Consider the following 288,358-nt stretch of genomic DNA (forward strand, 5'->3'; position numbering starts at 1 on the left):
GTTAAACAAAATTCAATGTTTTGATCAAAACGATTTACTAGCAGATTGTACATTATTATGTGCGTTACTAGCAAGGATTTAAGAAATAATGCTGACTGATTGACCATAATTAAATATTTGCACAGGAAAGTAGTAGATATTCATTTCACTTTTCCACTGTCAATCTTCTAAAGGTTTTGAGATTGTCTATATTCTGAATCAGGGCCGGTTTTAAGGGGAGGGCAGCTTGGGCCGCCGCTAATTTTTCCATATTATTCAAATTTTGTACCCTTTCAGAACCTTTCAGAATACAAAAACTTAAATAATATGGAAAATTTACCTCATAAAAAAGTCGGATTTCTTAAGAAAAAAAATTTTATCTCGGTTATTTATGAAATATTCCCAACAATGTTAGACCATTTTGAAAAGAGAATTGATCACACCAACTTTTAAGGCAACTTGCCGAAACATCGTAGTTCATTTTTTTTTACACTACGGCTCATTGAATTAGAGCCATGTAAAATTTTTTAGTACTAATTTGGGTAAAAAAGTAATATTTTCTTTAAAACTGATGCATCTGAATTAAAATTTTTGAATGCATTTGATAGCAGGGTTATTCAAGGTTCCGTAACAAAAGAAAAAAATGAGAAAAATTAAGATTTGTAGTCACGGCACATGAAAAACCGTCACAGGGTGACCATTTTTTCGACTTTTTTTCAAATGCCCATAACTCCCAAAATATATGGCTGCTATTTTTTTTATTATTTTTCTGATAACTGTCACCACCTACCCTATCTACCGTTTTCGTTTCGACGTTAACTTTTGAGACACCCTGTATATATATATCACTAAATCATGGTTGGTAATATAGAGAGGGAGTGTGTTTCTTTATTTTTCCGGATATGGAAACAAATAGACCGACGAGACAAAATAGTTTATGGAGAATATCCAAACTGTAATAAAATAATGAATAAAGAAACAGAAAGAAGACGGACGGACGGAATCCCGAAATCCAAAATCCAGAAAGCCAGATCCAGAAAAAATTTTCGAGATCCCATTCTGAATTTTGGGTTTTCGGGGTTCTAGATTTTCGGGATTTTGGGTTTTCGTTTTAAAATGATTTTTTTCTTAGAGGCGCCACTTGCAATCTTGCCCAGGGGCGCCGGTAGTGCTTAAACCGGCACTGTTCTGAATGACAAAAATGAGCTTAAATCGTCTCCATTCATTTCACTCAATTTCAAAGGTTTGCTTTTACAAATCATTTGGCATCTGCACCATAAACACGATGTTTGACTTGAAGTATAATTTTTGCATGTATATGTACATATTATGAGGCGCTTAAAATAAGTATGAAATTTCTGAAACTATACTATTTTAGTAAACCTCGATTGTAAATCGAAATAAAATACCAAAAAAAATATTCAGAGACATTCTTTGCAATGCTTTATAAGAAAAAGACTTCAAAGGGCTAACTTCATAGCTCCAGTACTGTTAATAACTCTTTCATTTTCTCAAAAAAAAGGAAAACTGGTACGAAAATTTTCTCCTCAAGCACTTCCATTAGTAATTTTGTCAATAGAAGACATTTTTTCGATAAAATGAAAAGCTTTTTGTGCTCTAAAAGCATTTTAAATTGTTCCTATTCGTGCAATAGCATTCAATATTATTTGATGCAGTGAGAGCAGTATAGTGAAATAATCCTCATTTTACCATTGTTGTTTTTTACTTGCGATATAGGTACTATAGGTACGGTGACCATCCGTCCCGGTTTACCCGGGACTGTCCCGTATTTCCACAGCTTGTCCCGGGTTTTTATTTAAGAAACCCGGGACGTATAAGTGTCCCGTATTTTGTAATTTGTCCCGTGATTGTCCCGTATTTGAACATTCTCTGATTTTTGTATTCAATATTTTAAATACTTTGTACGGAAAACAAGAAAACAGTGGCTGGAAATTAAAATTAAATACGCTGCTGAAGCAAAACGAAAATTTTTCTAAGTCTCCTAAGTCAAAAAACTTTTGCTGCAAGAAAAATTGCCTGGACAAATAAATGGGAGTGACAAACGATTGAAAAATCTCCATATATTCCAGCACAGGTAAGAATTTCGTTACCTAAGCTGCGTATTGTGCAACGAAAAGCAAAATTTTCGTTTGCGATTTCGTTGTGCTGGTTTTGTACGAAAATTTTCGTTTCGCCTCTAGACTAGCACTAGGTATTAGTTTTTTTTTAAATGTTCATACAATTAAAGATCATACAATTTCAAAATCATTTAAAATAAAATTAAAATGTTAAAAAACTGCTCTCCCGATTTTGATTAAAATAATATTTTCTTAGAAGTTATTAACAGACATTATTATAAAACCATTTTTTTGATTCCTGATTTCGACTTAAATGATTTCAACAAAAACGCTCCCATAAAATCGTTTAAGCAATCTTGATATCAAAATAATTAAAAAATTATGAAAACTCATTTAAAAAAATTAAATTTTTTATTGAAAAATCAATATTTTCAAAACGATCCAACGAATGTTTTATCTGTCCCGGGTTTCGCTTCCAGAAATATGGTCACCGTAACTATAGGGCAAGTTTAGGATTCGTAAAAAAAATCGAACTCGAGATAACAATTTTACATGACATTACGATGATGGAGAATGCCAAAAAAGTGGGTCCGGCAATTCTGTCTGTCTGTCTGTCTGTCTGTCTGTCTGTCTGTCTGTCTGTCTGTCTGTCTGTCTGTCTGTCTGTCTGTCTGTCTGTCTGTATGTCTGTCTGTCTGTCTGTCTGTCTGTCTGTCTGTCCGTCTGTCTCTATCTGGAGCTGCAGCCTAAACGAGTGAAGTGATTTTCTTCAAACTTGGTAGTTAGCAGTTTTTGGTGATTCCCTAGAGGGCAAATTGAAATTTTTTTTTTATGACCAAAACTAACGGTACCTGCCATATAACGGAAATAGAAAAGTTAATTTTTTTCAAAAACGGCTCTAACGATTTTGATTAAAATTTTTGTGTGTAATACTACACATAAGGGCCAACTTTTTAAATAAAAAAAATATTTTTTGTACCGTTATTAACGGTACCTGTCATAGAACGGTTTTTTTCGTTTCTGAATATCTCGTACAAAATTAACCCGATTTAAATGAAAATTTTTATACAAAAGTGTGTTAGTAAAGATAATATTAAAATTTTAGAAAATTTTCAAAAAACGGATTTTTGGTTTTTTAAAAAATATTTCAAAATTTTTTTTTGAAAAATCAATTTTTTGAAAACGGATCAATGAAAAATTTTGAAATTTAGTTTTTATGTGTAAATTAATTATTTCTTCAAAATGGCATACCAACTTTTTTTTTTGAAAAATGTTAAAAAAATTTTATATATAAAAAATTATTTTTTTAAAAAACGGCTCCTACAATTTTCAAAATTTTTTTTCTAAAAATACCTTTTTATACGAGAAATAAAATGGCATATTTGTTTTTTTTTTTAAGATATTTTAAAACGGAGTTTTATTAATTATAAAAACAGATTTAATTTTTTTATACTACTTATGAAATTTCTTCAAAATATCGAATTTTAAATTTCTTGAATAAAAAGCTTTAACATTATAGTTACTTTAAGCATAAGAGCAAGTACGTGCGACCCCAGTCGTGCAATTTATTTTTTTTTTTGTCTTATCTTAAAAAAATATTTTTTTTTTAACGTAGCAGTAGTACAGTACGAATGTATAATTTTATTAAAAATTTTAAAAGGGTGTTTTTTTTGAGTGAAAACAAAAATGATGGGACACCCTAATGAAATTTGGTAAAAACGTTGAATTTGGTATAGAAAGCAAGAATAAAGAGTTTTTATAAAACAAATTAAATAAAGGGTGTTTTTTTCCAAGAGACGCACAGTGGACCGATCTATACATGCCAGACGTAAAAAAGTCAACTGCGACTCACCGTTGTTCATGCGGTTGTAAACAATAAGAATACCCAGCTGATCTTAGAACTTCAATGCACTTGACATTTGGTTGGTTAAATAAAAAGTTCTATCACTTCAAACTAAAACTTTAAATTTGTAATATTTCTTGAATACAATTTTTGAAATTCAAAGCAAATAAATTTTTTTTTATATTTTTGAATCGAAAAAGAATTACGTTAAAACAAATGGCAGGTGTATTAGTCGGTTTGTTCTTTAATATTTTTACATGTTTTATATTTTGTGTCCCGTTTACTTGTCTTGGAAATTAACTCTCAGTGAATCACTTATTTTGTGGTCAAAAATGTTAAAAATGGTTTTTTGTTTTAGACAATCTAAATATGAGTATGTCAAAGTGTCGTGATAAATTATGTATATGTTTTTGAAAAGTGTGTCATGTCTAGTTAAAGAATATATGTTTTTTTTCTTTCGCACTAATTTGCAAGGCATTTTTTTTTTTTTGTTTGAATCCTACTAGAATTTGGGATTTCACGTATGGAATTTTATATCGTTTGGCGTTCGAATCAAAAGAAGAACCGAAAAGTTAAAATTTTTGAACATGTTCTGGATAAATATAGTTTTTCAGAAGAAAATATCGATATCTGCAAGCAGATTAAAAATAAAATCAAGCTTTTTTCTGCAAGTTATGACAAAAAGTGGAAATCAGCTAGTTCGAGATTTCGCCTGAAATAAATAAAGATGCAGAAAATTGTTTTTATTACAAACTATCGTGTTTAAATTACATTTTGTGTCAAATAAAAACATTAAACCAAGAGAAAGAATTTTTTACGTCTAGCATGTATGGATCGGTTCACTGTGAGACGTCTAAGAATTTGAGTATAAACGTTCAATTTGTCATCGAAACCAAAAATAAAATGAATCATTAGCTTTTTGGGACCAATTACAGATTTTACTGTCTCTTCGAAAAAAACACCCTTTCACCAAAAATGTTTTTAGAAATTTTATGAATCCTTTGTCCCTGCTTTATCTAAAATCTCCATCCCAAATTTCATCAATGTATCTTGTTTTTCACATGGGTTTAAATAATATTTAGGTTAATACATAGGGTGTTTTCATAAACGTCTGCCTAACTTAGGCCTGCGTAAGTCGTGTTCATAAAGTCAGATCTGCGATCGGATTAATTTACTGCAGTACTGCTGTTCATAAACGTCATTTATGTCGTCAACGTCGGTCAGATTGCGCAGCCAAAATTTTATGACTGCAGATCTCGAGAAGAAGTTTATTTGGCTTTTGATTCGATGTTTTTATTGTTAATAAATGTAATAATTGTAAAAAAAATAAATTGCACGACTGGGGTCGTACGTACTTGCTCTTATGCTTAAAGTAACTATAATGTTAAAGCTTTTTATTCAAGAAATTAAAAATTTGATATTTTGAAGAAATTTCATAAGTAGTATAAAAAAATTAAATCTGTTTTTATAATTAATTAAACTCCGTTTTAAATTATCTTAAAAAAAAAAACAAATATGCCATTTTATTTCTTGTATAAAAAGGTATTTTTAGAAAAAAATTTTCGAAAATTGTAGGAGCCGTTTTTTAAAAAAATAGTTTTTTATATATAAAAATTTTTTAACATTTTTCAAAAAAAAAAGTTGGGATGCCATTTTGAAGAAATAATTAATTTACACATTAAAACTAAATTTCAAAATTTTTCATTAATCCGTTTTCAAAAAATTGATTTTTCAAAAAAAAATTTTGAAATACTTTTTAAAAAACCAAAAATGCGTTTTTTGAAAATTTTCTAAAATTTTAATATTATCTTTACTTACACACTTTTGTATAAAAATTTTCATTTGAATCGGGTTAATGTTGTACGAGATATTCAGAAATGAAAAAAACCGTTCTATGACAGGTACCGTTAATAACGGTACAAAAAATATTTTTTTTATTTAAAAAGTTGGCTCTTATGTGTAGTACTACACACAAAAATTTTAATCAAAATCGTTAGAGCCGTTTTTGAAAAAAATTAACTTTTCTATTTCCGTTATATGGCAGGTACCGTTAGTTTTGGTCATAAAAAAAAAATTTCAATTTCCCCTCTAGGGAATCACCAAAAACTGCTAACTACCAAGTTTGAAGAAAATCACTTCACTCGTTTAGGCTGCAGCTCCAGATAGAGACAGACGGACAGACAGACAGACAGACAGACAGACAGACACACAGACAGACAGACAGACAGACAGACAGAATTGCCGGACCCACTTTTTTGGCATTCTCCATCATCGTAATGTCATATAAAATTGTTATCTCGAGTTCGATTTTTTTTACGAATCCTAAACTTGACCTATAGTACCTATATCGCAAGTAAAAATGAAAAGCAAACATATTAATTAGGGTGGTGCTAAAAATGTTTCTTTTTTCATTTTTCGAAAAATTTAGATTTTAATGATGCAAAAATTTCTAAATCGTGTTTTTTGATACAACGAGTTTAAATTGATTTTTTTTCGCATTAGGGTGGCTCTAAAAAATGTTAACTTCTACAGTTTCCTGTGGAATTCGAAAAAATTAAACGTGGATATTATTTTGACCAAATTATCGAAGAAAAAAATATACATTAGGGTGGCTCAAAATTTTTTTTTTATTAATGAAAAAAAAAAATAATTTTCACTACAGAGAAAGTTGGTAAGACATGGTTTATGAAATATAATGTAAAATCAAGCAGGAATTTTCGCATTAGGGGGCTCAGAAACATAGTATATTTTAAATTTACTCTTCAAACAAAATCGATTTAATTAATTTGATATGAATTAAATAAGACAAACAACAAACAAACTTTCTGTGCAGTAAAACTATTTTTTTTTTTTCAAACGCAAAAAAAAAATTTTTTTGAACACCCTAACTAAAAATATATTTTTCCATTCAATAATTTGGTTCAAATGTGAACCACTCGTTTTTTTTTATTCCGCTGTTAAAAGTAGAAGAAAATTATGTATTTTTTTTTTTGTGCCACCCTAATATAACACGGTTTACAAATTAAAAACATGTTTTCGGGAACTGAAAAAGGAAATATTTTTTTGCTTATCAAACAAAACTCATTCTGTGGTCACTTTTATATTTTTTTTTTGCTGACGTTTATGATTACTCAGTGACTGCCGAAAATTGTACTAACGCAGGCCTGCAAACATTCTGCAGAATTGGTGTGTTCATTAATGCAGCAAAGCAGAAAGACGATTGTACTAACGCAGATTTCCATCGTTTATGAAAACACCCATATTTACCTGTTGAAGTAAAACAACAAGCACCCTTGTTTCTAATCGGTAATAACTTTTTAAAAACATGTATCATATGATGATATTCCACGAACGATTTTTTTCACTATATTTTTGACCTTCACCCCCTCCCTTTTGTCCGCGAATAAACACCCTTCCACCCAACTTTTTTTTATAGACCTTTTTATCCTTGGTTCTTATCCCAAAAGCGAACTTTTTGCCAAGTTTCATGAGTGTAACAATTTTTTTTTATTTGTTGATTTAATGTACTATTTTATCTGTACTAATAAAAAAGCTACCTTTTTTTATTGTTTTAAAAGTAGCAGATATTCGATAATACTTACTATACTTACTTTTTCCATTGTCAGATCAACTTGTTACATGTTTAAAACAAACAAAACACTCAAAAATATGCGCAGCTTAAGATTTATTAATAATAAAACTGAATATTTTGTAATTGAAGAAAAAAATCATTCTTGAGCCTTAACAACATTGGCCTAAAAATTGAAAAAGTACAAAAGCGAAAATTTTCAAACATATTTTTTGATGGTAGATATCTCTGACTGGAAAACTAACAAAAAATATGCAGAAACCTTTTTTCAAAACAAAATTACTTTAACTTATGAACTTTTGCAAAAATTGTCCAATGAAATTAAAGCCTAATAATAAATGATTTCTTTTTTTGTGAAAATAACATTAAACATAAATCATTTTTTTGAAAGTTAAATTTGTAAAAGAAGGCAAAAATTAAACAAAAAACAAATAAAATCCCTTATTTTTTTGGGAACAAAAAAAAACTATATAAACATTTAACAGAACAAAGTAAAATATATATAAAAACAAAGAAATACTTCGTCGGAATCAGAAAAAAAATATGCTGGATTAAACTTTTTATTCTTCTTCTTCAGCTTCCAAAATCAATTTAAAGCTGAATGGCTGGAAGGCATAACCAAGACCAGAATAAAACTTGCTCATGAATTCGACCCTGTTTTTAAAAGAAGAAAAATTCATTTTTAAAAAATAGGGTTTTTGTGATTTTTTCAAAACTTACCAATGCAAACGAAGAGTATGCAAGAAAGCTGACAAACCTTCCATCATAACCAAAATTGCCAAAGTAAACAATGTCCATGCACCAAAAATGAAATACAACATAATACTTCCACTGTAAGAACTACTTTGCAAGCCCAACGATAGCACCATACTCCAAAGTACTTCAGATAATTCTGAAAAAAAAATTCGAAAAAAAAAACATAAATGTTTCAAAAACTCCTGAAAAATTTTCAAAAATACTCACGAGCATGAGCAAGAGACAAAGCCCAAAGACGCAAATAAGAAGCAGTATGTGAAATAGTACTAAGAACATATTCAATAGTGTGAATAGCCTGATGAATAAAGATTTCACTCATCGGTTCCTCCTCTTCATTATGTCCACCTTCATGTCCCTCCGATCCCAATGGAAGAGGACTATCAGTTTCGGGAGTTAATTCCATTCCTTGATTAACATCGCCATTATGCTTGACATGTCCTTGATTTTTCCTTGTTAGCTTCACATAAATCGGTTTGCCCAACAACATCCATGGAATACAAACCAAACCGACACTAATGAATATAAGTTGAACTTGATGTTGAGATTCAAACATATATTCATCGCAATGTTCCAAGGGTTCCGAAGATTTGAAAAGCATCATGTTGATAAACATAATCAGCACAGATGGAGCACATCCCGGTTTGTCAGCTGTAATATCAGCCTTGGCTGAATACTTAACCCATTTAAAGAACATCATGAAGCACATGTAACCGAACAAAAGAGTCAAGAACAAAACTTGTGGCAGGAATTCCAAAAAGATGCTAACACGCTTTTGGAAATGATTAAAGTTAACCACACTCATGCAAACTCCAAAGAACATGTGAATCACACCGAATATAATTGAAAGCTTCATCTTGTAGGTATTCAAAAAGATAATCTTATTCTCTGCCAGCTGCCAAATTGGATCCAGTCCAATTGGATAGACACCTTCAACAGAATCGGTTGGATTAAGTTGCAAATGATTATTGGACATGGCTGTGGAAGTGTTATAATTAACGCTCCAAGTTGTGCCAAAAAGATTGAAAGACTTGGAGAAGACATCATTGTACATAAATCCAGTGTACATGGAGAACATTCCCATAAGCAAAATGATATAGCGACCACCAAAGAAGATTGTCCAGATTTCTCCAGCTCTAACTCGGGATAATTTCCTTTCCCAGATGCACATCCAGGCGCCGAATAGAAGCAATATAAAACCGTGACCCAAATCACCGAACATGACAGCGAATAAGAATGGGAAAGTGATGATGGTGTACAAAGCTGGATTGGCTTCGCGGTAAGTAGCTACACCATAGGCATCAATTAGATTTTGGAAGCCTCGGGTGAACTTGTTGGTGCGATTGTAGGTCGGTGGGGCTTCGTTGGTATCGATAACATTCAAAAATGATGGGATTGTACTTCCTACAGCTGCTGAACCATCGGATAAAGCTTTTTGGACGACTGGGAGGTCTTGAGTTGGGACCCAGCATTCTCCGATCAAGCATTTTTTAGTGACATCCATGTTGAATAAGTTTAGAGTATGATAGATTGCTTTCATTTTCTTCACCATGATACTCCAAGTTGGTAGGTTCTTAGAAACGGTAGCTAAAACCCTGCTACGATGATCTTCGGTTTGACTTAAAACCAGTTTTAAGTCTTCTAACCGAGTACGAACTCCCTTGACCATATCTTCACGTTCTGTATGGGAACTTGGGCATGGATACATTGAAGCATGAAAACCAGTGCATACTTTTTTGATGCGATTCTTTAGCTGTTCACCTTGGAAGAATGCTACAAAAACGGTCTTATAAATTGGATGACCTGTAGCTGGATCTTTCAAAGGCTCATCCAAATCGGAACGTTTTAGAAAAACATTACCACGTGAAATACGCCATAACATACGTTCAAAACCAAAAACTCTTTCACGATTAATTACACCAGCAACGAAACCTAAACGACCACGATTTTGGTTGACTGTGTGTTCGTCGGTAGGTAAATTAGTGCGCATAGAGTCTAAATTTAGCACCTCTTGATCGGAGAAAAAACCTTGAGTGTTTTCTAGTACTTGACGTAATTCGGTCAATTCCAAGTAATTGGACTTGAGATTTACTTCGTTTTGTGCCAATTCGAGAATTTCATTTTCGGTTTTCTCCAAATGAGCTTCTAAATCGATGATTTCTCTTGGATTTGGTGCCCTAGGGATGTCATCAATGATATCGGCTAGAACGATGCCATCTTTTTTAATTTCGGTCTCGATGTAGCGAATTTTTCGCTCGAGTTCATCACAACGACGAACTTCGGTGACGAATTTACGTTGGAATGCATTGACGCCATTATTTAACTGGAATTGTAATAAAAATGAAAGAACAATAAGTATTTGGAAATTTAACAACAAAGAGGTTTTATATATAGAAGAATAAATAAATAAATAAGGAATAGTTTATTTTAAGAAGTGTTTCAGCTACAAACTTGGGATTTGCATCAAACATTTTGTTTCGAAAAGCAACAATTACTAGCAAAAACAATTAACAAATGAATATATTTTATCTTTTGTGCGCTGGTACAGCAACTCAGGAATGCACTTTTTAAACCTCAAATTAAAAAAAAATTACTAAGTAGACCTTCAAAATTAATTTTTGGGCAACAAATTTTGTCTTTAAATGCTACATTTTTTTGGAAAAAAATTGTAATTCAACTTTTATGAAAATTTTGACTATTACAATTAAATACCTATGAATGAAAGTCCGTCTTATTTTAGCGGAATCTTGAATAACAAGATCATTAATCGAGTTACAAAATCAAGTTTTTAGCGTTTCATCTGAGTCTAGCCCACTTCACATTTCAAAAAGAAAAATGTTTGAATTTCGCATTTTTTTTAGTTTTTTAGCTTACTTTTATAAACAACATTCAACATTCTAAAAATTGGGATCTGCATTTCCAGTTTATTTCATAAAAGTTACAACTACTGGCAAACAAATTAAAAAAAAAAAGGAATATTTTAAACTTTTGTGCAAATGCATTTGCTTTCGACTAAAAATTTTAAAAAAATTATTGCAAATACTAATAGATTAATCAATGTTACATGAAATCTTACGTTTTTTGAGTAATTAAAGTGTAAATTTAAATAAATAGGCCAAAATTGTAAACAATGATAAAATTTTTTTTTCGAATTCAAGCTTTTTTCATTTTTTTTAATTTTACTAGAACATGTTCTATAGTATACTAATGTAAAATGTTTTTTACACCATCAGAAAATAGACATTTTAACGAACGAAATACCCACCGACTTTTTGAAAAAAGCTGATATTTTGACACGTGAATTTTCGATTGAAAATAAGGGTGTTTTTTTGGTATTAAGTCAAAATAAGGTGAACAAATTAATATTTTAAATCAAATAAATTACAGTGTATTTGGGACATAATAAGGTAAGTTTTCACCAAATTTCGTAAAAAAATTTTTGTTTTTGAAAAAGATAAAAATAAAAAACCAAAAACTCGGTTTTTTGAATTTTTCACATAAATTTTGAGGTTATGTGAAAAAATTGTTGATACAAAAGTTGTAGATCTTTTTATTACCTACAACTTTGCCATACAACTTTTTTCTATAGGATTTGTAGTTTTGCCGGAAATCGAGATATACCATTTTTTACCATTAAAAACTCAACCCACCCACTTCCCGAACTCGGCTCGCCCGTAATTTATTTTTCCTTTAATTTTCATCATATTCACCTCCTTTTCCAATGGGTTTCATTCTACTATGATTTTTTTTTGGTTTCAAAAATTATCGACCCTGGTCTATTTGTGATAGACTGGAGATGAAAGCAAAGTTGTGTACCCATTTTAAAACTAATTTCACATCCGTTTATTTTCAAAGTATGATAAGTCCAAAAGCGTTTTTATTTTTTATCTTTTGAACTATCGCTCCAAAAATTAAAAACGAAACGGTAATTTATACCTAGGCAAAAGTTCTACAGAATATATTTTTTATAAATTTTGCTACCAACATCAAAAGAAAATAGAGCGTTTTTTTCTTCTCCTGTAAAATTTAAAATCATGGACTTATCATGTTTTGAAAATAAATGATTCAATTTCAAATAGATTTTTTTAATTGATATTTTTACAACCTGGACCGGAAGTGCATTTTAAGACTTCAAATTGAAATGAAAAATGACTAAGAGGAGCTACAAAATTTTTGTACAACAATTTAACATTAAATTAGGTACAATTTTGGCTATAAAAAAAATTATTTTATTATGTTTTTTTGTCCACTAATTTCAGTTCTATTTTAGCGGAATTTAAAAAAAAACAAACAATTGTTGTGGCTATAAAAACAAGTTTAAGAGATTTAAAAAGCATTTAAAAAGCTACAAATTTGGATGCCAGCCAGACCCATTGTTTTTAATCGTTTTAGATTTTGTCCCATACCTTCAGACTTAAGACAGAAAATTTAATTATTCAAAAATCATGAGTGCTACAAATTTTTGGTTGGTGCAACACATTGCTATTTTATTAACTACAGTTCATAAGATGCTTTTGTTTTTGATTCCGTCACAAATTGTCCGCCAAATCTAGGAACGTATCATTTTGTTTGACAAAGATGGAGCCCTTACAAAAACTTGCAACGAATTCAATGGCTCAAAATATGCTACAAATCTGGACCACACAAAGACAAAGGGGCAGCTGAACAAATGGTATTTCAAAAAATTGGTTGCTTTTTAAAAACTGTTTTTTTTTTGCCCATTAGGCTAGACAAAGTGGGTATTTAACAATAGCTTCTTTTCGGTGATAGACCTAAGTTCAAAATTGAATTATTAAAACATTATGGCTTTTATGGGTTTATAGAAAAGTTGTATAATATATTCATATATCTTAAAGAAGATTTGACATATCAAAGCTACTAACCTAAGTAACAAACATTTAGCGAGGAAAAAAACATATTTTTCGGGGCTGCTTTGAGAAACATTTTCTATCAAATTCACCAGCAGCATTAAAACTTCCTTCATTGAAGGTTTTTACATACAAATTGGAAGCTGCCAATCAACAACAACTTAAGACTATAAAATCGATCATGGCTTCAAAGACTGAAAGGAGAAAGGTGCCGATCTTCCCAAGAAAGATCTAACAAATCTACAAAAAATTACCCAAGATGTTTGACCAAAAAAAAAAAAAAAACAAAATCCAACAAATTGACAGATATCTTCAAATCCGCTAAAATATGTCTTGAAAATCATGCCAATCTACTCATAAGAAGTAGAAAACTAAAGCAATGGGGACCCAACGAACACCAAAAACATAGAAGGCATCTTATTCTTCACTAATCCTGGATGTTTAACGTAGCTGAAAGTAAATTGTCCTATGCACGTAATTCTGGCTCATTGGGGTAACGAGGTTTTCAATAAACTTGTAATTCCAGTATAAGCCAAAAAAAAACCATCAAAAAGTCTTTGGTAATCATCATGATTTTATAAATTTTCCTAATTTTCGAATGAAAGCAACAGCTGTGCCAAATAAAAAAATATCTTTTTCATTAATATCGCAGGGCACACAAAAATTATTTTTCCGTAGGTATCAGATAAAAATTTTAATCAATTTCCTCAAATTAATTAATAGAAAAAAGATTATTTATTATTTAAATACCTTTAATTTAAAAATACTAATGTACCTAGGTGTACTCGTTTTTTTTTTTCTAAAATATCACCAAGGATTAATTCTACGCAATTTATGTCCTTCGTAGCAAAATACACACATTTTATACAATTCGTCATCAAATTAATGAGGTTACAATACCATAACGACTCACTGACTATGACGATATGACTCAAAATGCATTTATATATATAGAAAATGTCTACAAATTTTTTAATATGTTTATTTTTAAAATTAAAATATCAGCTAGAAATTCTAGAGTTCGCATTATTGCGACCGTTCACACTTCTAGCTAGACACATTAATGCCCACCTAATATAATTTTTTTTATTATCATGTTCTCATAACTATAAAAATAAAACAAAAATATAATATTAAACAGCCAGCCAGGAGCATATAATATGTATGCAGAAGTCGTATATAAATAATCTTTACCTTCTATACAAAACAGTTTGTGCGTTAAAATAAATCATTTTTTTTTTTTTTCAAAGCAAAAAAAAAATAGAAAAACAAACATGTCTTTTAAATTAGGTTCATCATAAATTTAGCATTATCAAACTGAAATCGAAATAATAAATTAATTTTCAAGCTCTTGAACTTGACAGTCTGAATTTCTATTTCTATTAACTTTGATCGTGCTCCACAATAAAGATGAAAAAAAGGCAAATAGACTCCATTCATAAGTGAACAATATTTTTACAATTAAAAACATGAAACAAAATTGCTATAAAACATTTTTTTTCAAGATCCAAATAGTAAATTAAATTCTTCTGATCATTAAAAGAAATTTTAATAATCCACAAGGAAGCAACATTATTTCCATCAATTATTTTTCACAAAAATTAATCTAAATAATCTTACATCACGAAATTGAACGCATCCAGTTTCTCCCAGCTCCGACACAGATGTGTATGCCGCCTCTGGCTGTATAAACATTTGGCATAATGCCATCTCTTCGCTGCGGAACATGTCCCCCATGATGAAGACTTATGATTGCCCTGTAAAAAAAAGAAAATATTATTGAGCTAAATAAAATTAACAAAAACAAAAAAAAATGAACATACAAATAAATAAAATTAGAAAAGGGCAATATCAGCAACTTTAACCCTCTACCGCATACCAACCCATATATGGTTTATCGATTTCATATCGATTTATTTCCGTTATATTGCACCAAATGTCAAAAAGAAAAAACTATAGTAGAACTACGTCTATTTTTTTATAATAAATCGGTTTTTATTATCAGTAAGAGAGTCGTGATTCTGAAATAAACTCATTGTTTCAAGAGCATGTGTAAAGTGCAAATCAGTGAATAAAAGTGTGTACTTTTCCGGTGTTTTTTCATAATAAACAAGTACCTAAGTTGCATCCAATTAAAAATAAGTTTCGTATATATTTATTATACTTTTATATGTTTACGAAGTTTGTTTTTTGTTTTTTATAATAATTTTTGTCTTTTTTTTTCATTTTTTCCAAAACACCATATATGGGTTATCATGCGTTGGCGACATACATAACTGATTTTTGTATGATTTTTATTTTTTTTTGTAAAATGAATTCGAAGACTTTATATAGAAAAAATAAGCGTGTAAATGCTATAACTCGTGATGGCTTTCGAAGTGATGATGATCTAGCTTCAGATTCTGGCTCTTTTTAACATCAAACAAGCCATCTCCGAGCACTTATATGCAAATCTTGATAACCTACAATGTCACGAAAAAGAAGACGACCTTCAACTTTGGTAGGTGATCAAAGCAGAGATGGAAAAAAACAAATGGGAGGGAGTTATACAAGTCACGGAAGTCCATTTCCATCTTATCCCGAAACTTCAATTCACTCACAACATCAACCAAGGGCAAAAGTCGTTGAATTCAGTGCGAACTGGAAAAATCGACCATATCCCTGAATGGCAAAAAAAAACGCCAAAATATTCCATTTTCTACACAATGTGAGTTTGAATAAATTCCATGAATAAGAAAAGTCCATTGTAATAAAAACATACTTTTCAAAACATACCTTGAATGCATACTAAACCATATATGGGTTATAAATTTTCTGCATTAAATCGCCTTGCTGCATACTAACCCATATATGGTTTATGTTTCTAAAAATGTATATATATGTAAAAAAATAAAAATTTCTATGTAATACCTTTTTTCAACCCCTAATAAAATTAAAAAATTGTAAAAAAATTTTTATATCACTTCGTTCATAATTCATGCAGTAGAGGGTTAAAAAAGAAGTTAGCCCACAAAAAACCTTTGAGCATGTTTTCTATTATCAAATCAACTGCCTCATCGAACTTTATCTTTACTTTGACGGGAATAAAAAGAACTGAAATTGAGGCCGGAACTGGCATCAGCACATTTGCAACAATATTGGGGACTACAAATTGAAATCGGGTATGTGCCTGGCTACACGGTGATTTTTCAATCGCCTAACCAGTCAGGTTGTAGGCAAGAGGGGTGAGGATTTTCCTCTTTTTGACGTTTGTTCCTAGAAAATGTGAATCGGAACGTGATTGGGCACAACACTGTGTGGCCAGGCCCTATAAGATATCTGTCACCGAGACACAGTGTGTCATTAACTTAATGTTCGAGTATGTGTGATTATATATCCAGTAAAATTTGCCTTTATTTTATTCAAACAAAATAAATTACCGGGTCACTGGGGTGTATACGTAACTTTTTTTTCTACTGAAAAATTTAAACAATTTATTATTATGGCATTACCTTGATAAAGAACGCAAAAAAGGGGGTACCCGCAATTCTGTCAGTCTGTCTGTATCTATCCTTAACTACTGAAGCGATTTTCTTCAAATTTTGAAGTTATGAGTTTTCAGATTCTCTACAGGTGAAATTTAAATTTTATTTTTAGAACCAAAATTAACGGTAAAATGGAAAAGGTTGTTTTTTTCCTAGAACGGCTCTAACGGTTCTGATAAAAAATACGGGTACTGTGGCATACAAGGTCCTACTTTTGAAATAAATTTTAGTCAACTTAATTTTAATTACTTAATTTCAAAAATAATAACTTTTATTTTTTTTTTGATCAGGGGATAGTACGATAACTAAGGCGTTGAAAATTAGTAACGGTTTCTTATAGAGGAATCAAATATAACTATTTTTTACTATGGGAGGGGATGGTCTATCTCTCCCCGTTTAGGAGGGAGGGTCAATTTTCTAAAAGATAACTCAAAATAAAAAAAAAAATTATTTAAAAATGACGGCAATGCCTACAGTTATGAATGATACCTTTTTCAGAAGCCAGTATTTTCCACTTTATTTAAATTTTTAAATCAAGTTATTTCAATAATATTTAAAATAACTTGATTTGAAAATTAAAAATAAGTGCAAAATATTGGCTTTTGAAAAAGGTATCTTTTATAGTTGTAAGGGTTGCCATTATTTTGAAATATTTTTTTAATCATTTTTTGTTTTTTTTTTTTAGAAAATTGCTCCTCCCTCCTAAACGGGGGGAGATAGACTGTTCTACAAAATTCTGTCACCGCCTTAGTTATCGTACTCTTTCTTGCCTTAAATCAATCTTTGAAAAATGGATAGATGAATTTTCTTGAAATTTTATTCTACTAATTTTTTTTTTCTTTTTTGAAAGAATTCCCAAAATTTGTATACACAAAAAATTATTTTTTTTTTAAAACGACGCCAAGAATTTCCAAAAATTTTTTTTAAATTCTTTGTTATGAAAAAACCGAATGGCATACCTACTTTTTTCGAGATTTGAACCATAAAAGATGTTTTCGTAATTTTTAAAACAACTTTCAAAACTGAATGATATAATTAAATTAAAGTTATTATTTTATGAATGCTGTACAAAACTTGCAACATTCTAAGCAAATTTAACCATAAGAGTCAGTACGTACATTTCATTGTAATGTATCCAAAAATCTGGATTCAGGTAAAAAAAAAAATTGATTTTTTTAAACATTCAGTTATTGCATATACCTATTCTAATTTCTCCAAGTCTTAAAATAATAACTACAGTTATTTACTTTTATATAGCGATTGTAAAAACACGTAATTTTATTCAATGTATGCAAAAAATCTTCAAGCTTCCGTTTCAGCGCTGCTTTTACCTTGAGGTAGGTACATGGTAATTGTTGATTTTAGATTTAGTTCAAGCTTACATTTAAAGGTGGTTTTGTGTAAGTCCGTCTCCGGAAGTAGAATTACGAATAAAGGAAGCGGCTAATTAAGGTGTAAAACTCACATAAATTATTACTTTCTGAGCAGGTGGAGGCAACAACATTTTTCTTTATAATTTGATTTCATCAATATAGCTGTCGTACAAGTATTATATTCTTAGATTAATGCTTTAATATGATTATTGTCTAAAATCTGAAGTACTTTTGTTTATAATCCAGATAAGATCTCCATGTTTATACACATTGTTATCACTTCTAATAAATCGATTTTTTAACCCTTATAAAATCAATCAGAAAAAGAATTTTTAAAACTGAAATTAAAAGTTAATTTCAAGTCATAATCATTCAATATGATTGTTGTGTATAGATAAAGAGATAACTCAAGTGGTTTTCTACTATGAAACACTTGTACTAACAACAAATTAGTAGGAACACACTTCTAAGACATTCTATTAGAGAAGTACCCACTTTAGAAAGTCAATCAGATATTGACAAGCATTATGTCTTTTGGAATGATTGGATATAGAAGGCAGTCTTCAACTTACTATAGACTTAAACAAAGGAGACAGGTTTTGGAAAAGAAAAATAGTTAAGACCATAATAATATGTCAAATTTTAGCAAATTTTTTGATAGCCTAAGAAAGAAATAAGTCAGAATCCATACATATTAAAAAAAATATTATCTTACATTCAAGAACACGAAAGTACAAAAATAGCCCCAAAATACAAATCTATGATTATTATGATGACGATTCTCTTCATGAAAAAATTATGATTACCTTACATACATACGTTCTCATTGAAGTCGAACAATCTTAACAATTCCATTTCTTATAAATAAAAAAAGAATAACATAAATCCATCATGTTAAAGGTTAACCCAGACTCATTTCCTTTGGAAGCTAAACATTAAAAACGTGTAGTTTTATGTCCTCAGGGTTCACATTCTCCAGATAAACAAGTTGGCAATTAATATTTTTTATTATTTTTCGCGATACAATCCAGTGTAAACTAGATTATTTTGGTACACTCCGAGTCATTTAAATTAACATAATTAAAATATTTTTTATAACACTGTAACAAAAATAAAACACAAAAGTTATTCTCATGTGTAAAATAGGTGTTTCTTTAGAATTTTGAAGAGCTTGCAAGATCATGGAAACTTCAAAGACTATAATACATTTAAAATTCATAATATTTCTGAAACACCTACACAAAAAGTGTAATTTTTCGAATGAGACTTAGAATTAAGAGAAAAACAACTGCTCAAAACTAACCTCAAAAATATTTCGTTTGAGAGTAAAAAACAAAATATTTCGTTTGATATTGTAAAAACAAAACAAAATGGCGGCTTTGCAATTGTTATGTTTTTTTTTTTCTTTTAAAATTATCAAAAAAAAGTTTTGTTTTGAAGAATTGTTTTCCACCACATTAAAACAAACCTTTTATCTTATTTCGAAACTAATGTATTAAAAACATGAATAATAAAAGTGCATCTATCCACATGAACCTCACTGTTCCAAAAAATTTAATTTTGTTTTGCAAAAAGTCATAAAATAAAAAAGTAGTTTTACTTGTTTTATTTCGTCAATGTTATTTCGTATATTATTCGCTTCATAGTTGATTTTTATCAAAGAAAAATATTATTTGCTTTAAGTTAAATTTTCCATTTTAAAGCACGAAAAATCGAATAGAAAAAAAATGAATCAGTTTTTAAATACATTTTATGGTTAAAAAAGTAATGTTTACATTCAATTTAATTGTTTTGTTGGAATTGTTTCTTTGTTTTCCTTGGGAGTGAATAAAAAAACATAAATAATCTATTTTCATACGATTTATGATTGTTTAGATTTTTGAATAAATAAACCATTTCGTAATAGAGGCTTCATTATTTTAATGTGCTATTCTGAAATAATGAGGTAGGCAGAGAGATAAATCCACATGAAATTATATAAAAGAGAAAAAAAAGTAAAAATACTGGAGTAACATTTAACGAATTTGAATCTAAAAAAAAAAGTACATGAAATAAATTTGAAATTAATGTGAGACATAATTTTATTCTTTAATTTTCTGTAGTGCTTCCGGATTTTCGACGTGATAACGTCTTATAAATCCATGAACCATGGATGCATCCACGAAAAAGTGACGCCATTTTCTCTCGTTACGACTGAGGTTTTTAGCAGTGTGGTAATATATTGCAATTAAAAATAAAATATTAGAGATACAAAAATCTGCTATAGCTCATTTAAAAGGTTATACCTAGGGTGAATAGGGGTAAAACGATATTTCAAAAAGTTTCTATTTTCTAAACTCGACGCAGTAGAAAGTTGTATGGATAGATAAATTTATTGTTAATCAGACGAAGGTATTAAAAAAAATCTAAAACTTTCAACATCAAGCTAGAAAAGGTTTTTCTTAAACAAAAACGTGAGGTAGACCTTCGACAAAGTGGTAATAATGCGAAGGGAAAATTCTTTACAGAAATTCTTTTCCATTAATTTTTTTTACAAAAGCACTGCGTTTTAAAATACGAATTTTTGAAAAACACTTAATTTTTTAGGGGTATTTGTATGTTTTTTTTTTTTATTTTTGAGAATTATTCTACGCATTCAAAAAATTCCAATCTTATAGGACATATACATAGGTATTGGCCATGGGTTTGGGCATGCAAATTGAATATCTAAAAAAATGATTGACCAAATAACGGGAAAAAACGTTACATTTTTGACCAACCACCAGTGTAGAAAGTACAGTGATCTCAGTTTCAAATTTCGACATGGTTGGCTTAAAAAAATTGTAACTTTTTTTTGTAGAAAACGTACTAATATGATTGAGGCATATTATTAAAACTGAAATAACAAACTTTCAGATGGTATAAAACTTATTATGATTGCATTCAAAAAAATTCCAATTCTTTTTGTGGATGTCATGGAGACATGATTGAGGTGAATATTTTGAGCTGAAATAAAAACCTTTTATATGATATTAAATTTATTCGAGGTTGTCATATAAAACACATGGTTTTAAAGTGTTTAAAGTTTCATGAAAAGTGATTGTTCTCAATAAATCATTTTTATTCCTTTTACGGAACATATTAAGAAAAAATATTTAACTTTTTAATGGTGTAATCTTGTTGTTAGCTTTTTTATATAAAAAAATTTAAAAGACAAAAAAGGTATTTTGTCTTAGCTTTTTCTCCTAAATTATTATTGGATTTAAAAATTACTCCGTTTTTCTACAAAACATGCAGTTATAAATATGTAAAGTCTTAATCATTGGCTTGTGATATAATATGAGATGGTGTTATTACATGTCTTAAACATTTTTTAACAAGGAAGTTGACAAAAAAATAATTTTTAAAACATTTTTTTTTATCAAAAGCACACAACCTCTTTCTTATGACATTATCACTTAAAATTATCGTTAGTTAACCGACTTTACAGGCAACCACTTTTTTAAGAAATCACTTCAGTGCACTGGGCTGTAAGTTGGGGTTGAGACAGAATATTTCACAGACAGAAAGAATTACGAGATCCAATTTTTTTGAATGATGTATCATTTTATATGCCATGCATTATTATTATTTTGATACTGTACCGAAAATTACAACAAATAGAAATAGAACGAATTCATTTAACCGCCACAAAAATTAAAATACTTTTAATACCTCTACCTACATTACCTTACCCTGCCGGCCGGTAATATTTTCTAATTTGAATACCTATACCTACTCACCAAGACGACACACCCTAAAGAATTTTATCCAAAAAAACAATACCTATCTATCTATCTACGATCATATTCCGATTCGGATTTCTATATCTCTCTTTTGAAACTTAACTCTTTTTCAAAAGAATTATCATTATCTTTATCTTGTCTTAAAGAACAAAAAAAAAACTCAAGCCTTGCAAATATTTACTTTGTATCTTTTTTTTTATTTTTTTTTCTACGATCATTCGTCAGTGAAAAAAACTTTAAAATTCAAAACAAGTAAAACAAGGTTTTTGTTTTTGGTCATAAAAAAAATTCCTATATTTCAATTAAAATTCATTAAATGTATATTATATACAAATATATATATATACAATTGCAGAAAAAAAGAGTATTAAATTAATACTCTGCCATTTGTTGGGAATAAAAAATTGAACAAAAAATGCTGACGTCTTCTTCAATTTGAAGTTTATTTATTTATTCTGTCGCTCTCTATACTCTGCTCTGTCCCAATCCAAGTCCCCACCCTTCTTGTTGTTATTAGCCATCGCAAAGCATCATTCAAATTAGAAACTTATCAGTATGAACCATCAGAAAAAAAGAGAGAAATAATTATTATTGTTCTAACTATACCCATGTGATATAGTCGTATATATCTATCTACAAACAAACACGAGATCAGGGTATTAAAAAAAAAGTAGTAATTTAGATACCACATTTGTTTGTTCATCAAAAATTATTATATAATTTCATTTTTTTTTTTTTGTATCCATAAAACGATGAAGTTGCTAACTCCATAGTGTGTATATCAAAAAAAAGGCACATGATAAATTAAATTGTACATAAATCATAAATTGATCATAATTAATCCCAAAAACATCAAAGGCAAAAAAAATATCATTTTGATAAGGCAACAATGGAAGACTATGAATTAACCCCATTTTTAGACGGTTTTTGTTCTAGGGAAAAACTTGACAATTGAGTTTGAAGTGTTTAAATACCTGTTCGCTATTCGTTTTTGGTTGCACAAAAAAACAAACAAAAAAGAAAAAAAAAAAGTATTCAACTTGTTCGCCCTGAACACTCATACATTTGCATTTGATCGCACACAACTCAAGCCCCCATCACATCGATCGTGTTGTACTTACTCTTACCTACATCTACCTTTGAAAAACAGCAGGTAGTTTTTTTTTTGTAATTTATTTTCGAGACGAGATCCCATGACTGTGATCAGAAGAGTAAGAAAAATTGTATGAAAAATCACGTGCCTTTAAACTTTTTTAACGAACAGTTAATAGAAGTTAAAAAGCTTACGATCGTAATTTTAGAAAACTTGGGGTCAACCATCAAACATTGACCCTTCGCCCCACAAATATTTATACCAATTTAAAATCAGAAAAAAACACTCACGAAATTTGTTGCAAAAAAATAAGACATTTTTATCTAAAAATATCTGCAAAAAGTTATCAGATCGTCTAGGGGCTTTCTGTTGGTAGATCGCTTTTTTTTCATCTTAAAATTTAAGAGTTCAAAAGTTGGATAAAACTTACCCTTTTTTTATTGGAAAATTTTTATCTTTCAAAGTCACTTAATTTTTAATTATTTTCCAATAAATTAATAAATTTTTTTCAATGCACACCAGACGAAAGGAAGCAGTGTGCTATTACGCGTTTACCCGTTCGAAGTTAGTAGACGTCTGCTAGACGGTTGGCTATGTTCCCAAATCTCCAAGCTCAATCCAATTTGTTGTTTCGAACAATTATATGACAGCTCTGCTTGGGTGTATATATATTTGTTGTTGTTGGGACATTGGGAGTGTAAACTTTTAACTCAAAATGCTCTTGAGTGAAATAATTTTATAAATTTTTGTGCTTTGCCGTCAGTGCAACTGTTTGTGTTCAAAAAATTTTCTCACATTTGAATTAGGTGTATACTTGCTCTTATTAGATTTTTGTTTAATTTATTTAGATTTTGTTTTTTTTTTTTGTAATTTGCATAAGAAAGAGAGAATCGTCTTATAATTGTCTCATTTGCATTTAATATGTTGTTGGCTAGTTAGAGGTTGGTGCTGGCAATGTCTGTATGGGGACAAATTTTAAAAAGTAAACACAAAACATTGTAGTTTGTAATTTTGTAATCAAACAGCTTTGATGGTTACTCTTTGATGTTTAATTGAGAGAAAATTAGTATTTTATTGAAAATAATTTCGGTGTTGAAAATATAGAGATTATAATGAGAAGATTTTCCAGCATGCATTTGAACACATCCAAAAATTGTTGTGGGCACTTAAAATGTTAGTAAAAATACAATTTTGAGATATTTTTTTTTCAGGACACTGTGGTGTATACGTACTTTTTTGTTCAATGTTATTAGACTTTGTTGAGGTAAATTCATTTAAAATACAAATCTTTAATGTATGTACCTTTTTGATGGAATATTTGTTTTTACTTGCTCTATAGGGCAAAACCAACATTACGATAAAGCTAGAACTACATCGAAACACAAAGGCAAGAAAAGTAGGTATAAAAAGTAAACAAAAGTAGGTACAAAATAACAAAAAAAATGTATTGATGTGACATTTAAAAATATAGATTATTTGAAAAATTAGAAACTTATTTGTACTTTTTTCACTTTGTGTTTCTATGTAGTTCGGGCTTGAGTCTCGTAATTCCGTCTGTGCGTCCATGCGTCTGTACGTCCATCTGTACACATTTCCACAGTCTAAACGGGTGGACGGATTTTCCTCAAATTTGGTAGAGATTATTTTTATGGAATTCTGAAAATTGTTTTTTTTTTGTACCTCACAAACAAAATATTCAAGTTATAACTTAATTACTCGAAAACGCCTCTAACGATTTTGATTAAACTTTACATGCGTAATATTCAAAGGAATTACAATTAAAACTGCTTTTTATAGTTTTTCTCAACAAAAAAGTCTAGGTATTTGACAAACAAAAATTTCATTTAACAAAAATTTGCACTCTCTGCTCTTTCCCTACATCAACCAAATTTCGTTAAAATTTCTGTAGAGGCAGATTTTATAATCTTCAAGTAAACTAACATCAAAGTGCTTGGAACTGAAAGAGCAAGTACGTGCTACCCAGTCGTGGATTTTATTTCTTAATGTCCTCTTATTCTTCAAAATTCCCTTAATTTCTTGTACTAATCCAGTAACCAGTGTCGTATTGAGGGGGGGGGCTCAGGGGGCTAAACCCCTCCCCCCAAGCCTTCAAGATCATGTTATTATTTAGCTGATTTCATCATAATGTACATGATCAACTGAAAATTGTACGTAAATCTTAAAGATTTAGAGGCAGCACAGATGCTCGAGCCCCCTCCAAATTCTGAAACGGCTGTTTGTGTTTGTTTGAAGTAAGAAGTGTAGCTGACGTTGAGGGTTGGGGTAATATTTTTTTTCGGATTTTAGTCCAATTCGGAATTCTTCAGATCATTTTTTTTAATATTTTGACGTCGAATTACATCACCGTTTAATTTTGAAAGACTTCTTATGCAATCTCAAAATGCCGTATTTTATCGTCTTATTCATATTTACCTACTTTTTTCAAAAATAACATTTTTCTCAAAGATATTGGAAATAGAAATTTTTGATATCTCAAAATCTTAGTGGTCAACATAACTAATGGTTTCTTTAAGCACATTCCAGTTTGCGCTACTGATTTTTATTAAAAAAGCAACATTTTACGAAAAAAATATATAGGTACCTACATACTTCGGATTAAAAATCAAAAAGAATTTCATTGAAAATTAGTTTTTGAGACTTCACATTCTGCATTTCACTTTTTGCCCATTCACTTGCCTAAAGTGAAACTATGTAGGTGTTCTGTCTGCATTTTTTCACTCATTTAGATTTTCTCATCGAATGCAATTCGCTTTGTTTCTGTTCTTGAAGCCACAATAATTTCACTTTAGAAACAAAATAAAAATGGATGATCCTCCAGTTCGGAGCAATTTCAAAGTTTTCGAAATCGATCGAAATGAAGAATATGATATTTCATTTCACGTGAAATTGGAAAGTGAATTCAATTTACTTTCGGTCGAATCGTGGAACATGGGCGTTTATATCGAAAATAGTGATGAGTATAGCTCAAAAACTAGACGTGATAGGAATAAATCTGTATACTGTTTTGAATTTAAGAAGTAAAATGTTTGGGACACAAGAACTTTGATGAAACACGAAAATGCTACTATACCACTTTCAATACCTCAGCACTTCGCTCTCGATCAAAGATGAATAAAAAAGACAACAAATTGTTCGTACATTTACCCCCTAAAAATTTTTTTTTTAAATTTTCCAGCCCCCTCCAAATTTTTTTCTAGATACGCCACTGCCAGTAACTAGGCATTATTATCTTTCATTATCATCCATCGAAACCTAAAAAATTTATTTAATTGAATATTTTTTACGAATTTTTAAATAAATGTTACATGAGAGTAACGCTAGTTCCGAAAGGGTTAATATAACCTCTTTCATTATTAGTCTTTCTCTAGAAATATAAAGGAAGAACTGTTGATATTGGCGAAAAATTGTTTTATAACTCTAGAACTTTTTTTTTGTCGGCAGTAAAGTAATAGCCCCACTTTATAGAACCATTTTCGGCCCTAGCGAGGTAATCCGGAGCGGATTTTGTCCGATTTCATCTGAATCGGACAGTTTTTAATTATCGGAAACACACCTCGAAGCATATTTCGTATGAAATCGGAGAATTTCCGTTCCGACGGATTACCTCGCTAGGGCCGATTGTACAATACGAGGATAATGCTTAAGTCCTTCAAATATTTTCTAAACAGGATACTGTCCGATTTTCACAAATTATGGTTAAAAAAGAGGATAGAAAGATACAGTTCGAAAAAATCTATGTTGACAATCTTACTCCTACAGCTTTAAATGTAAAGATTAGCAACATTGGATTTAATTGAGGTAGAAAAGTCAAATGATGACATCAAAGCCTGAATCAACTCAACCTATCACAGCTTATATCATCATATATTACAACTTATCATTGACAGGCCATCATGACACAAGTTTCGATTGGATGAATTGTCCTTTGATGGGCCGTCCATGATTAATTGTCCTATCCTATCAGTGGAATAGGAAAGTTGAAACTCAAATCAGAAGAATGCTTTGGTAATTTTAATCAGCTTAACCAAAAATGAATTTGCATCACAAAAATGCATTTTTAACAAAATATAATTGTGTAATTATATGCCATCGATAGCGTTGATGTAGCAAATCGAATGAAAAGTAAAAAAATCCATTAGAAAACTTTTCCTGATGACTATAACCCCCATATTATTCACTAGTTTAAAAAATACATCTGGATGTAAAGAAATTGAAATGTCAAAAATAAATCGAAATCTATAATATTCACTTTCATACAGAGAAAAAAATAGTCATTTTTAACTATTTTTTAACTATTTTCATAGTTAAAATCGGGATAACTATTTTGGATTTGGGTTTATTTTTGACATTTGACAATTTTACATCCAGATGTATTTTTTAAACTAGTGAATAATATGGCCGTAAACCATGGTATAAGAAGAGAAGGTATGATCATTAGAGTCGCCATTTTACAAAATGGAATAATAAGTTTTTAACGTTTAATTTGGCAAAGTAAAAAGCAACAACAGTTTCCAAGACAAATTTGTTAACAACAATTTCAATGGGGCAGCTGTCAAAAACTTAGGAAGCCATCTTTTTTTTCATCTGACAGTTCTCGATACAGACTTTCTTCGCGTGATCCTTCTTTTCTTATGACTTTAACCAGCCCCTTGATTAATCTTTCTATTAGATACCAAGTACCAAGTGATGGTAAGGATGATGTATGCACCTGACCTTAAAAAAAATAAAATAAAACACCAAATAATTTAATAGATGTTCTATTATTATTATTATTATTATGAAATAAACAACACATCAATATAATATTATATTTATGTATAATATGTAGTTTTACATATATATTATAATGTGTATGCATTATTATTATTTCATTTGAGATTTTTATTCTAGTATCACAAACAAATATCAACTAAAAAAAATTGTGTAAGATACAAGTGTAAATACAATTATAAACCCATCAATAATAAATTGATTGAGATATACAATACATAGAGATAGTTTAGAGAGATAAATAAATCGCCACAAAAATAAAATTCATATTTTGTTTTTTATAATAATTAATAAGTATTATATAGGTAAATATATAGGTTGTTGTTCTTGTTTCTGTTTCTTTGTTTTTCTATCCATTTTTTGTATGTTTTTTTTTTTTCTCGAAATACAATAAAATAAACATTAATTTTTAATAAAAACAAAAATTACACACTCACAACAAATATGTAAATACTGGGGAAAAAGAAATAACAAAACAAAACAATGTGATGCTTATAAATAATACAAAAAATAAATTTCTGATGAGAAATTATACAAAACGAACATTGTTTTTTTTTTTTCTTTTTCTTTACATAAACTTAATATATAAATAAATTGAATTAATATTTTTTTTTTAACTTAAAAAATAAATTTCTAATAGTAATTTCGATTGGCAGTCCGGAATCATTCTGAAAGCGTTTTATTCGCACAAAACTGACAGTTTTGTATGAATAAAATTTTTTCAGAATGATTCCGGACGCTTCCGGACTGCCAATCGAAAACGCCATAAGTATATTCCAGTTATAATTTATAAAAAATTACTTAAACACAAATTAAAGTAAAAAACAAAAGAGTGCAATGAATGTGTTCTACCAGCCAACTTTTGTACATTCTCTTCATTTTAAATAGGTACACTTCTTTATTAGAAATTGTGTATGTCTCTTTAACTTCTTTGTGCCTCAGAATTCAGAAAAAAAAAATTTCTTTCGAGGGAATAAGATAGAATATTTTGCTAAAGTCACAAGAAAAATATCAAAAAAAGACCGTTTTACCTATTCAATTTGAAGAGAGATTTTACCAAAGCGACATTTGAATTTTTAACATTTAAATTTTTTGAATAAACTAAAATTCGGATTGTTTGCCCTTAAAAATCTCAATTTTACATTGTTTTACTTCATTAAGTAGAAGACAAAATTTAGAGAGTCTAACTAATTGTATTTTTTTTTAAGTTCCTTTTAGATTATAGTTACCATATTAAAACATAGATACCTATGCGCCGTAGCAAAGTTTTTTTAATAAAAAAAAAAAGAAATAAAAACTTAAATAGAAACCCAGCTTATGCTATTAATTTTTTTCTGTAATAATACCAGCGGCTTGGTGGGTTGGCGAATTCCGCTCGCAAATAAATGCGAAATGCCATTTGGGTGATATACAACAAATAAAGTATTTTTTTCGAGTTATTTTTGTGTTGTTTTTGTTGTTTGTTGTTTTTTTTTTATAAAAAAGGAAATTAAAAAAATTGTTTTTTTAAAAAGTCCATAGGATTTGAGCTATTACATTTTATAATAATGTGAATGTAATAATAATTGTGTTTGTGTTCATTTGGAAAGCACAGCACTAACGTGTAACTATAGACTGTACCCAAATGAACACAGCCATAATTAGCAAACAAACAAATTTGCTATATAATAATAAATTATATTAAATAAACTATTAATATTGTTATTTCATAAACATGGCGCTGGTAAATAACTTGTATAAATGAATTTTCTTCCAACTAATAATAAAAATAATTTATCAAATTTATGCAATGATATCAATAATAATTGTTTTTGTTTTTTACCTAAATTATATTCGAGGCTGGTGATACATTTTAATTTAAAATTTAATAATAATAATAATTGCTGAGTTGTTGATGGTGATGGCGATGGCAATAATGGCGACACTAACAGCAGCATCAACATCATCAATAAGTTAGTAATATTTTGATAAGCTTTTTGTGTTGCTGTGGATATTATTGGTAATTGTAATAATTGTAATTGTAATTGTAATGGTGATGTATTTTTGGGTGTTGTTGCTTTATCTTTTTCTAATATGACTAAAATAACTAGTACTACTACAACTATAATAATTATGCACATTGATAGATTGAATAAATTACTGCTGATGATGATTAGATTTTGGGATAATAATTTTAGTAATATTATAATTATTTGAAGGTTCTTTTTGATGAAATATTTAAAGTAGATCTTGATCAACTTTAGTTACGGATTAATCTGCTTTTTGGGTTTTTTCAATTCAGCATCTTCGTCACGTTTAATTTCGGTATAACGTTCGCCTTTGAGCGATACAATTTTATTATCACGATAGCGAACGAGTTTTTTTGGTTCGACTTTTGGTACAAATGGTTTGTATTCGCGTTGGGCAGCATTTTTATCAACATAGGAATACCTGTGAATGAAAATTAAACATAATTAAATAGTATTTGCAAAAAGTTTTAAACAAATTCATTTTAATTCAACCATATTTAAGATTTACCACTTAAAACAAATATTTATTTACATATTATAACACTAAGCAGTTTGTTTAAAATTGTATTTTTATTATTATTTTGTGTCACAAAGACGCAACAAAGCAAATTAATTTGCAAAAATGGAGGTGACCTCAGTTTTCTTCAAATTCCAAAAGGATTCAAATTTCAAGAGGCTTATATGAGAAAAATGTCTAGATGGTGAAGGCTGGATTTAAACCCAGAGCCTCTACCGTTACAGTTTATGTTGGGGAGGAACTTATAACAACAGAATGAAACCTCTTTTGGAAATGCAAAAGTTAGTTCTGAAGAAAATTTACTTCACGCTAGTTTTTCACTATTTAAGAATTTAAAATTTTTCCGAATTTTGTGCTGTTATAATAAACGTGGTCATTTCTATTCAAGTAAATATAAAGTCATTCTCCACACTAAAATATTATAATGTCGTTCATGTCGAGTATTTAACAAATATAAAATATCTATATCTACCTATGTATCTCTATCTATCTACATTTGTAATTTCAAAACCAATATTTTTTGTAGCTCAATTAAAAATACATTCGAGATTAACATAATTTGAGTTATTATATTCTCTTAATTAAACTTTGTTGTACTCATTTTTCTAACTTATTCGAGACGTTGATGGTGTTTGAATGTTTTCTTGAGCAATTGTTGGTAAGACTAAGACAAAACGATTATCTTATTCGTTCTTGGCGTTCGAATAATACCATTAAATGTTCTTATTTGTTAATAATTCATAGTTTTATTTGGCTCTTATGGTCATTTGTCAGAAAGGCTCGATATTACCTACTCGTATTAGACAAATGTTTGAGTCTTTTTGCTAAAGTTTTGGTATCATTAAATAAAAAACAAATACCTTTACTCCGGAGCAGAGTGTAGAACTTGCAGATGTATGATTTTGTATGCTTATCATGAGTCATAATGGTCAGAGGTGCTTAACACTGCAGTTTACGTAATGAACAGGAAGTGAATTATTTTATTACTAACAAATACACGGGAAATATGGACTGGTTCAAAAGTCGAATTGAGTGGAATGAGGATCTTGAGATAAGCTCTCATAACTAATGTTCCGAAACAAAAAAAGGTGGAAATGGGATTCAAAATCGATAAAAATGTTGTTCGTTGGATATGGAAGAACGACAGAAGAATACAGGTGTATCAATTAAACTACTAAAAAGACCCGAACAAGTCGTAATGTCGTTTTTGTAGGAAAAGAGCTCTATTCTTGTACCTCGAAACTTTGAACATTTTATTACGTATTCATCTTTTGAGAACAAAATTAACTCCGATCCAATCACAATAGAAAAAAGAACTGTCAGTAATGCAATAGCACAAAATCTGATCTTGCCATGGGGATCTAAATTAGACCAACGAAAAAATGGTATTTATGTTGATGATTTGTTTAATTTTCTGGCGTGAAGATACTTTGACGAAATGAAGGATTTGAGAAAGCCGAAAAGTTGCATTGGACTAAACATCACTCATAACGAAAACTCAAATGGAATTTGGCTAGTTAATTTGCTGAGTAAACATTTTATGCTACATATAAACAACAACAAATGATTACTTTTATTTAGTATTAATAATTTTTAATTGTTGAAGGGTCAAAAATGTATAAGTTTGGAACAAAATTTTCTCTGTAAACCAACAAATAAGAACTTTTGTTTATCCTTAGCAATCATTTTTTGTTGTTTACCGTGCAGGTGAAAAGTACAAATTTAACTAAGCTAAGTACTGAGTTACCAAAAAACACGGCTATCATATCCGTGATCGAATTAATGATGAAATGATTGCTGTACGTTATATATCAACCGGAGAAATGCCAACCTGATAACCTAGTTCCTAGAAACAAACGTCAACTATGCGTTAAAAAGATAGGATTAATATATAATTGAAATTCTATTTTATTTAAATATTTTAATAAGTGGGTGTGTTGAAATATTACACTACTTTTCATCAGAATAGGTACACAACTTTTCAAATGTTCATTAATGGTTTGTCCGCAATAGGTTTTACTGTTTTTTGATAGTTTAAGATGTTAGGAAAAGCAACGCCTAATATTATTTCAAAATGGAATATAACTTTCTCATTGACTCTCTGATAAAGTATTTTTTGGGCAAAAATTATTTTATTTTTTTGTTGATCATAATTTTATCTTTAATTTTTTTGTGGATTTCGGGAAAAATCATCATTAAAACTAATAACTGGAGTTTGCTTAATGTAATTCAATAAACATTTTACCATTTTGAAAACATTGGTAGATTAAAATCGCTTAGTTTTGGCGAAAACACATTAAAAATGAAATAAAGAACTTAAGATCCACCAGACACGGTATGGTTAAAAAAAATTACGAAGTGTGAATGTGCTCTATTCTTACTTCAAATACAAAATTTCGTGGGTAGAAAAAAAAACGCTGCAAGAAACTACTCGTAGACGAGTAAATTTTTACATTTGCTACCAGTTTTGGTGGATAAACGATAAGAAAAAAAGTGAAAAACAGTTGTTCTATTTGTATTGTAATGACAGTAAAACAGACTCGTCAACAGTTCCAATCTTCTAAAATGGCTAAATTTTGAAGACACACAATCACTAAACCAAGAAGAGAATTGTATGCGATTCAATTTTTTGATTATCCTATAAAACATGGAAAGTTGAATCGTATTTATTGGTATTTTTGGATAAACGAAAATTTAATTTTTACGTCGCTGATGAGTTGAAATATCACTTTACATTCTGCGAAAGGAGAAACCATTGAGTCCTACTTCATAGTTAAAAAAAAAAGTGTTAAGGCATGGAAGAAAGTAATCTACTATGATAATATTGATTTTGAATTTCAAATGTGAAGAGTAGACACATTTCTTTGTAAATGAATATTGAAGGAACGAAAACTGAACATTTGAAAAGTTGTGTACCTATTCTGATGAAACGGAGTAGTGTTTATTACCTATTTCTTACTGAACATTGGAACTTCTTTATTCCTTATTAATAGTGACGAAGAAAGTGTTTACTTAATCCTAATAATTTGAATAAAGTTCAACTGTCCTAATAGGTTAACAATAGAATATTCAAAAGCAAAAAACTAAATGCACTACCTCAATAAATTTAAATACCTCCTCATCTTCATCTGTTGCAACAAGATTAATCAAATAAAAAAGAAAAATTTATATCTACATCAACATCGCGCAATCGCTTATAAAACATTGTTGTGTTAAATTTGTTCTTCTTTTTCCAAAAAAGTAAAATAAAAAAAAAAAACAACAGATAGATAGATAGAATTACATATTTTTTTTTTCATCTACTTGCAAAAATTTGTGTATGTACCTTACCTTGCAATAATACGATTCTTCAATTCAGTATCATTAACAACATTATTCTTCCGTCCTTGCAAATTATTAGACTTGTCTGTCAAAGACTGTCCAGTCTCTTGACGATGCAACAAAATTTGTGTTGCACTATCGATGTCACCCTTGGCAATAGCAATGCAATGTTTAACCTATAGGATGAAAAAAAAAGGATTGATTTTTTTTTTCTTGTTGTTGTTGGTGGTATTTCTTCCTACCTCAACGTAAGACGTTTCTGGAAACATTTCCTGAAGAACTTCACATTCATCTAGAAAATAGTCACAACCCGAACTATCTGTCGATCCACAATCACTCGTCTCTGATAAATGTTGGGCACGTTTGCCAGTTCCAGAGCCAATCCCAGAACACTCATCCTTTTCAGAAATCGATGATGGACGAGCTCGGAGTTTTGATTCTGGGATTATATCAGAAAGACTTAAAGAACTAAAAGGTATAGAAAAAGACTTTCAAATATGATTCCTTAGATAGTGTAAATTTGTTACTCACTGAAGTGAGATATTTGCAGAAGTCTCACTTCCACGACTCTTCTCCATTTCGGAGAGTTCATTCTCCAACTTAAATATCCAATTACAAATTACCCCAGAGTCAATTAATGAGAACTCTGAGAAGTAAGCACTCATCATTTCAGTGAACCCTTCCACATCGAAACATGGATCCTGGGAGGCTTCCTCCAGAATCGATATTATGTAGGAAAGGACAATTTCATCGACAACACTGAAATCAGCTTCAGGAATATGTCCACTGACAAATTGAATCAAACTCTTCTTAACAACTTCGTGTTGTTCCTGGAGATTGGTCATCTTTAATAAAAAAAAAAAGAGAATTTTGTTCCCAACAATGTAAAAAAGAAAAATCCCAAAATCAAAATTTTCAGTCAGATTCGTGTGTAGACATTTTTCGCCTTTGGCCCAGGAGAAAAAAAAAATGTAATAATTGTAATTCGCTTTGCGTACCTTTTCTTGGATATAACTTTTGCAATCCGTCAAAAAGAATTTTGTAATAATAAATAGCAAATATGTATTTTGTTTGCTGCAGAGCGAAAAGATGCTCTGAATTATTATCTATCTCAAACTTAAATTAAGCTTTAAACAAAAAATAAGTGAAGACGAAGGAAATCTGCGGCAAAATTGTGAATTTCTTTCTGTTCTTCTTCTTCTTCGTTCTTTTACTCTCAAACACAAAACAATCAATAAAAATCAATAATCAATTTTTTTTTGCATTTTCTTGTTTTTCTTTTGTGGTCTTCGTTTTTCTTTTTGTGTTTTTTTCTTTGCTTTTTGACAAGCGTATTCTAGGGTGGTGGAAATAATAATGGAAATAGGGCGACATCTGTTTGCTCAGTGTTTAAGTGAATGGATTTTGGTGAGTATTGGAGACCGTTACATTTAAAAAATGAATTATTTCCTTTCAATGCTTAAAAAATGCTCATGAAAACATAAAAATTACAAAAAAAATGACATCATATCATCATAATCATAATCTTTATCTTTGTCGCAACTTTGCTGGTATTCTGCAAGAGCTCTCATAAAACTTTAGAGCGCTCATAAAATTGTTCACCACTCTATACACCATAGAGACAGGTATACTTCCTCTATGCTCTACTCACCATAATATTCAATTCATGTAGGGGTTTCATATTTCATTGGAGATGGTAGTTTCCCAACTAGCACAACAGCTTCAATAAATTGAGATATCGCAGGTACTACTTTTTATACAGCTTGTATTGAGCTTGCTTCAGAATTTAATTGCTTATAGAAGTTCGAACTTGTTTAACAACTTCTAATAAGTTGTTTAAATACTGTTAAAGAAACTTAAACGAAAAAAGCTTGTTTTCGCAAAAGCCTGCTTAGTGAATTTATAGAAGCTTTACAGAAATTACCAAGTTTAGTAATTAATTTTTGGTTTTGACATTGAATAATCTAGCTGGGACACTTTTTGGTTTTGACATTGAATAATTTAGCTCGGACATTTTTTTTTTTGACATTTCTGCTATTTGAACTGATTAAGTTTTTGACTACATTAATAAATATACTAGGATGGCCGAGTGGGTAGAGTGGCGGACTGCCACCAAGCAGATACGAAGTTCGATTCCTGGGTGTGGTAAAAAATTGTATACTTTTAAAATTATTATCAATAGATATACTAAAAACTAATGGAAAAATATATATAATTTCAGATCAAAAGATAAAATTCATGGTTTGCAATCAAATAAAAACCAGTTAAAAAAAAATTCTTTTTTGTTTTCGTAGTTGTTTTTTTAATTTCGATAAGACATGTATTAAAGGGCTATACAAGCTCTTCCGAAGCTATCTGTCAAATCTCAAAGCTTCGGAAAAGCTTCGGTAAAGCTTCGTTTAACCTTCTAATAGAGGGTCAAACTTGTATAACGTTCTCCTTTTTCCATGCCCAACAACCTTACTAAAGTTTAAAAGAAGCTGAAATATAGCTTTTGTAATACCTTAACCGAAGCTGAAATGTTAGTTGGGTTTACCTACCCCAAGTAACACAACTGCTTCTGTAAAATGAAATTTAGCAGGTTATAGCTTTTAAAGGGCTTGTATAGAGCTTGCTTTAAGCCTCAACTACATTGGCTCAAAAAGTGAAAAAGTACAAAAGTGAAAATTTTCAAACGCATTTTTGTATAGTTTTTCGAGCTGAAAAATTAAAACAAGTGATGCAGAAAGCATCAGCAAGTTCGAACTTAGTACGCTGCTGAAGCGAAAAGAAATTTTCCATACAAAAATTCGATAACGAAATCTTGAACGAAAAATTTCGTTTTGTTTTTTCAGTACGCAGCTCTAGCGAAAAATTGGAGACTTTTCACTCATTTGTCACTTACTTTTTACTGTCCTGTGCATTTTTCTTGACATTTGACAATTTTACATCCAGTTGTATTTTTTAAAACTAGTGAATAATATGGCCGTAAATAAAGTAAAAAAAATAAATAAAAAAAGTTAAAGTTAAAAGTGGCTATTAAGTTTTACCTTAACGGTCATATATATTATTCACTAGTTTAAAAAATACATCTGGATGTAAACAATATCAAAATGTCAAAAATAAATCCAATTCCACAATATTCACTACTTAAATCCAATCTTAAATCCAATTATTTAAATCCAATCTCGTTAAATCCAAACAAATTTAAACTGCTCTCTGGAGGTCTGTTTAACTTTATAAATCCAGATGTAAAACTAATTTTCACAGTGTTCAGCTGTTTTTTCACGTATTTTGTGAAGGAAAAATAAAGATAAATGAAAATTATACAAAATTTATTGAATAAACACATAATTTTTTTGAGTGAATAATATGACCAAAAAATTAAATCCTTAGATTTATGAAATTCAGATTTAGGCCCAATTTATTCACACTCCATTAAATTTAAAGTCGCCATTTAAAAAGGGAAATTTTAAAATTTGTATGCGATTTGACAGATTTATGATTTTTAATGGAGATTTTAAATATAATGGAGAGTGAATAAATTGAGCCTTAATGGATTGGATTTGAAATTAACTTAAATCCAAACTAAATCCAGAGTGAATAATATGGCCGTAATTGTGGCCACTGACTGCTTCTGCTATTACCTACTCCATGTGTTGTCAACCTAAGAAAATACGTAATTACGTAAAGTAACGTAGTTCATTTAGCACACGTTACATGACAGCCGGTTGTCAATTATTGTGAATGGGTCTTCCATCCTCGCTTTTGCTTTCATTCTTTGTAATGTAATATTTCTTTTATTTACCAAATAGAACTCAAAATTCTTGTGAAATTCCAATACAAAATTTAATGAATTTATAGGTAATTTATTCGTTGTCATTTAATTATTCAAATGCTTTTAAGAAATATAGGTAAGTAACTTTTATATTATTCCATTGTTTTATAATCATATACCTTTTATCGATCGCGAATGATTGTTTTTTTTTTTACATGATAAATGAACTGTTTTTTATACATAATTAAAAATTTGAGTTATTTAATTTATTATAAGCATTTTCTTTTCATGTTGCACATTATTTGCAGCATTTTGTTCATCTTGCTGCAGATATCTTTGAAACCTTAATCCTACACAACTTTTGCTATGCACTTCTTGATAGTTAAGGTATTAACCAAATGCTGTGAAACAGCCAAATTAGATAGGAAAGTTTTCTTTTATCTTCTTACTGATTAAATAACTTATCGGGCCTATAAAGTCAGGAAATACTCACTCTACGTGGGTGGCAAGCTAAACTAAAAATAATAAAATTATGAAATTAGAAATGACGAATAATTTTCAAGTCTCAACTTGATATACGAGTTATGAGTTTAGGAATAAGTTAGCACAATTGCACAAATGCACTTGAAGTTCTTATCACTACCACAAAAGGCACATTACCGCAAAGCGCAAACTTGCCATTGGTGATGCAGTCTAAACAAATATTGTATGTATTAGGTAAAATATATAGAAGGTACTTTTCATATAAAATAGAGTTTCATCAAGTAACTCTAGTGCGCGAGAACTACAACAGCTGTAGTTTATTTTTTTACTTAAGCAAATAAATAAAACCAACAAAATTTGCATACTGACAAAGTTAATGATCTAATAATTCCAATTGGAAACTAAGAATTTGTTGAGTTGTTAACAATTAATTAACAATTATAAAAATAAAAGGTTTATAGTGCTTCTGAAAACTCAGATAAATATAGTTACCGCTGAATTAATATATATTTGCAAACTTGTTCAGTGCAAATTTTTCACAGCTTATTACTCGTCTGTATTTTTGTATTTGTTACCTCATAGCTTTGGGTGAATCAATTTTGATAATTCTTTTTGTATTCGCAAGCTGGCGCCTGCTGTGTTGTCCCATTTCAATTCCGTTCAATCAGTGAGAAAACCATAAATCCAAGTTACGGTCAATAGAAGTCGGTTTTTTTTTTTTTTTTTATAAAAATGATTATCACATTAATGCATAATTTTACTTGTCATCGGACCCTTTATTCACTGCGTCATCTGTTGCCTAAAAGACTAAACTATCAATTTCCGTTTCACGACTTTCCATAAGATTGCATGAGTTTCCAAAACTTTGAAGCCGTTTTTCTCCAAACTAAAATTTTGCAGCTTCGTGGTTTTGTGCCCACAATATGATATTTGAAACATTGAACTGGGCAGCTTACGTAGAATGTTTAAGACTTAATATGTGTGTTTGAAGTCTTTCTGCTTCTAAGCTGGTAAATCGGCTTTGGTAATTCCCGTAATTATAGATTTTCTACCATTGAATTAATTTTTTGGAAAAGGGGACTAAGAAAATTTTTTTTTGTACGAAAGTTTTACCTACATCAGAAAGTTTAAACATTTTTTGGCATTCACATTAACTTAGGTAATATTTTGAAATAATTAGAATTGTAATAAGAAGTAGTTCACACATCCTGAAAAAGTAATATATCAAGGTGCATACAACGCACCAAGACGAATTTCTGGATTTTGCAGGTTTATGAAAGACAGAGTCCCAGCAGTTTTAAAGATTTCTAAAAATGACAACGGTTTGTTATAAAATAGCTATAATCCAAATTCGTCAAAAAGAAATATGAAATTGAAATTTTCTCAAACATCTTTAATTAAGTAAACATGTGGTCAAATAACCCAGCACAAAAAGGAATAATGTTCTATTTGCTCCACCTGTATATTAATATGTATTCTTAAGAATCATAATAGTTTAAGAGCTTAACCCTATTGAGAGTGGAGATATAATCAAATTGTCAGTTTAAATCGAAGTCTTATATGATTTTCGTGGGTTTAAATAACATGAGTTTATCAATTAACGGAGTAAGCTAAATTAACACAAATTCACATACTGAATATAAGGAATGATACTCTTTCAATTTCCAAGAGGATATAAAGACATTTTTTTTTCAATTATTCTTTAGCTTTTGGCTTACTACCTCAGTGAATCGTTTCGATGGAATCGGAAGAGTTATACAATTTAACAAAACGCGATTGCACGGATTTATTCATAGAATATCTGGATATCTGCTTGTTAAGATTCACTTTAAAACTTGTTATTTAATTGTAATCAAAACTCGTTAGGGTTTTAATTTGGTGCAATTTATGAAAATCTGTTTATATACTGTTTTTAAGTAAACTGAAAATAATGAATTGTGAAACATTTATGTCGAATTCCAAACAACCAAAAATTCGATCTGCAGTCGTTACTTTTTCCTTAAATGAATTCCAATGAAAAAAAATTCGATACTTTTTCCCGAAGAATCGATCCTTTTTAAATCATTTTCAAAAAAAATAAACAAATTTTACGTTTTTTGTTCTTAATATGAACTTATGTATACATATTCTTTTGTTTTGTATCGGTCACTTGGACACAAAAACATTCACAAAAAGAGATCGCTACCTTTTAAAATTTCCTAAACAGCCAAAAAGTATCGACTTTAGAAGCGATTTTATTACCGACTGCAAGAGTGGTTGAACGGAATTAGTAGAATTGATGTAGAATTTTGCGAGGAATTCAAATATTGTATTTAAAAAAATATATAATATGTGTGTTTGGATATTCTATAACTTACGAGTACCTCAAAAGTCTAAAAAAATATCCCATGTCCATAATTTCTTATTTTCAAACAAAGGTCATTTGCAGATTTAAGAAATCAAAAACCTGAAGAAGCTACAGAACTTAAAAAAAATCTATTTTTCGAAAATAAAATTGATTTTATATTTTTTTTAACAATTAATATATAGCTGAAATATTTATCTACTGCTTACTTACTTAAAGCTGCGTTGAATTAATTTTTCAATATAGCAAAAGTGGTTCAAAGTAGTTTTAATTACTAAGGAGTAGATAAATGTTCCCCATGTTCCCAAAGGAACGCAGCTAATAAAAAAATATAAACGTACTATTTCCGGATCTTAAATTCATTTAAAAAAATTTTAATGAGATTTTTGTAACCGTAGTTTTAATAAATGAAATTTATTCATTCAAAAAAATTCAATTTATTTAATTTTTTTATTTATGTGAATTTCCTTTTGCCACAAAAAATCAATTATTTGTAATTACATAATTTTGATCTTCTGTCAAAAAATACTGGGTAATAATGGTATCTCAAATTCTTTTTGCAAAAAGAGATTATTTATTATTGATCTGAGATCAAATTTTCTAGATCTCGATTTTTAAAGAGATTAACATCTATTTGCACACGCACCGAAGTAATTTACAGTTTTGTGAAAATTTGTTTTTGTAAATTTTTGACCAGGTCTTTTTTTTATATGGAAAAACTGCTCGCACACAGTTACGAACATAAATAAATCATTTGGCAATATCCATTTGCCACATGAGATCATTGGATTTGCTACAAAAATCTCTGTTTAAATGGAAATCCACATATTAATTTTTCGAAAACGTCGATGAAATTTTTTTAAGTTTATTTTTATAAATTATAAAGGCTTGGCCACACCAGAGGGTACGCTGTAGCGGTACGGGTAGCGGCAACGATATTTGTATTAAAAAAATTCCACACCCGAACGTTGATGTGTCAGTTTGGAATTTTTTCCATACAAATACCCGTACCGTTACCTGTACCTCTACCGCGTACCCTCCGGTGTGGCCAAGCCTTAAATCGGTTCATAATTTCTTAAGAAAGCGATATCAATTTTTTTTTGACTATTGTATTAAGTTATAAACAAATAATATGTATTTTTTTTTTAAGAACGGCTTTAAATGGTTTTCAAAATTTTATTTATAACAAAATATATTTAACCAACTTTTATAATTCATAATCAAATGCTTATAACAAGAATCCTTAATAGCCCTTTTTTAAATTTGTCATTCCTTTTTTTATTCAGCTTATCTTCAGTATTGACTTTTCGAATCTATTTTTTGAAAGAACGAAATAAAGGTATTTAATTTCGATGAAATTTTAACATCGATTTTAATTCCCTTCGAAAATTAAAAATTTAAATAAATCCATTCAATTGAACGAACGCTCAACAGCAATCTGTTTCAACCATAATGCCGCTGTTATAGCAGCCATTTCGTCATGTTTTTGGTTATGTGAAAGTTTGTTTACAAATCTAATCACACGTAAATGGTATACATATAAAATTATTCATCAAACTCAAGTCGACAAACATGTATTTAAATGTGAACACTCTGTCATAGGTAAACAAAAAAAAAATGTACACTTTTTGGCGCTTTTTATGTTCCCTTTTCGCGCCAACAAAAATAATTTTTCCAACTGCAATCATCATAAGGTTATTCATTCTAAAAATTTTCACCGCCCAAGTTTATTTCCTCTTCATAATTTTTATATTTCTTCTGTGATTTTGGTTATTGATTAAATAATAAATGATTTATTGACAAATATTATTCCATAAAACCATAAAGGTTTTACTTCATTTAAAAGTCCGAAAAAAAATTCGTGATCTTCTATTTTATATTTGATTTTGGAATTTTGATAAAAGTATTTTATAAACCAGCACGACAAATGGCCACCAAATCGGGCGCAATTAATTCAAATAAATATGCTGCTGGCAGCCAACCCTTCACAGTTCTAATTGAAGGCAATATTGGCAGTGGAAAGACAACATTTCTAAATCATTTTAATAAGTTCCAAAATGATATATGCCTTCTAACTGAACCTGTTGAAAAATGGAGAAATTGTAATGGGGTCAATTTATTGGTTAGTAAATAGAAAAACCTATTTTTTCTTTAAATAAACTAAATTGATTGATTTGTGTCTCTTAGGAACTTATGTACACTGAACCACATCGCTGGGCAATGCCATTCCAAAGCTATGTCACCTTGACCATGTTGCAAAGTCACACACTGACTACAAACAAAAAAGTTAAACTTATGGAACGATCCATTTTCAGTTCAAGGTAAGTACACGGGAAGCAACTTTTGATAACTTACAACTCCTTTTTTTTCCAGAATAGGTATAGACAACTTTTCAAATGTTCAGTATTCGTTCTTTCCTTACAGTGTAGAAAAAATAATAATTTTTTGATGTCAAGTCATATTTTAAGATGTTTAGCAGAAGCAACAAAAAAAAATAATTCAAAACGCGTGGTTTTTTTTTTCTTGTTTCACTATGACGGCATTTCATATCGAAAAACTGATCATTTTTTTGTTTCATCAGAATAGGTCCATTAAATGAATTTATACCAAGTTCTTCTTAAAAAAGTATTTTACTTATATTAGGTCTGTTTGGGTACTGCCTTAAACAGAAATATTTCTACTTTTTTCAACATTTTTAGCCCAATTCCTGTTTGGGTACTCTGGAATGGTGTGGTTTTGTACATTATTTTTGTCAAAAAAAGAAATATTTCTGTTTTAGGCAGTACCCAAACAGACCTATTATTTACTAGGTCGACGGGTCGGACTTCGTTCTGCCTTTTCTAGTATTTATTTCCAATTTTTGGCTTTGTAATGAGTTAACCTTTTCCAATACAAAAATAATCGGGCCAAAACTTGATATGTGCAGAACAAATATAAAAAGTATTAAAAAAAGCAAATCATTTGTGTACGAAGTTTCATTATCTAATATTATTATTACGAAAAACTTTTTCTGTTATTGGCACGGGTTTTTTTGCGTCAAATAGTCAAAATGTTTTTAAAAACAAAATCTTATGTGTCTCAAACTCCTTTCAATCACTTGCAGTCGCTACTAAAATTTGATACTTTTTGGCTATTTAGGAGATTCAAAAAGTAGCGATCTTTTTTTGTAAATTTATGTGGTCCTCGTTACAGATCAAAAATCAAATATTTACTATTTTGAAACGATTTCATGTTTAATATATTTTTTATTTTTATCCAATAAAGATTATATAATTCACAAATATACAAAATCTGGCTCTGGTTTTACTTCGGAAATTTTTGCAAAAAGTACCTATGTCTATCGATAAACCCCGCCAGCATAATAGAAAAATATGACTCTCCCGTTCCACAAATACGTTTTTCTTACTTTTTTTGTTTACGCAACCTTTTTTCATATAACGTTATTACGTAAAATTATCGTCGATAAACCGACTTAAAAAACAACCAATGTTTTTATTTTGTTGACTTTCGTTTTAACTTCCGATAACGCTAATTTTTTACTCCACTTTAAAAATAGTATTCTCTCTCGTTGAAATTTGTATTTGTTTGTTCTCTTACCGTAACCGTGTGAGTAACTCCAACGTTTCCAGTAACCAAAGCAATAGCAAACAATCTAAAAAATAAACGACTAAAAATGAAAAGATTCCGTCTTAATTCTATGCATACGTCTTAATATTAAAATACATTTTTTCTTAAAAAAATTAAATCAATTATTTTGTATTAATATTTGGTAGTTGAAACAACTTAAACAAATTTTAAGTTTCAGTTTATCATACCAATTTTTAACTGTGATTTTTTCGAACTCTAAATATGGAATATTTGCCTATAATTTGACGACAGCGCCACCTACCGCGTCCAATTATGAAACAAAACCTGTCTCGGATGGACCTTTTCACATACGCAAAATTTCAGAAAAATCTGTCCAGTCGTTTAGAAGGAGTAGGGTCACAAACGCACAGGAGAATTATATATACAGGGTGTCCCAAAAGTAATGGATCAAACGAAATATGCTGATAGGCCAACTTAAGGGCTCTCAGAATTTGGTAACTTGTTCATCCCAAATCTTTACGGTTTTCGATTTAATGCAGTTTTTGTGAAATTTCGAAAAATCCCGACTTTGCATCAGTATTTTGCTTTCTCCGCTCATAATTGATTTTTGTGTTTTACAATTCTTCCACTAAAACATTGCCTAATAATAGGAAATAATTAATTAATCAAAATATTTTTTATTTCATACGCCATTTTGCTGCAAATTAATTAACAGTTTCATGTTTTATAAAAACTCAATTTCTTACTTTTATTTCAGAGCAGCATCCCGAAAAAAATTTGTATAGTGTGATACTGGTTTATTATGTTAAAAACTTGCCGTGTTATTGCAGTTTTCAAAAATGTATAAAAATTTCCAAAGTTGAAATTAGAACGAAAGATATTACAATTTAAATGCAACAAAACAGGGCTTTTCAGAGAAAAATAACAAACAAAAATAAACACATTTTCTCGACTGTTGTTTGTTTATTTCTTTTTGAATAAAAGTCTCGATTTTTGTTTGTTATTTTTCTCTGAAAAGCCCTGTTTTGTTGCATTTAAATTGTAATATCTTTCGTTCTAATTTCAACTTTGGAAATTTTTATACATTTTTGAAAACTGCAATAACACGGCAAGTTTTTAACATAATAAACCAGTATCACACCATACAAATTTTTTTCGGGATGCTGCTCTGAAATAAAAGTAAGAAATTGAGTTTTTATAAAACATGACACTGTTAATTAATTTGCAGCAAAATGGCGTATGAAATAAAAAATATTTTGATTAATTAATTATTTCCTATTATTAGGCAATGTTTTAGTGGAAGAATTGTAAAACACAAAAATCAATTATGAGCGGAGAAAGCAAAATACTGATGCAAAGTCGGGATTTTTCGAAATTTCACAAAAACTGCATTAAATCGAAAACCGTAAAGATTTGGGATGAACAAGTTACCAAATTCTGAGAGCCCTTAAGTTGGCCTATCAGCATATTTCGTTTGATCCATTACTTTTGGGACACCCTGTATAATAGACTAGCTGACCCGGCGGACTTCGTTCCCCCTTTTCCAAGTTTTATTTCCAATTTTTGATTTTGTAATGTGTTAACCTTTTCCCATTACACATAGGTACATACATATGTAAAACTGTTTAAAATATTAAACAAAGCAAATCATTTGTTTGACAGCTATTACAAATTTTTATCGGAATTTATTCAACCAATAAAGGTTATATAATTCACAAATATACAAAAACTGGCTCTGGTTTCACTTCTTATTTTTTTTTTGCAAAAAGTGCCTAAATCGATGAATCCCGCCTGCCATTATAGAAAAATATGACTCATTCTCCCTTTCTTTTGTGAAACTGTTAATGATTTGTGTTTTGCACCAGAGGCCTGGAATTCCAACACCAAGAACGATCTTTTTACTTTTTTTTTGTTTAAACAACCTGTTTTCTTATGACGTTATCACGTAAAATTATCGTCCGTAAACCGACTATACAAACAACCATTGTTTTTGTTTTGTTGACTTTCGTTTTAACTTCCAAAATTTTTATTTGCGGAATGTAGCATCCACTTTCAACGCTCATTTTTAATCCACTTTAAAAATAGTATTCTCTCTCTTACATATTTTGGTTTCATTGAAGTTTGTATTTGTTCGTTTCTAAACCGTTACCGTGTGAGTAATGTTGGAGCCAGTAACCGAAACAATAGCAATAGGATAAAATCTTAAAAAAAACGATTAAAAATGAAAAGATTTCGTCTTAATTCTATTCATACATACGTCGAAATATTTCTTTAAAAAAAATAAATCATTTGATTTTTATGCGGAAATTGTATTAATGGTAGTTGAAACAACTTAAACAAATTTTAAGATGCAGTCATAAATTTAATTGAGATATACTGATGGTAAACAATTTTCTTTGCGGGACTAACATTTTAAAGAGTTAATTCATGTTTGTTTTTATTACCCTTGAATATGAGCGATTTTGAACCCCAAATATTGAATTTGCTTATAACTTGACAACATACCAGGTCCAACTATAAAACAAAACCTGTCTCGAACGAACCTTATCACACACACACACACACACACACACAATTTCATAAAAATCTATATCTACTGTCATTCGGACTTCAAATATGGAATTTAACTATAACTTGACAACAGCGACACCTACTGGGTCCATACCACACACACAAAATTTCACAAAAATCTCTCCAGTCTGGTCAAAATATGCAATTTTTCTATAACTCGACATCAGCGCCACCTACCGGGTCCAATTATGAAACAAAACCTGTCTCGGATGGACCTTATCACATCCACCAAATTTCAGAAAAATCTCTCCAGGGGGCCAATTCTGGTTCTGTGAATAAGTGAAACGAAAAGCTTTTCACTTGTTCACTCATTTTATTCTCTTTCTGTGAAAAAATGAAAACAAACATCAAAAATATTCATATAAATATATATTTTTTTCACTAAATTATTTGTGATATCATAGGATGAGAATCGTTTTTCGTTTCAAATGAAACGAAAAAGTGAAAAGAGTGTTTGAAAGCTAAAATGAAAAAGTTTTTTTTTCGATTCACGTTTTCACAGAACCAAATTGGCCCCCAGTCTGGTCAAAATATGAAATTTTCCTAACTCGACAACAGCGCCACCTACCGGGTCTAATTATAAAAAAACCTGTCTCGGACGGACCTTATCACATAAACAAAATTTCACAAAAATCTGTTCAGTCGTTCGTTCAAAATATGAAATTATCCTAAAACTCGACAACAGCGCCACCTACCGGGTCCAAATTTTGAAACAAAACCCGTCTCGGATAGACTTTATCACATACACAACATTTCATAAAAATCTGCCCAGTCTTTCGTTCAAAATATGCAATTTTCCTAAAATTCGACAACAGCGCCACCTACCGGGTCCAATTATAAAAAAAAACTGTCTCGGACGGACCATATCACATAAACAAAATTTCACAAAAATCTGTTCAGTCGTTCGTTCAAAATATGAAATTATCTTAAAACTCGACAGCAGCACCACCTACCGGGTCCAATTATAAAAAAAAAAACTTGTCTCGGACGTACCTTATCACATAAACAAAATTTCACAAAAATCTGTCCAGTCGTTCGTTCAAAATATACAATTTTCCTAAAACTCGACAACAGCGCCACCTACCGGGTCCAATTATAAAACAATCCTGTCTCGGATGGACTTTATCACATACACAAAATTTCACAAAAATCTGTCCAGTCGTTCGTTCAGAATATGCAATTTTCCTACAACTCGACAACAGCGCCACCTACCGGGTCCAATTATGAAACAAAACCTGTCTCTGATGGACCTTATCACACCCACCAAATTTCAGAAAAATCTGTCCAGTCGTTTAGAAGGAGTAGGCTCACAAACAAACGCACAGGAGAATTATATATATAAGATATTATTTATATAGTAGCCTTTTTATTCATAAAAAAAATAACAAAACTGTCCAGGAATTGCATTGCTTAATCTCCTTATACAATCTCTCCGAATATCTTTCCTAAATTATTAAATGGTGGGCTAGGAAGAATTTTTGACTTGAAAATTGACGATCACAAATTTTATCGGTACTTACAGGCTTGGGGATTGGAACTGTTGACCATTCTATTTACTGTGGTAACATTACAAATAAAAAATGCTTTTTGCTCTTTATCTTGTCAATTATCCACCGAAACTGGAAGCAAATGAAAACATTTACTCGTCAATGAGTGTTTTTTTGCAGTTCTTTACCACCATTCATGTTTTTTTTTACCCCCGGAATATTTGTATCTCAAGTTAGAATAGATCACATTCACACTTCGTTAATTTTTTTAACGGTGCCATGTCTGGTATATCCTTTATTCATTCATTATTCAATGAATTTAGCGATTTTAATCCACCCATTGTTTTTCAAAATTTTAATATAATTATTAAATTACTCTAAGGAAACTCAAGTTATTGGTTTTATGATAAATTTTCTAGAAATTCACAAAAACATTAAAACATTACTAGGATGTATTTATTCTGATGAACAAAAATATAAATTAATTTTTGACTAAACAATCTTTATAAGAAAACCAATGGGAAAGTTATGGTCCTTTTTAAAATAATCTTCACCGTTGCTTTTTCTAACATCTTAAACTAACAGAAAACCACCATTAGGTAGGGATAAACAATTGGTGAACATTTGAAAACTTGTGTACCCTTTCTGATGAAAAGAAATGTTTTTCTTACTTTACTTGTGTTTCTCTCCGGTTAGATACTGTTTTGTGGAGAATTTATATTCTAACAACACACTTCACGAAGGGATGTATCAAATCCTTGATGAATGGTATAAATTTATAGAAAAATCCATCCATATTCAAGCTGATCTCATTGGTAATTTTGTCATTTCTTCAAATTCCCCTTAGAAAATAATGACTAACTAAATTTTATTTAGTTTATCTTCGAACATCTCCGGAAATTGTTTATGAACGAATGAAAAAACGTGCACGCTCCGAAGAGAGTTGTGTTCCACTTAAGTACCTGCAAGAATTACACGAACTTCATGAGAATTGGTTGATACATGAGAGAGTTGGACCAAAAATTCCTGTAAGAATTCTATACACTTTTGTTGACTTTTAACAATTTTCATCAATATTTTGTATTGTTTTATATTTTGCAGGTTCTAGTATTAAATGGTGATTTAGATTTGGAACACATTGGCACCGAATACATTCGTTCCGAAGAGAGCATTATAAATTTCTCGGATGTCGAGAGGCAAGCTATTTTAGTTTCGCCAAGTAAAAGACATCGTTTATCTTAGAATTATTTTTCATTTAATTATTGATTTTCAAACATGCACTTGGTTTAAAAATTTATGTTAATTTTGTATATTTTTCTTTTTTTTAGCACAATCTTTTGTTTGTTAAGTAATCTCTTTATATTTTTATTTTAACTATAAATCTATTAGATGGATCTAAAGTTTTTATAATATTTCTGACACATTATCAATAAAAAATAAATATGTATAATACGCTGACCTATTTTAGAAATAATAATTTGTGACCAATAATAATTTATGTATTAAGTAATTCCCTAATTACAATAAAGAATATTATAATTTCAAATTTTCAATTTAAATTTTTTTTAATTCATTTCTATAACAAAACTTATATGATCATGTTTCTCACGAAACTGTTTTGTCCTGTTCTGGTTAAATAATTTCCTCGTTAAGCAGGACTGTAATCGAAGAAGGTTTTAGTTCCGAAAAAATATGTTTCCGATCAGAATCGACTTGATCTATTGTACCCTCAATGTTTTCTGTGTTTTGGAACTGCTTTGAAAAAAAACCTTGAAAAGAATTTCAGTTTTTTTTAAAATGCCATGAAAATTCTCTGCAATTCGTGTTTCATTGCAGCACCTATAGGTGCAGGTTATCAAGCGTTTCTGGTTGTATTTACACTAACAGTGACGAGCAAAAGTGGTCAAATGTTTTGCCGTTTTTGAATAAGTTGTTTAAACTTAGTGTTGTTTACATAATTTAATTAGAATCGTTATAATTTTTTTTATTTTCTATATTATACCCCCATTTGTTTTAATCATTTAAATTTAACAGAATGCTTCACTACAAAAATGGAGAGTACATATTAAGTTGATTTTTGGACTTGACCAATTCTGCTCGTTTTGGAATAATGCTTTTGTTTCAATTTGTTTAGTTCATTTGAATTAATTTATACCACATTTTGAAATGCCTCGATATCTATCAAATTGTGAAGAAATAATTTGTAAATTGTGCGATTTCAGATTAATATAAATCAAAAGCTCATCAATCTTGAATTGGGGGTTTTCTTACTGTTCTAACAATTGGACATTTTTAAAGGTTTTTGGTGGAAACTGAAAAACAATATCAGACAAAACGTAATCTTTTTCTGACAATAAACTTGGAAAATTGTATCGATTTTCTTAGATATTTTGTCAGGTAATGATAGAAGGAATAAAGTTTCTGACAAGATCTTTTTAAGGTACTTAAAAGGGTAAAATTGCTTGAAAAAAAAAAAACGATTGTTTTTCTTTGGGAAGCCGCAATTTTGTCAAAAATCAAAATTTTTACTATTCCTTATTCAATCGATCATTACCTTTATTCATTTATCCTAAAAATTAATCTTTCGTTGTTTTTATTTCTCATAATTTGGATCAGAGATCGTTTTTGTGAAGGAGGAAATCTATTACGGGAACAACTGAACCCAATATTTTTGTAAATCTATCGCAAATTTTTAAAATATATTTAATTCGCGACATGTACAGTTGTCATTCTATGTATTTATTTTATAAAAAAAAAAAAACATGCATGTCTTAAGCACTGTTTACATGAGAGCGACCAAAAAATGAGCGAATGAACGAACAAATGAAATTTAATATATTTTTAAAGTAAATTTTTAAATAAAATGTTAACTAGTGTATATTTTTTTCAAAGAAAATTATAACATTTCAATTTCTAAAATAAGAAAAATGTGAATTGTCCGTACGAACAAACTTTTATTCGTAACGACCAATTTGTTTTTTCATATTTTCATATTTTCTTATTTTAGATATTAAAATGTAATTTTTTGTTTAAAAAATTTTATTTTTAGTTGCCTTGCTACTGTTAAAAATAGTTTTAGTAAAAAAAATTACTTTAGAAATACATTAAATTTCATTTGTTTGTCCATTCGCTCATTTTTTGGTCGCTCTCATGGGAATAGTGCTTTATTTAGGAGTACGTACATATATCTTCAGTTTGCTATCTTTTCCCCAATTTGTATGTTCTAATAAAGTCTTTCATATGTTTTGGTTACATAAAACTCATACAGGTTTGGATTTGTTTTACTTTAGTGCGGTTTGGCTGTCAAAATAATAAGTCTACTTTCTGTTATTCAAGCTAAATTTCTCCCATGCCCCAAGGCCGGTCCAACCCAAACGAGCGCCCTGTGCAGTGCAAACTTTAGCTTTGCCGCCCCTTATTTTAAATAATTCATTTCAGAATCTTTTGGGATACATTCACTTCAAATCAAATATTCAAATTGTTGAGTTCATTTTGATACCTAAAATTTTGGTCAAGTGAATTCCCATGTGAAAAAATCTGAAAGTTGCGCGTTTCTACTCAGATGATAGTATGAGAAATAAGAATTGAGTATATTTTTTTAGAGTTTTTTCTATGGAGATTTTCGAGTGAAACGCGCAAACAAAAATCTTGCACTTATGAAGTTTGATTTAAAACATTTTTTTTTATTTGAATTAATTACACTGGTTTACAAGGGTTTTGTTACCGAAACAAAAATATACTTTTCTGAAGGTTTTCGGTGTGCTGAATTCGAAGTCAAAAACAACAAATCAGCTCCCGTTTTTGAGATATTACCGTTAGAAAATGCAAAAAAACATTTTTTTGAGTTCTTCGGATATTATTCTTTTGTATAAGGAAAATTGTTTGAGCATACATATAGCGTTTTCGTTTGGTCGTCCGGGACTGTCCGGAATTCTCCCGAACGATTCTGAAACTGATCGTTTGGCACTCAATGACAGTTCTAATTCTGAAAAGAAGAGAAAATCGATTCCGAATTTTGAGGCAGAATCAAAACCAGAATCACGCACACATATGTTAACACTTAAGACGTCAAAGTAATGAAATGTCATTCTTTGTTATTCATTTCTCAATTTCAAGATTTTTAACTATGCACAAACTTTAAACTATATTAAAATAATGTGAAGAAAGAAAACAAAAATAGATACCTTAATGATAATAAAAAAAAAAATAAACAAAACAAAACTTTCATCAGACGTTCGCATTTGATGTTTCACAAATACAAAGAAACCCAAACTTTAGAATAAAAAAAAAGTATCTAACTCTGATCGTTTGGCATTCCGGATCGGACAGTCCCGGACGCTTCTAAGAATTCCCAAACGAAAACGCTAATAGTAACGGTTTCTATAAGAACTGTTTTCCATTTTTCGACACCTGTTTAAATCTTTTCAATATCTTTTGTATTGCCGGAAAGATTTAAACAGATTTAAAAAGGTGGTAAATAGTTCTTATAAAAACCGTTACTAAATAAGCTCAAACAATTTTCCATATGTGCCCTTAATTATGAAAGTGGACTAAGTCACTCCTAAAAATGGCCTCAAATCTAGCCTTAAAATAATTATTATAAAGTTTATTTGAAAGCGAAATTGCAGTAAATAAACTTTTTTATTGCTCCTCTAGTGATTTCATAAAAGAAACATAATTAAATCGTTATAAGAAAATTATTATGAAAGTTTTTCTTTAAACAATGCAAAAAGTGACTTAGTCCACTTTCATAATCATGGGCACATATATAAAAGAATAAGGTCCGAAGTGCTGCGTTTTCTAACGGTAATATTTCAAAAACGGGAGCTGATTAATTTTTTTTTTACTTCGGATTCGAATTCAACACCCCAAAAACTTCAGAAAAGTATATTTTTGATTCGGCAACAAAAAAAAAGTTTAATTTTGTTAACCAGTGTTATTATTGGCATTGATACATCATATACCTACCAAGGATTTTTTTAACGAAATGATAAAATTTTGTAATTTGGATGTTTAGAAATTTTGTTTAATATATGGGCAATTCCATGGTAACTCACGTTACATTCACAAAAATTTCCAACACATAAATAATTTTTTTTTTTTCAATTTTAATGTAAATTGATACGAAATTACTATCCATGAATGGAGCATAACTATTACTTTCATAATTAACTAAAAAAATTGTCTTTATTTTTAACATTTGCTTGGGAAAAATAAAAGTTTGATGGTAACTCACGTTACAAAAATCGGACACGAATTTTAAGAGTCCGACAGTATGAAGTTTTTATGTGAAATTAAGAATCTTAATTTGTTTTCAATGAAGATTCCATACATACAAAATTACAAGCTTTTAATATGAGTGACAAAACAAAACATTTTTTCAATATTTCGAGGAAAAATTTTAAAATATTTAGGTAACTCACGTTACATTATTTTGGTAACTCATGTTACCTGCGATTTGTGGTTCCAAAAGTAAAGAAAAGATGCATTTTCACTCAAGTTTTTTTTTAATCGAATAGTGTGTAACGAAGCTTGATTAAATGTTAACTTATTTTAGCACTCAAGAGGGGATATTGTCATCGTCATTATTAGACTCATCATATTTTCAGTTTGCTTGTTTTTCCGTCATTTTCATGTGAAATTCTTCTGTTGTTGGCAAGCTTATGCTATAAAAATGCTTTAAGATTATTAAACTCCCTGAATTTTATGTCTATCCATAAGAGAATACAACAAAGAATCTTTTCTTGCAACTTGCATAAACAGTTGCCGTTTGTAAATAGTAATTTGCTAATAAAAAAAGTAAAAAAGACTGCATAATTTGTTCAAAATTCGTGTCCACTTTTTCATGGAATTACCCATATGTAATAGTCTAGAAATGGGAATCCCTAAGTGGTACAATTTATATGGCATTTATTCGTCCATAGCTTCTAGAGTTTCTAGGAAAGAGTTCAAAATTGACCTTAAAATCACTAATGTATCGTCAAATACAGAGATTCATTCTTCTCTCCAAATTGTATTGCTTAAACCATATGCAATCTCTAATAATGTAAAATTTTGAAGATTGAGCCTTTATCATTGGGATACACAATCTTATGGTTGGTGCTTTTGATGATCTTATGTAAAAATCGCATATTTATATGCAATGACTTCCATTGTGGCTGTGGCACAATTTACCTCATTAATTGCACAACTAACTAATAAAAGTAACGACGACTCTGCATTTAGTTGGCCAAAGACATGAAACAAGTCAAAACGGGGAGTCTGTGGACCCGCAAGATGCAGAATCACAACAAAAAGCCCAAATAAAAGATACTCGAGCACCAGAACGACCAACATTCTACATATCCCATGAAGATGAGAAAAATTTAGTTACGCCCATCAACGAATTTACTGAAAAATCTGATGAGGGCTGAACACCATAGACAGTAGAACTGGTGAAAGCAGTTACTGTGAACTAGGTAAAAAAAAGTTTAAAATTAGAAACAATTTCAAAATAAAGTTAATTCCTGAGACAATTTTCTGTATTCCATATATATGAACACATTTTATTTAAAAATCTTAAATTAACAATTTTTGTTTATGAGTTTAGTCAAAATTACACGAGGACATTAAACTACTATCATTATTTTGGAGGAGGTCCATTAACTAACGGCGGTCGCATTCCCATTGCACCAATTGGCGGTGGTGGTCCCATCATTCCCATCGGACCCATCATCGGCGGTGGACGCATACCCATCATTGGTGGAGGTATCGGCCCATGAGCGCCCATCATCATTGGCGGCATTCCTGGGGGCATCATTCCCGGTCGTGGTGGTGGACCGATATTTGTTGGTGGTGGAATAGCAACACCACCAGGTTTTGGTGGTGCTGTTGCAAATGGATTTTGAGAAATTTTACCAGCTTTGAATGCTGCAGTGGTAGCATCAATTAAATGTTGGGCTTGCTCTTCCATCCATTTTTGATAGTAGAATTTGACATTGTCACGATGTTTGCGACCAGTGCAGTGTGTTTTTCGCACACTGGGAGAATCATGCGTTAGATATGTGTCGCAATAGTCACAATAATATTTAGGCATTTTGCCTTGTTTATTTTAAAGTATTTTTAATTATTAAATTAGTAAATTTATAGAAAAGTATTTTTCTACACTACCGGACGCTTGTAAAATAAAAAAGAAAATTCAGCACAAGCATTTTTTTGACAGCTGTCACGTTGACAGTTGACATATCATATTCAGCAATTAAGGGGTGAACACATTTGAAAGGTAAGACTTATACCTGGGACACACTACTTTTTTCAACATTTTTAACCCAATTCCTGTTTGGGTACTCTGGAACTGTGTAGTTTTGTACATAATTTTTGACAAAAATTTAAATATTTCAGTTTTAGGGAGTACCCAAATAGACCTACTATATGGAATTTATTACCGATATTAAGGATCTCAAAAAATGTATCATTCGTTTTATTTATTCAAAATAATCAGTTTGCATTTTATACGACTATGTTCACTTAAAAGATCCAATAATAGCCTGTTTTCACTAGAGCCCATTCTCATTTCGAATGTCAAAAATCGCAAAGAAAAAAAATTGGTTTTCTGTAAAGCCAGTTTACGGACGATGATTTTACGTGATAAAGTAAAACAGTGTTACCGTCCTAGCTGGGGGGGAAGGGGGATAAAAATGGAGAAAAGCGAGGTTAGGATTTTAGGTTGGATAAAGAAACGGTGATGGCAAAGGTAAGATGTGAAGTGAGAACGGATCCTTAATCGAAGGAAGAAACTGAAACTAAAATTATTAAGGTAAGTTTTGAACAGAAAAGGAAACGGAATGGAAACCGGATATGGAAATTAAGGACTTCAAGGGTAAGCAAAATGAAGGGAAAAATAAAAAATGTATTGTATGGGATTTTTTTTCTTTTTTGGGATGAGTCTGACTCTGGGACCTGGCACGCTCGCGAGGCACGGCTCAACTCGCCGGAATAGGGGGGGATCTTGTCCCTCGGTCAGACTAGACCAGGTAACAAAAACATAAATCGTGCCAAAGAAAAATTTCACAAAAAAAAACGAAAAACGTTACTCACAGGTAACCCTCCACCACATAAAAAAAATACGGCTTACCACCAAGTATCGACGAAAATTTTTCGGAGTGACGTTGCTGATGTTGGGCAACGCATAGCCCACCCTACCATGGAATCCATTTCCACTTTTGTTGGATTCCCCTGATATCTTCCTTCATGCGTCCTTCAGCCCATTCTGGATTATCGCCCGAGGCACATACCTCCCATTCCACCCCCCTGAAAATCAAAAACCTAGAATTCCATTAAGCTGGTGTACAGCTCAGAAAAACACATGACGGTTTGGGTGATTCACAAACATAATTTTTCTTATTTTTATTAAAGAATTTTAAACGATTCGACAAACATTGACTGGATCATTTTCATTCAATTTAGTTTTTAATTTTATTATAAATTAATTAACAAAAAGAATTTTAGCTTTATTTTATTTTTACATGACAAGTTATATTTTTTTTTTTATTTTTTTTTATTTTGATTTTTGTTTAAAATTTTTACCTTTTTTTTTCTTATTTTCAAAAAATTGAATTTTACTTTATTCTTCTTTAAACTCAAAAATAAAGTTTTCAAATAAAAAAGTATATAAATTTATTTGATTTTTTTTTTTTTTTATGACGAAAAACATTTAACACAGAAACTTTCCTTCCGCTATATAACCCCAATATGAATTGAAGGCCAATTGGACCTCAAGGTGAATATCCCCCTGTACCTTTTGAAATACAAAAACTCACTCTGGATTTTGGACCTTTGTGTCCTTTTCATTCAAATTTTCGAAACTCTACACCTGCCTAAATTGAGCTCAGTTTAGGAGTACAAAAAAAAATTTTTGGTTGCGTCTTCTATGACGTCGTTTCCCGAAGGCACCGAGGGTCGGGTTTTCTAACTCTAGCGGGTATCAACTTTCCTCTTAAAGGATTTCGTATTTGCTTTTATCTTTTTTTTTTTTGAAGTTTAAATTTTTCAAAAGAATTACAGAATTATTAAAAAAAAAATATTTTTTTTTTTTTTTTTTACAATTATTAATTTCTTAAACGAAAATATCACCAAAAAAAAAAAATTTTATGATTTTAATTTTTTTTTATCTTTCATTTTTTTTTTTTTTTGTTAAAATATATCTTTTTTTGTAATGATTTCTGTTTAATTTAGTTTCGGTTTTATTTTGCGGATTCTTCGTGGAAGTGCCTTTTGCACGTATCTGGGATTCTTATATATGTCTTCAAGATTTATCTTTGCAATTTAGGTTGGAGTTTTCCTTTCTTTATAATTCGCCGAAAACAATTTTTTTTATTTGAATAAAATGCTTGGAGTGAAAGACTATTCGAAAGAATTCTCAGGTACATTCAATAAATTTTACTTGAGGAATGTTAAATATTATTGGCGGCCACGACCGTTTGACTTTGTCGGTGACCGCCAAATCTCGAGACCCTTTCACCGTTAAAGCCTAAACGCGTTGGAACGTTAGATAACTGTATTTAAGACTATCATAATGTACCACTTACCGATTTGGGATTTTTTTATTTTTCTTATTTTAGCTTTTCAATAAAAACTTCCTTCGCTCGCCAGAGGATCAGTATCCGGTTTTGGTTCTTTTTAAATTTTGAATTAAAATTCAATTCGAATTATTGCCGGATATACAACATACAAAAAAAAAACGCACTGCCTTACAAAAAAAAAGATCTTGGTTTTGCTGACTAACTTTAACTTTTTATCACTTTGGTAGCTGGTACTAGCCACCGACGATATGAATCCACTTTTACAAACTACTCGTACTGGTGAATAACTACGCTATTGCCACCCAGTGTTTCTTTCTTTTCTATCGTTCCAGATTTTCTCCCACCTCCACATTTATCTCTGACTCTATATTTCAGGTTGCAAATGGTGTGATTCCTCACACACCATCATCTGTGATTCATGTACCTATCAGGTATATAGCCCTAGTAGGTGTCTTCCCTATGTCATAATCATTTCCAATCATGTGCCTAACTGATATACAGTCATAGTAATTGCTTTTTCTATACCACAAGGTGAATATAGTAGTGATAGCATGGACACAAACCCATAACCCAAAAAGATTTCTTCCAATTTCTACTTGTTATAGAAGATTTTGAGAAACAACAATTCATCGGTTTCCTTTTGCCTTTCATATCCGGCTACATTTCCGGAATGAAATATAATTATATCTCATGAATCTTTTATTTTTCTACAGATCTACTCCCGACTCTACCTTACCAAATGGACTCATCTCTATAATCTACTACTTTTTTTCTTTTCTAGATTTTGTTACTTCCCCTCTTAACGAGGCGGCCATCATTGTTTTGACGAAACTCTCTCCTACAAAAATGGAGTCAAATGTCAACAACACGATGAAGAAGGAGGACGTCTGCTTGGAAGGTAAATAATTTTCATTATTATTTTTATTATTATTTTTTTTTTTTTTTTTTGATATTTTTACTTCTAGTCATCGTGACAAGCCTAAACACTTCTTTCAACAAATCAGCCTCCAACAACGACAGTGCAAATTCTATACGCATTGCCAGTGCTGATACATCACTAAATGCATCCCTCCCACCAAGTCCATGGGAGTCGCGACGCATTCGTGCCGATTTAATCGAAGCCAAGGCTTGTTAAATTTAAACAAGAAATCGAACGTCAACACAAAATCGTCAAGAAATGGAGCCAATGTATGATAGTAAAGTTCGTGAACTCACTAAACAATGTGATTTCTCATCCAACAAACTGCTAGACATGGAAAAGTACATGACTGTGATGCGTAAGAGAGAACAACGTTCCAAATCCGAATTGACTGCTGCCAAGAGCGAACTCAATGAACAAGAGTTAGCTTACGAAGAAACGATTCATGAGCTTCAGCGAACTAATGCGGAAATTGAAGAGAATGCGAGACTCATGCAACACGACTTGACCAATGAATTGAGTGATTATCGACGACATTCAGATAATGATACAGCTTTCTTTTATTTCTCAATTCTATCAAAATTTTGAATGGAAGTTCAAAATTCAAGTCAAGGTAACAAAAGTAGCCGCGAATTTGTTGGATATAATTAATTTGTAAATATTGACATAAATGTTTATAACAAAGTTTTCTGTTTTTTTCTTAAAGGATGGAATTAACATAATATATTGTTAATTTTAGAGAAGAGGCTGAATGGCAAATTAAAAATTTTGACAACTGGCGCAATTCAGAAAAAGTGTTCATAAATTCAAAGTAAAATACATGCGCATATAGTTTTTCTGACATTAGTCTGATCGCAAATGAGCATGTAAACAAAGCAACCATGCAACCATGAAGGCACCCACTATCCTTTCCTCCAATATGTCCAATCATAGTCATCGTAACAAAACACCGGTTAGGAGGAGGACTGGGTCGACTAATAGCCGGTGAACGCCTTTTTTTCTTTTTTTTTTTTTCTTTTTATTTTGATTTTATGAAGTTGACTTCAAAAATTTTCTATTCAATAAGCATCAGGTGTGTGGGGTATTTGTCCGTGGGGAGTTACCCACGTTAACAGCCGGGCTATGATTTGTACTTATTTATTTTTTTTTTTTTTTTTTGCTTAAGTTCTTTTAAAAACATTATTATTGCCAATTTGTTCTACAGTACCTTTAATAATTTTTTTTCTTTTACAGGGGCGTACATCATCTTTCTACTATGTTTTGGAATATCGTTGGCAGAGGAATGATCCCACTTTGGAAGGGAATGATTTAACCGATCGCTTTTTTACTTGGGATGCGATTCTTAATTGAAGGTAGATTTCGTAGTTTTTGTTTTTCTACATCTTAATATATTTTTTTTTTTATATATAATTTATCTGATTTATCTCAAGGAGATTTTCTTGACATAAATATTATGCAAATAGGTTCCAAAAAAAATATTGTGTGACTGGTTGGGATTTTTTTTTTCCTTTTTTTTTTTTTTTGGTTTGGAATAATCTCTTCACTGATAGTGGAAGTATCTATTAAGGTGGAAGAACAGGGCATACATGTACGTCTGCGGCCTCAATTACAGAATACCTTAGTTGGTATCTCAGGTGGTTTTCCATTTGCTTTTAAGATTTTTGTGTAAAAATCTCCGATTTTCCACCGCAAATAGATTATAAAATCTAGATTTGTAATTGCGCACGAAATCTGTGCGAACAAAGGAAGCTTTAAATTAAAACTACCACGAACGTTCAGACAAATGTCAAACGAGAAAGGTGTGTGGTGAAAGTAGGTGTGCTCGTATGCGTGAATCTTGATAACAATCCAGATTCGGATTATTGAATCTCGAATTCATTTTTTTTTTTTTTTTTTTTTTTTTTTAACTAGTCGAGCTAGAACGTAGTACAAACTTAACCAAAATAAATATAGTTACAAGAAGAGTAACTGATATAACAATTAGAGTTTAAATAAATAACAGATAGGAGATAGATAATAAATAAATAATACAAAATAAACCACCACCTAAAATAAATAATGAATAACACTATACAATAATTGATCAAAGACTTATGCAACTAATAGAAATCAACGACAATGGTTGTACAAAAAAAAATATATAATTTAATGAAATATACAAACGAATGAGTATGTGCAGATTGAATACAATAATAAATTAACAAAAAAAATTTACTTAACCTCATAGATAGGAAAAATTAAACGAGGTAACAAATTAAATTAGTTTTTTTTTTTTTTCAAACAAAATTATTTGTACTTGAGACATAACATCTCCCATTCTTCAAGAACGATTAAATTGCATGTTTTCATTAAATAATTTAAATCAACAAGTGAATTGATAACGTAATAATTCATGATCTACTATTAATAAATAAATAAAATAAATAAATAAATAAAATAAATAAATAAATATGTAACTAAATATAGTATATGCTCTAATAAATAAATAAATATATTTATGCTCTACGAATAAATAATTCAATAAAAATAAATAAATAAGTAAATGAAGCTATTGCACAGGGAAACTAGGTCGAGTAGTCGCTTATTCTATATCACAGGTGTTATAATCACAGATCTTTATTGCTTTATGTCCTTTGCGTGGAAAATGCCTATCTTCTTCCCAGATAGATTTTCCAATTCGTAAGTATTCTTGCCGACGTTCTTAACGATTCGGCACTTTACATATTTAGGGCATAACTTTGAGGAAAGGTATTTCGACGAGTCACTTAACACAAAGTTTCGTCGGAACACTTCCTGCCCAGGTACGAAACGGACATTGCGACTACGGATGTTATATCTTTTTGCACCTTTTTCGTTTGCTTCCAAAATATTCTTTTGGACCTTTTCTCTAATGCACTGCAGTCGATTTCGCCTCGGTAGAGTGAAGAGTTCGCCATCGTTCATTGCATTCAATTTCTTAATGATTTCGTAGCTCTTGCCGTGGGTCATCATATTAACTCCAAAAAGAACGAAATACGGTGACACCCCGGTCGAAGAGTGGACCGAACTTCTCAACGCGCATGCGATGTCACTTATGTATACATCCCAGTCGCGCTGATCTTCTTTCAGATATGAACGTATGGCCGCCAACAGTGTTCTATTCACTCTTTCGGAGGCGTTAGACTGAGGCGAATAATAGGCGGTTTTGAAATGTCGAATTCCATAGCCTTTTAGAAAATTTTGGAAATCTTTAGCAATAAATTGTTTCCCGTTATCGGAGTGAATTATCTGTGGTACTCCAAACGCGTTAAATACCTCATTTTTCAAAAATTTAATAATGCTTGAAGTGTTAGCTGAACGTAACGGGTGTAAAAACACATACTTGGAAAAATGGTCGAGGACTACAAAGACATAAGCGTTTCCTTTTTTAGATCGGGGATAGGGACCTAAAAAATCTACAAATAGCTTTTGAAACGGAAGTTCTGTGACATAATTATTCTCTATTGGTGGACGAAGAATCTGGTTAGACGACTTACTTTGTTTACAAATTTCACATTTATTTATAAAATTTTTGATCTGTGTGGCCATGTTTGGCCAGTAAAAGAACTGCCTTACACGATGTAGGGTCTTTGCGATGCCGCCATGGCTTGCTTGCGGGGGCTCATGAGTCAATCTGATAACTTCTTCCGTCAAACCTGAAGGAATCCATAAACGCCATTCGTTATGGAATAAGGTAGCATCTCCATCAACCGGTAGAGCTCGTTTATAGACATAATTGTCTTCAACTCTTACATCTGGCAAATCGGCACTATGGTTTTGTATTGTCGATATTAGATTCTGATACTCTTCCGAATGAAACTCCTCTGACTCCAGATCTATCAAAGTGGCTATTTCCGCAACTTGTAGACAATCTAAATGGGCCCGAGAAAGAGTGTCTGGAACGACGTTGAGTGTACCTTTCCGGTGCTCTATGTCGAAGACATAGGATTGAAGCTCTAAACTCCATCGAGCTAGACGACCGTTCAGGTCTTTCATGTTCATCAGCCACTTTAGACTGGCGTGGTCTGTGATAACAGTAAAGTCCATGCCTTCGACATAGGGACGGAACTTTTTCACCGCCATCACGGCCGCCATACACTCCTTCTCGGTCACTGTGTAGTTCCTTTGACAAGAATTCAACTTTTGCGAAAAATACGAGATAGGAAATTCTGCTTCACTTTCGTCCTTCTGAAACAACACTGCCCCAATTCCAGAATCTGAAGCATCACACTGAATGAAGAATTTCTTCTTAAAGTCTGGATGAATGAGAACCGGAGCCGATGTTAAGGCTGCCTTCAATTGGTCAAATGCAACCATGGCCTCATCCGTCATCTTGAACTTTACATTTTTTTTCTTGAGCGTATCGGTTAAGGGAGCGGTCAAGCTGGAGAAGTCCTTAATGAAGCGCCTGTACCACCCAGCCATACCGAGCAGCCGTCGCACTTGTCGAGAATTTTTCGGTATGGGAAAATTAGTCACCGCTTCAATTTTTGCAGGATCCGGTTTTAGTTTCCCACCACCAACTATGAAACCCAAGTATTTTAGCTCTTTGAAGCAAAACTTGGATTTCTTTAAGTTGATGGTGAGATTAGCTTTTCTAAGACATTCGGCTACTTGGTCTAACAGAGTGATATGAGTATCGAAGTCGGGTGATATAATTAACAAATCGTCTAAATACACGAACACACTCTCCCTGAGTCGTGCAGGGATAACCTTGTCCATTAAACGGCATAATCTTTGAGCTGCATTACACAAACCAAAAGGCATGACCGTGAATTGGTACAAGGGTCTCCCCGGTACCGCAAACGCAGTTTTTTCCCTACTCCGTTTCTCGAGCGGAATCTGCCAAAAAGCTTCCTTAAGGTCCACACTGCTTATGAAGTAGGTGTCTGACTGGCGACTGAGGAGCCCTTCGATGTGAGGTAGCGGGTTTGCGTCCTTTTTGGTCACCGCGTTGACCTTGCGTGAATCCAGGCAAAATCGGTGTTTGATAGTGCCGTTTTCAGCTGGTTTCTTGATCAGTACAACCGGTGAACACCAAGGACTTTCGCTAGGCTCTATCACTCCAAGCTCCAACATTCGATCCAGTTCCTTATATAATAGGTCTTGCACCGCTGGAGAAACAGGGTAGTGTCTCTGCTTAACAGGGAGGGCGTCTCCGGTATCTATGACATGTTCCGCCAAAGTTGTTTTACCCAGTCCGTGGCGCTCAAAATCGAGGAACCTCTGCTTGACCGCATCCAATTGCGACTTCTGTTCAGGCAAAAGCTGGTGTTCGTTTGATAAATCTCCATTATTCTCTGGAATTGAGACAGTGCTTACTATGTTTGTCGCGATTTTGAATGTTTTCCAGAAGTTGATTCCTAAATAAATCTCCTGATCTAAGTTGGGTACTAAATAAAAGAGGACGTTTTCTGTGCTATTCTTATATGTCACCGGAATGTTTACTCTACCTATAATCATTTGATTGTTTCCGTCAGCAGTTTTGACATTCGATTTGTAAGGCTGTATCTTCATTTCTATAGAATTTATAAAAGAAACACAGTCCTTCCCTAATATACTGACCGATGCGCCACTGTCTAGAAGTCCCATTACTTCTTTTCCACCCATGGAAACCTTCGCATACGGCCTAGGATCTGTGCTAATGTCTATAACCGTGGCTAATAAGTGTTGTTTATCTTCCTTTCTCTTCTGAAACCTCTCTCGTGTTTTTAAAATTTTACTCGAAGCTTTTTCTTTTGTATTGTTCATAATTCTATTTCGGGTTTGTTCATATTCTTTAATTCTTAAATGTAAGGGTTTTAATTCGGTTAATCTCTGATATTCTATTTTATTTTCTGGCAAGTTTCTTTTCAATATTTTAATCTGAGTATTTTCTATGTTATCTCCTAATTCTTTCCCTGGGTTTGCTGAGGAGGCTGAGTCGAACGTGACGTCCCCAGGTTCGTCGCGCTCGTCTGCTGGTTTTCCGGGTGGCAGATGCGACATTTTGGTTTAATAACTCCTTCGAGTCCGCATTTGTAGCAAAATATATTGCGAACCGGCAATGGACAATCCAACCAAACATGCCCCTTATCCCTACAGTTCCAACAAACTAACTTTTTGGGATCTGCGTGCTCTTTGTGCACCGCACGATTTCCCGCATGATGGAAGGCCGCTAAGTTTTCGTCAGAGTAGTAAAGATCTTCCTCTGATAACCCCAATTCATTGGCATGAAATCGTCCGGGCGGTCTTGATGGCTTCGGGCCATCCCTTTCCTTATGAGGGAAAGCCGTCTCAGCATCCTTGCAAGCCGTACGAAGCTGATCCATGGTATTGACCGCTTGCGGATATATAAGTGGCCCTATCTGACTGTTAAGGTTACGCTTCAGTACCCTCACTAACTCCACTTCAGTGATTGGCATCCGGAGCTGAGATTTCATTTTATTTATAACAGAAAAATAATCCTCACTGGACTCCCAAGCACCTTGGCGACGGTCCATTATATCTCGCATTATTTCAAGATCGGTCTTCGAATTCCGGAATCTGCGCAACAACGCCTCCCTAAGCGCTGGCCAATCCGGTCTGAGACCATAACTAAGATATGACTGATTAAATTGCCAAAACCAGTCGTACGCAGAATCTGACAACAGTAAGTGAAAGTCTCTCAAAACCTCAGCCCAGGAGCAGTTGTGCTGGTACTGAAGCGTTTCAACACGAAAGATAAACTCTTCGACCCCTAATGTTTCAGGTTTCCCATCAAATTTCACCTTCCATTTATCAATTCGGATTGGCACCCTGGCATGTTGCGGGTAAAAATGACGTTGCCAAGATCCAGGGGGAATATCTGGTTCCTTCCAAGTCCCTTGGGAATGGGTTGCCTGACACTCCACCGATTGCGGTCTATAATCCCACCCTGACGTTTGAAAACGTGGGGGAGGAAACTCTCCTCTAGGAGCTGTAAAGTGTCCGTCCGAGTTCGGCAAATTTTTACCTTTTGCAGGCCTCGGAGCGGCTTGGGGCACAAAAGCTGGAGTAGCATCATATGCGGCTGTTGCCTTGATATCATTAGGTGGCGGTTTTGGAATCCGTTCCTCCAACGGAGGTACGGGTCGAACAGTCTTATTTATGTCAGCCATAAAATCTAGGAAACTTTTCCGAATCTCTGTTTTCAAAGCTTCAGAAATTTCTGCCTTCAATGAATTAGTATATGAGTCATATGCATCCACTACTGCCAAGTTGATAACTGTTTTCAACTCCGCAGAAATGTTAATCTTATCTTGACCCGAATCAGTGTTTACCGACAAATTATCATTCTTTTTCCTTGCCGGTACGACAGGAGGATTTAATTCCTTCGGAAGTTCTTCTCTACGGTGAAATTGGTTCACCTGACCAGATTGCTTTGGTTGAGCAGCTGCATTGCGGACCTTTGGAATTGCGCCCGTATGTGGACCAGCATTTCTACCTAAATCATACCATTCTTGGTTAAAATTTACGCCATTTGCGTGCTCACGCTTGCGTGGAGCGTCATCAACTCTCATCCCTAGGAGCTGCTCCCACTTGTCACGGTTCGCACGAAAATTTGTATCCCTGGCACCATCTTCAGCTGGTTTACTCCGGCCCCCAAAAATATCATCCGAATCCCATTGGATTGGATTGGGCAAAAGCTCTAAGGCTAGATCTGGGTGGTTACCCCTTGGGGCTCTATCTTCTAGAATTCGTCTCGTAGTATTTTCAAAGTCGTGTGACCAATCAAATCTATGATCAACTTGTTCCGCCTCGGTGGAACCCCCCAAACCTGTTAAGCTACTGTATGAAGGAGCTGACAACGATTCGGTTCTAACTGGCTCCTCTGTAGGATTTACTGAGGGCGGTGGTTGATTGACTCCAGCCGTAGGAGCTGCCGGCGGAGCAATACTGGAACCTCTACCAGTCGGGGAGTGATTTACGATCGGTGCCATGTTATTTCTTTTCTTTGCTACGGACCGAGTTATAATTCTATTCCTAATTGTGGTACTTTTACTTACTCTTTTCTCCTTTTTTTTTCAGATCTCATCACTCGGGTGGACCTTCTTCGTTCTTATCTCTACTTGGAAGTACGACTACACTAATATTGTTAAGCAACACGAAATTATAGACACTAAATAATAACTATCAAAAAAAAATCTAATCAATGTATAAAGAAAACTATCTTATTGTGAGCAAATGAATCATCTATCAGAATTTATAACAGTTGTGAATTTATAAAAAAAAAAACGTTGAACGATTTATCTTAACTACTTTTGTATGTTTGTATTTGTATAATTTTATAAATGATTGTATGGATATGAATAAGATCAAAAAAAAATGTAAAGCCTACCTTCAACTTTGTTAAAACTAATCTAATAAAGATTTGAAAAGTTTAATTCGAATCTTTTTCTTTTAAACTCTATCTAAGATATTTAAATGTAACGATTATATAATCTTTGGGTAATGTATGTGTTAACTCTACCTATATGTGGAGATACAAAACATTTAATTCAACTTTATTTCTTGTTTAGCTTTTTATTCTCTTTTTTTTTTTTGTTTTTCTTTATTGCTACATGTATACGCCAATGGTAGATAAAGATACCTTTTAAATGTAAACTTTTCTTTTGGCCGGGATTGTTTTCTAAATATAGCTTACCAAAAGATTTGGAACGATAGATACTAACAAGAAAAAGAATCAAAAATAAATATTATACAAATATACTTTTGAAACACTGAACGGAAACAGTGCTTACATAGGTATATCTACAATCAAATATATATTTAAGTTTTGCTTTGAATATTTGAAACTAAGTTTGACAACCCAGCTACCAAAGTTAACCTATATTGGTTTCTTTGAAATACTTTTATTTTTTTAATAAAAAAAACTAATTAAGTTTTTTTTTTGTTTTTTGTAGGTGTGTATGTATATGTGTGTATATCTAACTACTAAAAGGGAAAATAAATTATTTGATTTTTGTAATTGTTTTGTATTTATTGGTGTATTATAAGCATTCGGGGGTGTATGAGGAGGCTGTTCTCGGGCATCAACTTCTCTTTTTTTTTTTTTGACGACTTGAATTACCCGAAGAAGCATGAAGGTTCAATACTTTTTCTTGCCGAACTTGGTATGTGGTAGGTAAGCATAAAAAAAATACATATAATCAGACGACATTTATACATTACAAGTTCGCACTAACTATGAGTCTCGTATCAATTTGAGATGTCGCAATTGATCTGGCTTTCTCAAGAGCTATCCAGAACAAGACATACACTCGCGTCGATACCAGTCGCAGCAACAATTTTGAAGATTGATGGACTTGTTTTCTTCTTTCTTTTCGAGATGCATCGTCGCAATTGATCCGACATTCTTAAGAGCAATTCAGATCAAGACTTACGATACCTCTCGTTAATTTCAACTGCATAACGTTATGTAACCAACGAAGGAGCATCCAAGTTTTTGCCGCGATTCAGAAATCTACCTAAGGGTTTTTTTTTTCACATGAAGACATGCTAGACTTAAACACAACGACATTGGTAATAAGGAACAACATTAATATCAATCATTTTGTAGTCGGTGGCCTCATCTAAAGTTCCGTCGCTAGTGAGGAAGCGTTCTAAAGAGCGATCTTCATCACGACATACGTTCCGATAGAAGATTAACCTAGTCCAAAAATGACTGATGGGACATAAGACATGGCCCCACGTTGGGCGCCATTTTGTTACCGTCCTAGCTGGGGGGGAAGGGGGATAAAAATGGAGAAAAGCGAGGTTAGGATTTTAGGTTGGATAAAGAAACGGTGATGGCAAAGGTAAGATGTGAAGTGAGAACGGATCCTTAATCGAAGGAAGAAACTGAAACTAAAATTATTAAGGTAAGTTTTGAACAGAAAAGGAAACGGAATGGAAACCGGATATGGAAATTAAGGACTTCAAGGGTAAGCAAAATGAAGGGAAAAATAAAAAATGTATTGTATGGGATTTTTTTTCTTTTTTGGGATGAGTCTGACTCTGGGACCTGGCACGCTCGCGAGGCACGGCTCAACTCGCCGGAATAGGGGGGGATCTTGTCCCTCGGTCAGACTAGACCAGGTAACAAAAACATAAATCGTGCCAAAGAAAAATTTCACAAAAAAAAACGAAAAACGTTACTCACAGGTAACCCTCCACCACATAAAAAAAATACGGCTTACCACCAAGTATCGACGAAAATTTTTCGGAGTGACGTTGCTGATGTTGGGCAACGCATAGCCCACCCTACCATGGAATCCATTTCCACTTTTGTTGGATTCCCCTGATATCTTCCTTCATGCGTCCTTCAGCCCATTCTGGATTATCGCCCGAGGCACATACCTCCCATTCCACCCCCCTGAAAATCAAAAACCTAGAATTCCATTAAGCTGGTGTACAGCTCAGAAAAACACATGACGGTTTGGGTGATTCACAAACATAATTTTTCTTATTTTTATTAAAGAATTTTAAACGATTCGACAAACATTGACTGGATCATTTTCATTCAATTTAGTTTTTAATTTTATTATAAATTAATTAACAAAAAGAATTTTAGCTTTATTTTATTTTTACATGACAAGTTATATTTTTTTTTTTATTTTTTTTTATTTTGATTTTTGTTTAAAATTTTTACCTTTTTTTTTCTTATTTTCAAAAAATTGAATTTTACTTTATTCTTCTTTAAACTCAAAAATAAAGTTTTCAAATAAAAAAGTATATAAATTTATTTGATTTTTTTTTTTTTTTATGACGAAAAACATTTAACACAGAAACTTTCCTTCCGCTATATAACCCCAATATGAATTGAAGGCCAATTGGACCTCAAGGTGAATATCCCCCTGTACCTTTTGAAATACAAAAACTCACTCTGGATTTTGGACCTTTGTGTCCTTTTCATTCAAATTTTCGAAACTCTACACCTGCCTAAATTGAGCTCAGTTTAGGAGTACAAAAAAAAATTTTTGGTTGCGTCTTCTATGACGTCGTTTCCCGAAGGCACCGAGGGTCGGGTTTTCTAACTCTAGCGGGTATCAACTTTCCCTCTTAAAGGATTTCGTATTTGCTTTTATCTTTTTTTTTTTTGAAGTTTAAATTTTTCAAAAGAATTACAGAATTATTAAAAAAAAAATATTTTTTTTTTTTTTTTTTACAATTATTAATTTCTTAAACGAAAATATCACCAAAAAAAAAAAATTTTATGATTTTAATTTTTTTTTATCTTTCATTTTTTTTTTTTTTTGTTAAAATATATCTTTTTTTGTAATGATTTCTGTTTAATTTAGTTTCGGTTTTATTTTGCGGATTCTTCGTGGAAGTGCCTTTTGCACGTATCTGGGATTCTTATATATGTCTTCAAGATTTATCTTTGCAATTTAGGTTGGAGTTTTCCTTTCTTTATAATTCGCCGAAAACAATTTTTTTTATTTGAATAAAATGCTTGGAGTGAAAGACTATTCGAAAGAATTCTCAGGTACATTCAATAAATTTTACTTGAGGAATGTTAAATATTATTGGCGGCCACGACCGTTTGACTTTGTCGGTGACCGCCAAATCTCGAGACCCTTTCACCGTTAAAGCCTAAACGCGTTGGAACGTTAGATAACTGTATTTAAGACTATCATAATGTACCACTTACCGATTTGGGATTTTTTTATTTTTCTTATTTTAGCTTTTCAATAAAAACTTCCTTCGCTCGCCAGAGGATCAGTATCCGGTTTTGGTTCTTTTTAAATTTTGAATTAAAATTCAATTCGAATTATTGCCGGATATACAACATACAAAAAAAAAACGCACTGCCTTACAAAAAAAAAGATCTTGGTTTTGCTGACTAACTTTAACTTTTTATCACTTTGGTAGCTGGTACTAGCCACCGACGATATGAATCCACTTTTACAAACTACTCGTACTGGTGAATAACTACGCTATTGCCACCCAGTGTTTCTTTCTTTTCTATCGTTCCAGATTTTCTCCCACCTCCACATTTATCTCTGACTCTATATTTCAGGTTGCAAATGGTGTGATTCCTCACACACCATCATCTGTGATTCATGTACCTATCAGGTATATAGCCCTAGTAGGTGTCTTCCCTATGTCATAATCATTTCCAATCATGTGCCTAACTGATATACAGTCATAGTAATTGCTTTTTCTATACCACAAGGTGAATATAGTAGTGATAGCATGGACACAAACCCATAACCCAAAAAGATTTCTTCCAATTTCTACTTGTTATAGAAGATTTTGAGAAACAACAATTCATCGGTTTCCTTTTGCCTTTCATATCCGGCTACATTTCCGGAATGAAATATAATTATATCTCATGAATCTTTTATTTTTCTACAGATCTACTCCCGACTCTACCTTACCAAATGGACTCATCTCTATAATCTACTACTTTTTTTCTTTTCTAGATTTTGTTACTTCCCCTCTTAACGAGGCGGCCATCATTGTTTTGACGAAACTCTCTCCTACAAAAATGGAGTCAAATGTCAACAACACGATGAAGAAGGAGGACGTCTGCTTGGAAGGTAAATAATTTTCATTATTATTTTTATTATTATTTTTTTTTTTTTTTTTTTGATATTTTTACTTCTAGTCATCGTGACAAGCCTAAACACTTCTTTCAACAAATCAGCCTCCAACAACGACAGTGCAAATTCTATACGCATTGCCAGTGCTGATACATCACTAAATGCATCCCTCCCACCAAGTCCATGGGAGTCGCGACGCATTCGTGCCGATTTAATCGAAGCCAAGGCTTGTTAAATTTAAACAAGAAATCGAACGTCAACACAAAATCGTCAAGAAATGGAGCCAATGTATGATAGTAAAGTTCGTGAACTCACTAAACAATGTGATTTCTCATCCAACAAACTGCTAGACATGGAAAAGTACATGACTGTGATGCGTAAGAGAGAACAACGTTCCAAATCCGAATTGACTGCTGCCAAGAGCGAACTCAATGAACAAGAGTTAGCTTACGAAGAAACGATTCATGAGCTTCAGCGAACTAATGCGGAAATTGAAGAGAATGCGAGACTCATGCAACACGACTTGACCAATGAATTGAGTGATTATCGACGACATTCAGATAATGATACAGCTTTCTTTTATTTCTCAATTCTATCAAAATTTTGAATGGAAGTTCAAAATTCAAGTCAAGGTAACAAAAGTAGCCGCGAATTTGTTGGATATAATTAATTTGTAAATATTGACATAAATGTTTATAACAAAGTTTTCTGTTTTTTTCTTAAAGGATGGAATTAACATAATATATTGTTAATTTTAGAGAAGAGGCTGAATGGCAAATTAAAAATTTTGACAACTGGCGCAATTCAGAAAAAGTGTTCATAAATTCAAAGTAAAATACATGCGCATATAGTTTTTCTGACATTAGTCTGATCGCAAATGAGCATGTAAACAAAGCAACCATGCAACCATGAAGGCACCCACTATCCTTTCCTCCAATATGTCCAATCATAGTCATCGTAACAACAGTTTGTGTTTATTTATTTCAAACAATTAAAATAAAAAAAAAGCTTACAAAAAAATGTTAATGTCAGCTATTACATGAAGCCTCAAGAGGCGCGCCTCTTTTCAAAACTAATGAGTGCAAAAGAGAAAGAAGATAAAACAAAAAATTATCCGACCGGAGAGTCGTGGGCCAAAGTTCTGAGACTCTTTTTTGACGTTTCTTTTTGCACTATCTTTCTTTTTTCAACATTCCCTTTCATTTCTTTTTGCTTCTTGATGGAATACAACAACAACAACACTTAAATCAAAAGAGAAATGTCAAATTTGAGTCTTTGACTCAAGAGGCATCGTGTACGCGTTCTATTAGTTTGAAATTTTTTGAATGCGACGAAAAATTGAAAAAAATAAAAACTCAGAGGCTCAAAAAAAAAATCTGTATTAGACCCCTAACTTTGTTTTATTATCTTTCGAATGAAAAAGAAAAAAATGTCACCCACGTATAATCACTACTTTGTCAAAGGTCTACCTCATGTTTTAATTTAAAAAAACCATTTATAACTTGGTTCTGAAATTTGTTAGAATTTTTTCAATACTATTTGTCAGCCTTACAATAAATTTATCTATCGACTAAAAAAACATTCAACTTTCTACAACGTCGCGTTTAGAAAATAGCCATTTTTTTTCAATTTTGTTTGTACGCTGCTGAACCGAAACGAAAAATTTTGAAGTCTCCAAAGTAAACATCAAACAAAAACAAAACATATTTTATTTCGTTCAAGATATTTCGTTAACGAATTTTTGTATGGAAAATTTCGTTTCGCATCAGCAGCGTACTAGGCTTTAAGTACTAAATTGTATGGAGAACAAAATTTAAAAATGCGTTTTTCTCGAAATGATTTGAAATATGGACTTGAGCTGTTCCCTGGACCCTTCAAGTATTCTCCGCTTTTGGTTAGAGCGCTACGGCAAGAAACAAGTGGAACCAACCTTAGCTGACTTCTAGCAGCTCAAGTCCATATATAATTAAGTCAATGGTTGCGGCCGTCTCCAGTTTCCGGCCACTCCTTTCGAAAAATCGTTATAACTAGCAATTACGTTTGCTCTTTTATGCTGTTTCTTATATGTAAGAACAAGAACAGCATAAGAGAAAAATTCCGAATTCCCCACTTTAATGAACATAACATATACAAATTTTAAATTTAATAAAACACTGGTTATAAATTAATTTTCGTATGAATTTATTAGCTAAGTTGTTGCTGAATGTTTAAAGACTCATGTTAAATAAAGATTCATGTCAAGTTCATCAAAGTGGAGTTTGACGTTTAAGCACTTCTTGCTTAAAAGCCCTATTTTCTGAAAGGTGACCAGAAACTGGAGATGGCCGCAACTAGTCAACTCTACCCTATTCATTTGTTTTGAATCATAAATACAGTGATGATAAATATTCTTTTCAATTAAGTACTTTTTTTTTAATCTCGATATTCTAAATAACTTATTCTCTCTCACCAGTCTATTCTATTCATTATCTGGGTCCCTGTTTTGTAACTGTATCACTGGCGATAAACGTTTTTCAACGTCTCCCAAATCCATTTTGTTCTATAAATAAAGCAATATTTCTTTCAAATTTATGATTTGAGAATAATGAAGTCTGTTTAATGAATCTGATCCGCACAGAAAAGATTCGAAAAGTACAGATTTGTGTGTTTCATGAAGAAAAACCTTGCCCTTAACTGTTCTACAAACTGTCATTTTGTGTTCCATGAAGTTTTCCAACACAGATTAGTTCAAGTTTTTCTGCTCCTACTTTTGAGGTAGAGCAAACGAGTGAGAAGTGTCAAACAGCAACTGATTTGTTTTATTCTTACAAAAATATATTTAAATAAATTCAAAATAATGAAAATTTGTGTAGAATCTTCTTAATATGAAGAAAAATTCAAAATGTGAACAAATATTCTGATTAATTATAATTTATTTGAATGAAAAGTCATAACAAAAAAAATTTGTTTCAATTTTAAGTTTCAAAACTGATAGGCAAAAGTCAACCCTATAAAATAGGAAGGTGTACTTTTCTGATCTTTTTTGTTCTGACAGTTTTCAAGAATTTGTGCTGTTCTGATATTTTCTGTTCCAGTTTTTCTTCATTAAACAGACCTATGATTTCGAACGAAATTTCTTTTATTTTGATGAGACAAAATGGATCGTGTGACAAAACTGGAAAAAAAATTAAAAAACATACACACGTGTATCGTCATTTGTCTCTCAAATTTTTATCTTGTCGTTTCCATTCAAAATTCTGTTTCAACCCTAATACAAGTTCTATTCCGCAACTGCATTCCTCAAATAGCTGAATATGCTCAAACTTACCTGAGAGAGTTACTCTCCTTTTATTCTCTTTTTTTTTGACATTTCTGTTCACACTCTCTTTCTCAAAAAAAATTTCCCACTTTGCATTTGTTTGCTATATTTTTCATTCATCAATCGAACCTTGCCTGCCGGTCGTGTGTGAACGTCATCGTGTCGTCGTCATCCGTCTCTTATTTATTTATTATTTTTCGTTTCTCCAAAAAAAAAACAACAACCAAAAAAGTAAAAAAACAACAAACAAAAAAAAAAACCGGCTAAATGTGAGAAGATTTCTGTGTGTTGTCAATAAATTTTTATGTTTTTTATTTACATATTTTTTTATTAAACTAGGGTTGGGCTCGCGTTTCAAAAATATTCCAATAACAAAAAGAGGACCCAATAAAGAAAGAACAACAAAATTGCACAAAAACCATTGAAGAATTTGCAAATTTACCAGAGTAACAATTGGAAGCCTCTCTGTCGAATTCCAAAAACCAATGTTCTCCTCTTCTCCTCCTCTTTTTTAGTTCTTTTTCATGTAACCACGACCGACGAGCAAAAAAAAACGTAACCCAATCTAGAGCCCTTTTCTACTACCTTTAATTATAAATTCACACAGCAGATGCCGACGACAGTCTTCCCGTCGTCCTCCGTCGGCTCCTCGAAAGAAGACACACGCAGCTTAAAAAAAAAGTAGTTTATCCAGTTTTTCTGTGTTGTTATTTCGTTCGCCTTCCTCGACTATCGTCTCAACTCAACTCCTCTCGTTGTCGTTTCGTTCTTCTTGTTGTTGTTGTTGGGTTTCTCCGTGTTCCTTTGGTTATTTTTTTTTTACAAATATTTTCCCTCCTCTCGTTTTTCTGTTTTTTTCAAAAAAGTGAAGAAGTGAAAAAGGTGCTTCTACTCTGCCACCACGAACCACAAATCCCGGGATTCAACTTAAAAATCCGTGGGGAGTAGTTTTTTCTCTCTCTCGAAACTAAAAAGTTGATTCGAGTCTTTTTAAATCTTCAAGTTAATTTGGAAGGAATAAATCGTGAATTCTTGTGTTTCTTAAAGAAACTTGGTGCTTCCCATTTTCTTGTTTATAATGAGTTGATATTTGATTTCGAGAGAACGTTGGGAATTAGAATATAATGCCATTCGTTCAACGTGTTATTCAACCAACTTATTTGTCGCGCTGTTCTCATGGCAGCAGCAATCGCATTCCTCCTGGTCCTGACCATCAACATCATCGTCCAAGGACGACAACGGGTGCGGTCGTTGCACGCCAATCCAAATCTACTATCCAAAACACTGCCACAACCAATGCCAACTCTCCTCTTGTTGTTGCTACAAAAACAACAACAACAACAACACGAGTTCTTGTGCATTCCAATGCTGCTTTAGCAAGTGTTGAACCATCTGTTAGCAACAATGTTGTTGCAACACTTTACAATCCAGAAGATGAGGAAGATGCTTCATCTTGTTCACATAGTCCACCATCATCTTCATCCACGTCGAATTGTTGTTGCAATTGTTGTTGTAGTGGTGTTAAACAGCATCAACAACAACAGAAGCAACATTGTTGCAAGAATAATGTTGCTAGCATTCATAATAATAATAATAACAACAACAACAATAAAAGTAAAGGTACTATAATTGGAAGCTGTTGCAATGGCAAAACAAATTCGTTAAGCAGCTTTAGTTATTCCACTGCAGATATTGATATCGAAGTAGTTGACGATGAAGTTGATTCGTCGAGTGGACCAGTTCCATCGACGACGACAAATATTGGCAACAATCAGAGTCATAGCCAGAGACTGATATCGAAATGTCGAGGAACTGGAATTGGAGTTTCATTGGAGGAGGAACAACAGCGACTTAAAGCAAGTCGATGTGGTGAAAGAGAAGAATATGAAAAGAACGATGAGGAGGAATTCCTTACAAGTAGAAGAAGCCACAAGAGATCCGGTTATGATGATGATGGTGGCATTGATTGTTATTCCTCATGCAATGGCAAAGGGAGTAAAGTTGATGGAATCTATAACCATCATGACCACGAAGACGATGTTGATGATGAAGAAGATGAAGATGATGTGGATGCTTTAGCTGCTTCTGATGAAGATGATGTTGCTGTTCCTTCATCGACTATAAATCAACAACAACCATCACAGCCAATGATAGTAACTGGCTATGAATTGGAATCAATCAGTAATATAACTTTAAGCAATGCATTAAGGCAATTGGCTTCTTTAGTTATTATTGCTAGCGATATATTTCATAATCTCAATAAGGAGCTACAGAATGTTGGCGATAAAACGAGAAGTATTAAAACTAAGATTGACTTGTTGGACAAAAAAGTCAGTGGTTTTGATCCTAAATTGGTCACAGTTCGTAAGTATTTTTTTTTTTAACTTTATTTTTATAATCTAAATTTTTTTTTATTAATATATTCTAGTTTCTAGTTACTATGTTGCAAGTTATTCCAAGGTTTTCTTTTGTGTTTTTGTAAAACCTACGTGAAGATTGTGGGTAGATTGATTTTTTTTTTTGCGCTATAGCATCTTTATAATGAGTTTTCAATAAAATAAATGAAGTGAAGAAAAGAAGAAATAACAACAAAAAATGTTGAGTTCAACGACTCATACAATCTTGAAAGAAATAGGAGTTGTTTTTTTTTTCTTTCATACACACACACAATTGAGATTTTTGTCTTAGGGTTTTCTGCTGATTTATGTATGGATTATTTTTCTAGCTTCATAATAATCTTACAGTAGGTAGGAATAGGCATAATATATCCGAAGACTAATATCAGATGAAGAAAAAAAGAACAGTGGAAGGCAAAAAGAATGGTTCATTATTATTATTATTGTTCTTTCTTTTTAACCCCTTTTTGTAGGTAGGTAACTTATCTCATACCTACCTTTTGAAAAATAATTATTCATTATTAAAAAAGGACTTTTTTGTTTTATTGATTTATAGGATTTTTTTCATAGATTTGATTATCAAAATCATTTCAGATTCATGCAAAAGAAATTTGAAAATAGTAAGCAAAATTATAACTCTGAAAGCGCTAAGAACCCTTAAATCAGCCCAGTTGAATGATTATGAATACTTGTGATTTCAATGAACTGAAAAAAAAAGGTAAACTTAACTATTGAATTCTAAGAATTGAACATCATAAATCGATTAGAAAGCCAAATTTCATGATTTGTACCCTCTGGCTGATGCTTTATGACGCCATAGCCTAAAGAAATAAGACCAATGCTTGGCGTTTATGAAAGAATATTTTTCCATAATTTTGATAAAAAAAACTTCGTGAGAGTACTACCTATGTACTTACTTTTTCATTTTTGATATTTGTATATTTTGTTTTTTTTTTATATTTGCTCGTTATTCCTTTTTTTTTGGTTTTGCGCAATCGCACAGTGCGTCGAGTGTGTGGGGGATGTGGACAAAAATCAGAATATAAAAAAATTGTGTTTCTTTGAATAAGAAAACCTTCAGAAACGCATATTTATGGTATACCTATTTCATCAAAGTAATGATAAATTTCACAAAAAAATAATAAATTTTTAAATAATATCGAATGAGAGCCAACTCTGCAGGCAAAATTCCTTTAAAAAAAGTCCAACTATATGAAATTCAATGTTAAGACTTTTTTTTTATAATGCTTGATTCCTACAAAAACAAAAAAAAAAAACAAAAGAAATGAAAACATATAAAATAGAAAAAAAACCACATGAGAAAATTGTCCAAAAAATGACAAAAGTGCAATTTAATTCCACGATATTTTGGAGCAAAATATTTTGAAGGCACTCTAGCATCCACAGCTTTTTGTTTTACTTAAAGCAAACTCATAAAGCACCTTTATGTTTGAAAATTTTACAATTTAAGCCAATTTTTCGAAAAAGTCCTTGTTTTTTAGTACTGAAAATGGGTCTACCAAAATGTAAATATTTTGAAGATGAGCAAGTATGAGCAAAAAAGGTGAGTATGATTAGAAAGTAGAAATATAAGGGAACTTTGTGGCATACAAGATTCTGCTACAGCTTGCTACAGTATGATATAAATTTAGTTTTTGAGTCACAAAAAACAGACTTTTTTAGGTTAATTTTTTTAAAAACTAATTTCACTTTACAAAAACAAACTGACATACACACCTGATCTACAGATATTTATTTTGATAATTAACAAAAAAAAAAAAGTCAAGAACATTTGTTTTCACTTGAAAAAAAATTATAAACATTAATTTGAACCTAAGCTTGAATAATCAAAATATCATGAAGAACACCAGTAATCTTTTTGAATCTTGTTTTTAGGCAGTGAAAAACTGTGTTTTATAATTGTAGAATATAAGCCCTTCATGTGAAGCACCGGTTTTTCATCATATAATAGACTTGATTTTTTTATTTTTGTCCACTGGTCAACGCACTGTGAATCGGTGCAAAATTTTCATGGATAGATTGTTAATTGAAAAAACTATGAGCTAGAAAATCATCTAGGAAAATGTAATTTCTTTTTACTTTATAGGGCAAGTTTTTGATTAAAAAAATCACTATTTTGATATGGTCAAGGAACAAGGCCTATAATGACTAGGTAACAACTTTCACCCATTCCTGTATGCGTTCAAACAGTTTGTAAGAATGGAAGGCAATTAAAATTTACTGCCGAGTCTGGAAGGCTATGGATAGCTATGAACTTTTTTATATGACAATGATTAGACGAGGTTTTGTCAATTCCCCATAGGTTCCCGTGCAAAAGGCTATTTGGTGAAGGCTAGATTTGAATCCGATTATGTTTTTTTTTTTTTTTTGTTTTTTAAATTATAATTCATGGAACCTTCCATTGCACCATTTTTAATCAAGCCAATTAGGTATACAATTCGAGTCCTATCGTTTTTGACCGCTCGACAAAAATGAGTTTTCGATCGTTGAAAATGTAGACTATCGTTTTCGACGTTGACCACTTATAAACGAATTCCAAAAACTTGTGTCGAATATCATCTTAGGTTTTTAATTATTTCACCAAAAAATTTCAAAAATATGTAAATCATGTGCAGTAATCCGAAAAAAAAAGAAAAAATTACAAAAATTGAAAAAAATAATGAGATAAATTGAGATTTTGTCTGAGTGAACAGTATGAAACTAAATTTAATCCTTCGATTTAAGAAGGATTCAAGTCGTTGGATTTTATTCACTTTAATCCAAACTGAATCTGGATAAATAATATGGCCGTATGTATTTATTTTGTTTTTTTTATTTTTTCGTTTGTCGTTTTCCTTCATTTCATTGCGAGAGAACTTTTCGTTCTTATTTATGCACTTTTTGTGATTTTATTCTCAAGTTCAGTGGTAACTTAAAACTTTTTAAAGTATAAACAAAAAATTCTGGTTATATTAGCTAACCTTTGTAACTAAATCATTGAAATCAGAAAACTTTATACTCCCCCAATCATGAGTTTTTAAAAATTCTTGAAATTTAATGAAAAACTGTAACTAAATGTAAAAAAAACTTCCCATATACATATGCAGGTGTGAACTTGAATCTTCTAACCAAAAACATCGGAAGGAAGCATTAAAGTTGTGCAGTGTGCAACGCACCCCTATTATTCAAAAAAAGGATGTGGTTGCTCATGTCGAAGTAGGTAGTAGTGGTTGCTTTAAACATGTATAATATTTTGGCGGTTGAATTATATTCGCCTAAGGGGATGAAATTGTAAATTCAAACCTTGCCTATATCTTCATACAATAATTAACAATAGCCATACCCTTACCCATACAAAATATATGTGAATGAACTATATGCAAAAGAAATGAACAATAACAAAGAGCTGAAAGTATACCAATGTGAAAATGATGACTCTGACTGAAGAAAGAAGATATCTCTATATCCATGCGTTTGTAATATAATGCTGACCTGACCTGGTTAACAAATGTTATTATTCGAATGAATAACGAATAGAATTTTTTGCATTTACGAGTATTTATATGAACATTGTTACTGGTTTCTTTACCATTGTGAAGCTATTTTCTATCTTTTTCACAACATTATCGTCATTGTCGTTACATTTATCGAAGGGATTTGCATATATTGAAAACATTGACAACCATGAAAATATATGTAGGAAGAGATAATAGGCGAGTATTCAGAGAAGCGTTAGCGGATGCTATGAAATCATTATACGCAGAAACGACACAACAGCCGCCGTACAAGAAAAAAATAAATAGCTGAATAAAATATTCTGAAAAACAAAAATGTCAATGTAACAAGGGAATAGCTTTTTTACACAAGAATTTCGATGCTAAACGAGCTTAGTTGAGTTGGCAATTTTTTTTGTTTTTATTTACTTTATGAAAAATGTTTCTGTTCCATGCAAACGCAAAGTAATAAAAATAAATCTGAGGCAAAATTTTGTGCGATAATGTGATGTAAGGCAGTTAAATAAACAATTTTTGGCCATAAAAAAAGAGAACTTTTTGGCAGTGTGCGTTGTTATTGTTATGTTGTTTATGATTTCTTAGCGCAAAAAAGTTTGAATTAAACTTAAGTTACCTATGAATTGTAGACTATACACTTGGGTGGTCCTTAGGAAAAAAAAAAATTGGGGGCGCCCCTTAGATTTGTTCCAAGTCAGGAAAAAAAATGGCCTAATTTTTTTTCAAATTTTCATTCCTAACCCTTCCTATTTCGTCAAGAAGTTTTTATCTTTTTTTTTCAATTTTCGATATTTCATCATTTGCTTTTAAAGGAAAGAAGAATGACAGTTAAGCCAGAACTATAATTGGCGGATGGAGTCGGAAGCTACTGTCAATTGTTGTTGTTTTCCATAAGTTTTCATCCGACGAGTGCGATCGCAACCGCACTCGACGGATGAAAACTTATGGAAAACAACAACAATTGACAGTAGCATCCGACTCCATCCGCCAATTATGGTAGGTAGGTAGGTAGAGATGGCGGTCAAGGCAAACCATGTTTGATTGACCCAATTAGCGCAGGATGCGCCGTTTTGATACCAAAACTTATGAAACCTGTGAGTGATAATTGGATTTATTTGAAATACATTTTTTAATTGGTTTTAAAAAAGGGAAAAACAAGTGTTAGGCAGTCCTAAATCCACTTTGTTGCATTTAGGAACGAGATTAAGTCTTTGATCTTTGATTCTGAGATGTTATCTATGACATTAAAGAATTCACTCCCCAAAGAGAGTGCTCTATTCCTAGCAAGGGCGGGACATTGACATAGGAAATGGAAGACCGTTTCTTTTTCTTGCTGGTCCAAGCAGATCCGCCAATTATAGTTCTGGCTTAAATAGCCTCTTCAAAAAAAAAAAAAAAAAAAAAAAAAAAAAAAAACAGTGGCGCCCTCTTTACTTTTATACTTTCATACGGTATCATACGTATTTGCCATTTACCCAACTCTGGACACAGATTGATTTAGGGGCACTCAATTTTCGCAAAAGAGTAAAATAAGGACCACCCTACTATACACGTAGAACATAGATATAATATTTTGAAAGCAGATGTCGTTGAGACACTGCGTATTTTACAATACAAAAATTTTTATATCGATTTCCAACTTTAAAGGAATAAGAGCCTTTCACAACTAAATACAATTCTTCCTTTAGGTCGTACTTTTACTAAGAATTTTATATGACTTAAAAAGATACTGAAGCACATTGGCTTCCTAACCTTATATACCAATGTAATGTTCTAAAATCTGTCGGAGTGTGAAGATTTTATCGATGGTAGATTTACCTCGACTAAAACCACACTGATTCATTTAGTTTCAAAATAAGTAAATCGCCGAGTTAAACAAAAAAGTTGAAGTTATGATAAAATAGTTTGATATTCCAATAGGCGAAGAAAGTTCAAAGACACTAAGGACTTTATATTTAGGAAACATCATTTTCTGAACGGAATTTTAGTTAGATGAGTATAAATCTAGACTAAGTTTTTAAAAAATGCCTCAATTGCGATCTGAATCATGACTAAGTTTTTAATTCCTGACATGTGACTACTAATTCTAAAAGTGTAGCAATGAGAACATAAATGAAGTATATTACTACAACTGTGAGTGCTGCCTCTCAGGGTTGAGGTTTCGTGAAAAGCTTTCAGTATTTCATTTCAAGCTATTACATTTCCCTCAAACAGTTTCTCCTTTTTTCCCGTTTTTAATGATGAGATAATTTCAACATTTATCAATACTCTTCTTTTGTGTAAACATATGCATTTAATTCAAAAAGCAACGACGGGCGCCAGAGAATTGTTCAATCTGCGGTATTCGACGTGTTAAACATTTTGTTTATATAAATTTGGTGTCTCAACAAAACATCAGGAAAGTTTTCAGTTGAATAATTATTTTGTCTGTTAAAACCACCTTCCGTTATACATACAAGGCTTTTATTAATTTGTTTCAAAAAAAACTAGTAACATTTTATTGACGAACCAAATGTTGAGTGTTGTGAATTTTTCGTCGCTCACTGTTAAAAAAATGCACCAAAGAAGATCATCTCTCTAACGTTGGGTTGGCGAGCGATGCTTCCATGTCTATCTGAGAATGTTGTTGCGTGTTTATTTGTTGTTAATGTTTATTTATCTATATACATAACCCATCAATGTATTTTTCCTATATTTCCCCCCCTGATCCAAGTCCATTCTCTAGCTAGCCTCTGTAGCTTCTTTATAAGGCATTTCTTCTTCTTCGCCTATGTTCTAGGTTCTAGATATATTGGACTTTATCTTTAAACTTTCTTAAGTTCAAAATTCTTCTAAAGCATTAATGAAAAAAGATATAAGAAACACTTCACCTGTGTCCCACAAAGTAGTGTTTGGTTGCTTGTATCTTTTTTATTTTATAATTTATGTTTTTTAGGTGCCCTGATGTCAGTTTTCAATGTTTTATTTGTTTTTGATAAATCGAACAGCATAGCACTTGACCAGATTGTCAGGGTTGTGTGTTTTATATGGATGAACGACTTGGATCGTGTGGATCCTTAAAAGTTGTTTGTTTATCATAATATTCAATTTTTGAAGAATTTCCTTGAATTCTTCAAGTTTTTTTTTTGTTAGTTCGTTTCTTTTTTAATTGGCCGCAAGATAGATAGGTAGAAGTTATGTTAGTTTTTCAATCGATAGACTTCTATGTTGTTGTTGTCGACGAAGTCGTCTTCGTCGTCGGTGGCAAGAGCGAGTTATAGTCTTTTTTTTGTTGTTGTTGTTCATTCCTGATGCCCCGGTGAAGATACTATGTATGTTAGCCAACCTGTTTAAATATACAATATAGTTGCATGGTTGAGAGTATAGAAAGAAGTTGAATTTATTTTTTTTAAACTAACCACACATTATGTTTGTAGTAATTGGTTGTGCACGGGATCGTGAGCCTCTACCTTACCTAGCTTATAGAGAAGAGGGAAGCTATACTTTTATGACCATCAAAAAAACAAACTCTTAGGTCTTCTCTCTCTGTGATGCCTGATGCCTTTATATTGTAGGTACCCTATTCCAACTATATCTCTACTGAAAAATGACGGAACCACTAGAGTGTGGTAGACTCTTGTGTGTTTTTTTTTGTTTACTTTTTTATTCTTATTTTGGTAATGTTGATGAGTTTGAAGTTACACTTGGCTGAGTACAAGTTCGAAACAACGATCAACTCTATACTATAACTGTGTTTTTTTTTTTGTACAAATATGGACACTGTAATTGCTTTACAGTTAGTGGTGTTTTTTTTTTATACATATTTTATTGATCAAAGTTATTATATGAAAATATTTATGTATGCAAGTTATGTTTTATATTGAATAATAGAGATAGGGAAGATATACGTGAACACCTGACTTAACGAGTGTTATCTTCATATAGTATCAGTACTAAGGACAAATAATCATGGAAACTTCTCTAGCAGAGTGTAACAAAATCAAACCGTGTTTTTGTATGACGAATGATGGTTAGTAGGTAGTTAGTATCTAGAGGAATTGAGTCTAGTTTGCTTAAAATTGTAGGATTTAAGAAATGAGTTACACCTTAAAATCCTTCCTAAGTAAATTAAAAAATCTATAACCGAAGAAAACGCCCAGTAGAGGTCTCGAATAGACACCATTTAGAAGCCTCTTAATCTCTACACAGTTGATGTCAAGTTAATTTTTCTGAGGTTGTTTTATAAACTGGCCTTAGTTTTGGGGCCTCATCAACTTCAGTTCTGATAAGCTTCACTGTTTATTTATAGCTTCTCAATTATTGCACGAAGAAGTTTCTTGAAGAAAGAAAAGAAAATATTATTTTTATTAGTACATAAGTGTAGTACTCCGTGGCGCAATGGTTAGTTGACTATGACGTCAGAGCTCTGGGTTCGATTCCCAGCCTCCACCACCTAAAAATAAAAAGATTTTGTTTTCATGGGGGACTCCCTCTTGCGAGAAATTGACAAAGTATTCAAGAGTATCATTGTCATGTAAAAATGCATCTCTGGTAGCCGTTCGAACTTAGAGGAAAACTGTAGAACTGTTCCATTCTTGCAAATAAGTTACAAGCACACGAAAATGGCTGAGGGAGTTGTTAGTAAGTTGTTGTTGACCCCCTATTACAATTGTAGCTTTTTTGCTACAATTACTTTCTAAAAAAATTCACTGCGTACAATCCGAAAATATTCACTAATAACTAAAATTTTAGAATTGCTAAAAAAAAAATTTAATCTCATTAAAAAAGAATTTCTTTAAAAATCAGAACTTGTGAGCTATAATTTTTTTTTTCATTTTTATGGTTAAAATGGATTTGATTGCAAGTGAAAAAGTTATAAAACAGGGCTACAGTATCAAAAAATGGTTTTGGTTCCAAAATCCAATTTAGAATTAATCCTGGAGTAATGAATTTTTTTGTTTGAATACCTAATGAATTTAGGTTGATAGCGGTCTCAAAAGAGGTTTTAAAAAAGTAAGAAGGGGATATACATAACTGTGGGTTTAAGGACTAGTTTTAAGAATATCAAAAATATGTAATGTAACACTTGAATATTTACCTATGTCATCGCATGCTAATTTTGGCTTGTGAGCTCTTATCAGTACAGTGGTGAAAAGTGCTTTTGGTCAACCCGAAGTTTAAGTAAACTACTATCAGTCATTAGAATTCCTTTTAAATTTAAAAGAAATTAAGCATTCTTTGATTGCATCTTTTTTTCTAATTTCAAAATAAGGCGGAAAGAAAAATTGTTCGAACTCCATAGTACCTACCTATTTGTTAAGGAACTAGAAAAATTTTGCTTTTCGCTGAAGATTTGACAACGTTCTTTTTTCTGTGTTAAAAAAAAGAAATTGAATCCTCCACACTACACTTTCAATCAGTTGGGAAGGAAACACTTTGTGTGAAATGTCGTACAACAATCATATATATTGCAAAAAGTCGAGTTTATTGACAAAAGTTCTTCAATCCATAAGATGTTGAATTTCCCTTAAATACAAAATTACCATTTTTCATGCATGTTTTCGAATTTTTAATATGGACTTAAATTTAATTGAGATGGAGAGTGAATAAATTAAGACTTATAGCTTTTTTTTTATCTGAAATGGTGAAATTTTAGAAATCCTAAGCTTTTGGAATGTACATATCTAAATTTTACGTTCTTACGTTCTTAAAAAACAAATTGGATCAATAATTTTACTTTCCATATCCAATACTTTGTTTCGATTTTGCGTTTTTTTTTTAGCTCTGAAGTCAATTGAAATTGTTACACATCATGAGTGTTTTACTAAGCAGTCTCATTTTTTCTTCCCGAAAGTTTTCGAATGAAGACGGATTAAGAAAGGGAACTAAATCGATTCAGATATCGAGAGGACTTCAAATGTCGCGACTGTTCCGCCGAAATCGGGACGTCTGGCAGCATTAGTTGTAGACCGTGCTTGGAATAGGCAAGACTTTGATGAACTGGTTTGGACCAACGTTTGAAGCCTGATGAGCGGCTCATCCAAATGTATCACATTGTGAAGGGGTTTCAGTTGTTGAGGATGACCTTCGCTCGACAAAAAGTTGACTCAACGGGCTCCGTGAAGCCAGAACTGCGACCTCAAAATTTTTGAACCAAATTTGTCTAATTCGTTTGTCCACCGTTTGTCCATGTTTGTCCACCCAAAATTTTCGTTTGTCCACCCTTCAAAAAAATTTTAGAGCAAATTCTTTTTTTTTATAGGAAGTCTGAAAAATGAAAAATCGTCTAAAACGCTCAAATTTTGAGATAGACGTATAAAACCAACTGCAATCGTTTGTCCACCTCGAGTTCTATATACATACCAAATATTATCGTGTTTCCATCCCACGTTTAGGAGCAATTTAAAAAACAAATTTTGCACTGAAAAATTAAAACTCCCCTAAAATCCCCAAAAATCAATTTTCATCAAAAATTCAAACTGCTGTCGTTTGTCCACCTCGAGTTCTACACGTATACCAAAAATCATCGTTTGTCCACCCTCCGTTTAGGAGATATTCCAAAAAGAATTTTTTTATAGCAACTCAAAAAAAAGTACGCATACACCACGGTGTACCTCTACTGAAAATTAAAAAAGTCCTCAAAAATGATTATTTTTCAAAAATTCAAACGGCAATCGTTTGTCCACCTCGAGAAACGTATACAAACAAAAAATCATCGTTTGTCCACCCTACGTTTAGGAGATATTCAAAAAAAAAATTTTGTACTGAAAAATTCAAAGTCCCATAAAATCTCCAAAAATTGACTTTTTTCAAAATTTCAAATTTCTGTCGTTTGTCCACCTCGAGTTCTACACGTATACTAAAAATCGTCGTTTGTCCACCCTACGTTTAAAAGATATTCAAAAAACAAATTTTGTACTGAAAATTTCAAAGTCCCATAAAATCTCCAAAATTTGACTTTTTTCAAAATTTCAAATTTCTGTCGTTTGTCCACCTTGAGTTCTACACGTATGCCAAAAATCGTCGTTTGTCCACCCTACGTTTAAAAGATATTCAAAAAACAAATTTTGTACTGAAAATTTCAAAGTCCCATAAAATCTCCAAAATTTGACTTTTTTCAAAATTTCAAATTTCTGTCGTTTGTCCACCTCGAGTTCTACACGTATGCCAAAAATCGTCGTTTGTCCACCCTACGTTTAGAAGATATTCAAAAAACAAATTTTGTACTGAAAATTTCAAAGTCCCATAAAATCTCCAAAATTTGACTTTTTTCAAAATTTCAAATTTCTGTCGTTTGTCCACCTGAGTTCTACACGTATGCCAAAAATCGTCGTTTGTCCACCCTACGTTTAAAAGATATTCAAAAAACAAATTTTGTACTGAAAATTTCAAAGTCCCATAAAATCTCCAAAATTTGACTTTTTTCAAAATTTCAAATTTCTGTCGTTTGTCCACCTCGAGTTCTACACGTATGCCAAAAATCGTCGTTTGTCCACCCTACGTTTAGAAGATATTCAAAAAACAAATTTTGTACTGAAAATTTCAAAGTCCCATAAAATCTCCAAAATTTGACTTTTTTCAAAATTTCAAATTTCTGTCGTTTGTCCACCTGAGTTCTACACGTATGCCAAAAATCGTCGTTTGTCCACCCTACGTTTAAAAGATATTGAAAAAAAAAACAAAAAATTCATTCCCATAAAATCCCCAAAAAAAATGTTTTCAAAAATTTAAGCGCTTATTCTTATTCAAATAACTAATCACTCTCTCATTACTAGGTTAACTTTAACTCATTATATGAAAAAAAGTATCCAAAAATGGAATGAAAAGTCGAAAATTTGTTTGACAATTTTTAATTTTGCAGTAAGAAAAATGTTTTTTACTGACTTATTTTTTTTTTTTTAGAAAATTAAATGATTAGGTATTTTAAATGTATCCTTGCATTTTTTATAAAGTGATCCTTTATTGAAGTATGAATAGTTTAATTCAAGAGTATGAATTTTTGTTTGAAGACTGAAAATGCAGTTTTAAAAAACAAATAAGTTAAATGAATACCTTCCAAAAAATAATAATTTCCCACTTCCTTAGAAGAAAAATAAGAACAAAATAAATTTGGAAAATTTTGATGTTGGGAAGGGATACATTTCTCGAGGTGGACAAACAATTGCCGTTTGAATTTTTGAAAAAAAGTAATTTTTGAGGATTTTGAAATTTTCACTCTGGTGTATGCGTAATATTTTTTTTCGATTTCTCAGTACAAAATTTGTTTTTTGAATATCTTCTAAACGTAGGGTGGACAAACGACGATTTTTGGCATACGTGTAGAACTCGAGGTGGACAAACGACAGAAATTTGAAATTTTGAAAAAAGTCAAATTTTGGAGATTTTTTGGGACTTTGAAATTTTCAGTACAAATTTAGTTTTTTGAATATCTTTTAAACGTAGGGTGGACAAACGACGATTTTTGGCATACGTGTAGAACTCGAGGTGGACAAACGACAGAAATTTGAAATTTTGAAAAAAGCCAATTTTTGGAGATTTTTTGGGACTTTGAAATTTTCAGTACAAATTTTGTTTTTTGAATATCTTTTAAACGTAGGGTGGACAAACGACGATTTTTAGTATACGTGTAGAACTCGAGGTGGACAAACGACAGAAATTTGAAATTTTGAAAAAAGTTAAATTTTGGAGATTTTATGGGACTTTGAATTTTTCAGTACAAAATTTGTTTTTTGAATATCTTCTAAACGTAGGGTGGACAAACGACGATTTTTGGCATACGTGTAGAACTCGAGGTGGACAAACGACAGAAATTTGAAATTTTGAAAAAAGTCAAATTTTGGAGATTTTTTATGACTTTGAAATTTTCAGTACAAATTTTGTTTTTTGAATATCTCCTAAACGTAGGGTGGACAAACGATGATTTTTTGTTTGTATCCATTTCTCGAGGTGGACAAACGATTGCCGTTTGAATTTTTGAAAAAAAGTAATTTTTGAGGATTTTGAAATTTTCACTCTGGTGTATGCGTAGTATTTTTTTTCGATTTCTCAGTACAAAATTTGTTTTTTGAATATCTTCTAAACGTAGGGTGGACAAACGACGATTTTTGGCATACGTGTAGAACTCAAGGTGGACAAACGACAGAAATTTGAAATTTTGAAAAAAGTCAAATTTTGGAGATTTTATGGGACTTTGAAATTTTCAGTACAAAATTTGTTTTTTGAATATCTTTTAAACGTAGGGTGGACAAACGACGATTTTTAGTATACGTGTAGAACTCGAGGTGGACAAACGACAGAAATTTGAAATTTTGAAAAAAGTCAAATTTTGGAGATTTTATGGGACTTTGAAATTTTCAGTACAAAATTTGTTTTTTGAATATCTTTTAAACGTAGGGTGGACAAACGACGATTTTTAGTATACGTGTAGAACTCGAGGTGGACAAACGACAGAAATTTGAAATTTTGAAAAAAGTCAAATTTTGGAGATTTTATGGGACTTTGAAATTTTCAGTACAAAATTTGTTTTTTGAATATCTTCTAAACGTAGGGTGGACAAACGACGATTTTTGGCATACGTGTAGAACTCGAGGTGGACAAACGACAGAAATTTGAAATTTTGAAAAAAGTCAAATTTTGGAGATTTTATGGGACTTTGAAATTTTCAGTACAAAATTTGTTTTTTGAATATCTTTTAAACGTAGGGTGGACAAACGACGATTTTTGGCATACGTGTAGAACTCGAGGTGGACAAACGACAGAAATTTGAAATTTTGAAAAAAGTTAAATTTTGGAGATTTTATGGGACTTTGAAATTTTCAGTACAAAATTTGTTTTTTGAATATCTTCTAAACGTAGGGTGGACAAACGACGATTTTTGGCATACGTGTAGAACTCGAGGTGGACAAACGATTGCCGTTTGAATTTTTGAAAAAAGTCAAATTTTGGAGATTTTTTATGACTTTGAAATTTTCAGTACAAATTTTGTTTTTTGAATATCTCCTAAACGTAGGGTGGACAAACGATGATTTTTTGTTTGTATCCATTTCTCGAGGTGGACAAACGATTGCCGTTTGAATTTTTGAAAAAAAGTAATTTTTGAGGATTTTGAAATTTTCACTCTGGTGTATGCGTAGTATTTTTTTTCGATTTCTCAGTACAAAATTTGTTTTTTGAATATCTTCTAAACGTAGGGTGGACAAACGACGATTTTTGGCATACGTGTAGAACTCAAGGTGGACAAACGACAGAAATTTGAAATTTTGAAAAAAGTCTAATTTTGGAGATTTTATGGGACTTTGAAATTTTCAGTACAAAATTTGTTTTTTGAATATCTTTTAAACGTAGGGTGGACAAACGACGATTTTTGGCATACGTGTAGAACTCAAGGTGGACAAACGACAGAAATTTGAAATTTTGAAAAAAGTCAAATTTTGGAGATTTTATGGGACTTTGAAATTTTCAGTACAAAATTTGTTTTTTGAATATCTTTTAAACGGACAAACGACGATTTTTAGTATACGTGTAGAACTCGAGGTGGACAAACGACAGAAATTTGAAATTTTGAAAAAAGTCAAATTTTGGAGATTTTATGGGACTTTGAAATTTTCAGTACAAAATATATCTTTTAAACGTAGGGTGGACAAACGACGATTTTTAGTATACGTGTAGAACTCGAGGTGGACAAACGACAGAAATTTGAAATTTTGAAAAAAGTCAAATTTTGGAGATTTTATGGGACTTTGAAATTTTCAGTACAAAATTTGTTTTTTGAATATCTTCTAAACGTAGGGTGGACAAACGACGATTTTTGGCATACGTGTAGAACTCGAGGTGGACAAACGACAGAAATTTGAAATTTTGAAAAAAGTCAAATTTTGGAGATTTTATGGGACTTTGAAATTTTCAGTACAAAATTTGTTTTTTGAATATCTTCTAAACGTAGGGTGGACAAACGACGATTTTTGGCATACGTGTAGAACTCGAGGTGGACAAACGACAGAAATTTGAAATTTTGAAAAAAGTCAAATTTTGGAGATTTTATGGGACTTTGAAATTTTCAGTACAAAATTTGTTTTTTGAATATCTTTTAAACGTAGGGTGGACAAACGACGATTTTTGGCATACGTGTAGAACTCAAGGTGGACAAACGACAGAAATTTGAAATTTTGAAAAAAGTCAAATTTTGGAGATTTTATGGGACTTTGAAATTTTCAGTACAAAATTTGTTTTTTGAATATCTTCTAAACGTAGGGTGGACAAACGACGATTTTTGGCATACGTGTAGAACTCGAGGTGGACAAACGACAGAAATTTGAAATTTTGAAAAAAGTCAAATTTTGGAGATTTTTTATGACTTTGAAATTTTCAGTACAAATTTTGTTTTTTGAATATCTCCTAAACGTAGGGTGGACAAACGATGATTTTTTGTTTGTATCCATTTCTCGAGGTGGACAAACGATTGCCGTTTGAATTTTTGAAAAATAATCATTTTTGAGGATTTTGAAATTTTCACTCTGGTGTATGCGTAGTATTTTTTTTCGATTTCTCAGTACAAAATTTGTTTTTTGAATATCTTCTAAACGTAGGGTGGACAAACGACGATTTTTGGCATACGTGTAGAACTCGAGGTGGACAAACGACAGAAATTTGAAATTTTGAAAAAAGTCAAATTTTGGAGATTTTATGGGACTTTGAAATTTTCAGTACAAAATTTGTTTTTTGAATATCTTTTAAACGTAGGGTGGACAAACGACGATTTTTGGCATACGTGTAGAACTCAAGGTGGACAAACGACAGAAATTTGAAATTTTGAAAAAAGTCAAATTTTGGAGATTTTATGGGACTTTGAAATTTTCAGTACAAAATTTGTTTTTTGAATATCTTTTAAACGTAGGGTGGACAAACGACGATTTTTAGTATACGTGTAGAACTCGAGGTGGACAAACGACAGAAATTTGAAATTTTGAAAAAAGTCAATTTTTGGAGATTTTATGGGACTTTGAATTTTTCAGTACAAAATTTTTTTTTTGAATATCTCCTAAACGTAGGGTGGACAAACGATGATTTTTTGTTTGTATACGTTTCTCGAGGTGGACAAACGATTGCCGTTTGAATTTTTGAAAAATAATCATTTTTGAGGACTTTTTTAATTTTCAGTAGAGGTACACCGTGGTGTATGCGTACTTTTTTTTGAGTTGCTATAAAAAAATTCTTTTTGGAATATCTCCTAAACGGAGGGTGGACAAACGATGATTTTTGGTATACGTGTAGAACTCGAGGTGGACAAACGACAGCAGTTTGAATTTTTGATGAAAATTGATTTTTGGGGATTTTAGGGGAGTTTTAATTTTTCAGTGCAAAATTTGTTTTTTAAATTGCTCCTAAACGTGGGATGGAAACACGATAATATTTGGTATGTATATAGAACTCGAGGTGGACAAACGATTGCAGTTGGTTTTATACGTCTATCTCAAAATTTGAGCGTTTTAGACGATTTTTCATTTTTCAGACTTCCTATAAAAAAAAAGAATTTGCTCTAAAATTTTTTTGAAGGGTGGACAAACGAAAATTTTGGGTGGACAAACATGGACAAACGGTGGACAAACGAATTAGACAAATTTGGTTCAAAAATTTTGAGGTCGCAGTTCTGGCTTCACGGAGCCGACTCAACGTACTAGTATCGTCTTTCCACGCTAGATAACACTATCATAAAATTGCAACTGATCATTATTAGCGCCACAGGCAATTTTTCTTTGAATTTCATCTTTATTGGGGGCTAGATCCTTTTTCTAACCACTCTTGCTACAAGTCTTTTTTTGTCGTCCAAAATGTCAACAAAGTTCTCACAACCACTCTTTTTCATTTGTTATTTTTTCCAAAGAAAAAAACCCGTAAATAATGTTTGTCACGTCAAAACCCAACACGTTTTCCTACACTTAAGTTCAGTTAATTAAAACATCCTTCAAGCAATTAATTTTTTTCATTTGCTTTGGTCATTTACCATACAAAAATTATTAATCTGATAACACCACTTAACATCGAAAAGCTATTCCAAATGCGGCATGTTTATTCATATGATTATTAATAAACTATGTAATTCATAAAGCATGTTTAAGTAGGTAACTTATAGCCAGCCAGTCCCCATGCCTCTTTTTAAATTGGTGAGACACTTTCGATTGCCGACTACGACGACTGTGCTTGGCTATTATCATAAAAGTATTCAAATGTTTGATTACTTTACAATGCAAACATTAATATCAAGTGTAATTGTGCAAATATGTACGTATTAAGAAAAAAAAGAATACCTCTAGATAATGGATCGTTTCAATTGAACACATTTTACCTGTTGCTTTATTTTTGTTAGTCTAGAAAAATATACGTATACGCTCGATGAAATTCAGCTGCTATTCTCTGCTAAATTGAAACACATTCCCTCGAACCACAATCCATGATGTGTCTGTCTGCAATTTTTAAATGAAGTGACGTATAATTAACATCACTTGGAAGCATTATTTTACCCCTGCTTGAAGTGTTACAGCAGCAAGAAAAAAAAGTAGGGTGAGCACTAACAACCATGTGGTATTCCTATTGCTCTGGCTGCCTGCATTCTTGTACATCTGTCGTTTTGAGTTTTTCCGTTTTCATTTTTTTTTTGTAAATGAATTCAAATATAATTTCTTTTATTTTGTTTTTGATAGTTTTTTTTGTACGTAAATAGAAAATGTATATTATTACAATTCTTTCTAAATTTAAGCCCCAGACATAGAAAAGTGAAAGTAAACACTATGTTCTATGGGAAGTTTATCTTTATTTAAATTATACTGAAAGAAAAAAGACATTTGCTGATTTTTTTTCTTTGTTTTCGTTTTTTATTCTCAAAATTGTTAACTTTTTTTAATGAGTTGAATCGCGAAAGCAAAAAATGTTTAGAATGAAGCAAAGGTTATAAGAAGATAGAAAAAAAGAGTTGAGTGGGTATTGGTACTGACTTGAAAACGTAGACATACACTTCATGTTATTTGATTGGGTCTTTTTTGACCCATTTGATTACTATTTTGCAAAATAACATTTTTCACTCGATGTTTTTTAACACGAATACACACGAGTACTTAAGTTAATCCTTCGAATTGCACGAGATTGCAACATTTGCTCTATGTACTGAATACTGTTGTAGAGGTAATATTTCAATGTATGTATTTTCTTTATACTTAGAGCAAAGTTGGATGTACTCAGAACAACATTTGTTACTGTATCCATACTCTTTTATGTACTCTATACCCGTACAAGTCTCCATTGAGACAGTAGAAGTATGTACATACCGAATACATAAAAGCAAATTTGTAATAACTGCAGAAAACTGTGTGTTCAGTTCACACAAATTTGTACTCTTTACAAAACACTGTACTCAATGCTTCAAAATCTGTTTTGAGTACTCAGCATTCAGTACAAGTGTGTTGTATCTCCATAAAGTCTATAATGAGTACGTACATTTCTATACTAAATTCATACATTTTTATATTCAGTACATCATCACCAAAGCCTGAGAAATTTTATGTACTCTATATTCATACAAATCTCCATTGCGCAAATATTTTCCACGTATATACAAACCTGTGTATGTACCAGTATATACAAATCTGTACTCACTGCAAAAAACTCTGCATTCAGTTCATACAAATCTGTAGTCTCAATAAAAAAAAACTCTGTACTCAGTGCTTCAAAATCTGTATTGAGTAGCTAAAGCTAAAATTCTGAACTCAGTACTATTCTTAGTAACTACATAAAGTCTATTGAGTACATAAATTTCCGTATTAAAATCATACAACTTTATATTAGTACATCACCATCAATTCGTACTGAGTACCTACATAAACTGTACATAAATGTGGAAATTATTGATAAATTGCCTTGAATAAAGCTTACCGAAAGAAAACAGTGGAAAAGTGTACAGCTGTTATTAAGTACATAAAGCCTGTGCTCTTTTCATACAAATCTGTACTCTTTACAAAAAAAACTCTGTACTCAATGCTTCAAAATCTGTACGGAATAAAGGAAATTCTGATCTCAATACAACATTAAGTTGTATTGAGATCATTTCTGTATTAAATTCTTCACACTTTATATAGTGTACATCATCATCAGAAGTGTACTGAGCACGTAAACATTATTTTCGGTACACAAATCTGCATGAAAAATTTTCCAAAAAAAAAAAAAATATGTTCTTCAAAAAAGTTCGCTTCAATCAATAAGCACAGAGTGTACCTAAATAGGTACCTATGGTAAAGTAAAGTTGTTAAAAGCTGTAACAGACAGATGTGTATTTGGGTTGTGTAATGTAATCAACGATGTGAAAAAGCGCCTTTTTTATATTTATATTTTTTTTTTCATGCCATTGCGCTTTGGGTTTGCGTTTCTGTGTGCCACAACTTTTTAATTATGCCACAAAAATGCGAAACAATCTGCTAGAGGCTAGACGTTAAAGAACGTTGCGCTTTTGTTTTGAAATTGAATGCCGCAATATGGTCGAACACACTTTTTTTGTTTCTTTTTTTTTTCTTTATTCTTTTTTTATACCGATACTGTATACAATTTTGACTTTTTGTTTACCAAATGATCTAAAAATAATTATTGGAAAATTTTGTGCAAAAAAAAAAATGAAATGAACATCATCATGCATTCGCGTCGAAGCTAAATGAAGTTAAAAGCTCAATAAATTTCCCAAACTGAAAAATATTTTATAGTTTCGATAGACGTCTAGAATATATACAAAAAACAGTACGTATAGAGTATAGATTGTGGCTCCTAAATGATTGCAAAATGACGCATCACAGAAATGTACAGAGGAAAAAGAATGCATAGTCGATGACCAGACCATCATTGTGGGGAGGAAGAAGATATAGCTTCCCTGCTGATGGTTGTGCCGTATCATCAATTTTTAAATAAAAATGAACATTCATGTTGCGAATTTAAATTAAGTTATTCTGCAGGATTTAACATTCAGGGAAGTCAGTCGTTTTATAAATAAATCGTATCCTGTCAGAAAAAAAAAAAAATAACAGACAGGAAAAACATGAAGCAAAATTTATGTTGATTTTGCAACAATTAGATGAATTTGTTTTTGTGGGAAGCAAATTATTTTTAATGATGTTTACAAATATAATAAAAAAAAATATTGAACGTATTTGTAATTGTCTGATTACCCGATTTGTGTAATCAAAAAATTATATAAAAAAAATAAATTCAATTGTTTTAAATGAATCATATGTACATATGTATATCTTCTTGGTGATTTTGGTGTGATTGTTACTTAATTGATTAATTTAATTTATTAATTAACCTTCATTATGTTTTTTTTAAGATTATTTTTAATAAATCAGTAGGACCAAGGTTGTGTTTTTACCTCGCAATTCAACCGACTAATTTGAACATGTATCTAATTTAAGATCTTGAAGAAAAAAAAAAACTTAAAAACTAATCAAAAACTGACTGATCTATCAATATTAATAAATTTACTATACAAATCTACAAGTGACATTGACCAAAGCCTACAAATAATTTAATTTAAAACAGGTATGAAAAAAAAAATATAAATAAAAATAAATTGAGCAAGAAGTGGATAGCAATTTCTTATAACAAATACAAAAAAAAAACAATTACGAAGATAAAACTGTTTATAAGCCTAAGAATCAAACATGATAAGAAAAAAAAATAAGGTGTAGGCATAAGATAAGAACGATAAACGAAAAATTAGTTCAATGCCGCGGTAAAAAATATTCTTAATCTTAATATTACAACCTGCACAACGCGTCGTCCGATTTATTATTGTTCTTGTTCTTTTGCGTAAGAATCACTGTTTACCAAGTTTTTGATGAAGGTATTTGTTTACCTTGTATTATTATATACAAAAAATAATTTTTTTTATACCGGAACAAAATGCCGCAAGAAAATTACAAAAATTAAAATCGTGTAGACCCAGAATATTCGAAATGCACCAGTACCTCAAAGTTTTTCCAAGTTATAATTAAAACGATGAATATAAAAACAAAATGTCACTTCGAGTTCAACTTTTCGAATTAAAAAAATTGAATTCATTCTGGAATTCGACAGGGCAATCATTTAGGTCTTATTCTTTTTATTTTGTTTATTAACGATTAATCATCTTTAAAACTATTGATTCAAATATGACTTTTTAAGTCAACTTTTTTTTTTCATTGTTTAATTTTGTTTTCCGATTAATAAATAAATAAAGAACTTTGATAGTTGTTCAAATTTGTTTTTAACTATTTCTTGTAAGTAAAAACTAAACATCAAGGTCTTGTCGAGGTGTACCCCAATCTGTATATTATTTTGCTTGGGAAAAAACACCAGGGTTATCTTTTTCGTTTGAAAAAAAACAGCCTGAGTTTTCGAAAAATTTATTATAATTTTCCAATCGTTGCAGTATTTTTGTACTTTATTGAATGCAGATTGCAAGTTTATTTTTGTAGTGAAACCAAGTGAATCCGCTGGTTTCTTCTGCAAAAATAGCTTTTTCATAGTTTGTAAAAGACGAAAAATCATAACTTATAATATAAACAGTAAAGGACCAAAAACGCAACCTTGAAGTACGCCAGCATTAACGCTACAGGTCTCTGAAAACCAATTGTTAACAGAAACCCTAAATTTTCTATCTATCAAAAAAGTTTGTATTATTTTGATAAAGTACGATGGAAAATTTAAGCTTTAACATTTTGTGCTGTAAGGCATTGTGTCAAATGCTATTTACACATCAAGAATTACAAAGCTTTTTTTCTTCTCTAAAATTATTTTGTATGTAACTAGTGATTCGACGCACAAGATGAGTTAGCTCCGTGAAGCCAGAACTGCGACCTCAAAATAGTTGAACAAAACTTGTCTAATTCGTTTGTCCAATTTTTTTGTCCATGTTTGTCCACCCTTCAAAAAAATTTTAGAGCGATTTTTTTTTTATAGAAAGTTTGAAAAATTCAAAAGCGTCTAAAACGCTCATAAATGTTTTCAAAACATTTACATATCTACAGAATTTAGCAGAATTCTAAGCATATTTGCGCTTTTGCCAGGTTTAAAAAGAGGTACAATTTAGGCTATTTTCAAATTATGTACTCGAAAAATAGCTAAGACTTACAGGAGTTAAATAAACTTTGAAGATACTTAATTCCTGATTTTTAAGTTTTTATGACTAACACTAAAAAATAAGTGATAAGAGAGCGGAAACAAGTTCAAGGAGAATTAAATGCCTAGTAGCTTAGCTTGTGTGCGTGTAATTTGACGGAAGAAATGCCCTGGACCTACAATTTTATGCCAAGTTCAAACTTAGATTCTTTTTCTTATAACCGAAATTTGTTTTGGACCCTTTGTCAATTCTTCAAAAAAAAAAATTCAGAATCTGTTCTAAATTTTGTTCTTAAAAAAATTTTCTACACACCCCACTGTAAAACGTTTATTATCTTCCAATATTATTCCAGTGATCTAATTGAGTACCAAAAACCCTACGTATTATTCTTTTTTTTTTTTGACAAGTGACAAGCAATGCAGCTGTCATCTATTATAAATGGAAAAAAAGAGAAAGAGAACCTTTTGCGGTAAAACTGATTTAATAATAAATGCCATTGAGCCTCTTTAAATAAGGACACACACTCACTCACTAATCTGCTGTTCTATATGGCATATGTGAAAGGATCCTTTTAACTGAGATTAGGGTTGTTGAAAGGCGGCGGCGCTGCCCTCGTCCGTCGGCTATCTGGGTTTTTCATTTTTATACTTTACAAAGCATGTGCATATATAATTATTAGAGTAAAGGGATAGGCGGAGGCGCAGGCAGCAGACAGAGAGAGGCCAGAAAACCGCACCTTAGTCATTTACACATGAAAATTGTTTTTGTGTTGGTGTGAATAGTCAGAATTTTTGTTGTTTTTTTTTTTTCTCAATAAAATCAAAAAAACCTGTCTGATGACTGTGGACATAACCGGCCGAAGCGTGAAGTTTTGTATATTTTTAACATCAACATGCCGCCGACAAAAAGCATGGATCAACTTCAACAATCTATCTATGCCCAATTGAATACAGTAACGCCGTATTCTAGGTTAGATTTTTACCTGTTGCATAGATTTTGTATGTTGTTTCTATGATTTCTGGGCTAATACCTTTCCTCTTATGGTATAGGCGGGAGTGTTGTAAAGTTTATCTTTTATTTTATTTTTTTTTTAAACCGAATCTAACCGGATTGTCCCACGCAGTTTTTTTTTTCATTTTTTTTTCTACTCAAACGATTTACAACTTTAACTGACGACCGACAGAGACGACGACGACGATTGAGAGAAAGTTGGATGAATGACTGTTAAAAAAAGTTTATATTGTAGCTTGTTTGAAGTTAAACTGGGAACTGGGTGCGAGGTATTGTATAGACTCTAAGTACCATGATGGAAAAATAAAACAAGTTACTCTATAGACTTGCCGGTCTTTTTTTTTTTTGTAGGTGAAACGATGATGGTAGCCAAAGGTTTCAATAGCTATAAAAGGATGGTAGAGTATATTAACTTTACACATAAATGAAGAAAAAGAGGAAAAACTGAGTGTTATAGTCAAGTTTCCGGTCATTAAGAGCATTTAGGGTTTTATTAAAAGTTTGTACAATTTGATGAATGGTTTTAATTTGTGATGGATGCCTTTAGTGGTGGATACCACACACAACATCATCGAAGGTAACAGGCGTTAAATTACAGTAGTTCTTTGAAAAGGTTTTTTTTTTTCTTTATTTTATTGTTAATAACTAGTTTTGGGATCCAAAATACAAGGTTTAAGACATATTGAAAAATGTGTTTGGTTTTGATTTATGTTGTAATTATTTGGAACTAGGAAGATTGAAAATTGAATATATAATGATTGCATAAGAAATTCTTATGGGAACGTGTAAAAAGAGAGATTTTTTTCTAAAATTTACAAAAAACAAAATAGGACTGCCTGCAGATGTTACTTTTTAAGATTGTTCATTTTAGGGAAAAGGTTTTTCATATCTAAATTTACTGATAAAACTTAAAAGACTTCATTTGAGCAGATTTAGGCCCAATTTTTTCACTCTCCATTATTTTTAAAGGCTCCATTAAAAATTATAAAACTGTCAAATCGCATACAAATTTTAAAATTTCCCTTTTTTAATGGCGACTTTAAATTTAATGGAGTGTGAATAAATTGGACCTTAGTTTGATAGCTAAAAATGAATGTATGTACTATGTAGGTAGTCAGCTGCTTTTAAAATACAAGAAAACGAAATGATTTCAAACTTCGAAAGCTAGAGCTATCTGTGCTAAATGGCAAATATAATAATATACCTAGAGAGGTATCAATAATTTCATCTACTTTAGAGTCTACGAGTGACATTTTGTTGAAGATTCAACGAATAACTTTAAAAAACTGCTGCCTCCTGTATATGCAACTGTGTATAAGTGAGCTGCTGAAAAACCTTAATTTAGAAAAAGCTGAAAAGTTCCTGATAATGAAGTCTTCTTTCATTGATAAAGTTCGAGGATGTCTGATGTGACTTTCTTCTTTCATTTGTTAGGTATAGATTGAAGAATTTTAATATGGCCTTTTATAATCTTGACTATCGTTTTGAAAAGTCTAAATCGTTCGCTCGGCCTCTCCGTTGCATTAAGGGTGAACATTTTGGTTGGCCTAGCAGTCACTTAACCATTCTTAGTATTGGATGATTATTTGTTTTTTTTTAAGGCAAGAGCTTTGCTGTGACCGGAAAACCAGTGCGTCATCTTTTTTTTTATATTTTAAGAGCACTAAATGGAGTTGGCTATACCCGTAATGTGTTGAACAATAACTAGCGTTGCGGTAACCTCGAAAAATGTCTACTTATAGTTCTTTGACTTGTATAAGTAAATGCTATCGAAATAATAACCCATATTTGCGATCTAAGAGCTGTGATCGTTAAAAGCTGTTTTGAAGTGCTAACTATCGACAAGAGCAGTCAGTAACGAGCGCTCTAATTCAGTCAAGCAAATTAAAAAAAAAAAATTAAATTTCACTTTTCCTTTTTTATAATTCCGGGCGAAATGCTCAACTTATTTTTTCATTTAAATTTTGGTGGCTAACAAAGAACTACTAGTTTAGCGGAAAATTTAAATTCCATTCGGGAGAACCTCACAATTCCTATTAAAATTCCGCCCATTTTGGGTGTAAAAATTTCTACATTAAACTCGTATGTAGCATGATTGAAGTAACATCAATCACTTTTTCCCAAACTTATTGCTGGGGCTTGGAAGACTTGTAGATAACTTGAGTATTCAGGAGTATAAGAGTCCCCGCACACTACAAACTTTCTATAGGCCGACAGTCTAGTCGGTCTCTTAATCAGAATGAAAATGTATGAGAGTGCGCACACTACAACGACTAAGTATCGGCCGATCAAAAAGTTTGTTTGATCGAAAAAAAAGTTTGTTTGGGGGGGCTCTTCATGAAAATGGATTGTTTTGAAATTTTTTGTATTGCTACTACACAAATGAAATCAATAGATCGTAAAACTTATTTTCTAAAGCTGCAACTTTGAACTCCGGTTGCAAGATTCAAATGTTTGATGGACAATTTTTTTTAGCACAGCACTGTGCAATGTACTTATTATTTATTCAATAAAATTCTGTTAGCATTATTTGATAAAAAAATGATTTTCAATTTTTCCAGTCTTAGCACATTCAAATTAAAATCAAACACTTATTTGTGAATTGGGTGGTGCATTAACCGACTATAGCCAATTATGCATGTCTATTGACATTGTGTCAGCAAAAACGAAAAAAAAAATTAGGGTCACCCAACTCTTCAAACGGATGAACGGAACACTGAACAGTATACTTTTGTTTATTTTCATAAAGATTTCAAGGGGACGACAAACGGTCTGAGTAGTAGAGTACTAGAACTTGGCGTTTTCTATACATCCGTATCCCGTTTTCAAAAGGCGGTATAATTTTCATAGTTATTTCCGTTTTTTTTTTTTGTATTGTCTTCTGTTTTTTTTTTCTGGTTGAGTGACATAGACTGAGAAAAAGAGCCTGTTTTCAAGCTGCATATGAATGTACAACAGCTATTTGAGTGGTGAACTCTCGACTTGAATCCCTCCTATATAAATACTGGTTGCCCTAAATTTTTGTTAAAGGTACATTGTTGAAGATTTTCCAAACGTAACATATGTGCCATTGTAGAGGATGAGAAAGAGAAGAAGAGGAGTGTTTTTTTTATGGAAAAGGGAAGTTAGTGTGCATATACAGTTTGGATAAATGATTTAAAGTTCCGGTTGTTGACAAGGACGATGGTTTTATTTTTTTTTTATTTATGACATGAGAAGATTGATAAATCAGTTTTTTTTTTTTTTTTGAAAAAATCATGCAGTTGCATATGATTGCGGTATTAGAATTTATACTTTCTGCCTTCTATGCACAATTCTTTTTAGTTACGAATAATAGAAAGAAGAAAAAATTGCTGACCAAAAGTTTGATATTAAAATAATTGCAATTCGTGCAGCATACGTGATGTGGCAAATCGTGCAGTAACTCGCCAACAATAGCAAATATTACCAACAACAAAGGATTTGCTTTATTTTTTTTTCTGCTGAGATAGTGAAAGAATTGCTTATATATACGCCCAAACACGAGACTTGAAATGAGACTTTGCTTAGGGCAAGGCTATGATGGAGCATTACAAATGCAGTGAATATAGAGATGCAATATACACTGCGGTTAATTTGATTATAGACAATATTTAAAAAAAATACTTAATTCAAGAACAACTTGTTATCTAGGAACATTTTCTATAGGGTGTTTTTTTTAGAAGCTTACAGGTTTTACTTTATCAGTTTTTGCAATTTGACTAATAATGTGTTTAGATCTAAACCTTTTAACAGCGTTATTAAAATTTAGACATTTGGTTCCAAGGTTATGGTAATGTTTCCCCTTTTTCTTGGCCGTTTTCACAAAAAAACCAACTTTTTTTTACAAAACGCAGGTTTAAAAGAATATTGCATTCATTCGATATTGATTATTTAAATGTTTATCGAGTCCACAATTAATGATCAAATAATGAGTCAAAATTTTGATGAATGGGTTCAAAAGTAACTGAATCCCTTGCATGATCTTTTTTTAATGAGGCTGTTACCGTCAAGTGTATTCACTATAGGCTATACAAAGCCATGATTAATGCGACTTTTTCGTTCTTAAATTGAATGATATGAATTAGGAAAAATTTATTTTCAGAAGAATGGCGCAAATTGACTTATCAAGTTATAATCATTGCTGGAATTTTGGCATGTTTAGGTAGAAATAAAATTCTTAAGATAATATATTTTGAAAAGCGAAGTAACTCCTGATAAAACTTTTTTAATACCACGGACGATGATTTAACGTGATAACGTCTTTAAAACAGGTTGTGTGTTTTTGTAAAAAAACGGAATAACTTTTTGAATCCTATCATAATTATCAAGAAAAAGATAAAAAATTACCTTATTTTTTCTTTTCTCATTATATAATTTTTTTATATGAAAACCTTACAAAAAAATTGCGCCATTAAATCCATTAAATAACACCATTAAATCCATTTTTTGTATATAAATTTTATACCATCTGAAAGCCTTTTGTCTCAGCTCAAAATATTCATATCAACCATTTCTTCATGACATTTACAAAAAGAGCTAGAACCCAATGAATTTTCATCAAAAAAAGCAAGAAAATCAATCTTCTTTTTCTTCAATTACCTTAAGGTCCATTTTTTTAAATGACAACCTAAAATAAATTTTATATCATCTGAATGCTTATTATATAAATATGATGCTTCAATCATATTTCTACAATGCCTACAAAAAAAGTATAGTTCAGTCAATGGGGAAAAATCCGAAAAAAGTTGTGACGTCAGCTAAGTTTTAATGCAGTATTGAAGAGAGGTTTATCCTGAGTACAAATTTAAGTTTGCGTATTGTTCGGTGTTGTGGGGCGTCTGCCATTAGTCTTAATATCTTGAGAACGACTGGTCGGACAAAAAACTTGCATTGACTTTTTAGATTGGAAATATAATTATCTTTCTTTCTGTAGTACATCATTTTTCTCTAGGAGTTATAATTTCAGAGTTACAGTATAAATATATAAATTTCATTCATTTATCTGTTAAAGAAAAAAAGATAAAAATAAAAAAACGTTTAGAAAACGCTTTATATTTTTTCTATAAGTTCTATAAGTTTGATTTTTTGAAGGCTTCGAAAAATTGCTAAAAGTAAAAGCCAACCGAAAAATACCCCTAAAAATTTGGTGTTTTTCAAAAATTCATATTTCGAAACGAAGAGATTTAGAAAATAATCCGTAATAGAAACCTAATCTTTTTTTCATTATATTTGGAATGGGATTTATAAAATTGTCAAAAAAAGTTTCCCCTACCTATAATCACTACTTTGTCAAAGGTCTACCACACGTTTTAGTTTAAAAAAAAAACTATTTATAACTTGGTTTTGAAATTTTTTAGAATTTTTTCAATACCATTGTCAGCCTAACAATAAATTAATCTATCGATAAAAAAAAATTCAACTTTCTACAACGCCGCGTTTAGAAAATAGCCACTTTTTTTAAATTTTATTTTAACACTATTTACCCTATTTAATGACTGAATTTTTAAAAATCCTTCATTAGTATTCAACTTTGCTAAACGAGCAAATTGAAAAATAAGGAATAGAAAAATGAAAAGCTTCTAATATCTTCTACTCCTTTGTCCCTGTCCTATAAAATATTTACAAAATAATTTAAATACTTAGCGGACTTGAGGCTAAATTGTTCATCTTTATCAAATAAAATACAAAGCGTACGAAAGGTTTCCACTAAATTTCTACGTTTGAGTTTTTTTTTTCTAAATCTTACTCAGAGCAGCTTTTTCAAAAAAAAGATACAGTTTTCAAAAAAAAAAAATCCATAAAAAAAAACAAAATTAAAATTAAAAAGAGTGCATTCAACCAAGTGAACCGTATAGTACTTTGACGTTTATTTCAAACTAGTGCGGTATTTTACGTCTGGATTCAGTGTAATAAATATTTTTTTTAACCATTTGCTCTTTGACTGCACCAACATAGAGCTAAAGTATATACATACTTAAACTTACATACCTATAAAGTTAAAGATCTTCTCGTAAGTCGTCAATGTCTACGTTGGATGGTTGTCGTCGTTCTCGAAGTCGTGTGGTGCCCACCCAGAAAATCTTCCATCATGTCACATTCTAACCGAGAAGGATTTATTTTGGAGCACTTTTTCGAGTTAAAATTGATTTTATTTGTATATTTTTTACTTGCGATATAGGTACTATAGGGCAAGTTTAGGATTCGTAAAAAAAATCGAACTCGAGATAACAATTTTACATGACATTACGATGATGGAGAATGCCAAAAAAGTGGGTCCGGAAATTCTGTCTGTCTGTCTGTCTGTCTCTATCTGGAGCTGCAGCCTAAACGAGTGAAGTGATTTTCTTCAAACTTGGTAGTTAGCAGTTTTTGGTGATTCCCTAGAGGGGAAATTGAAATTTTTTTTTTATGACCAAAACTAACGGTACCTGCCATATAACGGAAATAGAAAAGGTAATTTTTTTCAAAAACGGCTCTAACGATTTTGATTAAAATTTTTGTGTGTAGTACTACACATAAGGGCCAACTTTTTAAATAAAAAAAATATTTTTTGTACCGTTATTAACGGTACCTGTCATAGAACGGTTTTTTTCGTTTCTGAATATCTCGTACAAAATTAACCCGATTTAAATGAAAATTTTTATACAAAAGTGTGTAAGTAAAGATAATATTAAAATTTTAGAAAATTTTCAAAAAACGCATTTTTGGTTTTTTAAAAAATATTTCAAAATTTTTTTTTGAAAAATCAATTTTTTGAAAACGGATCAATAAAAAATTTTGAAATTTAGTTTTTATGTGTAAATTAATTATTTCTTCAAAATGGCATACCAACTTTTTTTTTGAAAAATGTTAAAAAAATTTTATATATAAAAAATTATTTTTTTAAAAAACGGCTCCTACAATTTTCAAAATTTTTTTTCTAAAAATACCTTTTTATACGAGAAATAAAATGGCATATTTGTTTTTTTTTTTTTAAGATATTTTAAAACGGAGTTTTATTAATTATAAAAACAGATTTAATTTTTTTAAACTACTTATGAAATTTCTTCAAAATATCAAATTTTAAATTTCTTGAATAAAAAGCTTTAACTTTATAGTTACTTTAAGCATAAGAGCAAGTACGTGCGACCCCAGTCGTGCAATTTATTTCTTCTCTCTTCGTTTTGAAGTTGGAAAAAAAAGTTAATTGCAATGAAAAAAAAAAATATAGGTATGATAAAATTATAGACATTATACGTCTGGATGAAGAATTTAAGGAATTTCGAAACGAAATTACTTTTTGGCTGAGTGATAATTCGTATGAGTAATTTTTTTTTTCATCTTCGTGAGAATCATAAACATGAGCAAAAATAATTAATATTTAAACTCTATAAGATAGGTAATTAAAAAAATAATAAAATTAAACCCTTTTTATTATGATAAGTTCAGAAGAATCAAGAGTTTTTTTTTTGACCACACACAAGTTCTGGATGCTTTCAAATTTCCAGACATACTCAATTCGAAAAAAGCAGTAAATAAAATAAAAAGTGGTAGCTCCATGAAAGAGGTATAAAAATACCATTATGAGATAAATGAGTGTTTCCATTTATTCACTTCTCAAAGAACTTTTAATGACCACACAGATTATGTTTGAAAGTCTTGGCCAAACACTTTCACATTAAACCGTTTATTCGTAATTCATTCTTCTAAATGCTAATGATTTTAAATTACCATTTTCTTTTTATTTCTTAAACGTTATTCATCATTCATTTCTTTCACTTAGGAATTAAAAATTTCCTTCTGCAACTCTTTATTTTTTAATCATGGGAATGAAAACTTAACAAGCCATTCCGGCCGTCTTAGTGAAATATTATTTCCCGACTTAAATAAATAATTTTATGTTTCTTTTAATGATTTACCTCAATGCCTGACCAAGACCAAACCAAAGATTTTTGTTGATGGATTAGACCTAACGCGTAAGTTTTAAGAAGAACGATTGATGGCAGTGCTCAAAGTCAAATTTAACTTAGCTTAAGAATGGTATTGCCAAAATTTAATTATAAATTTTGGGAGTGAATGACTTCCAGGAGGTTGGTCGGAAGTCAGGATGCTATGGATTTGATTTGAACAAAAATGTTACTGGAAAAAATGAAGCCCAGTAATCAAATGCTTTCTCGACATCCAGATATCTGATATCTTGATGGAACTTCATGGGCAGATGCAGTGTGGAGTCCTTCTCCCGAAAGCCGAACTGTATGAAAAAAATGCATTTGAAATTTAAAAACAAATATTTTTTGCAACCAAAAAAATTTGCATTAAAAAAAAATGTATTGCAACAGAAAAAAATTTGCATTAAAAAGAAAATTTTTGAAGTAAAAAATTTATTTTTTATGCAAATATTTTTTAGTTGCAATAACATTTTTTTAATGCAAAATATTTTTTTTTAAAACAGTTGCAATACAAATTTTTTTTATATTGCAAATTTTTTGCAGACGCAATAAATATTTTTTTCAATGCAATTTCTTTTTATTTGTAATAAATATTTTTTTAAATTTGTAATGGAAAACAAATGCATTACAATAAATTATTTTTTACAACCCTGGTTTCGTGGTTAGCTCTTCCAATAGCTTACTTAGATTTTTGAAACGAGAAATTGGCCTCTTTTTGAGATCATATTATGTTCCTAGCTAAACCATTCTTATAAATCACCACCATTCTTGCAGTTTTCCATTTCTGCGGAAAGTAGCTTTTGTTGATGCAGTTATTGAGGATGATGGCTAAAGAAGATCATTATTATTTGCGGGAGTGATGACCAAAGCATACGGTCCAGCTAATTTTTTCGGTTTAGGTAGGTTAATTATTTCGTCATTCTTTTCTAGGGTAATCAATTTTGGGCTGTCAACTGGATCACTCCCACAGAAAATCCGACGTGGATGTAGTGATTTGTATTTCTGAAAAGGCTTGCTTTAGTTGTTCTTAGATGTAATTTAGTGCACTGAACCAAATCCTTACGTAAATACAACGAAAAAATTCGTTGAGCCAACGAAAATTTAATTAATTTTCAGCCGATGAAAAATTTAATTGGCTCAACGAAATGGCTTTCATACGTTGATGAAGAACTTCATCAATTAACGAAAATTTTCGTATTTTAATGAAATTTTTCATAAAAATTTTTGATCGAGAATTAATGAATTTACATCACTTTACGAAATTTTTTCATCAATCAACGTAAAATTTAATTAAAACTTTCGTAACTTTTAATTAAAGTACGAAAAAATATTCGTTAGCTAACGAAACTTTTCGTTGTATTAATTATTTTCTTAGTAGATTATTCTTACATTCTTTTCGTAGAATTACGAATTTTTTCGTTAACCTACGAATTTTTTCATTCATTTTTCTTCTTATATTTAATTGGACTTGTTAAATCATTGATTTAATATAGCTTTTATAGTCCTCTAGTCCAAACAAAAAATTGGCGTTTGTCCCGGTGGAACTCACTTGGACTCATCAGTTGACTGACTTATCGTGAGACACCTTTTCAATACGCAAATATTGTTAATATTCAGCTCAACTTACATAGATTTTTAAACAAAAACCTAATGTGAACTATATCCAGCAAGATTAAGTTTTTCATCATTAAAACAGAAATTAACCCAAGGTTTTTTTTTTTTTTGTAAGTCAACGATTTTTTTTCGTTAATTGATGTATTTTTTTATAAGCCGATGAAGAACTTTCATAAAAAAATTATTTATTTTCATAAACTTATGAAGATTTTCGTAAGTTAATGTTGAATTTCATAAGTTAATTAGTTTTTTCGTTACCTAATTAAAACTTTGATAAAGTAAGCTAAAAATTCTTATTTTTATTCTTTAAAATGAGTATGAAATTTTTCGTTAAGTGATGAATCTTTTCATTAAATTGGATTTTTTGGCACTTGATAGGGAGAAAAAGTGTATGAAATGTTTTCATTAATTGATGAAGGTTTTCATATTACGAAAAATTACATATTTTCGTTGAGCCAACGAAAGTTTCGTTGGGCCAACGAAAATGTAGTGTATGAAACGATTTTCGTAATTTTACAAAATTTATTATTTTCAGTGTGCATCATCCTCAAAAGCAGATTCTGCCAGTCATTTGGTTAAAGCTGATCGTAAAAAATAGATTCGATGTTTAAATGACTTCGAATTTAATTGTAGACATGCAACTTTTGAGAGGAACGAACGATTTTCGTGAAACTAAATTGGTTTCTTCAAAACATATTTTTCACATTTTCTCAAAAAAAACGTTTTTAATTTTCACAATGCAGAGTAATTAAAATTAATTTTTTACTATATTATAATTATTCAACCTTAAAACAAAAACCACATCAAGTGGATACAATTTTTTCATAGCCAACATCTCATAGCTCTTTAAATGGCGCCTCTTCGATTATTTTGTTAGACAACTTGAATCTCTTTTAAATCTACTTCAGTCAATGTTCTTAAATTAACATTAACAATAAGACGTGTTCTTCAGAAAAAAATCCATTCAAAATGCCACATAAACTCTCAATCAATCATTTTTTTTTATCTTGTGAAAAATGCTGAGAGCTCAATTGATTTAATTGTAAATTAACGCCGTATGTTTATTATTACAACAATGACACTGACAGTATTTGTTGCCTGCTGCACAACAAGACAACAACTCTCATCCATGTGTCATTGTAAATTTGAATTAATCATATGGGTTTGCTACATTATAATGCAACCAGCATTCACATTTTTAAATAGTCAAAAAGTTACAGTTGGATTTTTAAATAAATAAAATAATAAACAATTAAAGTGACAGATATCTGAATTTGAATAAATAAGATCTTTGAGTTATGCTAATTGTTCTTTTAATGTACAAAAAAAAAAATTGTTATCAAAATGACAATCGTCGATAGTCAACTTAAAAAACAGCTAAATTGTGTTATTGACTATACCCAAATAGTCAATATGATATCTTTTTTTTTTACAACCGGATCCGAAACTAAAAATTTGATTCTCGATTTCAGTAGACAATTTGATAGTCAATGAAAAATGCAAATTAAATTTAACGATTTGGGTATGAAAACTTTTTTAACTTAAATATGACAATGATGGTCAATATTACAACTTAAAAACTAAAAATTGTTTTATTAACTATTTGGTTTTCAATTTCGGTTTTTAAAAATAAAGTTGTCATATTGACTGCCAAAAATTGTCATATTGTCTACAAAAAGTTGTCATATTGAGAACCAAAATTGTCATATTGACTACTAAAAATTGTCATATTGATGACCGAAATTGTCATATTGACTAATTAATGTTGTCATATTGACAACTAAAAGTTGTCATGCGGACTACCAAAATTGTGATATTGACTACTGAAAATTATCATATTGACTACCGAAATTGTCATATTGTCTACAAAAAGTTGTCATATTGAGAACCAAAATTGTCATATTGACTACTAAAAATTGTCATATTGATGACCGAAATTGTCATATTGACTAATTAATGTTGTCATATTGACAACTAAAAGTTGTCATGCGGACTACCAAAATTGTGATATTGACTACTGAAAATTATCATATTGACTACCGAAATTGTCATATTGTCTACAAAAAGTTGTCATATTGAGAACCAAAATTGTCATATTGACAACTAAAAATTGTCATATTGATGACCGAAATTGTCTAACAAATGTTGTCATATTGACTACAGAAAATTGTCATATTAACTTCCAAAGATGTCACATTGACTACCGCAATTGTCATATTGACAACCGAAGTTGTAGAACAAATTTCATGACCAAAAGTTGTCATTTTAATTAACAAAGATGTCATATTGACTACCGCAGTTGTCAAATTGACTACCGCAGTTGCAGAAAAAATCTCGGTTATCATATTGACAATCCGAAATTGTTCTATTGACTATTGCTGTTGTTGGCTCACTTCTCAAATACCATCTTTTCAACATTATCTCCTTGTCTATGTGAGTTTCCGTAAAATGTTTGTTGTGCACTTGCTTGCCGCATCGTTATCATCATGTAATGTCGTCTGCCGCACTATCATTACAAGTATTTTCAATCATAAATCAGCACTTTGATATGGGAAAATCGATTGAAACTTTTACGCCATTAAAAAGGAAGAAGAATTCTCTTGAATTACAATTTCCAATGCATGTGTTTTATGAGATAGAGAAATGCAGACGGACACCCAAAGAGATTCCTCTATAATTAAGCGAACATTTTTTTTTAACAACGCCTATATCGTTTGTTTCGATTCACAAAATTTTTAAAAGAATATAAACTCTGGGCTCCCACGAAATAGAATCTATTAGAAAAGTTCCATCTTAAAGATAGGGCGGAGTGTGTGAAGTCTTTTTTTTTTGTTCAAATGCATTGATAGAACACGAGTTTAATGTGTTCTTCATTACCACAATTATTAGACAGATGAAGTGAAATATGTATATTGAAAAAAAAAATGTCTTCTTTTTCCAAAAGATTATGTTGGTCGGAACAAATTATACCACAATGCTCTCTGCTCACAGAAATCACTGTGATGTGGGTTTTTCTTAATGTTTTCTGACATTGAAATTGATTTTTAAACTTTTAACAATGAATTTAAATTTATATTTTACTTTTTCATACGGGTATAGAGTTGTTGTTTCCGTGCGGGTTTTTCGACTATGGATCATATTTTCAGCCTTTCGAGTATAGCCAGAAAATTTATTGGGAGGAAAAAGAAGTTATACACTTGCTTCGTAGATTTTAAAGCTGCCTTTGACAAGGTGAATAGGCAAGCCTTAATTTATAAACTATCATGTCTGGGTATATCGCGAAAGTTTCTGTTGATGTATTCTAATTTTATTGCATCTTCAAATGCAAAGGTATGGGACGGTAGTGAGTTCTCTGATTGGTTTGAAACTACAGCAGGTGTACCTCAAGGGTGTATCCTCAGTCCGTTGCTGTTCGCCTTGTTTATTGATGAAATATGCGACCTTCTTCCTGGTGGAGTACTTTTTTCCAATATATTAGTGAAAGTTTTGTTATACGCCGATGATTTGGTTATGCTCGCCGACAATCCAGCTTCGCTTCAAATGCAAGTAAACAAACTTCAGTCATTTTGTCTTACTTGGGGTCTTCAGATTAACATACAAAAAACTAAAGTACTAATATTTGAGGCTAGGCAAAGTAGGAGACGTCCGGAAGAAAATTGGTGTCTTAACAATGAAAGAATTGAGGTTGTTCAGGAGTTTAAGTATCTGGGAGTTTTGTTGACACATAACCTAAACTTTACTAAGCATTCTATCGCCAAATGCAAAGAAGCCAAATTAGCATTAAACATGATGTGGCCGAAATTTTTTTCTAACCAAAACGTTGATTTAGCTTCTAAGTATCGTGTATTTAACGCAACAGTTAATGCCTCCATGTCGTATGGTGTGCAAGTTTTTGGTTATATACCCTTTGAATCTTTTGAAAGCCTTCATAGGCATTTCTTCAAGCGCTTGTTCCGGTTACCAAATTCAACACCTAATTACGCCATATATGTGGAGTCAGGCATAACACCTATTTATATCCAAAGTTTAAAAGCTAATGCGGACTTCATTGTTAAGATTATGAGAAGAAGCGATAGGTGTCTTCACAAAACAATTTTGAAAAACCTCCTACATACTAATGCTTCTCCTTTCAAGGAATGGAAGGAACTTGCATTTAACCATGATACCACTCTAACTCTATCAGATTCAAATATTAATGATTGGGAGGATCAGTTCGCGAATGTGATTGCAAAAGTTGACAGTAAAATGTTCAGCGCAAATCTATCAAGAGCCACGTCTTCTACTGCAAGAAATATCTACAGACATTTAAATCACAGTCTCGTTTCAGATTCCAATTATTTTAGAAGTGAGTTTACTGCAGAAATTATTAGTGTAATTTTTAGAACCAGAGTTGAAATCTTAAACTTAAATTTTATACCGCACCGTAACGATCTGTCGCAGGTTTGTAATTTATGTAATAGAAGAGACACAGAAGATATTAATCACTTCTTGGCGGTATGTCCAATTTTACAGGAAATACGCCGGTTATATTTCCAAGAAAGTTTTTTATCGCTTCAACAACTTTATGAAATTTTAAATGGTGAAGCTGGTTGGCTTAATCTTTATAAATATTGCCAACATGCTCTAACGTACCGTAACAGTTTTTAACACTAAATCCTATAGTTATTGTGGTTTAAAATTATTTTATTAAATGTTGCAAATCTACATCAAATGTACAATGGTATTTAAAGTCATTAAATTTTCGAATTTCATATTATTTTATTTTAAACTTTATTTTTCTCTTTCATTTGTTTTTCAAATCAATAATAAAATTAAATTTTTTCTTACTGCAAATTAGCAAATTTGTTATTAAGTTAGAATTATGTTTAGCTTCTTTAAATTTACAAAGACCATTTTTGAAATTAATTCTTATTTATAATTTTCGTTGATATAATTTTATACTTATTTATATTTTATACCTTCTATTTATTTCTTTAACTCAAACGAAATGTTAAATCAGGCAGACGGCAAGATTGCCATGTCCTTATTCTTAGGAAAAAACTTTGTAAATATTGTTGATGAAATAAAGAATTTATCTAATCTAATCTAATCTCTAGAGTTGTTGTCAGAGGTAACCTAAAGTATCAGTTTGACAACAAAAGCAGGCGGGCGGAAATAACTTCCTGTTTTTATTTTTTTTTCAATTGAAAAATTATGTTAGAAAATTTACAACTTCTTTGTTTTTACTTTTATTGTTTTAAGATATAGGAACTCTCAACTATTACTCGACAGTTTTTCAATTTAATGCTAGCAATAAATTCTAATTTTTGGGATTACCCCAAAAACTAAAAGAAAATTCTAAATCATGTGCTCGTGCTGTGTCGGTCGTCTTATATGCGACATGTTTGTGATGCTGTTCTAAAAATACCTGTGACTAATTTTGTCCATGGATAGGAAAAACCCTATCCTAATAAAGAAGAACGAGAAGAAAATAGTTTATGGTATTTTAGTTGAAAATATTTCCTTATTTGATTTTTTTGGAGTATTTTCGAGTTAGATTGGAATGTTTTTGAGAGAAAAGGGGAAAAAAGTGTGGACATTAAGAGTTTTTGTAATATTTGAGAGAGGTTAAAAGGAATTCTTTGGTAGAAATTCTTTGTGGAATCAATTATTTTATTGAACCTTTTAACTCCTCATTCAAATATGTAGTTACCTATTGGTTACTTTGTAATTTATTGTGCTTTTAGGTGGAAAAAACAAAGTTTCTTTCATTTGGTTAATTGAATATTTTAAAAGGTGCTGAATTGTTGAATATTTTCTAAAAAGTTCAATTTAGTTTTAAGAAAAAACTTGATGAATTTAATGTCGTTAAGATTCAGTAACTTTAATTGAAGTCACTTTCAGAAAAATACAATGCCTTCAAAAGTTCTACTACATACATATAAATAAATAAAATAAAGATGGAAAGTCCATAGATAAAATTTGCCGAAGAGTTAATGAAAATCCTATGAAATAGACTAATATTTTATTGACGAGCTTCGATAAATTCTATAACTAAAAAAATAGACTTAAAAATCACTGCAATCGGGGTATGTCCAGTTTAAGTATCTCTTACAAAACTATAATCAAGATGATGATTAGCAAAAATTATTCTACTTTTCATTTAACTGTTTTCGCTGTTTTCATTGGGCTGAAAACCCAAATGATGGAATTAAAGCGACGGTCATTTCAGTCCTGTTGTTTTGATGCTAGAAAACATAGGTTTTCTAACAAACAAATGAAATTTTGAAAAATGTATACGTGAAAATAGTCAATAAACGCTAAAATAGCTCGGACAAATGAATACTTTAACTCTAGTCCGTTAGTTTTCGACGCCAAGCTAAAAAGGATAAACAAGGAAGAGCTTGTCTCTAAAAGAAGCGATGAGGTTAAAGCGATTTTCGACGATTTGAGGGGCGAAATCGAAGATATCTAGCTGAATATCGAGTTGGCTAGAAGAGGCTATTGAATGCTACTTTAAGGCTAGGACTACACGGTCAACGAAATGTGTCAACTCTCTGATGTAAAAGTGACATCTTAATCATTTTCAAGGGTGTCATGTCTTATGATCGTCCACAAAAAATGCCGTCAACAACGGTTTGACGGGTACGATGACACACGCGCTGACACACAGTTTTGGGTTTATAACACTAAAATAGTGACGATAAATTTTTTGGTTACGTCAGAAAGTCAACTTCGTTTTATTGAACATTGAAATCTTTATCTTTATATGAAAAGTAAAAACACCGTTATATTGAAATTACAAGTTTTAATTCAACAACTTCTTTATTCATTCATGCATACGAAAGCCTTTACATACATAGAGATGACTCAGCGTTGAATGCAGATTTGGGGAATATAGAGTCTTATTTGTTTACTTTGTAATGTTATTGTTATTGTAGAAATTCTTTTCTTTCTTTGTTATTAGCTTTTTCATAATTTCTCTTTCTTAAAAGCTTTTTTGTTGAAAATTATGTAAATGTATTGTTTTTATTTATTTATTTTTGCGTTCATGTACATATACGATTGTGCAATTTAATTTTTGTAGCAGCTTCCCCCTCAGTCGTGTTGCTGATGATGGCTAGTAGACTAGCCGAAATGCATTCAATAAAGCTCAATTCACAATAATTTTTTAAATAAATTTAATTTTTTGTTTTTTAATACACAGAAAAAAATATGACCCGCTAAAAACTAACAGATTGCCATATTGTTTTACCGTCCATACATTTCATAAGGAAATCTTATTAAAATCAACGATTAATAAGGTTTTTTTAAGGAGATTTCTTATTATTTTTATAGAGAAAATCTTATGAAAATTTGACTGAAAAGTTGATTTTTTTTGCAACTTAGCACTAGAACAAAAATCGCGATCAATATTTTCATGGCAGGTTGGTTCAGGTGGTAAGGTGGGCGACTAATGATTTGAAGTCTCCAGTTCGATTCCCAGCCTGGTCATGGTTTTTTTTATTTTTTTGCAGATTTTAAAACAATAAGGAAAACCCGATTGTTTTAATAAGGTTTCCTTCTTGGATGAAAACCATAGAGAAATCTTATTGTTTTTGTTCTATTTTATGTGGTCTATTTTTCTCTGTGTAAAAAGTGTTTATTTTGAATAAAGAAGTTGTTGAATTAAAACTTTTAATTTCAATATAACGGTGTTTTTACTTTTCATATAAAGATAATATTTGAGAAATTACGGAAATATATTCCAAAAAACTACAAACAAATACAAAAAATTGAAATCTTTCATTATATAATGTTTTCTAATATTTACTTTAAAACATAGTTGGCAACCATATAACCTCAAAATATTCAATTTTTTTATGAAACATAAATAGAAGAGATCTCAAAATTATACTAATTAAAAAAAATCCATGAAATAGGGTAATAAGAGGTCTTAAAGTGTGTTTTACTAATTTGGCACTTTTTGGACTTTGTTTTAATTTTTTTTTATTTCTTCTAATGAATATGTAATTATGAATCCTTAATCTAAGATCTAACACCTTTTGACATAAATTTAGCCAAAATTTCTATTTTATATGCTGCTTTGAAAAAAAATATTGTATTTTAAGGCTCATTCTGTCCGCCATTTTGAATAGAACAAAAAAAGTTGGCAGTTTTTTTTTCGTATTTTTCATACAAATATCCTTCAGTGTAATAAATTTCATGACATGGTCATGCAAATGAATTTTGACGCCAAAGAGCACCAAAGTCACTACTGTGCGACACTGCTGGTTTTTAATATCCACCGAAGTTTTTAACCGATGACGATTACTGAACAGCACCATAATAACATCTTATACTGGGATCGTCTTTTTTGCTGGTAATCCCTGTTTCATAATATTTTTTAAATTCCATGCCACAGTTTTTTTTTAAAACAGTCAATATTTTTTTGAGACATGACAGAAACAATATATGGACTTTTCACTCCGAACTGATTTTTCCAATTTTGTTCACTAATTAACTTCGGTGCGTTATGGATTGCTTTGACTGCACAAGAAACATCGGTTGACTTATATATGTGCCCTTATGAAAGTGGACTAAGTCACTCCTAAAAATGCCATCACATCTAGCCTAAAAATAATTATTATTTAAGGGTTAAGTTTATTTGAAAGCAAAATTGCAATAAATAAACTTCTTTATTGCTCTCTAGTGATTTCATAAAAGAAATATAATTAAATCGTTATAAGAAAATTATTATGTAAGTTTTTCTTTAAACAATGCAAAAAGTGACTTAGTCCACTTTTATAATCACTGGCACATATCTCGTCAAGGAAGACTTAACCGAACTTTCATTCCTGAGGGCACACTATTTGATTCTTACATAGCGCTTCTCAACTTCAGCATTACTAAAAAACATTCTTATAAGTTTTGTGTTGCTAGATGTTTCCCCCACAAACCCTTTTTGATTTTTTGAATCAATTTCGATTCAAATAAATTTTTCTCTAAAAAATTTTTGTCATACATAGACATCTTACAAAACACTTAACATTTTTTTGCTTCTCTCATTAAAAAAGTTAATTTCTTAACCACGCTTATAATTTTCTTTGTCATTAAAGAAAAACAGACACATAATATAGATACATCAGTGTACTGTTATGCTAATGTTTGTTAAGAAACTCCATCAAAATAACTTGACGCAACGGTCGTTCGTGCCATGAAGCAATTTATGCTAAAAGCGGAAGATTTTCTTGTGCAAACAAAAAAGAGGATAAGAATTACAAAAAAAAAAAAATAATGAAAAAAAACTTCAATATTTACATTTCAAAGAGTCACAGATCGTTTAGCATTTTTAACGTTCGCTATTTATAAGCTAAACAGTGTGAATGTCAAACATTGATGCCATTCATAATATTGACAGATTGTGTCAATTGATGCTGTGGTTATGGAAGTTGATATTTTTTTTGTTTAGTCTTTTAGTTAAGAATACACAAGCATATTTCGTCCGATGGGGAAGTTGGAAAGTTTATAAATTTCATTCAATAAAAATTTTGTAAACATTTTACAAACTCAATGGTTTTCCTCTAAACTGTGTATAAAACCAGACAAGTTGACAAAATTCATCAACTTTTTGAACAAAATGTAGATAGAACTCTTATAAAGAACTAAAAAAGCTGACCAACTTATATGTCTACCTACCCTAGCCTTTTTTTAAAGTTTTCATATTGTCAAAGTTCTTCAAGAGTCTATATAAACTAGTTTCAAACTTTTTTTTTATCATTTCTTTGCTTGGCACAAAAGTATGACAACGACGTAGATAAAATATTATCTAATGAGTACAAAAATGATGTTTCTTCGAAGTTGTTTTTTAAAACATGAAAGAAGTTGTATTTTAACGACCTGTTTCCAATAATAAAGAAAAGCAATAAAAAAAATTGTTCAAGAGTCAACCGTATACATTTGTAAAGCAAATAACCCCGATTCATAATAATAATAATATCGGAACGTGCTATGTGACCAAAGCAAAAAAAGTAACATTCGATAAGAAAGTAATAAAAAAAAAACTACCTATACTTTTAGACTCAAATTTCAAATAAAAAAAAAATATTTCTGTATTTGTACCAATGAATTGATGCACGAAGGCGTTATTGTTGGACATTAACCAGCTTCTTAGTTAAAAAAAGTGTTTTTTTTTTCTTTCTTTTTTTTTTGAATTTAGTTGAATGACCGCCTTCATTTTTCAACATCACAATCTTTCTCTTTGACTTCAGTTTCAAGCTTCCAGCAGCAGTAAAACTCTATCAATTCGATCTACATTAACATACCAGGCTATCAAAAGACTCCTAAAGGAGCTTGCTTTGCATCACCACCACAGTGCCAGTGGTGCCCGGATGCCCACATAAAAAATATTGCCATGTCTGTTGCAATGTATCTCAAAAAACCAAACCGCGAGATGTCATTTTGATTTTGACTTCGTCGATGGGTTGCATTGCATTTGGATGCCTATGATGGCGACCTCTTTCATTAGAGCTCCTTTTCCCTGGCTGTTTTATAGTTTTAATGTTTTTTTTTTTTTTTTTGGTTTGTTTTTTCTTTGACTTTTGATTAACTTCATTGGTTTAGTCTTGAATAAAATAAACTAAACCACGACACGATCAGGGTCTGAATCGATCATTGATAGAGCCTTTTTGCAAATATTTATACAGATTCATTGGGATTAGTACAGTAACTAACCGTTTCACATCAAACCATGCATCAAATCTGGTATTTCTGATTTTTGACACACTCGTCCAATTAACAATCCTGGCTTTCGAACTCGATGTAAAAAAATTCTTCAGGCTTTGTTGCTTTTAAAAGACTAATTTTTGGCTAAATCGATGTACCACGGCCAAAAAGTATATAAGATTTTCAAAATTGGAGCTTAAAATTATTGCTGATGCGGGGCTAAAAGTTCAAGGTGAGGCTTTTCAAAAATCATCAATTTCCTTGAAATCAAATATTTTTTTTTTCAATACGTTTTTGGTCCTAAAGTTGATCAGTCAGTTTCATATTTTGAATATTAATTCTTATATGAAAACTGCAATTTTTCAACATCGAGTTAGAACTAGGTACCTATATGATATCAAATCAAAACCAAAGAGGAAGCCCGTCCATTTTGTATTGCATTTCGCATGTGATTGACTTAAGACTAAAACTAAGTACTTAAAGCGTAAAACAAAAAGTCAGCAATAAGTTTTTATAAGAATATGAAAATAGTTAAATGGACTTCAAGCTGCAATACTTTTTATCTGGTTTAAGTCGATTGGGATGATTTTGGTCCAGGTTTTTGTAAATACATATGTAAGTCCAACTATTTAGTTTTTAGAGGGACGGCGCAGTAGATTAAGTCTGAGGTGGCGCTATCAAGTGGAAAGGGACCTCAGACAGTCCAGGATGGATCTCAGCTTCAACGAAAACTCGAGGGGCTGGTGCGTTGCTGTTCATACTATCATCTTTAAAAAACCGAATATTATATTCAGCGATGGCTAATGTTTTGATGCAAAACGCGAAGCACTCAATCCGACTATGAATGATTTTTGGAGGTCCCATGATTCTACTGGCGAAACTACCAATCATTTCAAGATCAACCGCTATCGATGAAGTAAATCAATTTTAAGTGATAGTGATAACAAACGTCTAAGTTGCATTGCCAAAAGAATCCATTTGCCGACGATTTCTCTAAACTCCTGCTCTCGGTTATTGCCGTGATCAAGATGATTCCTTCAGTGAATCGAATGGATTTTGTCATTAACCCTCTGTAGGCGCACCTCTTTTTTGCGAATTTGGTTTATACTTTTTCATGTCGCTGGAACTTTTTTCGATCTCACTATTTTATAGAGAATCCTATATGAAATTGATGTAGAATATTCCGAGGAATTCGAATATTGTATTCACAATTCAAAAAAAAATTTATTTTCACCCTTATAAAGACACTTTTTTGTGACCACTTTTAATTTTTGTCCTACCAAATTCGCACCCGTTTGCCGACAGAGGGTTAACAGAACAGAAATTAACGGTACGCATTTTGTTGTGGGCAATGTGATTCACTCCGCGATACCCTAAACAATGTTAGGCGTGAACAAGATCTCTTTCCGATTCAGTTAAAACGAATGCAAATGAAGATTCGTCTGATAATCTCCATAATAATCAACAAATCCTTATGAATCTAGAAAATTAACAAATGAAAAATTAATTTAAATCAATGTGACTAAGATTTTAGGCTACCATCTAAGTTGGCTTTTGTTGTCACAAAAAATGCAATTTTCACTTTGTCAACGCACTGAAAACGTCCAAATTGTAGCTTAAGAATAAAAATAAATGAAAACAATATGTGTTCAATACAAAAGTTTGAATTTTTTTGGTTCTTCGTGAAAATTAGTCAGGGGTATACTTTAGGCTCCGTTCTACTAAAAAAAAACCCTCTGACCAAAAATATTGAAGTGAATTCATTTCCTTCTTTCTTTCAATGGCGTTCATAACAACTTTTATCAGTCTTCCACTAATTTTGGAAAAGTAATTGGTTATTTTCTGAGTTCAATAAAAAAAAATTCTATTCATGACACGAACACGAACTGTTATATTTTTATTAAAAAACATCTCAAAGTTATGTATGATCAAAGTAAAGATGTTAGATTCATTGGACTTTCGAATGCGACAAAACATGTCAAGAACATAAAAACACCTCCGGAAGGAATTTCAGCCTTAATTTTTGTTCAAGAATGTTAGTTTGCACAAGCTTAAGTTTCCTAATCAGTGAAAAAAGACTCCTAGCGCCTTTATTAGCACCACCCTTCGACTAATTTGATGTTTAGATCCTGGCCCAACCATCAAAGCACAACAAAAAAACACACAATATCACAACCATTAGTTGAAGCAAAAAGCCGCAGTTTGTTTTATGGGAGTCCGGTTTGAATGTCGTGCAAGACATTATTATGTACTCGGAGTATCTTTGTTTATTTATCTCGGAACATTTTCATGTTATTTTCTTTTCTTGTTGTGGTTTATTTTTATTTTTTTCATAGATAGATAGGTTGGATAGGTAGAGGAGGTAGATCTTTTTTCTTGTGGGTTTTCACCTCAACAAAAGGTATAGCTTGTCTCATAAATGTAATTAACTATATATTTTAACGTGGATAAGAAAAGATACTAGAGTACCTTAACCAAAATAATATACAAAAGGAAACATAAAACCGTGCAAATGGTTAAAGGAAAAAAAAAATGCTCACCATCAAACGGTGTGAAGTGGATTCGAATTACCAATTGTCTGAAATTAGATATAGCTTTGGTTATTTTTTCTTGTTTATTATTTTTTTTGTTGTTGTTAGGTTTTGAATGCTTGCTGATTAGATTTCTAATTGTTTTTTTTTTTTTCTTAGCTTGCTTTTCTTGAGTTGCGCGGAGTTAATTAGAAACTAAAATGAGCATGTAGACTTGTTAAATTCAGAGTATTGGATTCAAGTTTAATTTGTTTTCGGTTGAACGGTGTTGGTAATGATTTTTATCTGGTTAGTAATTAAATGAATATTATTAGAACTTGAAAACAGTAGTTTCTCGAGATAAGAGATATGCAATACAGAATATAAAAAAATAGAACTGTGGAACTTTTTTTGAGTTCGGAAATAGGATTTAAATACTCTGATTTTAAGAATTCCAAATACACAAGCGACTGACAGCATTTGATATTTTCCATATCGAACCAAAGAAAATTCCTAAATTGCTACAGTCACAACTGATCGATCATTTGAAAACCAGTAACAGAAATGGAAGATGAACTAGATAAAAATATTTCTTTACTTAAATTAGACTAATAAAATAAAAGAATTCACCAGGAAAACGTTTAGCAAATGTTTTTGTCGCTAGCCCACTCTGTGAGCCTTCCACGCCACAGTTTCTGGATTCTTCAGTATCTAGACTTCTTTCAGGGGTACTGCTAATTGCAGAGAAAAGTATCATTTTCATGAACCATATAGATAAGCTATGAACTAGGTAAGCGTTCAAGCTCGACAGAAAACCGTAGGTCACCTCCATTCCTGGAAACGCACATACTTTGATATTTGTTAGTCACTAGGCCTACTAAGTTCTTTATGAGCTTAACTCATTATAAACAAAAAAATGCTGGCGATTTCTAAGCAGTTGAGTGAAAACAATTCCAACAAATACTGATGGTAAAGGTAAAATAGGCATTTAAAAAAAAATTGTTACACTCATGAAATTTGGCACAAAGTTTGCTTTTGGGATAAGAACCAAGGATAAAAAAGTCTATACAAAAAAGTTGGGTGGAAGGGTGTTTTTGCGCGGACAGGAGGGATGGGGTGAAGGTCAAAAATATAGTGAAAAAAATTGTTTGTGGAATATTATCATATGATACATGTTTTTAAAGTATTCTTTGATGCTGAATCTAATGACATAAAAATAAACGATTAATCTAAAAAAGAAGTTATCGCCGATCAAAACATGAATGCTTGTTTTTTGACTTCAACAGGTAAAATATAACCGAAACCCATGTGAAAAACATGCTACACTGATAAAGTAGGGATAAAGGATTTAAAAAAAATATTTTTGGGTGTTTTTTTGTTGGCTGTGTTGTGTGTGAGAAAGGTGTCATAACTGCTGACTTACATTTCGTTAATTTTTAAACATGGTGTAAATGTAATGTCTGTTATAAGAACTAAGAATCAACACAGTCTATAAAATTGTCTTGAGTTAAAGGGTGTTTTTTTTTTAAGAAATGATGAAATTCGGAATTAGTACCACAAAAACTGGAACAAAATTGTTACACCAATAAAAATTGGTACGAATATTTGATTTATAACAGAAACCAAGAATCTAAGTAGTCTATAAAAATAATTTACGTGAAAGGGTGTTTTTTTTTTTTGGGAAATAAGGAAAATCCGCGATGAGTCCGATAAAATCAATGGTATAAAAGTTACCCTTACGAAATTTATTAAAAATGTTGTCTTACCCATGGGAATTACGAATAAAACAAGGCTATATATTTTTTTTCATGTAAAAGGGTGTTTTTTTTAGGTGTAGAAAAAATATGGGTATTTTAAAAAAAGTGAGTAATACTAGAGTAATACTAGTAGTGCCCTATTGAAATTCAATAATTATGTTACTTTTGAGATAAGAAACAAGAATCTAAAGTGTCAAACAAAAATGATGGGTCACCCTAATGAAATTTGATAAAAACGAAAGGGTGTTTTTTTTCGAAGAGACAGTAAAATCTGTAATTGGTCGTTAAAAGCCAATGATTCGTGCAAAACAACTAAGAACTTGAGTATAAACGTTCAATTTGTCATCGAAACTAAAAATAAAATGAATCATTGGCTTTTTGGGACCAATTACAGATTTTACTGTCTCTTCGTAAAAAACACCCTTTCAATTAATTTTTTTTATAAAAACTCATTATTCTTGCTTTCTATCCCAAATTCAACGGTTTTACCAAAGAAACACTTATTATTAAATTTATTTGTTACAAAACCTTACGGTTTTTTTAAGTGCTGGCTTCATTCCTTAAAGGATATTGTACCTAAATTTGAATCAATCTTTTTATTTCTTTCATAACGAAGATATCACAATAATAAGCAATATTCTTGGAAAACAAATTAAAACTTTTCTTAATTTGAAATAAACTAAAAGACTACGACAGTATTTTTCATGTCATAATCTTTCTCACGGTTTTAAAATATTTACCAGATTGCCTTGCTCTACATTTTCTGCTTGCATTATTCGTCTCCATTTTCCTATTTAAATATTTATGCATCTTCTGTTTCCCTGACATACACATTTCGGAACAATATACCTAATCAACTTACATTATCTACCTACATCGTATAATACCATCTTGAGCCATATTTCCGGGGTACAAAAGAATAATCTAATATTACACAAAAAAGACAAACAAAGCAAATGCATTCTTCAAAAAAAAAAAAAAAAGTCGTAAACAAACCAAATATGAGAGCAAAACTAAATAAAATGTCACAACTATACTCTCACATATCTGTCAACATCATTAAAAAACCTAAGAAAAAAATAAAACATTCCACTCGACAAAAAAAAAAAAAAACTTAAAACAAACACTAAAATTAAAAGATGAAGAAAAAAAAATTACCAAAAAAAAAGAAAATAAAGATCAAATAAAATTACTCTCTATAAATGGAAGAAATGGAAGAAGCCCCGAAAAAAAAATTGTAACAAAATATATTTGAAGAAAATTGTTTTGTATTTTCGGGACATGTATCAGGAACCAAAAACGATGAGTAGTTGAGAGAATCTTGTGGATATAAAAACACTCCACACAAAAACGTATTAATTACAATTTGAGCCATCATCGACAATTGAATGCAGTTCTTCTCTTCCTTCCTTCCTGATGTGTCGTCTACTCTATTCCTTTAGAGAGACCATTAATTCTTTTGCTTTTTCCCTCTTGGCTATATAGAAATGATACCGTGATACCATGGTGGCGGAAGGTTTTTTTTTTGTTGTTGAAATTACAAGAAAGACTAACGCCTGCTTACCAGCAGTATGCCACCGTCAGACAACATTCCATTAAAATTTATCGTTTCTAAGTTGAGCCCTCAGGTCCCGGTCTCTCAATATAGTGTAGTCATGGTCCTGGTTGTGTACCCAGCCCTCCTGCTCCTATATAGCCCCCAGTCCCGTATAAGAAATTATTTTCGAAATTTCCTTCACGCCAGATTAATACTAAGGACGCTGTTGAAGCAGCAACAATATAAAGACAACACCGCGCAATGACGACGATGTGGATGCCTCGAAGAATGTGTGTTTATAAAAATATGTGTTTTAGGGAAGAACCCGAGGAGGGGGTTTAGAGAGTATAGAAAAACAATAATTTGGGTGCACAATCAACGACACAAACAACAACAAAAAAAACGACGAGTTGCATTTGTTTTAATTAGGTGCAGGGAGCAGCGCGTGGTGTGTTTATTTAGTGGCAGCCCCTGGGGCTACACAGAGAGATACCTACCTACTCCAAAAAGGTGGGTTTGTGTGTTGTTGCTCATTGCACTATTTAGCGTGTGCTCCCAGTAATAATATCAGAATCATAAGAATCAAATACGACGAGACGCGACGTATTAAATGAGTGGTTTGTATTTTTAGATAAGGACACACGAACAAAAATCTTAAGAATCCCAAAACAACACGGAAAGTGTCAGAGTTTTGTGGCGATATAGGGAAGGGGCGGGGAGACGTTACAGCAGCGGTTGCATAAAACGTGTAATAAAAATTAAATTTGAGCTGATATTAGATACAGGGTGTTTCAACTGAAAACGTTTAAATTAGTTAGGGCTTTTGATCAAAAAATGATTTCATGACTACAAATTTTCTTACAAGTATGTAATTGAAAAATAATTGTAAATAAGACACAATGTGTCTAACACCTTGCGTTTTTTCGGTCAACTTTCGTTTGAAGTCTATTTTGATACTGACGTATTGATTCACTTTTTCAGCTTCCTTGTGACAGTAAATAGGCTTTGAAACTTTCTGCAAAAATTTAGCACTCTTGAAAAAAACCATTTTGTTTAAACCACGGACACTGAAACTTTGATATCAATTTCATACGGTTTGGAATTTTCATAAGATTTGGAACTTGCGTACAATGTTTGATAACAGCATTACATAGTTAGAAACACACTAGTTTCCCAGCTTGTCTAAAGCTTTCAGAATTTGTAAGATGCTTTCTGAAGCTGAATTAAATGTATTTTGTGCTATACAATTCCACCTTATGAGATGTTAAGTTTTCGAAAAAAAATAAGATTTTAAGCACGACCGAATAAAGTGAGATTCTGCGATAATCGCGGAGAAAAAAGACAGACTGAAAATAAATGGAATCTGTATTAAATTAGGTGAGGAATCTCCATGGTTTTTTGCAAAGAAGACTGCCGTCTTAAAGTAAGTGGACAAATCTTTTTAATTACACTGGTCGGCAGCGGATATAGAGCAAGAACCAAACCCTACTTTTCGAGAGGAATTTTGTGTGCTGAGTCCGAATCTGAAGTCAAAATTTCACTGGCACGTCACGTTTTTGAAATAATTGAATATTAATAGGTCAAAAACGCGTTTTTTTTAAGTACGTTTGACATCGAATTACATAACCGTTAATTTTTTTTTTTGTTAAACTACTTATGTAATCTCAAAACGCCATATTAACACGTCCTTTAGGTATTTATATTTTTTCAAAACTATTATTTTTTCTCAAAGATATTGAAAAAAGAAATTTATGATAGATATCTCAAAATCTTGATTATTTTTTTCAAAGTAATGAATAGTTTTTTGAATCAAATTCCATCTTGCGTCTTCTGATTTGGACTTATAAAGAGCAACATATTACGGAATATATATATTTTTGACTAAACATAAAAAAAAACTCAATTAAAAATTAGTTTTTGAAGCTTTATAGCGAAAATAGTGATGAGTATAGCTCAAAAACTAGACGTGATTGAAAAAATCTGTAAACAGTTTTGAATTCAGCACACTAAAGTCAATCAAAATCACCTTATAAAGTTCTTGCTCCCGACTTTTTTTTAGTTTTTTCCCGACCAGTGTTATTTGAACCTTTACAAAGCATTTAAACAAAATTTAAATTAAGGTGACAAATCCTTTTATTTTTGTTTATAATCTTTTAGTTTCAATAAGAACGCACATGCACATACAATTAATGGGGAATCATTTAATTTTTACACTATACACTTAGGCTCAATTTATTCACTCTCCATTATATTTAAAATCTCCATTAAAAATTATAAATCTGTCAAATCGCATACAAATTTTAAAATTTCCCTTTTTAAATGGCGACTTTAAATTTAATGGAGTGTGAATAAATTGAGCCTTACAGCCATAATATTGACTACTTTAAAAACTAGTTTTCAGTCGAAACTAGTTTTAGTTTTCCAGTTTTCGAATAATCGGATCTTAAAAACTAGCTTTGAATTGCTTTCGTCCCGCTCATCAAAATGAAAATGAGTATTTAAAATATGCGATTGAAAAAAGAGCATTGGCATCTGCTGTCAGCCGAAAAAAGTCCATTAGTATTTTTTATTACAAAGTATGAATTAATACAAAACCAAGTTTACATAATAACAAAATAAGTTTAATAAAACTAATAAAAAAAGATATCAATGTTAAAAACAAAAGCAGACGGAATTAGATAAATGGGACGATTTTGTAGATTTGGTAACTCCACATAGACGCTAAGATGAAAATTGTAGTGTCTAATTTTGCAAGGTATTAGTAAATGCTGAAAAAACTTACCCACTTTCAATTGTCCGCATTGTTCTTGTTTTGACAAATTAATAAAAATTTTTTTGAATTCTAGTTTTTCTTATCATTTTAAATCCATTACCGTCATATATTGAGTTTAAGTTTAATGATTCAATTGTAAGTATTTAAGCTTATTTGTAATATTAGCATTTAACATATTAAATAAATAATAATAAATCCAGGTATTTCGACAAAACTTGTTTTATATTTAAAACCAGACACCTATACTCAAATCGATGAGAATTAAAAAGATTTACCGCCACTTATAAATTTAGCATAAGCTCGGTAAAAATTCTATAAATACATAAATAGTTTAAATATTATTACTTAAAAAAAAAACACTTCTTTTTTCAAAAATAGGTATGCTTTTTAGATGCTACAGGCTTTGAGAATAAAAAGTTTCTGTATCAATGAAACTGAATAGCTTTTTGCACAGCACATAGTCTTATGATCAGTCGACATCACTTTGATGTTTTCCAGAATGTCAATTCGCTAAAAAAAAACAATATTTTAATCTTTAAAATTCAGCCTTTCAAATGATAGTTTAATGTTTTATTTTGAAATATTAAAACAACATGACAATAAACTTAGAAAATACTTTGAACTAACAATTCCACCTTCAAATAGTTTCCTTGCATTCATTCGAACACCCTTTAAACCTTCCACAGAACTGTTAATTTTCTCACAAAAAAGCATTTTGTTTCTTGAAATATTATCCAGCATAAATTGTTTTACACAAAAATGACGAAGAAATACTAAGGCTTCCTCCTTGAAGAGATGCCAAACTTACCTTCTTATACTACCTATATAAACACACATTTGAAGAATCCTTACAATTGTAAAGGAAAGAGCAAAAATATAATTCCTCCTTTTGGAGGTTATATAGTCCTAAATGGTTGGATAATAAAATTTTACCTTCTCTGTAAGGATATATTACATACACTACACACATATCCTGATACAACTAACAAAACATATACATATCGTCGTTATTTTCGTCTTGAAAACTTTTAACAATTCTAAAGGCATTTTCATAAATAATACCTGTGTGTATGAGTTACTTAATGTCCTGGGGCAAGGAAGGAGACAAAAAAAGGTGAAACCCCTTCTACACTTCGTTTACAAAAAAAAATGTGAATATTCTACGTATTCTCGCCTTAGGACAGTAATTCTTCAAGATATGATTAACTCAACGTTTTTCTTCCCAGCAGCTATCATTTTTCATATAACACATATCTACATAAACCTCTGCCAGTGGGTATAGGTGCAACCTTTTAGTGTTAAAATACCGTTAGGCTATTTATATGAAGTTGAATGTGTAATTTGAGCTGTGTGATGGAAATTCTCCTCGTTGCATTTGTATGACATTTTCTTGATTAAATTGGCATTTTGCATATTTTGTGATCTTCTCTCGTTTTTTTTTTTTTTTTAAGGTGTAAACAGACAAAACCAGTCTTCGTTTGTAAGCGCTGTGAATTATTGTTGGTAGTGTTGTTGGGTCATGTTGCATTTTGAATTATTTTAGGGTTCGATGAATATAACATTGGCTTCTTTATAGGGAGTGCTTCACTTCAACACGATACTGACGAGGCGAAGATTAAGAAAAAATAAAAAACAAAAAATATAAGATTAAGAAGCAAGAGTAGGTAATTATAAATAAAAATTTGTCAACAAGGAGGTTAATCTGATTAAGGTAATTTAAGTCAAATTTCATTAGCAACCTAGTGTAAACAATAAGTCTTTAAGACGTTTGTGTAATTTATTATAATTGATTAATTGTGCATTCGAATATTGAATTTCCTTTAATGTCTACTACTGCTTAAAATTATTGCGTTGCAATAAAATAAATAAAAGGTTTTTGTGCGTGACATTATGTTCCTTAGAGAGCGTATTCAGTTTAAACTTATATCTTGGAACTAGTAGAAGATTTAGAAAGTATTATTTCATGGTATAATAAGAGAAGGTAATATCATAAGAGTTGCCATTTTACAAAATGGAGTAATAAGTTTTTGACGTTTAATTTGGTAAAGTCAAAAGCAACAACAATTTCCATGATAAATCTGTTAACAACAAAAATTTCAATAGGCCAGTTGTCAAAAACTTTTTTTCTTTCATCTGACAGTGTTCAATACAGTACCTTCTTTTCTTATACCATGGTATTATTTATCATATTATGATAAGTACTTTCGATGTTATGAGTTAACAGATGAACATAAATATGTACTGTGGAGCTGGCGTTTTCTCTAGCATAATGAAAATCAACCAATCTTTCTAACCAAACAAGCGTTTTCCAGGCTTAAATGTTAGCACACTCAGAGAAAAAATTATGTAAAAACAAACAGAATCCTACATTTCCCAATGTTATTATTTTTCAAACAGATTGGCCAGGTTAAAGTGTTAACATGATATCTACATGAATTTTACAAGATTTTTTTTTCTATTAAAATTGTTCAATGTCAAAGCAACATTATGCTAACTGGTTTAACTAGATTGATTATATTAAATATTGATGAAAACTTCGGTACATTACACGATGATCCTGTTAAGTTAACATTAGTATCCGTGTTAAATTAAAACCATACTCGGTTAAAAATTATTGTCAAATTAAGTTTGTGATCATGTTTAAAAAAACATGATCAAATCATCTCGTTTTCCAATACTCACCAAATGAATCTACAAAATTCTTTTCATTAAATTCAGGTAATTCAAGAAATACGTTAAAATAATTTATTTACATTTATAAGAAATTACATTTTTTTTATGAGAAAGCGAAACTTTTAAATTTTGTTAAAGAACATTTTATATTAAGATACAATTTGTTTTTATTTTAATACAAGATAATAATTTCAACTCACCAGCAGATAAAAGTGACTTCAAGTTTTGTCAGTAGACTTTTTGACTCCACGGCCCATAATTAGGCAAGAACAAACATTCAGCATCCCTCCTGTTGGTTCAGAACTACAGTCTTTAAGTACGAAAATGATCAGCGATACTAGGTTTTGACTTCTTTCTTCCTTCACAAACAAGGTAACAAAAGTTATCAAAAGGGAGCAAATCAGCACTAATATTCAAAATAATAGTTTCCGGCAAAGTGAAAGTGCAAAATTTTTTACCAAAAATCGAAAAGTTCCCCACTTTGCAAGTTTTGATTTTTTTTTTGAAAAGTGAAAAGTTTCAAATTGAAAAAAATAAACTTGTTTGCTAATAGATTTGTTTAATATACATATAGTTCAATGAAATTATCTCTTTGTTTATAAGATCATGTATCTTACAGAGTATACCTAATTATATAATAAACAAATGAAAATGAAACAATTTAAATGGTACCTATCAACTTCTTTTCGTTATGACAAAATTAAAAACATTTAGGTCTTGTTTTTTTACTCAAATAACGATATCCTTGGAAAGCGTCACCCAATTCGGTTGCACTTTATTATTTATTTATTTATTTTTGTTCATTGTTATTTGGAACGTTGCTAGGCTGCTAATATATATGTGTAAACAATATTTGTTTAAAGAAGAAAATAGTTTAATTTTTAATGTTTATAATTATTTTTACTTTCGAAAGCAATTGTTTTGCATTTGCTTAACAAAAACCGTTTTCATAATAATTTTAGTATTTCCTTACACTCTTGTCTCCTATTAGACATTTCTAATAATTCTATATTTTCCGTCCAACGAAATTAATGATTTCAATGTTTCTACATAGTGTAGAAATTTTTCTGAAATATAAAAAATATTTAATAATAAATTTTATGCTCAAGAATTTGGGTTATGTTATTCTTACCGTTGAATGTTTATTTTTTTAGTGCATTCTGTTTGTCCACAAATTTAAGTTCAAAATTCTTTGATTATGTCAAAAGATAACATTTATTAATGTTCCCTAATTGTCTTTTAATTTTCATAATTATTTACCCTATCACAAAAAAAAATATTATACCTTTAAAAACATAAAAACATCTGTTTTTCAGTGACCCTACCTGTTACGGAGTAACATTTAAATTGTAAACAACTTTGTTCAAATAATTATGCTTGACTAAGACACTTTACAGACAGGTGAAGGTAGCTGTACAATAATCACGAGGGCAATAGAATAGAATTTCTGTATTTTTGTTGTTATGTTCTACCTTTTTGCTGACGTGAGTTACACGCTGAATCCAAATGGATTTCATATAATACAAACGTGGGCCTTATTTCAACTCGTGTTACTTAAATGCATTCGAATACACCTTAAAATAAGATCCAGTTTTAGGTCTGGGTAACGCATTTTAATCCGTGAACGTCGTAATTCTTTGGAAAATATAAAAATCAAAAACAAAAACTCACGTTTGTTATACTGCCAAGAGTGCCAACTTTTGTGCAACCTACCTGCTATTTAAGAAGAGAACCAATACACTATGATGGAAGAAAGAAAATCCCAATCATAAAAAAATAAACAATAAGAACAAGAAGACATATTGGATTGGGAGTTTCCAACATAGGCAAGGTATATTGCTTTCAAGTTGAACCCTTTTTAGTGGTAGCTTCTCTCTATATATGGACATTCTTATGTATAATGCTAACGAAGATTTGCAACCCATTATCGCCTACAACATCCTGTAAGTCTGCCTAACATAGTTCGCTGGTACAAGCATCCTACAAGGTATATTTTCTCATTTTCATTTTTTTTCCTTTTGCCTCTCGTTTTCCACGTACTTGTGTAATTGAAGAACACTTGTTTTACAGATGAATTTGTTCATGTGTCTGGGAACTCAATGGTTTTAAAATAGTTTTATGAACAGTGGAACAGAGTTCAAATAAAAAGTTAGCTACAAAATTGTGTACCTAAGAATTATTTTAGCGTTTATCAGTAACGAAAATATATCCTACGGAAGCTGTACAACCAACGGAGTATCGAATAAAAATTATGCTCGGGAGTCGACGGTTTCAATGATAAATTTAGAAAAGAAAACATTTTTGTCGGACAAGTGTTAGCGACAGCTTCCTCAAAACAACATGTGATAACATTCATAAGGTTGCCAAAGAAGTGAACCAAGTCACTAAAAGTTTATTTGGAGATGTAAGGAGTTAAACTAAATACGTTTCCATTGAATCTTATGGTCAATTTTTTTTTTCGAACAAATGACAGTTTGAATCGAAACACTTTTGGATCAAACTAATAAAAGACGTTGGTAGAGTCAAACCTTGAGCAGATTTTAGGAGTAGATTTGAATTATTTTCTTTTTTTTTTTTTGACTTGGTCCGTTTCAGCTGTGAAACCTCCATATGATTTATCATTTATCGAAAAATGATACCAATTTTAGAGATAGAGGCTTACCGTAGAACAATTTTTTTTCTAAGAATAAACCCAAGAATTACCCCTTAAATTTTCCTTGTCTTATAAGGGGACACCTCCCATAAATCAGGTTATGCATTCGTAAAAAAAAAGCTGATATAACTATCAGATAGACATTATGAATTATGATGATAGAGAATGTAAAAATTTGCGTTACGGAAGTCCGTCATTTTTTTAGTGGAAAAATTGTTTCTAAATAATAAAAAATAAATCCTCTAATTTTTTCAGATTTTTATTTTAACACTAGATGGCGCCCCAAGAAGGTTAAAGTTTTTTCTCATTTGAAATAGGTATGTGTTGACTTATGAGCCCTTTTTTTAGATTTGGCTTTAAATTAAAATTTTTGATAAGGTTCTTTCAAAAACCGAATTTTTTTTGTTTTGTTTATTTTTTTTTTTTTTTGTTTGAGGTGTTCATTAGCAACTGATACAAAAAATTTAAACTTTTATTTTCAAAAATTATTAGGAGAAAAAAAATTTTATGGCTTTCTTGTTTAGATTTTTTTTTTCCCTAAAAATGCATCAGAATAAAAGAAGTCAAATTTGCGTAGGTACTGTTTTTGGGCCTCAATTTTATTGTTTTTTTCCTTTAAAGAATAAACTAATTTTGTGTTTATTAATTTTTACTTGCGATATAGGTACTATAGGTACGGTGACCATCCGTCCCGGTTTACCCGGGACTGTCCCGTATTTCTACAGCTTGTCCTGGGTTTTTATTTAAGAAACCCGGGACGTATAAGTGTCCCGTATTTTGTTATTCGTCCCGTGATTGTCCCGTATTTGCACATTCTATTTTCAATATTTGTACAGAAAACAAGAAAACAGTGGTTGGAAATTAAATTTTTTCAAATTTTTCGGATAAAGCATTCAGCTCAGTACGCTGATGAAGCAAATCGAAAATATTTCTATGTCTCCAAAGTTAAAAAACTTTTGGAGCAAGAAAAATTGACTGGACAAATAAATGGGAGTGACAAAAGATTTAAAACTCTCCAAATATTCTAGCACAGGTAAGAATTTCGTTGGCTAGACTGCGTAATGTGCAACGAAAAGAAAAAATTTCCCTTACGATTTCGTTGTGCTGGTTACGTATGAAAATTTTCTCTAGACTAGGTTTTAGTTCCTAAAATTGTTATTCAATTAATTAGTTCCAGGTTCTGTTGAAAAGCTACGCCAGGAAATTTTTTTTTTCGAAGAATGAACAACAAATGAAAGAGTAAAGAAGAAGAGTTTATAAACTTTTAAGAACAAGTTTAAAGTTGAATTAAAGATCATACAATTTCAAAATCATTTAAAACAAAATTAAAATGTTAAGAAACAGCTCTCCTGATTTTGATTAAAAAATGATTTTTGATTTCATAAACGATTTAAATGAATTCATCAAAAATGCTCCCATTAAATCGTTTAGGAAATCTTGATATCAAAATAAGGAAAAATTATGAAAACTCATTTAAAAAAAATTTATTTTTTTTTTTTTTGAAATATTAATATTTTCAAAATGATCTTACGATTTTTTTTATTTGTCCCGAGTTTCGATTCCAGAAATATGGTCACCGTAACTATAGGGCAAGTTTAGGATTCGTAAAAAAAATCGAACTCGAGATAACAATTTTACATGACATTGCGATGATGGAGAATGCCAAAAAAGTGGGTCCGGCAATTCTGTCTGTCTGTCTGTGTGTCTGTCTCTATCTGGAGCTGCAGCCTACACGAGTGAAGTGATTTTCTTCAAACTTGGTAGTTAGCAGTTTTTGGTGATTCCCTAGAGGGGAAATTGAAATTTTTTTTTTATGACCAAAACTAACGGTACCTGCCATATAACGGAAATAGAAAATTTAATTTTTTTCAAAAACGGCTCTAACGATTTTGATTAAAATTTTTGTGTGTAGTACTACACATAAGAGCCAACTTTTTAAATTAAAAAAATATTTTTTGTACCGTTATTAACGGTACCTGTCATAGAACGGTTTTTTTCGTTTCTGAATATCTCGTACAACATTAACCCGATTTAAATGAAAATTTTTAATTTTAATTTTTAAAAACGCAATTTTGGATTTAAAAAATATTTCAAATTTTTTTTTTGAAAAATCAATTTTTTGAAAACGGATCAATGAAAAATTTTGAAATTTAGTTTTTATGTGTAAATTAATTATTTCTTCAAAATGGCATACCAACTTTTTTTTTGAAAAATGTAAAAAAATTTTTATACATAAAAAATTATTTTTTTAAAAAACGGCTCCTACAATTTTCGAAAATTTTTTTCTAAAAATACCTTTTTATACAAGAAATAAAATGGCATATTTGTTTTTTTTTTTTTAAGATAATTTAAAACGGAGTTTAATTAATTATAAAAACAGATTTAATTTTTTTATACTACTTATGAAATTTCTTCAAAATATCAAATTTTAAATTTGTTGAATAAAAAGCTTTAACATTATAGTTACTTTAAGCATAAGAGCAAGTACGTGCGACCCCAGTCGTGCAATTTATTTTTTTTAATTTAATAATTAATGGAAACGTTTCTAAAAAATTGTTAAAAAATGAAAGAGTTGTTGAATTTTTTCCAAGCTTCCGTGTAAATTTGTGTAATTATATAAATAAAAAATTAATAACTTTGTTTAATTAAAAAGATATTAATAAATTACTATTATTTTTTTTTTAATTTAAAAAAAAAGAATCACCTGAAAATGTTGGATGGTTTTAACATGTTGCCGAAATATGATTTCAAAATTACTTTAACTCCGATATATTTATTGTTTTGCGAATTGAATTTTCTTCATGCTAATCTTGTTACTATTTCTTTTTTCTTAGTTATACTTTATTACCGTAACATAACTTATAATTTTTTAATAACCACATTGTTCATGAAAATCAACTTTGGTCACACAAAAAAAATTCATAAAATTTTATAAATTCTTTTGTAAATTCCGAAAAAATAACGCACTCAAAAGCTTATATTAAAAATTTCCCGTTGTTTCAATCGTTTTAACTTTTCTTTAAATGCATAATTTTGATTTTTCTCTCAATTTAATAGTCTATAACGTCCCACTATGCAGTCTCACCTTAAACCGAACAAAACATCCATTCTTCAAGAGATGGTTAAATTATTAATGCAGCACTAAACAAAGTTAATGGTGTTTAAGTAATAGGAAATGATTATTATTATAATATGCGCCATATTGAAATTCCTCTTAAGAATCTCATTCTTCTTTCACATCTTAATAATAGGTACATCTCTCGTGGCATTATGGAAATTATATGAATTTGGATTTGATTTTTTGTAGAAAAACACACACTCACTCAAAAAGACATTCATTTCATATAAATAACATTCACAACAAGTTTATAGTTTGGTTATAGCATAATATTATTTCCAAAATCATCATTATTTATTTATTTAAATAAATTCAAATATGTTCAACGCTTTTATAGAATTTTCATCTCATCTTCTATTTTGTGTGGAAAAAAAAATCAAGTTGAAGAGGTTTTACATTATCCAAATTCCCAGATATCACAGCGAGAAGGCAGTGAAATGAACAAAAAAATAGCCCGTGGGGAAATATAATATCTCTGCCATCATCCAACAGACGGATATTGTCATACCTGTGCTGCACTCTGCACTCGGCGAGCATCCCTGTGATGTATATTTTTTTTTCTTCTTTGCTTGCGATAAGGAAAATCTTAAGGACTTGTTATGGTTTTTTGAAAAAAATCAATGGTCAAAAGAGAGAGACTAACTTCTTTTACCCACTTTTATCATATTATGTTCATAGAACCTTTTTAAAAAATTTTTTTCCTCTATTCCTCAAAAACTTCTTAACTACTAATCATAATTTGAAAAATGAGGTATTTTTGGAAGCTTCGTGATCATCCACTGGTTATAGACTATCTGATGTCAAATTACTTTTAATATGGCGCCCTCTAGAAGCAAAAAACAAGAACTAAAATAAAATTAGTACAGGCATATACAGCGGCTCTGCAAATACGAAGTTATAAATCTGATTTAAGTACCCTTTTTCCTTTTTAAATTTCTAGATTTCTTCTGACGTGTATTATGGAATAAAATAGTTATGACCCCTAGATTATTTCGACCTCAACCCGATAGAAAAGTCTTTGAGTGTTCTTTATTTGAAAGCTTCAGATCAACTATAAAAGCAAGAACATTCGACAGATAACTGAACCTTATTCCATATTCCATTACATTTCGTGTCACTTTAGGGCTGAGTTTATTTAGAATAAAATAATAAAAAAAAAAAAAAAAAATACCAAGAGAAATCTCAATGCTTGTATAAGAATGAAATATAAAAATACAAAAAAAAAAAAAGAAAATACAATCCCTTTGGGTAAATTGAAACGAAAAATTTTAAAACGTGGAATAAAAAAGAAAAACAATTTTTTTTTTAAATAAAATGAACAAGTGAAGCCAATACCGTTGTTGTCGGAATGGTCGTCACCACAGTTTACCATCACCATCACACCTGGAACTTAAGTCAGCAGTCATTTTTATGGGAAATTCTCTTGCAAACTGACATCATTTTTGATTGTTATCTTCGTGTTAACACAGAAAAATTGTGTTTCTTGTGAATTATATATTTAGTTTTTTTTGTTTCTGTGGTTGTTTTGTAGTTTACCGTCATTATCTCTAGTACTTTTCGATTTGTTTTGGATTTTGTTAAATTAAATTGTTTTGCAGCAAGATTTTTTTTTTTGAAAGTATTGAAAGGATGGTGAAAGGTTTTAGTAGATTTGGGTTTTTGGAAGTTTATAATTTTTTGTGAACTATTTTCGTTACTGATTTTTCAAAGACTTAAATATAAAAGGTCAATTATTATTAAAAAAATGTCAACGACAAGAAGCCATTGTAAATAACTTTAGTGACCCAGTTTGATGATGGTTAAGGTTTGCTGCTTATTTCACTTAACCACAAAGGTTCTTTTTCTTCTTCCTTTATTTCGGCACTGTTATGATCTCAATGTCGAGGAGATCATATCGCCGGGTTGACCTCAGAAATCGGCGGTAAGAATCCCGATTTTGTAGTGTTCCCTTTCTGATGCCATTTTTGCCTTTAAGCGGACTCAAGACTTTTCCCTGGTGTACACCTAATGTGATTTTGAATTCTTTATTGACTTCTTCGAAAGTTCTGTTAACAACTTCTGGTACTTCCTCATAATTTTTGGTCTTTAAATGTTGTCTTTTTATTAGAGAACTACCTAATTTATATAATTTATTTCATACACTTCAAAACGAATAAGCGAAAAAAAAAAACGCTGAGACAACTCGTCGTTCAATTAGAAGTCATTTTAGATTTAATACACCAGACGTGATGCGTGCTACGTGTGGCTTCTACTATCTTTCTACTGGATTTCCTGCAAATAAAAAACAAAAAAATGTCGATCGAGCCCCCAATTCTTAAAAAGGAGACCCCAGAACAACCATGGTAGTAAACACTGTTCAACATGATTAATATACACATGTCTTTGGCGCCTTCAAATCCATTATCATAATTCAAATCGTCCAACATTAACGCCAAGCCAACCCTCTATATATAAAGAAAAACAGAATTGCAAATTCGATTTGGATTTATTTATTAACGACATTTAACCAGCTTGAAATGGCATGATTGAGGCAAGCAAAATTATAATGATGACATGAATCAGAATCAAATTCAGATTCAGATTCTCGTCGGAGTCGGAGAATTCCCCTAGAACCACAGCACATAAATGTTGTGATTCTATGATGATGACGATGAACGACTGACTACAAAAAACCGACAACGGCACGATATTACATATAAAACAACCATAAACAAACAAAAAAAAAAAACAACGCAATTTTGACGACACGACCAATTAATAATTATTATGATTCTCTACACTCTGCCCGGGTTTTTGATGAAAACATACCCACGCTGGCTGAAACTGCTCCCCAAATATGGGTTGCGAACTTCATTCATTCCTTTTCTGGGGTTTGTTTTTTTTTTTGTTTTTATTTACTTGAAGACAAAAGAAAAAAAAAAAACAACAAAAGAATATTTTAATAATCGTCATAAATCAACTCACATAGATGCCTATGTCTAGATCTACACAAAATAGATGAAAAAATAAAAAATAAAAGGGAATTCAGTTGGGGCCTGCTATTTATCTTATGTCTTGTAACAAATATTTTATTTATGATAAATTTATGCAAAATGAAAAATATCTTGTTCTTTTGGTATAATTTTTTTTTTGTTTGTTTCTGTTTATGGGTCAAAAATTTGGCTGACTTTGTAGTTTTTTTTTTATTAAAATTTAATTTGAAAGAAATTTATGTTTGAATTCAATTTAAATTGATTACAACAACTCTTGACCTTAAGAACACCGACCGGTGCACTTAAGTTGATTGATATAATGTCTTGATTGTTTTGTAATTGAATCAGTTTTTTTTGTAAGGTGGATAAATAAATTGATTTATATTCAAGTTCAATTTTAATTATAATTTTAAAACATTTAAAGATTACTATAAATCATTTTTAAATCAATATTATGTCAATTAAGATTAGATAAGAGTGGATATATTTATACAGGTACAGGTATAAATTAAGGCAAGGTCTTTTATAGTACAGAAATATGAAAGCAGAATAAAGTTTAAAGCAATAAGTCAATTTTGAAAGAATTATCTGATAAAAAATATAATTTTATAATTAAAGTTGACAAAATGTGATTTTAAAATGCAAGGGTAACAAAGCGAAAAATGCTGACACGAATTCAAAATTCAATTTTAAACAAAATTAAAAACACTTCACATTGAATACGCCGAGCGTGTTGCGGACTTCACCTGGCTTCAAACAAAAACTCTAAAAAAAATTCCATTTAAATTTTTTTTTTAATTTTTTTAATTTTTTTTTTTACATTATACACTTCAAAATGACAGGAAATATCTGTCTGCAAATTTTGAATAAAATTGGTTTAGTATTTAATGAAATATGCGATATTAACTAAAAAATATGGCAGAAAACGGCAACACCATATTTCCGTTCCCCGAAATTTTTATGAAAAACTAAAAACGCAGTTTTGTTAGAATCACTACCTAAGACTATAATGAACACAAAATTTAACCGAAATTGTTTTCAAGAAAATTTCAATAACTCATTAACGATACACGGAAAGAACCGACATTAGCTATTAAAAAAAAAAGAAAATGTCATATTTCCATTATCCGTATTTTTTGAGAAAAACTAAAAACGCAGTTATATTAGACATAAGCAATACTTGTGTCAATTTGAATCAAAATCGTTGGAGTCGTTTTCGAGAAAACTGCAATACCTCGAAAAGTTTGTATGGGAGGTATACGTTCTAGGTGAGATATTAAAAAACTAACCTTGGAAATTACGAAAAAACTATCTGTACCAAATTTCATGAAAATCTGCCGAGCCGTACAGATAGACGCACGGACGCACCGACGCACAAATCGACGGACGTCATGACGAAAAATTGAAATTTTTTTTTGACACGAAACCAATACTTGCCCTATAGATACGGTGACCATATTTCTAGGAGCAAAACCCGGGACAGTTAAAAATTCGTTGAAAATCTCGATTTAAAAAAAAAAAAAATAATTTTTTTTAAATGACTTCATAGTTTTTCCTTTTTTGAGGTCTAGATTTCTATAACGATATTTATGGAAAATTTTATTTGAAATCATTGAAACGTTTACAAGGAAGTCAGAAATGAAGAAAACGGTTTTATAACAGGTTCTGTTAATAACTTCTAAAAAATATTTTTAATACTTTTATCCGGAAAATAAGAAAAACTTTTATTTTCCAACCACTGTTTTCTAGTTTTCCTGTAATTAAAATTTTGAAAAAAAAAAATAAGGGAATTTGCAAATACGGGACAATCACGGGACAAATTTCAAAATACGGGACACTTATACGTCCCGGGTTTCCTAAATAAAAAACCGGGACAAGCTAAGGAAATACGGGACAGTCCCGGGTAAACCGGGACGGATGGTCACCGTACCTATAGAGCAAGTAAAAATCAATGCAAAATGTGTACATTAAATAATTTTAACAATTTTGACTATTTAACCATACATTAGATATTTGAACTATAAAATTGAACCTTATGTTAGGCTAAATAGTCAAAATTGTAAGAAATTCAATATTTAAAAAAATATTGAATGCAGAAAATTTTTGATTTGCAATAAATATTTTTTTTAATTTGCAATGGAAAACAAATTCATTAAAAAAACTTATTTTTTATAACCCTTTTTCTTAGTAATTCCAAAGAATAGTGACTGTGACTGCTCCTGCACTCTGCGGTCTACTTTCTATGAATATTATAATGTTAATTAGGTTATTAACTTTGTGCCTTGTGTCTGGCAGATAATCCAAGTGACCAGCGGCGATATAAATATTTAAAAGAAAAGGTCCCAGCTTTGATCCCTGCGGTACTTCGTTTTATTTGTGTTTTAGTTTTTGATGGTCTCACTTATTTCGTCGATATTGTTGGGGTTATGAACAGGATTTGTCTTGATTGTTGCTAGTATTAATTTTCTTCATGCACTCTTGCACAACTTCCATCAGGAAATCTAGAAGATAAGCTGTTGAAATTTCCGTGAATTTTTCTTCGTAGTGAATTGCAAATTCTTGGGTGCAATTGAATTTACCTACATAATTATCTTTTAAAGCACTTTGGTCCAGGTTTGATATGGTCGAGTCTTATTTTTAGCTTTCAATCGCGTGGTCAAACATAAATTAGGTGCACTTCTTATTTAATTTATTATGGTCAACTTATATTGCTTTTGGCTTAGACTTTTTTTGTGCAAAGTTATGCGTTATTGCAAGTATCAATATAATTTACAGTTTACACCATCTTTTAGATATTTAAGTTTAGGGGAACAAGAAATATACTCTCGAAGAATGCAAGAACATACTCATCATACGAGCTTTGCTTTAAAACCATATCAAGTCAGTCTAATTCTCTTCTGCCACATCAAAAAGCCCTATTGAACCCCAAACTCGCAGAAAAATAAAGGCTCTGTCAACATTTTGTAAAATTTCAAGACATAAGGTTGCTGTAATAGGAGTGAAACAATGCAATTCAAGATGTGCAACAAAGCTTGCGACATAAACTTTCAATTGAATAAAAGAGAGATCACAGAATCCTGAAAAGCGCTTTAAAATTTTCAGCATCTAGAACTAGATACTTCATAAAATAATTGACAGTTTAAAAGAACCTTGTAAAAAAAAAACTAAATTGAATGTAATTCTCTAAAAACTGCTTTAAAAAATGTGAATGAAATTGATGTCAAAGATACTTGTATCAAAAACTTTCACTACCATCAATTAAAAATTTAATTAAATTAATTATATCAACTATCATACTCTTCCCTTTAAAAAATGATTATCTCTTGTCTTGCTATTTGAGTCATCATCCAACAAACCGATATGGCCCTTTGAACTGCGCTTCACATTCAAAGAATAAGATGCAAAAACTGTTAGTTTAGTATAAAAGTTTTTAATTATGAACATCCGTTTGTATAATCAATCTAAATTGAAAGAAGAAAAAGTTTTTCCTTTTTACTTCATCATAAGTACCTACAACTTGTGTGTAAATGTCATAATTATTAAACAATTTAGTCATCAACTTCATATATAAATAATCTTTATTGGAAACGTCAAAACTATGAGATATATATGCCATAACACCATAAAATATATACCTTCTTCCACTATATAGTAGGTACCACTTTGCCATAATTGTTTTCGAGCTATCGAGGGTAAAAATTCTTTATTTAGTTTGACGTTCTATATCACACGGGTTCAGAGTTTACGTTCATAAAATACTAAACACACCCATAATTGATTGACAAAAGAAACACACACAATACAACACACTCGAATGTGTTGTATAGGAAAAAGTCTGATGTCTGACCAAAGTATGTCAATGTATAAATTGCCACTAGTGTTTGGTTTGTATATTTAACATTTTTTTCTAAAAAAAAAGTCTTAATAGCTACTCAATATGTAGATACGTTTTGTGTGTGTTTTTTTTATTTTGTATGCCAAGAAGGAGAGGGTGGGGGGGGGGGGGGGGGTGAACTTTTCATTTATTAGAAGAACTAAAGATTCATTGAAATTCATGTCTAGTTGCTTCTCGGATGTGTAAAACTCTCCTCTTCGCCATCAATACACATTGCGTGCTTTTGAAAACTAACTTACTCTTATCCATATAGGTATTGCGCTAGCGAGCTCTATATGAAAACTGTTATAATGAAAATAAAATTACCAGGAAATGTTGAGAATATAATTGTTTAAAGTTCACCGCCAACAACTACCGCCACCACCGCCGCGCCGCCATTGAAAACGTTGCGATCACGTTTGTTTGTGGAAGAGGTTGAATTTAGTACTGTTAAGAGCCCATGAATAAAGTAAATGGTTTAATTAATATCTATTATTATTATTATGGGAATATGCGGCAAAAGCTCAAAGAAATTGTATAGGGATATTACTCCTAAGCAATATCGAGTTTAAGGTGGGTCATTCAAATGAGGGTTTAGGTACGTTTTTTAAAAGAAATTTTACAACAATTTTCCTTTAATTACATTGAAACATGACCATTAGAAGTGTTAGAAAAATCATAGTGTTGTAATAACATATGTGAGGGTTAAACAAATGGTATTATTAAATTGATATTATGTATGTATTAAAAACGTAGACTCTCAAATTGGTATGAGGTCGCAAGGTTAAAAAATTCATTTCATGTCGATCAGTTGATATTGAAAATAACATAGCGTTATCACTTTTAAATTGAGGCATTAAATGAATTACAAGCCTCTTTTAAAACGAACAGCTGAGCACGGTAAAATGTACATTCAGTACACTGGTCTGCAAGGAAATCCTCCTTTAAATAAAACTATACTTTTCTAAAGGACTTTTGTATGCTGATTCCAAATCCGAAGTCAGAATTGACCTAGCACGTCACGTTTTTTTAGATATTACCGTTAGAAACCCATTTTTTGCTGTTTTTGAAGAAACATTTTGGCATAATGTAATCTTTTTCAATTAAAACTGTTACGGTTTATGAAAGAAATTATTTTTTTCTTTCAAATTCAGTTTCAATCTTCTCAATATCTCTTTTCTTCTCCGAGATATCTTAATTTAAGTAAGTTTAGTAGGTTTGGCATATCTTGCCATAAAGAAACTGATCTCTAAAAATTAATATATCTTTCTCCCTAGAACAAAAGTATACTTTTCTAATGGACTAAAGTGTGCTGATTTTGAATCCGAACTCAAAAAATTTCGGTCAGCTCTGGTTTTTGAGATATAGTAGTTTTTTTGAGATTTTGTGATACTTTAATGCGAATATCTCAAAATCCTGACGTGATAGAATATTTTTGACTTCGGATTCTAACTCAACACATCAAAAACTATAAGAAAAGTATACTTTTATTTCTAGGAGAAACAAATCTAAAGCTTTACAAGGCAGTTTACCGAATGGTTTATATTACAAATAAGATATTTCTAACTAGAAACATAGTATATACAATTACAAAACACGTAAAAATTTTGTTTAATGTATTTTTTAATGGTTTTCTTTACATATTTGACTTTTTAAATAAAATGGGCGTTGATATTTTACATTTTCCTTAATTAAGGTGTTTTTGTTCATGTAGGATTTACTAAAAAGTGAAGGATTTCCATATTTCTGCTTTTTTTGTCAATCAGTATTTTAAAATATGAGTAAACATTAATGTAAAAGGACATATTTGGTGTCAATGTTATATTATGAGGAATAAGTCCTCCAAATTTGAGGTCATTGTGACAAATAGTTTTAATTTTATACAAGTTCAAATGAATCTAAAAGGGTGATTTTTTAGAAACTACCCACATTTTTCAAAAATCATTTTTACAAAAATGGTACCTGATAGAATTTTTCTGATACCAGATTTAGATTCAGGAAAATGTAATCTTTTATAATATCAAAAAATTATTTGAAGGAAAAAAAAAAGTTAAATTTTGCAGACCAGTGGTATCAATTGAAGGGTCCATGGAAACAACGGCACATTTGATTTAGTAAAATCTTTCATTGTAAGCTCTTTTTACTTGCTCTATAGGGCAAGTATTGGTTTCGTATCGAAAAAAAAAATTGAGGTTTTAATCAAAACCAACATTACGATGATGGAGAATTCCGAAAAAGTGGGTATCATATGCATTTTTATTTTTTCTCAAAAAAGTCAAATAACAAAACAAATTTTTTTTTTTTCATTTAACAAAATTTTGCCCTGAATGTCGGCTCTTCCCCAATATCAATTTTTTTTAAATTTAGATCCAGCTTTTAAAATCTACAAGTAGACTAACATAAAAGTGCTTTGAACTGCAAGAGCAAGTACGTGCGACCCCAGTCGTGCATTTTATTTTAAACACTTTCACTTGAAGAAATAACATTTAAGCTTTTGAGTCGTTTGTCATTTCCTTGTTAACACTTCACTGAAACTTAATTTATCTTGAAAAATTGTAATTTGTGTGGAAAATTCGTGACAATTCTTTAAAAAATTTTTTAACAATTCAAATTTGTGTCACATATTTTCCGACAAGTCTTCAAAATTGTCAAATAATTTATGAGACAGGAATTTGATAGTTATGAAAAGTTGTCGTTCTTCACTTTTCGCATGATTATGAAAAAATACTCAACAAACAAAAAAAAAATTGACAGAAACAAGATTTATACATACATTAATTTTTAGTTAAACATTAAAAACCGATTCATATTTCTACTTTTTGAGAATTCTTTTTCCAAGAAATCTTCTTTTTTTTTTTATTTAGATATAATTGTCATTTAAGTTAAAAAAATAATGATAAGTAAATGAAAACAAAAAGATTTCTTAAAATTATAATACGAAACCACAATTATATTATTAAATTAGAGTAAGTTCATTTGAGTCTTTTTATGGTTTATGGTCCCAAAATGTTGAAGAATTAGATACTTCGTATAATTAGTTTTATTTTGGCTCTAAAACAATGCTGTTCCAAGAAAATACTTTTTTTATATTGATTATTTCGGGAACGTCTTTTAATGTGTTGACATTGACAGTTTGATCTTTTGTTTAAAAGTGTGAATGAAAAAACTTGGTTGGAAGCTAAAATATCCTAAAACTGTTTAGTTCCCTGCTCTATAAGATTTAAACCTGAATGGAGATAAGATGTGATCTTGACTAAGAAAACGAGTATAGAATATTTGAAAAGAGTAATGCAGGTGTAATAAAGTCAATTTAAAACATGAATTACCAAGATAACAAGCATTTTATTACACCTTTTGAGATTTCTGAACAACTCCTTTGAAAATGGAAAAAAATGAATGAAGTGACAAAAAAGTTTCAATTTAATTTATTCTTTTATCTTATACACTTCAACAAGTCTACAACCCATCCACCATTCATTCATTTCGTTATATAAGAACTTCTGCAGAATGACATCATATAACGAAACCATAAAACTGCAACATCAAAGAATGCAAATTATAACCTTTTTAAAGAGGGAAACAATTCAGAGATTCTCCGGATGAGATTGAGGATGATGTGGAGGCCCAACCTTGAGACGACTTAAATACATATATTTAGCATAATTAAAGGTTTCACAAAACTGCTTGCATCCTTCTTCATATGAATTAACTAAAAAAAAAAAAAAATAATATAAAACAAAGATGATCATCGAAATCATCATAAATTCCTTGTTGAGTTGTTGTGTGCCCTGATGCATTGTCGGAAATATTTAAAAACAAAAAAAAAATAAAAAAAATTACAGGAATCTCCTGGATGTTGCGAGATAAACGTTGACTCTCTACATGAAGCCAGACACATTGCCAACAATCCAATAAAAACATTGATTGCTTTTTAAGTTGTTTCCCCCGCTGAGTGCAAAGTAGGTATTTTGTATTATGATGATAAGCATCATCAATACAATTAACATGAAATAAAATTTTTCGGTCTTGTACCGTTTGTTTTTTATTTTATATATTTTTTTGTAGTTTTTCATTCATCTTTCTAATGACCCAGAAAGAAAAAATGAACTTTATAAATGCTTGTCTTAGAGATGGAAATATTTTCTTACTATTTTTTTTTTTTTTTTCAAAACTCATGCACGAACTACTATCGCTACGGGACTAGAGACTTAGCTCGCGGATGCACTCTGTCGGAATAATTAAACACTGCGCACTGTGATTGCAGTCTCGTTTATTTTCGTTATTTTTGTTCATTTTTTTTTTAACTAAAAGAACGTGCTAATGACTTACAACAGCAGCCGCAACAGGCAAAACGACAAATGTTGCAAATTGAAAAATAGCCTTAACCGAGTCTAATAATGCTAGGCTAGATGGTTGCCAAGATAGGTATTTGATAGTTTAATGCATCGTAAAATTCAATAAGAATTTAAAGTTTAAAAACTTGCATGCAAGTAAAAAATTCAGTTGACTTTTTGTCCTTTAAAGTTTGGATACGGATATTCCAAATAATCCGCTAGACCTACTTTACGAGAAATTTATTTTGTTCAATTCTCTAAAAATGAACTTTATAAAATGGATCGCAAATTACAATGCAATATTCCAACGACGATCTGATATATACGAAAAAAGGCTTCGAAGAGTAAAAGGATCTGTTAAATTCTTTTGAGTTTTGGATAATAAATCCTAACATAGTGTTAAACACGTCAATTACTTTGGCTTACACTTTGTGACGGAATCAAAAAAAAACTTATCTCATTAATTTTTGCCAATTAAATGATAATTTTTTGCGCCAACTAAAAATTTGTTGCTCGCATATTTTTTGATTTATTGAATTTTCCGCCAAAATAAGTCTAAAGTTAGGTAAGGTTGACCTCCAAATTTGTAGCTTTTTAAATGCTGTTTAATTCTGCTGTTAAAAAGCCTCAACAGCTTTTTTTGTTATTTAAAATTCCTCTAAAATAAGACTGAAGTTAGCGAACGAAAAAGGAAAATTATTATTTTCTTATGCCCAAAATCTTACCTAATTAATTTTTTATTTCAACTTAAAATTTCAAAAGTGCACTTCGGTTTGATCAGTCAAGTGGATACATTTTAAAAAAATAACTTTTTTAAGTTTTTTTCTTTTGCAAGTACCTAATTGAAACTTTTGAAAACAACATTTTTATTACAAAATCCAATTACGTAGTTCCAACACTTTTTAAAAGTTTTGTTTAAAAAAGTAAGCTCGAAACAAAGCTCTCAAAATCCAAAAAAGTGCATGTTTTTTTGCAGAAATTTGAAGTAAATCTAAGCTCAGATGAAACGGGAAAACCTGGATTTTGTAGCTTGATCAGTTTTCTTGTTAACCAAAAAGTTGCATTTTAAATTTTTTTTCTCTTCTCGAAATTATAGCTTTGCAAAACCAAATTTTTTGCGCAAAATTCAATTTTGAAAATCCTCTCAGTAATTATCTATTTCAATTTGAAGTTTAAAAAGTGCACTTTTTTTTTAAAGATTTAGAAACAGCATTAAAAAATACACTGAAATCATGTATCATAACACTGAGGGAAAAAATAAATTGAAGTTGAAACGTCTTTGTTTCAAAGTTGAACTACTTTGATTTATGTGAGTCTAAGATACGAAACCATCAAAAATTAACCTTTTTTCCACATTGATTTAAAAATGTTCATCTTCAACTCAAAATCATTTCGAATAATAGTTAAACATCAAATCCACCAACGATACTTTGAGTAGTTCTTTTGAAGTTATCTGCATTAAATTTTGATAGATCTTACGAGTTCTTATTGAATTTACAACTTATTTTCCAATCGAAGGACGAATTCGTGCCAGCATTTGTTTCCACTTAACAGTATTTCCGGAAATAAAATTCTATAAAAATCGAATAGAATTCTAGGAATATTTTGGTTTGAAATTCTACCTTGAATTTTATTTGCTTAAGATTTTGATTAAAAATTAAGTTGAGTTAATACAAAAAAGTATTTCCCATCGTTTTAAAACACCATTGAATTTCACATTAATCTAATTCATCTTTTCTCTTACTAAGTTATCTGGCAACCTTTTCTTTTGAACCATTATCATCAGCCTTTTTGGAGAAAAAATATTATACCCAGCCAGAGCCAGATGCGGATCTGCATCCCGAAACAGAACAGCAGCAGTCAGCTTGTGTGACGGTTTCTCTTGATTGCAGCAAAGATGTGTCAAAATGATATGGCCACCATTGCTTTGCTAGAATGTGTCTTGTATTGCGGAAAATTTAAGATGATTTATGGATATTTGGTAGGGTACCTTACTACCAGCAGCACCACCAGCATCAGAAAAGTATCATCATCATCAGAATATAACCATAACCAAAAAGATCATGCTTCTTGTAGAAGAGTTGGGATTTCTTGTCGTCATGCACACATATTTAAGTGAGTCGAGTATCTGGTATACCGGACTCGCAGAAGCATGTCAGGCGGCATGCATCATCAGCATCCAGTAGAAGCAGAAGCAGGAGCATCATCATTCTCACAAAAGGTGAATCTCATGCCAAAATAATGGACATGGAACGAGAGCTGCTATGGCTAATTTAGGTTGTTCGGTGTCATCTGGCTGGTGTGGCTGACTGGGGGCTTATAAATACCATAAAGTGGACAGAATTTTTTTGTTTTTGAATTTTTTGTTTTTGAATTTTTTGTTTTTGTGTTTTTGGTCAACTGGGTGAAATTTTTAGACTCCAGGCAAAGATAATAATTTTGCTGCAGTGTTTTTCTGCCGCGCCAAATCCATGCCGGCCGGTCTACCAGTTGGATTGTACCTCTATAGAGTAGATACGTCTATAGAGTCTGTATTTTATTATACGTTTAGTGTGTTTTTTGTTGCATGCATGAGTTGCAGTATATTTTCTTTCCGGGTATAAATGTTAGCAAGCACGAATGATTATACATTTTGATATGTACATAATATATTTTAAAGACTACAAATGGAGAGGTAGGAAAATAGCAACATTCGTATGTATTTAAAGATATACACTGCCGCTCATCTGAATAGGTTCACATTTTAGTTCATTTTACATTTGGCCTGTCTTGGTACTTAATGCAATGGCACATCTTTTTTATGTATGTAACGAGAGAACATCTTTATGCGCTTAGTTTAGGAGAAAAAAAATTGTCTTGGGGCCTACCGTTCTTCTCACACGGTAGCTAGACCAAATCTAGTCATAAAATCAAGCATATTTTTTGGCTCATCTGAATAGGTTCAAAAGCAAAAATGTTAATAAATGTTGAGTTGCATGTGTCTGTTGGACTCAAAATTGTGTCTGTCAATAAATCTGATTGTGTATAACCTGTAAGGATGAAAACGGGTCGTGGAAATTCTTTTGGCTCGGAAAAAATGGGGAAAATAAACGAAGTCTTTGAATTAGCCCGAAACCAACGATGCATTGGGACAAAAACAAACACAAGTTAAAATTTGGTAAGCAGTTATTTGCGCAATATCCAAGGGTATAGCAACAACATTAAAAGTCGATGCAACTCAGTCACAACATGGGCCGATAGATGTGCAATGATCAGAATAGCATGAAATGAATAGCTAAAAATTAAGCTGAAAACCGGTATAAAATGCAGTTTAACGACGGCAAAACGGGTTGTCAGAAGTGGTAAACATTTGAGGAGAACAAAACCTCGCAAAAATTATCACTTTACAAACCACGAACAGAAACTCACCTCCAATAAAAAAAAAAATTGTCGTGAAAGTCGAATTTGCTATTTCCTCATACAAAACTTTTTATCTGCAATTTCAAACAGAGTTTTTTTTACTATTGGAGGTGAGTTTCTGTTCGTGGTTTGTAAAGTGGTAATTTTTGCGAGGTTTTGTTCTCCTCAAATGTTTACCACTTCTGACAACCCGTTTTGCCGTCGTTAAACTGCATTTTATACCGGTTTTCAGCTTAAATTTTAGCTCGAAGTCATGCTATTCTGATCATTGCACATCTATCGGCCCATGTTGTGACTGAGTTACATCGACTTTTAATGTTGTTTCTATACCCTTGGATATTGCGCAAATAACTGCTTCCTAAATTTTAACTTGTGTTTGTTTTTGTCCCAATGCATCGTTGGTTTCAGTCTAATTCAAATTCTTCTTTTATTTTCCACATTTTTTCCGCGCCTAAAGATTTTTCACGACCCGTTTTCATCCTTACAGGTTATACACAATCAGATTTATTCACAGACACAATTTTGAGTCCAACAGACCCATGCAACTCATCATTTATTAACATTTTTGCTTTTGAACCTATTCAGATGAGCCAAAAAATATGCTTGATTTTATGACTAGATTTGGTCTAGCTACCGTGTGAGAAGAACGGTAGGCCCCAAGACAATTTTATTTCCCCTAAACTAAGCGCATAAAGATGTTCTCTCGTTACATACATAAAAAAGATGTGCCATAGCATTAAATACCAAGACAGGCCAAATTTTAAATGAACTAAAATGTGAACCTATTCAGATGAGCGGCAGTGTATCAAAGAGAGAAAGATTTTGTATTTGATTTAAAAGTAAATGTTTGTTTTACGTGAAACATGTTACTTATTTTTTGTGTCTGTTGTACTCAAAAGCTTCTATAAAGTCTATTGAAATAAGATGCAGAATAATTCTTTGTTTATTTTTGGTTCAAACAAAAAAAAACTTATAAGTAAGACAAACTTAATGATTTACGACTCTTGAAATGAAAAAAGGTTAAGTTGACAAACTGTACAAATTCTTAATATTGTGAGCGAATTAGAACAACAGATATGAAGAAAATTTTTTAAGCAAATCTCACTCTGCTCGTAACTGACGATAATCTTAAATATAATGCGTACCTAACAAAAATTTGTAATGAATGCTAATAGAAATATTTTTTGCTCAAAACCGTCGTCTTGGCATTCTATACTTTACATTTATTTACTTACGTCATATTAATTAAGGATATTTTTTCTTGCAGATTTCATTTCAATTTTTAATATTCTTGCATCACAAAAAAAGAAGACAAGTATTTAATTTCAATTCTTACCAAGGCAGAGTTATGATTTAGGTGGCTAGCTTTTAAATTAAATTAGCATTCAAATAAAGGTTTTTTAATACAAAAACATTTAAAATTAATAAAAAAAATTTAAACTGTAATAATCACAACTTTAAAAACAAATTTTTTTTGGTATTGGTAATTCCAAAGTTTGTCTTCAAAAGTACTGCAGAATTATTATCAGTGTACTCTTTCCTGCTATTTTCTTTTCGAAACCCATATATCTCCATTTGTGTTTAAATCTAATTGAATAGGGAACTGAACAGTTGTTATTTATTTTGACTTTCAACCATTTTTTGAGCCAACAATCGTTTTAATTTTGAACTTTTACTTATAACAAAGACCAAACTGTCAATGTAAATAAATTCAAAAACGTTCCTGACTTAATCTGTCAAAAATCGATTTTCAAAAAACTGCGTTTTTTTAGCGCCCAATTTTAAGCGAATCAATTTTTAGAACCCACCCAAGTGGGCCAAAAGTTTACACAAAATTCCAGTGGACTTTTGGGCCATCGATTACAAATTTATAACCAATTAGGAAAGCAAAAATTCATAATGCGGCTGAGTTCTCATATTCTAATTTTCTTCGCAATATCTCTCCAAAACAATTATAAAAAAAAGCGATCAAATATCTTTTAAATTCGAGTGAATTTTAGAAAATTACTTTAATAAGTATTCAAAACTGGACCAATCGTCAATTTTCGAAAGTTTCTTCATTAAATTTTCAATTGGTGTCATGAAATTAGTCCAAGTGAAATAAGACCAATTTTCAAAAATTGGTTTTACTTCAATTTTCAACATTTATAAATATACAATTATTCAAAAGCTTTTAAAAACATTTGAATAAACATTGAATACATTAAATTAATAAATTCAGTTTTGGCAATTGTATGATAATGCCGCACACCAAAGATGTTTATGTTATAACTCGGTAAAGGCGAAGCGGAAAAAAATTTGCTCAATTGATTCTCACGTGGGCAAAATTTTTTTCCGCTTCGCATTTGGCTTTTGCAATTTAAACAGATTCTCATGTGAGCAAATTTTTTTCCACTTCGATTTGCGCCAATTAATTGGGATTTATTTGTTTTTATTCTCAATGTGATAATAAATTAGCCCGCTTTGTTTGCGAGATAGTTCCCCAAATAAGTGGCGATTATCACTATGAGACTCCAAACTAATCGTCTTTTGAACAAAATTTTATTCTTCTTGGCTTTGTGCGAGTTTTCCAAAATTACTTCAATAAGCTTTACAAACAAAACTCGAGTCAGTTAAGAAAAAAACATAAAATTTTCAAAAAAAAAAAAAAAAAATTATAAAAAAAAAATAAAAAATCAATTTACAAATATTGTTGAAAAAAAAAATGAACGTTTTAACATTCTTTACAAATTAATATTCCTTAAGCACCTTCCACATCTTTTTCGACATTATGGAGTTCTGGCTAACTTTTTTGTGGGTTTCTGACACCCTTGGGTGGGTTGTAAGTCCATAGTTGATTTCTGGACTTATAACCCACCCAAGTTAGTCAGTAGTCCATTATGGACTTTTGGCCCGTGGAATTAGCACCAATTTAAGAATTACGTCAAACAGAAAAATTCAACGAGTGTTAGAGTTGGTTCATTTAAAGACTAATCGTTATTTTGTGTAGTGTACCTATATTTGTTTTTTATTGCACAGTTCTAGTAAATCTTTTCAAAATAAAATTACTTTTTAATAGGCCGCATCTTCTAAATACATACATACATAATATGAATCTCAATCTTGCACTTGGAGAAAATTAATTGCATTCATATTAACATTCCTTCATTTCAAGTGTATACCTTACACGCGTTTCCCAATTAAAATACAAAATTACAGTCATTGACCCCAATTACAATTTTGAATTAATTTTTATTGATTAAAGCAACAACAATAAAAAGTTTTACAAAAACCCAAAGTAATCATATTATAGTTGCCACATAATGACAACCAAATCACGCTGCATGTCTAATGACGATGCACATCGTAGTTCTGGTTATAATGCAAATGAATATGCTCTCTGTCGACAACGACGACTCGACTGTCTATATAATGATTCACTGTTAGCTTTTTAACAAGCTATAGAACTATTATAATATTCTGCCTATGGTTGCATATTTAATTTGTAACAAAAAAAAAAAATATATTTCAACATAAAAACAATAACAAATTAAAAGAAATAAAGAAAAATAATAATAAAATTGCACCGTCAGCCAGACGTGACGGCGCTTAATCAGAATACGTTTTGCAAAATCAAAGTTCTAAGCTAACATTCAAGCCTTTATACATTATGTTGGTGCTGGCTGAAGGAAGACCAACAACATTCGTGCACAACAATCATGCGCTGGTGAATTAACAAAAAAAAAAAATAAAGAAATGAAAATAACTTTATGGAACGCAAACGAAGGGTATACTTATGTATGCTTCTGAGTTTTTTTTTAAAGCAGCCTTGGCTGATTTTTTTCTGATCTTTTCTTTTTTTTAGTTTGCTATTGAAGTATATGAGTAGGAAAATTATTTTTTAAAGGGCAAGTTAAGCCTTCTTGAAAAAAAAAGTAAGACAAATAGATTTTACGAGAGGGCAGTATTTTAAATTTAAAGCGATTTCTCACTTCTTCTTTATTGAACGACGAATTGTCTTTTCTTTATTTCTCACTGATTGGCTCAGAATCTTCTACAAACATTAAACCAAGTGATTCTTTGATCAACAATAACAATATTAAAAGACCAAAAACTTCAAATTTTTGAACAGTATGAACAAGCAACCCAGTTAGACACTTTATTTTGTATATTTTATTTTGTTCTGCTTAAATTTTCTTTTATTCAAGTGCAAGAAAAAAATCGTAACAAAACCAAATAGCCTTTGTATTCACTCTCCTTCTCTTCGTCTTGATTTTCTTACACTTTTGCCAGGGTGCCAAAATGATAGTCGTCTTCGGTTGTTTAAATGACTATGTACGCCATTATTTGATCTGCCTTGAACTGCAAAGGCGAATGGAATTCCTTTCTTCATTTCTGACAAAAGGGCTTTATAATATAGGAATAATCAAATTATTTATATAAAAAGAAACGCTTTACCAGACGCGAATTTACAAAACATGTTCAGGTAATAAAATGGATTTTATTTACCGACCCGTATATTGAAAGAGTGTGCAAAGTTTTTTTTACAATCTTTATTTTTGTTTGTTTTTCCAAAAAAAAAAAAAAAAAAAAACAGATCAAACAGAAAATTTTGTATTTATTTTCTTAACATCTGCGATTTGTTAATGTTTCAAAAGAATTAAAGAAAAAAAAAACGAAAACCATTTAGTAGGTAGTTTGTCGGAATTCCGACATTAATTAAGAAATCAAACAGATGAAAGCTGCTGTCAGAGTTTATTGAAATGACCAGTCCAGATTTTATTTCTTCAATTAAACCCATTTATGTATCAAAATCAGTTTGATTGATTTTCAGACAGATTTTTAATAAACAATTGATGATGTTATTGAAAAAAAAATAAATAATAATAAATGGTCAAGAATTTGACTTTGAACTTGGAATCTGCTAATGTATTTTATTTTAAATACTATGTGTTAACTCCGAATTATTTAATTTTACAAAAGAAATTAAGCAAGAGTTAACTCATTGGCAGTTGTTCACTGCAGGATTACCTCGTCTTTGAGTTTTTAAAAATGTTTTCATTTCGAAGTGGAAACTAAATCGAAAACTTGGTAAAGAGTTCATACAAAATAGATGCCGAGAGTGACTTCACCTCAGTTTTTTTAGATTGAGCGAGTGTGTCGGTGACACAGGAAGAAATATCCTTATGTATGTAGAAATGTAGATTCTATTAAAAAGTAGTACCGTAAAACCGGGTGACTTTGGCACGTTTTCAAATTCAAATGTGAATAACTTCTGCAATAATTTTTTTTTTAATGAAGATTTCAACCAATTTACCTACTTCGCTCATTCTATAGGTATGATTTATCTTGAAGAAATCTGTCCAACAGTTCTTTAGATAAATGCCAAAATATGGGTGGCCAAAGTCACCCTCCATTCCGGGTGACTTTGGCCGGTAGGACGTTTGCTATATTTCCAGTTCAACTACAAGTAGCACGTCATTCTAACCCAGCCCAAATGAAAGAGCAGATTTTTTAAAACATGTGGGTATTTTTTTTTTATTTTCGTAAACAGAATTGTCGGGTTTTTATTTGATTAAAAAAAAAAAACAAAAAATTAAAATTAGCATAAATTTTGATATCCTTCAAAGGATATGGAAAAAAATAGTCTCTCTCTGCGGTCAACCATTGGAACAGGAAGTTTCTTCTCCAGATCACTTTTGGTGACTTGTGCAACGTCTTTTTTCTCTGAAGCTGTACCCAGCACCTCTTCGCAGGAATGACACTGTAACCTCATCGTTATCAACATTTAAGATGCAGCCGAAGTAAAATGTTATTTTAGAAGCCTAGGAAACACATCTTTCGGCACTGTTTTGTTTTCGAGTTTGCCATCTTATACGCTGTTAAGGTCTTCATCCATAATATTTTAAGAGGCCGAAAGAAGGTTACGTCTAGTGGTTGAGCTGCCAAATGTTGATATGTATGATCTGATAACATTTTAATTATATTGCCAAATATCAGTTTTGTCAATATATACCAATATATAAAAACAAAGTCTAGTGCAAAAATTAAGAGGGTGACTTTGGCCACCCGGCCAAAGTCACCCGATATGCCAGCCAAAGTCACCCTACCATATGGCATTTGTTATAAAAAAATTAAAATTAATTTTTATGAAATAGTTGCAAGGGTAGAATAAAAGTAATTCAACTTGCAAAACAATACAAATATCGGAGTTAAAGTCATTTTGCAATCCTATTTCTGCAACATGTTCAAACCATCCAACATTTTCAGGTGATTTTTTTTTTAGCATTTTTAAGAAAACTAAATTTTAGTATAAATTAATATCTAATTTTAATTAAATAAAGCTAGTATGATCACTTTTGAATTCATCAAATTATACGAATTTACAAAGAAACTTGGAAAAAATCAAACAAGTCCTTCATAAATTAACAATTTTTTAAAAAAGTGTCCATGTCAAAGTCAAAGTCACCCGCCAGGCCAAAATCACCCGGTTCTACCGGTATAGATACATATTTTCGCAAAATAATCGGCATTCTTAACCCCTATCGAACTTCTTTCTGTGTTAATCACAGTTCTTAATAGAAATTTTAGTTCTTTTGGAAATTAAACATATATGGAATAAACAATCAAAAGTCGAATTAAATTTAAAACATATTAATTGAGTTTCATATTTTCAAGTCGACACTTTCGTTTCTAATTTAACCATACTTAAAATATTTGGTTTATGTTTTTTTTCACAAAATTCAATAAATGTTACATTTTTGTGTAATAATTATTTTTTTTTGTACTTCTATTGAAGATTTCCCTTTTCCGAAACCCATTTAAAAAAACTAAACATTCAAATAAAATTAAATTCATCATTCTATCCTCATGCACTTAAGAATCTCAATTCAAAAAATAATAATAAAAAAAAAGAAATTCAATTATGTTCATACCTGATGAAAACTTTATGAACGGCGACAAATCACAAAACAAAATTGAAAAAAGAAAAGAAAAACTGCTAAAGTGATGAAATACTCTCATAGACAAGGTTCGTCCTGTAAATCCCAAAGGCTCAGACACTTGAACTTTTACCATCCATACATCTTTATCTTCTTTAGACAAAATTCATTCATCTTCATAATATCTAGAATGGATGATATATTTATGGTGACCAAATGCTCCTTTTTATTGAAAATAAAATCTTTTTTAAGAACAAAAACACAAATATTTGTATCAAATCTCGTAATTTTTTTTTTCCTTCTATAGAACAGGCTAGATTTTTAATTGCTGTAGTAAAAGACATTGCAGACTGATATCTAACAAGGAACTACTTAATGACATATAATTTTATTAAAAAAAAATAACTAGAGAAAATATGGTCACCAAATTTTCATTATACCTAAAAAAAAATGTAAGCATTAATAGGAAAAAGGGACAGGGATTGTTTTTTTTTTAATACAACCAACAAAAAAAATACCGAAGATATGCTCACGTATGGCAAATCACTTCATCACAAATGTACTCATTTTTCAAGCTTTGAAAGAGATGTAGATACACATACGTCCAATATACAATCTTGGGACAAGCGAGGCCATGAAATAATTATTTTCATTCCTCTTCACTTGGCACTTTTATGGTACAAAATAGGAGGCTATTGTGTCTTGCTGTCTTGTCTCGATGCTAAAAAGAATAGCTCTAGGGTTTTAGTCTTATTGCATGTGTGTGTGTGTATTATGGCCTGAGGCTTTTTTTCATAATCTTTATCTCTTTCGGTACTTTGATTTTTGAAAATGACCTCGAAGATATCGAATTCCTTCGAAAATTAAACTCGTTTGTTTTTTTTTTTTTCTTTATCTTCTTATTCTGAGTTAAATAAATACCTACCTTTACGAATATCTTAAAGCGAGCATAAAGTATTAAAGACTGGCAGAGAATAATCGAGTTTAGTGTGCACTTGCTTCATTGAGAGCTTTAAATAAAAATATTCATTTGTGTCAGCTAACAAGTTCATACTCTCTTGAGCTTAACTATAAGACTTTTGCAAGAAAAAAACAAAAAGGCTACAAGAAATTGCAAACAACGTTTATCCATTTGAAATCCAATTAGACAAAGGAATCTACACTTGAGATAGGTACATTATTCATTCTTGACTAAAGCTATTTGTGTTGCAAGTGGTTTGTGTAACTTGCATTTTATCTTGAAGATCTAAACAATCTTTGAAGTTTGAAGAATTAAGACCACCTTATGCACCTAAGTGCATAACAAGGTCTTGCTAAAAAATATATGTCTAAGATTAATTTTAAGACATTAATTTAGTTCTTAACCAATGTATTTTTAATGCTAAAATTTGGAATTTTATTGACAAGTAAAGAGACTTCCAATCGGAACTTGATATCTTTGAATTTTGCACGCGCCGAGACCAAAATTTCAATGTCAAAGTATTGAGTAAAAGCAGCTTGGTAAATATTTCGAATTAAGAACGTTTACGAATATTTACATTAAAATTTATTACCAAAATGCTGAGTTGATGACGACAACTTTAGTTGTAATTCTTGCCACAAACTGATATTATTTACGCAAAAGGTTATTGACATAGGGACATCTACCAATATGATTCTAACCCTGAAAAGCTCACACAGACTAGCAATTCACTAAAAGTGTTAACGGTCAAAAAATTATCAACAAAAGTCAATTGGCTTCGTTATGTATTCAGTAAAAAAATGCACCTTAAACAACAAAGATTGGTTTCTTCTTATCTCCGGATTGACAAATGGACCGTTTGCCAACTCCTCACAAACGATAGTACTCCTGAAAAAATCTTTTTATTTTATAAATCAGGAAAATGACTTTCCTTGAATTTGCATTATTAAAAAGAACCTATTCTATGGATCGGCAGTGTATTTGTACATATCATCCAAACTCATAACTTTTTACTTTGTCGTGTTCGGGTGGTAAAAATTGGCATTTTTTTTAGTTTGTTTCATTTTTCGAAAAAGTTTTTGTTTTACAAAAAATAATTTCAAATCAGTCAAAAAATTGCCCCAATTTTTATTACATCTGGACCAATTCTTTATTTTTTGATGAAAGATTTTTAAAAATCATCATGTCCCAGAATTTCATGCCATGTAAGTATTTAATGGCACAATTCAGCACAACTTCAACGGCATCCATTTAATGTAGGTACCTAAACATTTTGAAGTAGACTTCCAACTCTTTAACCTAATTCTGCGATGTTGGTATATTCAATTATTATTTTTTTTTTTTTTTTAATTAAGTAGATACATAACCCCACAAAGTTGAAACTTCATAAAATTTCAGAGTTCTGAATAAATAATTTATGAATGCACCTCTTTCGAACGTGCTCAAAGATTCACTTTGAGAATTCATTGAAATTTAATTGCATACAAAATTCAAAGAAAAGAACAAAATAAAAAAACAAAATTAAAAGGAATCATGTTGCCTTCTATTCAATCGTGTTGTTTAAATCCGTTTCGGATTGTGCACAAACATTATTATTTGTATTCATTAATTTACGGTGTGTGAATTTTAGATACATGTATACAACACATTTTCTATAATGCAAAGAAGGAAGTGCTTGTGGTTGGACAATTAAGTAGACACAATAAATCAAAAACTTTAGTCGAATTTTTGTAATTTATTTGATTTTTTGGTTAAGAGTTACAAAACGTTGAATCCTATCTCAACTTGCATAAATTTTGCCTACAAAAACCATTCAAATTTAAAATTTTCTAACCAACTTTTAGTTATAAAAAATAAACTATATAATTAGATACAAATATCCTAAATATTTCCTATGAAAAATTCGCTTAATTGATTTTTTGTTTCCACTTTTTTTTTTTTCTTTTTAGCTGAGAGTGACCTGGGAACATTCGCGCAACGTAAAACTCATTACCATTGCGACAAGTCATTCCATAAAGAGCTCTTTACCAGCGAAACTCGTCCTACCAGCGTTAAAGTGCTATACGAGGAAGCAGCTAAGATCTCACAAGAGTGCCGGTTACAGGCGTCTCGAAATGACACCACAACGGCAGCAGGAGCAGCAGCAGCGGCGGCGGCGGCGTTGGACAACAACTGCACAGGTGCGCTCGACGAACTGGTTTGTACGCCTGTTTTTGGAAAGGCTAATCGCAAGATGAGAACTAGAATTGATGCTGAAATTGAAATAAGATTGGTAAGTGTATAGTACCTCTACTACATAAATATCTGCAAACAAGAAACATTGTGTGTGCTGTGCAGCATTCAAAAGTATGTGTTGGTGTTACCATTCCTAATTTTTGTTTAATACTTATTTTAAAGATTGTAGAATTCAAGTTATCCAGACCGAATCATTAAAATGTAATTACTTTGGAATATTAATATAAATTGTTTACTTCTCGCGCAGTAAATCTGCTGCAGGTGCTTAGACTAACTTAAAATTTGTAGAGTTTTATCAACACAATGAAGAAAGATAGCTTAAATAGGATCATACGGGTTCAAACCGGGTCCATATGAGCAGTTCAATTTTTTAAGTTTTGTTCATTCTATGTAAGAGTTTTTTTTTTTTAAATTTGAATCATGTTTTTTTCTATTAAAGTAATTAAAGTAATTAGATTTATAAATACCTTCGAAAATTTTCGCCAGACCATATAACTTCAAATCATTAGATTTGCAAGTCACTGGGGCGTATGCGTAATATTTTTTTTTTTTTTTTAAGAAAAAACAAAAACTTAAAAAGTCAGGATAAAATTTCTATGACTCACACAAATAATTTACCAAATTTATTTGTGTTATCTTTTTTTAACCTTGTAAATGATGTGTACAACTGGTAATATTTTCAGATCAATTCTTTTGATTGCTCATTGATTGGTTACAAACGAATTTGTAAAAAGCATGATTTTGTATATTTTGCTAAGAGTGGTTTTAAAAAATGCGTTATTTTTAAGTCGTCAACGGCACCGGAAGAAAGATGAACTACATTATAGGGTCGCGCCTCAACTCATAATTTTTGTTTAACCTTCCTTTTTTTAATTTATTTAATCGGGTAATAGGTGATACTAACGCCATCAACATAAATATCGGCCGTTTGTCAGGGTTTCTACTACTATTTGTAATAATTATTCAATGATAATAACACTGGTTAACAAAATTAAACTTTTTTTTTGTTGCCGAAACAAAAATATACTTTTCTGAAGGTTTTCGGTATGCTGAACTAGAATCCGAAGTCAAAAAAAATTAATCAGCTCCCGTTTTTGAAATATTACCTTTAGAGTATGCAGTACTTCGGACCTCATTCTTTTATATAAGGAAAATTGTTTGAGCATATTTAGTAACGGTTTTTATAAGAACTATTTATCACCTTTTTAAAACTGTTTAAATCTTTCCGATATCTTTTTTATTGCCCGAGATATCCTCAGTTGTTTGGTATTTTTAAAAATTTTATAATGTCATTATCTTCTTTATGATATATGAAGCCAAACCCACTGACTTCAGTTTGAGATATCTCGGGCAATACAAAAGATATTGAAAAGATTTAAACAGGTATCGAAAGATGGAAAACAGTTCTTATAGAAACCGTTACTAAATATGCTCAAACAATTTTCCTTATACAAAAGAATAATATCCGAAGAACTCAAAAAAACGTTTTTTTCTCAAAAACGGGAGCTGATTAGTTGTTTTTGACTTCGGATTCAAGTTCAGCACACCGAAAACCTTCAGCAAAGTATATTTTTGTTTCGGCAACAAAACCCTTGTAAACCAGTGTAATAGTTGTCCAAAAAGAGATAGAAAGTCAATTTCCGAGATTTTGTTGATTTTGTATAGCCTGTTTTCACTAGAGTCCAGTAAGATAATTTCGCAAAATATCTCATTTCGAATGTCAAATCGTATAGAAAAAAATTTAATTTGAACTGTCCTTATTTATCTCATTTGGGCTCTAGTGAAAAAAGGCTATTAAAATTAGTTTCCCACTTTATGTCAATTTTGCAAAAAAAATGGCCCTTCCTCTCTAAACGATAAAATATAGACTCCCTCCCACCAAAAATTAATTTTTAATAAAAAAAAAAGAAAAAGAAAATCAAAACTTCTGGTCACACCAAAAAAAAAAAACATAGTTAAAGCATTTTGTTTTAGCTCACACGTCACACATTTCTCCTTGAAGCTTGAATGTATACCTTCTACACTCAGGGGACCATTTTTTTTTTTTATTTTTTTGGAATGTCTTGTGTCTTGTCTCTCTACTTATAAAATATATACCTTCATATGCATCTCTTTGGCATCATGTTTTTCTATGTATGGCAAGGATGACAAGACCAATTTGGTGACTTGCCTGCCTGCCTACCGAGACTGCTGCGATTCGTTCGTTATACCTCTACCATCTACCTGTATCTATTGGATATATGTAGGAAATATACAGTTGTTCTTTATTAGTTTGGTCATCTCTATTGCATGTTGTGTGCGGCAAAAAATGGATAGCGATTGGAAAAGCCGGTTTATTTTTTTTTTTAGTTTTCTTGTGCGCAAAATGAAAAATCCAAAATAAAATTTAAAAAAAAAAGTTTCTAATAGGTTGATGTAGCATAAAATTAAAGAGGTTATCGCTTCTTGATTAGGTGGAACGACATTTTATTTTTTATTCGTTCCAACATAGAGATAATTCATTTCACTAGCTCTATAATGTACATTGATTTGAATTTCTGAATTGAGTTTAAGTGTTCTGTTTAATGCTTCATTACAATAATTTGTATTCGGAATTAGTTTGTTTATAGAACGATGTTTTGTAAATTATAAAAACATTGATAACTCCTAACTATGGAATAAAAAAAAGTCGAAAAACTGAGAAGACTTGAAACTATTCAAGAAATAGCTTCAAAAAATTAGAACTTTGCTTCTATAAGTCTAAAAAATGTCATTAAATAAAAACTGAATTTTAATTTTGGCCTGAAACCCTATACCACCTTTATTTGCATTAGTTTTTGGGCCAAGTACTATAATTTGAATAATTAAACTTTTTGTCAGGAAATAGTCCTTAATGTTTTTATTTACTTCCTTATAGCTCAATACAAACAAAAACTTCCGATGATAAAAAGCTATAATTAAAGTCTGAAAAAAACCATCACCAAGGGTTTGTTTGCCAATAAATAAAACAACTAAAAAAAAGAAAAAAAAAAAAACATACTCAATCGCGGTAAAAACCTCTTATCAAATAAAAGAATTTGTTAAAGCTTTGATGGCAACATAGTCACATGGGAAATGTTTGCAAGTCACGCCAAAGGATTCAATACCATTAGGGATATGAATAGAACTTCCATTTTTCTTTCTTTTTTTTTTTTTTGAGTCATTATAAATACCATCAAATTAATTGAAGCAATTAGAAAAAAACACGAAACCTGTAGAAAAAAAGGAGTGAATTTAGTATGTTTTTTTTTTGTTTGTTTTAGAGCTCATAGTCAAGTTAGAGGAATGAGTTTTGCATAAATAAAGTAGAGCAATTCATCAAACCAACGAAGCGACTGTCCGTCGACGACGCTATTTAACGTTGGCGACAACGATTATTGTGATTGTGACTCATTTTAAAGTGTAAATCTAATTGATGTTAATGTAAGCTTCTACGATGAGTATTTATTTTTATTAAAAATGTACGACGACTTAAGTTAAATGTAATTAGTAAACACGTTACGTTGTAGAAACAAGTGCAGATTTGATTTGACCCACAAGGGGGTTGTTGAGAATGCATTAGTTTAAATCTTGTTAAAACGGAAACGTTTAACAGGATCGCAAAATATTACAATTTGAATTCAACAAAGCACGGTTTTTCAGAACAAAAAACAACCTAAAATAAACAAATTTTCTCGAACTGTTATTTGTTTATTTTTCTTTGAACAAAAGCTTCTATTTTTGTTTGTATTTTTGCTCTGAAAATCCCTGTTTTGTTGAATTCAAACTGTAATATTTTGTGATCTAACTGCAACTTTGGAAACTTTTATATATTTTTGAAAACTAGAATAGGGCAACTTTTTAAAATAATAAACCATTCTCACACCATACAAATTTTTTTTGCGGTGTTGCTCTCAAATAAAAGTTAGAAATAGATTTTTTATAAAACTTGAAACTGTTAGTTATTTTGCAGCGATATGGCTTATGGAATAAAAAATATTTTGATCAATTAATTGTTCCTAATTATTTGGCAATGTTTTTGTAAAAGAATTTAAAAAAAAACAAAAATCAATTATGGGCGCAGGAAGCAAAATACTGTCGCAAAGTAGGGATTTTTCGAAATTTCACAAGAATCTCATTAAATCGAAAACCGTAAGGATTTGGGATGAACAAGTTACCAAATTCTGAGAGCCCTTAAGATCCCCTATCAGCATACTTCGTTTGATCCATTACTTTTGGGACACCCTGTATTTCATCAAGTATAGACTACTAATTACAAATTTACAAATAATAAATAAAATAAAACAATAAAATACATCAAACTTAGTTTAAACTTTTTAATTCCATATTGCTAGTATTTATTATTTTTATGCATACGGTCTAAATACTAACATTTGAATTTTGTTAACAAAATCGTTGGAGCCATTTTCAATAAAATTATTTTCGGTCCAACAAATTTAGCGGACAAATCTTCTTAATTTCTTGAATGTTTCAATTTCAAGAGTATAATTTAATTAAATAAAACAATGTTTATATTTTGATATGGACCCATTTTAATTTTTTTTTAAGTTGATTTCCATTTGAAATAAAGTGTAAAGCACTAAATACAATACCTACGTTTTCTGATATTGATTGACTTAAGGGGTTATATCTAGTTGTAAGTGCAAAAAAAACCTTCTTTTTTGTGGATTTTTTGTGAAGAGGCATTTAATTATATAAACATAAAGAATACATATCCATATAGCAAATTTAATGTATTAAAATAATTCGCTGTGTATTTAAAAAAATATTGGGTTCCGTTATTTTTGTAGTAGATCTCCTAGACGACCTCTAAAAAAAAGGTGTCGGGCGGTGAGCAAAATTTCTCCGAAACGGCTGGAGTAATCGGCTTGAAATTTTTACACAATTTTCTTAGATACTTTTGTCAGGTAATGAACGAAGGAAAAAGGTTTTTGACAATAATCGATTTTTTAAGCCACTTTAAAGTGTCAATTTTCGTGAAAAACAACGATTTTTTTCTTTGGGAAGCCGCCATTTTGTCAAAAATCAATTTTGGCTATTCCTTCGTTCATTACCTGCATTGGTCTATCCTGAAAATGAATCTTTTGGTTTTTTTAATTTTAAGTGACTTGGATCAGAGATATCTTGCTCACCGCCAGACACCTTTTTTTTGGAGGTCGTCTAGGAGATCTACTACAAAAATAACGGAACCCAATATTTTTTTTAATACACAGCGAATTATTTTAATACATTAAATTTGCTATATGGATATGTATTCTTTATGTTTATATAATTAAATGCCTCTTCACAAAAAATCCACAAAAAAGAAGGTTTTTCTGAACTTACAACTAGATATAACCCCTTAAATAGCAAAAAAAAATCTTTTAATATCAATTAATATGCACATAGAATTGATAAGATCCTTTCATTTTTATTAAAATCCTTAATAAATGAAGTGAAATTCATCTTGAATTAAACAGAATTTAAACGGATTCCATTTATGCTAATAAAAAATCTTATTGTTTAAAGCACATGGGATTTTATTTTAAAGTGCTTAGTTTTTCTTCGTGAAGATGGGATTTCAAAGATATTTTATAGTTGCTTTGTAGCTATCCAGGAAGTTCACTTGTTTTTCGGATGCAGGTGTCTTGATTCACTTCCGTGTATTACACGTGCAGATCCGAAATTTGCTGTCCAATTTTCGTATACTTGAATCACATTTGGATCAATCATATATACGAAGCTTAGTTGGTTCATAAATCATAACAAGAAATCTGAATTCTACATCGGACAGTCGTGGAATCGGCTAGCATTGTGAGAAAGTGATCTGATAAGTCAATCATTCCTAAATGTGTAATCGTCATGAAGAAAAAGTTACGTTCCTGGTACTTTATTGGTATACTGGTCATTCTTATATTTACACTTAAAATAAAAATATGAAACTTTTCATATTGGCATCGATAATTTGATAACCTAATGTTGTTGAAAAAAAGATGTTTTTTTTCATAAAGTCATAAAGTCGGAAAACCCTTACCGAAGCTTAATCGAAGTCAAAACGAGAACTTTAAAGAAGCTGAAATGTGAATTTTGCCAGGTGGTTATTGTTCTTTTTTGTATATCATTTCCAGGGTGTTTTTTTTTAATATGGTATATGGAAGGACTTTTTTACCTTAACGTTAAAACAGAAATTACCAAATAAACACTGAAATTAAACTGTTACGCCCGCCCCTTGTAATAGAGTTAAGGCTTTGCTTGCAATAAGAATTATATTAAAATAAATTTATTTTATCAATTTATTTATTATTTTCTCTCTTAACACTTCTTACTTTGTATCTTTTCAGCCGGCTGGTATTGAAGACCTTCGAAAATGGACATCGTCCGAGGCCCTTGGCGATGTAACAGTAACTCCCGATTGTATGAATCGTGTTGATGCATCAATAAGTACATCGATGGTAATTGGTGATAATGGAGTACTAACGCCAGCCCTATCTCCGTCCGTGTTATCAGCTGATGCTGTTGACGCCATTTATTCCATTAATAATAGTAATGATAATTTGCATAATATTCCTAATGACATAAACAAAGATGTGCCTTTAAACCATCGACTGCCTTCCCCGGAGGAACAATGTAAATTGTTAGCTTTAAGGTAAATATACAATCTTTCATCATATATACGCATAAACATCCAGAGTTTAACAACCGCTCCCATCAAACCCCAAAATAACCCTTTCGCCTATCCCATCCCTATCCTATTTTATTTTGAGAAAATTAATTGTTTTTTATCGGTTTGACGGATGAGCTAGTTTTAATGTCAAGCTCCGCAGCCGTTTTATGTAAATTTTTGTGTGTTAAATTGAATTGTTTTGTGTGGTCGGGGTTAAGGTATTTTTCCACACATAAAATTTAAATGAATTTTCAGATGAAAAACCTTATAGAGTACCTATAGAGTCTATACTATAGACACACACATGTCAAAAGCTGTCAGGAACAACCAACCGAATCGCATTAATTTATTATTCCTGGTTTGGTGAAGTGAGAATAATGTTTCCAGTGTATGAGTTCTATTTTCATACTTAAATTTTTACTGTGTGTGTGTGTGTTTGTAATTTTTGTGTTGTTTTGTTCCGGTAGAGTAGAGAAGAGATGCGGGCTTATTTCCTGATAGGGTTACCATGTGCACACAAATTAATTCAACTCAAGTGCAGCTAATTGGTTATTAATTTGCTTTTGTGTGTTAAGGAAGTTGATAGGGGATGATGATAAAATAAGGCTCAAGCATTTAATCAACTGTAAGCTTAATTATACATTAAAGGTTAATTTTGTGTGTTTTTGTTTATAGGGGAATTATGGTTATTTACATAATTCAGTTGATTAGATCTTATTAAATTGACTGGAATGGATTGAAGGTGAAGGATTTTATTGTGCTTTTAAATTAAAAATAGGTTAAAGAACTAGCACAAGAGACTTACACCTCCTTTTGATAGTGACTTGTTGATATTACATGACAAAAGGACTTTAAAGATTGGAAAAGCTCAATTCAATACCATACCTATAGATTTTTAGCAGTTGCAACATGTTCAATTGGTGAGTTATGTAAGAGCAGAAGAGGAAAGTAAGAAAGGTCAACAACTTTCTTTAGAGGGTTTAATAAAAGACTATTGTTCTGCGACGAAAATGCTATTTGTTCAAGATCTTCATTGAGGCAGCTTACACATACACACATACACAGTGTTCAATAAGTCCTAACTGGCAACTTTAATCTATTTCTAAAACATCTTCATCAGCATACATATTAATTGAGCTATAATTTATCACAAATTACATAAAGTGAGAACAAATAAAATGCACGACTGGGGTCGCACGTACTTGCTCTTGCAGTTCAAAGCACTTTTATGTTAGTTGACTTGTATATTTTACGAGCTGCCTCTAAAATAAATTTTAAAGCAATTTTGTTGAGGTTGGGGAAGAGCCGACATTTAGACTAAATTTTTTTTCATATAAAAAAATTTTTTTTTTGTATTTGACTTTTTTGAGAAAAATAAAAATGCAATTTTATTGCCATTGCTTTAAATATTACGTATACAAAGTTTAATCAAAATCGTTAGAGCCGTTTTCGAGAAATTCGCAATATCGTATTTTTTTGTATGGGAGGTAGGTATACGTTCTAAACGAGATATAAAAAAACAAAAAAAAACCAACTTTCAGGATTCCATAAAAATCATCTGTACCTACCAAATTTGAAGAAAATCCATCCACGCGTTAAGGCTGTGGAAATGTGTACAGATGGACGTACAGACGCACAGACGCACGGACGGATTTGCGAGACCCACTTTTTTGGAATTCTCCATCATCGTAATGTTGGTTTTGATTAAAACCTCAAATTTTTTTTTCGACACGAAACCAATACTTGCCCTATAGAGCAAGTAAAAAGGACCCAAACTCGAACCTTGTGGAACACCCCAACAGCCCAACTAACAATTTTGCTTCTATAAAGCTTTATAGAAGCAAAATTGTTTGTAGGGAGGTTGTCAGGAGGTGGGACAATCTATTGTTTAATTGAATTGAAACGTTTAAAATGTCTTTCATTCGACGCAAAAGCCTTACGTCACAGGACGAGAAGTTAAACTGTCTAAAAATACTGAGTGGTCAACCAAATCGAATGCCTTCGCAAAATCTTAAACTATTAGGAAAAATAGATGTTTTGGCAAATCTTCCCTTACTTAGAGTAATGCTGCAATGCATCTGTGACCTTTCCTAAAACCATTTTGTTAAGTTGTCAGCAAGTATGTAAAACCGAAATATGTGATCATTTGATTTTGTAAAATTCTTTACAACAGTAGGGGACTCTTTTAAGCAAGCCGTGCCTAAAGATGGTGCTGGAAGTGAAACAAGACTTGGTTTTATCAATACATGTTTGTGGAAGTATTTTTCCATAATAATTGTCGTCCGGTCAGCGAATCATTTAAACGGGAGAGTATTTATGACGTTTTTTCAATCGTAGTGCTTTTAAGACTTGGTTACGAAGTGAACCGTAGGTAGGTGCAAAGATGCTTATTTGAATGGAAACGTTTCAAGTGTCTATACGCATGTCGCAAATCTAGCATCAGAGACCGAATCTGATATGATATACCAATATTTCTGAACCAATTTTTTGTTACAAGAGCAACATGCCTATTAAAGACTCGTTGAAATACTGAGTTTGTTCATCATGATGGTAGATAGTAATTTTTGTCCCAGTTATCACATCTGCTTTGTTCTTCCAGTTTTTTTTTTACAATAACGCTCTATCTTCAAAGTTGATACCACTTAGCAATAATTTCAGAAAAAGCTTTCTTTGGTATACCTTTACTCGTGTTAATGATAATAGTTTCTCTGTTAATACTAAGGGTAGAAACTTCGTAACTGCTTTTTTTTTTATTGCTAAGAAAGAGTGTTTTTATAACTTAAAATTGTTCCAGTTTTCTTGTCCATGATAATTTTTGACTTTGAGGCCAATTTTTTCGAAAAATGCGTTATAAGCATAGTATTTTATTAATTCATTTTTATGAAAAAAAAAAATGAACAAAAAAGTCACTTACAATTTTACCAGAAAACTCGTATATTTAATGATAGGTACTTAGGAATTAAGTTACAAATTTTGGAAAGACAAAAAAAGTTTGTGTACAACGCACTTTTGTCCCACCTATCTTATCCGCCAAATTTTCAGCATAGCTTGATTTGTAACTGGTCAAATTATATATTTCCAACTACTACAAATTTGTAGGGAATTGACACGCATTCTTATGATCATTTGATGCTCATAAGAATGTCTAAAAAGACCAGTTTTCGAAGTTCTTTCATCAAACAAACGATGATAAATTACCTAAAAAGTCCGAAAATTAAGTTTTTTTTTCATGTTACTGGCGTATTTTTTACGAAAATAGTAATTGCATTATACAAGAAGACAAAATATCCAACACTTTATGTCTTAGCCATTTTTTGCACGATTTATCGTTTTCGCTCGAAACAGACTAAATTTCAGTTCATGGTCCTAAAAACTGCCAATTTTTCTACGATTTGTTCAACATTACTTTTGATTCCTAATGGATAACCCATCTTTGCTATTAGAGTTCTAACCCCAGTTTTCTACAATTTACCCTATTTTTTCAAGAACAAAAAAAAAAAAACAAAAAAAAAAACAGCAAAAGAATATCGTAGATATTACTTGACTAAGGTTCGTATAAACGCTGCCGTTGATAACATTGAAATCGGTCCATGTCGATTGGAAGTTTTTGTGACCTGGTAACTAATCGTGGCGACAATAGTATTAAAAGACTTTTGATTCTGACCTCTTACCCATGCAAAATAAATTCACTAGGTACGTGTTGGTGAAATATCTTTTTTCAGTATTTTCTGAGTTCTTCATATTAAGTTAGGGTTGATAAAATCTTAAAACATAAAAACCCTGTATACGTGCAACAAATACGGGAAATAGACTTCTCAACGTGTTTTAAGTTAAGTAAAATAATAAATTAATTGGACTTTATGTAGCCCCGCTCTATCCAACCAGGGGTCAAGGTTAATTTTTCAGCAAAGGAAACATTACATCACGTTTTTTTTTTTTTAACTTAATGGTTTCGTGTGACCAACCCATAATAAATCTCAAACTTGACTTTTATTTTTAATTTTTTTTTATTTCGTTTTTTTTTTAAGATATCCTGCCGAAGTAATCTCAGTGGACACATCTGGAAAACGTTTTGAACGCATGTGCCTGGCCAGAAAATCAACGACAGGTTGTGCCCTTGGCATGTCCGAGAGTAATAATTTGAACGATGACGTGCAAACGGTCAGTCGTCGTTCGAGATCACGTAAAGTTCGTGGCAAACGAAGGAATACAATTGCAGGAATTGATCAGAAAGAGATTCAGGATGCAGCTAATGGGTATGTTTTGTTGTTTTTTGAATTTTTTATTTCGTTGGTTTTTTTTTTTCTAAATTAAAAACCAAAATTGTATTAATAAATAACTTCATATAAATGTGAATGTCGTTTTTTGAAAATTATTAAACAAAATTATAAATAAATTACTATTATCATTATTGTGTCTGGTTTGTTATGCTGTTGTTAATAGAAAACGTATAAATATTTTTTTAAATTAATATATAAAAGTTGTTCTTATTATTTTTGGCAAATATAATCGATTTTTTTCTATCACTATATAAATATACATACAAAATAGAGGCATGTTTTATGTCCCCTTTTTTATATTGAAACAAATATAAAAAAACAAAACATATAGTGTAATATGGAATGTTCCACCAAAATTATTATTTTTTTTTTTTTTTGTTAAAATTTTTTGTTTTATTTTTGTTTATTTGACAAATAACAGTTATAACAAATTAACGCCTAACAAACATCAATTAAAAAATTAAGGTACACTTGTATATATATTTAAACAAAAAAAAAATGGTTTAAAAAATATATCAAACTTCAGTAATACACATTTTTTTTTCATATAAATGGTTTGTGAGTATTTAAAAGCACATTTATCGTCGTGTATAAAATACAACTACTTGTCTTTTGCTTTTTGTTTTTAATTTTAATTTTATTTTGTAAATGAAAAGCAAATAAAATTGCACCACATTATTTTCATTAAACATTTTACAAATTTTGCTTTTCATTATAAATCATAAAGCTTTATGCAATCAGACAAATATAAATTTTTTTCCGCTTTCGTAAGGTGTTTTGAAATATTAAAGTTTTATAAAATAATTCTATATATGCTAATGCTATACATCAGTCGAAAAGATTTATAATATCCTGGATCTATATTGTTGATGGCCTTTTATTCCTACAGCAAGAAATATAGCGTAACGTCCTCGTAAAGATCACTTGGATTCAGAATTTGACTTAGGAAAACACTTTGCCAAAACGCATACCTACGAGGACATCCTTAGTACACTTTTTATGGACGTCAATGAAAAACCATCAAACATTCTGCCCCCTCAAACTTTAAAGATTCGAAATACGTTAACTATTTCTTAGTGAAGAGATAATTGTCCTTAATGCTCAACTCTTTAAAAAAATGTTTTAATATTTTAGAAATATTGTCTGTCAAAAAAGTTGCTTTGCACTTGTTGAATGAAAGACGAAATTAATCCATAACATTATCTTAAATAAAAGGGTGTTTTTTTTTTTAAGAGAATATAAAATTCGGGATAAGTAGTGAAAAAACTATGACCAAAATGGAACCTAATCAAAACAGCTAAAAATGATTCGTTAATACAGAAATAAATAAAATGCTCTTGCAACACAAAACACTTTCATGTTTCATGTTAGTTTACTTGTAGATTTTTGGAGCTGTCTCTAAATAAATTTTAAAGAAATTTTGTTAATGATGGGGAAGAGTCGACATTTAGGGTAAAATTTTGTTAAATGAAAAATTTGTTTTTTGTTAGGTATTTGACTTTTTTGAGAAATACTAAAAATGCTGTTTTATTGCAATTGCTTTGAATATTACGTGTGCAAAGTTAAATCAACGTTTTCGGGACATTTGGTATAACTTGAAAAATTTTTATGGGAGGTAGGTACACTTTCTAAGTGAGATATAAAAATAAACAACTCTCAGAATTCTATAAAAATTATCTGTACCAAAATCCGGTTAAGGCTGTGGAAATGTGTACAGATGGACACACAGACGCACGGACGGAATTGCGAGACCCACTTTCTCGGAATTCTCCATCATCGTAATGTTGGTTTTTGATTAAAACCTCAAACTTTTTTCTGGCCAGTAAAAATCGTAGGAGTTCATAAAAATACTTTGGATGCAAGGCTGTTTTTGTGGGAAACAGAGAAATAGAGTTTTTCAGAAAGAGTCATGCCATTTGATACTTATTTAGGAATTGACCTTGTGAATCGAATATCGATCTAATTCAAAATCGACACTTTTTTAGTTGTAACACTATACGTCTGAAGGTGCGATATTTTTTTGATGAGGATTTGTTTTCTTGTGCGGCTTTAATCATTTCATGAAACATTTAATGTTTTAACATTTTTCACACGCGGTCACGGGAGCAAAAAGTCATTATACCGTAGGAGGAGGTTTTTTTTTTTGTATGTACCTGTCTCATTTTCAAGGAATGAAAAATGCTTTATTGGTGCAGTGTTTTTTTTTTGTCTTGCTTTTCAGAAACATTCTTTATCTAATTAGTTCTTTGTTGGACCTTCTCTTGTTTTAATTACAGCTGCACATCGGTGAAAAAATTACTCAGAGAGGTTTTTCCATGTGGATGGAGGACTCGTGTTCCAGTATAAGTAGTTTTTTTTAATTCTTCAAGTTTAATTATTGACCAGATATTCTAAATCGGATTGAGATTTGGACTGTAAGGAGTCCAACTTAGTACTGTTTCAGAAATTCTTGCCATAAAATATCGTAATTTAAAAAAAGTCACTTTAAACAGTAAAATTTAGAATATTTTATTTCGAAATTTAGTACCTAGAACTTTTAACGCCCGTGGAATTACAGTCATAGATTATGGTTTTAACATCGTAATTTTTGATTTTACATATTTTTAGTGTATGTGTTATGCAATAAATTTGTGGAGTATTAATTATAAGCCTCCTACTTCATTTACCACTTTCATTGGTATAGTTATATTCCACACCGGTTGGTCTTCCAATTTTTTTTTTTTTTCAAGTGATGTTCACTTTTTGTTTTTTCGTAGCATCAATCATCTGATGTTCCAAATTTTTTATATAGACCATCTGCAAACATCGTCTTCCGTTAAGATAACCTAACCTTCAAAATAAATCTTTCCATGGCCCTTGGAAAGAATTTCATTTCGTAGATTCTCGTGTTTGGTAACCGTATAATAAAACTGCAATAATTTTCGAGTCAAAAACAAGCGTTTATTACTTTTAGTGCTTTTTTATATTGACATTATTCTTCTGATAGAATTCAACTGATGATTGAAAAATCAGATCTTATTCTAAGAACTGGCAGCAGATTTCTTGCACGAGGGGTAACCGATACATATTAGTATTACTAGAAAGTCTATTAATAGCGATTAGAAACATAAATGTCTACCATCGTGTTTCGGCACAATTTCCGATAAAAAATTCAATCAAAGTTCAGTTATTATGAAACCAAATTTTTGTAATGAGTCAAATTTTCTCAAGTGGGCCACCTAAAACCGACTTCTCGAATTTGATACTTTTTTTGTATATATTGGAAGATTTATATGTTAAAAATAATATTCCAAAGTATTTTTGAAAAATTTCAATTTTGTTAAAAGTTATAGACAAATGAAATTTTTCAGGTCTTTTTGTTAAAATGGCTATATCTCAGTAATTAAATGATAAAAATAAATGAAACTTGGTACACATATTACCAATTGTACACACAACAATTTACTTAAAAAAAAATTTTCAAAAAAAAAAATTATTTATAAATAATTGATTTTGTTATAATGGCAATGGCATTTTTTACTAACTTCTGGAGTATGTAGGAAAACCATTTTTCTTATATTCGATTTGAAATCTTATAACCTTTCATTATCTGAAAGAAAATTTTAGTGCAATTCATAAGAAAAAAAAGTTATGCATGTTTAAACTTTGCCGCATATTTATTTTTAATAGAACTGGTCAACAAAATTGAACTTTTTTTTGCTACAAGAACCAAAATATACTTTTCTAGTAGTTTTTGGGGTGCTAAACTCAAATCCGAAGTCAAGGTCTCCGTTTTTTAAATATTACCGTTATAAAAAGTAAAAAAGCGTAATTTTGCTGTTTTCGAGGTTATGTTTTTATGTGGGATAATTCATTATAAACAAATTTGTAACGGTGTCTATGAGAACATATTTTATTCTTCCAAAAACTGTTTGAATTTTTCCGATATCTATGTTATTGGCCGAGATATTTTTAATTAAGTAAGTTTTTGGCTCAAAAACAGTAGTCGTTGACTAAATATTAAATCTTTTTTTTAATTACAAAAAATTTTTAATTAAAAATCTAAATGCCAAAACCTATCAATTTAAAATTACTGAACTAATTTCTATTTTGTTGGTTGTATAATTTCCATACCATAAAACAAATTTCATTCGCTCCAAACAACAACTATAGACGCACAATTAACTACTTCACAAATCAATGATCAAAATGTTAATTTCTTTTTTTGTTACAGTTCAATACAAATTTTACCAATAAAAATTTTCAATTTCAATTCGTTTCCTTCTTTTTTTAATTCCTCCAAAACACAAAACAAAAAACCAATTATATCACAGCAATAAAAAAAATCTCTAATACAAAATAATCATTCCAAAGACCTTTCAATAAAAAAAAAGTCTTCACACTTAATTATAATGCTGCTCCCCCCCTCAATCCAAACCGAGAATTCACTCTAATCAATCGACAAAATTTTTGATTGCTTAAATTCAATCAGTGCGCATCTTTTCCATAAATTAAAAAAAAAAAATGCACAAACTGGAAACGATTTAATAGATTCTTCCATGGGGAATGATTTGATTCAATAAAAAAGAGATAAGAAAAAAACCCCTATATTTCTATGTCTGTTATTGACTATTGCTCTTTTGAGCCTTCATAATAATAAAAAATACTCACAAATCAATTAGAAAATCAAAATAAATAAAAAAAAAATAAAAAAATTGAGTGTAATACTGAAGTTTGAAATAGAATTATTAAACCATCCTAGAAATAGAAAAAAATTAGAAAAAAAAATATTATTTTTACACATTTCCATCCCCCCTTTTACAAAAAAAAAAAAAACAGGACGGATACCCATGATAGTAGCGGTAAGAATAATTTAGCAGAATCTACAACAACTCCAAGTGACACCGTCAATCCAAATGAAGGTTATAATATTACCACAAATGACAATGAAAAAAACAAATTTGGTCGAAGCAAATCGAGCGATATCTTAAAAAAAGAATCTGTTGCCTTGCCATATGACAAAGGCAAAAGCACTCTGACACGTTTGAATTCCCTCAAACAATGGGGTCGTAATCGTTTTAAATTTATAACACCCAATAGCGGTAGTAGTAAGTCATCGTCATCAGGACATCAAACTAATACCAATAAATCATCGCCTCCAAAATCAGGTTCAAGTCAAACCACCACCACCGCCGAAATTGACATCGATGATGAATGCATTGTTCACGAACTAACAAGCAAAAAGAATGAACTTTTCGAAAAGGATAGCAGATTTTCGCACGAACGAAAACCTTCTTATTCCTCCTCAGAGAAGAGCGTTTCATTGGCCAGTAATAATGGCAAAATGTCGCAAAATGGGGTTGCACAAAAACTAATTGCACTCGGCAGCAGCGGCAATGTCAAACTACGCGATACCTCGTCCTTGAATCGTCAACGACGCAACGGTATCAATAACAATGGCCATAACAAAGATGAACCACATTCATCCAGTGGCAATTGGAGTGCCAGTTCCGAATCAGGTCGTACATCAATTGGTAGCGAAATAACCATACAACCTAAATCAAGTGCCTCCAATACATCTTTAAATGTAAGTAGTTTCCATCCTGGCAGTGGTCCACCAAGTTCAATAATAAGCCGACGACGATTTTTAAACACATCGGCATCGAGCAGTGTAACGAGTGAAGGTACTGCCACCCCAGACTTGCAGGTAAATGACGACGACGAGACTAGCTCAGCATACTCCTGCGACACTGAAGGCTATTACACCTCCTTCCACATGGATTCCGGTCTGCGAACATTGAAAGAAGAGGAACCAATGTCGCCATTGCAGACAAGTTCAACCCATCCCAGTAATTATTCTTTTGGCAGTGTATCAAATCAAACCGTTCTAACTGCTGAAAATGAATACGAACTCTTTGGCAGAGGTTCAACATCCACAACGACCAGTTCAGCTGGCACCGTCTGTACCACTCTCCTGGTCAACGACCATGGACCAGATGTACCCGAACGCATTAGTTCTCTTTCGAAATTGAACAATAGTGCTAGTACAAGTACACTCGAAAGGAGTTACTCAAGCAGCACTGTGGGAAGTACATTAGAACGAACTGGTACAATCAAAAGAAATGTCTTGGCAGTGGTTGCAAAAGAGGTTGCGGAAGAAAAACACAACAACACTGACTCTTCGCCGGCAAGTCAAGAAAGTGATTTTACCTTTGAACAGCGCATTGCCGAACGTTCTGCACAACCTTTACCCCTGCCACAACAATGTTCTGAAGTTGAATACTCTGAGAGTTCAGATTTGGAAGGTGTGGAACGTATTGAAAGAATCAAACAAAAGACTGCCATGACTGCCAAACGTATACCATCAATGTGTATAATCACACCATCTACAAGTGATGATGAAAATATCAAAGAAACAACACCATCCACCGTTAATAATTATGCAACCCCATATGCTACAATTGATATGATAGATTCCACATCATCAAAAAAAGATCACAATCTAAACCACTTGAAACGTACTCTTCAATATCCACTTCATAATATGCTTGATAAATTAAAAGTTGTCCTTCCAAATAATAAAAGAAAATCCCCTATAAAACTGCAAGAACAGGACGATGCTAATATTTATGATGCGGCAGGTGAATATGTTACTATTGCCGACATAAGCAATAACAATAATAACAAAAAAACAGGAGGTAATCTTGGAATTTACTATTCCAATGACATAGTTCGTCGCAATTTAGATCCCACAACTTTGCCTTCTTCTTCCTCGGGAATTCTTCCCGGTAGTGAATTCCAAAAGAAAGAATATATATCACTGAATGAATTGCCATGCAATATTCGCCGCAATTCGCAGACGAAAGGCAATAACATACTAGCGCATCCTTTTGCACTTTATACCGCCGCCGACGATGATGATGATGTTGATGATGAAAAAATCAATAGTCAGTTGTCGTGCGCAGCATCAGGAAATGACGACACAAATCAAGTATCATCCCCAAGTAGAAGTAGCAGCAGTAGCAAAAGAGTAAAAGAGGATGAAATAATAACATCACCATCCACATCGTCGGCGGTAATATCAGCAACGGCGAATAAGGTTGGTGGTGCGCGTGTCAAAATGAATTCGCAGGGGAAAGCAATTTACGATTCAGATAGTTTGAAACGTCGCAAAGGAGCGCATACAACATTCGCACCTGGACCGTACGTAAAAGAAACCGAAAGTGCTCTATCGTCCTTTAACAATCCAAACCAAGACCAACAGCATCATCGCCATCTACATCATCAGATCATTAGAAATAGTAACGACGACGTTGACGCTCCTCCACCCAGTGAAAGTTTGATTATTACAAAAACTAATAATATCAATGGCGGTTTTGTCAATAGAAAAGTGCCAAATGTGCGACCAATAATAAGTTCCACATCGCAGCATCGACCACCGTTAATAGTTAATATGACGACAAAGTGTCTAGATAGACCACCGCCTCCATTACCCCAAACAATGGCAACTATAATGGCTCCAATGCCATCATCATTATCTTCCACTTCATCATCATCAACTTTAACGTCATCTTCAAATTCGTCATCGACATCAACATCTTCGACAGCATCAACCAGTACAGTATTAGATGAAGGTAAGGCTATTATTTCTAATGTAACTAATAATAATAATAAATTTAATGTAAATAACATAAAAATTTGCTTAACAAATATACATTCCACACAATCCACAATTACAATCAATCACAACAACAACAACAACAATAATAATAATAATATTAATAACAATTGTATAGAAAACAATAAAATTACTGACAAACATTTACCAATGCATTTGACAACATTTGCTAGAAAAATTAGGGGAGGGGAGGGTTCTACTTCTGACTTATCGATTCGTGACCTAAATAAGCCTTTGCAAGTAGAAGAAGATTCAACTACTACTACAACTGCTGCGCTTAGTGGCAATAGCAATATAAATCAATTGCAACAACAACAACAAAGACCTTTAAAACGTAATAATAGCTATAGACTTGCCAATGATGAATTAGTTTGCAAGAGTACCTGTATGATTTATACAGATGACATGCAAATCGATATGAAAACTCCATCCGAATTTGTTGGTAAGTTGCCAAATTCACCAATTCCTGTAGAAACTAATAAAGTTCGGAAGATTGCTAAATCTTTTGAACGTCTTGTAGATGAATTTTCTTTATCGACAACAACCAATTCAATGGATTCGTCTTATTTGAAAAATAAATCTTTAGAGAATTTTGACACTTCAGATCAAAGTGGTGGCGCTAGTGTCGATATTAATACCGATGTTGATGAATCAGATTGTGAATTTACGACAAATACTCAATTAAAATATCAAAAATCATTTATTGAAGGTGTTTTGCTGAAGCCTTTTAAAATAATCCAACCAACTGGTGATACTAAAAAGCATAGAGAGAGAATCCTTCAGAAATTTGATGTTATGCAAAGTACAGAAATTTGGTAGTTGTTGTCGTCGTTAGTTTGTGTTCCCTCATTTATAGGGTTCCTATAGGAGTATTTTAGAAGGAAGGGAGAGTGTTCTACTATTGTCAGTCATCATTTTTTTTTATAATTTTCTTTGTTTCTTTATTCAAGTTTTTTGAGTACAATGTTCTCTTCTCTATTGAAGTGGATTTTTGTTGTTTTTTTTTTTTTTTGTGTTGTTCCTGTATAATAGAAAAGTCGTCCGTTATTATGATGAAAAAATAATAAAAAAAAAAAAAAAAATGTAGAGTATGTGTCTACCGCTTTTTTATAATTAACCATTTCCATGTGAATCGTTGTTATTCATTCTATGTTTATTATGTAGAATAGGATGATGATGGAATGGATGTGACGATGTGACGAATCCTACTTGAGCATGATGTACTCTTGTTTTTGAGAGAACTAGAGTAGTGCAGGCATTAGGAGGGTTGGTAGGTGGTTTATGTTTAAAGAACCTCTATAGAATGTTACATAGTCGGTTTTTTTTTTTTTGTATTTTTTTAATTTTTTCAAAGAACTTTGGCCTTAAGTTGACTTTATTTTTTTTTTTTCTTATTTTGAAGCAAATATGAAAAAAAAGTGTCTATGATGCATTTTTTGATAATGTTTAGATGGAAGGAAGGTTAATTTCAAAAGTGAAAGATAAGAGAGTACTTGTACTTGTATGGGGAGGAATAACTAGAAAACTCGTGGAACTTCATCATGTTCTATGGAATGACACTTTGAGTATTACTTTGCAAATCACATAAATTTGAGGGTTAGGGTTGATACTTTCTTATTTGTTTGTCTTGTTAAAATTATAATTATTCTTAAAAATAAATCCGTGACCTTCCTAGGGTACTCAACAGTAACACTTTTTGAATACCTCATGATGTGGATTACAAGCTTGAACCAAGAAAGCTCTTTAGCCAGTTCGGTTGATTGATTAAGATCATTATTGACATAGGTCCTTCATTGAATTAATCAATTTACATATGTATTTACGTTCCAAACACCCTAATCATAGCTCGGTTAGCCTAGATTGCTTAGAATTTAACTCTCTGTGTAAAGGCTTTTTTACTTTTTCGATGATGTCTTTCTCGCTAAGCTTCTCAAACAATCTATCAAGAAAAAAATTTCATTTTTCCATGTTTTCCAGCGATAAACTTTTAAAGTTTTAAATTTCCTGAAAACTGAAAAAAAAAAAAATAATAAATGCGCGATTTGCTAAACATATGCTGAATTGTCGTACATTAGAATTAGCACCAAATCATCAGCATACATCAAATCTTCAACAAACGAAGAATGAGCGTTAATTACCGAAGAGTTCAACTGACTTCAATATTTCACTATTTACAAAACTAAAACCTGTTCCCGTGCTTTACAAAAATTAAAAGTATTTTTTTTTTTTTTTGGTTTTCTGTATCTTGACATTTTGGAATCTTTGCTTTTTCCTCAGAGATGAAAATCCTTTTAGGTAAGATTAGGTTGTCCTTATTATTTTAAACACAGGATTTTTTTAGCAGAAGAAAAAAGAAATTACAATCATTCTGGGATTGAACTCTGGAGTTGGGTTCATTAGTAGCACATCTTACCATTGAGCAAAAAAATAGTGCCATATACAAACATGCAATGAGCAAGGCTTAGTCTGTGCAGCGGCAGTGCAGTAAAACATCAAAGATTTAAACAAATGCTAAGTTGAATTATAGCAATTACCGTCTATGGCAGTACTCGAAATACTAAAATTTCTAAAAGGAATCAAGTTCGAGGGAAAGCTATAGTACGATAAACCACTAGGCCCAAAAAAGGAGCACAATTTATGGATCAGCAGGTCATCATTCACTTATTTTACAAATATTTTTATGACATTTTTTGTTTTAATGTCAAGTTCAAAAACATATGAAAATTGTACGGAAATTTTAAGAAGATGTTCTTATGACTCCTCTATAAAAAAAATCCTTTTGCAGCTTTTGCTAGGTACTTTCGAATTAATCAATCTCTTTTTACTTTTTGATCTCAAAATGTATTTAAGTGGTTAGATAGACTTTGCATGGGCAAACCCTTTTTTTACTGGCATAAATGTCCTGAAATCGAATTCAGATGCAAATATATTTTTTTTTATTTCGGAAATACTTACCTAAACTTCAGCTTATTAAAGTATTAGCTTAATTGCAAAAAAATTAAATATTCATGTCGACTGGGATTGAGCCCAGTCAAGCTTTTAGCTTTTAATGCTAATTCTAGTATAATTCATTTTATTTAAACAATATTTGTTCAAAAACTATGTTAATTTTTTTTAACTTTTTTAATAATTCTTGTATTCACTAGTGACACCATATTACTAATTATGCAAAAATTACCAGTTGCACCCTTCTCAATAATAAATAAAATTTCAGAGGAAGGGCAAAAAACAAAAGCGAACACTATGGCGACATGTTTTTCTAAGATGGTAGGTTTTAAAAAAGGGACGTCTTTGTGAAAGTCAAAATAAAAAGAAAAACAATTGGGCTGCCTTCGTTCTCCATATAGAGTAGAGTAATTTCGGGCCACCTTCGGTACCCCTAAATTCAATGGCCCTTACTCTAATCAATTACAATCAATTTTAATTAGAAATTTGAGAATCAGAAATTGTTTTTTTTTTACTATTTCGTGTCACTCATTGTTTTCACTTTTTCAATAGTGTTTAAGTGAAAAATTTCGAGTTTTGACTACGTAATCGTTTTTTGAAGTTTTTCGTTTCCTTCTTTTTGTATGAAAATGAGAGAGATTTAAAAAAAGTCAAAAGCCAACTTCTAAACTAATGAATGACACTAAATGACAGGCATAACCCCAAAGCTTAAGTTGTTGTTTTACACCTTTATGCGCTGAAAAAAATAAAAAAAATTCAAATATGACACTTAACTTCACTTAGATTTTCTCTCAAGCTTTTCACGCTGATGCAATGAATCATTATATTAATTGCCCTAATAATGCTTTATGTGTTTAAAACTTTATTGAGGAAAACAGTGATAACTTTTCTTCTTCTTTATTCTTACCAGTATAATAGTCTTGTCTTCGTACAAATTTTTTCCATTTCGAACAAATAATAATGTGTTTATTTAAAAAGGAATTACTTCAAAATTTATGACCCCCACACATTTTTTTTTTCTTTGTTAGAAAATACATTGGTAAAAGTGATTGTTTTTCTATTTTATATTGTAAATTGTGTACATAACATATTTTTTTGTTTGTTTTATTTTTTCATTTTTTTGTTTGTATTTAAAGTTTTATTGTGTTCTGTTTTTAACTCCTAGTAATATTTAATTTTTTTTTTAATTTAAAATTTGACGCGCCCATTTTATGATTTATTTAACAATAAATAATTGTTTAAGATTTAATACAAAAAACAAAAAAAAAATAAAACGCTTGGCTTTATTACTATCAAAAAATGTGTGCATTTGAAATTTTATGTAATTTTCGTATTTAGAACTAAGGAAATAAATGTTTTTTGCACTATCGAATTTTCTTCAAGATAAAAACGATGTCCGCTGTTTTTTTTTATATAAGAAAATATGTTTAAAAAAAATTCATAAATAATAAAATTAAATAAAATATGCACACTTAAGAGGCAACAAATTAAAATACAAAATAAAATAATTGTTTTATCAAAAGAAATAATAAAAAAATAAAATAAGATTATTTGTATACGTCCTTATACTCATATCAACGGGTTTTTTCTATTTGAAATTTTCAATATATAATTTTTTTTGTTAAAATTTACATTTAAAAAAATGCACGGTTATTTATATAAAATATGATTTGCTTTTATTTATTAAAGAGAAACAGTGCAAAAAGTTTTTATTTTCTTTTTTTTTTATTTAACACACAATCTGGCTTATTTTGTTCTTAAATCTTTGAATACTCGTACATATTGAAAATTTCATGTAGAATTTCCTAGACACTATTATAGTATTATAATAAAAATAATAAAATAGCTCTTGGTAAATTTGTTTACGCTTTAAATGTTTATTAAAACTCCTGCCATGTTTGTACTTATTAGCGACATTATATCACATTTTTGATCTAAAATTACATAATATTTTTTTTTTTTTTCTAAATAAAATAAAAATAATACATTTGAAAAATAACGTGCACTTATATTTATTGTTTCCGGCCACATGCAGTCACAATTTTTTTTGTCTTGGTGTCATCTCTCGGGATTATGGTTTGGTGTTTTTTTTTAAATTTGTCTATAGTCTTTGATAATTTTTAAAATAAAATGTAATTGTTTAAGACATTTTTTTTTTTCAATAGGAAATAAAAAAAAATGTCTTTTAAACATCTTTAAGACCTTTACGCCAAATGTTTTCATATTTGCTCTTTGAAGGCCCACTTAAAAACATTTTTAAAATATGTAATATTTATTTGTTAATACACGTTCCTATTTCAAGGTGCATTTATTTTAAGAGGGATAAAATGTGCGGCTTCGAAGTTAATCTTTTCTTGCAATCCAAAATACTCGATTAAAATAGCTAAAAAAAATGTTTAAAGCCTATTATAAAATGAATTTATAAGTAAATAAAAATTAACATTTCTTCATATTTTTCTTTATAAGTTAATTTTTTTCATTTAAATTGTATATATTTTTGATTTGTGTAAAAGAGAAAGAAATTTTTATTTTATAATGTTGTCTTTCCAAATTTACACTATTCATTCGAAAAAAAAAAACTTCACTTCCGAACGTCTTCAAAGATCAATGCAAAAACATGATCCTTATGAGCTCTTACAACCACTTAGAACTCTTCCTTCCATGCAACAATCTTCTACTTTTAAGGTCCTTTTAGGTCATATTGACCTCTTGCTTGATATTGTCAAACAGAATCAGTCTCCTACTATTTTTTTTTTTTTTTTTTTTTTCATTTAAAAAATCTATTTTTACTGGCCTAATAGAAACTTCGGTGCTGCGAGTTTATAGCAGTCCAAATTTAAATTTTTTTAATGCATATTTTTATTGTTTTGTCGGCCACCAAGTGCGGTAAACAAATTACAATTGATTTTATGACTAATTCAGCGATGAAAATATTTGTCTTTATTATTTTTGGTGGTTTAACTTAAAGGGTCACTGTGGTGTATGAGTGCTTTTTTTATGAGAAAAGCCAATGGAAGTTGTTCTATTCCATTCTCTGAAATTTTGTACATATGAATATGAGTGCAGCACTATAACCCAATTATACCGATCAAGAAAACTCTATTCAAGTTTTTTTTCGCAGGGATTTCTGTTATTGGAACAAGGAAAATTGGTAAAGGAATGATTTTTTCATTATTTTTTTAATCTCCATCAGTTTGCACGAAAAATAAATTTAAATGAAGCAAATAAATAAATTATATTTTAAACGATGTTAAATTGAAAAAATTTCCTTGAAATTATTTCTCATCACAATGTTGTTGCAAATGGAATAAAAGTACATAATATGGTCAAAAATTGGTGAGAAAATGTATGCCAGTTTCGTTTTCCTGATCGCTTTTACCGGTCCCTAAGAAGATGTTTTATACTTACAAAAAAAAGGAATCATAGATCTAGATTTTAATTTCCCGATTTTCCCGATTATGATTTAACGGATTATAATTTATTCTTTTTTAAAGAATGCTTAGGTATTTAAAGCATTCAAATACGGAACACTATTTGCTTAAAAAATCGATACAAATAGTAACAAAGTTCAGCCCGGTTCAGCTATTCGATTCACTGAAAGTCTTAAATATAAATTAAATGCTTGTTTCAATTAAATGTTAACAAAAACTTGTTGTTTTTTCTCAGGGTTGTAAAAAATATTTTTTTTTTAATGCATTTGTTTTTCATTATTATAATTTAAAAAAAAAAATTTATTGCAAATAAAAAATATTTGCATTAAAAGAAAATATTTATTGCAAATAAAAAAATTTTCTATTAAAAAAAAATGTTATTGTAACTGAAAAATATTTGCATTGAAAATAAAATTTTTACTGCAAATAAAAATATTTTGCCATACATTAGGTTCAAATAGCAAAAATTGTAGGAAAATCGAGGAATATTAAAAAAATATTTAATGCACACATTTTGCATTGAATTTTTTTTTTTTTTTTCAATGCAAAAATTTTGTATTTGAAATACATTTTTTTTTAATGCAAAATATTTTTATTTGCAATAAAAATTTTATTTTCAATGCAAATATTTTTCAGTTGCAATATCATTTTTTTTTAATGCAAAATCGGTTCAACTTTTTCTTAGTTATTGTAATAAGATTTGTTTAGATGCAAGTATGTAGAGCCCAATAAAATATAAAAACTTGTTTTAGAAGCGATTTATAGCAAAATTAAGTGATAAAATTAATATATACATATATAGGTATTATTTACATTAATGCTCAAAATTACCTGAGTTTATATATATGTATGCACAATGTACATTTGTTTTTGGACCATTTATGTTAAATCAAGGCTGCAGGAACTTTATAGTTTTAATATTATTAAGAAAAATAAAAGACAATCATCATCACCATATAAAAAACATACACAAAAATTGGTGGAAGACAGGTGTAAATATTTTATTCATCCTTCAAAAAACACCCACAACCATAAAAACCCATCCCATTTTGAATGTAAGTCAAAATCACAACGTGCACTTTGGTGAGTATTAAAAAAACAACAACTTTTTAATTTATTTGCATCCTTTTTGATTTTTGCTTTGTTTGTATTTTAAAGGTTTTCAACTATACTCACTGCACTTGAATGTGTGTCTGTTCTAAAAATAAAAATACTGTAATTACTTTCTTAGAAACTTACTACTAACCAAAAACCAATATTGTTTACAAAATGTATCCCCCAAAACTAATATTGCTTTTATTCTTCAAACACAGGTTATCATCGTTTCTCTAAAATCGGAACACCATTGACAACAGAGAATCCAACATCAACAACAACTCATAATCCTTCAATGGATAACGGTATTGCATTCAATCGTAATGCACCAGTTTATTGGACATTACAAAACCGTCGTCAAAGTAAGCCATCACCAACAACTGCTGGAACCTGCAGAGATGACTTATATGCGGTTCCAATAAGTCGGGCTAACAGAAATGCCGCCTTAACCAAAAGCAATGCTGAACTCCAACGCAGCACCAATATATCACCAATTGTACCAAGAAACAAGAGCAATTTCTTTACATCGACACCAACAAAGTCTTATCAAAATGCCGAGACTATACCCACTGCCGAGAATACACCAGCAATGCAGCCCAGTTCTCGATCGTTTCAGAAAGGCGATGAAAATAACCCAGAACGCTTGAATACATGCTCAGACCGTATTGGTAATAGCAAGACCACACTGATGGACTTCAAGAAACTTCTTCTGGCCAAGTCAGTCAAGAATACCCCAGTGAAGAAGCTATCAGCTGTGGAATTGTTGAAGATGAATAAGCGTGAAGCTGAAAAAGCCGAAGCTGCGGCAGCAGCTAAAGATAATAAAGCTTCTTCCACACAATCTCTTAACTCAACTATGACTTTGTTAGATTTAAGTGGTTCTCCGAAAACTTTTGCCAATCGCCGAATGTTACGCCAGGGACAATTTGGTTCACCTTCTAAATCCTTCGCACCGAAACAGCGTTCGGCTCAATGGCGAATGAATTCGATGCGAACTGATGTCATATCAACGACCATTCCAGAGGCCAATAGCGAAGAAGACCATTCAAATTCTAGCGGTGGCTCGAATCACAGTGGTTCGAAACCTAGCTCAGAAGCTGGGGATTCGATTTATGACCGTAATGAACTCATATCAGAGGAGAAGATGGATCTTAAAAAGAACATCTTTTTACAAACCGAAGAGAATAACTTTATGAAAGGTGAATTAAAGATTCCCTTTGGTAGAACCACACCACAAATTGTTGGAAAATACGTTAAGAATGCACCGCAATTGGTTGGCAATAAACCATTAGGAGTTTCTCCATCTCCCAATTATACAATTTCATCCTTATCTCCAGCCACCAACGCCGCCCATACTGCCAATCGAAATTACAATGCAAGTGAATTGATTTTAAAAAGCAATAATACAAATGCTGCATCACAAAATATTCAAATTATTGCAGCTAGTATGAATAAAGAAGCAACAACAACAACAATTTCTCCAGCTTTGGAAACGGCTCTTTAAAAAAAAAATTTTTTAATTGTTTTTAATATATTTAAAATACGTATATAATTATGTAATAATACTAATTTATATGTTAAAGTTTGCATTTCTTATTTTATTTTTTATTATTATTTTTGAATTCATTATTTATATATAAAAATAGTACGTGTGTAACTTAGTTTAAATTTAATTATTAAGTTTTTTATATAAAATGCAACAAACAATAAATAAAAAAAAAAAGTTGCTAAAATTTAAATTAAATATTTATAAAAAAAATTATATTATAGAAAATAAAAATTATAATATATTGAACATTATATCTTAATATTGGATTTGAAGTTTTGTTTTTATAAGAACAATAATCAGATGGAATTTAGATTTGAAACAGTATCAATTTTGTTAATATTCCGGTAAGCCATAACTACTTAGGACTCATTCTACGAAACGAAAGGCGAAAAAACGATACAAAATACATTTTAAGAAAAATTCATATAAATTTCGCTTTTTTTCTTCCCCTTGCAATCTTATTTGATTGTCAAAAATTAAAGAAAAGAGTCAACACACTTACGGGTCGTTTAATTAAGATTTAAAGATACATCAGGATTTACAGAAACTTAAATCCAAAAAATAAATCCAAGAAACTTAAATTCATACTCAAGTCCAGTTTTTTAATTCCAACCTAAATCTTTTTTAGCTTAATATATTCAAATGTAAAATTTATTATTGCATTGTTCAATTTTTTGTTTTCAATTATTTGGCCAAAGAATTACAAAAATATGTTAAGATCACACAAAACCTTATTCAGTATTGACAATTTATCCTGTAAAAAAAAACGGAAAATGCTGAAAATTGAAAAAAAAATGGCATAAATGCACTGTATTTAATTTTTAGTTTTGAGTGGATAAAATCTGAAACCAATTTTCATCCTTAGATTTGAGAAATTGGGATTTAACTTTTTGGATTTGATGATGGATAAATACAAAGTTCCGAGGAAGTTAAAAATACCATCTCACAAAAAATAGAAAACGACCGACTCACTTGTCATTGCCATGCCTAAAATAAAAATTATAAATATTTCCCATACGAAGTTAAAATTACGTCTAAAATCAAAAAATGCAAAACATCAGCAATAAGTTGTACTCAGAAACGGAACAATTTAAAACCGGAAAGCTTCCCGGAAAGGAATAAGCAGAACTCTTTGGATCCAAATCAAAAACTAAATACAAATCGTAAATATGGTCCTCAAATCTTAAAAAAAAAAGTTTAAACAAATAACCCTCATAAGGTAGGAATCTGAACATATTGAAATTTATGGACTAAATTGGAAGAAGCATAGCTGAAGGCATAGAGATGCCAAAGTCATCAAACCTGACAGCATTGAGTAAAATTAAAACAAAACCATTTCAGGTCTCCGACGGATACCTCACTAGGGCCGAGTTGCTCCCACAAATATTCGATCCCATTCAAATCTCATTCTGTTTGGAAAATTGAAAAAATACATTTTTATCTATTCAATTAAACTTTTTTATCTCGCAAAAAAAAAATCACTAATAGCTATAACTACCCCAAAACACACATACATACGTAGAGTGATTTAAAGCATATTCTTCAGAATGAATGGTCTCAAAATATGCAAGACTTGATCGATCCAAAATTTGATGGACTCATTGCTATATTTTAAATTTTCTACTACTTCTTTCATGAATAAGAAGAACTATCCGGATTTTTAGGCAACAGCCTACTGAACTTTGTCAATCAAATTTAAAAATAACAAGAAAAATTCTACCGCTGACATAATAATGAAACCAGTAGACATTTGGTGATGATAGCCATTCACTGACTTTTAAAATAAAAAGTTGGTTAGTTACCTACTCTTACTTTCTTGACATTTTTTTAAATAAAAATTATGATTCTGAGAGAGCTTAAGGTCTACATATCTTGCTATTTTTGTTTTTACATACATACATAATGCATTAATTTCTGGATTTCGATAAGATGTACTGTAAATTTAAGCTGTCTTCTTTAAGACTTCAAATATTGAATTTTGAATAAAAGCTGTTTTAAAAAAATTAATGAATTTAGACTCAAAAATTAAAGAACAAAAGTGACCTTTAGCTCTCTTTTTTGTTTTTCAGTATTTTTGATATTTTACCATTAGAATTTTTTTCTATTTTTCTACTTATTAGGAATGTACTTGTACATTCGAGTTAATAAAATTATTAGATCTTTGTAGCATATACAATCCTAAAGACATTAAATCAGTCAATCATAGACAAACATTAAATTTACAAATAAAATGGTAAAGAAAACAGTATTTTTTTTTTCAAATTCAAGTTAACATATATTATTACGTGAAATATTGCAAAATATAATCGTACCTAATTAAAAATGTTAGGTAATTACAATGACACATATATATTATTATAAGAATAGAAGACATTTGAGATTTAAAAAGAAAAGCAAACATTTACTACTCCGGATCGATGCAATCATTAGCCCATTGAAGGAATTCCTTTAATTCGCTTACTGCCAATTTTCTTGCGAGTGCTTTAACACGCAAATTACGATCTGTTGTGATAAGGACTAACTCTGTTTGGATAAATGTTTTTCCGTCTGAAAAAATATAAATGAATATTTAAAACTCATTGCATTTATAATGTCAAACAACAACAACTCACCTTTGTTGGCCTCTTTACTCATTGATTTTGATAGAGCAAGTGCAGTTGCAAGGATTTTATCATCGTTTGATGCTTGCTGTTCTTCAACAAGTGCAAATAGTGATGCATTTATAATAGAACCTTTGGTTGTAGCACACCTATGTACAAAATGAGAGAAAAGAAATTTTAGAAATAATTTATACATTTATGGATTTGTTTGATAGTCTCGAAACCTACTTGACATTGTTATTGGCAGACTTGATGAACTCTAGAGACTTTTTAGCCCTAGTTGAGACATCATCGAAATGATGGATACGACTCTTTTTGACTTGAGAATTTTCGTATATTTCGATTTTGACTCCTTTGGAAAGTCCATCCAGTTCTTTAACCACTAAGAAAAAAAAAATAAAAAAAAAAATTAATTAATAAATGTATCAGGGTAACTTTTAGAAAACAATCTTACCCGTTAATGGAACGACCAAAATGTATTTTTTGAAATTCTTGATTAAAGCTTCAAAGTCATCCAGATAGTCTATGAAACAATTTGTATCGGGAAGCAAGTACTTTGGTCGAACTTCAATGTATAGCTTTGTATCAACGAATTTTAAAATTTCCTGGAAATAAGAATAAATCAAAGAGGATAAACTTAAAATTCGAGAATTAAATTTATTTTAACAAAGGCTAGGAATAATTTTGAACGTGGAAGATAGTGCGAGTCAAATTGTATTAAAAGTTTATATTTCTGGTGCAATTGTTTTTGGTGGCCAACTTAATGTTTTTTTAGTGTGCTTTGGCAGAGACGGTGGTTTGGCAAGGTCATCCGAAAAGTAATTTCGGTAGTGTCCTTTACAGGCGTTTTTTTTTTAATTTTGACAGATACTAGGGTGGTTAAAGAAAAATGAATTAGGCTTAAAAGAGAAAAAATTTAAAAGAAAAAATTCTGCGAACTTTTTGTCATATCTATCGTAATGTTACTTGCATGTTTTTGGTCTGTTAAAAACATATCACATACTTAAGTCTCTCAGATAGCCTATCTGATTAATCCCAGAACGCGAATAAAAATAGTTAAAACATTTGACATTTGGAATTTTTACGTACGCGAGTTTATAGCAATCAGTAAAATTTTAACTACTTAATTAATCGCCATTTCAAATAATCAAACCGCCATCCAGCCACATGATGCAAAATGCTTCAGAATTTTTTTTTACCTATGAATGGTATATTATAAAAACGAAACAGAAAACTGGAACGAAATGTTGCATTTTTGGTAAATTTAAAATCAGCTCTTTAGTTAACCAAATTTTCATCATTAAAATAAATAACTTTTTTTTTTTTTTTGAAGAAAAAAAGTAACAATTAATGTTTTAAAGGGCCTAAGAAGGAAATTTTTTTTACCATATTTGTATGGCTAAATCTCTCCCAAAATTATTCAAAAATGATGTACAAAAGCGCAAACTAAAGCTAAACTATTAATTTTCGCATGATTTTGAGCTCAAAACTTTAAACATGTTTTTTTTTCATCGGGCGACCAACTAACTCCTATATTTTTTAGCGGATTTTAAGCTAAAATTTGTCTATACCTAAACAAAACTATTCTTCAGTAAAGTATGAAGGATAGCTTTTTGTTCGCCCTGCGTTCGCATTCTACTATCAAATAAATTTTAAGCACAACTTAAAAATAACTTGTTTTTTCGTGTATTGCATCAATTATACTAACCATTAGATTAAAATCATATAAATGTCAAGTAATACAATACATCAAGTTCGAATATCGATTAATTAATTTTTGTTAAAATTGAACGAACATGCATGTTTAAAAATGTATAGATAATGAGATGCAAATTGAGAGATGAAGTGTAAAGCCTATATCTAATTATGTATGCTTTTTCGAAGGTTTACCGGCATGTTTACATAAACATTCGAGTAAACTACTTTTACTTTTTTGTCGGCTTTTTGTGTCAGGTAGAATTAACATACACATTTTTTTTAACAATCTAATAGTGCGTTTAATTTAACATGGGTTTTGCAACAGGTAAAAAGATATTAGCAATAACAAATGGGTTCAATTTGGCGGGATATTACATAACGGTGTTTAAAATTCAAATATAAAACTTGTTTTAATTTGTTTAGATTAACTACCATAAATCAACAAAGATAAGAATTAAATTGCTTTACAACAAATTTAAAAAAAAGTTGCTTAAATTGACTTTATTCAACAAAACAAAATTAAATCAAACGCCATTGCTGGCAAAGTGGTTTCTCACATTTTTGTAAAATGCACTTTTATGCATCTCTAATTCAAAATGGCATACCAAGCTCAGCTGGACCTTTCGATTGAATTTTCGATTTCGGAAAGCAACATTTGCACTTTTATGCATCTCTAATTCAAAATGGCATATCAAGCTCACCTGGACCTTTCGATTGAATTTTCGATTTCGGCAAGCAACATTTTGGAAACCGTTTGGACACCAGAGAAAATTATAAGAAATGGTCCTATTAGCTTAAATATCGTTATACGTTATTTTCTCTATTGTGAGATTCACGTGGGTATTTAAATTTTAAAAGCTAATGCGAGAATTAACATTTTACGCTTAGCTAGTTTCTTGTTCACCACAAGAATTTAAGTGAAAAAGGTCAAAATAGGAAAGGTTAGGTTAGGTAGAAATGGCTGTCAGGAAAACGACTGACACACTTAAAACACTTATTGATTCAGTGTGAAACCACGATTTTGCAAGGAACTTCCTCACAATTAAACCAGTTGAAGCTTTTAATAAAGCGGAAAAGTGAAATTCAATTTTTCCGGTTAGAGTTTTATTGGAGTGAAATGCACAATAGGTGTGAATTTTTAGAAAAATAAAAAGATACATAATACATAAGAGCTAAAATCAACAAAGACTAAAATATTTTATTTTTTACATATTTAACAACATTGCGTTGGACCATGAATGTCCACGACTTGTTATTCTATTTACAAGTCTATTTTATCGTAAGAAGTCTACAAAGTTGTGTATTGACGAGAAGATCCTGAAGAAGTACTTGCAGATAACATTTGGGCTTCTACCAGCGATTATATAAATACCCTGTTTTTAACTTTTGGAGATTTATACAGCCCTAAAAGTTCTGTACAAATTAAAAGAAAGATCATTATCGAAAGCTTATATCTTAAGAATTTATTAAGCGACATTATTTCGAAAATTACTTTTTGATGCCGAACTATAGGTACTACATATGAGTAAAGCGTCACGTTTTGGTCCGGGTTTCACTGCCTTATCATGTATGGTATGGAAATGAAACTAAATAGAAAATAAAACTGTGCAACCCATAAGTTTCCTGACTAGAATAATATTGTTTTTTCGTTTCCTGAACAATTTTAAATATATGTCGCTTTTACATTCTTACAAGAAGGTTTCGATATTTAGAAGCAACCATTGATACTTCTTAAGATAAAATAGTAGCAAAACCAAAAATTTTCATAAAAGGACAGGCTGAAATTATACTCAAGTAGGTCCGCATGAACTAATTTATTTTTATCTCCAGAAGCAAGTTTATACCAACTTGAAGACAACGAATGAAAGAAAAAAGTCATCTGTCCGTTCACAAGTCGAGACATCCGCTTTTGAAACCCCAAAATTTTAAAACTTCTCAGGAATTTTTTTTGTCTGCAGTATATAAAATTTTAACTTCTTAAATGAATTTGTGAAGGCAACTGCATTTTGAGAAGAAAAACAGTTCAAAACCGTTGAATCCGTTTTATTTAATTTTTTGAAAAAAAAATGAAAAAAAAATTTGTAGGTAGACAATTTTGTAGAACACAATTATTACTCCAAATTTTAAAGCAATATTTCAAAAAAAATCAATTTACACATTTATTTTTTCAAAATTTTGTAATCTTTTTTAAAGTTTAAAAATTAATTTAAAGGTAGTTTTTGATTTATTTTAAAAATTTATAAAAAAAATTAGCATACAAAAATCTTTGAAATTGAACTAGTTTGGTAGACAGCCAAAAATTGAAAAAAAGATTCTATAGAAGATTGCGTTAGAACCATTTTTTTTTTTATAAAACTGCAATAATTCTAAAAAGTAATAGGAAAGGTATGAATTCTAAGACATGTATAAAACAAACAAAAAGTTCAAAATTCCATAAAAATCCAAAGGAGAATGCCCCAAAAATATATGGAGAACAAACCCAGCATCCATGTCTACCCAATGTCTACTATTGATGCCCTTTCAAGCCATATAGGTCATTCGTATCGATGCTGGTTTTTTTTTTTGGGACATTCTCCTTTGAAGAAAATTTGTCCATCAAGAAGAAATGCGCAAACCGACGGAAAGCATGACAAAAACCATTTGTTTGGATTTCTCTAGCATGTAATCTGGGTTTTGATCAAAATCTAAAATTTTATTTTTCCACAAAGCCAATAGTTGTCTTATAGAGCGAGTAAAAATAAACTTTAACAGTCTTTAAAGTGCTATGAACATATTACGCCTTATTTCTGAAGCCATATAAGCGCTTGGAGGATGAAGATTCCTGTCTGACAACTTAAATTTATATCCAATTAGAACTTCTCTTTTTCATTTTCATTGAGATCGAACTCACCGAAATACGAGTTCACTGAGACATAAGAAAAGGAAATTTGCCTACGACCCATAGACTTTATGTGAAAGAAAACAAATTGAAACGTTAATTACTCAAATTTTCAATTTATAAATGAGAAATATCTGATATCAATCTGATCAATCGATTGGTAAGAAAAAAAATAAACAAAGTTGCCTAAACTTGTAGAAACGAAGATAAATTCTCCAAGTCAAAAAAAAAACTAAGCAATCACTGATTAACAGCAACATATGTCGCTTCGAATAACCTACAAATTAGTTACCAGTTAGTCAAAACAAAAAACATTTAAACTTATTACTAATGTATTTGACTAATTTTAACAAAATTCATTTAAAATGCTCTCCAATCCAATTAATAATATTTATCTTCTTATTTATTGATCAAAATCCCCAAAATAGAAAATAAAACTAGTTTTTTACACCAAAATATTTATATTAGATATTAAACTTTAAACATATGCATGTAAAGTAGACCATAAAAAAAAGTCTATAATGAAATTCCTTTAAGCGCTACCGTGACACTGAAATCGGCGGCGCGAGCACCCACAAATTGAATTAATTTATCAAACGTAGACAGTTGACCTGGAGAGAAAGAGATATGGTGTCTAGTGGTTTTATTTGTATATTTTTATTTTTTGCTTTCTTAGAGATGGATGACCTCAGAGCTTAGCTTAACTCAACTTGGGCATCATCATCATCATTTCTGCATACCTAACTTACAACTATCAAAAGTTTGTTAATTGTTTCACAATTTTGGCTCTTAATGTAAACTAATGGGGCTCGTGTTATGCATAGATACACGTTGAAAGTGGCGTTAGGAGAAGAGTTAGTATAAAATGTTAATGGATCTGTCCAAAAGTATCATTCTCTGTTCGAAGCTTACCAAGTAAACAACAAGATGCGTGCTTTTTTGGTAAGTTTGTAGACTCACATCCTATTTAGAAGGTTAAATATTAACAAACGGATTACTATTTTAGACTCTTTGCCTTATCGCTGTTGCGTCTTCTGAAAGATTGGGATACAATTATCAGCCCAGCAGTGGTTCACTGGGAGGTGGAAGCGGTATTGGAGGCGGATTTGGTAGTGGAAGTGGATTTGGAGGAGGTCTTAGCTCCGGTGGTTCATACAGCAGCGGTGGTGGCTTTAGCAGTGGAGGATTAGGTTCTGCTGGTGGAATTGGTGGTGGCTCTTACAGCAGCGGAGGTGGATTTGGCAATGGTGGAATTGGTTCTAACTCATACAGTGGAGGCGGCTATGCTGCTCCAGCTGCACCAGTTGTTACCGAACTCAACAAGGAATACTACTTCCACTCTGCACCCGAAGAAGAATATGATGCCGGCAACAGTCAAAATTCTCAATCAACTTTGAAGAGGAACTTACGTGTTGTTTTCATCAAAGCACCAGAAAACAACGGATTAGCTAATGCTGCTTTACAGGTTGCCAAACAATCAACAGAAGATCAAACTGCCATTTATGTTTTGACCAAACAAGCTGATGTATCTGATATCACCCAGCAATTGCAACAGGCTCAACAAGTCCAATCAAAGAAACCTGAAGTACACTTTGTTAAGTACAGGACACAAGAAGATGCTGCTAATGCTCAACGTGCTATTCAAGCTCAATATGATGCTCTAGGTGGAAGTTCAAAGAGTTCCAACGAAGGTGTAGCTCCAGTTTTGAATTATGCTTCAAGCAGCCCTGTTTCAAACTACCAAGGATCTGCTTCACAAAATGCAGGCAGTTATTCAGCTGGTGGAATTGGTTCAGCTTCTGGGCTATCCGGTTCATATGCAGCACCATCGAGTTCATTCTCGGCACCATCAGGCACTGGATCATATTCAGCACCATCATCATCATACTTAGCTCCAGCTTCAGCTCCAAAGAGCTCTTACTTGCCCCCAGTGGTGGTTTAAGAGTCCAAAATTGTTATTGTGATTTATAATTCGAACAGAATTGTTATGTAGTTTTAAGTGTTATCTTTTTTTTTGTTAAACAAAATAAAAAACTTTTTTAACATAATATTTCATTTTCATTTGATACTTTTTTTTACATTCAAAAACGAGTGTTTTCTAAAAAAAAAAAATAATAAAATAAAATATTTCATCTGTGATTATCCTGAACTCACCTTAAACTTAAATGGGCATTAGCAAAAATAAATTAAACAAATAGAGTCTCATTTAAATTAAAAAAAAGTCTGTTACAGTCAATACTTTAGGAAAAAAAGAAGGGAGAACTTCGAAATGTTTGTCTATGTCGCTTGTTTAAAACACTTATAACACAATATTTTTAAAAACTTTTTTTAACTTGCACGTCCCTGTTGAACATTGAAAATAGCGAGTTGTAGACATAAGATATTCCTAGAATTTTGAGTCAAGTTAAGGGGGGAAATCCCAAATCCCTCTGGAAGACAGCTTTTTCAATATTTTTTTTGGAAAACCGAAAGCATTTGTTGAAATTTGGAAAAGTTTATGATATTATTGACATTATAAAGTATTGATGAAATTTTTTTTAAGTAAGAAAAAACAAAATGGCGGCTCTAGAGCTCTTTGAAGTTGACGCCTCGCGTTTGCGCCGTGCAATGCCCTGGTCCAGAAAACTATTTATGATCAAAAAAATATATTTATACGCATTACATGAACCTAAATTTAGTAAAAACAAATCTAAAATAAAAATTAGAGACCAAAAAAACGAAAAAACACAATGTTTTTTTATAAAGAAATAGTTAAAAAAATATTTATTATAAATATTTTATTAAACTTTTAGGTTCATGCAATGGCCAATTATTTAACGAGTAATTTGCCTTTTATTTCAAGTCGATAGCTTCATTAGTTTTTGAGTTACGTTGCACGGCGCGGAAAAAAATACTTTTCGAGAAAAATGTGTTTAAAGTTTACGTTTTTGTACTGTGGTAGGTTCGGAGCGCATGGGTTTCGGGACTATCTAGGGACTTTTGAGGCTTCATTTTAGGCTAAGACCACTGAAAATAGTTTCTTCGGTTGATAAATGAATTTATTAGACAAAAAAAAATAATTCTGAAATAAAAAATTTCAGAGGGATTTCCCCCCTCAATAAAGTCAAGGAAATAAAGATATTTACAAAATTATTAGACTATGAGCATTCATTCCGAGATTGAGTCCTTATTTGGCTGGAATACTAAGAAACGTAGACTGTAATGCTTAAATACAGAAGTGAAGAACTTTATAAGAACGATCTTAAATACTGCCAATACCATAGCATAAGTCAAAATAAAAAATAGATTTTTTTTAGTATGAAAAATTAAGATCGATTTCTTTTTTATCCGAAAAAAAACTACATTTAATATTCGTTTTTATCAAATCCTGCCGTCTGCCTGTTTAAAAGTTGTAAAAACCAATGTTTTATCGTGAAGTTTTTTTTTTGTTTCATCCAATATCTGAAATTCTTCTTCCTTTTCTCGGCGCAGTTGTGATCTCAATGTCGAACTCATAACTCTCTTACGTATCTGCTTCACACTTGTGATCTGCCTGTGGGGTTAGCTGGGTTGACATCAAAATCGGCGGGAAGTCTCCCGGTTTTTTACTGTTCTGCTGGTGTTTTTGCATTTGCTTGTACCAGGAGTTTTTTGGCCTACTTTTTTTCATACTTTGCGGTCGTATAGGAACGTTGTAGATATTGTCTTTTTGACAAGGTTCTCAGGGTTTTTTTTTAACATGGCAATACCAACTAATTAGGTCGTATTCTAGCTCGAAGTTTCGACCTGCCACACTCCCAACGTTACAAATTGCAGAATTATTTTGTGTTTTTTTTTTACACTTTACTCAAAACCTAGACCTTTACGAGACAAACGAACCTCGAATTCAGATTCAGCGCATTGAAAAACTTAATTCTAGGAGGACCTGGTGGACCGGTGCTGGCCCACACAAAAAACAAACAAAAAAAAGTTGTCTATGAATTTGAATAGACTCACCTAGCGATTACGCTAGGTGATGCACCGAATCCGATTTTGAGGTCCGTTGAGAATTTACAATTTAGCCTTAATTTTTTAAGTATTTTGCACTTTAGTGAAAACCAGGACCAAGTGAGGCAAAACGGACCTTGAATTCAGATTTAGCGCATCGAATACATAACCCCATATTAGTCTAGTTCCTTGTACACGCAACTTGTTGTTATTTGTGTGCCGGCCGGTGTAATTATTAATATATTCGGATCAATTTTACAATACATAGTAGGAATTTTAAAACTGTAAAAAACATTCATTGTAAAAACAATTCATACAAAAATCACAAAATTTTGCACTGCTTTGCTGCCATTTTTCATTTGTCCTTAAAAAAAAAACAATTTTTGGAAATTCTTTTTTTTTAAATAAGTCATATGGATCGGGCAAAATTATCCTAAGATTGTTTTTATATTTCAAAAAGATGAACATTTATTGAGAATCTAACGGCCAATTTCTTCACATAAGTCCTAAGTCAGCTTAGTACCCGGTCTAGCTAGACCAGGTACTAGCACTAGTACTCGGTCCTAAGGAAAAGTTAGGACCCGAGCATTTCTTCACAAATATAGGACCTGATCTAAATTCACAACGCAGTCCTAAAAATTAATACGTATAAAACTGGTCTAACTGTCATTCTGACAATATTTTGATGTTTGAAATATTTTATTTTGATATTTCAGCAGATTAAACCAAATGAAAAATAACGAAGAAAAAATAACAAAAATAATAAAAAATTATTAAAATTATTTTTATTTTAAGTGGAAAGATTGAATATAATTCAATATAAGTTCAAGTGACCTCAACTCCAAAAATTAATAAAGCGTTTCGCTTTAATAGCTCAGGGAAATTAGTCAAAATATGGGTATGAAATCGCATTTTTCGCGGGACAAAATTTTTTTCATGGAATGTGTTCGGGTGGTTGTCCTTATCATAAAAGTCAATTTGTTGGGATAATTGGAGGTTGGGAACAGCCGCCATCTTGGAAAAGAGATTGGTATCGTTTTTATTGAATAGCTCCATTGTTATTCATTTTAACAAAAACTGACAAAGGTAAGACTTATTAACAATAAAATTATCTAAAAAACCATATACAAAACAATTCCGTGAGTTGATTAAATAAAATTTTATAGTTGGTCAAAGTGCGTGTTTGTATCGCAAGGTTGGGGCAAAATGACATTTGATCATATATCTGACGAACTTTTGATTTGTTTGGATAATTCTTCAAAAATGAATTATAGTATTTATAATTATCTATAAAATGAGACCACAATCGTTATTGTAACCATCATATTGTAGAAGTAATCTAACTCCGAAACTCTCCATGTACTAGTAGCCCAGTAATTTTAGACATTTTTTACCCCAATCTGCGGAAAAATTCCTACTGGGCTCGATTTTGGTATACACCTTCGTTACGGCGTTGTTATGAAGATGTGAAAAATCGACATTGATATCGTGTCCGCGTTAAGAGTTATAGGGGTCAAAAGGTCACAAAAACTGGTTTTTCACGATTTTCAGCAAAACGGTAAGTCTTATCAAAAAATTTTCAATGCAAGAATTGTAGACCAGATTATTATATATAAAAAGTGTCATGACACTTTTTTTCCTAAGACCCACCGTTTCTTAGGTATAACGATTCAAAAAGTTGAAGTTTAGTTGTAATCGTCATAATCCTATTCCTGAAAAAAAAACTCCCAACTGAAAAGTTCCTGAAATTTCATTATTTTTTTAGCTTGAATTTCGTTCCTCAACTGTTAAGAATATGGGGAAATAAAAAAAAATGGAAATTTTCGCCATTTTTCCGATTGGGGCCCTTCTCCCGAAACAATTTCCCTGGGAATTTTTGTTTAGAATATGTCTCAAAATATACAGGGTGTGCAATAGAGAATGGACAACCCTAAAACGGCTTATAGCTACACTTATGATTGTTCTAAAAACAGATAGAAAAAAGTTCTATCGCAACCAGTTCATAAAATATGGACTTTTTTTCGTTCAGTGTATTTTAAATTTTATCATCTTATGTTTTCGTTCACTACAACCACGAATGAATGAATTTTATTTATTTCTTTTTTTTATAATTTTCTACAATAATTGGATGAGTACATAAACACTTTTAAAATTTCATAGCTATTGCACATTTTCGTAAAAAAAATTTTGAAATCTTTTTTTTGATGCAAAATGTAAAAAAAGTATTTTATGAAAAATTTTAAACACCTGTGGTATAAAATAAATCTATAGAAACCTAGGTGGCCAACTTTCTTAAAAATATTCTGGTATAAGGAGAATATTTTTAAGAAAGATGGCCACCTAGGTTTCTATAGATTTATTTTATACCACAGGTGTTTAAAATTTTTCATAAAATACTTTTTTTGCATTTTGCATCAAAAAACAGATTTCAAAATTTTTTTTACGAAAATGTGCAATAGCTATGAAATTTTTAAAGTGTTTATGTACTCATCCAATTATTGTAGAAAATTATAAAAAAAAGAAATAAATAAAATTCATTCATTCGTGGTTGTAGTGAACGAAAACATAAGATGATAAAATTTAAAATACACTGAACGAAAAAAAGTCCATATTTTATGAACTGGTTGCGATAGAACTTTTTTCTATCTGTTTTTAGAACAATCATAAGTGTAGCTATAAGCCGTTTTAGGGTTGTCCATTCTCTATTGCACACCCTGTATATTTTCAGACATATTCTAAACAAAAATTCCCAGGGAAATGGTTTCGGGAGAAGGGCCCCAATCGGAAAAATGGCGAAAATTTCCATTTTTTTTTGGTTTCCCCATATTCTTAACAGTTGAGGAACGAAATTCAAGCTAAAAAAATAATGAAATTTCAGGAACTTTTCAGTTAGGAGTTTTTTTTTTCAGGAATAGGATTATGACGATTACAACTAAACTTCAACTTTTTGAATCGTTATACCTAAGAAACGGTGGGTCTTAGGAAAAAAAGTGTCATGACACTTTTTATATATAATAATCTGGTCTACAATTCTTGCTTTGAAAATTTTTTGATAAGACTTACCGTTTTGCTGAAAATCGTGAAAAACCAGTTTTTGTGACCTTTTGACCCCTATAACTCTTAACGCGGACACGATATCAATGTCGATTTTTCACATCTTCATAACAAAGCCGTCATTAAGCTGTATACCAAAATTCAGCCCAGTAGGAATTTTTCCGCAGATAAAACCTAAAATTACTGGACTATAGTCAAAAGTGAGAAAAAAGCTAGTTTTTTGGTAGTAGGCCCAACAAATTTTGGGAGTAGAGGTACAACCAAAATATAAGTACGCAGTTTTGCAGCCATACGCGTCTTAATATCGATTTCAAATGTCTGACAACTCTAATTTTGTGCTTTATACGGTTTTCGGGGGGTTAAATATCTTAAGTTTTCCACTTAATGTGAATGGTCTAAATTTATACTATTTCCAATTAAAAATATAAAATCTGATGCTCTATCATTTTTCCTAAATCTGGACACCTCAATCTCTGCGATCGGGTTAATAGAACTCACGATATAAGCTTTTTTAACTAACCATATCACGCTTTTCAATTCAAATAAACAAATAAAATCTAAACAAAAAAGCCTCTAAAACATAATCGCATCAACGGCTTATATCTTGAGTTCTATTGGTCACATCCTCAAGATTGGGGTGTCTAGATTTAGGAAAAATAATAAAGCACCAGCTTGTATATTTATAATTTCATAAAGTATAAATTTAGCCCATTCAGATTAAGTGGAAAACTTAAGTTATTTAACCCCCCGAAAACCGTATAAAGCACAAAATTAGAGTTGTCAGACATTTGAAATCGATATTAAGACGCGTATGGCTGCAAAACTGCGTACTTATATTTTGGTTGTACCTCTACTCCCAAAATTGGTTGGGCCTACTACCAAAAAACTAGCTTTTTTCTCACTTTTGACTAGTACATGGAGAGTTTCGGAGTTAGATTACTTCTACAATATGATGGTTACAATAACGATTGTGGTCTCATTTTATAGATAATTATAAATACTATAATTCATTTTTGAAGAATTATCCAAACAAATCAAAAGTTCGTCAGATATATGATCAAATGTCATTTTGCCCCAACCTTGCGATACAAACACGCACTTTGACCAACTATAAAATTTTATTTAATCAACTCACGGAATTGTTTTGTATATGGTTTTTTAGATAATTTTATTGTTAATAAGTCTTACCTTTGTCAGTTTTTGTTAAAATGAATAACAATGGAGCTATTCAATAAAAACGATACCAATCTCTTTTCCAAGATGGCGGCTGTTCCCAACCTCCGATTATCCCAACAAATTGACTTTTATGATAAGGACAACCACCCGAACACATTCCATGAAAAAAATTTTGTCCCGCGAAAAATGCGATTTAATTTACTAATTTCCCTGGGCTATAAATGAAATTATCATTAAAATAATTTTTAAAAAATATTGTGAAGATTGAGAAGAAACCAAGATAAATTCTATTAAGAACTGTCACAATCAAGAATGCAGATAATGTCTGGATCGTTTACAAAAGTGTCGGCAAGACTGGTAACTAGTTCACCAACGAATATAGGTTGGGCTATTGCCTGGGAAAGTCGCCGACCGCAAAAAAAAATAATTTTAAAATAAGTAATAAAAAGGACGTTTACTATGCGGATGTTTGCTCATAATTTATATTCATATCTTAATAAAAATAACGTTTTTGAAAAACTGCAGCTTTATTTATATTTATACTTAACCATGGTTTTCCTATCAGAAATGCAGTGCCAACGATTTTTTTTTCATAATTATTTATTCAAAAATTGCTTTGCTATTGCAATTTTTCACGGCAGATGAACGTATTTTTCGTTATTATTCATGAATTATATCTAATGCAAAAAATCGGCTATTATGTTTTTGGTAAATAAAAACAAAAACATCCAAATTATTAAAATCAATAGAAACGCACTTGTCAAGTGCAACAACACCCAAGAAATTAAGAAATCTGCCAGATATCTCTTAAAAATAATTAAATCCATTGCTTTGATTGAAGTACTAACCGCTAGACTACCGATTTTTAGGTCCTAATAAATACCGAGTCCTAACTAATACTCGGTACCAATTTGACAGTACTAAGGCTTAGGACTTTTGTGAAGAAATCACTTGGTACCGATCTGAGTACTAACGATTGGTATAATAACCCGGTACTAGTCGATTTTGAGGAGCTAGCTAGGACCAGGTCCTTACTAGTACTCGGTCCTAAATTGACAGTTTTAGGACCTAGTACTTGGGTGAAGAAATGAGTTGGTACTGATTTGAGTACTAACTTTAGGACTAGGACCGGTATTAGCGTTAGGACTCTGTGAAGAAATCGGCCGTAAGTTGATGCAATAACAATTCGTCCGTTCTCATACGGCACTTCATAATTACCCAGATAGCATGTCGCATATGTTCGTTTAGTTGTATACGTTTTTTTTAGTCACATTTTTAAGTTTTCGTTTAAACTTTTCGGTGTTTCTTTAATCAATTAAAAATCTATTTATTTGATCTATTAAAAAACGCATGAAGCCATAGAATGATTCTCGTTTTTTTTTAATTAAAACCTCTCCTAATTGGAACTTGACAATGACATAGCTATAAATCATCTAGCATTCACAAAACAAATTTTCATATTGAAGTTCACGAACGTTTAGGTACAAATAGTTTTCAAAGATTTGTCCTATTTGTCGTGAATACAAGTCGCTGGTTTCATTGGGTGATTTTTTCGTTGATCAAAATAACCGTCAATTTATAAATCAATGAAGATGAGTAGAGAAACATGTTGCAATGATATTTTTGTCAATATCGAGCCTTTTCCGCCAAATTATCGTAAGTGCCAAAATATATTATGAATTATGGATAACATATGTACAGTTGTATTTTTCCACCAGTAAAAACGAATGTAATCAACAATTGCTCAAGAAAACATTCACATCAAAATTGTGCAAGAAGTCTAAGAACAAAAGATAATTAAGATTTTTCTGTAAAGTTAATTATCGGAAGCGCCATATCGATTACGATAATTTGACGGATAGTGCTCGATTTGTACATATAATTCTCACGTACCTCTAATTTCTCATTATATTTCTTTGTTATGTTTGTTTTGGCTTCCAGTTCTTTTTTCAATTTTGATAACTGTAATATATCTTCCATGTCCTTATCGCAAACGTCAAGTTTTGAAAGCAAATCAATTGGGATAATATTTTCACTATTATCATTTTCATCGCCTTCTTCAAACTAAAAGTAGAAAAAAAATATTAGAATAAACTGAAATACTTTTTTTTTAAATTAAAACAAACCTCTTCGAATGTATCAAGCTCTATGTGTCCAGTCTTAAGTTTACTATCTGTAACTAAAGCAGCGTTGGCCATATTACTAGCGTATTGTAAGAAAATCTTCCCAAATGCACATATTTTATTGATTCTAACAAAAAACTGTTCGTTCTCCTTGGCACTGGTGTAACTATCACAGATTTGATAATCATTTAATGGAAGCGAAACAAAACCATTGAGAAAAATATCTTCTTCAAGATGAATTGCTATTTTATTGATTGGAGCAGAGAGAAGAAAAAAGAAGAAAATATTTTTTGTTTTTAAATCAAAGAATTTAAAATTTGTTTCCTACATTTAGTATCATTGGATTCTGGTCTTTGGATTTGTTGTAAAATATGGATATGCTGTTCTAACTCAAGCCAGGGATTTAGTTCTTGTTGTCTGTATTATTAATTTTTTTGAATTAATTCCTTTTAGATAAAATTTTCATTTTTAAACTTATGTAATTACCTGGTGTTGTGAAATGGTTTCCACAAATCTGTATTTACAGAGAGCCAGTCACACCAAACCTATGGAAAAAGTTTGCATTAGGTCTTGTTTTAATGTTTTTATTATAATTAATTATAGTTACCTTTATGAATTGCAAGAGTGTGTTTAAGTCCTTGACGTCTAGACCATCGGCACTGAGAAAAATATGTTTATTGGTGATTTATTTGAAGTTGAATTTTAAAGGGTTTTTTATACCTGTTGGAATTGACGATTTTGTCTTTGGATTCAAGAAGTCTTTTATTAGCGGATTTGACAATAATACCAAAGACTTGATTGGAAACATTGAACGCGTGGTTGAATATTTCTCTTCTGGAATCTGAAAGCAATGATGTTTTACAAACTTAATTTTGTTTTATTAGAAAGACATTATTTTAAATAAATACACCCCTATTTACTTGGAATACAATGTGCTCTGTCTCCATACATTTATACTGCTGGTTCTTTTTTATGTGACAAAAGATTGTAGATCTATCGACTTAGATATATAGACTTCATTAGTTCGCCCGATAAAGGGGAAAGGGCGCGGGTGACACTCCTTTGGTTTGTATTATAATCGAGATATATCAGTTCGTCGATATTTATCCATCCTTTTGGTTAATGTAATGGTATAGCACATAGGGAACGTAGACTTTTTTTTAAAACAATCCGCATGATTATTTTTGAGAGAGAGAACCTAGAGTATCTAGCAAGGGACAAGAAACACTCCGTCCGACGAGACTTAGCCGTGCCAATACCGTCGCCGCACATTCATAGGAGTATTTTCATCAAAAACCTGGCCATAATTATTTTTCATGGTTTTTGTTATTATTTCTGTTTAAAATGAATATTTCTACAAGAAAAATAATATAAACCTAATTTTTGTTATTTTTATTTTTTCATCAAAAACTCATAAATTTGATTAATGGCCTATATAAATTTTCTCAATTTTTTTCCTCATCCCTAATACGCAATTCTCTGTTTCTTTTCTCTCTTCCCCAACCTTAATTAAGATCACCCAAAATAAAGTATACTAATAACATCAGTAAATTTAATTTAGAAATAAAACACATTGCATAAAGTAAGTATTTTCTATCAGAAAGTGAAAAACTTATTGACCCTCAATTCTCTAAAGAGCACGTAAGAGCACCAAATTTTTATTGCATTGGTTTAAGGAATATATAAACTAAATCATAAGTTTTAATTCATCGCAGAATAACGGGGTATACTAAAACAAAATCATTAAAGTTCAAATAATAACGTTTAACAAAAATAACAAGTTTTTATGTACTTGTTGTAAGACCGAATTGAAATAGAAAACACAATCTAATATTTCCAAAACTGTATTAATATCGTTAATAAATAACTGAAGAAGATTTCTCTATTTAATTTTTTTTAAATTTCTATCACAACACTTCGATATCGCATATTGAATAACGCTTACCAAAGTAATTCCATATAAAAATAATTTTAATAACACCGGCACACAAAAAAAAAGTGTCATGAACCAGAAACCAGACCTATCTTTCTATATGTTTTTGGGCACGCTGAATACGAATTTGAAGTCCGTTTGGCCCCATCACCCTTCAGTTTTGAGCTGTGAGTGCATTTTGTTTGAATTTTTATGACTTTTTTGGAGTTTTTTGCATTTTTCTCAAAACTGAAGGGTGACCGGGCAAAACGGACTTGAAAATCGGATTCAGCGGTCCCAAAAACATATAGAAAGATAGGTCTGCTTCCTGGTACATGAAACTTTTTTTTTGTGTGCCGGGTATGACAGCGACATGTCGCGACAGTGCTAGCACACAAAAAAAAAAGTTGTATGAACCAGAAACCAGACCTATCTTTCTATATGTTTTTAGGACCGCTGAATCCGAATTTCAAGTCCGTTTTGCCCGGTCACCCTCCAGTTTTGAGAAAAGTGTAAAAAAGACCCCAAAAACTACCTTTTTTTGAGTTTTTTGCATATTACTCAAAACTGGAGGGTGACAGGGCCAAACGGACTTGAAATTCGGATTCAGCGGGTCCAAAAACATATAGAAAGATAGGTCTGGTTTCTGGTTCATGACACTTTTTTTTTTTGTGTGCCGGTGTAATTTTTTTATTATTTTTGTTATTTTTTTCTTCGTTATTGCTTACCAAAGTACTTCGCATTGAAATAAAAATGAGGTAGATGTAATAGTAGTTAACTTTGAACTCATTTTTTAACAAGACACGAAAAACAAAAAAATAAGTGCAGGATATTGATCCATGTTTATTTTGCACCCACTTTGACAACTTTTTTGGGGTCAATTTTGATTTTCAGAAAATCGACTTTTGACCAGGTTTTTACTGCAAATACTCCTATGTGCGCCGTCCAGCGAAACACAAAAGTCGCCTTATTGGATTTGCAGGAAATTTTTTAAAATGCACTTTTTTCGGCAAGGTGTTAACTTTAGATTTTTTTATAAATTCGAAACATATAAATTTGTAATTTTTTTACCAAAATCGAGCTTAAAATGAACTTTCTTTTGATGTCCCACTCGATTGATGTGGAAAAAATATTTAAAATGCATTTTTTTTGTTTTGGCAAAATCGAGCTTAAAATGACCTTTCTTTTGATGCATTATGCATTATTTCGGCAAATGGTTAACCTTCGATTTTTTTTTCAAAAATAGAAAAAAAATGGATTTTTGGTTTTCGATTATGAATAGAGTTTAATGAGACCTGTCTTGCATTTGCCTTGCATTTTTTTTATTTTTCAAAAATCCAAAAAACCTTTCTAGTTCATTCCAATGGATTTTTTTCTATAATTTATTACGGTGTAGATTGCATACATTTTGGTTAATTTTCGCCCGGATATGCAAAGCAGTTCATTTATTCTGAATGCATAAGTGGTTCAGATGGACATCTCATGGCTGATCTCACCGAATTTACTTTTTTTAATTACCGAAAACTGGAATAACTGTGCCAGATATTGTTATTTTTCGTAACATACACTTTTCTCTTAACATAAGGAAAAAACTAAGCAGTTTATTCTAAAAATATAACCAATTTAAAATCCTTTTTTTATTTCAAAAATCCGCCCAACGTTTTTAACCTGACAAAATTTAAATCAGATATTTAAAACTCTAGGAAAATTGTATTCTTAAAACAAAGCCGTAATTAGAAATCTGTAAAATTTGTACACTACGCAAAGTAATCAATATCCAAAAGAACTTACCATTTGATTTGTTGTGTGTTATGACAAAAATATTTAATGCAGCAATTTTCAACAGTCTATGACGGGTTATGAAAAGAGACGAAGAGCAATTCAAAATAACTTTCAATTGCACCATAATTTTCTTCACGTTTTCTTGAAAATTTTCGAAACTGAAAATAAAATGTTGTTAATTTAGTTTGATAGCAGCAAATAACCAAAAAAAAAACATACCCAATTCCTGAAAAGAGTTTTCCAATGATGTACAAATAAGTTGATGTAAATCTCTTCAAAACCTAGAATTTAAACGAGTTTACATAAATTGCCATTATTAAAAATAAACTCAAAGAACATTCACTAACTTCTTCTCCCGGCAAATCGGTCAATCGTTTCTCTTCAGTTTCAACGTTTTTATTTGTGAAATCAGTCTTGTGCAGTCGTCGGACTCCATCTGGATATACCCAAACCTCTTTGCGCAAAGACTTAGGTTCCTTATCAACTTTTCTTTCAGGAGTTCCAAAAAGTGGTGACTTGTTGTTTTCTTCATACTTTTAAGGAAAATAATTATTTAAATCTTTTTTCGTATTTGAAAAAAATCAAACTAATTTACCTTCTTACGAATCTCATCAAAAAGCACCTTTAAACTTTCTCTAGCTGATTGAATAGCATTGGAAGACATTAAACTTCTCATGTGATAATATATAGCATCGAGTTTTTTTCTCTAAAAAAAAATAATACAAATTTGTATACCTACTCCAATATAAATTTGAAAAAAATTAAACTTACAGAATAAATTGCCAATATTGCCAATTGATTATATGGTATTCCATTCGATGGAATTAAACTTTGTGCCCGTTGATAAAACTGACAAGCATCAGTATAGTCATTTGAGTTGAGAATCTTTGATTTGTACCTGTATAAATCTCCCAAACAAATCAGAATCTTTTGTGACGATACTTTACCAATAAATTGGTATTTGTGTGTCGGTTCATCATTGTTGATGCCATTGGTGGTGCGTAAATATTTGCGACTAAGATGTTCTAATAGCATTGTGTAATATTGAAGTCCATCGTTGATAATATCAATTGATTTCAACTCGTTTTGTGTTTGACTACAACTTTCATCGGAATGTGTTTTTAGATATTCAATAATGTTGTAGTAGAGAAGTTTCCAGAAATACGATTCCACATTTTGTTCGCAACAAAATTTCAATTGATTCAACAATAATTGTAGAAATATGTCTTTGAGTTGCTTGCGGAAGCCGTTTAAGGAATCCCAGTTCTAAAAATTAAAAAAAATTAAAAAAAAAAGCAATTGATGCTATAACTTATAATGTCGTTATTTTTACTTGCTCTATAGGGCAAGTATTGGTTTCGTGTAGAAAAAAAAAATCGAGGTTTTAATCAAAACCAACATTACGATAATGGAGAAGACCAAAAAAGTGGTTTTCGTCATGCCGTCCGTCGGTCTGTGCGTCTGTGCGTCCATCTGTACATCGAGCTAGGGCCTAAACGGGTGGATGGATTTGCTTGAAACTTGGTACAGATGATTTTTACGTAATTCCCTAGGTCCGTTTTTTTTATTTTTTTAATATCTCCATTTTAACGCATATCTCCCATATAACGTTTTCGAGGTATTGCAAATTTCTCGAAAACGGCTCTAACGATTTCGATCAAATTTGGTGTGCGGAATACTCTTATAGATTCTAACAAAACTGCGTTTTTAGTTTTTCTCAAAAAATGCCGAGAGCGGAAATATGGCGTTGCCGTTTTTCAAAAATTGACATGTTTTTTAAGTTCATATATTTCATCAATGCATAAGTCAATATTTTCAAAAGTTACAGACATCATAGGTATTGAAGTGTAAAATGTAAAAAAAAAATTAAAAAAAAAAGTTTTTCAAAAAATATTTAAAAAATTGAATTTTTTTAACTTTCGAGTTTTTTTTTTTGTTTTTATTTTTTTTTTCTCCACAAAATCTTAAATTTCCAATAGATATTTAAGATAAAGATGCTTTGAACTACAAGAGCAAGTACGTGCGACCCAGTCGTGCATTTTATTTTAATCAAACAACCCGGTTTAGGTGAACAAATATGTAATTAGAATTAGGTTGAAAGGACTCTTATGTAGTATGTCCTTTGTCTAATGCACTTTAGTTTTCACCTCCGCCTAAACAACAAACAGAAAGGTCAGTCTTGTTTTTAAATTTTGATAAGGAAAGCTTACATGCATGGAGACCAAATTGTTGTGAAAGGTTTATGGCCTTCCAAAGGGGTAATACATTTTATTGCTGTTTGAGGGCAAAAAGGAACATAAAGAAGTCGCTTCAGACTAGATCTGGCAAGCGCCCTCGCAGTTCTATTCTAATGATAATTAGTTGGAAGCAGTTCAGGTGTATGAAATACTGCGCTCTCGTTTTTCTCTCCCTAGCTGTGTCCAAATTTTTGATGCATACTCTGTGATTTTTTTTAAAGCTCGTTATGATGTAGCTTTTAATGCGGTTCTTTCTTAATTTGCATAAGGAAGGTTGGAATTTATTTAATTACACACAACTGATCATAAGGTCATTAAAATTTAAAAATCACTCCTTTATACTTATTTCGGAACACGACCGACTCAGTTGGTATTGCCATGTTCAAAGGAGAGATCCTGAGAACCCCGTCAAAAAAGCAATATCATATAACGTTCCAACACGAAATAAAAAGAAAGGTAGGCCTAAAAACTCCTGGTACAAGCAAATGCAAAAACACCAGCATTCAGTTGGCCTCAGAAACGGAACAATACAAAACCGGGAGGCTTGCCGCCGATTTCTGAGGTCAACCCGGCGAACCCCACAGGCGGATCACTAGTGTGAAGCAGTAACGTGGGAAGGTTATGATCCCCTCGACATCGAGATCATAACAGCGCCGAGAAAAAAAGGAAGAAGAAGATACTTATTTCGGGCACTTTATTTAACAACAACAACAATAATAGTGTAAAACCGAAATTATTTCTGAACCGAACTTCTTTCTATTAAACTTGTCATTTTCTGTTAGTATACGCCCGAGTGTATCGTCTGATACGAAGAAATTATAACTCGTATTTTTTTTTTTTCATAAACCAAAAATTATTATAGCCATAACCCAAAATTAATTTTTATTTAAACATACCGCTCATTTACTTGAACACTGTCATAACTCCAAAAAACTTTTTTTTTTTTTCAGAAACGAGTTTTAAATTTTGTATCGGTCTATTTTTGTATGTTAAAAGTTAGTTAATAATTCCTCCTTTCATGACCTTTTTGAGTTAAATAAATTTTACTTTTTTCGTGGGCTATAGATCTTTCTTCAATATATTCTAATTTGTAATAGTCGACGTTACGGGTATGTTTATACCCTTCCTCGGGACTCAATTAAAAAACATGTCTTAAAAATATTAGAAAAGCAATAAATTATCTATACTTACAATATTTGTGTTAACTTCTTGGAAAATTGCTTGCTTTTAAGTATTTGTAATATTTTAAAATTTCAACGATTGAGGTCTTGAAAAAGACTTTTATCAAAATTTCAAAATAATGAAGTTTAAAAATTTCTATTTGATAAGAAATTCAATTTTTTTTATAAAAAAACAAAAAAAAAATCTTACCTTTCTAGTCAACTTCTAGTAAAAAAAAATTATTAAAAAACATGTCTGAAGAAGGGTATAAGCATACCTGAAACGTCGACAAGTACGAATTGGAAAAAGTTATTTTCTAAAAAAAAAAACCAATGCTTCTTGTCTGTCAATTTTTAAAGTTAAGAAATGACTTATTGCAGGATTAAAGATTAACTTATTCAAATAACTTCTGCATTAATGATTCAAAACTCGTGTTTTTTTAGCTATTACAGTATTCAAGTAAATGAGCGATATGTACTTCAACATAAAGAAAGGCTAGACACAGAAAACACAGTTTAGACAAAACATTTTTGAGACCTATTCGTGCGAGCGTCGATTGAAAAACTAATGTATGTATTAGATTTAAATTTAAAAAAAAACATGTTCATTTTCTTCTAAATTGCCTTTTATTTATATGTACCAACTGCACAAAAAAGTCTCCTTGGTGTAATAAGAGATAGACTCACTTAAAAAAATTATTTTAGAAACGACTTGAATTAAGAGCCAATTTTATCTTTACAATATGTCATTGTTCTTACCAAATTCTCACACAGATATAATGTCATAAACCAAACAATGGTTTCTCGGTAAAAGATATGGCAGCAACATTTGATCCTCATTCGCGCTAAACGTTAATGCTTTTGTCGCTTAAACAACTCAATGTTCCGCTGTAAACTAGATTAGTTTAATTTTATATTGAATACATGCGTAGATGTCATCTGGAAACTTGATTTTATGTATTTTTATAAAAGAATTTGTCAAAATATTCTTGCGACAAAAATCTTCCGGATTTTGGAGGTTTTAAGCCTGAACTACATTGCATACTTTTTGTTAAAGTACAAAAGTTTTTTTTTTCTGACTAATTGGTCATTTGAAAATAGTCTTTTAATCGTTTTTATAAGATTTCTGTTCTAGAAAACCATCACAAAATACGATTGAAATTTTTTTCACTTTTTACTTTTAAGGCCAAAGTAGTTATTATTGCCTGATCATCCTAGACAAAATTTCACTATATATCAAAGTTAATTGAAGTTAATTGAAGGGGTCATTTTCGGGGATACGCCATATCAAATTTTGGTGTAAAACTGTGATTTCATATTCTACTCCATCAAAGGAACCTAATTGCATCAAAACATTTTGTATTTCAATTAACTTTGATAAAATTTCTGTTAAATTCGGCTGAAACCCCCTTTTCCGTACTGCCTAGGGGTCAGGGGTCATTTTCGGGGATACGCCATATCAAATTTTGGTGTAAAAATGTGATTTCATATTCTACTCTATCAAAGGAACCTAATGTCATCAAAAAAATTTGTATTTCAATTAACTTTGATAAAATTTCTGTTAAATTCGGCTGAAACCCCTTTTTCCGTACTGCCTAGGGGTCAGGGGTCATTTTCGGGGATACGCCATATCAAATTTTGGTGTAAAACTGTGATTTCATATTCTACTCCATCAAAGGAACTTAATTTCATCAAAAAATCTTGTACTTTATAAAATGTCTAGATTGATCGGGCTAATTAAGACTTTAAAATATTCTTGAGTTATTCGTGATATATGTAGTTCTTGTATTGATTTAGGAAAAAGACGTTTAAACGGTTAGGTAAAAAATTAAGAAACAATTTGGCTCTCATATCGATCTGATACGTAGTAACCCGTGGCGCAATGGTAAATGTCATGGCCTTCATTATATAGAATTGACAAACCGTCAAAGCTCTAATGGAATCATTAGCCCTGTTCCTTCCTTTGGGAGCTGGCAAAGAACTACTAGTAGTTTACTAGCGATTTTCAATGGAACGCACTTTCAACGAAATCAATACAAATCGTATCATCTCGGAAAGAAGAGCATGAGTATTGATTTTGATTTTGATTTATTGAGCACGTTAAAATCCTAACGTTACAGGTAATTATAAATATAAATAACTATAATAATAAAATTAATGTATATATATATATAAAAAAAAAAAGATAATAGAATTAAATTTCTAATTTGCAAAATTGACGAAAAATCTAATTTTAAACTGTTTTGATTTAATATTTAAGTTAACAGAGTCAATTAAGTTATAATATTTATTGAAAATATTAATCAACTGATTAATCGGACTGTTAGACCCATAGTTCGATCTGCTAAAACTGAAACTGAAAGAATTAGGTTCTGAGGGTAGGAAGGCTATTCAATTAAATTTGACCTAGGAAGAAATCGAAGGTAAAACTTTGTGAATTCGAAGGTAAAACTTTTATAGTAATAGATTAACCAAAACATCTTTTATTAGTAGACTACCACCTCCAATGGAAAAGTCCAACAGGCCGCCGCAATTAATGTTTAAAATCATTGATGTAAACAATGTAGAAAGGTCTTAAATAGGCCCCTGGTATTCCCCAGAATTATATTCAAAATTAATTTATATTTTTTATTGATATGTAAATTGGGGAGTGCAATCAGTATGATTGTTATTTTTTCTGGTCATTGGTGTGAGCTAAATAAATGACTTAATAGGAAATCGAAAATGAAATAGCTTTTGGTAATCGCTTTTTCTTTGGGTCAACTTTGAACAATCCCTAATAAGCAGATACCAACGTCCCACTGCTTGGTGCAGATGCATAATTCAGTTATTAGAAAGTAACTTGAATAACAAGTTTTGATTGCTTGTTCTGTGTGATTAATTTTAACTGCGCATTTGTGAATAATATGCACTAAATATTAGTTGCAATGAACTTCTTCATACCTACCTAAAATTTAAAATAAAACTCATTTTTATTAAAAAAAAAAAAAAAAAAAAAAACTTACCTCAACAACAACCTTTCGCTTTAACAAGTCAGTCACAAAATCATGTAAAAGTGGAAGTGGTTTTGCGTAACTCAAATCCTTAGTAAAGACAAATTCAAACCAACTGGGATGTTGTTTGGTCGAATTATTGCTATTAACAGAATCGCCTCTTTTAGCCAAATTAATTGTCAATGAATTCTGTTGATTCTGTTGTTGATTAGATTTATCCTTCTTTTGAATACGCAATATTCCAGGAATCGGAGTGTCGTCAATGGGTCTTGCAGTTTCGCTGCTTTGCGTTGTCATTTTAAGAAACATATCAATATTATCCGCCACATCGGAACACTGATTTCCTGCAGCATTCTTTTGGCTCGATACAATTTCTTCTTTGACTGCAGCATTATCTTTTTGTTTTTATTGAAATATTGACAATATGATAATAATTATGGATTTAATTTATTGTATTTTACCTGATTGCAAATTTTTTGCTTTTGATGGTATTTCACCAACATTGTTGTAGTCAGTAGCAGCAGCACCAGTTTCTTGGGCAATTTTTTGCTGTAACCTTTTTGGTAAATTTCCAATTATTCTCGAAATATCATTTTGTTCTTTCGCTCCCTTTCGATTCATATTTTATTGTTTTCACGCGACTCTGCATTTATTTAGGTTGGTAAATTTATACAATTTTGTTTTTCTTTTTTTTTAGTTATTTTCTTGTTTTTATTTATTTTTTTTCACAAAATTTACTATGCTGCTCGGTTTGCTTTCGAACGCAAAAGTGTTCGTCTTCTTGTCATTTGACATGTGAGAAAAAAAAAGTCGTAACATCTAAAAAGGTTTGTTTGATTTTTATATTTTTACAGCACTTTTTTTCGAGACTTGAACAGGAGTGTTAAAGAGGTAAAATTATGTGGTTTTCTATTTGCTTTTGAAATTTTTGTGTAAAAATCTCAGATTTTCCACTGCAAATAGAATATGAAATCTAGTTTTGTAATTGTGTACGAAATCTGTGCGTGTAAAAAACCTTTTTAAAATAAAACAACAACAAATGTTCAGACACATGTCAAACAGAGGAGTGTGTTTGAAAGTGAGTGTGCTTGGACATTTTTTTGCTATTTGAGCTGATTAAGTTTTTGATTTCATTAATGAATATACTAGGATGGCCGAGTTGGTAGAGTGGTGGACTACGAAGTTCGATTCCTGGGTGTGGTAAAAAAATTATATACTTTTAAAATTATTATTAATAGATATACTAAAAACTAATGGAATGTTATATATAATATCAGATCAAAAGATAAAATTTATGATTTAAAACCAGTTAAAAAAGAATTCTTTTTTGTTTTTGTAGTTTTTTTTTTTTTTTTAATTTCGATAAGACATTTGATACATGTCTGTAGCTATACAAGCTCTTCCGAAGCTATCTGTCAAATCTCAAAACTTCGGCAGAGCTTCGGTAAGGCTTCGTTTAAGATCCTTATAGAGGGTCAAACTTGTATAACGTTCTCGTTTTTCCATGCCCAACAACGTTACTAAATTTTAAAAGAAGCTGAAATGTAGCTTTTGTAATACCTTAACCGAATGTTCCCCATAGAAAAATCCTAGTTGACCGACTTATTTTTTGGTCTAAAAAACAATTTGTATAATCTTTTTCACAAAACAATTGCGCTAGGCAGAAAAAAACTATTTTCACTTTTGTACTTTTTCAAAAAGTGGTGTATGTAGTGAAGCCTTTATTCAAATAGCCATGTTGACGCTTTTTTCAATTTATTTATATTTTGTGCAAGAACTTATCTACCGATGTTTTTTCTTGATTTTAAATTATTTTGGAGTTTTTTTATTTTGAGTTTGACAGAATACTCGATGATATTTTTTTTCGTTTACAATTCTGCAGTCGCTTCAACTTTATGTGGAAAACTTATAGTATAAACGCTCCCTTAAAAGCAGAAAACAAATTTATCGGGTTGCTCTTTTTTTTTTTTAATGTGTCCTCGCCTTTAGTTTATCCAAAATCTAGCGATGACATTTCAAAACTTCGGATAACCATTTTTCTTTCTGATAAGAACTGTCAAATGCCAAATTTTCAGAGAGCATAATTTTCTTCTCAGAAAATTTGTGCAAAAAAATAAATAAATACAAAAAAACACAAATTTTCCAAACAAAGTTACATTCCAAAATCTTGAACCCTCAAAAAAATATGGCTCAAGTTGAATATTTAGATAATTTACTCAAAGAATATCTCATGTTTCGAGGTTTCTCCAGTACATTACGAGCTCTAGATTTTGAACAAAAAAACGATAAGGACAAAAGTTTTCGTGCTGAAAAAATCTTGGAACAATTTAATATATTTATCAACAATCACGATCTTCAATCGTTGCGTGATTTATGGAGTCATCTTGATACTAATTTGTTTAGTAAATTAGAACATACATATGCTGAAGGTAATCATCATAATAATTCAAACAATTGCCTTCATTGAAAAGACTTTTTTTTAATACAATTTTTAGCTGTAAAGAAGCTTGAAAATGGATTATTAAAATTGTATTTGGTGACTGCATACACCAACAATCGCACAGATAAGATATCAGATTTCTTTGTTAAGCTTGCACCGGAAATACGCTCCCAATCCGAATGGAAAGAATGGTTTTGTAAGAAAAATCGTTTAAAAGATTTAGGCTATTGATTATGTCGAAAAAAAACATGGTAATAAGGAACTATGTAAGACGTTCACGGGTTAAATGAGAGGGTGGAAATTGAAAAGAGGGGTGCAAAAGCCCCCTTTTTGGTTTTTTTCAATATATCGTACAAAATCAAAATTTTGATATAAATATTGCTTTAACACTTTTTGTAGAGCATTAAATTTCCTATCAGAATGCTTTTTTAAAAATTGAAAAAAAAAAATCCATACCGAAACAACCGGAGCAAGCATAAAAAAAATCATAAATTAAAAGAAATAACTTACTTACTTACTTAGGGTGACCAGCGCCGTAAGGCGGCTACAATCCGCTGTGGATTTCGGCCTCAACCAACAAGCTTCGCCAGCCAGCTCTATCCTTAGCTCGCTGCTTCCAGTTTCGCACGCCAAGTTGATTGAGGTCCCCTTCCACTTGGTTGCGCCACCTCATACGAGGTCTTCCTCTACTGCGCCGTCCCTCTGGGTTGGAGTCGAAAACTTTCCAGGCCGGAGCATTGTTGTCCATGCGCTCCACGTGACCTAGCCATCTCAGGCGCTGCACCTTCACTCTCTTGGCTAGGTTAGCGTCCTTGTACAACAAGTAAAGCTCGTTGTTGTATCTTCTTCTCCAATCGGACGGGACCAAAAATCGCACGAAGAACTTTTCTCTCGAAGCAATCCAAGATGTTTTCATCCGCCTTCGTTTAAGTCCATGCTTCTGCACCATATAGCAGGACTGGGGTGATAAGGGTCTTATACAGGGACACCTTAGTTACTCGAGAGAGGGCTTTGCTGGTCAGTTCCGAGGCTTGTCGTCGTTCCAAAACTACATCCTACTTCTGGTCGGGCAGTTACCCCGGTGGCAGAAGCCCCCAAACTGGAGGGCCAGGCCCTTTGATGACTCCAAGGACGAGAGGTTGGCTAAGCCGCTCCTTATAGACCTGTGCTCTGAATATGTCTGAGTAGCTCGTATAAGGTGTTCACCAAGTAGTTCGGCCTTACTGGAACTGGTGACGCCATTTTTGACGTCATTTGTTGGAAGTGCCTTGGTGGGAACACTCCTTCGTTGGGGGGGTAATTAGTAGCAACAGCCTACTCCGCTTCGACCTTTCGACCATGGGAGGCCCTTCTGCAAAACCAAGTTTCGCGATCGCATAGCTCTAAGCTTCATAGTAGTAGTCACCGTAAGCCCATCCGCCACGACAAGGCTTACCCCCATGGACGGGAAATAAGCTTTATATTAAATTCTAAAAGCATTGAACTACCAATAGCTTTTCAACGTTTTCAGATAACAGCTTTCTACGATTGTCTCTAAGAAGCGTATTAAATGAGCTAAAACATCTCTCTACTTGAGCAGAAACGAGTGGACCCGATTTGAAACTGTTGACGTTATTCACTTCAATATTTCCGACAATTCGCCAGTAATTATAGAATTTATAACTTCAACTATTTTTAGCTGATTTTTGCAAGCCTTTGAAAACTAGTAGTAGAGTAACTAAAGCAAATTATTAGGGAACCCGGCCGAACAGCTCTAATTTTGACGATTTTTTTTTCAAACGTAGGTAATTAAAAATACTTTAAGGTCTATAGATTAAAAATTGCCGGTGTTGCCGTATTGTTTTTTAAAATTAAAATTAATTTTTTTTTTAACAAAACCATTTTTTTTGCTTAAATTTCATAAAACAAATGATAGCAAGAGGTTCTCTAGGTAATTTAAGGAAAATATATAAAAGGCAGTAAGGGACAATCTTCCATCGTTTAAGCGATAAATGCAATTTTCTAACATTCTGACCTCAAACACAAAAAAAATATTTTGAAAACAACGGCAACACCTACAATATTTTAAAATACATTTTTAAAAAGCCAGAAGCTCATTCTTATCTCTTACATTTAAATTCACTAACGGCCGATTTCTTCACAGAGTCCTAACGCTAGTACCGGTCCTAGTCCTAAAGTTAGTACTCAAATCGGTATCAACTCATTTCTTCACCCAAGTACTAGGTCCTAAAACTGTCAATTTAGGACCGAGTACTAGTTAGGAGTGTTAGGACTAGGTCCTAGCTAGCTCCTCAAAATCGGCTGGTACCCAGTTATTATACCAATCGTTAGTACTTTAATGGGTACCAAGTGATTTCTTCACAAAAGTCCTAAGCCTTAGTACTGTCAAATTGGTACCGAGTATTAGTTAGGACTCGGTATTAGTTAGGACCTCGAAATCGGTAGTCTAGCGGTTAGTACTTGAAACAAAGCAATGAATTTCATTCTTTTTAAGAGATATCTTACAGATTTTTTAATTTCTTGGGTGTTATTTCCGGCTTTTTATGTTGATTTTAGTGAAATTAATGATTTTTTAAAATTTACCAAAAACACCTGAAATGAGAAATGCAATCCTAGAACGTGAAGAATGAAGAAAAGAATACTTCTGGATGAAAAAGTAACAAAAATGTATATTGAACTTTCTAAAAGTGAAAACTAAGTCAAAAAAGATGATCTTTGCGTAGGCACTCTGCATTTGCATTTCTAGACGCCCGACAATGCTGAAACCATTTACGATCAAGGTTATACTCAGACTTGGAAAATAGTAGCCTACGACTACTCAAAGTATGATCTTTCGACTCCATTTTTTTGGGTGGAACAAGTTTTGAACCACAGTATCACAGATGGATGTTCGACATCAATCTTCTTGTTTCGAACACAAACTAATATGTTCGTTCCATTAACAAATTTTTTTGAAGGCTATGTGCAAGCTCGTCTACAAGTAATGTTAAAATAATGCGATTTGCACCGATGACTTCTATGAGAAACACCCAAAAAAGAAAAAAGAAATGCGCCTTAAAAAACTGTTATTTTTATTGAAATATGTTGATTTACACATCTGTATGCAAACTGTTTATGTTATTTCTTAATATTATTATTCCTGTAGGGGACTGGTGGTTCATCCTTTGCCAGCCCAAATTATTGAAGAAATCCCTCGTCATTGTTCGTGATCTGGTTATAAGATTTGCCAATTTTATTTAGATCATAATTCATAACATTCTATTTTTGATTGTGAAACTTCTTGATTGAACTTAAATTTCATTTTTTTGTTGGGTCTTCTTAAAATTTATTATAATTTTTTTTAATGAGAAAATCAGTGATACCATTAATTTAACGTTTTATGTCTATTTGTTTTCTTTTATTTGTTGAAATTTCAAAATAAAATAATTTCAAACATCAAAATATTGTCAAAATGAGAGTTGGACCAGTTTTATACGATTAAATTCTTAGGACCGCGTTGTGAACTTAGATCAGGTCCTATAAATGTGAAGAAATGCTCAGGTACTAACTTTTCGTTAGGACCGAGTACCACTGCTAGGACCTGGTCTAGCTGTTATTAGAAAAATTTAAAATTACTTTTTTCCAAACTTTTTCTAATAAAATATGAATTTATTTAAAAAAAATTTTTGGCCATAAATATTATCAGTTGAATTTCGAAGCAAAAAAGGTAAAATATATCACACTTTTGAAAAAAAATGAAAAATTACTTCAATTTCAATGGTTTTTTTTTATTAAAACTGAATTTTTGCATTGAAATAATTAATATTCTCAAAGACTGTGGTAAATAGGAACTTTAAATTTTTGCTATTTAACTTTCAACAGTAAGGGTTATTAAATGAATAAAAAATAATTTTATGTTTAGATATTGAACTTTAAAAAAAAAAAGTTACATTTGTTTTCAAAACTTTTATTAAAAAAAGTTCTTCGAAAATGAAATACTTTTTAATTTTTTTTCATAAACCGTAATACATATTGACATTTCCTTTTATAATTTGAAATCATAATAAATGCGGCCAAAAAAATTTGAAAATAAATGCATTTTATATTACGACCAAGTTTAAAAAACGACATGTTAAAATTTTTTCAATAATTTTTTTTTTCAAAAATCTGAGTTCAATTACCATTCTTTCAAAAGCCGTTCATTCATTAACTTAATTTTAATTTTACATATATGACTAAGCTTCTAGCTTTTAAGAAATGTATATTTGAATATTGTAGGTGTTGCCATTGTGTTCAAATATTTTTTTTTGTGTTTGAAGTCAATTAATAAGAAAAATTACTCCCATATATTTTTTTTCCTTGAATTTAACAGACAATCTTTTGGCATCAATTAATTTATGATATTTAAGAAAAATTTGTGAAAAAAATTTGTTTTTGTTCACAAAAATCTTCAATTAAATTTAAAAAATCAAAACGGCAACACCGGCAATTTTTAATCTATAGACTTTAAAGTATTTTTAATTACCGACGTTTGAAAAAAAAGATCATCAAAATCTAAGCTGTTTGGCCGGGTTCCCTAATATTGCCAATTTTTGAGCTTTAGTTACTCCACTATAGGGTTTAAAGGTAGAAAAAGCAAAATTAAAAGCATGAATTTGAAATCAGGAAGCCATGAATCGTGTTTGTATAGTCTATGCTTTCATAATAAAAAAAGGCAAAGTTAGGAAAATTCGTTCCCTGGATATAAGCATTGCTCTAAATTTTCGACAGTTGAAAAATATTCATTCATTCGATAGTTTTAAATCATTCATTCATTCATTTAGTTACTATTTTCATTCGAATAGTTTTTTATATACGATAGTTTTTTCATTCCAATAGTTTTTTTATACGATAGTTCTTTCATTCAAATAATTTTCATTAACGATAGTTTTTTTCATTTGAATAGTTTTTTTATACGATAGTTTTATTGAATAATTCATTCGATAGTTTGTTCGATAGTTTTTATTCGATAGTTTTATTCGATAGTTTTTATTCAAATGAATGACTGAATGAACAATTCGATAGTTCAAATCATTCAGTTACTAACTATCGATAGTTCAAATCATTCGATAGTTCCCATCACTAATTTGAACCTATCTTTTTTTCGTATTTTTAAAAATACGAAAAAAAGATAGGTTCAAATGGGCCAAATTCAGTTAATTTTCAATGAAAAAATTTAATAAGCCCAGCATTTGAAGGAAATTTAAGGCCTTATTGTGACTCGCGAATCGCTAGAAAAATTTGGCAAATCAAAGTTATTGATCCTTTAATAAGCCATTTAGCGTTTTAATAACACTGATCTGCAAAGAAATCCTCCTTTTAATAAAATTATAGGTACTTTAATAAAGGATTTTGGTATGCTGATTCTAAATCCGAAGTCAGAATTGTTCTAGCACTTCAGGTTTTTTTTTTAGATATTCCCGTTATAAAACCACAAAACCCCACTTTTTGCTGTTTTCGAAGCAAAATTTTGAAGTAAGGTAATCTTTTTCAACTGAAAGATTTAAAAGATTTTTTTTTCTTTGAAATTCAGTTTCAATCATTTCAATATCTCTTTTTTAGGTTTGAAATATTGCACCATTAAAACTTATTTAAAAAAATCATATTTATTTGTCCAAGGAACAAAAGTATTTATTTCTAATGGATTTTTATACACAAAAATTTTCTAACAGCTCTTGTTTTCGAAATACACTACTTTTTGAAGATTTTCTTAAATTAAACTTGCTTTTTGATTTTCTAACACGTCAATCTCAAAGTACTGATGTGATAGCATTTTTCCGAATTCGGATTCGAACTCAGCACACATCAAAAACTATATGAGAAGTATACTTTTGTTCCTGAGACAAACAAATCTGAAGCTTTGTAGTTTATCGAATGCTTTATCACTAATTAGATATTTCTTAATAGCAATATAGTACATAAAATTATCAAACACGTATAAATTTGTTTTAATTATATTTTATTAATTTTTTTAACATTTTCGACTTCTTATATATGTATGACGGGCGTTGAGATTTTACATTTCCTCTAATTAAGATGTTTCTGTTCAATAAAAACTGCAGGATTTCAATATTTTTTAGTTTTTAAATGTGAGCGAACCTTTATTAACCCTCTGTCGGCACACGGGTGCGAATTTGGCAGGACAAAAATGAAAAGTGGTCACAGAAAAGTGTCTTTATAAGGGTGAAAATACATTTTTTTGGAATTGTGAATACAGTATTCGAATTCCTCGGAAAATTCTACATCAATTTCACATTATTATTCTCCATAAAATAGTGAGACCGAAAAAAGTTCATGCGCCATGAAAAAGTATAAAACAAATTCGCAAAAAAGAGGTGTGCCTACAGAGGGTTAATAATTACATATTTGGTGTCATATAATAGATCATATTATGAGGAATAAGTCCTCTAAATTTTAGCTAAATACAAGTAATAGTTTAAATTTTGTACAAGGTCAACCGATTATGAAAGGGATATTTTCTAGAAACTACACACATTTTTCAAAAATAATTAAAAAAAAAAAAAATGGTACGTGCTAGAGTTTTTCTGAAAACAGATTGAGGAAAGTCAAATCTTTCATAATATCGAAAAATCATTTGAAAAAGAAAAAAAGTTAAATATTGCAGATCAGTGTTATTATATTTTCACATCGTTTTCTTTATTTTGACTGCATTGCGGGTAGATTGTCGTAGTTTTCTAATTGGAATATCACGATATGAGTGGTTCCCAAATCGTTTGACTTGAGTCGAACGTTGGATTCGCGAGTCATAATGTGGCCCTTAATCTTCTTTTTTTGTTGGAGCAATGCTTATCTCAGCCCAAAAAAAAAAGATAAAACCAAAAAAGCAAAGAAACTGAAAAAAACAGAATTTTTTTAAATTTTTTTTTGGCATGGAATTTTTTTTTTTTTCAATTTAAAAAAAAACATTATTCTGGCAGGAAATTTAATTCTCTACAAAAAGTGTTAATATATCAAAATTTTACATTGAATAAACCAAAAAGGGGGCTTTTGCACTCCTATCTTCAATTCATCTCATTTAATAGCACTCCGCGGTTTTATCCTCTTTTATAACCCATTGAACGATTCTTGCAAAAAAAAAAAAAACCGTGATCGTCTTAGATCTTTTTTGTGACACATAATCAATAGCCTTATTCCTAAAAACATATCTCACTTTGTCTTTTTGCTAATTTTAGATTTACCATTTTGTAAGAATGCTGAGGAACTTCCCACATTCGCCCATTATTTCTCTAAACAATGGCAAGAGACCTTACAAATTTCATTGCGAAACTTCCTCACAACCATCTACCAATGCATTCCACAACCAACTATCGTCAAGGCTGAGCATGAAGCCTCTCTTATTCGACGGTTACAGGAGGAAAACTCCAATTTAAAAGCTCGCGTTCAGTCGTTGCATCAACAGCAACAACAACAACAACAGCAGCAACAACTCAGCTCTTCGATAAGTGGTAGCAATCAGAATCTCAATCAACTACCCCCAAATGAGAATTTCAAACGTGGACGTTCCACTAACAAGCCACAGGGCTTGAATGACATTTCCCCTTTCGATGTCAGTCCACCAGGTCACATTGTTGATGACTTCTTTATTATCGCCTCGGAAACCATTAACATTGCTCAGTACCCAGATGCCCAAGCAAGAGGATTGAAAATGCTCATCAAGAATATTGGATCGAACAATAGTCCGGTTTTGGGACGGAAAGAATCTAACGACAAACCAAAGAAACGCTCTGGAAGTGTTGGCAGGAGTTGGATATAAATACAATATTCATTCAAACAATAAAAATACCAAGTTTAATATTATTCAAAATAATTTGTAACATTTATTATGATTTCAACAAAAATAGATTTTTTTTTAGTTTCATTAAAATATGAAAAGATTGCACGTTATACAGAAGAGCTCTGATATTTTGTTTTATTTTGACGAGTTGTATTTTTATTTTATATAGCTTCTGAAAAGAGCTGGTGTGTGGCATTAGCTTTTTTTTTGTTTTTTACTATTTAATGATTTTTAAGATCAAAAATTTCTCTTAAAAGTGGTTCTACTTGTGATGGGTTAACATTTAGATAGACTCCAATTATAACTTGATTCAAACGCTCAACGTCTGATATTTTTTGTATTAATTTGATAAATGTCGATTTCGCTTCGCAGCCGGGATAAACACTTTCCAAATACCTTCGCAGAAGGTAATAGTAGGAATTCTGAAAATAAATAAAAAAAATATATCAATAATGATTTCTTTAAAGTTTAAAAAAAAAAAAATTAAAAGACACAATGCAGTGGAAAAACGGGCTTTTCTTTTTAATATTTTTTATTCTGTGTTCTAACCAACCTGCAAGATATTTCGATCTAAAAGCAGATATTACAGGCATCCAGAAAACGGAATGAAAAGGAGAGGCCATAAGAACCGGAAAATCTCGTTATATACAGCTTGTTCAACTTAAGGGCTCTCAGAATTTGGTAACCTATTCATCTCAAATTTCGATTGAATGCAGTTCTTGTGAAATTTCAAAAAAAAAATCCTATTTTGCAACAATATTTTGCTCTCTCTGCTTATAATTGATTTTGTTTTTTACAATATTACAAATATTTTTTATTCCATACGCCATTTCGCTGCAAATTAATTATCAGTTCCAAGTTTTATAAAAACTCAATTACTTCTATTTGAGTGCAACACCGAAAAAAATTTGTGTGACGATGGTCACTCTAGCACAGTTTATTTTTCCCGAAAACTTCTCCAACGATTTTGATCGTTGTTCACCCTAAAAAAAAGCACCCTTATAAATATGTAGATATTAAGGCTTAACTTTATTGATCAATTTTTGCAAAAATAGCAAATTGGTTTTTTAAAACAAAATCTAAGAGTTCCGCAGTCTTTCAGAAAGAAAAACCATCAATTAAAGTTCAAAATGAAAAAGTTGACGAAATTCAAAGCAATAAAAACAAGTTTATCGCATTTTTGAAGTATTTCTGTTCTGTTCCAATCGATAAAGTTACGCGACATTCAAAGTAACATAAAACTGTTACGCGATAAAATGAGTTTCGTTTCAATTTTTACCATTTCTCGAAGAATTTTATCGATTCGGTAGTTACAGAACATGGGCCCAGTACATATCCAGAACAGTTTGGATCAATAAATTGTTGGCGTTCTTGCAAAAGTTTTTGAGGAGTCTGAACTATGTTTTTCTATATCTTCTTGCTGAAGTTATTAAAATGCATAGTATAAAGGCCTTAACTTCAATCGACGAAGAAAATAGGATTTAATAAACCTGTTTCGAATCGAACAAGAAAAATTACATCTGTTCTCACAGATGTTTTCGATAAAGCAACACAGTATACCTGGACAAACGAAAAAAAATGTGCTAACATCCCAATGTTTCCTGATTCCCTGATTCGAGACTCACGAATGAGTCAATCCCCGAGTGAAAATAACATAAATATACTAGTAGTGCTAGCGTAGCTATATCTAGACACGGACAGTAAAACCATTGTTAAAGTTAGGCTTTGAAAGCTCTAATGCACAATCCCTGAAAATTTCCAAGAAAAAAAGCAAGTGATTGTTGTTTCTTGTGTTTTTATAAAAAGTTCAATGTTCAAGTGAAAAACTTCGAGGCCTTCGATTTTGATGATTTTTGTCTTAATTTTTCAAATGTTTATGTATTTAAAAAATAAAAACACTTTAGAGCGAAAATATAATAATTGACGGTTTAAACGACTTGTTTAAAAATTTCATTTAGGTCCAATTTATTCGCAGTAAATTAAGGCCCATTTGCTCATACGGGTCATAAATTTGAATCCTAACTAGGTCAAACATAGTTCTTAAGTTTTTTCTTATTTTATTCTACGTTGGTAAAAAATATTTATATGGAACTCAGCAATGATTTACTTTCATGATATAAATTGCTGAGAACTTCAAATCCAAATGTCAAATCGATAGAAAAGTCAAAAAATTCGAATTGTTTTTGAGAAAATTAAGCAGTTAAAATGCAACAAATTTGTTGTTAAGAAAAGTTTGTGTCTTTTAATTACAGAAAAAAAGATTCAATAGTGAAAGTGACCAAAAATATATGTTAAATTTAATTTTGAAAAATATTCATTAGAAAGAATTTAATTTTTAAATGTGTGCGTTTGACAAAACTAAGAATGAAAATTATGATAACAAAAAGTAAACAGTGTTTCAAAAATTTGTGTTGAAAGTTTTTATCTGTAGATGGTAAATTCTAATGAAAGAGAGTAAATTTCTATTAAATTGATAATTGATGTAATTTTTGACTAATTTTTGACTATATACATCCATTTCTTAAGCCGCATTCTTTTCTTTTTTGTTTAATAAAAATGCTTAAGTAGAACATTAACTGCTTATGTTCTACAATTTCTTCCCCCTAAGTTATGTTAAACTTAGGATCGTTTATGACATAGTTTGAAATTCGAGCAAACCGTTATGTGAAACTTAGCTCTTTAGGTTTTACTTAACTATTTAAGTTTCGTTTCAGCAAATGGGCCTAAGGCCCATTTGCTCATACGGATCATAAATTTAGATCTTAGCTAGGTCGAACATAGCACTTCTGTTTTACTTAGTTTATTCCAAGTTGCTAAAAAATATTTATGTTAATCCTAGCAATGATTTACTTTCATGCGAGAAATCGCTGAGAGCTTCAAATCAAATTGTCAAATCGACACAAACGTCAGTTAATTTAAATTGTTTTTGAACAATTTACGGAAAATAATTCAAGAAATTTTGTTATTCTGTCTATGTTTATTGAAGAAAAAATGAATATTAGTGAAAGCGGTAAAATAAATGGTGTTTAATTCAATAAAAAACAAATTATTAATTTGAAAGATTTATTTTTGTGTATGTATTTGTGTGTCATTGTTTGTATTGTGTGTGAAAATTTTGACAGCAAAATGTTAAAAAATGTATACGAATTTGTGCGGCAAATTGTACCATCTGCTACTAGTTAACACGTATAAAGTAAGTTAACCGTTTTTAAACTTATAATTATTGTTCACTTTACACCCAAAATCATTTTTAAGGGGTGTTTTTTTCTTTTTTTCGCAGTTAAAATTGCTTAAGAAGAACATAAAACCCTTATGATCTACTATTTCCTCATCCTAAATAATGTTAAACTTAGTCAGATTTAGGGGTTACTTTTAAGTTCGTGCAAACCGGTATGTGAAACTTAGGCCTTTATGATTTACTTAAATATTTAAGACTCGTTTCAGCAAATGGGCCTAAATAAATAAAGTCACTAGGAAATTTTTAAAATTCGTATAAAATTCTAATTCTAAAGTTAATAAATTGGGTCTAATGTACCTACATACTTACTTAACGTAGCGCTTACAGTCAAAATTTTTAATTAATTTAAGAGCAAAAAAATAACATACCTGTTCCAACTTAATTACATCACAATGTATGACGCGGGCACGTGTCGGTGTGAACAAAACTATGGCACATAATATTAAAATAATATTTTCATCCATTCGCCATTTATGATCAAACGTTCGTATAAATCGTTCATGTTCTTCATAAACATTTCCTTTTGCCAATTTGAGCACATCTGCTTTTATACTTGACATATCACCTCTACTATGGGGAATCTTAAAAGAAATGGAATTTAAATTAAACCATTGTTTGATTTTCAATAAAATTATTAACTTACCTTCCAGGTATCTCCATCACCATCATAAGATAACACTGAACGCATAATCATCATTTCTGTGCAGCCACCTTTGAGCAAAGCAACTTGATCCTCCTGACACATATTTCTGAAGGCAGCAATTTTTTTCGACATTTTTATTAGACGTTTAATTGCAACAGCTGTTAGATTTATCACTTTTAGAAGTTGTGGATCTTGTTGACCCTCTTCCGGCTAGAAATATAGAAAACAAAGGATTAATTATTATCAAGAACTTTGTTTTACGTTGGTAAAATAATCCCTATTGTGAGGTTCCATTTTCACTTTTCCCCTATTACACTGGTCGGCAACGAAAATAGAGCTAGAACTAAACCATACTTTTCTAAAGGATTGCTGAGTCTGAATCCGAAGTCAAAATTTCACTGGCACGTCACTTTTTTGAAATACCTGAACATTAACAGGCCAAAAACACGTTTTTTTGGTACATTTGAGGTCAAACTACACTACCGTAAAATATTTGTTTGCAAATCTGCCTATGCAATTCCAAAAAGCTATATTTTATAGTCCTAAATATATCTACATTTTTTCAAAATTAATTTTTTTTCTCAGAGATATTGCAAAAAGAAATGTATGATATCTCAAAATCTTAGTACATATCATAATGAATGGTTTTTTATCCAAATTCTAGTTTGCTACTTCTGATTTTAAAAAGCAACATTTCAAGGAAAAATTTATTTTTTCGATTAAACATCCAAAAGAACTTCATTAAAAATTAGTTTTTGAGACTTAATAGTGAGAATAGAGAATAGATATGAGATCAAAAACTGGACGTGATAGAACAAAACTGTAAACAGTTTTGAATTCAGCACACTAAAGTCAATAAAAATAACCTTACAAAGTTCTTGCTCCCGACTTTTTTTTTTTATTTTTGCCGACCAGTGTTATTAGTTCCGGGCGAAAGTTGTTCACGTTCGGAAAATATGCCGTTTGTTAGATAGTCGACAGCTCTATTTTCACTTAAATTTTGGTGGCGAACAAGAAACAAGTTTAGAGAAAAATATAAATTAGTTCAGGGGGAAACTAACAATAGCTATTTAAATTCGGGGCAACACAAATTTTTTGGGTGGACAAATTTCCATGGGGAAATCGGGAGAGGGCTGATTTACTAGAACAATTTATAGTCTTAACTGAACGTAATTTCTTTCGTATAAGACATAATTTCATATTATTTAACATAATGGGGTTTATGCTCAATCAGATTGATGTCAATCATCAAAATTAAAATTATTTTGATTTGCGTCACTCAAATACAGGGGCCCAATTCCGCAAGAGTGAGTTTTTCTGTGTGAGTTTTTCTCTCCCTTGTTTCTAAGGCAATTTACAGGTTTTTTCGTGTACACAGAGGAATTCACTCTTGCGGAATTGGGCCACAGATAAATGTGATACATACATTTTTATTATTAATACTATCAAGCGATTGATGTCAATCAATTGAGCAATGTAAGGACCATATAAAACTGCAGCGAGGCTATTATTCATATTCTCAACATTCGCTGGGTGTTTATACAGATTTTTTTATTTATTAATTTATTATGAGGCTTAAATACAAAACCAGTCAATTAGTACTTCATTTGCAAAAACATACAAATGATTTTCATATTTTCTGTTTTAAACAGTTGAAAAACTGTTAATCATTAACGAATTGATTCGCATTTCAAGTTGCTTAAGGTTGTAAGTAGGGCCAATGGGTGATATGCAGAAAGCTTTACCTCAGTCTCATGAGCTCCTGATAATGAGTTACCATTTGCAATGAGAAAAATCTAAATTTGGTATGCAACAGGTTTGTCTCATCTCACTTTCTCAGTCTCAAAAACCATTCATTTTCAAAATTTCTTTTTCAAGTGAAGATAGTGTTTCTACAAAAAAAAAATCCCCCACTGAGTCGTACGCACTTGCTCTTACGATAAAAGTTACATGGATTATCAATTCTTTTTATAGCACTCATAAGAGAAATTTAAAAAAATATTAAAAATTTGTTTTCAAAATAACGAAAATACTTTTTATATATGGTCAAAACCTCCAAACAAAGAATGCCATTCGATTTCTTGTATAACAAATAATTTTTGGAATTTTTTGTTGAAAATGTAGGAGTCTTTAAAAAAAACATATGCTATACCGAAGAAATAATTAAAACTCATATCAAAACAAATTTTTGAGAAAGTTCAATAATCCAAACAGATTTTTCAAAAAAAAAAAAAAAAAAATTATATTTTTTTATATCAAAAATTAATATTTTTCAAAATTATTCTTTTAAATTAAGATTACTAAAACGCTTTTGTACAAACTTTTTTTTTTGAAACCGTGATAGTCGTTTACGAGAAAGTCAAAAATCAAGCAAAAGTTTCTATGACTTTTTTTCAAAAGTAGATCATATTGAAGACAGTACACGTATTTTTTAAATAATAAAAAAAAAACGTTAGAGCTATTTTTGAGGAAAACAACTTTTTCTTATGGCATTTTTTTAACATTTTGGTCAAAATCCAATTTTTCCTCGAGGAAATCATACAAATAGTAGAAAACCCATCGTTCTGTTATTATTAGGCAAAGGACCAACCCGAAAATCAACACTTTTTTTTAATAAAGTAATTCATTTGTTGGGTTAAGGTAAACCTATAAAGGATTTTATCTTGTTGACTCAACAGAAGCAAAAATATTTAAATATTCAACCGTTGTGTTTCCTGAATCATGAGACAACATTTTACGAGCTTTTACAACACAAGACATTAACACAACACAGAGATACATAAAGAGAAAGAACAACACCTAACTACGTGGCACAGAAGGGAGACATTAGTTGAAAAATGTCTCATGTTATCGCACAGGTGGCTTCAGTTAAGCTGGCGATTTAGAAAAAACTTCTGAGCCGACCATTGGTCTCGAACCGACAATGACGGCTCTGAAGTCACTACCTCTGTGCCATTGCCACCTGCTAATTGAATCTATTAGTAAAGAAATACAAATTAGAATTTTTGTATCGGAAATACAACAACATTTGTCCCCTTTCAAAAATTGATGATGCATTTTCATTAATCCTGTGAAGTCATATTTCTTTAATCCTGTGAATTTGATTTGACCATTTGATTGGATCCTTGAAATAATTTGTCTTTAAAACAAGGTCACTCTTGACCTTTACTTCTTTTACTATGATTTTAGTAGTGTGAAAATATGAATATATTAAAAAATAATTGTCTTTATTATTATAAGTTCACGGAAACCGATCTTTTAATGATATTTCATTTACATAAAAAAAAAGAGTTTTATTTCTTGTATTCGTGCAAGTTTGATGACTTTCAATCACACTCTTACTGAAAGTATTTATTCTTTTTATTCTTTTCTGAACGCATAATTGGAATAAATAAAACATTTCCTCACATTTGAGCTCTCTTCTTGACGTAGTTCGTGTTAAAAAATAATAATTGAATTCATAACTAATTGGTTTCTTTTACTTTTTTTTTTAAATAAAAGTAATAAAAATGCATAGATATGTATATGAGAAGGTTTCTTTATTTGATTTCGTATTGATTGCAAGAGATAATAAAAACAAAAAGACAACTTAGTATCAGAAAAATTCTCATCATTTAATTTGATTACTTGATTAATTGTTTAAAACTTTTCGATTTGAAATTAAAAACAATCAAAAAATCATCACAGGTGTGTTTGATTATCACCAATTTTTTTTTTGTTTTGTTTAGTGAATATGTTTTAACAAATGAGTAATCATGCCGTTTAAGAATACATAAAGCAGTCCAGTCCGGCAGCTATCTTTGCTATCAGTTAGCTTGAATGTACTTATCGCACACCTGCAATGCAATCAGTTGGAAGACTTTGAATAGTTATTTACAATTTTTTTTTTTTTTTGTTATTAATGACAAATCGTCTAGTTTTGAAAATTTTTTCTAACTCTCAATTATGTTTGATCAGATAAATTTATAGATATATGAAATTGTTTAGCTATCAATTTGATATGATAACGATGAACTAATACTGTTAGACTACTTTTCGAAATTGTTGCTTTATTGATCAAATTGTATTAGAAGTTAGGAAAGGTCAATTCTTTGAATACAAATGATATTTGTTTTTATTTTATCATCGGGAATTAAGTTTATCTTATTTATAATTTTATTTGTTAATAAACCATGTTTATGCTTTCTCCATTGTTCTGCCTTGGAACTTTAAATGGATTCAATTTTATAATTAAATATTTCGTAAAAAAATAATATTGAAAATTGAAGTTTTTAAATATTCCTGACCTATCTTTAAATAGAACAGTTCTTCATAAACTATTTTTTTTTCTCGGTTTTTTTTTTAACTTATAGCAAGAACGCAATCGTATACAGTTTTCTTTTATCTGTTAAAAAACATATTACACATACGCCACAGTGACCCACAAGTCTTTTGATGTGTTACCTGTTCTAGACATATTTTCCAAGATTTTACCTAAGGTCTCAAAGGTCTCAAAGGCTCGAATACTGGTCTACATCATGCAGTTCATGCAGTTTATCAACGAAAAAAAAAATCAATTTACACCACCGACCGGCAAGAAAACCACCAAACATATTTCTTTGAGCATATTCGAATTTTCCCTTGACCAACAACGCATATTGTTTTGGTTGACGGAAGTCGTTTTACCAAAAATCCGCTTAAGTACTGAAAATTATTTTATCGAAACTTCCGCCAATCCGTTATCTCACAAGGATGGAAACATCCAGCATAATTGCAAAATACACTTGACTAGGAATATAACGAATTCTAGTACTACTAAATCCATGCTTGACGGTGGGAACCATACAGTCAAGCAGCATTTTTTGTTCAGCGCTGCGAAGAACCAAAACTCTCAGTTTTGCGCCAAATATGTACCTCCAAGGAATCATCCCTAGGGTAATTCCATGAAAAAGTGGACACGAATTTTGAACAAATTATGCAGTCTTTTTTACTTTTTTTATTAGCAAATTACTATTTACAAACGGCAACTCTTTATGCAAGTTGCAAGAAAAGATTCTTTGTTGTATTCTCTTATGGATAGACATAAAATTCAGGGAGTTTAATAATCTTAAAGCATTTTTATAGCATAAGCTTGCCAACAACAGAAGAATTTCACATGAAAATGACGGAAAAACAAGCAAACTGAAAATATGATGAGTCTAATAATGACGATGACAATATCCCCTCTTGAGTGCTAAAATAAGTTAACATTTAATCAAGCTTCGTTACACACTATTCGATTAAAAAAAAACTTGAGTGAAAATGCATCTTTTCTTTACTTTTGGAACCACAAATCGCAGGTAACATGAGTTACCAAAATAATGTAACGTGAGTTACCTAAATATTTTAAAATTTTTCCTCGAAATATTGAAAAAATGTTTTGTTTTGTCACTCATATTAAAAGCTTGTAATTTTGTATGTATGGAATCTTCATTGAAAACAAATTAAGATTCTTAATTTCACATAAAAACTTTATACTGTCGGACTCTTAAAATTCGTGTCCGATTTTTGTAACGTGAGTTACCATCAAACTTTTATTTTTCCCAAGCAAATGTTAAAAATAAAGACAATTTTTTTAGTTAATTATGAAAGTAATAGTTATGCTCCATTCATGGATAGTAATTTCGTATCAATTTACATTAAAATTGAAAAAAAAAAAATTATTTATGTGTTGGAAATTTTTGTGAATGTAACGTGAGTTACCATGGAATTGCCCCCTACATACATAGATCTCTTTTATAGCTGCCTTCCTTAATTAAAGTGATGATTGCAGAACTTTTTCAGTGATGGTTTCCAACTTTTTCTACCTGTGCGTAAGGTTCAAGTAATAAAAAAAGATAAAAAACACAGACACGAAAGAAGTAAATTGTTTATTTTGGACTCAAAACTTTGGCCTGCATTGTACGTGGGAGAGTTATTATTTGCTAGAAACTAAAATACTACCAGTGCCGAATTTAAGCGCAACTTTTGAAAAAAGTTAAGTAAATATTTTGCCTTTGGGGTAACCAAAAAAAAAAATTAAACAAATAAAAATACACATCTGCAACTGATAGAAAATATTATCGGGAAGAAAGTAAAAACCTGCCATCGCTCTTTCATCCTTTTTATACAAACAGAATTCTCATTTATTATTATGGCCACTTCTTTCACACAAAAAATTAATTCTCTTATCAAATTAACACCTGGTAAAAAAAAGGTTTTGCAACTGATAAGAAAATCTTAACATATTTGTAGATAAAACAAAAACAATCTATACTTGTTGCCTAGGTACTTTTTTTTTCAAACCCTCTTCTCCTACACATAAGTACCTACATACCAACTAACTGTTTTATTTATAAATAAAAAACAAAATTAAAGTACACAACAACTCACTCACCTTTATTCGACTATCATCCATTATCAACGAAGACAAATCCTCATCAACTGGATAATATAACGCCTTATTGGCTAGTTTCAACTCATTCAGTTTCTGCAACTCAGCCTCATTTAATTCTCGATTAACAAAATTACATGTTTGTGGTATTGAATTTGCCATTTCATATTCAATTTGTATGACCTCATACAAAACTGCTTCCAATGAATTTTTTTTATCATTTTCTTTAGTAGCTTGTTCGCCATTGCTACCATCCATATTCACAGGTGATTCTAAAGCTTCTCCATCTGGTATTGATGGTATCGAAGCCGTCGCTCCTTCCGATGGATCCAACTCCGAACAATCATTCGTCGTCATCACAAAATAATCTTCTTGGTTGCTATTGGCAGTGCTACTATGATTGCTACCACAACTATTTGTGCTAAGCATTGAATTAATAATGGCATCTTCTGCCGTTGTCGTCGGCGACATACTCGTACTCATTTCAGGTAACTGTGAATCCACCTGAGAGGAGGAGGTGGTAGATCCCTCATCACCTTTATTTGTGCTTTTAACCATTTTATTAATCATTCGCAGTGCTTCCACAGGAGTATTCATAAATTTTGTCATTATATCTAAAGCATCCCCAGGACTATCCATCAACTGTTTTACAAACTGTAAAACATCCTGGGGTGAACTAACAATCTTTGATATAATTTCCAACGCATCTGTTGGCGAACTCATGAATTTCGTAAATACTGTTAAGGCATCAAAAGGCGAATTCATTAATTTGCTTATGATTTTTAAAGCATCTCCAGGAAATGATATCAAGTGACTTATTAAACGCAAAGCATCACTCTGAGCGTTTATGACTTTTTCAAGGGTAACAATGGCATCTTTAGGCGTCTTCATTAAACGACTAATAGCTTGCGAGGCTTGATCAGGGTCATTTACTATAAAATCGACAATTTGCGAACTTGTCATGTTTTCATGACTTATGTCAAGACTATTACAACTGCTCGATCGAGCTGTGGATTGTTGCAAATTGTCAGATTCAAAAGAATTACAACTTTGTGAATCGTGTGATGTGTATTGGTCAGAGCCGAAGCTGTTGCCGCCGCCGCCGTCGGGAATGTCCTCGCGTTTGATTTTATCTAAAACAGACGACTCATCGTCGACTTTGCCCCCCGACGACGACGACGACGAAGGTGTCTTTCGTTTAGCTTGACGATTGTTTTCGATTTTTTTACGCTTAATTAGTTTGTCCTCTTCGGACATAATATTTTCGCTTTTCATGCCAATGTCGAAACATTTTTTGAGGCGACATTTTTGACAGAATCTTCGAGTGACAACGGTAATTTCGCAATTCTGATTGAATGGACAGGAGAAGGATTTTTTAGCGAGTGCATTTCGTCGAAAAAAGGCTTTGCAACTTTCACAAGTGATTGCATTGAAATTGTAGCCAAGGGCTTTATCGCCACAGACCATGCAACATTTAGATGGTGGCATGTTATTGGTTTGCATTCAAACAAATAATTTTTTCTTTACCTTAAAAATTATTTATTTTGTCGTGGATTTGTTGTATTTTGTTTCGATTTTGTTTGGTTCATAACAATAATAATAATTACATAAGGGCCAATTTTTCAATAGTCAGATAAACCTCAGATAGAGCTTATTCCTAGGAATAAAAGTTTTTTTTATATTGACATTTGGCAGTTTTTATTCATCTGATAGTCTAACTGACGATTGAAAAATCAGGGCTAAATAACAATAACATTGTGTTTTTGATTTGTACATTTAGAAGAACATTATTTTCTTTTTTGTCCGGGTGTTTTTTTTTTTTTTTTTTTAAAGCTTTTATTTTTTGTTTTAGTAAAATTTAATTTAACACTAGTATATAATTTTATTATCACAACATGACGTTAATTAATCAATCGTTCAAACTCCAATGGAAAAAAGAGAAAAAACAAAATAGATAAAGTGTCAAAAAATTTTCGAACTTCCTTGAAAGTTTTTTTTTCATTTTTTTTTTGTTGCTGTCAGATAGTTTTCGAAATCTTGGGCGAGCGTTACACTGCATAAGTAGAAGTACGGATAAAAAATATCTTTTCGTCGAGTGTATGCTGGATGTGGATAAAAATCAAAATATAAAACATTTGTTTCTTTGAATTAAAAAAAGCAATCACACATTTCACTAAAAATAATTAATAGGTGTGTTTTTTTTTTTGTTTCTCTATATAGAGTCCAAATATTTGGCACCACTGTTGCCCTTTTTTTTTTTAACACCGTAGTCGTATTATGGCCATTGCATGCATGATGAATGCAAAAATATTTTTTCACAAAAAACCAAAAACTATTTGTATGGCCATGGCATCCATGTTGGATACAAAAAAATTTCGTTTTACAAAAAAACCAAGTCATTTGTATATTCTTAGCTACATTTTAAGACCATAAGTCAGCTATTACATGAAGCCTCAAGAGGCGCGACTCTTTTTAAACATAATGAGTGCAAAAAAGAAAAAAGATGAAAGAAAAAATTATCCGACCGGAGAGTCGTGGGTCGTGAGTCCGAGACTCTTTTTTGACGTTTCTTTTTCCACTTTTTCTTTTTTCAATATTCCCTCTCATTTCTTTTTGCTTCTTGGTGCAATACAACAACAACAAATTTTAAATCAAAAGAGAAATGTCAAATTTGAGTCCTTGACTCAAGAGGCATCGTGTAATAGTACGCGCCTCACAGAATGATTATCAAAAGAAAATTCGAAAAAAGAGTCAAGCCTCTTAAGGCTTCATGTAATAGCTGACTAACCATTAATATTAGTTGCGGCGTTCTTATTTTTTTTTTTTTGTCTGGGTTTTTTAAATTAATTTAACACTTGTATAATTTCATTATCACAACATGACATATTGAATATTTTTTCGATTTTGTTAAAATCAAACGTGGAAACTTTTTTTTATTGTTTTTTATTAATTTTACGACAAAACTTTGGTAGTTTTATATTTATTTTCGTTCGACAATCTTATCAGAAAAGTGCATCTGAAAAGTGTATTGCGTATATCTCGAAATATTGCCATTTCAATGCAACCATGTCAAATAAAATTTGGCTTATTTTTTCTATGAGAGCTTTCAAACCTCATTTTCTCCGCTTTTTTTGCTAAATACAGTTGATGTTCACTATAACGAATGCCGATATAACGAATGATCGATATTACGAACACTTTTTTCAAGTCCATTAGGTATTCCATAAAGCGAACAAAATAACGAATTTCAGAAAATGAAAAAAAAAACTACATAAGATCTTGCTTTTCATCAGGATCACGATTCGTGATTCTGATGAAAAGCAAGATCTCATGTAGTTGTTGTAGTACGTGTTAATTAAACCAACAGCGAACATCTTAGGACCAGTTGTACAAACGTGGTTCAGCCTCGGATCAGGAATTTAACTCGCCGATTTCGGCGGATTAGCAGTGGATCAACTTTGGTTCAAGGATGGTTTTTGCTATTTCAACCTATATTGACCTAGAACCTGTGCTAGAACTCAAAACTACCAGCGAATTCAGAAGATAAAAGTTGCTGAACCACGGATTAAATATTTGTACAACTGGCCCTTAAAGTATAACTACAACGGCCACTTTTTGCAAAAAGTGAAAATTTTCAAACTCATTTTGTGGTAGCTTTTCCGATTGCAAAATTTGAAATAAATGATGCAGAAAGCATAGTTTTTGGTTTAAAAAACAATCTTTGTATTTTTTTCCAAAAACAAATTGCGCTCGAAAGAAATAATAAATTTTGCACTTTTTAGGTTATTGTAGCTTAAAGCCTAGTACGCAGCTGAAGCGAAACGAAAATTTTTGAAGTCTCCAAAGTCCACAGCGAAAGTACAAATAAAAAAATTCAAGAAAAACCATCAGAAAATAAGTTAAAAAGCAAAAACAAAACAAATTTAATTTCGTTCAAGATTTCGTTAGCGAAATTTTGTATGGAAAATTTCGTTTTGCTTCAGCTGCGTACTAGTCTTAAACCGAAAAATACCATGTCTGCTTCTACACGAAGACGCAAAAGTCAAGATTCAATGAAGAGTAAGGGAGAAAGAAAGTTCGAAAAAGAGGGATGGAAGATTTTTTACCCTGTGAGTCGCCGGCCGAAAATTTTGAGACTCATTTTGACGTTTCTCTTTGATCTTGTTCTTTTTCTTGCTGTTTTGCTTTATTTGATTTCGTCGGTGGCATAGTTCGCTTCGTCGAATGTATATTATTTGGGTGTATAGTAACTTTTTTTAATTTATTTAAATGTTTTCGTTGCACATAGAGCTGGAGTTGTTTTCTGTATATTTTGGTGCTTATTTTGGAATAAAAATACATACGAAAACGAGAACAAAATAAAACAAAAAAAATAGCTGTCAAATTTGCGTCTTATAAAAAATACTACGTAGACACAGTACACATAAAAAGGTAATATATTCCGAACTGACATTGGTCGCCAAATTGTCAAAACATGACAATTTGGCGACCAACGTCAACTACCGTAATTCTTAATTGTTTAATCTACCGACGAAAAACGCACAAAAACCGAAAAACCACGCACACAACTAATTTTTTAACATATATTTACCATTTTCCGAGACGAAACACGCAGAAAATTTGTTATTTTTCAATTTATAATTATTTCAAATGACATTTTATAAATTAAAACAAAAACAAATTTCCTGTTTACTGCGATTAGGGGGGTTCACATTGACCAACTTACCGGACAGACCAGCCGCCATTTGGTCTGATCTGATGCTGTTTTGATAATGTGAACACCCATCCGACAGCCTGTCCGGTTTGCCGGATGGTTTTCAAAAAATTTTGATTTTTTGGTGGTCGGACCGACATGTTAGTCAATTAAACGACATGTCTGTCCGGCAGACAGTGATAATCCATTCTCTCTTATTTGAGAGCAGAATAGGGTAAAGATATATTAAAAATAAGCTGAAAAATGGGTTTTGACGAAAATTGTCTGAAGAGTGTGAACGAAAAATATAATTCGGCCATCAGGCCAAATGACAACCGGTCTGTCCGGTAAGTTGGTCAATGTGAACCCCCCTATTGAAATATAAAAATTAAAGGCCGGCCTGACAGATTGGTGCCCATTTTTTGACAAAAAAAATTTGACATTTTTCGGAATATATTACCTTATTATGTGTACTGTGACGTGTAGAAGCGCGCGATGCACCGAAGGGAAAATCAAAAGGAAATTCGAAGATAATTTCTGCGCTTTGCGTCTTCGTGTAGAAGCAGACCATCGATTATTATGGCAAAGTGAAAATAAAAAACAAAATACAAATACAAAAATTCAAGACATATACATACAAATACTAACATTGACCTATTATATATGGACTGCCAGGACCAGGTTCAAGCTATGGTGGCGCCGCTTGGTAGGGCAGCGGGAAATAGTAATTTGACATCTAGTTTTGTGACATTTGCTTGTCAAAAAAAAAAAAAAAATTTAATTATTTGCAGAAATTGTCAAAGGAATTTTGTTTCCCAAGAATAAAAAGGTAACAAAAAATTAAAAATATATTAATATATTCTTTTCACAGTTTTATTCCAAGTTTTATAATTTAAATTTTTATTCTATTCTTTCATTTCAGAAAACAATTTAACAAAAATGGACAATCAAATCATTTTTACCAGCAGCAACTCAATAGGAACCCTCTAAATCTCTCAAAAGAAAATCGGACTCTCCAGAGGCAGCAGAACTCCAAACCGAATATGCAGAATAAGCCACACACGAATTACGGGATGAGTTTTACATCAAACGTGAAACGATGAGACATCAATTCATCTGGTATTCCAAGAGCAGGAATAGTCGTTGTAACCATCTTGGATCATCGGCTGCAGCAAGTTACTCTTGATGGCAATGCCAGGAGGACATCATTGGAACATTAAAAATAACCTTGGGCAAAATGAAACCCGCTCATGTTGTGGCTGGATATATACACAATGTGTTGTGGCTAATGGAATACCAACCAGCCCTAACTGAACACCCCGAATGGCAAAAGGTGCGAATGTACAAAAGTGACAGCTCGTCTGCGTGTACCTCAAGATGTAGTGGTAGCGTTGATGCATTCGACTCCCTCAGCTCTACTTATCGGGTGTCTTTTAATCGCAACGGCTCGGCTTAAGCACTCACTCAATCCCCAACTTTGAAATTGTATCAGATAACTTCTTTGAAATGTTGCCGTTGACCAGCCTCATGCAAGACTTCCGACCATGTTATCTAAATGGCAATCTCATACACACTCCCACAAGAAGTCGAAACTCTTTGAATCGCAGTGATCCATTGTTGGGCCAACAGCAATACGACAGTCCGTTCAAGAATCCAGTTATTGAACGTGATAATATCGGTGGCTTCCTAGTGAAGCTATTAGAGACCATTGTTCGATTGAAGCGAGCAATTGCTATAAAGAAATCTAAACTAAATCGACTGAAAGAAATGAATTCAGAAGCAGAAATTAAAAATGCAGCAGCAGCTGCATAAATTACTTTTGTTGTATATTCAAATTTTCTATTGAATTAAACATATTTTTTTTTCTATCCCCAAAGAGGCAGTTTTTTAAAGTTTTTTTTTATTGAAGAATCATTAAGTTAAGAAGAAAAGAAAAAGTATTTAATCGTCGTTTTCTTCTTCACTGCTGCCTTCGCTGGATTGACCTAGCCATTCTATGAGTTTCTGCAATGGTGCTTTCAACCACTCTGAATCATCATCCAACTCATTGTGCCACATGCGGATAGCTTCTTCAGACACAAATTCCTTATCATAGAGATAATGAATAATCTGGGCAACCTTGGCTCTCAGAGCTGGTTGTTCTTCACAGTATTCCTAAAAGTTTTAAAAATAATAAAAAGAAAAAAAGGTCAAAATCTTTTTTTAAGAATACAAAAACTTCACACACGACTTACCTGAATTGCCTTCAAACAATCCAACATAGAATCATCGCTTTTTATATAATTTGAAACAACCATACCCAAGCGACTCAATACCTGATTGATGGCACTTAAGACATTTGTTGTTGTTGCCTCTTTAATTGGATCTAAACTGAATACCGCTTTGACGATACTGAAATTTACTTCCTTTAAAGACATATTGTAGACATAGCGAGATGAGTTGATTTCAAGAATCAAGAAATCCGGATTGGATTTGAGTTGAATTCCACGTGCCAAAGAGTCCAAGACTTCGGATAAAAATACTGTAGATGAGGTGCATGCAAGAAAGGAGCCACGCTATGATTAGCAGGAATATAGTTTCTATTGGTACAAGGTGATTACTACTTGCATCATCAGGTATTGGAGAGCCTTGGTGTGAATCATCATCTTCGTCACTGGTTGTTGAATTGTAATGGCTTTCGTCCGCATTGATTAGATGTGATAGTCTCATCATTTTTGGAATTTCTGTTTTTGTCGATTGCGTTGGTAATTCATCTTCTGAATCGGATGCGAAGAGCTCTTCTGTGTCGTTGTTGAGGATGTAAACTTTGTCTCCGATTTTTTCTGTTTCATCTGTGTAAAAACTAAATGGATGATTCAATTCATCATAAATACTTTTTTAATAACTTACCATTTTCCCCATGAGCTTTTTTAACAAGAACTTTCTCTATATTCGACTTCTGTGGAATAACACAACCATCGCCAACCACCGAACCCAAGATAATTGATGATTTAGCTCCGATTTTCGCTCCAGGCTCCACACCACAAAAACTTTTTGGCTGTTCGGGCGAGGGCATTTTGACGTCCTTCCATCCAAAACGATTCCACGATTGCATCTGAAAAAAAAAAGAAACAAAATGAAAATTATTGAAAAAGGAACATTTAATTTTTTTTAATAACTTTCGATTAATAATAAATTGAAATAAAAAACATTTTCCAACACGATTCAATTATTTTACCTCGATATTTTATTTCGAACAAACATTTTAAAATACTTTTTTTTCTGAAAGAATTCTTTTCTTCCAAAACGTCAAAAAGTAGATTTCAAAAAAGACAGGTGCTACTCATTTTTATAAGAAAAATATGTAGATGGCCATAGTTTCTATGTACAAAAATGGTAGTTCAAGCCATCTGACGGAAGATGTCGCTACGCTAACTGAGTTCTATTTACCACTTTCTTCCACAGGCGCTAGTAATCATTGAACCACATTTTCAAAAATTTTGTATGGAAACGAGAATCAACTAGCAGTCCATATATAATAGGTCAATGAATACAAATTATGGGCTAAATTTTAGCTAAAATCTATCCCATACAAATTATCGAAAACTTGTATGGGAATTTTATCTCGGCTAAAATTTAGCGCGAACAGAGTACCAGGCTAAAACATCAGAAAATAATGTCGTTTTCTATTGACGAATCTCAGAATGAGATTTGTGGATTTGACAGCTGAAAGGGGGGGGTGAAGAGGGGAAATAGTGGATAAATCTCAGATTTCATGATTTATTTGCGTCCTGAGATTCAAAAAAATGACAAAAAAATGAATCTGAGATTCAAGAATCTGATTCTGGATTTTTATCAAGATTCACGCATACAAACACATGCACTTTCACACACACTCCTCTGTTTGACATTTGTCTGAACATTTGTTGTTGTTTTATTTTTTCTATACGCACAGATTTCGCACACAATTACAAAACTAGATTTCATATTCTATTTGCAGTGGAAAATCTGACAATTTTACACAAAATTCTCAAAAGTCAATAGAAAACGACATAAGTTTTAAAACGAAAAGTAAAAAAAATAATTTTTGTTGTGCACTTCGTTTCGCTTCAGTTGCGTACTAGGCTTTAGCAACCAGTTAAGTGTGACCCATCCCTAATCTATTTTTCCTCCAAATGTAATGTAATGTAATCAAACAGTTCTTTTTCTCTTTTCAGTTCTTCTGACATTTCGAAAAAAACCATCAATTTTTTGACAGCTGAACAAATTTATGTCGTTTTCCAAAATTCAAGGAGTGACACTCCTAGCTATATAATCACTCCAAAAGGAGTGATTTCAAATTCCAAAATTGAAAAAGGAGTGAAGTTTTGGAGTGAATTCTTCACTCCCAAAATTTTGAAGGAGTGACGGAGTGATTACCAATACTTCTACATTTGACTTCATGGACTTCATGGACTGCTTGTCAAATTGTTGGGTGGTTGTTTTAACTTTTTTTTGTGAAGGAAATTATATTTATTTACAAAAAAAATTCAATAAAGTATTGTAAAAAACCACTAAAAGTGAACTTAAAAGATTGTGTTATTATTTTATTCATTATTTCGTGTTACAAACACATGCAAAGCAAACGTCAAATCACTCCACTTGTCAAATTCTTCGTGAACAAATTCCAAAATTGCACGAAAAAGGAGTGATTCACTCCCATAATTTTGGAAAACGACATTATAAAAAAAAAAAATCGTATCACCACGAATTAACCAATTTAAATTTTTTCTAATCAAAAAATATTTAATTAAAAAACAAATCCACAATAAAATGACTACCCGTGTTAAAACTCGTGAATTAAAAAGTGGAGAAATTGTTGCCTACAGTGAATCGGCGATTCGAAACAATGCAGCTGCCGTCGAATATTGTCGAACCTCAATGGCTGCCTTGTCTGGTTGTTCTGCTGGTAAGCAAATACAATTTCAATATTCTCATGTTTTTTCTTATCAATCTACTTTATATTTGTTTAAAAAAAGGAATCTTGGGACTCACCGGTATTCTTGGATTCATGCTTTATTTAATAGCAGTTTTGGGTTTGTGGTGTTTACTTCTTTTGAAATCTGGAACTCAATGGAAAAAATACTTCATCAGTCGTCAGAGTCTCCTTACGAATGGCTTCTTGGGAGGACTTTGTACCTATGTCCTGTTTTGGACATTCTTATACGGAATGGTTCATGTTTATTAAGGTTTCAGAGAGAGCTTAGTTTTTAGTTAATTGTGTGCAAATATAGACAAAACATTTTTTTGGAAATTTTGATTATTCTTTTTATTTATCGTCATGTAGGAGCATTAGCGGCAGCCGCAACCCCGGAACAATCGCACCAGGGTGTTGTCTTCATGTCGCAAGTCAGAATTATGTTGACAACGGTTATGGGAATTGCATTGATAGTCAGACTGGTGACTCCACTTATGTTGTATTGGAGAGTGTCGAGTCCAGTTTGTCGGTCTCGTTTGCGTGTTACTTCCTTTTGGTTGAAGCATTTTTGAGTATCTCGTTTCCGGTGAAGTCTGTTATGGATATGTCTGGAATTGAGGGAAAGATTTTAGTATATATTCTGTGTGAATTGTGTTAAGGTCATTTAAGACTTAAAATTTAGTTTTTTGATATAAACCATCAAGACTTTGATAATAACTGAGAAGTTTATAAAAGGAAGCTTAGTGTAGAGAGGAAAAGCAATAGGTACTATCAATTCCAATATATCGGGCAAAAACATTAATATAATAGGGTGCTGGCACGTGAGGTCGGCCACCCCTAGAAGTCGGCCACTCCTAGTTTAATTGACTGTTAATCGAAAAATATATAAAGAGTTTTTGGTTCCGTTTAAAGCCAATGCAGCTCTTGGATTATTTGTTAAAGAGGTGCATGGTTGCATTTTATATACATAGGAACAAGTAGATGTAGTGATTAAGAAAAGTGTTTTATTTAATAAATATTAAGGTTAAGATGATGTTTCTTTTACAATGTTTTCACCATAAAAATAAAAATAAAAAAAAAAAAAAAAAATTGTAAACTTTTCAATAAATCGAGGGCGGAGACCTTAGCCAACAGTTTTTGTACACTTTTCTAGTAGTCGGTGTCCTTGTCCGACTAGTGAAGAATATGTTTTTTTTTTGCTTATTTCGAGTAAATTTAAATGGAAATCAAGTTAAAGTTTAAAAATTCATTAATATTTTAAATGATCGAATGTTTTTTGTTTTAATTCAGTAGGAGGTCTTTCGTTTTACTTATAGTTTATTAGAAATTGGTCTTCTTTTGAAACCTTATACAACAAGATCTCGTCATACAATGACCTTCTATCTTTAAGTTTCACGTTAATAGCTTAAGCGTCCAGAAGAAGTTTGTTGTTTTTATCAATAGTTTTTGAAGAAATAATTTTCAGGCATTACATTTTATAAAATATAATTAAAAATCCGTAGATTCTCTTATTGGTCTGCTTTAAAAAAATCTTATTAAGATAAACAATTAAAAAGGATATTTCATTCATATTTCTAACTATTTTTATAGAGAAAGTCTTCTTATAATTTGAGCAAAATGTACATTTTATTTTTTAACTTTAAACTAGAGTAAAAATATTGACCAAGATAAGTATAGCTAGTTTGCTCAGGTGGTAAGTGTGCTGCTGGTGAGTTAAAGTCTTTATTCTCATCCCTATTTAAATAAGATATTTTGGTTTATACCATAGAGAAATCTTATCGTTTTAGTTCTATTTTATGTGGTATATTTTTCTATGTGCGGAAAGTGAAGTAGCAAATCCATCACGATTTACCATATTCAGTCCAAGAAAAAAAAAATTAAAAGCGTGTAAGTTGATGAGAAAAGTTAGAGGTCATAATAGCAGAAATCAGCCTTAGAAAAATAAGCCACTTTAAAATAAAATGATGCACACTTTAAATCCAATCTTCTTAAAACAATAACTATAAACGGAATCCACTTAAACTCTCTTAAATTTCAAGTGAACTTCATTTAATTTTTACAAGAATTTTCCTAAAAAAAAATCAACTAAAAATGAAAAGATTTCTAATAAATTATATGTGCGTACTTGTTGATATTTTCTTTTTAAAAAAGGAAATCATTTGAAATTAAGGTGAAAATCTTCTAAATGCTTGAGAGTTATTTTATTTTTTTGTCAGATGCAATGTTTTTTTTTTTTTTTTGATCAACGTTGAAAAAATTAACATGAAACATTTTTAAATTAAAGTCGAAACAACTTTAACAAATTTTAAATTTTTTATCAGACCTCAATAAAATAAATAATTTTCAACAGTGAGATAGCCTGATGACAAAGCAAAAGCCTGGTGACTCAAGAGTTCGCGACCCTAGAACAACAAGGTTCTAAGTACACCCAAGTGTGTTTTGAGAAAAACGCTTCTGAATATTGAAACACCTTTATACGGTAACTGTGTATTAAAAGTTTGATTTTTTGTTTTTTTGTTTATAATTCGATGAGTTTATAGGAAATCTTTAAGATTTTAGCTTAAAACACTAATAAAAACACATTTGTAACCCTTAAATTTGACTTTAAAAAACCATATAGGACTTCGTTGCTCAACGATGCGACAGTTAAATTTAGAACAATAAGGTTCTATGTACAATTTTTATTCTTGTGACCTTAGTTATTCGATATTGAAGAATTGGGATGTGTTGAAATAAAAAGATTTAAATAATTTTTTTCCTTTTGTTTAAGAGTGGTGGATTGCAGCAATTATTTATTATTTTTATAATTAATTCTATTTCCAAAAAATAAACAAAGTCTAATTGCTCAGCATTCAATTTTTTCGTCTAAACATGTAACAAATTTCTAACTGCTAGAGCAAAATAGATAGCGGGAATCGAAAGAGCACCACGATTTTACCTCGATTTGATATATAACTCATTTTTTTTCAAAATTGTCGGTTAGAACCTTGTTGTTCTAAGGTCGCGAGTTGTAGGCTCGACAACCAGTGGCTGCCAATATTTTCAATTTGTTCGAAATTAAAATGTTTTCACACCAACTGATACTCTGAATCAATCTTGACGATGCGATCAATAGGACTCAAATTCAAATTTAAAAATTCAAACTAAAATTTAAACAGAAAAGCCTCCAAAACAGAGCCGGTTTAACAGCTTTTATCTTAAGTTCTATTCCTCGCATCGTCAAAATTGATCTCTTAAGGTTTACCTCCTGAATATAATGGTGTAGCTGTGGCTGTAGCTTGTAGCGCAAGTTGAAGAATTCTTAACTTTAACCTCAGTTGCAGCCTACTTTTGTAGGGTTTTGCGTCAGCAAAATTTTGACAGTACTACAAGCTACAGCCACAGCTACACCATTGTATTCAGCCAGTTAGGGAAAATGACGTTTCGCTTCAGATGCTTACTATTCTTAAAACCCAAATTTTCGAAAGTTTGAAAAAATCTGGTAGTATTGGTATTATTGGGCCTATTCTTCCGTTTCTGTTATTCTGTTATGAAATCATCATATCATAAAGGATATAAAAATAAAAGATCTTTATAATTGGTATCAGGAGTTCGATATTTTATAAAAGCCTGTTATGAAACTTCGAAACTGCTATAAACAAAGCAAACAGAACTTACATTTAAAATACCAATTATAAAAGATATTTTATTTGTATATCTTTTATGATTCATAACAGAATAACAGAAACGGCAGAATAGGCACATATAAATGTACATATTTACTTTTACATTTATTTTTCAATCTTTTTTCAAAACACACCGATTTGGCAAGTGTTCCCCTTTTTAAAGAATATCAACGAAAATGAACTATTGAAAATTCACTACTGTTTTCAACTTCAATCAGGGACTTAAAATAGTTGAACAATTAAATTCTGTAACTAATGGCGACATCAACACCAGAAATGCCGCAAACATTGAAGTGAATAACTTCGACGGGGTCTATTCGTTTCTGCTCAAGTAGAAAGGTCTTTCAGCTCATTTAAGACGCTTCTTAAAGACAATCGCAGGAGGTTGTTTCCTGACAACTTTTCTTCCTTTTTTTTCTTTTATTTGATTTTAACTTGCATTTCTTGATTTTTTTTAGGTTAAAAAAATGTTTTTGAGCGGAATTACTAGAGCGGTGATAAGAGGATTGCTTACAACTGATATGAAAGGCTTTAGAAATATCGAAATTTTCCAGGAAGCGAGTATAAATAATATAACTATAGGGAGATAGTCTGTTGGAAGGCCTTCCTTTTATATTGAAACTATTAAGTGCGTCTTATTTTTACCATCAATACAGACAGAATCAGATTTGTCGTAAATGTGAGCTAGGTAGAAAAGAAAGTTTTTAACCGACCGACAGTATATATCATTGACAGAGGAGAGTGGATTTGAAAATCTAAAAGAGAGTTTAACAACTGGAGGAAATAGTGGATCAATGGTTGGAGAAGGTACGGTTATTTGTTGAATGGTAGAAGATTTGATGTTAATTTTTTTTAAGATTGTGGGGAGAGCCTTGAATTTTGAAAAGTATTTAAAAGTAAAGTGAATAAAACAAATTAGTATTCTAACAATTACTTTCGTCTTCTTTTACTTACCGAAATGTATCATTCACTCCTGTTCCTATATTCTTAGGTCGTGTGACCTCCAACTCTGCATCTTTTATTCGAACATAAAACTCATCATCCTCGAGTCCCCAACCCCAATACCTGTTGGACATTCCATTCATGAGTTGAAAATGTTCCCTCTTAACCAACAAAACACCCCCAACAAAAGTTTCATAATGATACTTTGGATGGAACTCTGGCGATGCTATATGATGGGGTCCCTTCTCAGGATACTTATATATCAGTTTATCGTTATTTGGCAGAAGATCAACATCATGCATTGCAATGTGATCAAAATTTAATTTTGTGAATAGGAAACCAACATTTATGAGTGAAGCTCGATTGAATCGATATCTATCGACTTGATTGAGCACAAAAATATGATGGTTAACATTCTGGCGTCGCAGGAAGTCTGTTATATGTGGCACAAATTGCAAGAGTTCGTCAAAACGATCTCTAAATGGAACTAAAATTGCTAGTTTGTGAGTGGACCCGGAATTGATGGTGAGTGTGTCACTAGGAATATCATTTTTTGATTTTAATGAAACACCGGGTATATTATTAGGACAATCACAGTCTGTAAAAGAATTTAATTTCAATTCAATGTGGGTGGGTAATAAGGATTGTTATTTTGTCTTACCGGAATTTAAAGGTAAAATGCTAAGAAGAATTAAACCACCAGTACAAAGGCACAATCCACAAATGAGGAAAAGCTTTAAATTGCTATGAGTGTTCATCTTGCAGACATTGTGTTATGTTTCGTGGAGTGATTTAACATAATCTATCTTATTAATTAAAACAAATAAAAATATTATAAAAATTGTTAGAGGAATTTTTAAAGATGCATGTTGAAACAACACTAAAATTTTTTTGACATTTCTTTTTTATTTTTCGATGAATTAGAAATTATCGATAGTTTTTCGATAGTTGAGGATGTGTTCGTGAGGTTAGAGATTTTTGGGTAGATATACATTTTTTTGGAGAGTTTAAGGGCAGCTTCTACTACGGCAAATGATAACAGAGTCCCATGTAGAAAAATGGAAAGTCAGCTATTACATGAAGCCTCAAGAGGCTTGACTCTTTTTTCTAATTTTCTTTTGATAATCATTCTGTGAGGCGCGTACTATTACACGATGCCTCTTGAGTCCAGGACTCAAATTTGACATTTCTCTTTTGATTTAAAATTTGTTGTTGAATTGCACCAAGAAGCAAAAAGAAATGGAAGAGAATGTTGAAAAAAGGAAAAGTGGAAAAAGAAACGTCAAAAAAGAGTCACAGAATTCCTACCCACGACTCTCTGGTCGGATAATTTTTTGTTTCATCTTTTTTCTCTTTTGTACTCATTACGTTTGAAAAGAGGCGCGCCTCTTGAGGCTTCATGTAATAAGCCTGGTACGCTGCTCCCGCTAAATTTTACCTCCCATACAAATTATCGAAAATTTTTAGCCGAGATAAAATGGATCCCATACAAGTTATCGATAACTTGTATGGGAATTTTATCTCAGCTAAAATTTAGCGCGAACAGCGTACCAGGCTATAGCTGACAAAAAGACGTGAAGCCTAGAGCACAGATCGGGAAAAAACAAATTTTATCTCTACAATTTGGGAGCGTATCGGAATCTTGCTTTTTAAAATCCCGTTTTTCGAAAATCCCGAAAAAAAAGTTTCAAAATCCCGTTTACTAAAATACCGCTTTTTTAAATCCCGTTTTCTGAAATCCCGCATTTTAAAATCCGGTAAAATCCCGAAAATCCCGATTTTTTTTACAAAATACATGCTTAATTCACATATAAAAAAATCATGAGAAATAGACAAAAAATTATTAAAACTGATTTTTTGCGTTGTAAAGCCCACACAATATGTACCTTCAACACATTATGAAAACGGTATTTCTTTTATAAAAACATTAAATGATTAAAGCCTTAAATTGAGTTCACAAGTAAAAGAAATTTCATTTATTTATATATCAAAATTGTTAAAATGCATCCAAATATAAGTTGAAATATATTCAAATGAAATTTCTTTTGTTTATGTAGTGTGTACTTAATTTAAGGTGTTGTGATCATTTTATGTTATTATTAATCTATGGGATTATCACGATTTGATTGTTCTTCTGAAACTTTAAAGTAAATATTAGTTTGTTAATTGATTTATTTTTAGTATCACATTCCTTACTTTTTCTTATTTTTTTTTTGTATATTATATTTTTTGTTAATAATCCAGTTAAATAAGGGTTTAACCTCGGAATGAATGTTAGTAGAAATTTTTTTAGCTCAATTTCTTCCTTTTGCCATTCTATAACATATCTCAAAAGTCTAGAAAAATCTCATGTCCGCTTGTCGCGATTTCAAGGTCATATCGCGAAATGGAGATTTTCAAAATTAGCAAAAATAGGCTATGGTAGGATATACACATATGATACATGATTTCAAGGTATTTTTTAATGCTGATTCCAAAAAATCTAAAATCAAGACAATCTGACGTCTCTGGAAAAAGTTATACCTGTTTTTCATGTGTCAACTCATATTATTATAACAGTTGCAAACTTACTGCAGAAAAACCCTTAAAAGTTATGGTAGATGAAACAAATTTTGCATGAAGATTTTAGAATCCATCATTATTAAAAATCAAAACAATCCATTACAAAAAATATATATACCTACGAAATAATGGTATTTTTTGATGGAGGGGCAAATTTTAGGATATGCACTAAAGAAGATTCTTGTTCATCTTAGGAATAAGTGCAAATAGGCTAATTTTTTCATTTTAATCTTTGTTTGGATATTCTTTAACTACCCTCAAAAATCTAAAAAAATCTCATGTCCGCAAGTCCTAATTTTCTTGGTTTGAAAATAAGGTGCAGATTTTAAAAAATTGGAAAACTACACTTCAGATATTTGTGTCAGATCAACATGAATAAGGTGCATTACTTTTCAGGGATGGTCAGGTTGACTTGTTTGTGAGTTTTGTTGGAATAAGTGTTAAAAAATACCTTTAAATCATGTCGCTTATGTTGGTATACATATAAAAATTTAAACTTTTCTTATTAATTTTTTAAAATCTGCACCTTATTTTCAAACCAAGAAAATTAGGACTTGCGGACATGAGATTTTTTTAGATTTTTGAGGGTAGTTAAAGAATATCCAAACAAAGATTAAAATGAAAAAATTAGCCTATTTGCACTTATTCCTAAGATGAACAAGAATCTTCTTTAGTGCATATCCTAAAATTTGCCCCTCCATCAAAAAATACCATTATTTCGTAGGTATATATATTTTTTGTAATGGATTGTTTTGATTTTTAATAATGATGGATTCTAAAATCTTCATGCAAAATTTGTTTCATCTACCATAACTTTTAAGGGTTTTTCTGCAGTAAGTTTGCAACTGTTATAATAATATGAGTTGACACATGAAAAACAGGTATAACTTTTTCCAGAGACGTCAGATTGTCTTGATTTTAGATTTTTTGGAATCAGCATTAAAAAATACCTTGAAATCATGTATCATATGTGTATATCCTACCATAGCCTATTTTTGCTAATTTTGAAAATCTCCATTTCGCGATATGACCTTGAAATCGCGACAAGCGGACATGAGATTTTTCTAGACTTTTGAGATATGTTATAGAATGGCAAAAGGAAGATATTGAGCAAAAAAAATTTCTACTAACATTCATTCCGAGATTTACCCCTTTTTTCTCCTTATTTTACTGTATTATAAAGGTTTTAATTAAATGCGTTTAGAACAATCTCTCATTTTTTAATTTGTTTTAGTATCCCGATTTTGCAAGCAAAACTAGTTGTTTTATTTTAAAAAATCGCGCGATTATAAAAAGCGGGATTTAAAAAAACGTTAATATAAAAAGCGGGATATCGAACCCAACCCTTAAGGTATAACTACATTGGCTCAAAAAGTGAAAAAGTACAAAAGTGAAAATTTTCAAATGCATTTTTGTGTAGTTTTTCGGGCTGGAAAATTAAAACTAATGATGCAGAAAGCTTATTTTTTGGTCTAAAAAACAATTTGTATACTCTTTTTCACAAAACAATTGCGCTAGCCAGAAAAAAAATATTTTCACTTTTGTACTTTTTCAAAAAGTGGTGTATGTAGTTAAGCCTTTACAATTTTAATCTATAAAAAACATTTTGTTATCCCGTGCAAAGTTTTAAAATTGGAGAAATTAAATTCTATCAATTTGCAAAAAAATTTGACGTTTTCCCCAAAATCCCCAAACCCAAAATCCCCAAAATCCCCAAACTAAAATCTCCAGCTGCAGCAAAATTTCTAAAGAGAGAATCCCCATAGAAAAAATCTCCAAGCTAAAATCTCCAAAAAAAAATATTTTCAAGTAGTGAATCATGCGATTTAATGTTTTCTTTGGAGATTTTATCCATGGAGATTTTCTCTTGGAGATTTTGGCAAATTGGATTATTTTTTTGGGTGATTTTGTCTCATGGGGATTTTTTTTTTTGGGATTTCGTGCGACTCCCGCAAAATTTATCTTCTTTCAAATATAATTGATTGATTTTTTTATTTGATTCTCAGTTTTATTTATTTCAGCCTGGTACGCTGCTCGCGCTAAATTTTAGCTGAGATAAAATTCCCATACAAGTTATCGATAACTTGTATGGGATCCATTTTATCTCGGCTAAAAATTTTCGATAATTTGTATGGGAGCTAAAATTTAGAGCGAGCAGCGTACCAGGCTTTCATCTTCAATTTTCAAGTGTTTTATTAAAGAGTCCACCTTCATTTTGTTTGAATTTTTGTTCAATTTTGTTTCATTTTTGTTCTTGTCTTGAACATTTTTTGTCCACTCAAAATTTAGTGGAGACTTTTTCTTTACAGTGGCTCCAAATATTTAAATTTTGCACGTGAACAAAATTTGTCCCGTTCTACGTACTAGGCTTAAGTTTTTAAGAGCGCCAGAAAAAATGCTAAGTTAAAAATTTCATCGAGTACACTTATTCTGTCAAAGTCGTACCAGGCTTGACAGAATACTCGATGATATTTTTTTCGCTAGCACTTTCGTTGTCGACTTTGGAGACTTGAACATTTTTCAAAAAAATTCAAACTGACATAATTTGTAAAATTATCTCATGATAGAACTTAAATGAGATAATTTTGAAAACTAGGTCAGTTTCAATTCGAAATTTAAAAAATTTCCTATACGATTTGACATAGAAAAGGAGATATAATTTGCAAAATTATCTCATTTTTGCTCAAGTGAAAGCTGGCTATAAAATAACTTTATTAAATTTAATGAAGTAGTAACAAACCCTTAAAATAATCGTTTCATCAAAATTTCGATAATCGATAAAATTACGAAAAGTTATCGTTAAACGTCATTTCACAAATCAGCTGTTCGTTAAAAAAGAAAAACAACCCAAAAAAGAAGCAAGAAAAAATTCCTCTGCATTTAAAAAATTATTAAAAATTTCATTCGAAAAAAACTTCTGTGATTGTATACAAAATTGTTACTAATAACTTTATTCCAACAAACAATGAGCAATCAAATTGAGAATTCAACAATGCTCCCATCACGAATTGTATTGATTGCTTGTGGTTCCTTCAGTCCACCAACTCCAATGCATTTTCGAATGTTTGGTAATAAATCAATCGATTTTTATTTTTATTACAAACTCACATTCTATTTATATATATCTTTCTTATTATTATGGTAAAAAGAAATTGCTCGTGATTATTTTGAAATGATGGGCACACATTCTGTCATTGGTGGCATAATATCACCCACTCATGACTCATACGGAAAGAAGGGTTTAGCACCGGCCAAACATCGCTTTGCTATGGTGAAATTAGCTCTACAATCCTCGGATTGGATTCGAGCATCTGGTTGGGAAATTGAGAAGAATGAATGGTCACGAACACAACAAGTTTTAAATTTCCATCAAGTAGGTATTAATTTATAGTTAAGTAAATTTATGATGTTCATATAAGGACGACCCAGGAGTTTGTAACATCCCCAAATTTTGTTTGCTCATTCGATAGAGAATTGGGTGAATATCATATTGATTAATTTATTATTATTTCAGATATAAGATGCACTGCTAGCTGAGATTAAGCTATCTGAGTTAGTTCCTCATTTTATAGCTCCTCCTCTAACGTAATTACTTTCAGGAAACTGAGTAGGCGAAAGGTGCAAACAGTGGGACACCTTTCTTTTAAATTGGTATATCTTAGAATGTATCCAAGCTAGCTTAACCAAACTTTGAATTCAGTTTAAGACATATTTTATCTTAATGTTGCAGAAAAAATTGTAGTTAAAGAATGAATGAGAGCATCACATTTGACTAAAATCTAGAAAAAGTCAAAACGTCTCACTGTTTGCAAAGGGTGCGACCAGTGAGACAGGCTAAGGTTAACAAAAAACTAACGGATAAAACCGAAACAAATTAACAAAAACGTCAAATAATTAAGTAACAAGTATATAAATAATTAATTTAACATATTTTTTCAAAAAAGTAACTCAGGCCGAAAAAAAAACGAAAGAAAAAACACCACCAAATCATATTGAAACCATGTTAAAATCATGGATTTTTTTTTAAATCTATGTCTCACAGTTTGCTTTTTAAAAATGTCTCACTGTTTACTTTTTGTAATTTTTCGGAAAAATATAAAATTAAAAAAAAAAAAAACCAGAAGGAATTCTAAGTACATGATATTTGTTTATGAAAGAACATATAAATATAATACATAGGTATGTAAAAAAGTTCTGTCCATTAACCCGATTTTTACTACTTTACTACTTCCACCTGATTTTGTGTGATATTTTCCGGTGTATTAAAACGGACAAACTAAATTCAATCGGAATAAAATTAAAACACGCAGAAGGGGTTATAAACGTTTTGACCCAAACTGGCGTTACTTTGCGTGCTTTCAGAAAAGAGAAAAATGGATTGTCTCACTGTTTGCACTGTCTCACTGTTCGCACCTTTCCCCTATATGGGGTTTTTTCATAGAGTGTAATTTTTCCACTTCGACCTGGTAGCAACCCAGGTGTTTAAATCTTTGGTGTATTAGTGCTTTGCAATTACCCAGAATGTTTAGTTTAGTTTAAAGTTTATTTAGCGTTTAAAAAAAGCTATTTTTACAATTTTAATACATTAGAATAAATAATAAATAGTTATAAATCTTATATATATAATTCTCCTGTGCGTTTGTTTGTGACCCTACTCCTTCTAAACGACTTGATAGATTTTTCTGAAATTTGGTGGGTGTGATAAGGTCCATCCGAGACAGGTTTTGTTTTATAATTGGACCCGGTAGGTGGCGCTGTTGTCAAGTTATATGCAAATTCCGTATTTGGGGTCGAATGACTGAACAGGTTTTTGTGAAATTTCGGGTGTACGATAAGGTCCATCCCAGACAGGTTTTGTGTTATGATTGGACCCGGTAGGTGGCGCTGTTGTCAAGTTATAGGCAAATTCCGTATTTGGGGTCGAATGACTGGACAGATTTTTGTGAATTTTTGTATGTGTGATAAGGTTCATTCGAAACATGTTTTGTTTCATAATTGGGCCCGGTAGGTGGCGCTGTTGTCAAGTTATATGCAAATTCCGTATTTGGGGTCGAATGACTGAACAGGTTTTTGTGAAATTTCGGGTGTACGATAAGGTCCATCCCAGACAGGTTTTGTGTTATGATTGGACCCGGTAGTTGGCGCTGTTGTCAAGTTATAGGCAAATTCCGTATTTGGGGTCGAATGACTGGACAGATTTGTATGTGTGAAAAAGTTCGTTCGAAACATGTTTTTTTTTTTATAATTGGACCCGGTAGGTGGCACTGTTGTCAAGTTATGTATATGCAAATTCCATATTTGGGATCGAATGACTGGACATATTTTTGTGAAATTTTGTGTGTGAAAAGGTTCATTCGAGAAAGGTTTTGTTTTATTATTTGACCCGATAGGTGTCGCTGTTGTCAAGAGTGAAATTCAATATTTGGATTCCGAAAGACTGTATAGATTTTTGTGAATTTTTGTGTGTGTGATAAAGTTCATTCGAGACAATTTTTTTATAATTGGACCCGGAAGGTGACGCTGATGTCAAGATATAAGCAAATTCAATATTTGGGGTTTAAAATCATTCAACCGTCTTAAGTTGGACTTGACTCCATGTTACTTGACTTTTAAGATGAAATTATAATCTAAAGCACACTGATGACTGGTAATGAAACGGGAGAATGCGTGATATTTTTCGTGTATGCAGCCGGGTTTCATCGATTTATTAGACGTTATCATGTCAAAAAAAAAAAAAAAAAAACACCAAACCCAATTTTGACTGCCCAATTCATCAGCTTTATTTAAAATTTAACATAGGTAAACGTTACTAAAATTTGTAAAGAGTCGTAAGTTTTAAGTGTATGGGGTCGTTTAATTAAGTAATCGGCTACAATTTAGCGCGAAAAGCGTACCAGGCTTAAGTATACAAATTTCGATTGTAGCCACGAGGCGTAGATGATTATCAAGAAGAAAGATTTTGTGTTAAGCCTTCTTTTTATACATTTTACATTTTGATATAAAAAGGACATAAAAGAAATGAATGCAATTTAAAATAATGAGTGACTTAAAGTAATGTCAAATAAATTGAAAATTCAGCGATGAAATTTGAGATGTCGCCACAAGTGTATTGGCAAATTGCCGTATTTCTTAAAAGCCCAATTTTTGAAGTGCCGAATTTTTAAAAGGCCATTTTGAAATATTTATGGAAAAAAGTTTGAAGGAGTTGAAAACTAATTGTGCTACTTTTTGTAGCACTACAGCAGTGAGCATTTTACAATCTTACTTACATAAGTTCTAAAGTGAAAGTTTAAAAGTAAACTGATTTTACTACTGAAAACTTACAAAAATGTGTTAAGAACCTTATTTCGAATTCAAAACAACCAAAAAAAATTTGTTTGAAAAAAATTTGCTACTTTTCCAGAAGATTCGATTTTTTCAAATCTCTTTTCGAGACGGATTCACATACATTTTCACATACACTACAATATACAATTGCAAAACGTCAAACCAAACTATAATTTGAGACAAAACAAAATTTAATAAACCAGAGCCTTTATTGGATAAAAATATAGAAATTTAAAACATGAAATCATTTCAAAATAGTAAAAAATATTTTGTTTCATCTATCACTAGGACACACATAAATTTACAAAAAAATTACTTCTAATTGAATTTCCTAAATATGTATCGAATTTTAGTAGTTTGTGCTCCACATATCAACCGAACCGAGTGAACCGATTTTTTTTTGTATTGGAAAAGTTTTACACATTACAGGGCTTAAATTTGAAAATAAGTACTAGTAAAGGCGGAACGAAGTCCGCCGGGTCAGCTAGTAGGTATATAAATTACTCAAAAGTATTTAATAATTAGATTTAACAAGAAGCATTTTCGTTGGCCTCAATTTTGGGAGTTCTGCCCAATTTCTTGTTCTCGTTTTGTCTTGTCTAGTTTTATTTTATTTTTAATAACATTTTCTTCGGGTCCCATTAAAGGGGAGCTTGCTCCCGTTTTTGCTAAGGAGTCTGCCACTTCGTTCCCCTGGACACCAACGTGCCCATAGGAGAGTGACTTTGTTTATTTTGCCAAGTTCGTTAAGTTTTCCTGTACACTCCAATACCAATACTAGCTTGAAGTGAATATCATAACCAGGGAAATGATTTTTTTGACCTAAAAGTTAAAAAAAAAAGTCAAATAAAAATTAAATAAAAGGCGCCTATTAAATAAAAAGAAAAATGAGCTTGATATTTAATGTTTATGTTGAATCGGGTTTTTTTTTTATCACTTCCTTCTATATGCAAATAAAAATCTTTATATCATATTTTTCCCTAAGTTTCGTCGTAATTTTCCGACCTCATCAGAGGTATTTTATTAACCCTTTCGGACCTAGCGTTACTCTCATGTAACATTTTTTTAAAAATTTGTAAAAAATATTAAATTAAAAAATTTTTTAGGTTTCGATGGCTTAATTGAAAGATAATAATGCCTAGTTACTGGATTATTACAAAAAGTTAGTCAAATGTCATACCTTTAATTTTTTTGTTTCGAAAAAGGGACTGAAATTCACTTTTTTTTTTTTTTGCAAAAATTTTTTTTTTATATATCGTCATAATTTTGAAAAAAAGATATAAAAAATGTTAATGCACAAAGTGTTTTGTTTTTTTTTTGCTTAAAAGAAGTAGCATACATTATAGTTTCATCTTTCATAAAAAGTTATTTTCTCAGTTCTCCGACTTTTTTTGGTGGTCATAGGCAGTGATGTTACTTACATGTAGAATGAGAATAACACATTAATTTTGCTATTTAATATTTTGGAAAATAACTTTTTGCTGTTCATATTTCTTAGTTGTGATGTTTTTGACCCGATAATACCGAAAAAACATTTTTTAATGATGATTTTCATAGCTTGGGTTCGAAAGGGTTAAATCGGTTAAATTTGATATTAAAAACTTTTTACACTATTACAAAAAATAGTTTAAACTTATATGGAAATATTATTTTGTTACATTTCATAATTTATGGTTATTGGGCACGTTCAGAAAATATTAGGGACTAGATATTTAAGCGACGTCATTTTCTGAACGGAAATTTGAGTAAATTGACTTAATTAGTTTTGATATGATGTTATTTGCCCTGTTAGTAATATCATCTACTCATGCTTTTCTCCCCGAGTAGGTACGTGCGTTCCATTGAAAATCGCTAGTAAACTACTAGTAGTACTTTGCCACCTCCCAAAAAAACAGGGCTAAAGTTGGGCCCCATTGAAAGAATTTTTATGACTAAAAAAAATCAAAAAAAATCAAATAAAAATCAAATAAAAGCAAAAAAAGGCATGTTATTAAATAAAAAGAAAAAAAAAAACAGCTTGGTATTTAATAACACTTACACTGGCCAACAATTTTCAACTTTTTAAAATTTTCCAGAAATATTTATATCTAATTTTATAGATTTGGGTTCAGTAAACTCAAAAATCATACTGGTTTCTTTCTAGCAGCTCTAGTTTTTTAAATATTTAATTTTTCATCTTTGGGGGGAATATTCATACTAATTTAAATTTATATTTAACTTAATATATTTGGGGTCAGTAAACCTAAAAATCACATTCATTTATCTAAAAGCTCTACTAATTTCAAAGTTATGCTTATTTTAACTGTTTGTTAACATTTTCCAGAAAATTTTTTATCGAATCTAATGCATTTGGGTTCAATCACACTAGTTGCTTTTTGGGAGCTCTATTTTTTTTTTTTAGATATTTTCATTTTTCACATTTTTTCACATACTATTTTTTTCGATTTTGTTATTACAAGCGTTTTTAGAGTTTTGCTGTAAAAATTTATTTCGCTAGAAAAAAAAACTTTTCGGAATCAGCACCCTAAATTTAGTAAGAAACGATAAACATCGGTCTGGAATATATGTGTGTGTTGGGCTTTTTGAAGTTTTCAGAAAACAGCCTCCTGCGATTGTCTTTAAGAAGCGTCTTAAATGAGCTGAAAGACCTCTCTACTTCAGCAGGAACGAGAAGTCCCGGATTTAAAACTGTCGAAGTTATTCACTTCAATTTTTTCGGGAAGTCTATAGTTGATGTCGCTATTAATTACTATTTTAAGTCCCTGATTGAAGTTGAAAACAATAGTGAATTTTCAATAATTCATTTTAGTTTATATTCTTTGAAACAAAAAAATATTTAAAATAAAAGTAAATATGTATGTAGTATGTATATTTACAGTCTCCCAAAACTTCCTGATTTTCGCAATCTTTCGAAAATTTGAGTTTTAAGGTTGAACAAAATTCAATTTTTTTTTTAATACTTGAGAAAAAAATAAGAAATCTAATTTGGAATCAGGGAGATATGAATCGTCAGGGTTATGATATTTAGCCAATTCTCTTTTGAATAAGCAAAAATAATTTGGGGGTGGTACAAACTGCTGGGTCAAATTATAAATGCACTGGACTATTATTTTGAAAAAAAAAAAGGAAATAACTTTAAAGATTTGTTTATTTTCTTTTCTAGAATTACATGAACAATTACATTAACTCCCCATTTACTGGAGACTCAAGTGTTATTCCTGGGTGGTTGCCCAGAGGATTGAAAGATCGTAGAGAAAAAGTTCAATTGAAGCTTCTTTGTGGAGCTGATTTATTGGAATCCTTTGCTGTACCTGGACTTTGGTCTAATGACGATGTAAAAAAGATGGATATTTTATATTTTCTATTCTAATTAAATGGTTTCTATTTTCAGATTGAAGATATTATAAGTAATCATGGTTTGGTGGTGATATCACGAAGTGGAACCAATCCTGAAAAATTTATTTTTGATTCAGATATTCTCACAAAATATCAGGTTTGTACAATTTGTAATTATAACTTAGATTAGCCTTTTTGATTTACTTTACTCAAATTTTATAGAAAAACATAACTTTAATAACTAATTGGGTGCCTAATGAAGTTAGTTCAACAATGATTCGACGACTTCTTAGTCGGGGACAATCAGTCAAATACCTGATTGATGATCTGGTTCTAGAGTATATAAAAATGAACGGACTTTTTAATTACAAAACGTAAGTTTATAATATTTTAAATGCATATCACGGTACGTACACTACAAACGATGGGTTTATTTAAGCAGTTTTGAAGTCTTACTTAAAACTTGAAAGAACAATTTATTAAGGGGCACCAACAGGTGTGTCTTGGTGTCTATTTTAGAAACAAACAAATAATCATGAATAATCAGTAAAAATAAAAACATATAAAAATATAAGCATATTTTTACTGACAATCAGTTCGCTACATTGCTTAAAAATAAATTGAGGATATAATAATAAATTAAATAATGGGACTCAAATATCTGCTAGAATTGATGCATTTATCCCTTAGAAAATGTCTCAGAACTTGTAGCTAATTTCAAGGACTTGAAGCTATTTGAAATTTAATGAATCAGAGCAGACTGAGTGTCTAATCTGGTTGTATGTGAATAAGCTACACGATTTCAAGATTCAAGCGTTTGGTTTTCTATTTACCATTATTTATCATCATACTTCCACATAAATACAGAAAAAAACTGATAGCTCGATTTTTTAATTTGAAAACCATCCTATTCTGCTATTTAATTTACGTGAGCGTTTATATGGCGATTATAACTAAATTAAAACAAATCTTATTTTCTTGAAAATTAAAAAAAAAGGAAAACAACGCTTTGTCATCCAAAGATAGAAGATTTTGACGTAATTAATGAAGTGGTTCTTTCGATTCACGCTAATCAAATTGCAAAAAAGTGCTGAATATCACGGTTTGCATGAATCTACCCACCGAATAACGTTTCTATATTGTGTGAATGTCTTCATTCTAATTAGCATATTTCATTCAAATAATTCTAATTTTTGTTTTCATTTAAAAATGTTGTGAAATATTATTTCACAAAGAGAAGAAATCTTCAAAAGGAATTATTAACCTAACAACTTATTTACTGAACAATAGTTTACAGTTGTTAACCGTAGAATGAAAAATAATTTAGTAATTTAGATGTTTTTTTTTAAGTTAAATTTATACAAAGTAGATATAGGTATTGGAAATTGAGCCAACACGCTAACTCAAGACGAATGTTTATTATGTAATTAATTTGTTTTAGTAAATGCAAGAGTTCAAGCCATCTCCATTTAACTTCTGGAATTAGCGGCTTAATTAGAACATATTTAATCATTTGATCGGTTGGTTCATGGTCTTAAACAAACACACCAGTAATAAACGATTTTCAAATAAAACGATGATTATCAATCGAAATACTTCTCACATAAATTCAGACCCATCAGGAGTTTCGCCCAAATAATCGTTCAACCGTAAAATTTTGTTCCCCCGAACTTTAAAAAACTATCAGGAGTTTCGCCAGAATAAAATTTCACTTCGAATTCAGAAGTTAGAACTGACGTTCCGAAAAATAAGTATGTTCAGAGAACAGCTTTCTATAAAATTTCTCATCTCTGTTATGGAAACAGAGAATGAAATCTGAACCAATTGTTTTTATTGAACATAAAAAATTGATACATAAATGAAATGTTGCAATTTCTCCATGCAGAATAAATATTATATTCCAGCCAAACAATTTTTTTGAAAAATTTGAATTTTTGCATTATTTGAACCTTCTAGTCGTAGCATAGTTTACATTATTTTAAGAACGTCAATTAAGGAAGACAAGAACGAGAGCTGGCAGCAGATTTTATGCGTGAGATTCATCCTTCATCTGCTAGCAGTTCTAATACTATTTCTTAACTAACTTTTCATTCAACTTTCCAATAAAATTACCTAAATTAGAAGAATTTTAGAGACCCGAAACGTGATTAACTTTTAAATCCCATACGTTGTCGAAAAAAAAATGCATCACAATAATTTAGGCTTTAGTCTCAAGTTTAATAACTTTGTCTTTTGTTTGGAACAAAATCAAAAACTTAAAAGTAAACGTACTTATGTTTATGTACTAACGCCGTGCAAGTGAATCTAGTCTTAGTGAGGAGCTCGTGTAAATTTATGTACATAGATTCTTAAAAAATTTGTAAGGTTCTCTTCTAAAAGCAGTTCCGTAAAATTTAAATGCAAAATAAAGCTACTAAAATGTAATCCAGAAGATTTGACAGGTAGATACTGTTTTTGCTTACGATGTACATACTTAGGAACCATTTCTTGTAAAAATACTCCACCAATTTTTAAGAAACTTTTTTGTAAAGGAGCGTTTGATAATATTAATATTAAGATTAGTTTTTTTTTAACCAAGTTTTTCAAAACAAGACGATGAATGTTTTCGAAATTTAGTTTTTATGTGTGTAAAATGGAATAACAATTTTTTTTTCAAATAAAATTAATAATTTTTGTATACAAAACAAAAAATTTCTTTAAAAATCGGCTTTAACAATAAAAAAAAATTCCAAAATTCTTTGTTATACAGGAAGTCAAATGGTATACTTGGCTTACAGGTCATACTCATTTTAAAAATTGTTCTGCCAAGAGAAGAACGATGTATAAGCTACTATTCCTACATTCGTTACATTTTACATATTCAATAATTTTTTCAATACAAACTAAATATAACCGACTTATTGAAAAAAATATGTGTATTTTAAGGTTTAGAAGATGTAAACGTCTATCAAAACGGTCTTTTGAAAAATATTACCCAAATTTTCGATTACTAAACTGGCGTTTCGCAATGGAGTGTGAGTTCTTCTCTCAATGTTCGATGTTAACTTTTTAATGTTTGATTAAAACTTTCTTTTTGAAAATGCATGAACTTCGTAATCCTTTTCAATAATTTACATTTTTTTATATAGCTTTTCATCTTTCAAAAGTTTTCAGTAGTGTACGTACCATATTCTTTTTGAAATAATCTCATTTTCATTATTTTTTTTTTTTTTAATTTTTTCTTTCTTGTTGCTTTAGAAGTTTTTTAAATAATTTTTCATTCCCTTGTAAAAAAGATACATACATAATATTACAATTTTTTTTTTAATTATTTTTGCTAACGGATAATGTTTAGTAAGTATATAACACATCTCGATATAAATGATGGTGTTTTTAATGATTCGTATATAAATCAAGTTAATATGAGCTCCCTTGATAGTACTCCATCTCCATCAACCATGGACGAAACCGATAATAATTCATTTAAATCCAAATTTTTAACTAGTATTCATTTAGATAATGATCATCCTAGGATATTTTGTTGTGGTAACTCGGATTCGATTGGCTCGAAATTACTTAGTCGCTTACCAGGCCAAGCTGTACAGATCATAACTGAGTCTCCAAATAGAAGTCATGATCAAGATGAGGTAAGTTTTTTTTTTTATTTGTTTTGTTTTGGGTTTGAAAAACAGGTAAGTCGATTATATTTTAAAACATAGTTTAGTAATAAATGTAGTTAAAATAAGTAAAATTAGAGATTCAGAGCGAAAAATCATTAGGGACTAATTAAATTAAAAAAAAAAAAAAATTAATTTTAATAATTTATGCATATTTCATTACAGATAAAAGCCAAGAAGGTAAGAAAAACAGCCCCTGAAATGGTTTAAATGGAGAAGCTGTGTATACCTTAAAATGTCCTTTCGGCTTATCAGAGACAAACAAAAAAAAAAACAACACTTGGAACTTGAAATATTTTTATGTAAACATAGACTAGGGCACTTACTAAGAACAAAAATTATTGTTTTATGTTACAATGATAATAATTCACTTATATAATTTAATAATATTTTTTACTAGCTGCTTCTTAAATACATAATATAATACCACAATTGTGATAATTTTTTAAAAATTATAATTATAAATATTTATCACATACCTACAACTAAACATACATATTTATCATCATTAAATGAATAAACACTTAAATTGTATTAGAAATTTGCTTTAAATACATGTGCCCTTCATTTTTTATTTTAAATTTTAGTTGGGTATTATTTTTAAGAATAAACTATATGGTGTTTGTAAATGTGTATATAAAATAAAAGAAAAATAATAAGAATGTCTTTGTTCGATTTTGAAAAAAAAAGAAATGTGAATGATGACAATGTAAAAAATAAAATGAAAATTAATAAATATAAACAAAAAGTTATCAAAGTATGAAAATTTGTCTCATTGCAAGGAAATGTTGTTTCATGGATCAAGTCATAAAATGAAGTCGGAAAGAGTTGTTAATGCAGACGAGAACCTCATCAAACTTTGATTTAAGTCTATATCTAAAAAAATGGCCTCATCAGTCAACACATACCTATTTCAAATGAGAAAAAACTTTAACCATCTTTGGGCGCCATCGTCAAAATAGAAATCTGAAAAAATTAGATAATTTTTTTTTTATTATTTAGAAACAGTTTTTCCACTTCGGAACTTGATTCTCGAAAAAAAAAATTAAATAACAAACTCCCTAATGTAGATAACTTTAAGATGGACTGAGAAAAAATACCAAAAACCAAAAGAAATAATAAATAATAAATAAAATGATATAGCTAACCTCAAAAAATAATTTTCGCAGAGAAAAAATAAATTATGTACCTAGGTAGTACAAAAAGGAAAAATTATACTTTCTACAACTTCGGGCTAAAATTGTGTGGATTTTGGGATTTTTCCAGGGGTGGCGCGCGCCCCGAAAACCAGGGTTTAACCTTTTCTAACACCGTTCTTTAAGTTCTTAAAAAATCAGCCTTTCTATATTTCAAAAAAGTCTATTTTCCCTGTATTTGTAATGTACACATTCAAATGAAAAACTATGAAAGTGAGGAAAATATTCAATAAAACAATGATTTCGAAAAGTTTTCTGAAGAATAAAATTGAGGACCTAGCATTAAAATGGTTAGGTACAGCTCCATTTTTTACTTATAGGCTGTATGTAAATATGTAATAATATTTTTTATTTACCTTAAAATTTTTGTTAAAAAAGTTGCATATTTTCACATTTTTTTTAATCAAGTGTAGGTTAAATAAAAAATATTATCTAGTAATTACTACAGTTTTCTAAAGTTCGGATCTGCCTATAAGTAAAAAATGGAGCTACATTCCCTTTGATGCAAGGTTCTCAATTTTAAGAGAGATACCTTTGTGCTTTTGCCTTTATTAAAAATTTATTTAATAAAAAAAGAAAAACAAAAACCATGAAACTTTATGGTAAGCAGATTTACATTACCTACCACTTTCTTTTTTTTACTACAAATAATGACAACCTAAATATGGATAAACCATTAGTTTTTTTTTTGCAATTGCTGTTGTTATAAAAATATGTTGGTATATTTTATTGAACTCATCTCGATAGGTCATGTAACAGATATACAATATAGGGAAACTGCGCACAGTGTGATAGAGAGTCTTTGAAGAAGAAGACCAAGTAAAAACGGAAAACAAATAGAACATTGCCTTCAGGTTCAGAAAAATTGTATCTAGCTAGTTAAGGGCTTCACTGCATAGATGTGTATCATATTCCACCCTGGAACATTGTACCAACCACATAATGTACTTGTGCACAGCTAACTCATAGAAGTTGCAAGTTTAAGAGAAACTTTTCATAATAACATTTTCTTTAGAAGCACATTTTAGTTTCAATTAATAAAAAGTATGCATATTAAATGATATGTTATTGGAATTATGAGGAAGTGCATTAGAATAGGAAATTAAATTTTATTTAACTGATATAGTAATATTGGTATATTTAAACCCTCTTTTATAAGACTTAGGGGTATTTTTTTTTAATCAAAACAATGTCAGATTGCCTTGATTTTAGATTTTTTGGAATCATCATTAAAAAATACCTTGCAATTATGTATCATATGTGTATATAATATCAACGTCTATTTTTGCTAATTTTGAAAATCTCCATTTTGCGCTTTGACCTTCAAAATCGTGACTTGCGGACATGAGATTTTTCTAGACTTTTGAGATATTTCATAAAAAATTGATTTAAATGAATTAAAATTTTTTCTGAGCTTTATCTATTTGTTCTTTTCTTAACCACAATAGCTCAGAAAAAGTTTTTAATTCATTTAAATCAATTTTTTATTTAAAAATTATTTTTTTTTTAATTCACTCAGTTTGTTTATTTTTTTTAATTGCTTTCAGTAGCCTTTTTTATGAAATAAAACTTATTTTTTTTATGAAAATAAACTGGACTTTAATAAAAAGAACAAAAAATTAATACTCATTAACGTGTTTTTTTGACTTAAACGATATGAAAGTGTAAAAAACAACTTAAAAAACGAAGAAAATTGTGTTTGATGCAAAATTGTGGAAAAACGGTTGTCCGCAGAAAAAAAAAGTTTTGAGACAAACTTAAACTGTAATAAATTCTTGATTGGTTGTAAAAAAAATCTTTCAAATCAAACTTAGTTTGGCAAAGATAAGGCCAGTTAAAGGACAAGAGAGCAAAAATCATAAAAAACCGTGGTAACTCGAAAACGGGACGAAAACGAGAAAATTACCTCTTAAGTTTTTCGACTTCAAATGACCTCAGGAATCCATGGTTTTAATTTGGGGCGGTGTCTGTGGGAAACCATGTATAATTATGGCAGTAGTAGAGGATGTAAAACGTGCACGAGCCAAATATTGATAAATCGGAAATCACTATTTTAGAGAACGAGTGAAGTGTTCAAGGAGCCTTTTTGGCGATAAATGGCTGGATCTCTGGCAACGATAGAATTGCATGTTTTTCTGGACATGGAGTGCTACCTTTTTATCGGATAGAAAGAACAATAAGAACCAAAAGTTTTACGTTGGAAACCATATTGTCATGTGATCGAATGCCGAGAATAAGATGTACTTTGGATGGATCTTCCAAAAGAATAATGGGAAAGTATCCAGAAAACTGAAGTCAATATTATGTAATTGAAATCTTTCTACGGTTTTTTTCCCTATCAAACACAACTAAATGAGAAAAAGAGGGGAAGATGTGAGAAAAGAATTTTTTTCTTTGTTTTCATATTTGAAATTATTTAATGCATATTTTTGTTTCAATTTGCTTAGAACTCAATTTGAAAGAATAATTTCAGTACCAAATTAATTCTTTCTTGTTTATTCTTTCATAAAATCTCAAACAAGTTTGTTTTGACAGATCAACAAAATATACACAACATTAGTCGTTCCTAAATGAGGCGTTAAGCTCCAAAACGGCCTAACCCACATTAAAAAAAAAAATAAACTGAGTACACAGATTGAACCGCAATAAAAAAAATTTATAATATAAAAATTCATCCCCATTAAAATTATATTAATTACAGTTAAAACTAGAGCCAAAAATTCTTGTCACTCTAGTGGAAGCCATTTTGGGTTCACAGACAAAATTGCCTAAACTAGGTACAACAAAAAAAATATCAGTGGTCCGTTCTTTTATTGAATAATGTTAACTATTGTTGTTATGTCAAAAAAATCGTTGTATTTGTTTTTGTTACATTTTGTTACAAAATGTTAACTTTGATTTAGGAACGACTAAATGTTACATTTTGTTGATCTGTCAAAAGAAAAATTTTTGAGATTAATTTTATGAATGAATAAACAAGAAAAAATTAATTTGGTACTGAAATAATTCTTTTTAATTGAATCCTAAGCAAATTGAAACAAAAATATGCATTCAATAATTTCAAATATGGAAACAAACAAGAAATTCTCTTCTCACATCATCCCCTCTCTTCCCCATTTAGTTGTGTTTGACAGATTAACATTGAAACTCAAGTCCAGAAGCTGAGTTGGAAAAAGTAACAAAATGTAACTATTTGACACTTCAACACTGGATTTAGGAACGATGTTGTGACGTCACGATGTTACACTTTGTAACTTTTTTCTCATTTAGGAACGATGAAAGTTAACTATTGTTAACAATAGTTAACATCGTCGAATAAAAGAACGCATCACAGACCTTAGCCCCAGACAGTACTATGAAATATTAAAATCGTACATCTCAGACCGATTGTTTAGAGTAAGGTACGATCAAGAATATTCGGAATTGAAGAAAATAGAAGCCGGTGTACCACAAGGAAGTGTCCTAGGTCCTACCCTGTATTTACTATACACAAGGGATATCCCAGTTGGTAATCACACCATAATGGCTACTTTTGCAGATGATACCGCAATTTTGGTACCCAACAAATGTGTCTCTAAGGCAGCAGTAAAACTACAAAATTCCGTCGACACAGTCAGAGATTGGACCGAAAAATGGCGTATCAAACTCAATGAAACAAAATCTTCACATATAAACTTTACAAATAAAAAGATAAACAATATTCCAATATTCATTAATAATCAAGCTGTACCTTACGCCAATACGGCTAAATACCTTGGAATGACTTTGGATGCAAAGCTAAAGTGGAAAGAGCACATCAAAAAGAAAAGAGCAGAACTAAACTTGAAGTATAGAAAAATGTACTGGTTACTTGATAACAACTCTGATTTATCAACCCAAAACAAAATAATGCTGTATAATCAAGTACTAAAGCCTGTTTGGACCTATGGTATCCAATTATGGGGCTGTACAAAGAAAACAAATACCGAAATCATCCAAAAATTCCAAAACAAAGTCCTTCGTGGAATAGTTAATGCACCTTGGTCCATAAGAAATAGCGATCTACATCGTGAATTACAAATAGAAACGGTTACAGAAGTTGTTAAAAAATACGCTGTATCGCATAATCAGAGACTGCGAAGTAATACCAATTCTAAAATGGTGTCCGTCTTGAATACCTACAAGAAACCATGTTCGGAGATTAAGAAGAACCAAGCCTCATGAGCTTATGGTCTAAAAAACATGGGAAAGTATTAAAAATTTAAACTTCCCCCAAAGTGATTTTACAAAGTTAAGAAAGAAAAATCTGATGTCGATCTCTCGAGATTGGTCCTGATAAAGAGGTGGTTTTAGTGGTTAAGAGTCCCACACTACTTGGTGTCGAATACTGCCAAGTGTCTTTTGAAGATTTCCTTCTGTTAAAAAAAAAAAGACCTTAGCCCAATAGTACATATATAGCCAATACTCCTAACTAAAAAAAATTACAAACTAAGAATTAAATAATATTTTTTTATAACTATTAAAAGCCATTAAAAAAGAAACCCTGAAAATATGATTTTCCTTAAACCCGAAATGAAAACGAAATGTTTGGGTTTAGGCCGTTTTGGCGCTGAGAGCCTCAAATAGAAGTTGAAATTTTCTAACAAAAACTAACAAAAACAACAGCACCGATTTTTTTTTTGACATAACAACCAAAGTTAACTGTATTTTATAAAAAGAACGGGCCACGCACCGGGCTAAACGGCACAAAAAAAAAACCCAGTCGGGACAAACCAATTTGCAGGTTAAATGCAACAACACCTTAGCCCCTCGAGCTTAGTTGAATTGTTGTTTTTGCATTTAACATGTAAATTGCTTAGCTTTAAATTTAAGTGGAGTGATTGAATATAATCAGTTTTAAAGTACCTACGACAAAACGAAAATAAAGACTTTTAGTCTCTACCAGAATTTTGCGCTTTAGTAAGGGTACGACAGCATCTAACTGATGAACCCACTATCGTACCTAGGTAAAACGCTTTAGAGTAAAGATCACATGAATATCAAAATTGATTAATTTTTATTGCTGGGTGAACTTAAAATGTTTTTGAAAATATTGGATAAATGTAACATTTTTGTGTAATTTATCTTTTAAAGGATGATTTTGACCACGTACATATGCAGTTACTGCGTCGATATTTTACATGTTTGTAGCAACCTTCTCAAGTGCCAATATTGCAAGCGAAATAAATTGCAAATTGAGTCGCAAGTCCTTACTCTTGTAGTTCAAAAAAGCCCATTTAATCCATTTTTAGAGATTTCGAGGAAAGCGAGAAAAAGAAATCGATACATAATAGAATCTGATCCACACTTATATATTAGATTACCATTCGAAAATCACTAAGTTGCTACATTATTTATTATTATTTAATAAAATCGTTAGAGCTGCTTTCGAGAAAGTAACATGACGTCGAAAAAGGTACATGGGAGATATCCGTTAAAATGGAAATACTTAAAATGGGTATTGGAAACTTAACCAATACTGTTGCGAACCAGGCAAAGTTAAACTTCGAACTTTGTAAATCAACAGTCTAACCTGGAAAATCAATAGAATGATTTCGGTTAAGGGTTAGTTTTTATAAGGACTCTTACCAATGGTGGGGACTAAATCTAATTGGTTTCGAAAGTCAACGTCAAATTGATGGTGTCAATTTCTGAGCTATGTGTATTCTTTTGCCACTTAATTTATGGCCAGCGAAAGGATTTTGTGGACCTAAAAACTTAGAAAAAGGCAAAATAAAACTCCGAAAAAGGCATAAAAAGTCATTTATTGAGAGAAAGAATGAAATATAAAAATTAATTGTAGTAATTTCTAACAACCATGAGTTTTTCTCTTAAGAGTGCTTTAAAGGAGCTAAAAGATGTCTCTACATCTGTAGAGACGAGTGGAGCCAAATAAAAGCACTCGACATCACCCAATGCAACATTCGGCGGGAGCTCCAGATTTGTGTCAACATTAATTTCTCAATTTATTTGTTCAACTCTCTCGAGTCCCTTGTTTGCCAAAAAAACTAATTTGTACTTCTCAACAACATCTTTTGCGACTGCCCCTTTCCCGGCTTCCAAATCTCTCTTGATTTTGTCCAAAATCTGGAGAACTTCTCCAATCGTATTTTCTTGGTTAAAAAAAAAATTTTTTAATGTTGGAGCTTTCTCGGTTCATTTTGCATTTCCAAATATAATGACTGGACTGTACACAGAGGGAAAAAACAACTTAAAATCAACGAAAACCATGTTGATTCAACTATTTTTCGGAATGATTTTGCGTTGAAGACGAAAATTTTAAAATCAAAGTAGAACATCGTTAGTTTAAAGTGGTTTACCGTTATAAAACATCTTTAAATCAAAGTTGTTTCATATTTAAAAAAATCATCAATTTATTAAAAAAAAAAGAAAAAATGGGCAGCCGCTGGGGATCGAACCTACAACTCTTGGGTTACTAGGCGAATGCTTAACCAACGTGCTATCTCACTGTTGAAAATTACAGTGATAAAACGCAACAAAAGCTGAAGTCCAACAAAAATAAAAAATTTCTTACATTGTTTCAATTTTATTTTGAAGAAGTTTCATGTTAATTTTTTCAACATTGAACCATGAGTCTGTTTCGAGCATCAAGCTAAAATTTCAGTTTTAAAACTTGAACTTCCGCTAAAAAAACAACCCTTTAGTCTTAATATTTGTATAAAACCTTCATGTTTCTACTCAATAAAAAAATCTGTGCCAGGAGTTTGAAGAATTTTGGATAATGTTCTTTCGGGTGATACATTTTTGAACTTAACAACACTTTTTTTTATTCCTGATCAAAACAGAATCATGCATTGTGTAAACGACTGACTAAGCAAATATCACTAACTTTATGACTTAATTTCTCGAAAATAGAGGAGATCAGTATAGTATAGTAAACGCATGTTTATGCTTTTAATTTTTATTTCTTATTGTGATTTAATGTTTGTTTGTTTTTCAGTATCACACTAAATCTTATCTTAACAAAATGGAGATAAAAAAGTCTCATAATATTCATCCAAACAAGAATATTTTGACAAAATTAAGTTAAGCACTATGATTTACTGCAGTATCTTTGATTGTCTAAAAACATTTCGTTCATATGTACATGAAAAAGTAAACGAAAAAGTTATCAAAATTTAGACCGGGAACTTAGACAATAAGAATTATAATCAACTTCAAGTAAGTTGAAAGTAGGAACTCGAGAAAAGCATAAGAGTGCAGCACATTTTTTTGTTATTAGAATGCTCCCTTTGAGCTGCCCTTTGTAAAATGTGAATTGATGTGCATCAAACAGCACCTAACATAGGTGTCTATCTTGTCAAGAATAATTGTGGCGCGGGCCGGAGGCAGCGGCAGCGGAGATGGTTGCTTGTGACAAACTAGCTAAAGCTAACTAGAGTTCGACTTACTTCCGTCGGCGTCGATTCAGTTCAGTTATTGTTCTATCGTGTGCTGTGGTAACAAAAAAATGTCGCTCCTTCATTGTTTCTGTTTTTTGTTGTGATTTAAATTTTTTAAACTTAAATATAAATATATTTAATATATTTACAAAAAAAAAAAATAATGTTTAAAAAACGAATAACAAGACCATCAGTTGCGCGGCACAATGACCAACTCCCGTTTCTTGCACAGAAGCGATTTAGTGCATTGCCCCGATTTAGAGCCATTTACAAAGAAGAATCGGGTCTAAGTTTGTTTATTGCTGTGTCATATGTCATCGATTTGTTTGGTGTATTCCCTCTTGTGACATTACCCGGTCTTCTCATACCATTGGGGCTTTTTGCCATACCTTTGGTGCTTGTTATTGTTGGATTACAAATCTATACGTCGAATTTGCTGGGCAAATGTTGGATTATGGCTGAAATGCTAGATTCGACTATAGCACAAAAGAGCCGGTAAGGAGGGAAACAATTGAAAAAAAAAAAAAAAAATATAATTTAATTAAATTATATTCTTAATTTTTTATAATAATTTATTAAAAGAAAAATGCATTGGATCCCGACTTGTGGATTAGAATTTTTTTTAATTTTATTTTATTTATGAGAAAGTCATTTTTCCATTGGATCTTGGAATTACTTTAGTTTTTTTTTTTCTGTGTCAGTTATTTTTATGACGTTTAGTTATTGTCATAACCTCTTTGAAAAATAACTCTAGCCTATTACCGTGATAATGAGCGGAGAGGAGGCAGAGGAGGTGATGTCAGTGCATTTTGTTTTTTTTTTTTTTAAATCACTTATATTGAATTAAATCACTTATCTACATATTATAAATAAAAGATGAAACAAATTTGAGTGGCTTCCTTAACCTAATGGTGCTTTAGAGTAGTATCAGAGATTACAACTCGGACACTTTTTAACCCAATATTAAAAATTAGATTCATTAACTGTGGCACATTTTTTTTTAAATGATAATTAACTCTTTCGAACCCAAGCTATTTTTTCAGTATCATCGTAAAAAAAACATCACAACTAAGAAATATGAATAGCAAAAAGCTATTTTCTAAAATAATAAATAGCAAAAATAATGTGTTACTCTCTTGTTGCCTGTAAGTAACATGCACTGCCTCGACCACCAAAAAAAGTCGGACAACTGGGAAAATAATTTTTTATAGAACAATAATGTAGGGGGAAGTGGTCACCCTTCGTACAGTTTTTACTTATTTTTTTTTAGTTATTTATTTACTCACTCCAGCTTCGAGAAAATGGACTTTATTTGTAATATGTATATTATTACACTTTACAAAAAAATTTGACACTTCTAAGTCAAAGGCTTAAATAGTTAGAGCCATTTTACTGGGATTAGATTTTTGTACGAATCCTCCCCACCCGTGGGGTACCTTCGTACATGATATTTAAAACGTTAATTTGACTTACTTTTGATTTGTCAAATGCCAAATATGAGTTTTAAAACATTTAAAAAACAAATATGCTGATTTTGTTCTGAAAAACCCTGTTTTGTTGAATTCAAATTGTAATATTTTGCGATCTAACTGCTACTTTGGAAACTTTTATACATTTTTGAAAACTACAATAACAGGGCAACTTTTTAAAATAATAAACTATTCTCACACCGTAAAATTTTTTTTGCGGTGTTGACCTCACATAAAAGTTAGAAATTGATTTTTTATAAAACTTGAAACTGTTAGTTAATTTGCAGCGAAATGGCGCACAGTGTGTCGAGCCCATACAAAAGTTTATCATAAATACTTGCAGCTAAGTTTTTGGAGTTTTAATATCTTTTTTTGTGTTTTTATGGCAGGAATAGAAAAAAAAATTACAAATTAACAAATTAAACAACCTATTACTTTTTTTTTTTAGTATAATTTATGAAATTAACATTGAAGAAGCCACTTGTGAGCAAAATTAATTTTTTTTTTATATATATAAACAAAAATATACTTTTCGTAAGGTTTTTGGTGTGCTGAACAATCCGAAGTCAGAAAAATTCTATCATATCACGTTTTTGAAATATTCTCGTTAGAAATTTTAAATGTCGTTTTTAACAGTTTTTGAGGTTATGTTCTTGAACGTGGTGATTTATTTTAAATAAATTTGTGACAGTTTCTAAAAGAACTAAATGTTTTCTTTTAAAGTCCGTTTAAATCTTTTCAATATCTTTTTTCTACTTTGAGAAATCTTAAGTTGAAGTCAACTTGTTTTGTTTATCTTCTCTATACAAAAAAATCGTATGTTTATTTGCGTTTCATAGCAAATCTCGAATAGTTTTTTGTCAATCGCTTTCAAATTTTGAAATAACGTTTTATTTGCATTTTCGTAAATTCTTATATCGGCGAGGTTGGTAAATACGCTATAATACACAGTAGAGCGTGGCCGGGTCAAGTAATTATATTAAAAATTTAGTATGCAGAAAAATATAATTTTTTTTTGTTGAAAACAATATTTAAAATATTTTTAATTACATGAACAGCTTTTTGTTACTTGTGTATGGCTAAAAATTATTAAAAACATCGATTTTTTCATTTTTGTGATCCCCTTGAAGATGTTTCTCAAAAAATGAATTATTTTGAGTACTTGACTCGTAGCACATAAATGTGAATATCTCTGGTAATCGCAAACAGAAGCAGACCAAACTTTGCCAATATTAAGTATAGGCCTAAGGCAAAATAATTTAAAAAAAATTATGGATATGATTTATATGTTTTTTTTTTTAAATTAAGTTTCAAAATTAAATTTTTTTTTTTGGCCATTTATCAAAGAAATTTTAATAACTCATATATAATTTTATAAATTTAATTTTTTTTGTTATACGTTTTACAACAACGCTCAAATAAACAAAATAACATTAACAACATTTTTCAAACAATTACCAAACGTGAAATATACACTCTCAAAGATTCCCATAAATTCCTCAAAATATTTTCGATTTTCGAGGTACTCAAGTTTCGGAGCTTCTTATTTTGAATACATAACCTGGGTTATTTTCTAAGATAAATATGTTTTCATAAGAGTTGAAACTTCTAAATTATATTTTAATAGCAAAAATATTAATTTTTAGCAAAAAAAAAAGTGATTTATCATAAAGGGACGACACACTGTGTGGCGTATGGAATAAAAAATATTTTGATTAATTAATTGTTCCTAATTATTTGGCAATGTTTTCGTAAAAGAATTAAAAAAAAAAATCAATAATGGGCTCAGGAAGCAAAATACTGTTGCCAAGTAGGGATTTTTCGAAATTTCACAAGAATTGCATTAAATCGAAAACCGTAAGGATTTGGGATGAACAAGTTACCAAATTTGATCCATTACTTTTGGGACACCCTGTATAAAAAATAAATTTTTTGCAAAAAAAAAAATGTGAATTTCAGTCCATTTTTCGATAAACAAAAATTAAAGGTATGATATTTGACTAACTTTTTGTAATAATCCAGTAACTAGGCATTATTATCTTTCAATTAAGCCATCGAAACCTAAAAAATATTTTATGGAATACGAATTTTTAAAAATATGTTACATGAGAGTAACGCTGGGTCCGAAAGGATTAAAAAGACGATAATGTCTCACAGTTTGAGAATCGTTAAAGCTATTTGAAATCATGCCTGATTCAATATTTTCTAAACAGTTTATATACAAATAAATAAAAGTTTTAACATCCTTAGCAGCAACGTTACCACTTGCAGAAAAAAAGTCGAAGTAAAACATCCTTTTTGTTTGAATCTATATTTAACAAAAAAAAAAAAATCTACCAAATTTATTTCAGTTAAATAATTTAATTAGTAAAAACAACTAAAACAAAAAATTTGAATTCTTTCAAACTCCATATTAACGGTATAGGTACCTATATACATATATTTCTAACATTATTTTATAACAATTTTTAGTCAAATATTTAATTTTCTGGAAAAGTAAGTAGATTTGGCTTATATTTTGATAATTTGAAGTAGATTGGAACAGAGATTTTAAAATGAAGTAGATTTCGGAACTTTTGCAATGGTGAAAAGTAGGAAGTAAATTTTTTTTGAAAAAAAGAAGTAGATCTACTTCAATTGAAGTCAATTGGTAGCAAGCAGTGCAGCAGTCGTTTTTCGGTTTTGCGTTAAATGTTATGTGATGTGATGTTAAGATATTTACCTAAAATAAAAACTAATTTAAAGATTTAAAGGCTTTTACTTAAGAAAAAATCGTTAAAATCGGTGTTTAAAGGAAAATAAAAAATAAAAAATCATTGCTATGGAAAGTGAACGGAAAAAAATTTTGCTTTAAAGTGCGGTCAAACAGAATTATTAGACAGTAAGATAAACAAACAAAATATTCAATGTCAAATAACATACAAATAAAATGAAAACCTTCCTTATAAAACTTGTCAATTTAAACTCGCATGTGATTGATAGAGAAATATTCTGTTGCGTTGTTATAAATTTGAACCTTTTTATTTTAGTTGTAAAAGGACCATTTTTTTTTTCAATCTGCAACTCGTCGACACAAGAAATAAAATTGAAAAGAATTATAAATTTCCATTGCAAGTAGGTATGTAGTATATGAATACATTTCATCATAAAATTCATCAAATAACTTGCAAAAAGAAAAGGGATACAGTGGCAGTAATTTTGTATTTTCAATTGCTTTTATCTAAAAATATTTGGGACCTTTTATTTATTTATATATACATATGTATTTAAATATTTTTTAAAAATTTAAAAGTTATATTTGATTATGTTATTCCGCTAAATAATTTTAATTTTTAAATTAACTGAAGAAAGCCGAATATCAACATATTTATATTCAATCCATCCCTCGAGGTCAGTTTACTTTAAAAACTCAAAACTAGCCAATTTTCACCTTTCAATTGAATTTAAAATCTTGCTTTTAACTAAAAAAAGTCAAAAATAAAGAAAAAGTGCTAAATTTTGAAAAGGTTCATTTAAGGATTTTACTTCTACTTTATTTTATTAGTACATACTTAGTTTGGAGGTTAATACACTAAATGCCCCGTGATTTAGTAAAATAAAATTTTGTCGTTATTTTAGGTTAAAATTTTAGGCAAAACTAAATTTTTAAAATTTTTTATTCACCTTAACTTGATAGAAAATTTAATTTACTATGAAGAGCGTCTTTGAACCATTTTAAAGTAAGGCTTGGTTTTCGAATTAAACCAAGTAAACTGTTGCCGTTTTGTCAGAAATGCTAAATGCACCAATGGATTTAGTAGCATTTTTTTTCGAAGTATACTTTTATGCCAAGTTGCCAAGGAATCATATTCAGCAATAAAAACTTTTGAACGAATTTGTTGATTTAAAAGGGTATAATTATAGACTAATAAGCTTATGAGAAGCCGATTGTACAACGCGAACGGGCTTGGCAGCGCCTCTTGATACATGGAAAGAGGTTTTATACCGACGTACGCACCTAAAAAAACAAATAATATCTCAAAGGAATTTACAGTAAATTTTAACAAAACTATTTTAAGTTGCCAACAGCTCCCTAACTTGCAAATAAATCAAATGCAAGGTGTAACTGTTGAACTGAGTGAAAAGTTAACAAGCATCTGTTGCAGTTCATTGAAGTTAAAATGTTTCCGAATTTTTTCGTTCGAAATGTTTTACATGATAAATCCTTTATTTATGTTTGTATATTTTTTGTCCAACCTTCATTTTTATATTTTATTTTTATTTGATTTCAGATACCCTTATGCTGCAATCAGTGATTTGGCATATGGCAAGCATGTCAGTTTAATGGTGACAATTTTGTTGGATTTAAGTATTTTTGCCACCGGAATACCAAATCTGGTAGTGGCTGCTCAAAATCTTCAACTCATTGGAGTTCGTATTACTGATGGACATTTTAATTTTTCATTTTGTTTTTGGTTAATCATATTGGGTGTATTGGTTTGCCCACTTATGTGGTTGGAAAGTCCTAAAAATATGAGGTAAATTGAAACATATGCATTTATATGAGATCTTTTATTAACAAATATTTTTTTCTTGAAACTCATTATCCTGAAAGAGGTTTAGTACTGTTCTCAGTTTGTGTGGTGGCAAGTGTTGTAGTACTTTTATGGTACTGTCTTATCAAAGCAGAAGGAGGAAGAAAACCATTTCAAGGAATGACATTTGGTAAGCATTCATATAATAAAATAATAATTTTTTTTTTAATTTAAATCTTATAAGCTTAGTCAATTAATATAATAAAAAAAGGACCTTTATTTTAGATATTAACACTCACACTTTGAAGCATTCACAAACATTTTTGATGTACCCAAATGCATTCAATGAATACAGTTTCGTCTCGCAAAAATTGCATTTCCTTATATGACTGCACTATACTATATTGAAAAATTTTTTTTTTTAAAGATATTAAAATTCTTATATTACCTAATACAAAAAATTCTTTTTAGATTTGTAGAGGAGACGAAATTTTCATAGAGCGTGACTTCAATTTCAAAAAACAATTTCAGAAAAAGTATTTGACGTGGAATTGCTACAAAAATTATTATCATCAACATATTTATCATTTCCGTTCAGAAAATGACGTTGCCTCAATATCTAGTCCCTAATATTTCCTGAACGTGCCCATTCAAAATCGACATTCGTTCTGAGGGGCAAATGTGTTGTTATTTTTTACCATAATAGCCCAAAAATGGCAAAATTTCATTTCTTTTTTCGAAAATGTTGTCATCTTTGATGATTTTAGCAATTTATCGTGCTATACGTGAATTAATATTGATTAGTAAGTATAGCAAAAGTTGGTCAATTTTGCAACTAGACTGAGCAATATTGGTGACAAAAATAGGATGCGAGAAAAACTTTGAAAATAAAATGCAAAACTGGGTCGCACGTACTTGCTCTTGTAGTTGAAAGTATCTTTATCTTAAATATCTTTTGGAAATTTAAGATTTTGTTTAGTGTGGAGAAAAAAAAAAATTTTAAAAATCGAAAGTTAAAAAAATTAAATTAAAAAATTTTTTTTTTCATAAACTTTTTTTTACATTTCGCACTTCAAAATTATGTCTGTAAATTTTGAATAAAATTGACTTTGATGAAATATATTAACTTAAAAAATATGTCAATTTTTGAAAAACGGCAACGCCATATTTCCGTTCTCCGAATTTTTTGAGAAAAACTAAAAATGCAGTTTTTTTAGAATCAATAAGACTATTACGTACACCAAATTTAATCAAAATCGTTAGAGCCGTCGTTTTTGAGAAAATTGAAATACCTCGGAAACGTTGTATGGGAGATATGCGTTAAAAAAGAGATATTAAAAAAATAAAAAAAAGCAATCTAGGGAATTACGTAAAAATCATCTGTACCAAGTTTCAAGTAAATCCATCCATCCGTTTAGGCCCTAGCTCGATGTATAGATGGACGCCCAGACGCACAGACGCACACACGCGCAGACCGACGCACAGTGGGGCAAAAGTAGTGGTTTTGTGCGATAAATTATTTTGAAGAGTCTAAAGTGACTTTTTGTGTTTAATAGTTATGTAAAATAATAAAAATGAGCTCAAATTTAATTTTTACTAAGAAAAGACAAAGTTGCTTAAACATAAACATGCGTGTTTACACAGGAAAAAAAGGCCCGAGTACGATAACTTTGGGGAAAAGAATTGATAACAGTATTTTGTAGAAGAGTTCAATACATTTTACTATGGGAGGGGGGGTCTATCTCCCCCCGTTTAAGCGGGAGGAGCAATTTTCTAAAATATGACGAAAAATTAAAAAAAAAATATTAAAAAACAACGGCAACACTTACAGGTATAAATGATACCTTTTTCAAAAGCAGAAACTATACACTTAATTTAAGTTTTAAAATCAAGTTATTTCAATCAATTGTTTTTGAAATAATCGATTTCAAAGTCAAAATTTGGGAAAAAAAATTTGAAAAAACAAATTGAATACTATTTTAATCAAGACTGTGACTTTAAATATGAAAATAATCGATGAAATAAACTGCCTCAACTAATTTTTTATCAAATACTTAGCACTTCTGCTTTCACATTCATACTAAGGAAGTATGTCTTAGTCTTCGGCAATTTATTAGGTTTGCTAAACTTTTGCTGCCACGGAAGATATTGTACAAAAAGTAAAACAACGTCTAAAAAAAACACTCGCACTTCATATCCCTTAATTAATTACAAGAATTTCTTTTTTCATTTTTAAAATAAAATCTTTACCTTCCATGGACATATTTTATATTTTAAATGGCACAATAAATAACAAAGTTATTAAAAAAAAACAAAAGGAACTTATTTATGTACTATTTCCCAATTGCAAATTTCACAACGAACTTTGCTTCAACTTTGATCGCGTGTCAAACATAGTGCAAGGCATAAAAATAAAAAAAAAATGGATTTTTCATATCATAAATACTGTATACTTTCAGAAAAAAAAGTTTTTTCTTCTTTCGACAACATTTAAAAGTGACCTTTTGCGCACTGATCTCTATGGAGCTGCCCCAGTGTGCGACGGACGGCATGACGAAAACAACTTTTTTGATCTTCTCCACCATTGTAATGTCGGTTTAGATTAAAACCTCGAATTTTTTTTTCTACACGAAACCAATACTTGCCCTATAGAGCAAGTAAAAAAAAAACGAGTATGAAAACAAATATTTCATCCTATACCTTTTCATAAATCTAGTAGTTTTCACCAAAAATGTGAACAGTTTTCTATGTAGATAATATACACGACATACACATTCCAAAACCTTGTGTCGAATATATATTTTTTCTTTTCAATTAAATTTACACTCTAAAGTGGCTTTAAAAATAGAAGTTACAATCAGAAACCATATTCCTTCGATCATTGCCTGGGAAAACTAAGAAAATACTGTGACAATTTCGAGCCACAGGCGCAGTCCAGAAGAAATTGACGGAGAAATTGTCCTATCCAAATTGAAATAACCATTGAGAAAAACACTGTTAAGGTTTTCCGAACCATTTGACGTCTTTACAAATTCGTTAATTCATTAATTTTCGGACAATATTATTAAATTTTATGTACATTAAAAATATGCAAACAATAGATTTTTTCAAAATAACAAGTGAATATACACAACCCCTTAATGAGAGAAACAGTAAGGTACTCGTGTAATATATATATTTTTAACCCAGAAAATAATCGCTTCTAACTTTAAAATAGGCTGCATTACGAAACAGCCATGCTTTGACCCAGAAAATTTTAAAACTTGGAAAGAAGGTGTTATTACCTCTAATTTGACACCAGTATCGTCTTTTAGCCCTGTGAGATGCATATTCACTTTACCACGCCAATCGTGCCAGGATGCGGATGGAAAGAGCAGTGGTTTTCGTAGCTACTAACTTATATTTGAAATTGTTTTAAAATTTTGTTCTGCAGTGGCCGCCCGCCCATGAATCATTTTTGTGGGAATTATTTTTTTTTTAGATTTCCATTACTATCTGATTTATGAAAGTTGAAATGAATTCACAGCTTGCAATAAATATGAGTGTTGCAGTTGAAAAGAAACAACTAAAGCATCTTGAACTTAACTTTAACTTTTTGGTTTTCCTATCTTGGTGTTAGACAATATATTGGTATCATAATTGTTTACAAAAAAAAAAAAACTATACAGAGTTAATGCACTTAATTTTCAAACGTCCCCACTAGGGTCAAGAGGTTTAAAAAATTGAATAAAGTTCTGTTTTAAAAGGAAATGCAACGATTTGAAAATATGAACCTTTGACCTTCTTTCATACACTATTGTGAACGTTATATATATTTCCATTGTATATCTTAGCCTTTAATTCGAAAACAGAATTGCCAAGATTAATAACAATAAACAATTATTAGGTATATGAAGTGGGTCACTGTGGTGTATACGTAACTTTTTTTTTAATATCTTTTAATTAGCATAGAATCACTAGTTTGTAAGACTGTAAATTAATAGATTAGTGTAAAATTGAATGATGACTGTTGAATTTCCCTATACTATTTGATAGAAATAGCATCTGAAGACGGAGACACATTTTATAGGTCGAAAAAGGCAAACATAAAACATAGTTGCTTCTCCGTTATTATTTGAATGAGGAACGAAGTAAATTCTGGACTTAATTTTCATGTTTCGAAACTTTTTGACTTTTTTTTACAAATTAGTAGTCCGTTTTCAAAAAAAAAAACAAAAGCTATTATGGTATTTTTAAAACAATATTTCAAAGTTTTTAATTATTTAAATAATTTTTAAATCAATTTTTTCGTAAACTCTTGATGAGTTTTCAAAAAATAGCAAAAATATCTGTTTTAAACATGGTGCATCTAAACAAGAAAAATAATCTGTTTATTTTTAAGGCCCATTAGAAAAATTATGGTGAGCCAAAAAAGAAATCATTTTTTAACCGTTGTTTTTCAAGCAAAAAATTCTACGCTACATTGTATTTTAGAACATTCAGTAAAAATTGGAAACCAATCGGAAGGAGAGATTTCAACAAGTTTAGTTTCGAGATGTAGCTCAACCTTCCTGTCGAAAAATTCCTGTAACTTGCACAATTTTGAGTGTGTCGATATGCAACAGGTCTTAAAATGATCGTTACAATTTATTAAAATAAATAAAGAAAAACCCAAGGTGGTCAGACCTCTAAAAGTCATTTTAAGAGATTTTTACTCAGAATTTCTTCAAAATAAAGGAAGATTTAGTGTGAAAAAAGTAAGAGATTTTATAAGTAATTTATACAAATAGAAACAAAAAGGTATTTAAATTCATTTGTTTTTAATTTTGTCAAAGATATTGATGATGAAGATGGTGTCTAAGTTAATGAAACTATCCGAGAAAAAAAATATAAAAAAACTTTCTAAAATTTGATCTTAAGTTTGTCTTTCTTGTTAACATTGTTTAAAATTGTATATTTTTCAAAAAGCTTCTTGTTTCCATAAATGCTACTCCGATGTTCAAAGGTCGTTGAAGTAACCTAAAGATGAATCTCGAAGCCTTTTCCTATTGATGCTATAGAGACGATCTTGGGATCAAAGCGTACAGGAAAGTGCTTGAGGGCTAAAGCCTCCTTAGACAAAAATTTCGATTATTTTTAAGCATACTTAAAATATACTTTTTTTTGAAACTTGATTCATTTTTCTTGAGCCAACAGAAGTTCAAAAATTTCAGATGAACATTTGGCCAGTATCCATATTATACTGAGTCATGGTCTTCTTCTTCTAAAAAAAAATCTACAGATTTAAGCATCGTTTTGAGATCTAGGTTTGAAACACATTATTTACTACATAGGGGGAGTGGGGGCAAGACCGCCCCTTTAGTGTTTAACCGTCTTAAAAACCAATATAAAACATCTTTTAATTAAAATAAAGTTTTTATTCATTAATTTTAATCTTTTTTTTAGGAAATCTCATCATTAAAAAAAAAATAAAAAAATACTGAACAAAAGATAATAAGTTTTGAAAAAACATTAACAAAAAACCGTCTTGCCCCCACATGGGTGCAAGACCACCCTGTCAACTCCTGTTGACAATAAAACCGTTTTTATCTTAAAATATGGAATCTTTTTGCAATAACAACATTTATTACAAAAAAAAGAAAAAGTTAAGACTTTTAAATATTTCATTTAAAAAAGTACAAATTTCTTTTCACACCAAACATGACGATCTGATGAAAAATCACAAAATTTACTATAACTTTTCGGGATTTCAACCAACCTTGCTCATACTTACAGACATAATCGATCTTATCAAAAGCCATTTATTTTATATTACAAGTCCTGCCAGTTATACAACATAGTACAAAAACGGTCTTGCCCCCGCTTCCCCTATATTTAAGAAAAACACTTATGAAATTGAATTAAATTGTACAACATTTTTTTTAATTAAATAAGAATTAAATTGATACAATTTCAGACGTTCCTAGCTTTGCAATGTTATTTAACGGATTCAATGTGCTAGCATTTCAATTTGATATACACTCAATGATCTTGACAATACAAATGGATATGAAGGACAAAACACAAATTAAATGGGCTTCATTAATAGGAATTTTGTGTAAGAATTAATGAACTTAATTTTCATTGAAATAATTAAATATGGTTATCTTACAGGTTCATGTGGCTTAGGAGTCATTGGAGCTGTAATTGGTGCCTACAAATTTGGTTCAATGGTATTACCAAATATTTTAGAAATGATTCCTCGAAGTGTTCCTCTCTATATTGCCATTATATTAATATCACTGCAGTTGTGTTTGACATGCGTTGTTGGAAGTTCAGCATTATTTCTGCATGTTGAGAATTTTTTTCGCGTTCCCGAAAGTAACAAAAAAAACAAAATCATTTAACTTAAAAATACATACATAATTTGTAACTTTTTTCTTTTAGCTTTCTCAGCAAAACGAATTTTAATTCGATCAACATTGATCGGACTAGAAGTACTTGTTGGCGAATTCGTTCCAAAATTTGATGTAATTGTTGGAATTATTGGAGGAACTATTATCGCTCCTCTAATGTTCATAATGCCACCATTACTTTATAGGAAAATTCAAGAAATGGAAAAAACAAGACACCGATTCATAACTCAGGCAGCCTATGGCAGTCTTCCACTTGACTTGAACTATGAATGCATAGATATTAGAAGTTCCAATGAAAGGAATACCCTTTGGACCTCGATCTGTAACGCTTACAGACAAATTTGTAAATATTCTCCATGTGAAATGTCCTTTCCATCAGCTGTTGTAGCTTTTGGAGTGCTGGCTTTTGGATGTTCGACTTTCTTAAACTTTTTAAGAATTTCAGAATTATTTCAAAACAATTCGCCTTGCTTTGGTAACATAACAAAAACGTTGTCAAA

The 288,358-nt window shown here is 30.9% G+C and overlaps 14 protein-coding genes and 3 long non-coding RNA genes across 25 annotated transcripts in view; 9 read left to right on the plus strand and 8 right to left on the minus strand.

Moving 5' to 3' along the window:
* Positions 1-7,568: 7,568 nt before the first annotated feature.
* Positions 7,569-23,449, minus strand: LOC129914170 (V-type proton ATPase 116 kDa subunit a 1-like). Its single transcript, XM_055993278.1, has 5 exons — positions 23,295-23,449; positions 14,731-14,867; positions 8,453-10,565; positions 8,210-8,381; positions 7,569-8,143 (listed from the first exon to the last, which is right to left on the minus strand). The coding sequence occupies exons 2-5, from the start codon at positions 14,845-14,847 to the stop codon at positions 8,050-8,052; spliced, it is 2,496 nt and encodes an 831-aa protein (XP_055849253.1). The 5' UTR covers positions 14,848-14,867; positions 23,295-23,449; the 3' UTR covers positions 7,569-8,049.
* Positions 23,450-28,995: 5,546 nt separating this feature from the next.
* LOC129915492 (CUE domain-containing protein 2-A) lies at positions 28,996-34,795 on the minus strand. The gene is made up of 5 exons (XM_055995047.1): positions 34,501-34,795; positions 34,034-34,347; positions 33,745-33,970; positions 33,512-33,678; positions 28,996-30,085 (listed from the first exon to the last, which is right to left on the minus strand). The coding sequence occupies exons 2-5, from the start codon at positions 34,345-34,347 to the stop codon at positions 29,899-29,901; spliced, it is 894 nt and encodes a 297-aa protein (XP_055851022.1). The 5' UTR covers positions 34,501-34,795; the 3' UTR covers positions 28,996-29,898.
* Positions 34,796-37,238: 2,443 nt separating this feature from the next.
* Positions 37,239-49,282, plus strand: LOC129914318 (deoxynucleoside kinase). 2 transcript variants are annotated; one of them, XM_055993506.1, is made up of 6 exons: positions 37,239-37,395; positions 42,006-42,208; positions 42,274-42,407; positions 48,429-48,547; positions 48,609-48,760; positions 48,834-49,282. In XM_055993506.1, the coding sequence occupies exons 1-6, from the start codon at positions 37,377-37,379 to the stop codon at positions 48,972-48,974; spliced, it is 768 nt and encodes a 255-aa protein (XP_055849481.1). In that variant the 5' UTR covers positions 37,239-37,376; the 3' UTR covers positions 48,975-49,282. The 2 variants fall into 2 exon arrangements, with proteins under 2 accessions (XP_055849481.1, XP_055849482.1); XM_055993507.1 differs by lacking the exon at positions 37,239-37,395 and adding an exon at positions 41,472-41,688.
* A 4,965-nt stretch (positions 49,283-54,247) lies between these two features.
* Positions 54,248-54,882, minus strand: LOC129914490 (U1 small nuclear ribonucleoprotein C). The gene has a single exon (XM_055993770.1). It carries the CDS (start codon positions 54,805-54,807, stop codon positions 54,355-54,357), a length of 453 nt encoding a protein of 150 aa, XP_055849745.1. The 5' UTR covers positions 54,808-54,882; the 3' UTR covers positions 54,248-54,354.
* A 3,178-nt stretch (positions 54,883-58,060) lies between these two features.
* On the plus strand, positions 58,061-58,895 carry LOC129915620 (uncharacterized). Its single transcript, XR_008772336.1, has 2 exons — positions 58,061-58,190; positions 58,258-58,895. It is a non-coding gene; the product is annotated as an uncharacterized LOC129915620 (long non-coding RNA).
* An 11,728-nt stretch (positions 58,896-70,623) lies between these two features.
* On the plus strand, positions 70,624-71,715 carry LOC129914424 (uncharacterized). 2 transcript variants are annotated; one of them, XR_008772182.1, is made up of 3 exons: positions 70,636-70,753; positions 70,822-71,388; positions 71,482-71,715. It is a non-coding gene; the product is annotated as an uncharacterized LOC129914424 (long non-coding RNA). The 2 variants fall into 2 exon arrangements; XR_008772181.1 differs by lacking the exon at positions 71,482-71,715 and having other exon boundaries at positions 70,624-70,753; positions 70,822-71,459.
* A 2,474-nt stretch (positions 71,716-74,189) lies between these two features.
* LOC129916964 (serine-rich adhesin for platelets) lies at positions 74,190-188,818 on the plus strand. The gene is made up of 7 exons (XM_055997234.1): positions 74,190-74,323; positions 74,394-76,418; positions 160,759-161,081; positions 167,383-167,687; positions 171,734-171,961; positions 176,804-179,598; positions 187,333-188,818. Exons 2-7 carry the CDS (start codon positions 75,179-75,181, stop codon positions 188,616-188,618), a joined length of 6,177 nt encoding a protein of 2,058 aa, XP_055853209.1. The 5' UTR covers positions 74,190-74,323; positions 74,394-75,178; the 3' UTR covers positions 188,619-188,818.
* On the minus strand, positions 155,029-155,476 carry LOC129916965 (uncharacterized). Its single transcript, XR_008772570.1, has 2 exons — positions 155,371-155,476; positions 155,029-155,314 (listed from the first exon to the last, which is right to left on the minus strand). It is a non-coding gene; the product is annotated as an uncharacterized LOC129916965 (long non-coding RNA).
* Positions 188,819-190,927: 2,109 nt separating the features above from the next.
* On the minus strand, positions 190,928-217,030 carry LOC129916756 (telomerase-binding protein EST1A). The gene is made up of 17 exons (XM_055996882.1): positions 216,704-217,030; positions 216,255-216,637; positions 210,624-211,118; positions 210,448-210,558; positions 210,200-210,385; positions 210,072-210,133; positions 209,862-210,010; positions 206,879-206,999; positions 206,766-206,817; positions 206,645-206,703; positions 206,487-206,575; positions 206,162-206,400; positions 205,929-206,099; positions 191,718-191,868; positions 191,492-191,645; positions 191,276-191,412; positions 190,928-191,210 (listed from the first exon to the last, which is right to left on the minus strand). The coding sequence occupies exons 1-17, from the start codon at positions 216,861-216,863 to the stop codon at positions 191,068-191,070; spliced, it is 2,862 nt and encodes a 953-aa protein (XP_055852857.1). The 5' UTR covers positions 216,864-217,030; the 3' UTR covers positions 190,928-191,067.
* On the plus strand, positions 195,700-197,815 carry LOC129916766 (pupal cuticle protein 36-like). Its single transcript, XM_055996901.1, has 2 exons — positions 195,700-196,781; positions 196,846-197,815. Exons 1-2 carry the CDS (start codon positions 196,767-196,769, stop codon positions 197,779-197,781), a joined length of 951 nt encoding a protein of 316 aa, XP_055852876.1. The 5' UTR covers positions 195,700-196,766; the 3' UTR covers positions 197,782-197,815.
* Positions 217,031-218,304: 1,274 nt separating the features above from the next.
* On the plus strand, positions 218,305-226,612 carry LOC129916765 (WD repeat-containing protein 91). Its single transcript, XM_055996900.1, has 3 exons — positions 218,305-218,671; positions 218,738-218,878; positions 225,894-226,612. The coding sequence occupies exons 1-3, from the start codon at positions 218,428-218,430 to the stop codon at positions 226,472-226,474; spliced, it is 966 nt and encodes a 321-aa protein (XP_055852875.1). The 5' UTR covers positions 218,305-218,427; the 3' UTR covers positions 226,475-226,612.
* LOC129916760 (nuclear hormone receptor HR96) lies at positions 226,509-238,372 on the minus strand. Its single transcript, XM_055996888.1, has 4 exons — positions 236,771-238,372; positions 230,377-230,586; positions 230,102-230,314; positions 226,509-226,917 (listed from the first exon to the last, which is right to left on the minus strand). Exons 1-4 carry the CDS (start codon positions 238,268-238,270, stop codon positions 226,717-226,719), a joined length of 2,124 nt encoding a protein of 707 aa, XP_055852863.1. The 5' UTR covers positions 238,271-238,372; the 3' UTR covers positions 226,509-226,716.
* A 4,902-nt stretch (positions 238,373-243,274) lies between these two features.
* Positions 243,275-244,812, minus strand: LOC129916769 (translation initiation factor eIF-2B subunit epsilon-like). Of its 2 annotated transcripts, none has more exons than XM_055996904.1 (4): positions 244,678-244,810; positions 244,350-244,554; positions 243,695-244,291; positions 243,275-243,614 (listed from the first exon to the last, which is right to left on the minus strand). In XM_055996904.1, the coding sequence occupies exons 3-4, from the start codon at positions 243,875-243,877 to the stop codon at positions 243,402-243,404; spliced, it is 396 nt and encodes a 131-aa protein (XP_055852879.1). In that variant the 5' UTR covers positions 243,878-244,291; positions 244,350-244,554; positions 244,678-244,810; the 3' UTR covers positions 243,275-243,401. The 2 variants fall into 2 exon arrangements, 1 of the variants encoding a protein (XP_055852879.1); XR_008772546.1 differs by having other exon boundaries at positions 243,461-243,614; positions 244,678-244,812.
* A 1,346-nt stretch (positions 244,813-246,158) lies between these two features.
* On the plus strand, positions 246,159-246,722 carry LOC129916772 (ER membrane protein complex subunit 6). The gene is made up of 2 exons (XM_055996908.1): positions 246,159-246,387; positions 246,458-246,722. The coding sequence occupies exons 1-2, from the start codon at positions 246,252-246,254 to the stop codon at positions 246,664-246,666; spliced, it is 345 nt and encodes a 114-aa protein (XP_055852883.1). The 5' UTR covers positions 246,159-246,251; the 3' UTR covers positions 246,667-246,722.
* A 35-nt stretch (positions 246,723-246,757) lies between these two features.
* Positions 246,758-251,889, minus strand: LOC129916767 (beta-1,4-galactosyltransferase 7). Its single transcript, XM_055996902.1, has 3 exons — positions 251,665-251,889; positions 251,016-251,601; positions 246,758-247,004 (listed from the first exon to the last, which is right to left on the minus strand). The coding sequence occupies exons 1-3, from the start codon at positions 251,759-251,761 to the stop codon at positions 246,758-246,760; spliced, it is 930 nt and encodes a 309-aa protein (XP_055852877.1). The 5' UTR covers positions 251,762-251,889.
* Positions 251,890-256,382: 4,493 nt separating this feature from the next.
* Positions 256,383-267,193, plus strand: LOC129916764 (nicotinamide/nicotinic acid mononucleotide adenylyltransferase 1). Of its 6 annotated transcripts, none has more exons than XM_055996893.1 (7): positions 256,383-256,633; positions 256,715-256,938; positions 263,056-263,226; positions 263,284-263,385; positions 263,451-263,602; positions 266,563-266,854; positions 267,050-267,193. In XM_055996893.1, the coding sequence occupies exons 1-7, from the start codon at positions 256,531-256,533 to the stop codon at positions 267,092-267,094; spliced, it is 1,089 nt and encodes a 362-aa protein (XP_055852868.1). In that variant the 5' UTR covers positions 256,383-256,530; the 3' UTR covers positions 267,095-267,193. The 6 variants fall into 6 exon arrangements, with proteins under 6 accessions (XP_055852868.1, XP_055852871.1, XP_055852869.1 ...); XM_055996896.1 differs by lacking the exon at positions 267,050-267,193 and adding an exon at positions 266,154-266,242 and having other exon boundaries at positions 266,563-266,678; XM_055996894.1 differs by having other exon boundaries at positions 256,384-256,633; positions 266,713-266,854.
* An 8,227-nt stretch (positions 267,194-275,420) lies between these two features.
* The window catches only part of LOC129916762 (proton-coupled amino acid transporter 2), a 13,100-nt gene continuing 162 nt past the window's right edge, over positions 275,421-288,358 (plus strand). Inside the window, exons 1-6 of the mRNA XM_055996891.1 lie at positions 275,421-275,996; positions 281,242-281,487; positions 281,565-281,674; positions 287,420-287,560; positions 287,617-287,823; positions 287,890-288,358. The exon at positions 287,890-288,358 is cut by the window's right edge and continues 162 nt beyond it. Of these exons, the coding sequence (XP_055852866.1) occupies positions 275,665-275,996; positions 281,242-281,487; positions 281,565-281,674; positions 287,420-287,560; positions 287,617-287,823; positions 287,890-288,358 (1,505 nt within the window). The 5' untranslated portion in view covers positions 275,421-275,664. The remainder of the gene's footprint in view (positions 275,997-281,241; positions 281,488-281,564; positions 281,675-287,419; positions 287,561-287,616; positions 287,824-287,889) is intronic.

The sequence above is a fragment of the Episyrphus balteatus genome, chromosome 3 (assembly GCF_945859705.1).
Source record: "Episyrphus balteatus chromosome 3, idEpiBalt1.1, whole genome shotgun sequence".
Lineage (NCBI taxonomy): Eukaryota > Metazoa > Arthropoda > Insecta > Diptera > Syrphidae > Episyrphus > Episyrphus balteatus.

Coding starts and splice junctions, on each gene's coding strand:
- LOC129914170 (XM_055993278.1), bottom strand. CDS start 14,847: ATGGGGGACATGTTCCGCAGCGAAGAGATGGCATTATGCCAAATGTTT. Junction 8,382..8,452: donor TTTGTCTCTTGCTCATGCTC/GTGAGTATTTTT, acceptor TTTTTTTTTCAG/AATTATCTGAAGTACTTTGG. Junction 8,144..8,209: donor CATACTCTTCGTTTGCATTG/GTAAGTTTTGAA, acceptor TTTTAAAAACAG/GGTCGAATTCATGAGCAAGT.
- LOC129915492 (XM_055995047.1), bottom strand. CDS start 34,347: ATGACCAATCTCCAGGAACAACACGAAGTTGTTAAGAAGAGTTTGATT. Junction 33,971..34,033: donor TCTGCAAATATCTCACTTCA/GTGAGTAACAAA, acceptor TATACCTTTTAG/TTCTTTAAGTCTTTCTGATA. Junction 33,679..33,744: donor CAGAAACGTCTTACGTTGAG/GTAGGAAGAAAT, acceptor TTCATCCTATAG/GTTAAACATTGCATTGCTAT.
- LOC129914318 (XM_055993506.1), top strand. Junction 42,209..42,273: donor GTAATGGGGTCAATTTATTG/GTTAGTAAATAG, acceptor TGTGTCTCTTAG/GAACTTATGTACACTGAACC. Junction 42,408..48,428: donor CGATCCATTTTCAGTTCAAG/GTAAGTACACGG, acceptor CTCTCCGGTTAG/ATACTGTTTTGTGGAGAATT.
- LOC129914490 (XM_055993770.1), bottom strand. CDS start 54,807: ATGCCTAAATATTATTGTGACTATTGCGACACATATCTAACGCATGAT.
- LOC129916964 (XM_055997234.1), top strand. CDS start 75,179: ATGCCATTCGTTCAACGTGTTATTCAACCAACTTATTTGTCGCGCTGT. Junction 171,962..176,803: donor ATTCAGGATGCAGCTAATGG/GTATGTTTTGTT, acceptor AAAAAAAAACAG/GACGGATACCCATGATAGTA. Junction 179,599..187,332: donor CAGTACAGTATTAGATGAAG/GTAAGGCTATTA, acceptor CTTCAAACACAG/GTTATCATCGTTTCTCTAAA.
- LOC129916756 (XM_055996882.1), bottom strand. CDS start 216,863: ATGAATCGAAAGGGAGCGAAAGAACAAAATGATATTTCGAGAATAATT. Junction 210,386..210,447: donor TTGATGAGATTCGTAAGAAG/GTAAATTAGTTT, acceptor TTTCCTTAAAAG/TATGAAGAAAACAACAAGTC. Junction 210,134..210,199: donor CCGATTTGCCGGGAGAAGAA/GTTAGTGAATGT, acceptor TTTAAATTCTAG/GTTTTGAAGAGATTTACATC.
- LOC129916765 (XM_055996900.1), top strand. CDS start 218,428: ATGGCTCAAGTTGAATATTTAGATAATTTACTCAAAGAATATCTCATG. Junction 218,672..218,737: donor AGAACATACATATGCTGAAG/GTAATCATCATA, acceptor TACAATTTTTAG/CTGTAAAGAAGCTTGAAAAT. Junction 218,879..225,893: donor CGAATGGAAAGAATGGTTTT/GTAAGAAAAATC, acceptor TGCTAATTTTAG/ATTTACCATTTTGTAAGAAT.
- LOC129916760 (XM_055996888.1), bottom strand. CDS start 238,270: ATGCAAACCAATAACATGCCACCATCTAAATGTTGCATGGTCTGTGGC. Junction 230,315..230,376: donor GTGATGGAGATACCTGGAAG/GTAAGTTAATAA, acceptor ATTTCTTTTAAG/ATTCCCCATAGTAGAGGTGA. Junction 226,918..230,101: donor ATGTAATTAAGTTGGAACAG/GTATGTTATTTT, acceptor ATTTATTTTCAG/AATTCCTACTATTACCTTCT.
- LOC129916769 (XM_055996904.1), bottom strand. CDS start 243,877: ATGTCTTTAAAGGAAGTAAATTTCAGTATCGTCAAAGCGGTATTCAGT. Junction 243,615..243,694: donor ATTGTTTGAAGGCAATTCAG/GTAAGTCGTGTG, acceptor TAAAACTTTTAG/GAATACTGTGAAGAACAACC.
- LOC129916772 (XM_055996908.1), top strand. CDS start 246,252: ATGACTACCCGTGTTAAAACTCGTGAATTAAAAAGTGGAGAAATTGTT. Junction 246,388..246,457: donor CTTGTCTGGTTGTTCTGCTG/GTAAGCAAATAC, acceptor GTTTAAAAAAAG/GAATCTTGGGACTCACCGGT.
- LOC129916767 (XM_055996902.1), bottom strand. CDS start 251,761: ATGAACACTCATAGCAATTTAAAGCTTTTCCTCATTTGTGGATTGTGC. Junction 251,602..251,664: donor CATTTTACCTTTAAATTCCG/GTAAGACAAAAT, acceptor ATTCTTTTACAG/ACTGTGATTGTCCTAATAAT. Junction 247,005..251,015: donor GGAGTGAATGATACATTTCG/GTAAGTAAAAGA, acceptor CCTCAATTCCAG/ACATATCCATAACAGACTTC.
- LOC129916764 (XM_055996893.1), top strand. CDS start 256,531: ATGAGCAATCAAATTGAGAATTCAACAATGCTCCCATCACGAATTGTA. Junction 256,634..256,714: donor AATGCATTTTCGAATGTTTG/GTAATAAATCAA, acceptor TATGGTAAAAAG/AAATTGCTCGTGATTATTTT. Junction 263,603..266,562: donor GGACTTTTTAATTACAAAAC/GTAAGTTTATAA, acceptor GATAATGTTTAG/TAAGTATATAACACATCTCG.